Source organism: Mytilus trossulus, chromosome 8 (genome assembly GCF_036588685.1).
Source record: "Mytilus trossulus isolate FHL-02 chromosome 8, PNRI_Mtr1.1.1.hap1, whole genome shotgun sequence".
In the NCBI taxonomy this organism is placed as follows: Eukaryota; Metazoa; Mollusca; class Bivalvia; order Mytilida; family Mytilidae; genus Mytilus; species Mytilus trossulus.
In genome coordinates this window covers 920,566-1,208,923 of record NC_086380.1, presented here as the reverse complement: position 1 = coordinate 1,208,923, position 288,358 = coordinate 920,566, and the positions used below count along the sequence as shown (strand labels likewise).

General features: G+C 32.7%; 6 protein-coding genes and 2 long non-coding RNA genes across 19 annotated transcripts; 3 read left to right on the top strand and 5 right to left on the bottom strand.

Moving 5' to 3' along the window:
* Nucleotides 1-43,403: 43,403 nt before the first annotated feature.
* On the bottom strand, nt 43,404-50,750 carry LOC134728089 (uncharacterized). Its single transcript, XR_010108767.1, has 4 exons — nt 50,594-50,750; nt 48,236-48,396; nt 46,871-46,987; nt 43,404-43,542 (listed from the first exon to the last, which is right to left on the bottom strand). It is a non-coding gene; the product is annotated as an uncharacterized LOC134728089 (long non-coding RNA).
* Nucleotides 50,751-65,985: 15,235 nt separating this feature from the next.
* LOC134728087 (TBC1 domain family member 10A-like) lies at nt 65,986-96,394 on the bottom strand. Of its 3 annotated transcripts, XR_010108766.1 has the most exons (10): nt 96,286-96,394; nt 95,768-95,888; nt 91,441-91,540; nt 88,339-88,446; nt 87,205-87,311; nt 85,177-85,357; nt 84,377-84,451; nt 78,447-78,561; nt 75,497-75,757; nt 65,986-71,516 (listed from the first exon to the last, which is right to left on the bottom strand). XR_010108766.1 is itself a non-coding variant. In XM_063592492.1 (9 exons), the coding sequence occupies exons 1-9, from the start codon at nt 95,905-95,907 to the stop codon at nt 71,397-71,399; spliced, it is 1,101 nt and encodes a 366-aa protein (XP_063448562.1). In that variant the 5' UTR covers nt 95,908-96,244; the 3' UTR covers nt 65,986-71,396. The 3 variants fall into 3 exon arrangements, 1 of the variants encoding a protein (XP_063448562.1); XR_010108765.1 differs by lacking the exon at nt 96,286-96,394 and having other exon boundaries at nt 95,768-96,241; XM_063592492.1 differs by lacking the exon at nt 96,286-96,394 and having other exon boundaries at nt 75,497-75,651; nt 95,768-96,244.
* A 196-nt stretch (nt 96,395-96,590) lies between these two features.
* LOC134728086 (ataxin-2-like protein) lies at nt 96,591-129,646 on the top strand. Of its 7 annotated transcripts, none has more exons than XR_010108764.1 (24): nt 96,591-96,873; nt 98,439-98,478; nt 99,940-99,993; nt 100,804-100,875; nt 101,190-101,343; nt 104,798-104,931; nt 105,389-105,477; nt 106,411-106,605; nt 107,602-107,765; nt 108,390-108,518; nt 112,998-113,047; nt 113,733-113,929; nt 115,007-115,082; nt 115,543-115,705; nt 116,211-116,243; nt 117,810-117,961; nt 118,668-118,776; nt 119,712-119,768; nt 120,886-121,097; nt 121,522-121,768; nt 122,528-122,620; nt 125,371-125,418; nt 126,622-126,690; nt 129,055-129,104. XR_010108764.1 is itself a non-coding variant. In XM_063592485.1 (24 exons), the coding sequence occupies exons 1-23, from the start codon at nt 96,815-96,817 to the stop codon at nt 126,675-126,677; spliced, it is 2,565 nt and encodes an 854-aa protein (XP_063448555.1). In that variant the 5' UTR covers nt 96,591-96,814; the 3' UTR covers nt 126,678-126,690; nt 129,055-129,646. The 7 variants fall into 7 exon arrangements, 6 of the variants coding, with proteins under 6 accessions (XP_063448555.1, XP_063448556.1, XP_063448557.1 ...); XM_063592485.1 differs by having other exon boundaries at nt 125,371-125,400; nt 129,055-129,646; XM_063592486.1 differs by lacking the exon at nt 125,371-125,418 and having other exon boundaries at nt 129,055-129,642.
* A 2,717-nt stretch (nt 129,647-132,363) lies between these two features.
* On the top strand, nt 132,364-153,250 carry LOC134728088 (D-beta-hydroxybutyrate dehydrogenase-like). Of its 2 annotated transcripts, XM_063592493.1 has the most exons (9): nt 132,364-134,599; nt 138,393-138,543; nt 139,801-139,922; nt 142,617-142,739; nt 144,573-144,676; nt 146,095-146,167; nt 147,814-147,875; nt 152,103-152,156; nt 153,058-153,250. In XM_063592493.1, the coding sequence occupies exons 1-9, from the start codon at nt 134,581-134,583 to the stop codon at nt 153,148-153,150; spliced, it is 801 nt and encodes a 266-aa protein (XP_063448563.1). In that variant the 5' UTR covers nt 132,364-134,580; the 3' UTR covers nt 153,151-153,250. The 2 variants fall into 2 exon arrangements, with proteins under 2 accessions (XP_063448563.1, XP_063448564.1); XM_063592494.1 differs by lacking the exon at nt 142,617-142,739.
* A 4,985-nt stretch (nt 153,251-158,235) lies between these two features.
* On the bottom strand, nt 158,236-188,705 carry LOC134728082 (uncharacterized). 2 transcript variants are annotated; one of them, XM_063592481.1, is made up of 19 exons: nt 188,474-188,705; nt 186,317-186,569; nt 184,663-185,810; nt 179,094-179,267; nt 176,700-177,254; nt 175,033-175,569; nt 170,254-170,357; nt 169,545-169,650; nt 168,877-168,978; nt 167,085-167,144; nt 166,272-166,346; nt 165,468-165,499; nt 165,013-165,073; nt 163,244-163,302; nt 162,089-162,149; nt 161,462-161,586; nt 160,614-160,770; nt 159,763-159,843; nt 158,236-158,652 (listed from the first exon to the last, which is right to left on the bottom strand). In XM_063592481.1, the coding sequence occupies exons 2-19, from the start codon at nt 186,375-186,377 to the stop codon at nt 158,476-158,478; spliced, it is 3,675 nt and encodes a 1,224-aa protein (XP_063448551.1). In that variant the 5' UTR covers nt 186,378-186,569; nt 188,474-188,705; the 3' UTR covers nt 158,236-158,475. The 2 variants fall into 2 exon arrangements, with proteins under 2 accessions (XP_063448551.1, XP_063448552.1); XM_063592482.1 differs by lacking the exon at nt 179,094-179,267 and having other exon boundaries at nt 158,240-158,652.
* On the bottom strand, nt 172,791-174,754 carry LOC134728084 (uncharacterized). Its single transcript, XR_010108763.1, has 2 exons — nt 173,894-174,754; nt 172,791-173,212 (listed from the first exon to the last, which is right to left on the bottom strand). It is a non-coding gene; the product is annotated as an uncharacterized LOC134728084 (long non-coding RNA).
* LOC134728083 (DNA repair protein XRCC1-like) lies at nt 188,638-221,335 on the top strand. Of its 2 annotated transcripts, XM_063592483.1 has the most exons (15): nt 188,639-188,933; nt 190,621-190,710; nt 191,447-191,554; nt 192,787-192,945; nt 193,615-193,674; nt 199,866-199,980; nt 200,352-200,440; nt 200,868-201,021; nt 201,582-201,750; nt 203,526-203,639; nt 212,189-212,325; nt 213,542-213,593; nt 214,694-214,993; nt 219,366-219,441; nt 220,080-221,334. In XM_063592483.1, the coding sequence occupies exons 1-15, from the start codon at nt 188,883-188,885 to the stop codon at nt 220,200-220,202; spliced, it is 1,797 nt and encodes a 598-aa protein (XP_063448553.1). In that variant the 5' UTR covers nt 188,639-188,882; the 3' UTR covers nt 220,203-221,334. The 2 variants fall into 2 exon arrangements, with proteins under 2 accessions (XP_063448554.1, XP_063448553.1); XM_063592484.1 differs by lacking the exon at nt 191,447-191,554 and having other exon boundaries at nt 188,638-188,933; nt 220,080-221,335.
* Nucleotides 221,336-223,942: 2,607 nt separating this feature from the next.
* Nucleotides 223,943-248,978, bottom strand: LOC134681508 (transmembrane protein 47-like). Its single transcript, XM_063541146.1, has 5 exons — nt 248,832-248,978; nt 237,791-237,950; nt 236,834-236,979; nt 235,474-235,546; nt 223,943-226,821 (listed from the first exon to the last, which is right to left on the bottom strand). The coding sequence occupies exons 1-5, from the start codon at nt 248,865-248,867 to the stop codon at nt 226,613-226,615; spliced, it is 624 nt and encodes a 207-aa protein (XP_063397216.1). The 5' UTR covers nt 248,868-248,978; the 3' UTR covers nt 223,943-226,612.
* Nucleotides 248,979-288,358: the final 39,380 nt, after the last annotated feature.

The following is a 288,358-nucleotide window of genomic DNA, read 5'->3' as shown; positions in this document are numbered from 1 at the left end:
GTGATACTAATATTGATCAGACTGTGTTAACCTCAGTATGGTACTAATATAGATAATAATGTGTTCACCTCAGTGTGGTACTAGTATTGATCAGACTGAATTAACCTCAGTGTGGTACTAGTATTGATCAGACTGTGTTAACCTCAGTGTGGTACTTATATTGATCAGACTGTGTTAACCTCAGTGTGGTACTAGTATTGATCAGACTGTGTTAACCTCAGTGCGGTACTAGTATTGATCAGACTGTGTTAACCTCAGTGTGGTATTAATATTGATCAGACTGTGTTAACCTCAGTGTGGTACTAGTATTGATCAGACTGTGTTAACCTCAGTGTGGTACTTATATTGATCAGACTGTGTTAACCTCAGTGTGGTACTAGTATTGATCAGACTGTGTTAACCTCAGTGTGGTACTAATATTGATCAGAATGTGTTAACCTCAGTGCGGTACTAGTTTTAATCAGACTGTGTTAACCTCAGTGTGGTACTAATATTGATCAGACTGTGTTAACCTCAGTGTGGTACTAATATTGATCAGACTGTGTTAACCTCAGTGCGGTACTAGTATTTCAATTTCTTAAGGTTGTATCTTGTAGACAGATGTTTGTCTCTTGATAGATTATCTTCTATATATATGCTTGGGTCGGTTACTGATCGAATTTTGATTATCCTTTCCGTATGTTCCTGTTGCGTTTTATAAAGACATTGCAAGTATTTTACATTCATATTCGAACTGTCATTTTATTATCTGTTTTTTTATAAGAATATGTAAAACAAAGGCGTATTTGATAGATACATCTTGCAGTTTACTATGAACGATTTATACCAGAGAAGTCTTTCGCCCCATTTTCTTAACCTGATTTGTATTAAAAGGGCCTAGTTGATCAAAATTATCAATCAAACAGTAATTTCAAGGACACAAGCTGAATGAATAGATGAGGTTAACAATATTGTTATTAGGTAAATAAAATTAAATCAACAAATATATTCATATAATTAAAGTTATGTTCTACTTACACATTTTCCAATGCCACATTGTTCTTGAAAAGACCATCAGGTAGGCTAGTCAATCTGTTGTTCGATAACCGCCTACATTAAAATAGAACAAGCCAGGCTTTATAATGAACTATCTTATTAGATTTTATATTACCGACAACAGAGGAAGTACTTGAAACATGATAATCTTTATATATCAAGTGCTGTTCGAAAATCATGCATCGATTAAGGGAAAACAAATCCGGGTTATGAAATAAAACCGAGAAACAAACATCAACTATAAGAGGAAAACAACGTAACAACAGAGACGCCAAAGTACATAAAAAATTAGTACACAAAGAAACGAACTATTACTATTTCCACCTATAAATAGGAGGAGCCATATTCCTCAGCAATTGTTTAAAAGTTTTATCTTTTCCCCTAAAAACAGATAGAGTTATATAACCCAGCACATGTTTCAGTTTTACATTTCCCCTAAATGGGTAGAACCATATTCTCCAAAACGTGTCTCAAAGTTTCTTATTTCCCCTTGGTTTTCATGGGTACAGATGGACCTCGATTTTAAAATTTTAATAAATAACAAATTTCTATAAAGTTATATCCAGTCTTTGGCAGAACCACGAAATCAATTATCCACGTAAATGCAAGGTTTCCTCTATCCACGAAAATTGGTAACATCGACAATAAAAGAATCATCAGTATATTTCTCCCTACAAACGGGAAGAGCCATAGTATTGTACTTGTTTCATAGTTTTATATATAACCTTTACGGGTAGAGCCATATTCCCAAACATTATGTCACAAACAGAGTCTAAATTTGATTCTACTTGATCTTTCATTTAATTAAACAATTATTATGATGTTTTGTAACAGTTTTACAGTACTTGATTTACAGTATTAAATTTCCCCCTTCAAACGGGTAGAGTTATATTCCCTTGAACTAAATTCACAGTATTATATTTCCCACTTATGGTGTAATACCACCAAATCATGGTATGTCACATCCGGTTGTATACGAAAGTAGGTCTAAAAAAAATATTCCCTTGAATTTGACCGTTGTTGGTAATTAATCCTACATTTTATTGCAGTAAAACTATTTCTGTGTCATAAACATATGTCTTGGGTATTTCTAAACACCATTATTTTTTATTTGTGATTTCAAAAGAAAATTTTGTAATCTTGAGGTTACATGGTGACTAAACCTTGTGCACACATTGAATAAGGGGAGAAATTTGATTGGTTAACTTCCAATGATAGTTATTTTCTTATATGCAATGAAATGTTATGTGAATTTTTTTATATAGAACTGTACAGGATAAAACTTTACTCATGCCAAGTATTTCTTTATTTGAAACAAAGATAAATTCTGCACAATTTTTTGAAAAGTGCAAATTTAACATAGACTTATAAGGGGGAAATCAATGGTGGTATTACACCTAATATTCTACATGCACCTATTGCCTTGTGAGTATTCTCATGTGTTACAATTTCTTGCTATTTAAGTGAAGTAATACAAAAAATTAAATATTCTGAGTGGATTGAGTCTCCAAAACACATTTTATGAGAACATTGTCTTGAAATAGGCTTGTACCATGAATATTCAGTTGACAGAACAAGCCATACTAAGTGCACATATTATTATTTTTTTGGAGGGGATGGTTATTTCTTATATTTGGCTATGATATAACATTTTCCTAGGTAAAATACTTAAATAAATAAATAGTAATAAGTAGATGAAATTATTTATAATGTTGTAACGACAAGGTATTCTTTAAAAGAGAAGCCTTTTATGCGTAAATTTAATTTTTACGTAAGGACTTATTGAAATCTACTTGGAGACAGTAAACTTTTATATGGATTGTTCATTCTGCTAAAATGCTTCAATTACTCATTTCTTATATCATTTCTACCATAAATGAGTGAAAGTTACCCCATTATTTTTGTTAATTGGCCTGAAAAGTTGAAATTTTGAGGAAATAAGAGATATAAATTGACCCAAATAGACCATATAAAGAAGACAAAGAGGTTCATTAGTGGTATTTATCTTCCTAAAATCATCTTGTGTATCATATTCACCTGTTTATAGGCAGATACGATAGATATTTGATCATTTATTGGTCCAAACTCCATTCTATCTTGATGCAGCTTGGTTTGGATTTGTCGGCGAAATTTTGCTCGAATTGCTGTAGATGTCGTCTTTCATTATACTAGATTTTTCTCAAACTATTTAACGATTATTACAAAACTTGACAGAAATGCTTGAAATAACCAGTATAACAAAGGAAAAAAGTCTCATTCAGTTTATTGAACACAAAGGTCTTCTTTATAATAGGAAGAACTATATTCCCCAGCATTTGTTTCTACTGAATATTTCCTCCTTAAAACTGGGTAAAGTAATATAACCCAGCACTTGTTTCTGCTGAATATTTCCCCCTTAAAACTGGGTAGAGTTATATAACCCAGCACTTGTATTACAGTTTTTTATTTCCCTCCTTTAAACAGGCAAAGCCAAATTCCCCAGCCTTTTTTCAGTTTTATATTTCCCCTTGAAATGGGTAGAGCCATATTTCCATTACTTGTTTCACATTTTTATATTTTCCCCTTAAAACAAATAGAGCCATATTCCCATTACTTGTTACATATTTTTATTTTTTTCCTCTTAAAACGGACAGAGCCATATTCCAATTACTTGTTGAATATTTTTGTTTTCCTCTTAAAACGGATAAAGCAATATTCCAATTACTTGTTGCATATTTCTATTTTTCCTCTTAAAACGGATAGAACCATATTACCCAGCATTTGTTTCACGGTTTATATTTCCCCCTTTAAAACGGGTAAGTTTTATATTTCACTTTTAAAGCCATATTCCTGAGTACTTTTTTCTCAGTTTTATAGTTTACCCTTAAAACGAATAAAGCCATATTCCCAACCATGTATTTCGCAGTTTTATATCCCCTCTTTTAAAACGGAAGACGCCATATTCCCAGGTACTTGTTTTACCGTTTGTCTATCTCCCAATCATTAGTTATAGCCTAAACAACCTCATGGATGCCACATGTGGCGCAAGATCTTCAAGTTTGACTGTCACTCTGGTATCTTTCCCCCCTTTATTATATCGGGATGAGCCATATTCATCAGCGTTTGTTTAACAGTTTTATATTTCCCCTTAAAACGGGAAAAGCTATATTCACCAGAACTTGTGTCATAGTGTTATGTTCTCCTTTTAAAACGAGTAGAGCCATATTCCTCAGTACTTGCTTCACAGTTTTAAATTTCCTTTTTAAAACTCGTAGAGCCATATTCCCCTGAACTTGGTTTACCATACTGATAACGCCATGGCTAAAAATCAAAAGGACAAACAGACAACCAATAGTCCATATGACACATTATAGAAAATTAAAGAATAACAATCATGAACCCTTCCAAAAAGTAGGAGTGATCGCATGTGCTCCAGAAGGGTAAGCAGATCCTGCTCCACACTACAAAACTAGTCGAACCATATTCTTAAGTATCGGGTCTTTTTTTTTCTATTTACCCCTTATAACGGGAAGAGCCATATTCCCCGGCACTTGATTCACAATTTTATATTTTTCCTCTTCAAGCCATATTGCCCAGTACTTTTTTCACAGATTTATATTACCCCCTTGAAACGAGAACAGCCATATTCTCCGGAACTTTCTTCAAGTTGTATTTCCCCCTTAAAACGGGAAGGAAATATTCGCTAGGACGTGTTTCACAGTTTTTTTATCCCCTTAAAACGGGAAAATTCATATCGCCAAGCACTTGTTTCACAATTCCCCCCCCCCCCCCCCCCCCCCGTAAAACGGTAAGTCAGAGCCATATTTAACAGTATTTGTTTCACTGTTTTATATTTCCCTCTTTAAACGGTAGAGTTATATAACCAAGGATTTGTTTACCGCTTTTATTTTTCTGCTTCAATAGTTATCAAAGGTACCAGGATTATAATTTAGTACGCCAGACGTGCGTTTCGTCTAAAAAAGACTCATCAGTGACGCTCATATCAAAATATTTATAAAGCCAAACAAGTACAAAGTTGAAGAGCATTGAGGATACAAAATTTCTAAAAGTTGTGCCAAATACGGCTAAGGTAATCTATGCCTGGGATAAGAAAAAAACGGGTATATTCATATTCCCCAGCACGGTTCACAGTCTTATATTTCCCATCTTAAACGGGAGTAGCCATATTCCTCGAGAAATTCATTCGAAGTTTTGCATATCCTCTTTAGAATGGGTAGAGCAATATTCTCCAACACTTGATCCACAATTTTATATTTCCTTTTTTAAACGGAAAGAGCCCTTTCCAAAAAAACTTGATTCAGATTTTTGTATTTCCCCCTTAATACGGATAGACCCATATTTCACAGTAAATGTTTTACAGTTTTATAATTCCCACTTATAACGGGAAGAGGCAAATTCCCCAGAACTTTTTCCACAGCTTTGTATCCTCCCCTTACACGAGTTGAGTCATATTCCAAAGTACTTGTTTTTTTTCAAATTTATATTTCCTTACTTAAACAAGTACAGCCATATTCACCAGCATATATTTCACAGTTTTATATATCCCCCTTAACACGGAAGAAAACTAATTCACCAGCATTTGACCACAGTTTTATTTTTACTCTTTAACACGAGTAGAGCTATATTCCCCACTGCTTTTGCAGTTATATATTTCCGCCTTAAAACGAAAAGAGCCATATTCCCGGGTATTTTTTCACAGTTTTTATATTTTCTCCTTAACAATCATACTTTTTTTGATTGAGTTAAGTCTGCCAATTGATATTTGATCGTATGTTTTTCTATGTTGTGATGTTATGCTATTGTTTCAGAAAAAGGGAGAAGGTTTGGGCCCATTAAAACGTTTAATCCAGCTGCAAATGTTTGCACCTGTCCTAAGTCAGGAATCTGATGTACAGTAGTTGTCGTTTGTTTATGTAATATATACGTGTTTCTCGTTTCTCGTTTTTTTGTTTATATAGATTAGACCGTTGGTTTTCCCGTTTGAATGGTTTTACACTAGTAATTTTGGGGCCCTTTATAGCTTGTTGTTCGGTGTGAGCCTATGCTCCGTGTTGAAGGCCGTACTTTAACCTATAATGGTTTAATTTTTAAATTGTTATTTGGATGGAGAGTTGTCTCATTGGCACTCACACCACATCTTCCTATATCTATATATTCTTATTCCCAACATTTGTCCACAGTTATTTCCCCTTCCCCACATCTTAGCACGGATAGAGCCAAATTCTCCTCTACTTTTTTTCACAGTTTCATATTTAATCCATGAAACAGGTCGAGCCATATTCCTGAGAACTTGTTGCATAGTTTTATATTTCCCGTTTTTAACGGATAAAGCCATATTCACAACCAAGCACTTATATAGATTAGACCGTTGGTTTTCCCGTTTGAATGGTTTTACACTAGTAATTTTTGGGCCCTTTATAGCTTGTTGTTCGGTGTGAGCCTATGCTCCGTGTTGAAGGCCGTACTTTAACCTATAATGGTTTCCTTTTTAAATTGTTATTTGGATGGAGAGTTGTCTCATTGGCACTCACACCACATGTTCCTATATCTACTTATTCGCCGTTTTATATTTCCAATTTAAAACAAGTAGAGCCATATTACCCAGCACTTCCTTCACAACTTTATATTTCCCCCTTAACACGGATGGAGCCATTTTCTTCAGCATTTGTTTTACAGTTTTATATTTACCCTTTGAAACAGGTAGAGCCATATTCCCAGGAACTTGTTTCACAGTTTTATGTATCCCTTGAAAAGGATGGAGCCATATGTCACGGTACTTTTTTTCATAAATTTGTATTTCCGATTAAAAACAAGTAGAGCCATATTCCCCATAACGTGTTTCACTGTTTTATATCCCCTTTAAACAAAAAGAGCCATATTCCCCATAACTTGTTTCACAGTTTAATATTTTCTCCTTAAAATGGATAGAGACAATTTCCTGAGAATTATTTCAGTATAGTTTACTCCTTTTGAAACAAGTAGTTTTATATTTCGAGTACTTGTTTCACAGTTTTATATTACTCCCTTAATACAGATGAAGTTCTCATACACTGGGGAATACAACTAAGATTCGGTAAACATTACAGCTTTGAAAAAAATACTTTTTGTTTTAAAAAATTAACAAAAAAGATTGTATACATAGCTTTTATTTTGATAATCAAAACTGACTGCTGATATCAAAAACCGGTGAACAAATAAGCTGATTACACGGAGTTTTCGTTTCTAGATAAATATATGTTTTTCAAACTGATAAAGGGAGTTCTCTTCTCAGTTCAAAAATGATAAGCTTTTCAAAACACTAGTTTATATTGATAGGGGATTAATAAAGGAATCAAAAGATAAACAAACAAAAAAAGATATTAGCTATTGAAATTTTTGCGGGTTAATGTTCTCTCTTAATTTTTCATATCTCTATCATATACAAGTTTAAGTTCATAAAAACTATTAAAAAATAATTAAAATCTTATAAGACTTTTAGAGATGGCTTATCATTATACATGTAAAAGATTTATTAAAGTAAGGTAGGGTCAATGGGTAAATTTTATTAAGGCATTCAAATGGATAAAACCATATGATTCCGATAATCTATAAAAAATTCCAAAACATGACAAGCAAACTTTCTTAAAACCAAGAATACAAAAAATGATAACTCAAGCACCTTACCAATCCTGTAAACAAGATCCAATAAAGCATGTTGAGTTTGCCTTTAACTCATAAAACCCTCCGAAATCTATATATTATTCAGTCAGAAGTATGTAGACATATCTTTAGTAGATATCCTAATACTTAGAAAATATAGTATTGAACAATCTTTCTTTATTCGAGTGTCTTCCTTCTTCGAAGGGTTAAACACAATCTGCACAGTAAAATTAGAAACGAACAATGACGACCGATTTTCGTATCAATAGTGAAAAGACAAAGAAAAATAACGTCTCCATTTGCTATTTATACGGAAAACTCGTAAAACGATGCATTTTTAATCAATTTATAATGGTTTTGTCTTTCTGTCGATTACGATTTTTCAATGAATCTACGAAACACGTTGATAATTGTGTTGTCTAAATTCATTCAGATAAAATGACAAATGACTGAAAAAAGTAAAATCACAAAAATACAGAACTCCGAGGAAAATTGATAAAAGGATTATATATGAACCCGATCATAAATGACCGATCCGATGAACGGATAATCTGCAGCAACAGATTATGACACCAGTTGTTACCGTTGATAAGTTTGTGGTCATAAATAAAGTCATTTACTTGCATAAAATTGAATTTTTGTATAGTTTTATTTTCTTAAACGATATTTAAATGAAGATCAGTATTGACGATAACTAACAAAATGAATATTTTGACATAAGAAAATATGTGCGCCAGACATAACAACAACAGCCGACGAAGAAAGATGTATCCTTCAAACTGTTAGCTTATTTACAAACGCAACTATGTTCGTATTGAAAAAAAATAATAAACTCCTAAAATTAGAAAATCACAATGAAAATATTTACAGAAAACCATATTTGAATGAATACGAGGGCAAAACCTGCAACAAATATAATATCCCTCGAACATCACAACAACATGCTTATTTTAATGAATATGTAAAATGACATTTGATGTTGTATATATATATTTTTAAAGCACTGAGAAAGATTTTGACATCGTGCAACTCCATGTGATGTTGCCATAATTTAAATATGCTTTTCGATTAATATAAGTTCTATCAAATATTTGGAACATTGTAAAGTCTTCAGAAAACGTTATAGCCGGACGTTTCGTGTATTTGGGTTTTTTTGTGAATTTTTTTTTCTGAGATTTACTTTGCATAAACTGTTTGATGAAGTCATAGTGTTTAGTCAATTCCATTGGAAGCACCACATAGTTCCACTTATAATATAATAAAAAGAATATCCTAAACTAGAATAATACTTTTTTAAACTCCTTTGCATTTAAACAAATCTAGAAATGTATCTTATTTCACTGATTTTGCAATACTATCATGTCAGTAAGCATACTTTCACATACTGACGCATTTACAAGTTTTTGTACTTACAAACAATACATTGCAACGTTGTTCCTGAAAACACCATCAGGTATGCTAGTTAGATTGTTGTTCCTTAAGTCCCTATATAAAATAAAACAAAACAGGGTTTTTTCTTCAAATAAATGTAAAAGACAGCAAAAATTTACATGAAGCAGAAGAATTACCTACTAGTATATGAGAGTAACTATATTCCGAAAGCGCCTGCATAATGAATATATATCTCCCTGGGCATGCATTTTCTATCATTATTTCCTTGAAAGAGGGTTACTGCTCACAAGGAAGCTATAAAAACCCAGAGTTCCAAATGGTCAAGTTAAAATCACCTCTTTTTAATTTTAACGGGATCCATCACAAGTTGGAAAGAGGGTCTTCAGAAATACTGTGAAACTGTTTACTCGCGTAGTGGTATTAACCATATGTGGATTCTGAAAAATTCTAAAGAACTTCTAAACAATTTTAAATCTCGGTCTTTTTCTGAAATGAGTTCCATCAAAACTTTTGATTTTTCAACCCTGTATACTACCATTCCCCATGTGAAATTGAAAAATCGCCTAAAAGAAATAATCCACAATGCCTTTCAACATAAAAATGGTAGCATACGCTATAAATTTATTACTGTGAGATTTCATAAGGCATATTTCGTTAATAGTGACAAACAAAATGGTAAAACATGATACACAAAAGAACAAGTGGTCAGTATGCTGGAGTTTTTGTTGAGTTTGTAGGTAAACTTTTCCAACAAACTGACGGCATTCCTAAGGGTACAAACTGTGCGCCTCTTCTTATTTCCATATGAATCGGGGTTCCTCCAGACACTTGTCAAAAACAAGAGGATCAAAGGACCAATATTATTTAATTTCACTTTTAGATATATTGATGATGTTCTTTTCATAAACAATCCGAACTTTTCTGATTGGGTTCCATTAATATATCCCCCAGAACTAGAATTAGAGAAACAACAGACACGGCTTCCTCCGCCTCATTTCTAGACTTATATCTCGAATTTGACTTACACAGTCATCTCAGTACCAGAATCTATGACAAACGAGACAATTTTAATTTTGAAATTATAAATTTCCCCCATCTTAGTAGCAATATAACAACTTCACCTGCATATGGATATATATTTCTCAACTTATTCGGTATTCAAGAGTTTGCAACTTCTACTCAGACTTTGTAAAACGTCATCAGTGTCTGAGTAGAAAGTTGATGAACCAGGGGTATGTCAAAGAACATCTCGTCCTTTTCTAAAAAAAGTTCATCGCAAGGTACCAAGACCTTACTGATAAATATTCATTATCAACTTCTCAAATAATACACGATGGTCTTGGTGTATAGATTCTGCGTACTAATGTTATTTATCATCTTTAATGTAACAACGTGTTTTATTGTTCTTTCATTTGTCTTTGTTCTATTATTAATATTATTTTACTGTTTAATTGTTTTATGTGATATCTGTTTGACGTGGCTCGGTACTTATACATATCGTCAATGTGTTTGTATTGGCTTTTATTTTTTGGTAATTTGGTATATTATGAATTACTATATACGTTGAACCACAAACGTAAAAATCATTCAATCTCGTAGCGGAATTAACATTACTTTTGGACTAGTTTAAATCTCGGTCTTTTTCTGAAATTTATTCTAACATACTTTTGATTTTTTAACCCTGAATTCTAGCATTGCCTGTGTAAAATTTTAAAATTGTTTGTATGCACATTGAACGACAAATTTATGTGACGTATAAAATTTTCTGAAGTCAAATACGCAAATCAATCAATGTGTTCGTAGATATTAGATGTTTTTGTGTTCTATTAATTGTTCCTTTTAAAATTGTTATACGATGATGAATGATGTACCCATATTTTGACTATTTTATTTATTGTGTCTATTTATTAAACGCATCAATTTAAATATAACGGAATTTGATAAGACTGTCAATAAAGTGAGAGGGTTAGCGCTTTTGAACTAGGATTAATCCACCATTTTCTACATTTGAAAATGCCTGTACCAAGTCAGGAAAATGACAGTTCTTGTCCATTCGTTTTTGATGCGTTTTGTTATTTGATTTTGCCATGTGATTATGAACTTTCCGAATTGATTTTCCCCTAGTTCAGTGTTTTTGTGATTTTACTTTTAACCCGTATGGAATATCCGTGTCACAGATGGAATCGGATATGTTTCTAGTATCTTGAAGACAATTTCGTCCCTGTTCACGAATGTGACCTTCTAAATTAAAATATTTACTGGGTTTGTAATGACATTAGCAACTCGATTGGTGTCAGATGTGGAGCAGGATCTGTTTACCCTTCCGGAGCATCTTAAATCACTCCCAGTTATTGGTGGGGTGTGTGTTGCTTAGTCTTGATTTTCCTTTGCTATGTTTTGTGTGCTATTGTTGGTTTTTGGCTTTTAACTAGCTGTCAGTAACTGCGAGTACTCTCAAATCGTATTTTCTTGTTAATTCAACCTGTTGATACTGTTTATAATGCTTTTTTGTCATTTTTTATTTATATGGATCTTGGCTGTATACCAGGTTTGATTATTTGTAATATCTTCAATTTTTCACTTATTCTTACAACATTTGTATAAACTTCAAGATTATAAAAAACCGGTTTTTTTCTAAAGTGAACATTGATTGGTTAAATATTTCTCAGTGTGTTTGAATTTGTTTGTTAGCCTTTTGGCCATGAATGTTTGTCTCTATTATTTAATTAACTGTGCATTTGTATTCAGATATCGCAGATCAAATTTATCCGTTCATTGTGTAATCATACGTTTTTTGATTGAGTTAAGTCTGCCAATTGATATTTTATCGTATGTTTTTCTTTGTTGTGATGTTATGCTGTTGTTTCAGAAAAAGGGAGAAGGTTTGGGCCCATTAAAACGTTTAATCCAGCTGCAAATGTTTGCACCTGTCCTAAGTCAGGAATCTGATGTACAGAAGTTGTCGTTTGTTTATGTAATATATACGTGTTTTTCGTTTCTCGTTTTGTTTATATAGATTAGACCGTTGGTTTTCCCGTTTGAATGGTTTTACACTAGTAATTTTGGGGCCCTTTATAGCTTGTTGTTCGGTGTGAGCCAAGGCTCCGTGTTGAAGGCCGTACTTTAACCTATAATGGTTTAATTTTTAAATTGTTATTTGGATGGAGAGTTGTCTCATTGGCACTCACACCACATCTTCCTATATCTATATAACGTTGTCAGTCTAGTTTTGATCTATGAGTGTTAATGTCCCTTTAGTAACTTTCGCGGCTCTTTTATATATACAAGTAGATATGATGGGTCGACATAACTCATTTACGAAGGAATAAAATTATAAGGTTATTTTTCAACAAATAACTGGTTTACAGTATTCAGAAATAGAAATAGTCTTAGTGTTACTTTCGAATGAAATTGGACCTTATCTATGACATCTCCGGTTGAGAATCTTTTTTGTCGTAATTGAAAATCTGTCTAGTTAATTTGCACACCATTACGTGTAAATTCGTTTATCAGCTTCATATGTAGCTTAATATATTCATTGATCGAAGAATGAATATATAACATATGAATACAAAAAGATCAAGAAAAATGTTTCAATCAGTTTAAGTTAGCATGACATTTGATAATTTTTGTTAGATGATGTATTTAAAAATAATACTCACAAGTATGCCAAATCAACGTTAGATGAGAAAAGATCAGGAGGCAATGTTGTCAAATAGTTCCAATCAACATAACTTGTAAAGAGGTAAAAATTATAATATTTGAATTCCTTTTGAAATTTTTGTATACAAATAAATTAATAGAAAATTAGCTGTAAACATGTACATGTATGCAATACAAAAGTCGAAACACTAAAATTTATAATCGAGTATCTCTTTTTTATTGGTGATATATAATGATGATTGAAAAGAATCACAGACAACAAGAAGCGACAAAATGCGGATTTAATTGTTTGACTGATATTTCGCCATCATAGTTATTATAAATTAAATTTAATGAAGACGATCTTTCTAGAAATATACCCATTCATGTCAAAGATAATAAGCCTTATTAATTGCAAAAGATGAAAAAGAGGGTGGTTAAAAATCTTGTATGTCAATTTTATTATTTTTTTCTTAAATGTGTATTGCTACATTAACACGACAGGTGCCAATACTTGGGCAGGATCTGATTTCTTTTCCCTCGGTTTTAGTTTGTTACCCCGATTTTGTTTTTTGTCCATGGATTTATGAGTTTTGAACAGCGGTATACTACTGTTGCCTTTATTTTTCCCTCACGGAGATTTAAGATTTCTCATTCAGTTTTCCCAAAGCAATGTCGGTTTATATTGACTAAAATATTTGAATTACCAATTTGGTATGTTTACCTTTTTTATTTGTATTAACCTTTCGGTAAAGATATAAGGTTGTTAAAATCGTCGTGTTTGTGACGACATATATTGTAATAAGATACTTGCATATCAGCTAAAACAATATTACTCCTGAACAAGTTTTCCGGAAGAGTTGTTAACTGATTCTGTCCTATCAATCTGTAAAAAAAGATCAATTGATAAATGTTGAATATGAAGTTTTGCTTCACTTAGAATGCACAAATACATGGCATAAGCACTACGTGTACACGAATACTTGAAAACACAATAGAATATTGCAGTTATTAATGTGTATGTTCTGATCTTCGTTACAAAGGTCGATGACCTTAACAATAACAAAACAAAAATAATGATATCAACGCGTTATGAGTTGTAAGCATCCAACAAACTGTGCCCCTCTACTAGCCGACTTATTTCTTTATTACTATGAGGCTGACTTCATGCAGAAACTTCTAAGGAAGAAAGATAAGAAAGGTCAATCAATGCCCATGATACGTCAATTTTTAAAGACCCAAATGTTGCAAAACATCTATCCGACCTCCATGACAAATATTTTATTGTCCCCGCAGACAAAGCCCCAAATAACATCGTTTTTGTGTGTAAGAATCATTACATAAACTGTTTGATAAACGAATTCGTTATTAACAATTCACTTGCAAACTAAACATATACACTCACGACACTTTCCAAAGAGGAAATCCTGGATAATCATAGGTCTGTTTCAACCAAAGATGAAGAACTGGATCTTCCATCACTGTATTGGATACCTAAACTACATAATTGTCCTTACAAACAACGGTATATTGCTGGGTCTTCCAAGTGCTCCACGAAACCTCTTTCTAAATTATTAATATTTATTTTATCAGCAATCAAAGACGGGCGGGCTTCAAAGTTATTGTGAAACTGCCTATTCTAGAGGTGGCTTGAATCAGATGTGGATACTTAAAAATTCCAAAGATCTTTTAGAGTACATATAATCTAACTCTCTTTCATCTTGTAACAGTATTAAAACATTTGACTTTTCTACTCTTTACACAAGTATTCCACATTCCAAACGAAAAGACAAATTAAAAGAGTTGGTATTGCTTTGCTTCATAAAAAAGAAGAACCATCGTAGATACAAGTATCTTGTCATATAGGGGAATAAATCCTACTTTGTAAAGGACAACTCTGATTCAAACAAAAAAATCTCTGAAACTGATATTATCAAGATGCTTGATTTCTTGATTGACAACATATTTGTTACGTTCGGAGGACGTGTTTTTAAACAGACTGTCGGCATTTCCAATGGAAACAAACTGTTCCCTTCTACGAGACGACTTATTTCTTTATTAATATGAGGCTGACTTCATGCAGGATCTTCTTAGGAAGAAAAATAAGAAGACAGCAATATCATTTAACTTTACTTTCCGCTATATAGATGATGTTCTTTCACTAAATAATTCAAAACTTGGTGACTATGTGGAACGCATCTATCCTATTGAACTAGAGATAAAGGATATTACATATACAGTCAAGTCGGCTTCATATCTTGACTTACATCTAGAAATTGACAATGAGGGTCGATTGAAAACAAAACTTTACGACAAAAGAGATGATTTCAGCTTTCCAATTGTGAACTTTCCATTTCTAAGTAGCAACATGCCAGCAGCACTTGCATACGGAGTATATATCTCTAAATTGATACGATATTCCCGTGCTTGCATTTCCTATCATGATTTTCTTTAAAGCGGGTTGCTGCTCACAAGGAAGCTATTAAACCAAGAGTTCCAATTGGTGAAGTTTAAATCATCCCTTCGTAAATTTTACGGACGCCATCACGAGTTGGTTGACCGTTATGGAAATGATATCGGATATGTTCCTTACGTCGTAACTACAATCCCCCCTCCCTTTCATGAATGTGACCTACCGAATTAAACTATTCAGTAGAACGCAGGAACGTAAATTTTCAACTAATAGAATAATTCCTATCTAACAAATGCATTAGCTATGATGTATTGTTATATTGGTCAATAAATCCAAATTTGAAATTCAAATGTCCATTTTAGGGCCTTATCGAACATACTTCTTTGTGATTAAATGTAAAAAGGTTAGACGGTTTTCAACTTTGTATATTAAGGATGTACAAAACAAATTGTAAATAGAATATTGAAGGAATGGAGTTTGAACATCCATTTATCAAAAGAACCCTGTAATTTTGAACTCGCTGGTTTGTACTATTAACGACAAAAACGGAACATGTCAATCACATTTCTTGAATGTCCGGTGTCTGACAGGCAAACGACATATCTGTACTTCATGCCCCTTTAAAAAAATTCTCAACAACTATTCTAATGAGGCATTACTTTGGCATTATATAAATGGCTTATCTGGTTGGTGTTATTAAATCTATTCTAACGTCTTTTAAAGCGATTTGTCAAATTGTAGTGCTGTTGTTGTTTCAAATTTAGAAATTTAAAACCCACCACAAGATTCGCGTGTGCATATGACATATGACAAGCGACAACATATGACACAACGATAAGTATTGAAGACTTGATGGTTTTGACACATGTTTGATGTGCCGCTAGTCCAAATACCACATGTGACGATAAATAAATTCGTTACACGGTTTTCTAGCGACCTAACACGATATATATTAGGTCAGTAAACTGAATATGAAATTTACTGACCCCATAACTATCACATGTGGTCACTTACACACCATGTAACTAATAAATAGTTGAACAGGTTTAACACCAATTAGAATCAACAACATACTCAATTCCATCTAATGGGTTTGTCTAAGGAAGTTAATGCCTTAGTTTCTGATAATTTTATAAATGTATGAATATACAATTTCAAACCAGTTTGTTTTAAATCTCTTAGCTGATGCTACCTTCCGAAACTGATAGTTTAACAGCAGAGGTGTCTAACTTTAAAATCTCTGCAGATTCCAGAAAACCAGTTTACGCGGTATCGTTTAGGCAAATATAAAATTGAGAATGAACACTATGAGTATACATCGCTTTGAAGACGTGCTCCAGACTCGGTTTGTTTCTTGTTCTGTTTTCATATGCTACCTACTTAAAATAAGACATTCTAAAAATAATGAATCGACGCTGACTTTTTACCTTGTTTTTCACAATGGACATGACATAATCTTACTAGATGAGTAATAACTTGGTGACTATGTTGAAGGAATTTAACCCACTGAACATAAATGTTAAAAAAAAAAACAGATAGCGACCGCCTTCGAGTGCAGGATTTTCTTGCTGTGTTAAAAAATTATTACTGGCCTCGTGTTAGTATGTACTCTTACGACGAGCTGTTGTTTTTTTTTATACTTTTCCTGTTTCTTTTATCAATTTTAAAGTTTACACTTACAACTAGACATTGTGAAGTCATACCTTTGAACAATTTAAAATTGTCGTTCAGGGTAGGCATACCATAATATATGTGTAAAATATGATTGCGATTATGTTCTGTTTGTCACTACAACAATATTGTCCTCTTTTTAAAGGTTTTGACATCTCTCAATATGACTCATCTCTGAATTTCTAGTTGACAGGCAAAACAAGACGTGTGGCGTGACTTTTCGGATTGTATTTGCTCTCCCTTCCGACGGCATAAAATCTGACAATGATTTATATTTGTTTCTTTTGGCAAAAGTGAAAAATTCCTCATTTTTGTTTTGTGAGGTTCTGTGCCCTTTACTGTCTTTGGTTTGTTTTCCTCATAGCTATATTCCTTTATTTTGACTTAGGGGTAAAAATTGCTGCAAAATTTATTTATCCAAAATCGTTTTTACATATATCCCTCATAGTCAATCAATTTTTCTCCAAATATCGTTAAGAGTGGGGGAGCGGGGATGGTCAGTGAATTGAATATGAGAATTAAGTTTTTTCATCCTACATTGAACTTTTAATGTCGTCCCTTTTGCTTAAAAGTCCAATTGTATTGTCTAACTTTGCCTTTGGATTGGATTATCTTTTAAGATCATAGATACCAGGATTGAGTTTTGAAAAAATCATCAGTCACGCTCGAATCAAAAAATGTTAAAAAGGCAAATGAAGTACGAAGTTAAGTGGGCTCACGGGTCTAACTCATTTTTTTTTTCTTAATATAGGATTTCGCTAATTTTTTCTACTTGATCTTATACTTCATAGAAAAATAAAATAAAAAAATTGGATCACCGTTTATTTACGCTCAAAATCTGCTTCGAAAGAAGCATACATTTTTGTAAAGGTACATTTTTTTCTGTTGAACTGATAGGAGAAAAAGAGGTAATATCGAAATAAAAAAAGAACTAAATAAAAGAATTCGCTAAAATTTTACTTTATTTTAGTTTAAGTACAGTTTATTTGAAAGAATACTAAAACATATAGAACACCGATGAGTTGAAAAAAATATTTGAATTTTAATGCCAAAAAATGGCTTTTTTGCACCAAAAGCAGATAATTTGGAGGTTTTTCAGTGATGCAAACACGAATTAATTTATTTGAATTAGTTTTGAACCATATGATAAAGTAACAACTAATAAAGAAATAAATAAAATTTCTAATGAAAAAAAAATGTTTGATTTTTTTCTGAAATTTTTATACCCGTGAGCCTCCTTAAAGAGCATTGAGCGCCAACATTTCTAAACGTTTTCCTAAATATAGCTAAGGTTATCTATTCCTCAGCTGAAAAAGACTTAGTATTGCAAACATTTACAAGTGTTGTAAACTGTGAGTTTATAAATATGACCATATCAATGACAATTCGTGTCAACATAAAAGTGCTGACTATAGGGCTGGTAATACCCTCGAGGAAATAAAACTTCATCAGCAGTGGCATCGACCAAGTAGTTGTAGATAGTTATCAAAAGTACCAGGATTATAATTTTATACGCCAGACGCGCGTTTCTTCTACATAAGACTCATCAGTGACGCTCAGATCAAAATAGTTAAAAAGCTAAACAAATACAAAGTTGAAGAGCATTGAGGACCCAAAATTCCAAAAAGTTGTGCCAAATACGGCTAAGGTAATCTACTCCTGGGGTAAGAAAATCCTTAGTTTTTCGAATAACTCTTCATAGATACTAAGATTTAATTTTGAATTTACGCCAGATGAGTTAGTAATGACTGGTATTAGATTGAAATACTTGCATTTCCATCAAAGCAATATTGGTTACAAACAGGTGTTCTGGAAGAGTTGTTAAATTATTCTCTTCTAGTCTTCTAAAAAAAAAATGTTACATTTGTGACTTAATTTTCCCAATTGTTAATTATGACTAATAAGGGCGAGAAGATTGAACAATGAATTTGATTTTGAAAGGTGGTTATTATATATATCATAGCATATGATACGCCTAAACTAGCCAGAAAGATGTTCTTACCACATTCACTGTACTTTTTGTCCAAATACATATTTCAGCAATACATGAGCTCCAAAACAATATATTTCTTGCAAAACTGTGTAAATCATTTAAATATAGATGACAAGGTGATTCCTATCCACTTATTTAATGTCTGATACTTAATGTAGGCGTTGTTTTCTTGTTCTAAATGTTCAATGCAATTATGCATAATATATATATGTAACACTTAGAATTGTATCCATCCCATCAAAAGTGTCAGATTCTCACAAACGTGTCCTTACTACGTCACTGAACTAAAACAAATGAATTGTTTCACAAAATTTCAAAATATGTCCTTTTTAATGAACACTGAAACATAACGGTCAACGAACTCGTGATGGCGTCCGTTCTCATATTATTCATAAAAAGAAGACGGATATTTTGTTTTAACACAATGTCAATAATTCATACTTTAACCGTCTAAGAGAAACTTTCTAGTAGGTCATGTTTTGTTATCTTTGGGTGCGTGTTTTCCCCAGAATTTAGGTATACAGAATGACTTTATAATTACTTTGCTAGAAGTTTTAGGACTTTTTATGTTTTTTTTTAAGTCTGTAAGTCTGTAAGTATAACGAGCATTTCTACATGTAAACCAATTTCAGTTAAAAGTTATAGTCACATAGGAACCAGGTTTTTAATTTAAAAAGCCAGACGCGCGTGTCGTTTACATAAAACTAAAAATTGACGTTCGGATCAAAATAGTTATAAAGCCAAATAAGTACAAAATTGAACATAATTATGGACCCACAGTTTCAAAAAGTTGTGCCACATTATTAATGACATTGTGCTACAACATGAATTTGCAGCGAATTATATCATATGTAACAGTTAGTTTTACATATAATAAGTACATACATCACTGCTGTTGTCCCAGGGAAGCTTGGTACTTCTCTTAATCCGCTTCTGTCGCAGTTATACTCAGGTCCCTTGGAAGAACACTCCATTTCACAGGTAGATATATTCTTACAATCTTGGTTGGCATTGGAGCTCTCCCATATTAATATTGATAGTATTATTTCTTTGCACCAAAGCAATAATGACATGTCTATTCTTTATCTTTTCCTGTAAATAGTATTCATAACAATGTTATAAGGAGCTTTTGTTATATTTTATTTGTTGTATATATTTCTGAAGCAAACATTAATTTATCTATTGCTTTCGTTGTTCCTTATTTACTGTCATAACTAATTTGCTTTGTATTTGAAGAATGCGTTATCCTGTACACAATCAGAAATGTGACAGTTGTTGTCCATTCGTTTGATTTGTTTGAGGTTTTGATTTTGCCATTTGATTTAGAGATTTCCGTTGTGCATAGGAGTTTAGAATTTTTGTGGTTTTACTTTCATGGATAAAAAAATAATATTGATTTAAAACTTTGTATTTTTGGACCATACAAATGTTTAACATTGTTTTAGAAAAAAAATCAAAAGACTTTTATACAGTTGTGGCACTCAAATTATATAATGTTGATAGTAAAAAGAGTAACACTAGAACTTTTTAATGTTATGCTCTTCTCACGTTTGAATTCAACTGTATTCACTTTACTAAATTGTGAATTGTCCTGGATTTCTTCTTCGTGAAAATTTATGAAATTGTTATATTATATCTATGATTTATTGGAACGTTAGTATTTACTCGTACCCCTCAAAGCCAAGGTTGACAATGCCTTTTCGAGGGGTACCAATCTGCTTATAATCCCTCAGCTTGGTGGTTTTTTTTTAATTTATTATACTGAATGTCCTATCATTATAGCCTTTTACAGATGCATTGTATTTAAAAGTATTTTCTATGACGTCACGTTCGCAACAGTATTACATGTATTGGAAAAAAAAGTTAAGCCAGATGTATTATTTATTTATTTAGACAGTCAAATACTACCATTTGAGCCAAATGTAGATCTTAAGCCTTGCTTTAATTAGTCGATGTAAATTTAATTCATTGTCCTTCAAATTATCGACTTTCGATTGGGTTGAACGAGAGGGTAACATAAAAAAAAACAATTGTCACCTGCTCAGCCATGTGATAGAGTAAATTAACGACCTCGTATTAGCCAATTGAAATACGGCATTTTAACGTGAAGTATTATAATATAGATTACTTACGTTTGGATACTTATTCTTACAAATTAATAATGATTGAAGATTGTGCTTAAGAACAGATATTTTCACGATTCTATCATCATCATTATCATGTCTATCGCCTGATCAAACTGATTTTATCTTCAAACTTGGTTTTTTTTACTAATTTTCACTCTTGAATATAAATGTTACTTTCTAATTTACATTGTAGTCAGCACTTCGGTGTTGACATGAATATCAATTATATGTTCATTTTTATAAATTTTCTGTTTACAAAACTTTGAATTTTTCGAAAAACTAAGGATTTTCTTACCTCAGGAGTAGATAACCTTAGCCGTATTTGGCACAACGTTTTGGAATTTTGGGTCCTCAATGCTCTTCAACTTTGTATTTGTTTGTCTTTTTAACTATTTTGATCTGAGCGTCACTGATGAGTCTTATGTCGACGAAACGCGCGTCTGGCGTATTAAATTTTAATCCTAGTACCTTTGATAACTATTTACACCACTGGGTCGATGCCACTGCTGGTGGACGTTTCGTCCCCGAGGGTATCACCAGCCCAGTAGTCAGCACTTCGGTGTTGACATGAATATCAATTATATGTTCATTTTTATAAATTTTCTGTTTACAAAACTGTGAATTTTTCGAAAAAATAAGGATTTTCTTACCCCAGGAGTAGATTACCTTAGCCGTATTTGGCACAACTTTTGGGAATTTTGGGTCCTCAATGCTCTTCAACTTTGTATTTGTTTGTCTTTTTAACTATTTTGATCTGAGCGTCACTGATGAGTCTTATGTAGACGAAACGCGCGTCTGGCGTATTAAATTTTAATCCTGGTACCTTCGATAACTAATTAAATATAAAACATCTATACATACATACTTATACATAACACTCCTGGTCAAACAAAGACTTTCAGACCCTGTTTCGCTATATCTTGTTCAATTCAACATTCATGTTAAGATAAAGAAGAAAAAGGCTCTAGCGTTCGATTAAGATCTGTAAATACGGTTTCGGATGGGTTTTGTCAGTATAACATGTATAATACAAGAAACATCCCTTCTAGTTTGTTTGTAATTAAAATTTAGAGATAAAGGAAGCTAATGATAATTTATGTATTTATCTACTTATTATAATATATTGCAATTCCTCTTAATTGCATAAATAATTTGTTGGCGCCTGTATTTTATAAAAAGAAAATTACACATGTATTTTAACTATTGGTTTTAAAACTTTCCGTTTATAACAACTTTACAATAATCGGTAATCAAAGCCATTTGTGACGTACACTTTAATTTGCAAATGCCTTTTATACGGTTAATTTACGTAGTCTGTAAAAAATGGTAATAGCAAATATTTTTGTTAACTTTTACTTCGTAGAGCAGTGCGAATGAACATCAACGCCGTACCAGAGCATATGTCTCTGATACAATTATCTTATAAAACTACATAGACTGTGACGGTGCCGTTTTTAAATTGTAAAAATATACCATCGGATAATAGAGGATGTACATATGGGGGAGTACATAAAAGAGAATGATGGACAAAAAATATAGAGAATAGAGGTACTTGAACATAAAGAATTATAAATAAAGAAATTGATAAAAGAGGTTATACGTGTAGCTTCGAAAACAATAACTGTCATCTTACTGCATATATTTTGAACAAAGTTACAAAGTGTGCCGGCTCGCTAGATAAAAAAAAGATAATAACTGAATTTTGTTTTATAACTTCATGACTTGTTTTTGCATTAGATACTTGTTGATACCAACTGAATAATTGTACTTGCAGAAACACCAAGTTGTTTAGTTGAAAAGAAGTTTAACTAAAATTTCTTGATATTTACGTTTGTTTCAGACATGGCTGAAAAGCGATTGCTGATTTGTGGGATTGTTCAATACAAAAAAGTAAGAACAATTCGGTATAGTTGTTCGTATATTCTTCTGAATGTTTTTTTTAAATTAAACAAAATGTAAAAAAAACTACCAATGCTTATTTAACTAAAATATATCAAAAATATTTTGTGCAAATTATAGTTTTAAAAAATCAGAGTGTTGCAATACTTTTTTCCATGTGTATACATATAGTTGTCACAGAAAACTCGAGAAAATTCTATAAATGGAAAGTTCTAGAGAACTATAACGGAAGTTTCTGGAATATCGTAGAAGTTTAAATTACGCATCGTTTATAAGGATCATTCTAGAACCATTATATAAGTCAACTAGATAGTTCCAATTATTCCATAAGTATCTGTGATTGTTCCAGTGATTTCTAAACTGCAAAGTTGTAAGATTATTTGGTAAACAACTATCAGGCCATACAACACAAATTAGGCCAACATAAATAAACATAAAAATTACAATATCATAACAGTATTATAAACAGGGTGCTTTCACATTTGTAATATTGTAACTTTCATTCATTCATAAATATTTGTAAAGTCCAGAGTTCATTTACATGTTGTGTTGAGAGACATCGCTGATAAGGGTGCGTCGTATTGCCCTATGTATTTGTGTTGATTACTGAGCTATAACTTTATACTAAAGTATGTTTCCCTGTACATATGGCTTAGCTCTTAGGTATAACGTTACAACATCAATACTGTATAATGTTTAAGTACAGTCGGATTGGGTCTGTATTTGATCGAGGCGAATTGTATGACATTTTTATCAACTAATGAATAGAAATAACCACCAAAAACTGACTAAGGATAAACACTCTGTATAAACACGCATATATAATCAACATGATATATTTGAGTTAATCATTATTCAAATACAAGGAATGTCGGATAACCCTACAAATGATAATTTGCGATGCTTTCGTTTTACTTATTCAGCATTTGTAACTTTCATACTCAATTTTTAAGGACCACCAAAACTTCACAGTCTTCAAGGATTTTACCTTAAGTCACAACATATTTCTCTTACGTAGATGTTTTGAGAAGGTTTTTTTCTGTATTGAGAACTATAAAAGATTTTCTTTAACATTTACTCTCAGTGATTCGCGAGGCACTATAATATAACTAAGCAAATGTGGTCAATCCGAAGCGGTGTATTTTCAACTCCGAGACATAATCTTTTATTGTTAACAGTTCTAGATATATAAATTTTTACTCTCGCTATTTGTATAAAGAAAAAAAAGGAGAACATTTGAAAAGTAATACTTAACATAAAACATTTTGAAATCTAAGATTTTGCAAAAATCTTTAAAATGAGAGGATAAATATTCTGTTTTAACCAGGTTTTCTGTATAAAACCTTTTGTAAAAAAAACAGTTGTCACACCAATGGAATCGTATTAAATGACAATTTATAAGTGTACATCGAGTCAATAATAAAATTGTAAACAAAAAAGCTTCAATTTGAACTATTGCAGATTTATCAGAAAACAGCTGTTACTTTAATTCCAAACTTTTTCTTGCATGTTCATGAAGAAGTTACAATCTGAAGTCGCATTATGTGACAACATTTATAACTTAAAATTTACCTGCCAAAGATGTCCTTTAAATGTTGATTACTTTTTATCCGGCTGATAGCTATCAAATGATTTTTATTGTATAAATAACGTTATTGTATTTTCCATATCATACTCTCCGGTCTTTTAGTCGACTTGCAAACTGCAGGTGTTCTTTTGACTTTTGATGTAGGGAAAGAAACGTGTTCCGTTTCGTTATTATGCATTTAGACTGCACATATCTTTTTTGGCGAATTTTAAGAATGTATGATGTCAGCATTTTCACGAAGAATTTGTCATTTGTATCCTTGTCATTTGATCTTTGATAGAAATCTGGTTAACTGACGTAAATGTCGTATCCCTTTGTTTTGTTATTGACTTTAAATATCAATGTTAAAATCAAAAACATTCAAAGATCTATAAATCTACGTAAACAAAAGTGAAAAAAACTACTTTTTTATATCACGATATCAAGGAGTGGGGGCTTTATTCAAATAATATTTGCATCCTGTATAGTTGATCGTTTATCCGTTTGTCCAAATGTGTTATGTCACATTCGGATGATCAACAAAACACAACGACTTCATATTTTGTTATAATTTTAATAGTGCCGTGTATACCATTTATGAATCTACTATACTATTTCTTACTGATTAACGAGGCTTTAATGTTGAGGTTATACAGCAACTACTACACCTGCTTGTCATGTTTGAAGAGTACTTAATCTAAAAGAAAAAGGAAGCAGGTTCTATCAAGATACATGAATAGCCGGTGACTTATTAAAGGAATATCCCTTTAAGTATGAAATGCTCAGGCCCTTTGGTACTTTTTATTATATATTTTTTTCAAGAAAACAGATGAATGATGTCAAAGGACATCGAAATTTATAATGTATAGATCCACTAACAAAACGATAGCAAAACACATTATATCAATCCGGAGGATTGCAACACGAATCATATCTCGAATATGTATGATCTCATTTGCTCCGAAAGGGTAAGCAAACCCTGCTTTAAATATGAAAAATCATTCAAAATGAGACAAAACAAACAGTATTATATTATCAAAAAGTGAAAATCACAAAAAATACTGAACTACGAAGTAAATTAAAAAAGGAAAGTCCCTAATCAAATTGCAAAATCAAAAGCTCAAACTCATCAAACGAATGGATAACAACTAACATACTCTCTTGACTTGGTACAGTCATTTGTTTATGTAGACAATAGGTGATTAAACCTGGTTTTAAAGCTATTATTATATCATGCTCCTAGAAAGGGATCTGTACAAGTTTTGGAATCAAACCAATTGATAAATATTACTTCAGGTGCATGAATACTGCCGCCAAATTAACGTAAGGACATTTAAATTGAACTAACAAAATAAATACAACAGTTCATTAGTCCAACACAAATTAAGCCAAAAATAATTCTAGATCAAAAACAAAAATTGTAGAAAAACACATCCGTCAACTATAAGCCGAAATTAAAGGAGATTTATTTAAAATTGTATATAACTACCGTCTATAGTATCTATTTTCACTGTTTCGTAACAAAACGTTTTTGTTCCATAGAAACATCAAATCGTATTAATTTGTAACAATAACAATTTTCTTTTACATGTTTGTAATTGATCATGAGCGTTTAATTGAGGTATGAGAACTACCATGTTAAAAATACACGTCCCAGATTCGACTTATATTATAATTCAATTATATTGTCAGCATCATTCAATTTCAAAAACGTCATTGCGTGATATAGAGTTTATATATCCCACATCAATGCAAAAACAGAGGTGGTTGTAACACTTGTTTAGTGTAGCTGGAGAATGTTGAACAATTAACATGCCGTCGTTAAATCTATGAAATCGTATTGTTAAAGATAAAGGAAAACAGTATAATCGTTATATACAACAGTTTCAATTATCTAAGTTGGGTACAATTTGAAGCCTGGTTTGTTTAACTTGATAAACTTATAGTTCACGCAGCGTTTATTTTAATATAAATCTCTGGTTACTTGAAGGGCGTTTTTGGTTTTTTTCGTTATTCACTTTTCATCGACAAGATTGGTATCTCTCTAGAATCTGTCGCCTCCAACAAACGACTGCATATATCTTTATTTTTAAACGTAACTTTTTAAATTTAAAGAAATGTATTATGTCAAGTATTCTCTCGTAGAATATATCATCTATATCCTTGTCATTTAATATCTGGTAGACATCTGCCAATGATTGCTAATGACAATAAGGTGGCATCAATTTTATTTTGCTTTCACTTATGAAATCAATACTAATAAAATCCATACCAAGATCTATAATTCAGCTTGTTCGTTAGTATTCTCAGAAGAAGTGTGGGTTTGATGATATAAACAGGAAATATCCAATATGGCGGCCATTTTCAAGATGTTTTTTCAAGGACGTATAAAACAAGTACAAAAACCTAAAACTCCGAACTCTAAGGAAAAATCAAAAGCTAAAACACGAATGAAAATCAACTGCCATAAAAACTTCTGACAAAATAGATGAAAAGGTAAAAATTCAGTCAATTGTATTTAAATCTTTATCACTTTAAAAGAAAAACAAAATGACTAAAGAATCAAATAAGCAAAAAATACATAAACAAAAATGTCGTGATGTATAAGTACCAAGACTTGTCAAATGATATAACCTAAATATTACCCAACAGTGAAGGTCACTAATTCACAAAGCCCAAAATAAAAAGAATAATATAGTATATTATCAAGATGATGAACAACGTCTGTGGCTATGTTTTATCTATGAAACTGAGACGGAATATTTATCAACAAGAGTTTGTTTTCTTCCGTTTTACTTTTTTTTTGAAAGGTCGAGACGCTCTCTAACATAATCTTTTTTTATCGTCTTTCTGCTCAGACACCAGTGGCGTTTAGTCAAGTTTGGACAGCATCTGAAAGTGTTTGTATACCAAATGAGTTGTCAAATATATCTTATATCCTGGTAAAGTTGGTACATTGCCACTAAGGTGGGGGTAAATGATGAGTTGGGTTATGTCCCTTGATAGAAGATGTTATTGAAAAAGTCTCCGTAAGTTATTCTCAAATATCACGAAAACTATAACCTGTAAGACATTCAAACTTTCCGAGATTATAGCTTAAGAAGCAATATTCGTAGAAATATGAACATTTAATTATAAAACACAACGTAAAAGTGTTTTGTAAAATGACAACATTTTAAACTATCTACACAGTGAGTAGAAATCAAGGTAGACAGTGTATACAACATGAGTGACATAGGTGAAAATGATTCGTTTATAACGGAACAAAATGAAATCGATTTGTCTAATGATATGATTGACAATACACAAAATGGTATTACCGATAGCCAATTTAATGACCAAGACATGTTTAATTTAATAAAATCCAGCTTTGGACAACTTGATAGAAAAACATTTAAACACGACCTCCTGAAACATACAGACACAGATGATCTCCGTCCTATTAGAAATTCTTTATTTGATTTAATTCGGAATCGGGAGCAAACATACAGTGATACAAAACTAGTAGAAAGAACACAGCGTGACAATGGTCAGCCACTAGGTGAAAAATTAGCGGATGACATATATGTCATTTATCAATATCTTGAAGGAGCAAATAATGCTTCTGAACTGAGACAATGTGTGTCAAAGAGCAAAAGAACGACTACAGTATCCGATGAAACGGATTCGAAGATGTCCGATATTCTTAACAAATTATCAAACAAAACAACCAGTACAAACAATGAAAATACTATTGTGCTTTCAATGTTAATGGAAATTAAACAGATGATTAAAGATAATATGAAACCTATGAATGACAAAATTGACAAACTCAACAAAAACTTTGAAAATGAAACAAAAATGCTGAAAAACAAATTATACGAAAAAGACATATTAATAACAAACTTACAAAGCCAAATCCACGAGAGTCGGGACAGAATTGGTAAACTTCAAGATGAAGTAAAGTTACAAGCACAACAGATAAAAGACAAAGACGACAACATTAATGAAAACGAAAAACAAAGGCAGCTTAACGACAAAATAATAAGCCGATTGGACGTTATAGACAATAAATTAAAGAAACAAAATGCAACAGAAAAAAAATCAACGAAAAATGACACATCGACAGACATTGTGTATATCAGCAAGCAACCGATAACAAGCGAAAATAACATTGTACTTCATGAAAGTAATTCAAATGATTGTGATAATTACACAGAAGACAACAAAATTTACACTGCGTCTAAAAATTACGTTGATTACTCTACACTAACAAATGACTCTACAATAACAATATGATGAAATGGTGCGACCAATAGAGACAAAAGTAACTGACAATGATACAGCTATATTCCGAGGTGTTGTTAGAAAACGAACAAAACGAATTGTTTTATACAATGTTATTGCCGACAAGCCATACGAACTAGTAAGTAGTGCTGTGAAAACGTATGCGGAACAGAAAGATGTACATATTACGTTTACGAAACTGCTTAAAAAGCGAGAAAGTAGGGGTAAATCTACTTATATAATGCGTGTGAATATAAATGAAGATGACTTTTTCAATAAAATTGAAACTGACAATCAGTTCTGGCCAAAAGGAATATACTGGAGGGATTACGTCCCCTACAACTCAAATACAAACAACAACAAACCAGACTCACAATGGGACTAATTAAACTAATATTTATACTTTTTGTAATACTTTTTGTAATTACTCATATGTTGCGGGTTTCGACATGGAATATGAGAGGTGCAATGTATGGTACCTCATACTTTCAGTCTGTTTTAAATGAATCAGATGTTTGTTTATTAACAGAACATTGGTTAAACGAAAACAATATTTCATTTTTGAGCACTTTTGCAGATAATTTTCATTTGATATACAGTATTGGAATTAATTGTAATAAAACAGTTAAAGGTTCTGGTGGAACGGCTATTTTAGTACGAAAATCATTAAATTTTAAAATACAAAATCTTAATATTATTAATGATAGAATGTGCGGAGTAAAACTTTGTTCAGATAAATATTATGACATTTGCCTAATATGTGTACTTTTACCCTCCACAAATTTTTCTTCGGAGGTTTATATGAATTATATTGATGAGTTATGTACATGCTATGACATGTATTCTGAAGATTGTACTACTATTGTAGGAGGTGACTGTAATATTGACTTAACTAGTATGTCTACAAGTGGTAAATTAACATGCTTTTCAAATTTTTTGAATGATAGAAATTTATGTCCTGCACCATTACTACAGGGCAGAGTCGGTCCTAAATATACTTTTAGAAGTAAAGATTTAACCAAAAGATCATTATTAGATTATATTTGTGTTCCTGAATATTTGTCAAATGATATTTTTACCTTAGAGGTTAAATCAAATTGTCCTTATGAAGTTTCTGATCATTATCCAGTTTTTGTACAGTTGAATATTGATCTGCTAAGTAGGACGTCAAACACATACAACATAAATAAAAAGACATTGAAATGGTCAAATGCAGATGATTTTGAACTCAAGATGTATCAAACTGAAATCGATAAACTTTTAAACTTTGAGACAAACTCTGATAATTTATCAAAAGGTGACGTTGATAGATTCTCCTCGCTTCTAATAAACGCTCTTCATATGGCGGCAAATTCTTGTATTCCAGTTGGAACATTCCGACCGTACTTAAAACCTTATTGGAAAAATCAAAATCTTAATAACTGTCATTTCGATCAAAGAAATGCAAGACGTAAATGGATAAACAACAATAAAACAAGGGAAACAACTGATCTCAGCTATATCGAATATAAAAATAAAAAACGAGAATTTCGTAAGCGAAAACGAATCGCTGAAAAACTTTGGCAAGAGGAAAAATTCGAGGATATAAAACTTGCTGCTGATATGGATATTGGCGAATTTTATCAACGAGTACGCCGTATGCGAAAAAGCGATCCATCAACTACAAAGTTGTCATACAATGGTACTGAAGCTACAAACGATAGTAGTATATGTGAATTATGGGGTGAATATTTTCGCGATCTATACTCTGAGCAACCAACTGAATGTTTTAATGAAACTTTTTTCCATGAAATTACGTCAAAAGTGCAAACATACTTTGAAAATAGTGATAAAGCATCTATTCCAGAACTTGAAAAAGAAATTACCTTAGAAGAAATTCGGGAACAAATAAATACTTTAAAGTGTGGGAAAGCACCGGGCCCGGATCGTATTACTAACGAACATATACTATATGGCGGTGATCAAGTGATTAAATGTTTGTGTACACTTTTCAATATGATCTTGAAAACTGAATATCTACCTGTTTGTTTTAGACATGGCATTATTATTCCGCTGTATAAAGGGAGCAATAAAGATAAAACTAATCCCAACAGTTACAGAGCTGTGACATTAACATCCGTTTTAGGAAAACTTTTAGAAAAGATATTTTTGTGTCGTATTCAAAATGTGTTGGAAAATATAAACAATGTCGTACCTCATGGCTTACAATTTGGTTTCGTAAAGGAACATGGATCAATTCCTGCTATTTATACATTAAAAGAATCAATAAGGTACTATATCGAACGTTGCTCTTATGTTTTTTCAATATTCTTAGATAACGAAAAGGCCTTTGATCGTATTTGGCAAGACGGACTTTTGTTTAAATTATGGAATGCTGGAATTACCGGCAAAATTTGGAAAATAATACATATGTCATTTAAGACAGCAACTGCACATGTACAATATAACCGTTTAAATAGTCAGGTGTTTCCTATAAAACAAGGTGTAGGACAAGGTCGAGTTATGTCAGCGTGGCTATTTGCTTTATTCATCAACGATTTAATCACTCAACTATTGGAAACAAACTGTGGGTTGATGATTGGACATATACATATACCTACAATTTTACTAGCGGACGACACCACTTTACTAAGTGGCACGAAATCTGGTTTACAACAAATGTTGAATGTTGTTAATAAATATGCATATACATGGCGGTTGAAATACAACGCAACTAAGAGCACTCACCTTCTATTCAAACCAGCAAAAACTACTATAAAACATAATGAGTCCAAGTATGAGTTTTGTCTGGGTGACACAAAGATCCCTATGAAGCAAAGTATTATTTATGCTGGAACTTTGATTGATAGTAATATGAAATCATACGATCGTACTGATAAGGCGTGTAAAAAGATGAAAATGAATCTTCATTCTCTATACAGTATTGGACTTAATCGGAGTGGCATGAACTCAATTACAAATACCACTATTTGGAAACGTATTGTGTTACCAACTGCACTTTACTCGTGTGAGCTTTGGGGAACGTTAACATTTGCTGAAACCAAAATGTTAGAGCAAACACAACGATACTTCGTACGATTTGTATTGGGTCTAGATAAACGATCGCCTACTGATTCTTGTACAAGTACTGTAGGACTATGGTCTATACAAGGACTCATCGATAAATTCAAACTATTGTTCCTCGGACGGTTGCTCAGAGCTAAATCCAATACAACTCATAAACAATTATTTATTCTACGTCTTAGTCAACTTTTGCTTGGTGAATCCGATAAACGTTCTATAACATACGACTTAATAAAAACTCTAACAAAATATGACATGCATTCCTTTCTTGAGAGTTACATGGATGACTTGTATATCCCGGATAAAAAACTATGGTCCAAAATTGTGAATCAATCAATTGAAATCCGTGAAGAAAATATTTGGAAAGCATCTATACAGTGTCGACCAGAACTCTGTCGTTACTACAAAATTCAAAACAAATTAACTATTCACAGACTTTTACGTCTTGCCGTTGTCTATCCGCATTTGAATTATAAACTATTAGTCATAGTAAAACTTGGCTCAATAGCAATAAAGGATGGCCAGTGCTCTTTGTGTGGTTGTTATTCTACAGATGTCGTTCAACACTTAATGTTATATTGTGAAAAACTTTTGGATGCAAGAAATAGCATGTTTTACGGAATAGTTGATGTTTTACCAGTCCAGGAATCTGTACGCTTTTTTCAGCAAACTGATAGCGATATAATCGTAACCTTACTTGGTGGTATTACAGATTTTATGCAATCTGTGAACTCTGACAACTGGGGAAACATGATGTGTTGCTTGGCAGATCATATATTTCATCTGTACGGTAAATTTAAAGTCGAATTATCTGAGCATAGGTTTAATTTTGGACACTGAAATATCTTAACTAAACAAATGTAGCATATAGATATACATATATATTAGTAACATTGTTTTTTTTTTTGTGTTTGTTTGTGTGTGCTTCAATTGTAGTCTGTAATTATATGTTGTTCATTACTTGTAATTAGTATATTTGTGTTATAAAATGTAAATCTTCAGTATAATGGAGGAAATAAAGAGAATCAATCAATCAATCAATCAATCTATAATATAACTAAGCAAATGTGGTCAATCCGAAGCGGTGTATTTTCAACTCCGAGACATAATCTTTTATTGTTAACAGTTCTAGATATATAAATTTTTACTCTCGCTATTTGTATAAAGAAAAAAAAGGAGAACATTTGAAAAGTAATACTTAACATAAAACATTTTGAAATCTAAGATTTTGCAAAAATCTTTAAAATGAGAGGATAAATATTCTGTTTTAACCAGGTTTTCTGTATAAAACCTTTTGTAAAAAAAAACAGTTGTCACACCAATGGAATCGTATTAAATGACAATGTATAAGTGTACATCGAGTCAATAATAAAATTGTAAACAAAAAAGCTTCAATTTGAACTATTGCAGATTTATCAGAAAACAGCTGTTACTTTAATTCCAAACTTTTTCTTGCATGTTCATGAAGAAGTTACAATCTGAAGTCGCATTATGTGACAACATTTATAACTTAAAATTTACCTGCCAAAGATGTCCTTTAAATGTTGATTACTTTTTATCCGGCTGATAGCTATCAAATGATTTTTATTGTATAAATAACGTTATTGTATTTTCCATATCATACTCTCCGGTCTTTTAGTCGACTTGCAAACTGCAGGTGTTCTTTTGACTTTTGATGTAGGGAAAGAAACGTGTTCCGTTTCGTTATTATGCATTTAGACTGCACATATCTTTTTTTGCGAATTTTAAGAATGTATGATGTCAGCATTTTCACGAAGAATTTGTCATTTGTATCCTTGTCATTTGATCTTTGATAGAAATCTGGTTAACTGACGTAAATGTCGTATCCCTTTGTTTTGTTATTGACTTTAAATATCAATGTTAAAATCAAAAACATTCAAAGATCTATAAATCTACGTAAACAAAAGTGAAAAAAACTACTTTTTTATATCACGATATCAAGGAGTGGGGGCTTTATTCAAATAATATTTGCATCCTGTATAGTTGATCGTTTGTCCGTTTGTCCAAATGTGTTATGTCACATTCGGATGATCAACAAAACACAACGACTTCATATTTTGTTATAATTTTAATAGTGCCGTGTATACCATTTATGAATCTACTATACTATTTCTTACTGATTAACGAGGCTTTAATGTTGAGGTTATACAGCAACTACTACACCTGCTTGTCATGTTTGAAGAGTACTTAATCTAAAAGAAAAAGGAAGCAGGTTCTATCAAGATACATGAATAGCCGGTGACTTATTAAAGGAATATCCCTTTAAGTATGAAATGCTCAGGCCCTTTGGTACTTTTTATTATATATTTTTTTCAAGAAAACAGATGAATGATGTCAAAGGACATCGAAATTTATAATGTATAGATCCACTAACAAAACGATAGCAAAACACATTATATCAATCCGGAGGATTGCAACACGAATCATATCTCGAATATGTATGATCTCATTTGCTCCGAAAGGGTAAGCAAACCCTGCTTTAAATATGAAAAATCATTCAAAATGAGACAAAACAAACAGTATTATATTATCAAAAAGTGAAAATCACAAAAAATACTGAACTACGAAGTAAATTAAAAAAGGAAAGTCCCTAATCAAATTGCAAAATCAAAAGCTCAAACTCATCAAACGAATGGATAACAACTAACATACTCTCTTGACTTGGTACAGTCATTTGTTTATGTAGACAATAGGTGATTAAACCTGGTTTTAAAGCTTTTATTATATCATGCTCCTAGAAAGGGATCTGTACAAGTTTTGGAATCAAACCAATTGATAAATATTACTTCAGGTGCATGAATACTGCCGCCAAATTAACGTAAGGACATTTAAATTGAACTAACAAAATAAATACAACAGTTCATTAGTCCAACACAAATTAAGCCAAAAATAATTCTAGATCAAAAACAAAAATTGTAGAAAAACACATCCGTCAACTATAAGCCGAAATTAAAGGAGATTTATTTAAAATTGTATATAACTACCGTCTATAGTATCTATTTTCACTGTTTCGTAACAAAACGTTTTTGTTCCATAGAAACATCAAATCGTATTAATTTGTAACAATAACAATTTTCTTTTACATGTTTGTAATTGATCATGAGCGTTTAATTGAGGTATGAGAACTACCATGTTAAAAATACACGTCCCAGATTCGACTTATATTATAATTCAATTATATTGTCAGCATCATTCAATTTCAAAAACGTCATTGCGTGATATAGAGTTTATATATCCCACATCAATGCAAAAACAGAGGTGGTTGTAACACTTGTTTAGTGTAGCTGGAGAATGTTGAACAATTAACATGCCGTCGTTAAATCTATGAAATCGTATTGTTAAAGATAAAGGAAAACAGTATAATCGTTATATACAACAGTTTCAATTATCTAAGTTGGGTACAATTTGAAGCCTGGTTTGTTTAACTTGATAAACTTATAGTTCACGCAGCGTTTATTTTAATATAAATCTCTGGTTACTTGAAGGGCGTTTTTGGTTTTTTTCGTTATTCACTTTTCATCGACAAGATTGGTATCTCTCTAGAATCTGTCGCCTCCAACAAACGACTGCATATATCTTTATTTTTAAACGTAACTTTTTAAATTCAAAGAAATGTATTATGTCAAGTATTCTCTCGTAGAATATATCATCTATATCCTTGTCATTTAATATCTGGTAGACATCTGCCAATGATTGCTAATGACAATAAGGTGGCATCAATTTTATTTTGCTTTCACTTATGAAATCAATACTAATAAAATCCATACCAAGATCTATAATTCAGCTTGTTCGTTAGTATTCTCAGAAGAAGTTAGGGTTTGATGATATAAACAGGAAATATCCAATATGGCGGCCATTTTCAAGATGTTTTTTCAAGGACGTATAAAACAAGTACAAAAACCTAAAACTCCGAACTCTAAGGAAAAATCAAAAGCTAAAACACGAATGAAAATCAACTGCCATAAAAACTTCTGACAAAATAGATGAAAAGGTAAAAATTCAGTCAATTGTATTTAAATCTTTATCACTTTAAAAGAAAAACAAAATGACTAAAGAATCAAATAAGCAAAAAATACATAAACATAAATGTCGTGATGTATAAGTACCAAGACTTGTCAAATGATATAACCTAAATATTACCCAACAGTGAAGGTCACTAATTCACAAAGCCCAAAATAAAAAGAATAATATAGTATATTATCAAGATGATGAACAACGTCTGTGGCTATGTTTTATCTATGAAACTGAGACGGAATATTTATCAACAAGAGTTTGTTTTCTTCCGTTTTACTTTTTTTTTGAAAGGTCGAGACGCTCTCTAACATAATCTTTTTTTATCGTCTTTCTGCTCAGACACCAGTGGCGTTTAGTCAAGTTTGGACAGCATCTGAAAGTGTTTGTATACCAAATGAGTTGTCAAATATATCTTATATCCTGGTAAAGTTGGTACATTGCCACTAAGGTGGGGGTAAATTATTTATTTTAAAATTAAATCGTTTCATATGTCAGGGATTCTGGTACTGAGCTGACCGCTCATGTCACGATTTAAGTATAAGTCCGAAAATTAGGATGATTTGATTTTAGAATTCACATATCATGCATATGGTTAATACCACTAAGTGAGTAAAACAGTTTCACAGTATTTCTGAAAACCCTTCTTTACTGCAGAGAGATTTTTTTTAATCTAATGGACAGTCCCTTTGTAGAACATACAGATGAGCCGTTGGTGTACCTTTGTGTGTATGGAGCTTCTGTGTAGCTTAGGTATCCAATACAGACGAGGTAGTAAGAACGGAGATTCCCTGATGACTCTAATGTTCTTTGAAGCCATGAAGCACTTAAAATTCATCAAAATATCATTCTAGTCAACTTATATGACTTTGAATGTGGGATTACCTGGGTGCTCATTTATTCCAAAACACTTCAATTTAAAGAAAATAGCATACACATTAATTCTTTTAAAAATACGTATAATTCAATTTAACGTCTCTAGTAATCATGGCGGTTTTTATGCGTTTTATGTTATTTTTGAAAATGGTGGAACATTTCGAAATTGGCTCCACAAATGACCCTATCGAGTTGCATTTTGCAGTTAAAACCATATAGGGAGTTCGATACAATGATTATGTTTCATGAGATTATATCAAAAGTATTTGAAATGTAGAAACATCTTTATTCAGATATTTTACTACAAATTGCATATGAAATATTTATAGTAAAAAATGCATTTCAAGATTAACACGAAATAATAGCTGGGTGATTTCTCTTTATTTATAGATATGGTATATTGATCTGTCCTCAACCGATCGTGCAAATGTAGACATGGGAAGTGTAATTCGGTGATGCAACTAAAAAAGTGTCAAATTCCCACATGCGGAGGCGTACTTCAGCTGGCCACGAAACAAAGATGCATACGCATTTAGTGATTTAGGACGTCATACTAAATTCCGAGATGTATATAAAAAAAACACTTAAAATCAAACAAGATTAACAAAGTCATGAGGCTTCTGACTTTGAACTGGCGCAAAAATGTGGCGGGGTTACACGTCTTTTTTTAGATCTCAACCCTTCCCCGATACCTCTAGCCAATGTAGAAAAAACAAATACACAACAATGCGCAGAGTAAAACTTAGTTCAAAGAAGTCTGAGTCCGAAGTCCGAGTCTGATGTCAGAATAGGTAATAAATTACTTTAGTAAACTAAACAAAATAACAATGATACATAAATAAACAAAGGACAACTAGCAGTTACTGATATACCATCTCCAGACCTCAATTAAATTGATTGATGGATTATTAGGACAAATACAATTAGACAGAAAAGATGTGCGAAAGACACTAAAGGAACAGTAAAACTCATAAATCGAAAATAAACTGACAACGCCATGGCTAAAAATTAAAAAGATAAAAAGACAAATAATAATACACAAAAAGCAACACGAACCCCTCCAAAAACTGAGGATGATATCAGATACCCCGGAAGGGAGATCAGATCCTGCTCAACATGTGGCAACGGTCGTGTTGCTCATCTTATTACAAACCGATAAAGAGTCTAATTAAGTAGAAAAGCAGAAAGCACACAAGAAGGCGAGAAAAACTAAAAAGAAAAGAGACAAGGATAGGTATAAAAGACTACAACAAGAAGTGCAGTGGGAGGTCCGGCAAGCCAACAAGAAGTATATGGAAGAGGTCAGTTCAGACTATAGAGATAATGCAAAGAAATTCTGGTCTTATATCAAGAGCAAAGGTCAGGAATGGACAGGAGTAGCACCGCTAAAAAACAAAATGGGATTTCTGCAAAGTGACAACAAGAGTAAAGCTGACATTTTAAACGACCAATTCCAGTCAGTATTTACCAAAGAAAACCTAAATAACTTTCCAGATAAAGGAAAAAGTTCATACTCCACCATGAAGGACATAAAAATTAGTACCAACGGGGTCCACAAATTATTAAAAAACCTGAAACCGCATAAAGCTACTGGTCCCGATTCAATACCAGCCTTTATACTGAAAGCAGCAGCAGAACAACTTGCTCCTATACTCACAGACCTATATCAAACATCATTGAACACTGGTGAAGTCCCGCAAGATTGGAAAGATGCCAACGTAGTTCCACTTTTTAAGAAAGACGAAAGGCACCTAGCATCTAACTACAGACCAGTATCTCTAACTTCCATCACATGTAAGGTCTTAGAACATATTGTACATAGCAACATCATGGACCACTTTGACAAAAATAAAATACTAACTGATGCACAACACGGATTCCGCAAAAGACGATCATGCAAATCCCAACTAATCGTAACCATCAACGACATTTGCATCGAAATTAAAAAGTAGCGGCCAAGTAGACATCATCCTGCTTGACTTTGCAAAAGCATTTGACAAGGTACCACATCACCGCCTCCTACACAAGTTAGAATACTACGGCGTCAACCCCAAAACCAATAAATGGATTCGCTCCTTCCTACATAACAGAAAGCAGAGCGTGATATTAGAGGGTGCCGTCTCTTCACAAGTACCAGTACTCTCTGGTGTACCCCAATGCACAGTCCTTGGTCCATTACTGTTCCTGGCCTACATTAATGACATGCCAGAAACAGCATCTACATCAGAGACCAAATTGTTCGCGGATGACAGCCTTCTCTTTCGTACCATCACCAACCAAGCTGACAGTGAACTTCTTCAAAAGGACTTAACAGCATTGGAAGACTGGGAAAACAAATGGCAGATGAGTTTTAATGCCAAAAAATGCCATGTCATTGGAATATCTCCCAAAAATACAAACATCGTACCATCTTCATGGTCATACTCTAGACACAGAGGAAGCAATTAAATATCTTGGAGTAACCATCAGCAACAACCTAACATGGGATAAACACATAGACAATACAGTAGGCAAAGGAAACAGAACGTTGGGGTTTATACGTAGAAACCTCAATGGCTGTACAAAACCTGTAAAGGCAGCTGCATATGTGTCTATGGTAGGACCTGCAGTGGAATATGCAAGCACAGTATGGGACCCAACCGCCCAAAATAAAATCAAGGCAATTGAACAGGTTCAGAAAAGAGCTGCACGATTTGTGAATAACAACTACACAGACCGAACACCTGGCTGTGTCAAAAATATGGTTAAAATCTAAAGTGGGAAAGCCTCGAAGAACGGAGGAAAGCAAATAGATTGTGCATGCTATTCAAGATCCATCATGAACTTAAAGATATAGACCGTCACCAATATTTGACCCCGAATGATAACCGGACCAGAGGTAAAAACCGCTTCTTCCAAGAAAGAACAAGTACAGACACCTACGGCCAATCTTTCTTCCCGAGGACAATCAGGGACTGGAACAACCTACCAACAACAGTTACAGCGACCAACACCGTTGAGGGATTCAGAGCTGCCCTGAAGGCATGCTCTGAAAGGAAGTAGTAAAACCAGTTGTAAAAATAATTTTAATTGTATATTTTTTTGCCAACGTTTTAAATGTAATTTGTAAAATAGCCAAGAGAAATCTTTCTGTGTTGCCCGACACTGCGTAAAGTTTTCGCGCGGAACCATTGACATTCAGCAATGAATCCGGTTCCTTACCTGGAAGAAGAAGAAGTAGGTCACATTCATAACAAGAACTATCTTGAAAAAAGATATCCGACGTATTTAAATTTGAGTATATGTTTAAAACTATCATTTCGATAACCTTCAGAAGCACAATGACTTAATGACGCAGGACCTCTTTAGTAAAATCTCCATCTGAATGTAACTACAAGAAATTCTTTACTTAGTCTGGTTATATTAGAAAGGCAATAAGATATAAGAATATTGTGATGACACCTAAAAAAATTATTTGTCGAAAAATCTAGTGCAAATAAAAACTGTTTACATTAAACTTAATTCATGGTTAACAAAGCTAGAAACTATTGGCAGTATAAGTAGCATCTTTCTGTTTACATTCACCTAAACCCTGCGGAAATCTCACATGCGTAGGTGAGTTCTAAAAGTCATGTACGTTCGTGCAACAAGGTTTGCATTAAAAATTATATAAGTATATAATAGTCCCGAATAAACAGTTGTCATGGATGCAAAGAGCTATTGGAGAAACAATTATTTTAATAAAAATATAAATCTTTGTAAGATCTAGTTCAAATATTTATAGTTTTTCACTTGTTTTCCATCACGATATAATTTTCGAGACGTGTTTTCAAACACAACCAAATCACCAACCATGACAGCATTTTGTCCAATCACAGAAAGGATTTTCGAGAATGCGTAGTCTGTTGCCATAGTGAAGTTCAAAGTGCACAAACCGAAACTATACCGACTACGTCGGAAAAAGGAAGGGGAAACATTCCTTGTGAGCAACAACACTACATCAAGGAAATCATGATAGAAAATAAAAGCGCGAGAATATCGTTTCAATTGGGAGATTTATTATCCGTATGCATGCGCTAATGAAATGTTGCTACCTAGAATTGGAAAGTACACAATTTGGAGGCTGAAATTATGTCTTTTTGTCGTATAAAGGTTTGTTTATAACCGACCCTCATAGTATCTTTCTCACCTCGTATTCATATTCAATACACTCTGGATATCAATAACGAGATGTCTCTCTTAACTTTACGAAATACCGTTTGTAATTCAAAACTTTCAAATAATTGCATGGACAATATGATAACTGATTATTTGTTAACAACTGTCATATACCTGACTTGGTACAGTATATTTAAAGAAAAACAAGGTGGGTTGAACCTAGTTTAATGGCGTGCAAAACCTCCAGATTTATGTCAAAGTTAAACACAATTATATCGCTAAAATGACAGCTCTACATAAACAAAATACGGCACAACGACACGCAAGAACATTCATCACAGAGAAAAACACACAAATAATATAACAATTCCCATCATGCAATCTGCAAAATAATAACGAACAAAGTCGCGGTATGGACTTTGCTCATTGTTGAAAACTGTACATAGCAAATGAACCTCATTGTCTTGAGACGTCTCGAGACAGTCTTGAGACATACACCTCATGTCTTGAGACATAGAGCATATGTCTTAAGACATGAAACCATTTAAGATGTGTCTTGAGACATGGAATATATGTCTTAAGACATGTATCTTCAAGACATTTTGGAAACTTCAAAAATTGTATCCTCTCATCCAAGACGTCTTGGAAAAAAATGTTCATGTCTTGAAGACATTAAAACAAAAAAATAACAGTGGCTCTTAAAATATATTTTAAACACATAAAAACCGTTTTTATTTGCAAAATATATTTTGTTGGAAGACAGCTAACTGAAAGAATATAATTCCCGTGAATAATGGCAAGAACTTTTTTTATGACATTGTAATTTTTTACAATTAATTTGATGATTTTTCACTTCTTCTGAGATCAACAATGCTTCCGGATTAATTTTTTTTTAAGGAAAAACTAAAATTCTAAAGTTCCCCTGATGTTCTGGGTCAAAACACGTCATGGAGGATTGAATTTTGTATACTTTGCTGAAGTGATAATTTGATGTTGCTCCACAAATAACCCATTTACAGTTAATATCTCTAGAAAACATTGGTCCTAGACCATGATCATATCCCATTGAACCTCCATTAGTGACTTTGAGAATAGAAGTATGGTCACTCTTGGTCTTCTTTGTACCAGCAGTAAAACCATCGCCAAGTGAGTCATCCATTTGACTGTGCAGGATATACAAGTAAGCAGCAAGAATGGGGATGTTTCATTTGATTACTTGTGTAGAGACAGTGACACCCTCTGCATGTTAAGATCCCTTGTAACATAAGGAATTCCTTAGGTGGCCTTTTGCAAGGCAAAATGGCTGTCCCTTTTCACTAAAACCTCATTTTTCAGTGGCATTTTAAATTTCCTTGACATTCATCCAAGACAGCTTTTATTAAGAACTTCCCAATAACATATATTATTAATTTAATTTGCTTCTAAACAGACATGAGACATTTGCAACTGCAAATGTTAACCAACCAATTAATCACATTGACATATTCTTATTCTGATATGCAGGTATTTGCTTCTGGCTTTAAAACACAAACCATGTCCCATCAGCTTTATCATATTTTGTCCAAGCATCATTCATTATAGATTATCGTTGGTTATCTCAACGAGATTGATTTTCTCGCTTGAGCAAGTCACGGCGAAAGGGAGAAATTCAATCGAGTTGAGATGACCAATGTTAATCTGTTTATCGCTATTTTACCTATGACAACATTGACAATTTCATGTCAATTTCATTAGCAACAGCCACGTGGCTCCTTAGTTTCTAGTGATAATTTTCCATCTCAAGCGAGTAGCATGATATGAAAAATTATCACAAAAAAGATCAAAGGAAAAATCCACAAAATAGCGATAATATTATATATACAAGCCTTAAATGAATATAACCTTCAGACCTATGACTGCGATTTTATATGTGTGCATAAATAAATTTCTTGGAAGAGGGGTCTAAGTACAGCACAAACAACATTTTCAATCGCCAAAAAAATGAAAAGTATATTTTAACAACTGCATTTGACTAGCATTCTAGCAGGTCCACCAATGAATGATCTTAAACCCTGCTTGCATTGATTGCAAAAAAATCCAGATCAATAGATGTACAAAATGGATCTTAATATAAACAATTCAAAATTAAAAACAACGTTCAAACCCATGATTGCATTGGATAAAAAACACATATATTATATGTATGCATGATAAACAAACTTCTTGGTAGAGAGGTCTATACACGGTAAATCATTACCTATAAGTCAAAGTACAGCCTTCAACAAAGCCTAGGCTCATACCAAACAGTCAGCAGGTAATAAAGGGCCTAAAAAATTACCAGTCTAACCTCTTTCAGACAGGAAAATCAATGGTTTAAGATATATAAAAATTGAGAAACAATTATTAAACACACATAATAAGCCCACTGAACATCAGGTTCTTGACCTAGGAAAGGTGCAAACAAATGCACTGGGTTTAAACGTTTTATCTGGCACCAACCTTCACCCTAACCTGATACAGTGGTTCTTGCATTTAAACTAGTAATGATCTTTATCGAAAATATATTAACACTTCCATGACTTTTAAGTTAAGTTGTAAAATCTGTTTTCAAAGCTATATCAATATAAATGTTTCTCACTCTTTACAAATATTTACAGATGACAAATATTTCAGTTATGTTTTAGTCAACTTTAATTTTCAAATAAATAGAATTGTATAAGCAACAAAAATGAATTAAATTAATGTCAAATATTTGATTCCAAACTATGGACACATGGATCTTCTTTCTTGCATGCTGAAGTTGTTTTCTTATCTGTAAATATAGATTGAAATAAAATATTAATTTACATGGCATCTATGAGTTTGTTTAATAATAATTTCAGCTTTAAAAAAAATTTACAACAATATCTACTTATAGACTTGTGTATTATCTGTTCTTGATATGTATTCCAACATATAGTATTACACTGTAGTATCTTTGCATAACTGAACTAAAGCAAAATTGAAAATCGATAAAAGAACAGAGTTGCACATATCTTACATGCATCTATTAAATACAAGGGCAATAACTCAATAAATGAGTTCCAATGTCCCCCATGTTTCACATATATCTTATCTATTAAATACAAGGGCAACTACTCAATAAATGAGTTCCAATGACGCCATGTTGCACATATCTTATCTCTTAAATACAAGGGCAATAACTCAATGGTGAATGTGTTCATGTGACACAAATATCATATAAAGTTATAAAGGGACATAACTGAAGAGCATGTAAATGTGATGCTCCCCAAATTTGTATTTGATCCGAGTTTTGTGGTTATAAGTATGGTGTATAAGTTTTATATCATTTTGTAGGGCAAACTCAAGTTAGTGAACTGAAAGGAAAAACTCAGCATTTTTTCCATTTTTTAAAGGGTCATAATATAGATATATTACAAAAGGATGTGGTATGAGTGCTAATGAGACAATTCTCACTCCAATTCACAATTTGAAAAAGAAAAAAATATTATAGGTCAAAGTATGGGCTTCATCATAGAGCCTTAGCTCACAGAGAACAGTAGGCTATAAAGGACCCCAAAAATGACTAGTGTAAAACCATTCAAAAGGGAAAACCAACAGTCTAATCTATGTAAAAAAATCAGAAAACATTTAAATTCTAGATCATTAAAAGTGACAACACCCAAATTAAATTTTCCTCTTTTTTTTGCAGTAATAAGAAATGTTTACAAGTTTCGTTACTTTTGGTTGAAGCTAACTTAGGTTAGAAAAACAGAAACTGAAATTTTAGCAGTTTTTCAATTTGTAAAGGGCATAACTCTTAAACAGTTAAAATGACACCACCAATAATCAATCTTGACACATGTTTTGTGTCAATATGATAAGCATTCTGTTTATGTTTCATAACATTTAGTTAAGTTATTTAAAACTAAAGTTAGAGATTGGAAACCAACTTTGATCATTGAATATTATTTTTCCTGGTATAATTATTGATTTTGTTATCAGTAAATCAAAAGCAAACTAAATATTACTGTTATATATACATATAGATTCATAGATCTATAATCTGTCTTTACCTGTATCTTAGCATTGCACAAAGTCATATTTTTCTCTGACTATTTATGACTTTTTTACACTAAATCCATTGGATGTTGGATGTGTACTGATTGATAATTAGTCGATGCATGAATTTTAATTAGATGATAGTGGCTTTGAACTAGCTGACAGTAACTGTGAGTACTCTCAGATGTGCACTTGGTGTTTTTTTTGTTGTTGTTTGGATAAATATACAAGTACTCAGCCCGTCTACTCTGTGTTGTATGACTGTTTATATCATTTGATGAATTGATCCTTTTTCAACTGAGTTTTATAGAATATTTGTTCTTATGTTGTCATAGTTGTACTGTAACACCACTGTCCCAGGTTAGAAGGAGGGTTTGATCTCCCTAACATGTTGAACCCACCCCACACATTCTGTATGTTTGTGCGGCTGCCTGTCCCAAGTCAGGAGCCTGTTATTTAACGGTTAATGTTTGTTGATGTGTTAAATTTTTTTTTTTTAGTTAATTTTTGTACATAAATCATTTGTAAATTAGGTGGCTTGTTTTCTAATTTGAATTGTTTTACATTTATCATTTCAGGGCCTTTTATAGCTGACAATGTGGTTTGGGCTTTGCTTATTGTTGAATGTTGTACAGTTAACTATAGTCATGATCATGATGATAGTTGTTAATTTCTTTGTCATTTGGTCTCTTGTGGAGGGTTGTTTCATTGGCAATCATACCACATCTTTTTTTTTATATTTGGGACATTCAAGGAAACAATTCTTTTAAAAATATTTGATCTGCAATGATTTTCAAACTTGTCTAAGATATGGATGACATAAAAATTAACAAATTTCATAACAAGAGTGCACACACTTAAATGTCTCGTTTTTTTACATTTTTTTTTTTTACTATAAATAATTGATATTATGTTGATAGATTAGTCCTAAATATAAAGATTTATTACAACTGTCACAACAACTTAACATTTACCAATGAAACAGAAAATGAGGTCAAGGTCAAATAAAACCTGTGCGACTAACATATTGTTCATACAATATTTCCATACACCATATAATTAGTTGACCATACCAGTAAAAAAAATAGCAAAACTTCAAAAATTACCTTTGACCACTGAACCATAAAAATGAGGTCAAGGTCAGATGACACCTGCCAGCTAGACATGTACACCTTTAAGTACAATCATTCCATATACCATTGTATACCAAATATAGTAGACCTATTGCATACAGTATAAGAAAAACAGACCAAAATTCAAAAACTTAACTTTGACCACTGAACCATGAAAATGAGGTCAAGGTCAGATGACACCTGCCAGCTAGACATGTACACCTTACAATCATTCCATACCCAAAATAAAGTAGACCTTTTGCATACAGTATAAGAAAAACAGACCAAAACACAAAACTTAATTATAACCATTGAACCATGAAAATGGGATCAAGGTCAGATGACACCTGCCAGTTAGACATGTACAACATACAGTCCTTCCATAAATTGAACATACAACACCTATTGCTTATAGTATCTGAGATATGGATTTGACCACCAAAACTTAACCTTGTTCACTGATCCATGATATGAGGTGCACTCGGAGTGAGGTCAAGTGAAAACTGTCTGACATGCATGAGGCCATTGCAAGTTACACTCATACCAAATATAGATATATCCTATTACATATAATAAGAGAGAATTTTAACATGACAACAAAAATCTTAACTTTTTTTTCAAGTAGTCACTGAACCATGAAAATAAGTCAAGGACATTGGACATGTGACTGATGGAAACTTCATAATATAAGTCATCTATATACAAAGTATGAAGCATCCAAGTCTTCCACCCTCTAAAATTTAAAGCTTTTAAGAAGTTAGCTGCCACTGCCAACACCACCAGATCACTATCCCTATGTCGAGCTAAGCTTTCTGCAACAAAAGTTGCAGGCTTAACAAAAATCTGGTAAGAATTGTACACATTAGACCACTCATAAGGCAATTTTCCATATAATGAATGTTTTCAAGGGGCATGTATATACATTATCTATACCTGCTATATATTTTAATAGTTAAGTCTTAATACCTTAAACAAACAGCCCTCAAGTTCCTCAGGAATGCCAGGAAACACTTTCTAGTAAATAAGATATATGTCCTATCCCAATTGATTCATTCTCTAAATTTTATATGCAAAATATTTCCCCTGAAATAAAAAAATGATTACTAATTCATGTGATCATGCATACTAATATGGCATGTATGTTGTTGACATTGGAAACAAATGTTTTGCATTACTTATCAATACATGTACATGTATAAACAGGGTTCTCGCTAAGGATTTTTGAAGGCGAGTCCAGGGACTCGTCATTTTTAGCAATGATGAGTCCAACAGAAAGAAGAAAATATTTTATTGCAATATAATGTAATATTTTAGTCTCCATTTCCTAACAGAGCAATGAAATGACTTTAAATTCAGATCACTTTTAAACTTTTGCTATAATATGATGATATTTGTGTTTAACTGTGTTCAGTTTATACAAAATATTTCAATCTTGATGCATCTGTGGACTCACCAGTTTTGAAAATGGTGAGTCCAGACAGATTTTGATGAGTCCAGGACTCATGGACTCGCCTTAGTGAGAACCCTGTATAAATAATGTTTATTATAAATACATGTACATGTACTTTGACCAAGAGGATACTATAATATTTCTGTGGAAAAGTTTCATTTCTTTCACAATAAATATATATATTTTGTGTACATGTACAAAAACAATTTCATTAATCTCAGGGATAAAACTTCCAGTGCATACATGTACTACATGTTTTTGCTAGCTGGAACTCATTCACTTTACTGAATAAGCTAGTTCAGAAGAAATTTTGCAATTGCTATACATATATATTGTAGTTTGTTGTTCATGTCATATAGTAGTAATGCATTAATACAATGTACGTCAGGAAAAATGTCCCAACATTGTTTGGTAATCATGGTATTTTCACCCTAACTAATAATATTATAGATCATGTAGATATCAAAATTTTTTTTGGGACCATAACTCTGGACTACCATTCAAAGTTGATCTTTAACTTGTCATGATAAAACTTTATAACAAACATTAAATCAATATCTTCAAGAACAAAGTAAAAAGGTGTGGAAAACTGATTTGCCTGACTGATGAATTGACAGACAGACAGATGGAGTGCAAACCTTAAGTCCCCATCAACTTCATCGGTAGGAGACTAATTAAAGCAAATTACAAAATCAAGATTCTTTATTCAAAGCAAATTTATTATAAAGTTATTAACATAAACATGATAAAGAGTAAGCAATTTTTCTTCTAAACATTTATTAAAGGTACAAAAATGTAGCAGGATAAGCAGTAAACCTTCACCTTCAGTCCCAACTTTGGGAACACTGATAATTTTTATTGATAAATACATTTGTACTTACACCATGTACACATGTCATATATCTGTTTCAGTGTTTCTAGCTGCAGCACATGTCTGAATTCTTATTTCTTGTGAACTTCATTTTACTCCTTTAGCATGTTTAGCCTTTCATGCCGTTCCAGTTCTGGGGCAATTTGCCAAATGTTTCATTTCTTGTGAATCCTAGTAGAAATCAAATATCAAAATAATAAAATTGCTGGGTTTCAGTTTTTAATTTTCTAAAAAAAATAAACACATTTTAATTTTATTTATATATCTATTATATACATGTTATAGGGCATGTGTGGTTTGTAATAATATATATACATGTATACATGTATGCCTTAAGATTTTCCAGATTTTTAATAGGTGACCTATTATATAGTTGTTAATGTCTGTGTCATTTTAATCTCTTGTGGACAGTTGTCTAAACAGCAATCATACCACATCTTCTTTTTACATTTTTTATATAGCTTGTACAATGTTTTACTGATAGTAAATTTGGAGGAGAAAACAGCAAATTTTGTTAAAGGGTCTACAGGAGGAACCTATAAATCATTGTAAGCACAAATAAATCAATTTCTAGTCTGCAGAAGCAACCAAACTTGAACACTCGTTCTCATTGTTGAATGCCTTACAGTGACCTATACTTTCTAATTTCTGTGCCATTTGGTCTCTTGTCCGAGAAGAGTCTCATTGGTAATCATACCATGCCATGTCACTTTTTTTTTATATTTCAAACTTCATTCTTTTTGAAACACAAAATATTATGCATTTAACTTTCATTTTGACTTTCAAATATCTAATGGATGCCAGGTCTTAAACATGGTAAAACTTTCCAAGCTGCACAGGTAAGTATGTACAAATGTACACAGAAGAGTTTTTGAGGTGTAAAACCATTTTAAAACAGAGAATACAGCCACTTTTGTCCGTTCGTGATGATGAATCTTTTAAGGTTTACACTGTATGACTCTTTCTGTAGCCTTTTTTGTACAAACTTTTTAAACTTTAATTGTATAAAAACTACAGATATAATGCATACTAGACATGCTAGAGATAGGTCAGTTTGTACATATACCCAGGAGAAACTTGATGCATTAAGCATTATTATTTACTGTTTCATTGCATTTACATAAAAAAGAGGACTTTGTGCCCAAGATTTTTATAGAAAATCCACAGAGATTGTTGTTATAAAATTTGAAACATACATGTAGATTACTCACTTGCTTTTCTATGATTTCCTTGTGTTTATTTTTTTGCAAAAAGATTTAAGCAACCTGTAAACATGGTAAATTCCAAAACCGCTTGTGCTGAGTCACAAAGTTGAGCGCACCCTGGTCCATATTTACATGACTTACATTTGTTTTAACCAATAACTACTTTAATAAACTTGTTTTAAGAAAATAAATGCTAGCACTGCACATGCTGCATGCAATAATCTATCAGTCCTAAAGTTGCCAAATATGAGATAATCATTACAACATTGTACAAGGATGAAGGCTGTGGATTTTCTATAAAATTTCCATATGTTTAACATTGAATCAACACAAGGGTACATAATCCTTAAGTAACCCGTTTAGTAATGAGTTGTCAAACCTATTTGCAATCGCATTTTTTCACTTTTTCATAAGTGGGGCGAGTTGGAAAACAAGTTCAAGAGAGGGGCGATGTGTTAGAAGGTTGGACAAGTAAAGTAATCTCGGACTAGATGAGTTGGTGAACCAGTGGGTCGATTTTCCATTGGGGCAAGTTGTTATAAATGGATTTTAACTGCATGAAACACAGAGGCTTGTTTAGTGGGTCTAGTCCGAGATTACTCTGACGTCCAGCGTCTGTTTTGCCAGACAAGCTGGGGCCGTGGGACGTCAAAGCTCATCCGTATCAAAAAGTGGATATTTGTCCACCCAAATAGATGCGCTTATTTGCTTCTGGTGTAGCTGCAGAACCGTAGCTCTTAGGTCCTTATGTTGTCCGCAAATAGTCAAAAAATAACATAAGGACCTAAGAGCTACGGTTCCGCAGCTACTTCTGGTGCTGACTGACAACCTTGGAATTATATATATGAATTATATAAATCGGGCATCAATCTGTTCATTTTTCATTTATCTTTTCATTTATGTGAGTTTCACCTACCTGCCATCTTTAAGTTTCCATATTTAAACAGTTTTGACATTTCCACTTTTTGATATGGGACGAGCTCTGACGTCCCACAGCCCCAGCTTGTCTGGCAAAACAGCCGTTGGACGTCAGAGTAATCTCGGACTGTATAAGTGGGTCAGACGATGTTTTACCTGTTTACTGTCAACCTTGTCTGACCCACTAAACAAGCCCCTGTGCATGCAATAATTGAAAAGTGGCAATAAAATATCTCTATATGTACCTTTTCTTCGTTCTCCTTAACGATGCTTTCATATCTATCTGTATTTAACACTGGAAACTGGTCAAGATGCGTTCCCACTGGTCATTCCTTCACAAGTCACAATTGTCAAGAGTTGATGTAAGTTTCACTTCCGGTATGACGTAGATTGACAAAAATCGTGCAAACTCCGAAACAGTGGTGACATCTGGCTACGCTTCTTTACACTTTGTAGAGAAAGGGAAGTATGACCCGAACGATAACGCTGTATGGAGTTTGAAAAATCGTGCAGACGAAAATATTGAGGTGAGGCCAAACAAACAAAAAACAAAAAATGAATCTGATAAGTATGTAAAGGTGTGATCTTCTTTGGGAACATAGTGATATTTACTTAGTAGCATTTTTTATTTAGCCATTTTTTTTCTAATTTGCACAAATATCAGAAGAGACGGTCTTTGACTTTGAGTTTCAGAATATTTATTTCCAACTGAAGGTGGCCAGACCAGGACCAGCATATTTATTTTCTGCTCCTCTAAAAAGTGACATGAAATCTGCAACCCTCTCCCCCAAATGGTCTTACCCTAAGAAAATCCCAGCTTTTATGGTACAGATCCACAGGCGGATTTAGGTGGGGACAAGGGGCTGCTTTTCAGGGAAAAAAATGGTTGGTTTAATAGAGAATCAGTGATTATTCACTGAAGCAAGACTGGAGCAGCAGTCAGTGGGCCCCCACTTAGTACATGTATATTCAAATATTTTTTATTTTTTTTATGAACATTTCTGGATCTGTCACTGAGATCCCACACTTTGGTAAAATAAAGTTATAAAAATAGGGGCTACCCGAGTGGAAAAAAAGGGGGGGGAAGGGGGTGATGTTAATTTGTCTGGTTGCTATTGCTGGTGGAATAGTTTGATATATTATTTGATTTGATTTAGTTTTTATTTCTGCAATTGTTCAAACAATTGAAATCATTGCATTTAAATTAAATGTAATTATTCAGCTCAGCTTTGGATGCTGTGATGAGCAATTCTTTTTTATGGCCCCACCTATGATAGTTGAGGGGAATTATGTTTTTGGTCTGTGGGCCTGTTCGTGCTTCCATTCGTCTGTCTGTCCCACTTCAGGTTAAAGTTTTTGGTCAAGGTAGTTTTTGATCAAATTGAAGTCCAATCAAGTTGAACCTTAGGGAAGCAAGTTAACTCGTACCACTGAAAACTCGTACCATGTAAACTCGTACCAAGAAAGTAACTTATACCACTGGAAAGTCGTACCATCAAAAAATATATCCCAAATTACGAATATTGTATGCTTTTTTTTGGTATGCCAAACATTGCCGAATAAGAGTTTTGACGACCACACGATCATGGTCCACTTAACATAGAAAATGATAGTGCGAGTGGGGCATCTATGTATTATGGACACATACTTGTTGTATTCTAATCTATTATTCTAATAATTATGATAGTAATAAGTGTGAATATTATAGGCATATATGGCAAGTTCTATATCATATCTACTTAAGTTCTGGGATATTTGACACACTACTAAAACCACGTAAACATTAAGATATAAAAAAGAAGATATGGTCTGATTACCAATGAGACAATTATCCACAAAAGACCAAAATGACACAAACATTAACAATTATAGGTCACCATACAGCCTTCAACAATGAGCAAAGTCCATACCACATATAGTCAGCTATAAAAGGCCCGATAAGACAATGTAACGAGAAAACTAACAGCCTTATTTATGTAAAAAACTGAACGAAAAACAAATATGTAACACATAAACAAACGACAACCACTGAATTACAGGCTCCTGACTTGGGACAGGCACATACAGAAATAATGTGGCGGGGTTAAACATGTTAGTGGGATCCCAACCCTCCCCAAACCTGGGACAGTGGTATAACAGTACAACATAAGAAGAACTATAAAAATCAGTTGAAAAAGGCTTAACTCATCAGATAGACAAAACATACAAGTGGATGTGGCAGATGTTTATTTTATGACATACATTATGCCAATTTATGGTTTAACATACGATTATATGAATAAATACGGTTAATTCAGTTTCTCAGATACAATTCAGTAATAAGGTCATTTACACCAGTCCAAATCAATATATATATACTAGTTTTAGGTATCAGACTACTGGATAATAACGGTTCAGACTGTCAATGTTAACTTTTTCTGCTTTATTAAAGTCAGTTTCTCATATTCTATTCAGTAAGAAGGTCATGTATAATTGATGTCTGGAATGAATGTAAGGTGCACGTCTGTCTGGCATGGTTCATTTGACCTTGACTGAATTTTCATGGTTCGCAGTGGCGGATCCACAACTTTTCCTGAGGGGGACCCAGTCATGCTTCAATGATTCCCTTTATAATCAACCAATTTTTTCCCACGAAAGGGGGGGATGGGCTCCCCAGGCCCCCCCCCCCCCCTGGATCCGCCTATATGAAATTGGTCCATATTAAGCTTTCCTTGTTTGGTACTTTCTTACTATTAGCAGTACATGTATGTCAACTATATTTTTTGCATGTAATAATTGTCAGGTGAACATGTCTGTCTGATTTCCTTTATCTGACCTTTACTGCATTTTCATGAATCATTGTTAATTATATAATGTAAAGTTTATATGAAATTTATCTCTGGTACTATCAATACAAAATATTGTGTGCACTCTAGTTAGTTTTAATAAATTTCAATTATTAGATATTTTATAAATAATCAATTTATAAAATGTTTTTATCTGACATTTCAGTTTTTACCTTTGAAACTGCAGTTGAACATGACACTTATTCTGAATGAGTCAAATTTGCTTTCTTTAGAATATAAATACAAAATAATTAGGGCCTATTAGATAGACAGGTTGCCCTAAAGTGATCAGTCGTCTGTCTGTCTGTCCATCTGGTCTGTCTGTCTGTCCGTCTGGTCTGGTCTGGCCTGGTCCTGTCTGTCTGTCTGTCTGTCTGTCTGTCTGTCTGTCTGTCTGTCCGTCCGTCCGTCCCTCCGTCTGTCTGTCTGTCTGTTTTTTTGTCTTTCGGTCTTTCCTACATCTAGAGAACCTTATGATTTCATGATGAGACTTGAAGTTTGGAACCCAGAGCTCACACACCAATACACTGATCCATGGTTAAAAGTAATAAAAAGGATTTAATTAAAATATTACATCCAAATTTATTCCATTTAATATTTTTATAAATGAATAACTATATACGTTAACTCTTGGACTTCTGACATCATGGTAAAGGCAAATTTTATTTATTTATGCTAGTCACTTGTGTCAGATCAATGCAATATTCATAATATTTTTTATGAAAAATTACAAAATAAAACTAATAACTAGTTACTTTACAACCAATTGTTACTCATTCATCATATTTATTATCAAATTTTCCAGGCATTTGAATCTACAATGATCTACATGATCTATGGTCCAAAAGTTCAAGAAGAACTGAATACATATATATATGTGAATAGATTTATTGGTTAAAAGAAAGAAAACTGCTAAGGTCAGTATGACATTAAAAATGAATTAATAATGATTATATCAGTATACAAAAACATGTTTTTGTTGAGCCTTCGACTTTAGTTGAAAAAGCGAGACTAAGCGATCCTACATTCCGTCGTCATCAGTGTCGTCGTCTTCGGCGGCGTCCACAAATATTCACTCTGTGGTTAAAGTTTTTGAAAATTAAATAACTTTCTTAAACTACACTGGATTTCTACCAAACTTTGACAGAAGCTTGTTTATGATCATAAGATAGTATCCAGAAGTAAACTTTGTAAAAATAAAATTCTATTTTTTCTGTATTTTGTTCATAAATGGACTTAGTTTTTCTGCGGGGAAACATTACATTCACTCTGTGGTTAAAGTTTTTAAAATTTGAATATCTTTCTTAAACTATACTGGATTTCTACCAAACTTGGACAGAAGCTTGTTTATGATCATAAGATAGTATCCAAAAGTAAAGTTTGCAAAAATAAAATTCCATTTTTTCTGTTTTTTACTTCTAAATGGACTTAGTTTTTCTGCGGGGAAACATTACATTCACTCTGTGGTTAAAGTTTTTTAAAAATGTTTATAACTTTCTTTAACTATCCTGGGTTTGTACCAAACTTGGACAGAAGCTTGTTTATGATCATAAGATAGTATCCAGAAGTAAATTTTGTAAAAAAATAAATCCATTTTTTCCGTATTAATACTTTTAAACGAACTTAGGTTTTCTGCCCGGAAACAACACATTCACTCTGTGGTTAAATTTTAAAAAAATTAATAACTTTCTTATACTATTTTATATTTGTACCAAACTTGGACAGAAGCTTGTTTATGATCAAAAGCTAGTATCTAGAAAGGAAATTTTGTTAATATTTGGTACCTGTGTACCTGAATTTTACTTATAAATAGACTTAGTTTTTCTTCCAGTTAACATTACATACAGTCTGCAGTTAAAGTTTTTAAAACATTTATTTGATTCATAAACTATCCTGAAATTTTTACCAAACTTGGACAGAAGCTTCAATCAAAAAGATAATATCAAGAGGAATATTTTTATTGATTGTTTTCTTCATTTTTGTTGAGCCTGGGAGTTACAGCAAAAGTAGGCGAGACACTGGGTTCCTCGGAACCCTTACAAATTTTTTATGAAAGCAGGCAGCGAAAGAGTTTGTCCATAAGAAAATATATTTTAAAAGGATCACATAACTTTTATTTTTTTTAAAGGACTGAGGGTTATAAATGAAGGTATAGAACAATACAAAAATACTTCTAGTGATCAGTGTCTTTCTGTCTGTCTGTCTAGTTTGTCATGTCAGTTTTCATAAACAAGGCTAGCTTCTTAAAAAGTTGATCAGAGTTTGTAAAGAATGGATGGTGATTTTACATGTATCACAAATTAATTGACATGTACAAAACTGTATATCATGTATATTGGATTAGTCTGGGATTAAGAAAGAAAGAGTTAACGTAGCAACAACAAACCACAGACTGTAATGAGTTCACAGGAATGGTCAAAAGTTTACACATCATGTTTTTAAACAAGGAATAACAAGAACAGGAATTATAAAGTAGCTTCAACTTAGATAGAACTCAATAAGACCAATTGACCAACCAACAATGATGATTAATTAAATAAAAACAGTAGTTTAATGTAGACCTGAATGAGGGGGGCAAACAGAAGAAGGATGTTAGGACTCTGTTTAGATTGGACCACTCACATGGCAACACTTTAACAACAGGATTCATGCTAGAGGTACCAGATGAGCATTATGCTGAAATAGAAGATATCTTTTTCTGTCCAGTGGCAAGTAATATCAACTGCATTTTTTGGAACACCTCCTTAGAATGAGATATTATAAATGGTAGAAAATACAAAATATATTTGATACCGGTTCAACTTTATCAGCCATTGGGGAATCATTCTTCTACATGCATATGAGACACTGTCACACAATTACCTTGTAAACATCAAAGGAATACTGATCCAATTCCATCATCAGGTGGAGTCCTCCTTCCTTGGCTGTTTCGGCGCTATTCCACAACAACCTCCAGAGGTGCGCCGGCTCAGGTGATCAATCTGAACCTGGAACTGGATGGCCTACACGGCTCCGATGTCTCAGCTGATGTCATTGCTGTTCTTCTGTAACTGAATGCTGAACATTCTGTATATCTTTATCGGTCCATTATCTACACAATGACTGTTCATTGTTCTATCACTTTGCACTTTTCCACACTTCGTCTCTTTTCCTCCATATCCACTGTGATGCCATTTCTGCTTCTCTACACACTTCTGTAATTAGTGATTCCTCTCTGCTCCTACCACTCCCAAGGTCCTAAGTGCTCTCCACATTGACTGTCCTGCAAAGCCCCTGCATCCGACTTCTATTGCCAAACACCACGTCCTCCATCCCCGCTGTTTGCATTCCTCTACTAGCTGCTGGTATTTTGCCATCTTTCTTTCATAAGCTTCCTCTATTCTGTCTTCCCATGGGACTGTCAGTTCCAGCAAGACCGCCTGCCTAGTTCCCTGTGGCCAAATGACTATATCTGGTCTTAGCGATGTTGCTGCTATTTCTGCTGGGAAACTCATGCGTTGATGTATGTCTGCTGTCATCTGCCAGTCTGATGCTGTTCCAAGTATCCCTAAACCTTCTGCCTGGTTGTCTTTCTTTTCTCCAGCCCTCACAAAATTTACAAATGTGAATCCGATGTTCTTCGGCATCAAGTATATCATGCATCTCCCACACTATTGGAATCTTTGGATTAAATTATATGGAGTAGCTGGAGACTCATACATTTGATATATATATATATATACAAGACATCAATTAAGAAATAATTTATGAGGCTTGAATTTATTCTGATTTTACTATATGTTGGCTCTTGATTTTTTCCATTCGAGTGGTAGTGAAGTCTAATAATTTGCAAAATAATGAGAAACAGTTGAACCATACTGCTGCAAAACAAATGAAGTTCCAAGCTTGAAGAAATGCTTGTGATTAAGAGAAACCTCATAGAGTAGCAACTGTAAACAACTGATACTAAGGTAAACAAACATTTTCAACAATTTTGTATGTTCTTTAACAATGAGCAAAGCCCATACCTGGTACCACAAAGTAAGCTATAAAAGGCCTTGAACATGTTGAAAGAAAAACGTATAACTATAAATTCACACTAGAAAACTAACGGCTATTATCAAGATTATCCAGGCCACAGAACCAGAGTGAAACAATAGTACTAGATTTTATAAATCCTTTCAGTTTCAATCAATGTCGATACTAGTACGTAAATTTCACTCTCTTTTGTATTGCAAAGATAGATCCTACCTTATACAGATTTTGAATATTGGAGTTATTATACTGCCCTCAATTAATGACTCATCAGCAATTGTCATTATTTGTAAGAAAATTTACCAGAAACAAGGATATATATGTAGTTCAGAGACCATACCGGTAGCATGGGGAGTTTGGACAAACCTTCCCATGAAACCAAATAAGCACTGTTAAAGTCAACATTCTGTTCAAATTGTGGCTGTTACAGTCAAGTTTATGAGTCCAAATACCCCACCCCCCTTGGAAATTCCTGGAGACAATTGAAACTAGAAGAGCAAAGAAGACAATTGTGACAGATTAAGTAACTACTAAAAAAATGAGAATGGCAATTAGGATTGTGTCAAAGAGACAACAACCTGACGAAAGAGTGGAAAACAGCCAATTGGTCTTCAGGGCCTTCTTTGAATTGTCCAACTCAGGTTAGTACAGTCTGTCGACTGACAACCAACCCCCCTAGTTTGACCTTTTGAACCTTAGTTAGTTAACGCGTCTATAACCCTGGGTCTGGGTAGATTTAGTCGAGTTTCAAGAAGGCGTCAAATAATACAAAAATGTAACAACAAACAAAATTGATACAAAATAATTGTTTTTATGATGTCTCATTTCATGGATTAATGAACAAGGTTCAGTTTTGGTGGTCAAATCCATATCTCAGATACTACTGTATAAGCAATAAGTCTAGTATATTTGGTGTATGGAAGGACTGTGAGGTGTACATGTCCAACTGGCAGGTGTGATCTGACCTTGACCCCATTTTCATGGTTCAGTGGTTATAGTTTTTGTGTTTTGGTCTGTTTTTCTTATACTGTATGCAATAGGTCTTCTATATTTTGTGTATGGAATGATTGTAAGGTTTACATGTTTAGCTTGCAGGTGTTATCTGACCTTGACCTCATTTTCATGGTTCAGTGGTCAAAGTTAAGTTTTTGAGTTTTGGTCTTTTTTTCTAATACTATATGCAAAAGGTTAACTATATTTGGTATATGGAAATATTTTATGATCTATATGTCAGTCCCGCAGGTTTTATTTGACCTTGAACTTATTTTCACCGTTCATTGCTCAGTGTTAGGTTTTTGTGTTTTAATTTGTTTTTCTTAAACTGTAGACATGCAATATATCAACTATATTTGTTGTATAGAAGAATTGTTTGCTGTTCATGTCTGTCTGGCATGGTTCATCTGACCTTGACCTCATTTTCATGGTTAATTTGGTCAATGTTTAGTTTTCTTGGTTAATGTTAAGTTTATGTGACAGTTGTAATAAAGGTTTATTTTTAGGACTTTCAACATAAAACCAATGATAAGTAAAGAAGGCGAGACATTTCAGTGTGTGCACTCTTGTTTCAGATATATTAGGTTTGGGTTTTTTGACCGATCCTAATGTACGATCTGACCCCAAAGATATTTTGGATATTTTTCACTATAAAATATATATCTATATATAACTTCCTACTATACAAATTTTTACATGATTTTATCTGGGAATCCTGAATCTGGCAAGGATCTACTTTTTATAGTTGACTTTGATTACCGTTAAGATTTAACTAAAAACTTTTCTTATATAAGTAGACCTTATAAGTATTCAATTCTAGCAGAAAAACTATGCTAGTACTTACAAAATAGGCTTTAAATCATAATTGTTCAATTAACTTATAAAAAGAAATAAAGGGGGGAAAACATTCCATCCAACAGAATCAAATAAAACATAATTAAAGCATGTGCATGGGTAAAATACAGGCTTCAATAGGTAGCTGCTTATACAATGTGTCAAGTTCTTAACCGAAAGCCAGAAATAATACAAGAGCTGATATTCATGTATCAAACTTTTTAGACTAACGGAAATATTCAGATATTGCAAACAACTACAGAAGAGGTTCTGAACTTGGGTCATGGAAATAGTTTAGCAAAAATAATTACAACAATTTGTAGACTAATTACCATGCCAAGGATCTGATAAAAAATAAGTATTTCAATTAAGAAATAAGGAGGCTCAAGGGTACAAACAATTCCGCAAAATATAAACATTTTATTTCTTACACTATTAGTTGTAATTTCATGATATGTTACAAAAATCAACCAATACATCATTTTTTTTTGGCCCCAGAAGACATTTAAAATGTTTAAACCATTAAAAAAGCTCCAAAATAACTCCCTTTTGTGAAAAAGTGCCATTTTTTTTTATTTTGCATTAAAACTTAAATATCTTTTTTAACTCATTAGTGACCTATATTTTTTATTATTTTTTTCATACAAGTTGTACTAACACTAAACTATTGTAAAAATTAAGCGATTTCTGTAGTTAGGTTCTTTTTTTTTATTTTGATGTTACCTTTTTTTCTCCTATTAGTTCAACAGAAAAAAATAACCTTTTACTTTTAACAAAAATGCATGCTTTTTTTCGAATGCAGATAGTGAGCCTAAATGAACCGTAACCCCATTATATGGCCATATTTGTATTTTATTTTTCTATTAAGTATTGGATGAAGTTAATTTTTACCAAAAAACAGAGATTCCTATATTTCAGATTTTTTTTTATTTAAACCCGCTTGCTCCTATAATCAGAGGTGGATTTATGGGGGGGGGCCAGGCCCCCCCTTTTTGGGAAAAAAATTGCTTATATAGGGAATCACTGAAGGGTGACTGGAGCGGGCCCCCTCTTAGGTCAGTCAGTGGTGCCCCACTTATGGAAATTTCTAGATCCGCCACTGATAATATCATTTTCTGTTTATCTTAACGATAAAAGAATGATAACCAAAATTTATAAATTAAATAATTTTGCATTATTTTTTTTCAGAGTACTAGTGCCAAGATCTAGACATTGATTTGGAAACAAAAGAAGACTTCAATTAGAAGTGCATAAAACCTGCCATAGATTTGGAATCCTGCACCATAATGAACCCATTTTGGGCATCAATTTAAGGAACAGATATGGATCTATTTATTGCATTTATGAGAGCTCAATTTGAATTGTTTAAAAGGTCAGTTGAGTCTCTAAATTGGTATTTTTCATTTATTCTTTTATACATGTATATGTTTCTTGTGGCTTGCTTTGCTCATTTGGTTTCTTTTCTAGACGTATAATAATCCACTCCTCTCCTGGAAGTGATCAGATTTTGATTTAAATTAAATGTTAAAACTGATCATTGACTGGGTAGGTTTGGTGGAAAATCAACAATGTGTTATTAATATTGGACTTGTATCTTTTTGTAACAATGGTACCTTTGGATTGCTCTATGTTTTTCAATTCTAGATGGGTTTAAACTTTTATTGTTAAAATATTCATTGGCTGTGTCTGTGTTATTTTGAAGATATAATTGAAATTTCAGAAAGTACATTTTGGACTGTCTTTTCGTTGATTTTTAAGTCACAGTGTTGTCTTTCCTGATTCAAGTTAAGAGTTTTGTCATTTCCCCCATTCCCGTCTTTGTTTTCTTTTTAACTCTTTTTTTATATAACTTGAAAATTTATTTTAAATCTAAGCTGAAGATGTCTAATTCTAACTTAAACAGGCTATTATTTGAACTTGCAATTATTTTTAATTATGGAATTTGCATAATTTCTTGTGTTTAAAATTTTGAATAAATTCCATGTTTTTTTGGTATTATAATCTTTTGAGCGGTTAATAACACTTTCCATACAATATATTTTGGTTAGATAGTGTTGTGCGCAGCACAGTACATTCTATTGAAAATATACTATTTTCTTTGTAATAGAAAGTGTTGTGCGCAGCACAGAACATTTCAGTACAGAATAACATTGAATTTATTAAAAATTTCACTAACAATAAATCAAGCAAATTCTATAATTAAAAATAATTTCAAGTTCAAATAATAGCCTGTTCTAATTGAAAACCTATAACTAACCATAAAGATTTTGATATATTGATGATTTTAAAAAAAAATGGAGAAAGGGGGGGGGGGGGGGGGGGGGGGGTGTTATTTATTTGGTTTATTGGGGGGGGGGGGGTATTTTGAATTTCATTGCCTTAAGTTTTCATTTTGGCAAACATCTTCCTTAATTCATACACAGAATAAAGGATGTGGTGTGTTTTCAAAAACACCATACACTATTCAAAATCAATGTCTCAAGACATGGATGTGACAAAAATGTGTCTTGAGGCATATCTCAAGACACAGTTTTATATGTCTCAAGATGTCTTTAAGACATGTCTTCAAGACACGATGTCTATAAGACGCGTCTTTAAGTCCGTCTTGAGACATGTCTTGGAAATTTGTCTCAAGACATCTTCAGATGTCTCAAGACCATGAGGTTCATTTGCTATGTATGGTGACCTATAGTTGTTAATGTCTGTGTCATTTTGGTCTCTTGTGTCTCATTGGCAATCATACCACATCTTCTTCTATATATACTCCATCAACGACAAACGCTAAAGGATATCAAAAAACGGTGTTGCGTATACTGTTACAACAAGAACAAACATGCACACGTAAAAACATATACACACACACACACACACACACAGCAATTTAAGTATTTTGAAAACAATATGGATAATTGATCCCAGTCTTAAATGTCTTACTATGCACCCACCCTTGCTGTTTGATATGAACCGAAGTTCCGGGTTTACTTTCATTTATTGTGACATTGATGAAGAGTTGTCTTATTGACACTCATACCATATCTTCCTATATCTATCAACATCTTCAATGTGTAACAATGCATCAACATTTACAAAACAGCTTTGACAATGTACTTCTTGCAGCCCTTATTCTCAAAAAGGAAATATTTGGATTTAAAGAATAAACAATGACTTATAGAAACTTTTTAAATGTATTAACCATCATCCTGTACTGATCATCTGTACGCCTATCCTTAAGACCGATTGGTGCATATTGAATTGGAATAAAAATTAATATATAAGTGATAACAAAGACAGAGGCAATTCGGTGTGCTGCAGTCAGTAGAATATTTTTAGATACTGCTCTTCTTCTCTTTTTATGAATAATGCGACCATTACAGAAATAAGAAAACACTAAATAAAATATTGAATCAAAGCGCTGTAAGCACTGTAGGCAGTTAACCAAAAACTAAAACAAACATAATTATGAAAACTGTGGCAATGTTGCTTCAATTTTTTTTTTCAAAGATTTAAAAGAACAAATATTAAACATTCATATATAATTGTACATTTATGATCATTAATTTAATGAATTAATCATTCAGGCAAATAATTCATATTGTATCAAGGTTTTCAATAGCAACGTATATATCAAGTATATTATTGTCATGGTCACGAGTCTTGAGTCAGCAGTGGTACAAATTCATAATGATTGCAGTTCTTCTAGTTGATCGTTATTGTTCATATAAGTTGACTGTTTGTACTTCAAGTTGACATTAGTAATAGCTTGTAAAAGTATGAATTGACTTGCTTCCCTGGAAAGAAAACTGAGTTTGTGTTCTACAATGCAAAAGTTATGAGACACAAATCAGACAAATGTTTACTACTACAGGGACTGACCTGTCCATAGTAAATGTAAATGACTCACACCTTCACCCCAAGTCCATGATGTCTAATTTAGGAATAAGATGACAGGTGATAGGTCTAGCAAAGTGGTATGCATATGTGACACCTATGAGATTGACCTTGTATGTCAATCAATCTTTTTGAAATGACAAACAGGAATGAATATGGTTTAAGAGTGGTATCTTAATCTTTTACAAGTTCTCAAAACTCAAAACACACACAAGAGGATGTGGGTGACCCTAGGGACTACCCCTATATTTCATTTGATTTTTTATATTGTCCCATACATGAATATTAGGGTGGGGATCTCGACCGTTATCAAGTTTTCAAACAGGAGGAGGTGGGGACCCCAGTGACTTCCCCCTTATTTCATTTGATTTGTTATATTGTCCAATACATGAATATATATGGTTGGAGCTGGGGATCTCATCTGTTTCCAAGTTATCAAACAGGATTAGGTAGGGTGACCCTTAGGACTCTCCCTATATTTCATTCGATTACTTCTTTTGTCCCATACATAGATAAATGGTTTTATTTGAAAGTGGGGATCTCGACTGTTTTCAAGTTCTCAAACAACAGGAGGGGTCGGGTGACCGCAGGGACTATATATCATATATTATATTTGATTTGTTATTTAGTCCCATACATGAGTATATATGGTTAAGGTGTGAGTATCTCTACTGTTTCCAAGTTCTCAAACATGAGAGTGCAGTGACCCTATGGGACTCCCCTTATAATTCATTTGCTTTGTTAAATTGTCCCATACATGAATATATATGGTTTATGGGTGGGGATCTCAACCGTTTTCAAATTCTCAAACAGGAAGGTGTAGAGTGACCCCACGAACTCCACTTATATTTCATATGATTTGTTATATTGTCCTATACATGAAAATATATGGTTAAGGGGTGGGGATCTCGGCCATTTCCAAGTTATCAAACAGGAAGGATGGGATGACCCACAGGGACTACCCCTATATTTCATTTGATTTATTATATTGTCCCAAACATGATTATATATGGTTTAGGGGTGGGGATCTCGACTTTTTCAAAGTTCCCAAACAGGAGGGGTGGGGTGATCGTAGGCTCTCTCCCTGTATTTCGTTTGATTGGTTATATTGTCCCATACATGAATAAATACGGATGAGGGGTGGGAATCTTGACTGTTTCCTTGTTCTAAAGCAGATGGTGGTGGGAGACCCTAGGGACTATATTTCATTTGATTAGTTATGTAGTCCCATACATGAATGTATATGGTTGAGAGGTGGGGATCTCATCCATGATAAAGTTTTCAAACAGGAGGAGGTAGAGTGCCCCAAATGACTCCACATACATATCATATGATTTGCTTACATTTAGGTATCATATAATCTAGTTGCACTTAATGTGTAAAATAAGAAACTTCCAGCTATTTTAACTGACCCATCAAAATTGAAAAAAACCTCATTGAAAATGCAGTAATATGTTTACACTTTAAAAGCATCTAACTTGCTTTACCAACATTTATTACTGATAAAGACAATTTATACTGTCACCAGAACCATATATATTGTGGGATATACTGTTCCCAGCTGTCACAAAGACTCACATTGTATTGGATTTTGACATTAAAATTTGTCAAAAAAGTAATTTTGAGTTTCAGTACAAAATATTTTGTTTGTTCATTCTTTTGCATATATCTTTTACTTTTCAATTCTAGTGTTTATATTTATTTACCATGCAAAGATGTATTCTGTCATCTGTCTGATTTTTTTAAAAGTTAAAGATCGCCAACACCCGGAATTACCCATATCCGCTTGCGTAATCGGATCTGATATTGTAATTTTCCTCTCATGTCAACCATTTTGTTTTCAATGTTGTTTTTGTCAGATACGATTTTACTCGAATTTACACATTATCTGTCGGCTATTTTCAGTATGAAGCTAGCGGTTGAACAAAGTAAGCATCGCTGTCATGAATAATAATCAATAATGCTTAAAACAAGTTTTGAGATCGTTTATTAGGAGACTTTGGTAAAAAGTCTTGCAAAGTTTTTTTATTTCCTCTCATGTGGGTCATGTCGAGCGTAGCTAGTATTCAAACAAAAGGCCGACTGCAAAAGTGGAAGGTCGCAGACCTCGGACAACCGCTAATTTGAACCCCAGCCTCCAAATTGAAAAGATAAAAAAAAATGGTTTTATAATTTAAAATTGCCGATAACAGCATGAACAGTGGAACTTAAAAGACTACTGACGTAGTTGACTACGTATTGACGACAAACAATATTCCTACGACTTTTGCAATTTGGGAAATCTAAACTACTTGTCTTTAGAGATTTTCAGCGATTAAACATTTTATACATTTGTTCTTATACAGCTAAGCCAAAATCTCAGGGGATAATAAACTACATAAAGATTCCTAACGTACCCTACTTCCTATGTGCAACATCAAAACTTTTGGATAAATCGACGATCATTTAAAGTTTTTCTGATCATATTTTTTGTAATCAAGAATTAAAAGTATGAAAAAACTGTCCAATTAGTTATAAATAACATAACATCCAGCTAGATAATAACAATGGCACATATTTCAGCATTTATTTGGTAAAACAAAACTCTATGGTGCTCACATAGGGCAGCTTATCTGCCTAAAAATACCAAATCAATGTGTGATAAAACAAAATCCTGAAATGTTTTAAAATACTTCTTTTGTTCACAATTTCGAAGGTCTAAGAAACTCTATATGACTTCCAAGAAAACACAAACAAAATAGACGATTAACAACACAACTCGTTTATTCTTCTTTGTATTGTACAGTCTAGCTTTTGAGATTGAGTTCTGAAGATCTAACCAGAGAGTGTATCTCATTGAGTTCAGCCGTTCTAACAAAGGGCGTATCTAACAAGGAGTGTTGTAAATGTCTGATCTAGAGTAATGCTTCGTTAACAGCAAATGAGTAAGTTTTATTCAGACTGTTAGTCATTGAATGTCTTACAACAAAGTAGCACAAAAGTCATAAGAAACTACTAAAAAAATACTATATATCATTCATATACTAATACTCTGAAGGCTAAAGTATGAAATCAAATTTTAAAAAAAGTAATAAAAACTCACATTGATATAATTCAATTTTATTACATATCTTCGGTAGGTCCCTTGACATTTCAATTGGAATGGTAAAAAAGTGTACAGTAAATGACTATCATATAGTTTAATGTTTTCTGTTTGAAACTAAACATAACCCATTTGTATAAAGGTTGAACTAATAGCTACGCATGCATTTATAGATGTGTTCATTTAGGTGTCAGGAATAGAAAGTTTATATTTATAATTATTTTGCCTTTTTAGATTAACTTGTTGCATAAATTGTAATCCTTTATCAATCAGTCCCAAAGTATTATTATGACTTCTTTATAAGGTATAGCAATAGGCAAGTGTTTCATTAACAATAATTATCTTTGTAAACCTTTTTTTTAAACTATTCTATCGTCTGACCTTTGTATGGGAAACTTGTGTTTTGCTTCAGACCTTGAAAAAAACATAAAAGTAAATACAATCACTCCTTGATCCCTTTAGATTTAAGTGCTAGTCTTCCAAAGAATCAGGCAGTTGTGAAAACATGACAAACCAAAACCCACTGAGGTTAACATTAATTTATGTTCAAAATGTATAATGATGCAAAAATATACCAGTCGTTTCAATGTCCTGTTCTGGTAATTGGAGATAAATTTGGTTACAATGTACTAGAAATTGACAATTAAGGGGAGCTTACTCTGTAATTTGCTATCATTCTAACCAAATATAAAAAAGAATATGTGGTATGATTGCCAATGAGACAACTATCTACAAAAGACCAAAATGACACAAACAATAACAAAGTTTATCTAAAGATTTCTCAAGTTACCAGACACGCAGACACTAAAGACCTACCATTTCTAACTCAGGATGAGTGTTACTTCAAAATAGGATGGCTACATGTAGGTATGTGGGTTTTTTTACAGCCATGTTTTGATTTTTTTCAAAATTGCCTGATTCTTACAAAGACTGGCACTTAAAGTACAAAATTATAAGCAGAATTAGATTTTGCATTTAAGAAATCAATACCACTGTTGGAATTTCACAAAAGATGTGAATGTAAACAAAAGTATTTACAATTCATGCTTATTACAACATGAATCTCCCCAAATGAAATTATCATTAATTTTCCTTACAAATACTTACATCGACCAAATGTCTAATTCTAGTATGTTTCCAACCAATAAAATCATTGGGTGTTTACCATAAAAAAGGCATTTGCTGAACAGCTACTTTCAGATAGTTACCAACCAATCATTTCACTGTCTTTTTTTGAAATTTAAGACATGTTTGAGCATTTCGAACTAAATAAGTAACGACTGGCAGTATAAAAAACCTTGATAAAAGCATGCGCACCTAACATGATATATTTGTCTATTAGGCATGCAATTCAAAATGGACCAATAAAAAAGGTTAACCTGTCAACACAGGTTATATCTTCAACAACATATACAAAGGCAAATAGGCAGAACAAAAAAAAATAATTTTGGATCCTCAATTCTTACAATATACCATACAGAAGGATGGCAAAACAAAATTATCCTGACAAAGATTATCATTCTGACCAAAATAAAAGCAAAATTTCAAAAGTATATGCAATCTAAGGGTAAAATGTTTCTTACACGGATAGTCGTGAGAAAAATCAAGTTAAAAAAGAAAGTTCACAGACCAATATATGAAATCTCATAATTTAAATATTGTTGCCTTTAACAAATCAAATTAAATCAAACAAGAAAAATAACAATAAAAATTACATTATAATTATTGAAGACTTGTACAAATAGCACTGATATCAATAAACATCCATCCATAATCCATACATCAAAACCATTCATCCATCTAATATATCAACATATTATATACAGAAACAAAATGTATGAACTAGATTATCAGTGTATCATAGCCATAAAATGTTTTCAATGTTTTCCTGAAGAAATAAGATAGTCAAATTAAACAGTTCATTTATGTCATATTAAATTGATGCTTTTGTTAACCATAAAATACAGATATAAAGAAAATTGTTGACTAAATATATTCCTTATGTTTCTGTCTGGCTAGTCCAACAATTACAAAGACTGACTGCCCATGTTTTTTTCTAAAGCATACACAATGCTTATACATGATACAGAAAAGAGAAATTCACCTACAAAATCAAAACTTACCACTGAAATGGGATTTTGATCAGTTAAGGCTCTTTTTTATAAAATCAGAAGTTATTTTGTGAATTTATTATTGTTTTTGAAAGAAGGGACAAAAATGCCAGACTAATTATTTTGATTTCAGGGGAAATGTATATACAGATAAAAGGATCATATATCAGTACACAAGTTCTTATTAGTGTGATACTGACCGAAACGTATTATACCATAATTGGCCAATGTTAGTATTTGTAAGGAATTCATTATAAACATCACAATAATTTCTGAATTTTCAATGGTTAACAAGTTAAAGTTGTGCAATTCAGCTTATTGTTTGAAGTATATAATTGAAAATCATAACACAGTTGTATCAATTACCGATCAATCTAGCAACAATTTGAAGTAAAATTGATATCATTTTCAATCTTTCATTTGTAAAGATTCTGTTTTCATCTTTTCTTTAAAATATTCTATCTGATTTATGTATCATTATTTAAATATGAGACACACTTGACTGAAACATCTTTCATGTTGTATATCAATAGTTACAAGCAAATAAGTAGTTATTGCACACCAAGATTTTTTTGTTTTTGTTAATACTTATCCTTTTCATGTATTAGTACCAGCAGAATATAACTTTAGTGGCTACAACTCACTGACAAGTACCTTTATCAATAAGTACCAACAGAATATAACTTTAGTGGCTACAACTCACTGACAAGTACCTTTATCAATAAGTACCAACAGAATATAACTTTAGTGGCTACAACTCACTGACAAGTACCTTTATCAATAAGTACCAACAGAATATAACTTTAGTGGCTACAACTCACTGACAAGTACCTTTATCAATAAGTACCAACAGAATATAACTTTAGTGGCTACAACTCACTGACAAGTACCTTTATCAATAAGTACCAACAGAATATAACTTTAGTGGCTACAACTCACTGACAAGTACCTTTATCAATAAGTACCAACAGAATATAACTTTAGTGGCTACAACTCACTGACAAGTACCTTTATCAATAAGTACCAACAGAATATAACTTTAGTGGCTACAACTCACTGACAAGTACCTTTATCAATAAGTACCAACAGAATATAACTTTAGTGGCTACAATACACTGACAACTAAGTAATTTTCTAATAAAAGCACCATTTAAAATGAGACAAACATGACTGATTATATATATTAAAATGAAATATCACAGTTCAAGTTGTGTTACCATAGTAACATAATAACAATGGAACACAAAAATACATGGACAATAAAATGATCAGAGTTTTAGGAAATGTACACTAAACCAACATACCAGCCTTTTACCTGAGGTAACATGAGTAACTCTAAAATCCTATTTATTAGTAAACATATTATACAGCTAGTGTAGGTCTCAATTATCTCAATCATTTATTCTTGATTTAAGCAGATAACTCTGAGTAAGTAAATGCCTGAAAGAGTAGGAATTACATACATAACTTATAATAGCACTAACCTTAAACATTTATAACAGATTTCTGTGATAAATTTATTGTTTCCACGAAAAACAATAAATATTCAATAACTGCAGATAAATATTCGTTAAGTTAAGGAACATAGCTAATACCCCTCATATCTTCTGCATCTCTTCTTTTTATTTAAGATCAATTGGAAGCTTGTGTCAAATTTATATATCAGCCTGTATGAAACAAAAGTATCCTACTTCTTTTCAAATGAATCTTTAAAAGACATTTTCAAAGAACATAGAACTTACAATAGCTACATTTAAGGCTGACATAAAGGGGTTAATTTTTGCGACCAAATTCAAAAGAAAACCAAGCTTCAATTATAAAGGAAGTAGTATTAAAAAAAAGAAGAAGACTTCTACCAAAAACATCCACTGAACTTGACTGGCTAAAAAATTGTGAAAGGGTTAAACATGATTTTGAAACAGTCCATAAATTTTTTCTACATCTATTCTACTATCAAAGGTATAAAAATCTAAATAATATAGATTCAAAGATGTAAGTTACTGCTTCTTAGTATGATCTGTTACTATGGTAACAGAGTACATAAAAAAAACAAAATTGAATAAAATATCATTCTGAAGAACCATACTTGTAACTATGAACACAATATTTATAACAATATTAAGGAGATCATTTAACACATAACATTGGTCAAAATGGTAATAATTGGGGAAACACTGTAAAATGGGAAACTTATAGACACACTATAACAAATGTTTTACAAATAACCATTGAAAGTACCAGAGCAGAACAGTAATAACTGACAAAAAAAAGTTACAAAAAATGTTTCCCCTTTAGTGGAAGTGCTGTACACTTTTAAGCACTTGACAAACCATAACAATCTTAATATAAATAATGCATGCCCATGAAGCTGAAAGAATATAATCCCTCTGTCTCTATGTCAAACATACTGGCACTTTCATTACGTTATTACAAGGCAAGCTCCAATAAACATGTGCTAACCAACTAAATGTCTACTGATGGAAAGCTGTATAACAGACAATCATACCACATCTACATGCTCCAATAAACATGTGCTAACCAACTAAATGTCTTCTGATTGAAAGCTGTATAACAGACAATCATACATCTACCATCTACATTTTCATGTTATGATTTAGAAACAGAGATAACAAACTTACCTTGATCAGCTTATGAGCTAATTCCTTTATAAAAACAGACAATTGCATTGCAATATCATGTTTAGTTTATCTGATGTTGATGTTTTACTTACCATTAAAACCGTGATGGAGTTTTTCTGTACATTTAAGTGTTATTTAAAGTATGACAGTAAAGTTCTGTTTTCCACTGAGCACAGGTTGTGTACATAATACATTCTATCTATAAGAAAACAACACAATTTCTCTCTCAGGACAGGTGTGTTATGTAAGTACCGTAATATAGAAGCTCTACAGGCTATTTCAACATTGTAACTTATGCTATCACTGATGCCAAAAACTATTTTCAAATGCATAAATAAATAATCATTTAAGTACAAAGCCTAAATTACAAAACAATTTCATCCAATAATATCATTACCCTATATACCAACATGTCACATGACATAGGTCAAATGACATAGGCTGTGATCACATGTCTTTCATGTGTACCTCTTGATTCATTATTTATGTCACATGGCTTGTGACCATTGTTAATTGACATTGTGATCACATGACCTTTGACTATGGTTTACGCCAATCAAATGCCTTGTATTTTGTTGTGTGTTGATCACATGTCCTTTGACTAAAGTTTACGCCAATCAAATGCCTTATATTTTGTTGATCATATGATTTCTTATTGAGTCTTATCTATGTTTATGTCTGCCTGGTTTATCTCCATTTAATTCTTTTGTCTTTTGTCTCCGTTGTATTTGTTTTTGATGCTCCTTTTCCATATCTCTTTCTGTTATATTGAGCCGTAATGACTGAAAGGAAACCATCATAAATGTGTTTTACAAATATTACTGATTATAATTTCACTGATATTTGTCAATTATATATCTAAATTAGTCTTTAAGTAAAAGTAACAATAAACAATGGTCTGCTACTAAACTAATCTAATAAACAATGGTCTGCTACTAAACTAATCTAATCAACAATGGTCTGCTACTAAACTAATCTAATCAACAATGGTCTGCTACTAAACTAATCTAATCAACAATGGTCTGCTACTAAACTAATCTAATCAACAATGGTCTGCTACTAAACTAATCTAATCAACAATGGTCTGCTACTAAACTTATCTAATCAACAATGGTCTGCTACTAAACTTATCTAATCAACAATGGTCTGCTACTAAACTAATCTAATCAACAATGGTCTGCTACTAAACTAATCTAATCAACAATGGTCTGCTACTAAACTAATCTAATCAACAATGGTCTGCTACTAAACTAATCTAATCAACAATGGTCTGCTACTAAACTAATCTAATCAACAATGGTCTGCTACTAAACTAATCTAATCAACAATGGTCTGCTACTAAACTTATCTAATCAACAATGGTCTGCTACTAAACTTATCTAATAAACAATGGTCTGCTACTAAACTTATCTAATCAACAATGGTCTGCTACTAAACTAATCTAATCAACAATGGTCTGCTACTAAACTAATCTAATCAACAATGGTCTGCTACTAAACTTATCTAATCAACAATGGTCTGCTACTAAACTTATCTAATCAACAATGGTCTGCTACTCAACTAATCTAATCAACAATGGTCTGCTACTAAACTTATCTAATCAACAATGGTCTGCTACTAAACTTATCTAATCAACAATGGTCTGCTACTAAACTTATCTAATCAACAATGGTCTGCTACTAAACTTATCTAATCAACAATGGTCTGCTACTAAACTAATCTAATCAACAATGGTCTGCTACTAAACTAATCTAATAAACAATGGTCTGCTACTAAACTAATCTAATAAACAATGGTCTGCTACTAAACTAATCTAATAAACAATGGTCTGCTACTAAACTTATCTAATCAACAATGGTCTGCTACTAAACTTATCTAATCAACAATGGTCTGCTACTAAACTTATCTAATCAACAATGGTCTGCTACTAAACTAATCTAATAAACAATGGTCTGCTACTAAACTAATCTAATAAACAATGGTCTGCTACTAAACTTATCTAATAAACAATGGTCTGCTACTAAACTTATCTAATAAACAATGGTCTGCTACTAAACTTATCTAATAAACAATGGTCTGCTACTAAACTTATCTAATAAACAATGGTCTGCTACTAAACTTATCTAATAAACAATGGTCTGCTACTAAACTTATCTAATCAACAATGGTCTGCTACTAAACTTATCTAATCAACAATGGTCTGCTACTAAACTTATCTAATAAACAATGGTCTGCTACTAAACTAATCTAATAAACAATGGTCTGCTACTAAACTAATCTAATCAACAATGGTCTGCTACTAAACTAATCTAATCAACAATGGTCTGCTACTAAACTAATCTAATCAACAATGGTCTGCTACTAAACTAATCTAATAAACAATGGTCTGCTACTAAACTTATCTAATAAACAATGGTCTGCTACTAAACTAATCTAATAAACAATGGTCTGCTACTAAACTAATCTAATCAACAATGGTCTGCTACTAAACTAATCTAATCAACAATGGTCTGCTACTAAACTTATCTAATCAACAATGGTCTGCTACTAAACTTATCTAATAAACAATGGTCTGCTACTAAACTTATCTAATAAACAATGGTCTGCTACTAAACTTATCTAATAAACAATGGTCTGCTACTCAACTAATCTAATAAACAATGGTCTGCTACTCAACTAATCTAATAAACAATGGTCTGCTACTCAACTAATCTAATAAACAATGGTCTGCTACTCAACTAATCTAATAAACAATGGTCTGCTACTCAACTAATCTAATCAACAATGGTCTGCTACTAAACTAATCTAATCAACAATGGTCTGCTACTAAACTAATCTAATCAACAATGGTCTGCTACTAAACTAATCTAATCAACAATGGTCTGCTACTAAACTAATCTAATAAACAATGGTCTGCTACTAAACTAATCTAATAAACAATGGTCTGCTACTAAACTTATCTAATCAACAATGGTCTGCTACTAAACTTATCTAATCAACAATGGTCTGCTACTAAACTTATCTAATAAACAATGGTCTGCTACTAAACTTATCTAATAAACAATGGTCTGCTACTAAACTTATCTAATAAACAATGGTCTGCTACTCAACTAATCTAATAAACAATGGTCTGCTACTCAACTAATCTAATAAACAATGGTCTGCTACTCAACTAATCTAATAAACAATGGTCTGCTACTCAACTAATCTAATAAACAATGGTCTGCTACTCAACTAATCTAATCAACAATGGTCTGCTACTAAACTAATCTAATCAACAATGGTCTGCTACTAAACTAATCTAATCAACAATGGTCTGCTACTAAACTAATCTAATCAACAATGGTCTGCTACTAAACTAATCTAATAAACAATGGTCTGCTACTAAACTTATCTAATCAACAATGGTCTGCTACTAAACTTATCTAATCAACAATGGTCTGCTACTAAACTTATCTAATCAACAATGGTCTGCTACTAAACTTATCTAATAAACAATGGTCTGCTACTAAACTTATCTAATAAACAATGGTCTGCTACTAAACTTATCTAATAAACAATGGTCTGCTACTAAACTAATCTAATAAACAATGGTCTGCTACTAAACTAATCTAATAAACAATGGTCTGCTACTAAACTAATCTAATAAACAATGGTCTGCTACTAAACTAATCTAATAAACAATGGTCTGCTACTAAACTAATCTAATCAACAATGGTCTGCTACTAAACTTATCTAATCAACAATGGTCTGCTACTAAACTTATCTAATCAACAATGGTCTGCTACTAAACTAATCTAATCAACAATGGTCTGCTACTCAACTAATCTAATAAACAATGGTCTGCTACTCAACTAATCTAATAAACAATGGTCTGCTACTAAACTAATCTAATAAACAATGGTCTGCTACTAAACTAATCTAATCAACAATGGTCTGCTACTAAACTAATCTAATAAACAATGGTCTGCTACTAAACTTATCTAATAAACAATGGTCTGCTACTAAACTTATCTAATAAACAATGGTCTGCTACTCAACTAATCTAATAAACAATGGTCTGCTACTAAACTTATCTAATAAACAATGGTCTGCTACTAAACTTATCTAATAAACAATGGTCTGCTACTCAACTAATCTAATCAACAATGGTCTGCTACTAAACTAATCTAATAAACAATGGTCTGCTACTAAACTAATCTAATAAACAATGGTCTGCTACTAAACTTATCTAATAAACAATGGTCTGCTACTCAACTAATCTAATCAACAATGGTCTGCTACTAAACTAATCTAATCAACAATGGTCTGCTACTAAACTAATCTAATAAACAATGGTCTGCTACTAAACTTATCTAATAAACAATGGTCTGCTACTAAACTTATCTAATAAACAATGGTCTGCTACTAAACTATCTAATAAATCAAATCAAATTAACAATTAAACATGTTTTTGCACTGAAGTTATAACTATTTGATCAAAAGATGTTTTTGTTCTTACATTATCACAATTTAATCATAAATGTTATAAACTTCACTTTATTCACCATATTCATGTTATAAAGCTTTTAAAGTCATTGAAACAAACAAAAGGATAACATTTGATGATTGTAATTTCATATTATAAAGGTTATGAAATTCATTAAAAATCTAGTTTGATCTGAAGTAAAATGTTGAGGAACAAATCATCAACTTAAAAACAAATAAGTTCAAAATCTGCATGTCTGGATTAAAATGTTGATAAATGATAATGGTACCATACCTCTTGCACTAAGTATTCTTCCTCTAATGTCTGTATCGGTAGTCTTCTTAATTTCTCCAGAGTTTCATACATTGTAGGACATTGAGATAAACACCCTGGTTCTCCAAGTGCTATTCTGAACAGTACTAAAGCTACCCTGAATACAACCTTGACACCTGAAATATAACAATGTTCTAATTGTAGGACATTGAGATAAACACCCTGGTTCTCCAAGTGCTATTCTGAACAGTACTAAAGCTACCCTGAATACAACCTTGACACCTGTAAAATAACAATGTTCTAATTGTAGGACATTGAGATAAACACCCTGGTTCTCCAAGTGCTATTCCGAACAGTACTAAAGCTACCCTGAATACAACCTTCACACCTGTAAAATAACAATGTTCTATTACATTACCTTGACATCTAGAAATAACAATGTTCTCTTGAAACTATTCTGAATATATAACTTTGACATCTAGAAATAACAATGTTCTCTTGAAACTATTCTGAATATATAACTTTGACATCTAGAAATAACAATGTTCTCTTGAAACTATTCTGAATATATATAACTTTGACATCTAGAAATAACAATGTTCTCTTTCAACTATTCTGAATATATAACCTTGCACGCTAGAAATAACAATGTTCACTTGAAACTATTCTGAATATATAACCTTGGACGCTAGAAATAACAATGTTCTCTTGCAACTATTCTGAATATATAACCTTGCATGCTAGAAATAACAATGTTCACTTGAAACTATTCTAAATATATATTCTTGACCTCTAGAAATAACAATGTGTTCTTGAACCATTCTGAAAATATAACTTTGACCTCTAGAAATAACAATGTGTTCTTGAAACTATTCTGAATATATAACTTTGACCTCTAGAAATAAGAATGTTCTCTAGAAACTATTCTGAATATATAATCTTGACCTCTAGAAATAAGAATGTTCTCTAGAAACTTTTCTGAATATATAATCTTGACCTCTAGAAATAATGATGTTCTCTTGAGTTACTCTGAATAAATTTAATGCTACTTTGATTATGATTTGACATAAGTAATGAAAAGCACTTCTCTCTGACCTTTTCTGAATAGCACAAAGGCTACAAGAATATACTTGACACATACATCATGTACATGTAGATAATAAATAATGTGAAGAACTATTCTAATTTCAACCAACACTTTGAGTATAACCAGACCTTGTATGGTCCAACTTGCAAAATTCTAAGTTATAAAAATGAAAACAAAGCAATATTTGATGATAACGTAGAACTAATTCTTCCAAAAAATTAACACAAGGATGTATAAGACTACCATTAAACCCTAGAACATAAAGATTATTCTCAAAAACAAAAACTAACTTTTTCTCAAATTTTTTCTTATTTAAATTTTCACTTACCATAATAAGATCTGTATATTCCCTATTAGTACAAACCTATTTGGCCTCAGAAATCAAAAAAAAAAATACTACTTGTGGAAAACTACCACTTTAATTCAAGACATTTCTAGTTGTGTGTTTTAGTTTTATGTATGTTTATGGAAAACCTGTTTCTTTTATCAAGTTGAAGTTGAAAATATTTGTAAATGATTATAGACACTTCACCAGTATAAAATCAGCCAAAATAACAAATGGAAAAGTTGAGTTCGTCATTTACCAGAAAAAGGTATTGTAAATTGTAATAAACATGTTGAGAGTGTGTGGAAATGCCATACTTCAAAGATATTACAAAAAAAATACCTAGATGAAAAGTAAAAACATATGTGTCAGTTGCTGAAAAAATAGTTAGGTAAAAAGCAGGTTTTGATGAGCATGTTGCACCAAACTGAGTTGAAACCCTGTATTTTTGTTTACGTTGAGATACATTTTGCACTGAACTGAGTTTGAAACCCTGTAATTTTGTTTACGTTGATGGATATTTTAGACCAATGTGAGTTTGAAACCCTGTAGTTTTGTTTACGTTGATGGACATTTTACACCAATGTGAGTTTGAAACCCTGTAGTTTTGATTACGTTGATGGATATTTTACACCAATGTGAGATTGAAACCCTGTAGTTTTGATTACGTTGATGAACATTTTACACCAATGTGAGTTTGAAACCCTGTAGTTTTGTTTACGTTGATGGATATTTTACACCAATGTGAGTTTGAAACCCTGTAGTTTTGATTACGTTGATGGATATTTTACACCAATGTGAGTTTGAAACCCTGTAGTTTTGATTACGTTGATGGACATTTTACACCAATGTGAGTTTGAAACCCTGTAGTTTTGATTACGTTGATGGATATTTTACACCAATGTGAGTTTGAAACCCTGTAGTTTTGATTACGTTGATGGATATTTTACACCAATGTGAGTTTGAAACCCTGTAGTTTTGATTACGTTGATGGATATTTTACACCAATGTGAGTTTGAAACCCTGTAGTTTTGATTACGTTGATGGATATTTTACACCAATGTGAGTTTGAAACCCTGTAGTTTTGATTACGTTGATGGACATTTTACACCAATGTGAGTTTGAAACCCTGTAGTTTTGATTACGTTGATGGATATTTTACACCAATGTGAGTTTGAAACCCTGTAGTTTTGATTACGTTGATGGACATTTTACACCAATGTGAGTTTGAAACCCTGTAGTTTTGATTACGTTGATGGATATTTTACACCAATGTGAGTTTGAAACCCTGTAGTTTTGATTACGTTGATGGATATTTTACACCAATGTGAGTTTGAAACCCTGTAGTTTTGATTACGTTGATGGACATTTTACACCAATGTGAGTTTGAAACCCTGTAGTTTTGATTACGTTGATGGACATTTTACACCAATGTGAGTTTGAAACCCTGTAGTTTTGATTACGTTGACGGACATTTTGCACTGAACTGAGGATTGATTATGTTAATATACATTTTGCACTGAACTGAGTTTTGATTATGTTGGTAAATATATACTAACCTTCACACAGAAACATGTCCCATACACGTAATACACATCCCCATGGCAACGTTCTAGTAAACACACACATAAACCACTCAGTCATATATAATATTGGCTCCATTTTCTGCTTTTTCTGAAAAAAAATAGGCATTTGAAATTTGAACTAATTCATCAAAAAGGACTTTGAAATTTAAATGCATCTAAAAAGGACTAACTGTGTAAAATATCCTTAATGCAGTCAGTGATACTACATGGTACAAGTTATTTTTATTTTCTTGACGAAGTAAACATTGATATACTTATATCAGTAAATTTTTAAGATACTTATAAGTGTATTTTATATATGGCTCAAAAGTGTCCCTTAGACATTCATACCTTTTTACTTCAAGTAAACAAGTCATACTATCTTCTTTTCTTGAATTTCAAATGACTTCTTTGCTCTAATAGAATTTTAAATAGTCTGTCCTTTGCAGTTGTCTTTACTAATCATGTAAATGTAATTTAATGGACAATTAAAATCTCATTTGTCTGTAAGCTTCAAAAACACTGCTCATTTCATTTGATGTGTTTTATCATTTGATTTTGCCATTTGATTAGGGACTCTCAGTTTTGAATTTTACTCGGAGTTCAGTATTTTTGTGATTTTACTTTTTAAAAGCCTCCAAGGGACAATTTTTTAAAGGGGCTACTTCAATACTTAACTGATAGGGGGTGCCACTGGGGTTGTTACCCCACCCTTTTCATATAATTTAGGTTTTAAAAAATGTATACCTTTTCATATATTGTGTAGGTAAAAATGTAACCTCTTCCCGTATTGTTTGGGTTTTATGTAATGTTTATTGTAACAGTGGAATACCAAAGTATCAAAAGAGAAAAAATGTTTGATAAAAACATATACCGGAACACCAAGAAAGATGACAGGTGAAAAAATTCTTGGAACTTTATTTACCTTATAATGTATTTTGGATGATTTTCCAAACCTATTCACATATTTTAAAGTTTCAAAGGAGACCTATTCCAACAACAAATCCTATCACCTTGTGTATAGGAAGTGACCCCCTTGAAGTGCAATTAGCTTCTTCATTGTTCTTTGTTGAATTAATGAGATGAAACATTGTTTTCTAATAATTTTTATGAGCTAACCAGAAAACAATCATCTAAGGCAATTTTTTACATCTCAAAACATGAGAAGTTAAGAGATTGTAAAATAAATTACTTAAAAGTAAACCATATAAGAAAATATGAAAATAAAAAATTTACATAATATCTATACTACTTTAAGTTCATAAAAATAACTTGTATAAGTAGAACCCTTGACTGTAATACAAAGTACCTATCAACTAGATGTCTGTCATGTTCACATGATGTTTCTGGTATCTCTATAAAATTGAGAATGGAAATGGGGAATGTGTCAAAGAGACAACAACCCGACCAGATAAAAAAACAACAGCAGAAGGTCACCAACAGGTCTTCAATGTAGCGAGAAATTCCCGCACCCGGAGGCGTCCTTCAGCTGGCCCCTAAACAAATATATACTAGTTCAGTGATAATGAACGCCATACTAATTTCCAAATTGTATACAAGAAACTAATAAAAAAATAATACAAGACTAACAAAGGCCAGAGGCTCCTGACTTGGGACAGGCGCAAAAATGCGGCAGGGTTAAACATGTTTGTGAGATCTCAACCCTCTCCCTATACCTCTAACCAATGTAGAAAAATAAACGCATAACAATACGCACATTAAAATTCAGTTCAAGAGAAGTCCGAGTCTGATGTCAGAAGATGCAACCAAAGAAAATAAACAAAATGACAATAATACATAAATAACAACAGACTACTAGCAGTTAACTGACATGCCAGCTCCAGACTTCAATTAAACTGATTGAAAGATTATGATTTCATCATATGAACATCAGGCACAATCCTTCCCGTTAGGGGTTTAGTATCATACCATCATAACATATATGAGAAGAACATAACCCGTGTCATGCCAACAACTGTTTTTAGAATAAATGTCTTTAGTTCCGACGCAAAGACCATATCAGTGACTCAATATTAACGCCAAAATATGCAATCTTTAATGACTTGACAACAGTATCGTAATTATATCCCTTCTTAATCAGTCTATTTAAAGGTTTTGTAAGTTTCTGAGGTGAATACTGACACCTTTGTGCTTTATAAAGAATATTTCCATAAAAAATTGGATGTGAAATACCTGAATGTATAAAAAGTTTGCATGTTGAGCTATATTTACGAATGATGTTTTTATACCGATGATAAAATTTAGTAAAAGTTTTGACTAGTTTGTGATATCGAAAACCCTGGTGTAATAATTTTTCAGTAATACATAAATTTCTCTCGTTAAAATCTAAAACATTGTTACAAACACGAGCAAATCGTACAAGTTGAGATATATAAACACCGTAAGATGGTGACAAGGGAACGTCACCATCTAAAAACGGATAATTATAGATAGGAAATGAAAAATCATCCCTTTTATTATAAATTTTAGTATTCAGCTTTCCGTTAATGATATAGATATCAAGATCGAGGAAAGGGCAGTGGTCATTATTAGTATTAGCTTTATTTAAAGTAAGTTCTGCGGGATAAATTTCATTAATATACATACTGAAGTCGTCATTATTGAGAGCCAAAATATCATCCAAATATCTAAAAGTATTATTAAATTTGTTTATCAGATGTTGTTTTGATGGGTCTTTGCTTATTTTTGTCATAAATTGTAACTCATAACAATACAAAAAGAGGTCCGCAATAAGTGGTGCACAGTTAGTCCCCATTGGAATTCCGATAATCTGACAATATACGGAATCCCCAAAGCGAACAAAAATGTTATCTAGTAAAAATTCAAGGGCATATATAGTATCAAAGCATGTCCAATTAACATTGTTTTTTGTTTATTGCTACTAAAAAATGACCTAAAAGAGTTTTAACATATATATTCACATTCTGATTTTTTGAATGCCCATTTAATTAGGTGTGTGAATTTTTTCTTAATATGAATGTGAGGCAATGTGGTATACAGGGTAGAAAAATCAAAACTTTGAACAGATTCAAAATCACCAATATGAGCATGCAATTTATCAAGTACTTCCAACGAGTTCTTGACACTCCAAAAGTAATTTATTCCACTATTTTCGAAGGCCTTATTTGAACAATTTATTATAAGGTTTTTAATTGTACCAAGTGTGCTGGTAAGAAGAATAGACAATTTAGTAGTTGAACAATGGCTTGAAGACGAAATAAATCTATATTTGTAAGGGGTTTTGTGTAGCTTTGGAAGCCAATACATAGCTGGGACTTTCATTGTATTTGGCTCTGCTTGTAAAGCGGTGGCTAAAAGTTTATGTTTGTTACAGATTTCGTTTTCTGAAAATGAAGTCAGTTGGAATGTTGGTGAATTGGTGATTTCGTTTTTCAGAACCTCAATGTAAAATTTACGTCAAACAATAATAATATTGTTAGCAGCTTTATCGGCCGGGACAAAAACAAATTCCTTGGCTAGTTCTTTTAGTTTATGTTTGATACGAGAAATAGGTTTATTGTGGTTATTGTTAGTAGTAAAATGTTCTTTAAAATGTTGAATACGTATATCAACTATCTTCATTACTGAATTAAAAAAAGAGTCCAAAGATTTTTTGTCAGCTTTTTCCCATTTTATCCATTTCATACAGTAAGTATGGAGTGAGTCGTGGATGATATTACGACACTCATTCCAATTAATAATAGACGGGGGACGATATTTAGGTCATTAACTGAGGAATGATTTTAACTCTCGGTCTTGAACGATGTTCAGATCTCCTGTTATAACATGGGAAATGGGTCCATAAATATATGCGGAATTACTGCAATTACATGAAGTAGGTGTATTTTCACTGATATTAACATCTTTACATAATTGACTATAATTAAACACAAATTTCCGGGTAGATTTCTTGTAAATATAACAAATAAGAGGTAGCTCAGTATTGTCAAAATAACCAGGAATTTGATCTTTAACAGAATGGTCGTTAAATATACCGGCAATATTTACAAAATCAAAGCCTTTATTGACATAATTAATTTTAATAAAATGTTTTTTATGATCTTCAGGGCGATCAATTTTGGGAAATAATTTAGAATAACAATATGCCATAATAATTTGAACAATTTCATACTTAGGACTGCTATATGAAATTGTGTTGCAATCCTCCAAAATTTTATTTAACTGATTAACCGGTAACGAACAGAGTTTTGTTAACAGATAATGTCTGCCGTTGTTTTTTGAAATAGAAATTAGGTCCGAAATATTGGTATGATTGGCCCGAAATTTTCTTTGATTGCGATTTGTTCTACGACCGTGAGAACGGTTTTTACGAACAGTTTTAGAAACTATATCCAAAATGTTAACGGAATTGGTTCTAGATATATTACCAATTCCCATGATATTATCATTTAGACCGAGAGGGTAAACTGTCTGTAATTTTTTAATCCAATTTAATTCAATTATTTTCCGTGATCGTACAAACTTTGAATGCGATTCACCAGGCTGCTTATTTACTACTTCTAAAGGTTGAACTGCTAAATATTTAAACGGATGGTTGTGCTTCTTAAGGTGTTAGTAAATGATACTTTTGAATTTATTTGGTCTTTTAAAACGATACAGATGTTCTTGAGTGCGTTTAGATAAATATCGTCCAGTTTCTCCTACGTACTGAATACCACACCCCGGTTTGTTTCATGTGAGTAAATAAATAATACTGTTTGTATTTCAAGTTATTTCAGTTTCAAAATTTAAAGAAAATGTGCGACCATTAAACGTGGACCTTACCGTATTGTTGGTGGAAAGACGGGGACATGTAAGTCATTTTTTGGCATGACACTTATCGATAGAAGGGTAACCACGATCCTGCTAGCTTTATATCCCTTATAAATCAGGTAATTATATTTCTTAATTTGGCATTTTTTTTTTTACATATATGCCTAGCGTGATTCAGTTTTCTTGCATATGATCATATATATATATATATATATTCAAAAAAGCAAATTTACAGATCTAACATTGTTGGGTTGATGTTTAGACGAGTTGTATATACATTATGTACACAGCCATGTATCACCATCATTGATGCCGATCCGATGGATACATCTGTTGTAGGGTTGTCACTGACTCAGACGTACTTATGAATATAATTATTTTCTGTGACTGTATCTTACATTAATTTGTGGGATCCTTTACTATAGATAATTTAGCTGATCTGTAACAATAACATCTTCATGCCTTATATATCATGTACTGTAGTACGCCGCTAGATTAAAACTGACGTGGAAAGGTAACACATGGCCAGCGAAAGCTCTTTTTTTAAGAGCCCAGGTGGTCGTGTGGTCTAGCGGGACGGCTGCAGTGCAGGCGATTTGGTGTCACGATATCACAGTAGCATGGGTTTCGAATCCCGGCGAGGGAAGAACCAAAAATTTGCAAAAGCAAATTTACAGATCTAACATTGTTGGGTTGATGTTTAGACAAGTTGTATATATATATATATTCAATTACAGACTTTTCTCTCAAAAAATCACTAATCATGTGATCTATAATTACTTACCAGATATTTCAATATCATCTTTTTTCTTAGTTACTAAATAAATGTCTGCTTATCAACTTTTTTGTGTTTCTAAGGTTACTAGCCAGATGTTTGTGAACTGTTACTATGGTTACTTTCCAGATAACATGCATTGACTTTTTCCTGTTTATTTCCTGTTGCTATAGTCACTTAACAGATGTATGATTATCTTTTTCCTGTGTCCATGGTTACTAACCATATAGTTGTGTTTTGACTAGTTATGTTTCTATGATTACTAACCATATAGTTGTGTTTTGACTAGTTATGTTTCTATGATTACTAACCATATAGTTGTGTTTTGACTAATTATGTTTCTATGGTTACTTACTAGATGTTTGTGTATTGGTAGAGAAGTCTTTTTCAGTAAACCAAACAGAACGTCTCCATCTACTTGTACAGCTTCCTGAAATCATGATTGAAATGGAAAGTTATCTACTATTCTAATAAATAATCTATTATAAATAAACCCATGCTCTAAATCCAATAAAATTAGTTTGCATATGCGTATATTGACTACTGCAGAATAATGAATTTTATCAAATTAGCATGCATTTAATAAATTTGATTAAACTTAAAACACTTCCAACCTCTTAAATGATGCACATGTTGTTATCATGACTGTACCATTCGAAACTGACATATTTGACCTAGATACAAAAAATGTTCATGCTGGCTGTTCAAAACTTCAAACTTCTCCTTCTGAAAAATCACATTGCCAGTTGTCATGATTGTTTGCTTGTTTACAAAAAAATATGGGAGGTTAATGGAAGAGCCTTCACAAATGCTCAACACTTATACAAATCAAATATAGAAATTACCTTAATTGTCCTAATCAGAATCGAAATAACTGGTCTATCGCTCCGGCAAAAATAATCACGAATATAATGCCTACCCATGTTAAAACTGCACTAAAGTAGCTTGCATCAATTATTTCTTAATTGCCAGGGCTCTAATAACCAGGCAGTTATTTCACACAGATAGATACTCAATATCTAGATATATAAACCTACCAAATCAGGGCTATAAAAACCTGTTAGTTTCTCGTAACCTAGACATATATTCCTACCATACCAGATGTGAGATAACAAAAAAACTCTATTTCTAGACATGTATCATGTAAATACCTACCAAACCAGGGCTGTAATACCCAGGCAAATACTTCTCACAAATAGATACTAGACACCAGAAAGCTTGCTCAGCTGGCATATGCATTAGTAAGATAGCTGCTATTGGTCCCTGAGCTTGGCAGTACCCATCATGTGGATTGTGTATTGTGTAAGCTTTCAAGATCCAGAATAAATCTTCTTGGCTAAAATAAACAAACATGAAACTATAAATTGTCTTAGCTGAAAGAAACCATATATCAGTGTTCTCCCCAGGCCCTTAAAGGACCACGGGCCCGCGATGTATAATTTTTTACCGCGGTGGTATCGTTCTTGCCGCGATGTATAATTTTTCTCCGTGGTGCTAAAGTTTTCAACCGTAAATCGGTAGTTTGAGACCACTTGTTAAACTGTCTGTGAAAATTGACCATTTCTAACCAGTTTAATCCAGTTCTGACAGGTAGATTGTTTACACCACGTGACCTTTTGAGGTAACCATGATGATTGGATTAATCGATATACATGATTCTTTTGTGTTTTACTAAATTAAGAGATCATAATTTTAATAACAGACTTGTGAGGGACAAGCAGACATTTGTTAATGAACTCTATTACGCCAGTGTTTATCAAAATAATTTGCCGGTTTGAAATTAATTGTGGAGTTACTTCCCCTGAATTTGCTTATTACAAATAAATGCTCCTCAAATAGAATTTCCCTTTGAAAATAAAAATAAAGTTCAAATTGAATGCAGAATTATATTAGAATGTTACATTAAGGATAAATACTTCCTTGAAACATACCAACAAAAATGTTTTGCAAATTATTTTTCAGAATCATACCTTTATTAATGCACAGACATATTATTTTATATTGGTATGTTTGCAATTTAACTGGCTGTAAGAGGGCTTAAACATCAGTAGCAATGTAGCATAGTTCTTAACTAAAATAGAACTAGTTTATAGATAAATATAAAATATTCCTTCATGTCAGTAACAAAGTATAAACATAAAAAAATAATTCTGTTGATGTTAAAAAGAAACAGGTGTAAAACTATGGAAAATAGTTTTTAATTTACTGAAGGTTCTGTATCAAAGTTTAATCTTGTTCAAAGTTAATTGTTATGGTCAAATCTAACATGGGGAATGTGTAGTGTAACTACAAGTATCAGGACAAAATGGCTTGATCAAAATATAAGAAGTGACTTTAGTTTAAAGGCTAATTGTGCTTTCTTTTATTTATTCTTCAAAGATATCAAAGTATACAAACTGTTCATTGATTTACTTTTTCTACTAATAATTTTCTGACCCAAAGTCCATACAACACAGTACCACAGTAAACAAAACAAAGACAAAAAGGTAATGACAAAAACTAACAAGAAAAAAATAAGCGACGCAACGCGACACAAAATATTGCAAAATTCATTTCGTAACGCGTTACCCTGGTGCTATCCAAAAATCCTGGGGAGAACACTGCATATATGAAACTATAAATCCTATAAGCTGAAATAAAACATACATAAAACTACAAATAATATTGTCTAAAATAAAACATACATAAAAGTATAAATACACTTGGCCAAAGAAAAAAATAATTGAAAAATATACTATTTCTTTCTGATAGGCTGATAAGCAAAAGGTATGTAAACATATTTTGACAATTTTATCTAACATATCTGGGTTTTTTTGTTCATGCATCCTTGTAATATAATGGAATTTGCTGTGACTGTCATCCACTTGAGAGGTTTAGCACTATAAAACCAGGTTCAATCCACCATTTTCTACATTTGAAAATGCCTGATCCAAGTCAGGAATGTGACAGTAGTGGTAAATTTGTTTGATGTGTTTTATACTTTGAGGTTGCCATTTCATTAGGGACTTTCCGTTTTGAATTTTCCTCAAAGTTCCGTATTTTTGTGATTTTACTTTTCCCTTTAAAAAGGTGTTTAATCCTATAGTATTATACCAATAACCTGCTCTGGAGGTAAAGGCATTGATTATAAGATTGGATTGTAAGAGTTTCATCGTTTCTAGGGTCAAAGGTTATGGTACATACCCATGTCCTCCTCGAGCTGTAAACATTTCATGAGCTGGGAATTGTCTGTGTAAATCTTTTTTGATATCATCTTCCCACTGAGGTTTAATAGGTCTTTTTAAATACTCCTGTAACATATTACAACATTAAGATGTAACTTTGTCTGTCAGTATATTCATGTAGTTGCATTAAGTTAAGATGCTTTTTTTTTACATTTCACAAAATATCATTTGTGTTTGGTAGCCATGTCCAAACCAATTCCTCATGAACAATAGGGGCTCTTATCATTTTTCAAACTTATCATAGCATGTATCAAATATCACTTTATGTCTTCCTGCATTCTGTTCCATTAGGAATTTACTACCACATAAATACTGCCATGCCCTTGACCTCAGGGAAGGGGGAATACCTTTACCTGATATCTTCCTGCATTCTGTTCCATTAGGAATTTACTACCACATAAATACTGCCATGCCCTTGACCTCAGGGAAGGGGGAATACCTTTACCTGATATCTCCCTGCATTCTGTTCCATTAGGAATTTACTACCACATAAATACTGCCATGCCCTTGACCTCAGGGAAGGGGGAATACCTTTACCTGATATCTTCCTGCATTCTGTTCCATTAGGAATTTACTACCACATAAATACTGCCATGCCATTGACCTCAGGGAAGGGGGAATACCTTTACCTGATATCTCCCTGCATTCTGTTCCATTAGGAATTTACTACCACATAAATACTGCCATGCCCTTGACCTCAGAGAGGGGGGAATACCTTTACCTGATATCTCCCTGCATTCTGTTCCATTAGGAATTTACTACCACATAAATACTGCCATGCCCTTGACCTCAGAGAGGGGGGGGGGGAATACCTTTACCTGATATCTCCCTGCATTCTGTTCCATTAGGAATTTACTACCACATAAATACTGCCATGCCCTTGACCTCAGAGAGGGGGGATACCTTTACCAGATATCTTCCTGCATTCTGTTCCATTAGGAATTTACTACCACATAAATACTGCCATGCCCTTGACCTCAGGGAAGGGGGAATACCTTTACCTGATATCTCCCTGCATTCTGTTCCATTAGGAATTTACTACCACATAAATACTGCCATGCCCTTGACCTCAGAGAGGGGGGAATACCTTTACCTGATATCTCCCTGCATTCTGTTCCATTAGGAATTTACTACCACATAAATACTGCCATGCCCTTGACCTCAGGGAAGGGGGAATACCTTTACGACATCTTTCTCTTATCTGAAAAATAAATAGACATCTGACTAAAAACATACTATTGCATCATATTGTATCAGACTAAAAACATACTATTGCATCATATTGTATCGGACTAAAAACATATTATTGCATCATATTGTATCGGACTAAAAACATATTATTGCATCATATTGTATCGGACTAAAAACATATTATTGCATCATATTGTATCGGACTAAAAACATACTATTGACTAAAAACATACTATTGCATCATATTGTATCGGACTAAAAACATACTATTGCATCATATTGTATCAGACTAAAAACATACTATTGCATCATATTGTATCGGACTAAAAACATATTATTGCATCATATTGTATCGGACTAAAAACATACTATTGCATCATATTGTATCGGACTAAAAACATATTATTGCATCATATTGTATCGGACTAAAAACATACTATTGCATCATATTGTATCGGACTAAAAACATACTATTGCATCATATTGTATCGGACTAAAAACATACTATTGCATCATATTGTATCGGACTAAAAACATACTATTGCATCATATTGTATCGGACTAAAAACATATTATTGCATCATATTGTATCGGACTAAAAACATACTATTGCATCATATTGTATCGGACTAAAAACATATTATTGCATCATATTGTATCGTACTAAAATATATTATTGCACTATATTGTAACAGGCATGACAAGGAAATATTTATTTTAATTGCAAGTAATTCCTTTATACATGTTATATATCGTGTATATTTTCCACACCAATTTACATGATTTAGATATATTTTACATGTTCATTTGTTATAGACAACTTGTTGAAGGCTTCGTGTTTCTCTTTATGCATGTAATGTCTCTCTTGGTTATTTTAGTCCTTGGCTTGATGTCATGTTGACTTTTACTACACATCTCTTTTAATTCATATTCCAGTTTAATAAACACTTCTTATATAATTACAACATGTTTAGATGAAGTGAAATTTTTTATCATTGGTTTTATGATATGTCTAGTTCTTCAATTATGAATTCTGGTCCATCTTAAATCTGGGGGATGAGATAGATTCAGTGTGGCTGGATGAGTAGAATTATTACAATATAATTTTCAAACGTAATATAAAATAAATTAAACGTAGGTTAAAGAAAGTTCATAATATGATTGATTTAATTGATTAATCATGTTAATATTAAATATCAAAGTAAACATGTAAATAAAGTAAGAAATTTGTATTAATAAAAATATAAAATATATTTGTTTTACCTTTTTAAATCTTTTACTCATACATTTTTTACCTTTTTAAATCTTCTACTCATATATTTTTACCTTTTTAAATCTTTTACTCATACATTTTTACCTTTTTAAATCTTTTACTCATACATTTTTACCTTTTCAAATCTTTTATCCATACATGTACATGTTTTACCTTTTTAAATCTTTTACTCATACATTTTTTACCTTTTTAAATCTTTTACTCATAAATTTTTACCTTTTTAAATCTTTTATTCATACATGTTTTATCTTTTTAAATTTTTTATTCATACATTTTTTACCTTTTTAAATCTTTTACTCATACATTTTTACCTTTTCAAATCTTTTATCCATACATGTACATGTTTTACCTTTTTAAATCTTTTACTCATACATTTTTTACCTTTTTAAATCTTTTACTCATAAATTTTTACCTTTTTAAATCTTTTATTCATACATGTTTTATCTTTTTAAATTTTTTACTCATACATTTTTCACCTTTTTAAATCTTTTACTCATACATTTTTTACCTTTTTAAATCTTTTACTCATACATATTTACCTTTTTAAATTTTTTACTCATGGTCCGAGCCCACAATTTTTGTAACTTGATTTTCCTTGTTCACAAATATAGTCTCTAGTGTTAACAGTGGGTTACTTGCCATTAATTTAAATACCCCTTCCAAATTAATTTCTCCATGTTTAATGCCTCAAATTGTGAGTAAGGGGGTGAAATTACACTGTGAAAAAATTTGGGTCCAGAATTTTAAAGGAAAGTAGTGATTTGGTCCAGGTGAAAAAGGTTGAAATATAGCACTTCGGAAGCTGTCAAAAGATTTCAAGACGCCCTAATGATAAAATTGTCCATATTTTGAGTTAGAGACGATGAAGTTTTCTATAATTTTGATAAAAGGAGTAAGTTCGGTAAGGGCCATATTTGGCCCCAATTATAAAGTTCATAGTTACAAGACAATAAAATGTTTTAAGTTGCCTTAAAGACATGTTAGAAAGTTAAACAGAACTGTTTTTGTCAAAGTTTAATTCTAACACGTTGATTTTTACATCCAAAAAAGGTCAAAATAAGGGATTTTGGTGAAATTTGACAAAATCAGCTACATTTCAACCAAATGAAGGACCAGGAAACATAGAGCGCAGGCGTCGACAAGCTTAAGATTCAAATAAGATATGTGAAATGTCTTCATTAACATTATTTTAAAAGATCTTTGTTGTCGACCCATGCACTCTATGTTTCCTGTCCAATTATCTATGGTAATTTTCCCATTTTCATTGATTTTTTTGTGAAAAATCAATCTGAGTACAACTTGTGACGTCATAATGAAACGCAGAAATGTAAAATTTTCAACAAAATGGTTTATATCCCAGCTAGTAAATGTATTAGCTGTAATTTATCTTGATATTGGTCGATAAATCTGAATTTGAAATTTACGCTAAAAAAGGGGGCCATTTTAGGACCTTATCGAACATACTCCTTTGTCCCAAAAGTAGTACAACACACTGTAAAAGTTTCATTGAGAAAGCGCAGGTGGGATTTTTTTAATTTTCATTTATGTTCTAAAAGAAATGCACTACGAATTAATTGTGTTCTCGGACCTCATACATTTTTTACTTTTTAAATCTTTTACTCATACATTTTTTACCTTTTTAAATCTTTTACTCATACATTTTTTACCTTTTTTAAATCTTCTACTCATATATTTTTAACTTTTTAAATCTTTTATTCATACATGTTTTACCTTTTTAAATCTTTTACTCATACATTTTTCCCAATTTTCAAACATTTCCAGCCATTTCATCTCTCTTTTCCTTAATTTCTCAAAAGAGATCCTGTGTTCACTGAAAATAGACAGTACAACCATTCACAGTATATATTTACAAAGAGAATTGTCTGATTGTAGAGAGTTTAAACATACTTTATTTCACCATCATGACCATGTTCACAAAGTAAAATTGATTGGACAGCAGTAAATCATACTTTCAAACTCCTCTAGAGGCCCTGAATGCTGTGTTATCATGGTTATACATGTTATAATATACATGTACAAATGTATGTATCAAATTTAACGAAGGCATAAACAGACGTCCTGCTGGTATAGGTTACCATTTCATATCTTAAGTATGGTTTATATACATGAATACACAGAATTTTACTGAGGTCAAATATCAATGGGTCAGTAATTTTCATCCTTCGAATTATATTTGATAAATTTCAGCAGTGTTCCAGCTAGGCCATTTTCAGAGGGCGCAGCGCCCGCCCTTTCCCAAGTGCCACCCTGTGCCCTTTTACAGTTTCCAGGGCGCCCTGCCTTTTTGAAGATCGATTGTATATTAATTTGTTCATATTGATATGATATGTTAATTACTAAATTTTACCTGGGGAAAAGTTTATGACTTTGTTTACGACCCCAAGCTAATTTACAGTTACCGTATAACTGGTGTCATAATCTGTTGTTATAGGTAATCTGTTTATCGGATGGGTCATTAATGATCATCAACTTTAATTCGGCAATTACCTTTGAAGAAATGTGCTTGGGCACAATTTGAAATGTTTACCTTAGTTTCATGGAGAAAACGTAATGACAGAAATTTGAAAACCATAAAAAACTAGTTGAAAACATTGTTTTACTTGTTTTCCATGAAATAAACAGAAAATTCAGACGTATTTGTCATTGACTGCCCTCATTTATGATACGAAAATAACAAAATCGGCCGCCATATTGTTTTCTATTTACATTATATTTACGTACTGTTTATAATCCTCCAAAGAAGGAGCACACCCAAATAAAGAAAGATAACTCAATTTTTTCCTAGCATTGAGTAACTCATTTACGAGGGGGGGTAGGAGGGGTCCTGATCCCGAAATCCCCGGCTTAAAAAAACGAAATCCTGAGGTCCCGAATTTAAATAAAGTAAATCCTGACGTCCCGAAATTCGAAAAAAAAAAGGATTCCCGGATCCGGAAAGGGCAATCCCGAAATCCCAAGCTTAAAAACACCCAATCCCTGAGTCCCGATAAAGGTCCTATCCCCCCTCATTTACCTTACATATTCTAAAATATTACATACTTCCTGCTTAAGAATATATATGTTTAGGTATTTGGAGTTATGGGAAAAGTTAAAGAGAGTCTTAGTAGCAGTGTTGGTAGGATGCCTTGGTCATCTTTTTCTGTATTCTTTATTTTTGATACAATTTTCCCCTGTTGCTGTTTATCCTGGGCTGTATATATTACTGGGCACAGCTGTTTTGTGCTGTATTGCCATTAAGCACAGCAGGGGTAGAAACTGTGAAACTGGTAAAATGTGCCAGACCATAGAAACAGAAGGAAACAGGTCACCTTTCAAAACATACTGCATAAAAAGCTCAACTGTGCCAAGCAATGATCTAAAAACTTGTGCGACAAGCTGCTTGATAAGTTTTTAAGCCTTCAAAGTAGAAAGATAGAGTTATATATGGGCTAATGATGTTGTTCTTGTATAACCTGTGATTCAACGAATAAACACAATGTTTGATTAATATCTTTTATTAAAACATGCCCTTTTCATATTATCATATCACACGGTAAATGCCCTTTTTCAGGATTGGCACCCTGCCCTTTTGAAATCCTAGCTGGAACACTGTTCCAGGCCTGGGGTAATGGTAATTTGTAATTGTAATGCATTGTAATATTACATTTTTTGGAGGTAATGCAAATTAATTTGTAATGCACATTTTCTGCATTACAATTACATGTAATGTAATGATTACTAAATTAGTTAAAAATTGATGTAATGCCTCCTTTACAGTACATTACTTTTCATTACAAATTGGTAAAATACATAAAATTGAAGAATATTGTATAATAAAAATAAAATATTAACAAAAACAAAAAAGTATGAAAAAAAAAATTGTCACAGTTAATTACTGTATTAAATAAATTACATCAACCTTTAAAACACACATTTTAAGGTAATAAATATAAAATGGTAAAAATTATCAAGTCTTGATTTTTTGTTTCATGCCTCCTACTACTCCATCAAAGAGTATAGACACAGGTATGGTGCATTACATGGTGACATCTACTTGTCTGAGCCATGTGAAGAAATTTCAATGAATGCACTGGAATGATGGAAGTCAAATTCAGTGTGCCTTTCTTCTTTGGCTAATACAGCTATTAAGTATTTAGCCATTTCACACACATCAGCTGCTGTAGAAAGGCTTTTTAGTATTGCCAGAAAGGTGTACAGAACTGATCGCTGTTCTCTTAATGATATCAGTTTTGAACCTCTTATGATAATAAAATTCAATGGACATATTGATTAACCAGTATTTGAAGTCTATGTCACTAACACTGTATATATATCTACATAAACCCCTGTAATATTTAACAATTCCTTATAAAAATCTGTTTTGTGAAACGTTTTTAGTTTTTATAGTGAAAAAGTAATGTGTAATGTAATGCATTACACAGCCAAAGTAATTGTAATGTAATGCATTACAAGTGAGAAAAATGTAATTGTAATTGTAATGGAAGAATCACAAAGTAATTGTAATGTAATGCATTACATTGCAATGTAATGGCCCCAGGCCTGCACTGTTCAGTGATAATGGACCTCATACTAAACTCTGAATTATACACAAGAAACTGTAAATGCTGTTGTATCTTTTTACTCAAATAAAGATATGAAAACTTGTACTTTGATGGAGAGTTGCCTCATTGGCACCCATACTGATCTTCTTCATTTGTTCTTGTGTGTATCTTTGTATTGATATATAATTATGTGACTATTTTCTTGCATTCTATTTAGAATTTGTTGTAGTTTTAGCCATAGTGGTTACTTCTGATGGAAATTCAGATGACAGAAGTCTGAATTTTATATTTAATTTCATCATGTTCATGTTTCTCAAAATTTTATCATTTACAAATTCATTTTCTAAAAAAAAGTGGTATGGGTGTCTTTCGCCATCTTGGATTGTAAAAAACAGAGAATCTAAGTTCCATATTTTCTATCAAATTAGCAAAACTTGATGCAAGAATGCAGATATTTCATGTGTTTTTACATTTAAAAGATCCAATTTATAAGAATATAACTTATAAATATAAATATATGTACAAGTGTAGATTATTTTTGGTTGTTTTTAAATATTTTTAAATTGTCATTTTAAGGGGAGGTAACTCTAAAACAGTGCATTTTCTGTTGGATTGTTCATGGAATTTTCCTACTTTGTATTTTAGCCGGAAAAAACGCACAGTGACCCTATCTTTTCTTTTGATATTATCAAAGCATTGTTTGAAAGCTATATTTTCCTAATTTATTTTACAATTCTATCATTTCGTTTAGTTTCTATTCACAAAATGGTGTTTTTTCATGTATAATCCATACAAAATGTGTCATTTTGTCACGATCCGTAGCTTGAAATAATGCACGGTGACCTATCATTTTTATAATATTTTTTAACATGTATCAATAGATACTACATTTTGGCAAAGTATGAACAAATTCTATCATTTTTATTTTAGACTCCCATACCACCTTAAGGTAATTTTTAGTACATGACGATAAAATGTACACTTTCTTCATGTTCTTTTAGACGATAAAAAATCAGCTGAATTTCACAAATCAAGCTATTTTTTTCCAAAAAAAACCGGTAATAATTATTTGAGACATCTGACCAATCACAATAAGGATATTTTGACGAATGATGCTGAATTTTTAAACAATTTGACGCTTAACGTAGTGAAAATGACCGTTTGACACCTGACGGTAAAGAGCATTACCATCCTCATACAATGTATGATTTCAGAATGAGATTTTACTATTAAACCTTATCATTAGTTGGCTACCATTACTGGACATCACACAAGTTCCAGTAAAATTTTGACGTCATAATAGAAAATATCTGATGCCACAATGGAACAGTTATTGTTGTATATATTAAATGTCAAAAGTTCAAGAGGGAATAGCTACAAAGTACAAGATGTATCAAGGTTCCTATGTCATTTCCTTAAAGATTTAAAAATTGATAAACTATGGTTACCTTAACTGACTCATTAATTGATGCATATTGTTTGGGATATAAACTTACTCGTCTGGGTCAGTATATTGGTCACCACCCATGAAACCAAATCTATCGACATGAGCCATAGCACTCCCATTTTGCATTTCCCTTCCTTTCTCAATCTCCTTCGTGTCTCTCGGACTATCATCTGGAATTGCATTTGCCATGTTCTAGAATGAAATGTCTATCATGTACATATTATTTTAGATGTTAAGTCATGCTTTGCCTTGCATTACTAAATTATTTTTTTTATAGATTGTTGATGTTAGAGGTGTCTTGGGCTGGTTAAAAGATTGGAAACTGTCCTCTCGAACAATGACAGCTTGTTTTATTCTATCTACAAACAACAGCACTTAAATAATTTGTTTTCAGGACTGATCGACGAAGGGTGTCAACTGTTATAACCCAGAATTTATTTGCTTGATGATCTTCAGGAAGTGGTGTCTACCGGAAGTTTACAATTTTATGACACATGCTCATTGAACCATGACGAAATAATTATCGGACTTTCTTTCTCATTTCTTTTCGCTTTAAATAAACTTAACCATGCAAAATCTTTACACAAATAGTATAATGACTGGTTTTATTTCAATAGACTGTCTAGTTGTTTTCAAATAATTTCATTGGGGTCAAATCGAGAGAGACCGACATTGGTTTTTTCACACAACTCACTACTTCTTGGAACAACCGAAATAGTCCGCATTCATGTATTCATTTATCTGATATCACAGCTAAGGGAATACTGTAAATAATAATAAAAATAGTAATAAAAAGATGTTAATAAATGGTTTAGCATCAAATCTGCAAAAAAGAGGCAATAGTTATAAAATTTAATATAAGAAAAGTAGTGCGTCCTCCATAGCAGAAATATATTCTACCGCGTAGCAGCCTGTGGCAGAATAAATCAACTTTGATTGAACAAACCAACACTTAACATATATTGCATTGATTTGCTTTTAGTGACATTATATTTAAACTATAATATTTGCGGAAGAGATCGGTACATATTTTGTACCGATATGAACTCCTGATTTGGAGAGGATCACATTCTAAACACGACCTGACAGGACCTCCATGATGAACAGTCAAAAGAGAAACAGAACCCATCGACCCAACACAAATACTGGAAACAGGTGCTTTTATTCGGTGTCTCACAACAATTTACCCCTCATCAGCATGTCATTTTAGACAATTTCATTGTCAGTGAGCCAACAGCCTTTGTTTACTTTTTTTATCCTCAAGTCAGTCTCAGTATCTCGATGTTACACGTTGTTCATCATTCGATGCGGCCATGATTTCGGTCTGGCGAATAATTTACATTATATTTAACTGTAATTAAACCAGATTGTGAATTAAACGGTTAAATTATTTTTAAAGATAAAATGTCCAGAAGATATTTCAGTTGACACACTTCTTGATTATCATGACAATATGAAGAATTTCAATACACCTTAAGTCCTTATCGCTAATCCCGACTGACCCGGCCGCTTGAACTTGTGACACATACAACAATCACTTTTTCATTGTGGCGTCAGATATTTTGTATTATGACGTCAAAATTTTATGGGAACCTGCGTGATATCCAGCTATGAGGGACAAATAGCGATAAGGTGTATTAAATGCGGAGGGTGGTAAAGGGGGATACTGAACACGGAAACACTTGAAATAAAAATTGCAAAAACATTGCATGAAAAATAAAAAAATTGAGGACAACGAAGCACGAGAAATAAAGGGGTAAATATTAAGGGAAAAGTACCATAAGTTATTACTCAGTCGTTCTTGGTGATCATACAGCCTTATTAATGGACATGGAGACTTTCCGGTCAACTTTAAGTGTCCGCTACTTTCATCTTTTATGAAGAAAAAAATATTCACAGTAATTTGATGAACTTCAATGATACCATACATAATGCAAAAGTAGAATGAAAACAACATACACCAATTACTATTAGATTTCATAAATTTCAGAGGGTATGCAGTATAACAAATTGCGGGACATGCACAAGATATAAAGAGCACAGTCACGAAACACGGAAAATAGAATAAGGGGAAACACGAAGCACTCAAATTGATCCAAACACGAGAAAACGAGAAATAAAATGTCAAAACACGAAAATATGGGAAATAAAAAGGCTGAAAACATTGCACGAAAATAACCCTTTACCACCCTCAATGAGAAATTACATATTTTTACAGGAGCACTAAGATAAAAATCCTGAAGAAATTTAGTTATTTTGTACCATTGAAAACTGGTACATGTACCAATGTAAACATATACATGGCATTCTTATTCTGCAGTACCTCATGTATATACCATTATGAACATGATTTGCAAACTCACCAACTTACAAACCCACAAGCATGATAAGTGATATTATTTGCTTTAAATTACCTAAATAATTCTGCTTTCCCCCTTAATACACTTTTATCACTATTTTCTCCACCATTTCTGGACATAAGTTCCCAAAAATTTTGACGTCATAATAGAAAATATCTGACACCACAGCAGGACATTCCAAATAGCGATAAGGTGTACATGTACATATTTCCAAAAATGTGATGGCATCCTTTATAATCATGATAATTGAAAAAATAATTTACGTTAATTTTGTATAATATTCATACTATAATTTTGATATAATGAGTTTGTATTGTTATAAAAATAAAACTGTTGATATATATTTACTTGTTGTTTTAGGGTGACAAAAGCAAGAGGAAGCTTTGACAAGAATGTTATTGTAAGTAAGATTGGCTGTAAAAAGATATGTAATAATAATCAGTCACAGCTCTATAAACTTAAAACTTACAAGTTATTACCAAGAATAACTGAAACTTTGTCTCTTGTGAAACTTTGTATTTCATTAAATACCTCACATAGTGCATACTAGAACAATAAATTTAACCACAAATATGATTAGGGACGACATCAAAAGTTCAATGAAGGATAAAAAAACTTAATTCACATAGTATCTTTCTGCATGTCTTTCTGCAGTTCTAAAAATTCTATACTTTTAATTGATACATAGTGTAAATGGACTTTGACTCACTTCATTGCACTTTCTATGTTAACATTACACTTCTACCATGTCTACACTGACAGCAGTAATCATAGGCAAAACATAGGCTTCTGTGGTCACTTCTACCATGTCTACACTGACAGCAGTAATCATAGGCAAAACATAGGCTTCTGTGGAACCTCTTACTAACTTTACTTCTACCATGTCTACACTGACATCTGTAATCATAGGCAAAACATAGGCTTCTGTGGAACCTTTTACTAACTATCTACACTGACAGCAGTAATCATAGGCAAAACATAGGCTTCTGTGGAACCTCTTACTAACTATCTACACTGACATCTGTAATCATAGGCAAAACATAGGCTTCTGTGGAACCTCTTACTTCTACCATGTCTACACTGACATCTGTAATCATAGGCAAAACATAGGCTTCTGTGGAACCTCTTACTTCTACCATGTCTACACTGACATCTGTAATCATAGGCAAAACATAGGCTTCTGTGGAACCTCTTACTAACTAAACAAAATACACTTCTACCATGTCTACACTGACAGCAGTAATCATAGGCAAAACATAGGCTTCTGTGGAACCTCTTACTAACTAAACAAAATAAATTGCTTTATTTTAGATGGATAGAAAGTTAAATATCAGAAACTTAAAACTACAAAAAAAGTATCAGCAATACAAGATTTACAACTGAGTCAACAAGACCAAAATAGTCTCTTTATATACATGTACATACATTATTTGAGTTTGCAGTGATAAGTTTTACCAATGTTTTTTTCCATATCTAGATCTTAAAATAATTAATACCTTAAAATCATGAATGGCTAGATAGAAAATTTTTAAAGCAAAAGTTATCAGAAAGAATGTCCTGCAAGATCTACAAACATAATTGGTTTATAGTTTTATCATGACAAGTTACAGTTCTAGTTTGAAATTTGTTCCAGTCTGAGGATTTTGTGCAGAGATATGGTCCTTTGACTTAACAATCACTGAAACAATCAGTTTCGACACACTGTTTTTCATGCTTGAAGATATTGACTTGACATTGGTTATTTTGTTTACACCATGACAAGTTAAAGATCTTGTTAGAATCTGGTTCCATTACAATGAGTTTTAAACCAGCATGGGACTTAGAATTGCCATGCCATAATATAAATATGTTTTATTTACAGAGTGAAGGAATTTTTACCAATCCCAGATTTACCTATATTGCAACTAGTCTTGTTGTAAGTATTATATCTCTGAGCTGCTACAGTCCTAATTCTCAATCTTATTCTAGGGAGTCCACATTATAAATATCTAATAATTATAACTGACAATATCATTTCATCTAACACCATGAACACTGAGACTTATATAATATGAAATATGCACTCTTATGTACATGATGTAATACATGTATTAAACAGTGGTAATTTTACATATTTTTGTCTGTACTATGTGAAATAAATATTAAAAGTGTAAAAATCAGAGAACTTACTTTCAACTTTATCTTCAACATCACTTCTTCAGAACAGACCAACACAACAAACCCACCGAGGAAAACTCAATTATTTTTACCAGTAACAAAACGTAGGCATCAGACAAGTAGCATCAACATATTAGTTGTCCAAGATATATATTAGTTGGACAGTGTGCTAGTGACATTATACTGTTCTAACATAATAAGATATGTATGAGGTCAGTAAATTCTAATTAAGTGAGATGGAAGCTCAAACCCTACATGGATTTGAATATTATACCACATCTTTTTTATATACATGATATACATGATTAAGTACAGTTGGGTTTATGATGCTACAATGTATACCGCTTTACATCTTTATATGAATATAAGAAGATAAGGTATAATTGCAAATGAGACAACTCTCCAAAGACCAAATGACATTGTAGCTAACAACTATTACTCACTGTATGGCCTTCAACAATGAGCAAAACACAAACCCCATAGTTATCTATAAAAGGCCCTGAAATGACATGTAAATATATACATTGCCGTACAAAACTGAATTATTTTTAACATATTATGTTTGTAGGGATGCTGTGTTCAACTTCAAGTGAAGAATGGAAAATGCTATGAAGGAATCCTTAAAACATGTAGTCCAAAGGTAATTAATATCATCTTTTTTAGAGGAAACAATGGTGTACAATACATTAATTATGGTATCTATGATCAATTATCATATAGAGTTTATCCATGTTCTCCCAAGATGTTCAGATAGCACCATGGCATGGTTGTATGGCTGAGTCATTATTCATTGTTTAGTTTATTAACATGATGTAGTGGTGAAGGTTACCAATGCAAATGGTAAGATTTAAAAAAAAAAACATTGTACAAAGATGCCAACAAAAGCACTGAAACATTTCATTAAACCTGTTAAAAGATTACTTATATCTTATATTTTGTTTATTATTTTTTTAGATGGACGTTGTATTAGAAATGGCCCATAAAATTGATGACACTGGCAATAATAATGTTCCTTCCAGAGAGCTTGTACAAGAGAAGATAATATTTAACTGTGGAGATATTTTAATGATTACAGCTGTTGATGTAGATTTAGATTATGCTGTTAAAGGTAGGAACTCACTGTCTTTTACAATATTAATAATGCCACAATGGCCACAGTGTTGATGTAGATTTAGATTATGCTGTTAAAGGTAGAAACTCACTGTCTTTTACAATATTAATAATGCCACAATGGCCACAGTGTTGATGTAGATTTAGATTATGCTGTTAAAGGTAGAAACTCACTGTCTTTTACAATATTAATAATGCCACAATGGCCACAGTGTTGATGTAGATTTAGATTATGCTGTTAAAGGTAGAAACTCACTGTCTTTTACAATATTAATAATGCCACAATGGCCACAGTGTTGATGTAGATTTAGATTATGCTGTTAAAGGTAGAAACTCACTGTCTTTTACAATATTAATAATGCCACAATGGCCACAGTGTTGATGTAGATTTAGATTATGCTGTTAAAGGTAGAAACTCACTGTCTTTTACAATATTAATAATGCCACAATGGCCACAGTGTTGATGTAGATTTAGATTATGCTGTTAAAGGTAGGAACTCACTGTCTTTTACAATATTAATAATGCCACACTGGCCACAGTGATGATGTAGATTTAGATTATGCTGTTAAAGGTAGAAACTCACTGTCTTTTACAATATTAATAATGCCACAATGGCCACAGTGTTGATGTAGATTTAGATTATGCTGTTGAAGGTAGGAACTAACTGTCTTTTACAATATTAATAATGCCACAATGGCCACAGTGTTGATGTAGATTTAGATTATGCTGTTAAAGGTAGGAACTCACTGTCTTTTACAATATTAATAATGCCACAATGGCCACAGTGTTGATGTAGATTTAGATTATGCTGTTAAAGGTAGAAACTCACTGTCTTTTACAATATTAATAATGCCACAATGGCCACAGTGTTGATGTAGATTTAGATTAGGCTGTTAAAGGTAAGTACTCACAGCTATCTCTTAAATATTTATTACAATATATAATGCCACAATGGCCACAGTGTTGATGTAGATTTAGATTATGCTGTTAAAGGTAGAAACTCACTGTCTTTTACAATATTAATAATGCCACAATGGCCACAGTGTTGATGTAGATTTAGATTATGCTGTTAAAGGTAGAAACTCACTGTCTTTTACAATATTAATAATGCCACAATGGCCACAGTGTTGATGTAGATTTAGATTATGCTGTTAAAGGTAGGAACTCACTGTCTTTTACAATATTAATAATGCCACAATGGCCACAGTGTTGATGTAGATTTAGATTATGCTGTTAAAGGTAAGTACTCACAGCTATCTCTTAAATATTTATTACAATATATAATGCCACAATGGCCACAGTGTTGATGTAGATTTAGATTATGCTGTTAAAGGTAGAAACTCACTGTCTTTTACAATATTAATAATGCCACAATGGCCACAGTGTTGATGTAGATTTAGATTAGGCTGTTAAAGGTAAGTACTCACAGCTATCTCTTAAATATTTATTACAATATATAATGCCACAATGGCCACAGTGTTGATGTAGATTTAGATTATGCTGTTAAAGGTAGGAACTCACTGTCTTTTACAATATTAATAATGCCACAATGGCCACAGTGTTGATGTAGATTTAGATTATGCTGTTAAAGGTAGGAACTCACTGTCTTTTACAATATTAATAATGCCACAATGGCCACAGTGTTGATGTAGATTTAGATTATGCTGTTAAAGGTAGGAACTAACTGTCTTTTATAATATTAATAATGCCACAATGGCCACAGTGTTGATGTAGATTTAGATTATGCTGTTAAACGTAGAAACTCACTGTCTTTTATAATATTAATAATGCCACAATGGCCACAGTGTTGATGTAGATTTAGATTATGCTGTTAAAGGTAGGAACTCACTGTCTTTTACAATATTAATAATGCCACAATGGCCACAGTGTTGATGTAGATTTAGATTATGCTGTTAAAGGTAGGAACTAACTGTCTTTTATAATATTAATAATGCCACAATGGCCACAGTGTTGATGTAGATTTAGATTATGCTGTTAAAGGTAGGAACTAACTGTCTTTTATAATATTAATAATGCCACAATGGCCACAGTGATGATGTAGATTTAGATTATGCTGTTAAAGGTAGGAACTAACTGTCTTTTACAATATTAATAATGCCACAATGGCCACAGTGTTAATGTAGATTTAGATTTAGCTGTTAAAGGTAGGAACTCACTGTCTTTTACAATATTAATAATGCCACACTGGCCACAGTGTTGATGTAGATTTAGATTATGCTGTTAAAGGTAGGAACTCACTGTCTTTTACAATATTAATAATGCCACAATGGCCACAGTGTTGATGTAGATTTAGATTATGCTGTTAAAGGTAGGAACTCACTGTCTTTTACAATATTAATAATGCCACAATGGCCACAGTGTTGATGTAGATTTAGATTATGCTGTTAAAGGTAGAAACTCACTGTCTTTTACAATATTAATAATGCCACAATGGCCACAGTAATGATGTAGATTTAGATTATGCTGTTAAAGGTAGGAACTCACTGTCTTTTACAATATTAATAATGCCACAATGGCCACAGTGTTGATGTAGATTTAGATTATGCTGTTAAAGGTAGGAACTCACTGTCTTTTACAATATTAATAATGCCACAATGGCCACAGTGTTGATGTAGATTTAGATTATGCTGTTAAAGGTAGAAACTCACTGTCTTTTACAATATTAATAATGCCACAATGGCCACAGTGTTGATGTAGATTTAGATTATGCTGTTAAAGGTAGGAACTCACTGTCTTTTACAATATTAATAATGCCACAATGGCCACAGTGTTGATGTAGATTTAGATTATGCTGTTAAAGGTAGGAACTCACTGTCTTTTACAATATTAATAATGCCACAATGGCCACAGTGTTGATGTAGATTTAGATTATGCTGTTAAAGGTAGAAACTCACTGTCTTTTACAATATTAATAATGCCACAATGGCCACAGTGTTGATGTAGATTTAGATTATGCTGTTAAAGGTAGGAACTCACTGTCTTTTACAATATTAATAATGCCACAATGGCCACAGTGATGATGTAGATTTAGATTATGCTGTTAAAGGTAGGAACTAACTGTCTTTTACAATATTAATAATGCCACAATGGCCACAGTGATGATGTAGATTTAGATTAGGCTGTTAAAGGTAAGTACTCACAGCTATCTCTTAAATATTTATTACAATATATAATGCCACAATGACCACAGTGTTGATGTAGATTTAGATTATGCTGTTAAAGGTAGGAACTCACTGTCTTTTACAATATTAATAATGCCACAATGGCCACAGTGTTGATGTAGATTTAGATTATGCTGTTAAAGGTAAGTACTCACAGCTATCTCTTAAATATTTATTACAATATATAATGCCACAAGAATCTAATATTTATGACAATTCCACAGCTGTGATAAAGAAGTGTATTCTAATAAAAAGTTTTATTGTTTCAGATACATTTACTGACACTGCAATAACAAAACAGAATGGAGTTGCTGACAAAGAACTTCGTGAACTGACTCCTTGGGAGCCGGAGGAATCAGAAACTCAAGGGGGAGGGGGTCTACATGATGGGGGAGGAGCATCAGTGAGTAATCTTTATGTACTAAGTATTTGTTCTCTTTTTTGGTTTGGTCTACAGTAGTCATGGTAGGTAGTATGGGGACTATTTCTTCTAAACCAAGTATCAGTTTTAAACAATGAAGTTGTGGTCACGCAAACTTGAAACTTCTATGGATAAATAAACTATTTGTATATTATATTTCATGGGTAGAAGACCAGGGTGTTTTATACATTGTATTCAGATGTGTTGATTTTTTAAGCTTCAGTCTGTCATATGTCATTTTCCACAACATCATTTTCATGGTTAAGCCACTACTTAAAGATTTATCAAGTTTTTTGTCATTTGAATTTTACATAATTTAATAATTCATGTAATGGAATAACTGTAAATACTTGATACAAAAAAAAACTTTAATGATGCTCATAATACTAGATAATGTAAAAACAATATTTTGAACATGTTTTATTTTATTAAATTTCAGAATGGATGGGATGCCGATGACATGTTTTCAACAAATGAAAGACAGTTTAATGTTAAATCTACATACGATGATTCTTTACACCAATACACGTTAGTATTACCTGTTTACACCAATAACGTCAGTATTCCATGAACCAAATATAAATGAAAATATGTGGTATGAGTGTCAATGAGACAACTTCATCCAAGTCACAATGTTTAAAAAGTTAACAATTTCAGGTTACAGTCTTTAACCCAGAGCCTTGGATCACACTACACAGGGCCCAAAAAAGACAAGTGTTAATCACATGAAAATCAATATAATCTTATATAAGACAGGCACATGAACAAACAACAACCACTGAACAACAGGCTCCTTACTGTTAAGATAAAGGCAGATAAATGTTAAACTAACATTTGTTGATACTAAACACAATACATATAATGACACATATTAGAAATCCCTCAACAGATTAATTTCCAATCAACATAGATTAATCTTGACAAAAATACACTTTAGTATACCACCAATACAGATTAGTTTTCAATATATATAGAAATGATTTCAAGATGTTATAGTTTTAAATCAAAACAGGACAGTAACAAATCTGATTTCAAGATAAACAATGTTTCTTTATGAATTCAGTAAAGTTTTCGTCTTTCAGTTGATTATGTTTTAATAAGGAAACTATGGTAAAGGTTACAAATTCTGATCATATATCATACATGTCATATGATAACTTTATTAAATTGGAAGGCCGACTGACTGATTACTGGTTCATTAACTTTCAGGATTATTGTGATACATTGGATAAGCAAATTACCTATAACAACAAATTATTACACTCATTTTAACCATTGATTTTAATGTCCTTTTACCATTTCTCTGGATTGTAAACAGCATTTAATAGATCCTATTTTGTGATCAAAGAGTATGATCTGCTGCACTTTGGATGGTACTGTTCTAGCTTATTCTTTGAAAGTCAAGTTTAATGAAGAGTTTATAACAGTTTTAAGTTAAGTTTTTGTTATTTGTTTACGTAGGGTGCCTTTAGAAAAACGTGACACAAAGGAATATAGAGAGAAAGAAGAAAGAGCAGCTCTGTTAGCTCAAGAAATAGAGAAGAGTGATGGATATCGCCAGAGGACAGATCTAGAGAACAATGGGGAAGGGGAGAATGAAGAATCTAAATTTAGTGCAGTAGTTCGGCCTGATAATGCCGCTCCTAACCCTGGAAAGTAAGTCCATTAAGTCAGGGTTAGTAGGGAATATGAAAAGAAAAAGAAAGAATGGTGTAACTAAACTTGTTTTCTTGCTACAATGAAATAATGAAAATTTCTGTAACATTCCTTTATAATTATAAGAGAAGGAATAGTTTTTTTATGCACCACCTACGATAGTAGAGGGGCATTATGTTTTCTGGTCTCTGCGTCTGTCTGTCTGTCTGTTCCTCCTTCCGTCCGTCCGTCTGTTCAGTCGTCCGTCTGTCCTGCTTCCGGTTAAAGTTTTTGGTCAAGGTAGTTTTTTATGAAGTTGAAGTCCAATCAACTTGAAACTTAGTACACATGTTCCTTATGATATGATCTTTCTAATTTTAAAGCCAAATTAATTTTTGACCCCAATTTCATGGTCCACCGAACATAGAAAATGAAAGTATGTTTCAGGTTAAAATTTTTGGTCAAGGTAGTTTTTGATGAAGTTTAAGTCCAATCAACTTGAAACTTAGTACACATGTTCCCTATGATATTATCTTTCTAATTTTAATGCTAATTATATTTTTTATCCAATTTCATGGTCCATTGAACATGGAAAATGATAGTGCGAGAAGGGAGTCCGTGTATTTTGGACACATTCTTGTTTTTTGTTTTTTTTTCATTTTAGGAATTTTAGGAATGACTTATTTTTATTGACTAAGAAGAAATTTTAAAGAATTATCATGAAAAAACATTGATGAAATAATGTCTTTAAGCTAATAGACAAAAAGTTTCAAACAATCAGTGGATGTATCCAAAATGAATTAAAAAATAGGCCAAAAAAGGATATAAATTGCTTATTTTTCTTTATTTATGTAAAAGTCTCACACACAGTTGTCTATCTATACGAATACTTCTATCCTGAAGTAAATAACATGAAGAACTAGACAGACTGTGTACTGCTATTTTACAATCAAAGTTGTCAGTATACATTCAACCTTCCTTAAATTTATTCTAAAAATGTCTTCTTTTTCCCCCAAGATATGTTCCTCCAGGAAAGAGAAATCAGTACAATCAACAGAGAAGCTCCCGACATGGTGCACCTCCTAACCGATTACCAGTACATCAACCACCACCACAACCAACAGCACCACGGCTGGCAGCTCAACATTCTAGGGAGGATTATAAAGTTAATGGTAATGGTGGTAAGTCATAGTCAATGGAGTTACAAAACTTAAAATCTATGATAAGAAGAGAAGTTTAGAAAATTTGGTACTAATCTATGATAAGAAAAGAAGTTTAGAAAGTTTGGTACTAATCTATGATAAGAAGAGAAGTTTAGAAAGTTTGGTACAAATCTATGATAAGAAGAGAAGTTTAGAAAGTTTGGTACACATCTATGATAAGAAGAGAAGTTTAGAAAGTTTGGTACAAATCTATGATAAGAAGAGAAGTTTAGAAAGTTTGGTATTATTTATGATAGACAATGCTATTATAAGTTGCATTACTACCACTACATCTCAGTTTGTCCACCATTTGGAGCCAATAACCTCTAGATCATGGTTAAGTTGTCCACCATTTGGAGGTAATGAATGACCTCTAGGTCATGGTTAAGTAAGCTTCAAGACTTAAATAGCAACGTTGCTATTAGATTGTATTTTTTTATTATTATTAATTGGCTGCCAACAGCCGAGACATATCCATGCGTCAACAGTTTATTAAATACAAACATATTGTTTTTATTCAATTTCCCTTGATCTAAGTGAATAGGGTTTGTAAAACTAGCTGATTCATCTCTCATATTCATGATAAATTTATTAACATTTCAGATGTAAGAGAAGAAGTAAAGGTTGAAGAAAAAGATAATACTAGTCCAGTTCCTGACTCTGCTGGTCATACAGAGTCCATTCACACCTCACCGGTGTCTAAAATTGATAAGAAAAACTCCACACCCAAGGGTAGGTAATCCTGACACATCACCAGTGTCTAAAATTGATAAGAAAACTCCATATCCAAGGGTAGGTAATCCTAACACCTCACTGGTGTCTCAAATTGACAGGAAAAACTCCACATCCAAGGGTAGATAATCCTGACACCTCACCATTGTTTAAAATTGATAAGAAAAACTCAACACCCAAGGGTAGGTTATCCTAACACCTCACCATTGTCTAAAATTGATTAGAAAAACTCCACATCTAAGGGTAGATAATCCTGACACCTCACCAGTGTCTAAAATTGATTAGAAAAACTCTACATCTAAGGGTAGATAATCCTGACACCTCACCAGTGTCTAAAATTGACCAGAAAAACTCCACATCTAAGGGTAGATAATCCTGACACCTCACCAGTGTCTAAAATTGATTAGAAAAACTCCACATCTAAGGGTAGATAATCCTGACACCTCACCAGTGTCTAAAATTGACCAGAAAAACTCCACATCTAAGGGTAGATAATCCTGACACCTCACCAGTGTCTAAAATTAATTAGAAAAACTCCACATCTAAGGGTAGATAATCCTGACACCTCACCAGTGTCTAAAATTGATAAGAAAAACTCCAAACCCAAGGGTAGGTAATCCTGACACATCACCAGTGTCTAAAATTGATAAGAAAAACTCCACACCCAAGGGTAGGTAATCCTAAAACCTCACTGATGTCTAAAATTGATAAGAACAACTCCAAACCCAAGGGTAGGTAATCCTGACACATCACCAGTGTCTAAAATTGATAAGAAAAACTCCACATCCAAGGGTAGGTAATCCTAACACCTCACTGGTGTCTCAAATTGACAAGAAAAAATCCACATCCAAGGGTAGATAATCCTGACACCTCACCATTGTCTAAAATTGATAAGAAAAACTCCACACCCAAGGGTAGGTAATCCTAACACCTCACTGATGTCTAAAAATGATAAGAAAAACTCCACACCTAAGGGTAGGTAATCCTAACACCTCACCATTGTCTAAAATTGATTAGAAAAACTCCACAATTAAGGGTAGATAATCCTGACACCTCACCAGTGTCTAAAATTGATAAGAAAAACTCCACACCTAAGGGTAGGTAATTCTCACACCTCACCAATGTCTAAAATTGATTAGAAAAACTCCACATCTAAGGGTAGATAATCCTGACACCTCACCAGTGTCTAAAATTGATTAGAAAAACTCCACATCTAAGGGTAGATAATCCTGACACCTCACCAGTGTCTAAAATTGACGAGAAAAATTCCACATCTAAGGGTAGATAATCCTGACACCTCACCAGTGTCTAAAATTGACCAGAAAAACTCCACATCCAAGGGTAGATAATCCTGACACATCACCTGTGTCTAAAATTGACAAGAAAAACTCCACACCTAAGGGTAGGTAATTCTCTCACCTCACCAATGTCTAAAATTTATAAGAAAAACTCCACACCTAAGGGTAGGTAATTCTCACACCTCGCCATTGTCTAAAATTGATAAGAAAAACTCCACATCCAAGGGTAGGTAATCCTAACACCTCACCGATGTCTAAAATTGATAAGAAAAACTCCACACCTAAGGGTAGGTAATTCTCACACCTAGCCATTGTCTAAAATTGATAAGAAAAACTCCACACCTAAGGGTAGGTAATCCTAACTCCTCAACAGTGTCTACAATTGATTAGAAAAACTCCACATCTAAGGGTAGATAATCCTAACACCACACCTTAGGGTAGGTTATCCATACACCTCACTAAGGGTAGGTAATTCTAACACCACTGGTGTCTAAAATGACAAGAAAAATTCCACACCAAAGGGGGCCCAAGACCACAATTAATGACCCCGCTTTTCGTTGTCCACGAATATAGTTCTTTTAATTAGAGTGTATTTTTCCTTATTTTTTTTTCTTTCCTTTCCTCACTCATTCCTTAAATCTTTTGGGTGGAAATGAAAGAAGAGAGGTCAAATAAATTTTTGGATGTTGTATTTTAACTGATTTTAATATGGAATGAGTGATTAGGTCAAGTGCAAAAAGGTGATATTTACAGTTTTCGGAACATCTCTTGACTTGTCAATAGGGGTATGGATGTGTATTGGCTTAACTTGTAAAAGTTATTGCTTCAATCTTTCTGAATTTTGGATATATATTTGGACTAGGACAATACATTAAACACACAAAAAATTTGACAAAAGTGCATGTTGCAATTTTTTTAATGATGCAAAAGGTTTTAAAGAACTGATAGAGGAATTAATTGTGGTCTGTTGCCTAAGAGGTGCATTTCAGCAAATTTTGAATTTTTACTTTGGCATCTTTTCTGAATGATCTATTGGTATTGATTTGTCAAACTATATGAGAAGAAATGATTTTCACTTTCATTTGATAGAAATTTTATGAAAAAGTCACTTTTCAGGTTAAATGCCTAAAATGTAGCTTTTTCACTTTTTTCATTATTTTTTCAAAAACAGCATGCTTAATTTCTCTCTGACATTTTTTTCTGATATCTATTTGTGTTTGTGGTATTTATTTCAGTTGTTTAACTTATTTGTGAACTCTGAATACAAAAAAAAGTAGATAAAAACATAAAAAGAGTGCAAAATGTGCTGTTTTAATAGTCTAAGTCTAACGGTCAGTATACGCAGCAGGTGAAATGTGAAGTTCTATGCACTTAAAAGTTGTATTCCAAAACAGATTGCACTGAACCTACATCAAAAACACTTATTACTGGTTGCTTAACCATTTCTGTTTCACAGACTACCTTTACTTTCTTCTGTTGGATAGCTTGTGGTTTAAATATTGGCCTTTTGAGGCTGAAATTTCATTCAGTTTTTAAACAGTAAAAGTTAATCAACTTTGCATCAGACCATACTGTCTGCAAATATAGTTGAAAGTGACAGTCTTGTTACATCCAGACTCCATGTTTTTGATCATATCTGAGCACAGATTTTAGCAAAGAGAAGTATATATCTCCATCTCCCATATCATTTATATGCTTTTAAATATGCAAATGTGGGGAATGGCCTAAACTGGCAATCTGTTTTTTTTAAGCATGACATTGCTAAAGACCATTTATCCACATGTGTTATGCTATTTGAAACTTATATTTCCATTAAAAGTACATTTATAACCTGTTAAAGTTTTTTTGATAACTAAACAACTTCAGAAAATTGTGGTAAGTGAAAAATATTACATTTGATATAAGGCCTCACCCTAATTGAAAACCTCTATTTTTTGGCACAGGCTCACATAAAATTAACTTCTTGCAATTTTTCATAAGTCTGATACATGAAGTATGCTTTCTGTTGCTTTAAATAGATGTTAACTTATACATAGAGACATTAAAAAGTGTTAGTTTTGGTATCTTTTGGTTTTTAGAAGCTAAAATTTGATAGTTTTAATTGTTCTAATTCAACGCCACAATTCAGCACCCAAAATTCAGATATAAAAAATGCCACATTTTTTTTAATTTGGTATCATATGACTTTGAAACTTTGTAACCTGTTTTATAATATACTAAGCTTGAATCATGCCAAGTTTTATTAGAATTGGTCAAGTTTTAGGCCCCTCATAGGCCAAAGACCACAATTAATGACCCCGCTTTTCGTTGTCCACGAATATAGTTCCTTTTAATTAGAGTGTATTTTTCCTTAATTTTTTTTCTTTCCTTTCCTCACTCATTCCTTAAATCTTTTTGGGTGGAAATGAAAGAAGAGAGGTCAAATAAATTTTTGGATGTTGTATTTTAACTGATTTTGATATGGAATGAGTGATTAGGTCAAGTGCAAAAAGGTGATATTTACAGTTTTCGGAACATCTCTTGACTTGTCAATAGGGGTATGGATGTGTATTGGCTAAATTTGTAAAAGTGATTGCTTCAATCTTTCTGAATTTTGGATATATATTTGGACTAGGACAATACATTAAACACACAAAAAATTTGACAAAAGTGCATGTTGCAATTTTTTTAATGATGCAAAAGGTTATAAAGAACTGATAGAGGAATTAATTGTGGTCTGTGGCCAGGGTAGGTAATCCTTACAATTTACACCACACCAATATCTTAAATTGATAAGAAAAACTCTTACACCCAAGGGTAGGTTATCCTGACAATTTCACATCATGGGTGTTTATAATTGATTACAAAAACTTCACACCCAAGAGTAGGTTATCCTTACAATTTATACCACACCAAATGTCTAAAATTGATAAGAAGAACTGTACAATCCAGACAATTTACACCACACCAATGTCTAAACTTGATAAGAAAATCTCTACACCAAAGGGTAGATAACCCTGACAATTTACACCACACCAAATGTCAAAAATTGATCAGAAAACTCTACATCCAATGTTTGTGTCTTTATTGAATTGCACACCTAAGAGTAGGTCTTCCTGATATTTATACTTCATTGACGGCACTGATGACTCTTTGTACAGATTCTAATTTAAGTGTAATATTTGAATTTATTTTCTTTCAGCACAAAATGCCTTAATACAAGACTTAAAAGATTTTAGTGTTAATTTTAAGGTAAGTTAACAAACAGATTAATTACTTAGATTTTAGTTGCCAATCAGTGCTAATGATTCTTGATAGATTTTGAAAATGGAACTTTTTTTCTCAATTTCTTGTGATAAATTGAAATTCATGGGTCCAATCTTTTTTTTGTCCCAACACAAAGCGTTGCAGGGATATGGAATTACCAGGCATCCTCATCTTGAAAGGTACAATGCTTGACAGATTTTTATAAAACTTATTCTATCTATATATAGGTTAATATATGCAATTTTTCGGATAAGATCTAAAATGGGTTAGGATTGACTTCTTTATAAAGAGTTATGTCCCTTTGAAATATTAGATTTATGGAAAATGGTCTGGTTAGCAATCTCACAGGCACAATTCTTGCCAGATTTGTATAAAACTTTTATTATAGGTTAATATCAGCAATATTTTGGACAAGTTCTAAAATGGTGGACAATCAAATTTTCAGTTAGCCATTTGTCAAGATGTTTTTGTCATTGAAATTTGAGATTAACCCTGTTTCACACAAATCTTGTTGACTGTTTGACATAAAGCTATTGGTTGAACAAAAGGACAATTTTGTTGAAAATAAAATGTTCCCAATTTTAATTGGGGTTGAAGTAAACACTTATATTTTGTGCTTTTTATAGTGATAATTAAAAAATGTATCTACAAGAAAATTTATTTTCTTTAGTTATCTGAGGACTCTAAAGAAACAAAGAAAAGTCCTGAAAAAGTTGAAAAGACTGAACAGAAAGAAGAATTAGAAGAAAAGACAAAGTCGCCACCCCCACCTGTTCTTACTACTTCTGGTGCACATCCTATAGTTATCCCAGCTACCACTCTAGAACCCCCACTGTCTAAGGAGGAATCAAAGCCAGAAACACATGAGTAAGTTATAATTATCCCTAGACTAATAACTCTGTGAACAAGTACTAATAGAGTACTTGTTGGTTTTATTGAGCTATACTCAAGTACTCGCTGTCTACAACAAGAAAGAGAAGAAAAATATTTTACATTCTGTGGTTTGTAGTTCAATTGACTTTTAAAAAAAAAACACCTACATAAGTATCTGAGTCCAGGAATTACACACCATAACTAATAACTCATAACATACAAGTACTAATTCAGTCAAAAATCAATAATATAATTGATATAATTCAATGTACACCAATCTAAAATTTATAACAAGAAAAAGTTCTATCAAACAATAATATTTGGTAATAATCTTCAAGAAAAACGTATTCAATATTTACAAAGACATAAGGGTTTAAAGTTTTAACTATTCACTGAGGGTCACCAGAGAATGCTAAAATCTAGCTAAAACATGCTTATTTTAAAATGTTAGCCTAGCTACAGCTAACATACTTTTTTGGGCATTTAAAATGTCAATTGAGCACAAGCATTCGAAACAAAATGAATTTTATTTACTTGTATGACTAATCAATGTTGCCTTATAATTTTCTGAAAAAGCTTCTCACGAAGATACATTTTATATAAAGAAGACATCAATATGCAAATAGGAAACTAATTAGTCTACTATTGTTATAGTTTTCAAGCCATAAGCACATTACTGCCTCTAACATGTTTCACAAATTGATTGGAGTCTTAACCTTCTGTTTTCCTTAAATAAGATAAAATTACAACAACTTTGATAAGTTTTGACAATCAGTCATTATCATATATAATTTAACTTTCAAATTCACTTATCTGAATTAAATTTGTAAATATTGGTTTCAGTGGTGTCCATGCAGATTTTATTAGCACCAAAAACCCATTGTCTCAGACCTCGGGCTATTTTTCTTTTATATATATATAAGTATAAAATTTAATCCTCCTGAAACAAAAGGTTGTCTTCCATACACCTATATTGTAAATAAGTTCTTATAAATATTGTTCATGATATACATGTACATGATGTAGTAATGTGATGTTTTGAACATAATTAAAGATTTGTCTTCATTTCAGTATTTTGAAGAACTCCAGCCTGAATCCCCATGCAAAATCATTTGTCTTGAATCCTAATGCAAAATCTTTCCAACCGGTAAGTCAGTAGATTGTTTGTTATAAAGTATAGAACATAGAATAGTATTTTTGGTATCTGAGGGTATGAGCATTTTATAAAGAATTAACACTGACACCTGCTTGATATATGAAGGTTCTAGATAAGAATTTTATAAAGGAAGGAGCGATATTTGAGATTAAAGGAAGCATGTAAGAAATTAAAGTTTCTAGTTTCAAACTATTGTCTGATGTGTCTATAAACAATGAACTAAACTAGTTATTGTAGATTAAAACAGAACTGAAGGGTAAAATTAATAGATTATTTGGGTTTTAATCATGAAAAATATTATGTTATAATGCATTTGAGTACTAAATATTTGTCAAATCCTACAGTTATCATTATAAGAGGTAGATTCCTACATGTATTATATGTGTGTGTATGGATGTATACATGTATTATATGTGGGTGTATGGATGTATGTATGTATTATTGTTTACAGAAGCAGTACCCTCAACAGGTACCGACACCACCACGACCACAAACACAGAGTCCTATCATACAACCCATGCCTCCTGCAATGGCTCCCATGTTCCAGCCTGTTATCTTCCATTCTCAACTGGGTCAACAGATGCAACAACAACAGAGACCACAGCCAAAACGAGGTCAGTCTTTATACAGGTTGTCATGTGCATGTCTATTATAGATGTCAGCATCATGTCGGCTAGTACATACATTATCATTGTCTCAGCATTATTTATTTATCAAAAGAAAGTTGTGTTTGCTTCAGAATTTTAGGATAATTGATAGTCAGTAGCAGGTCTAATAACCACTCCATCCGACCATATGATACGTCTTTTGGTTTCTGTGTCAAATTACAGCTATCTAAGGAACCATTGATAATAATTAGCAGGTTTAATAACAGCATGATGCATAAATGGAGGAATAAGATGAGTTCTAGTTAAAAATCATAAACAAACAATTGAGACACTAGTTATATGTATGATAGAGGTTCAATGAATTAGATTTGGGGTATATTTTAGTGTGTAAACACTGGATAATCATGATAATTAAATATAAAGTAAATAAGAGAAATAAGTTGACGAATGTCTGAGTAAGAATTGTGTAGTGTTGGTGTTGACATTGAGTTGAGGTTGGCATGTATTACAGACAATGGAAATAAAAGACCTCCTCCTCCTTCAGGTAACTTCCACATGTAACCTCTTACAGTGTGTCATACCGAACAATCTGTCACAAATTATCTAGGGCCATACCTTTAATTTAAGGCCACTACCAGATTTTAATTTATTGGTATTAAGGTTTATGTTTCTGAAGGTAGATAAGAGGAATAATCCATATTGGCTCACATTCAAAGAACATTTGTGACAAATTGTTTGTTCTAAACTTAAGACAAAACAAGGTATGCAGACACATAAAAAGGTTACCATGACAGTAAATATAAGCTGTACAAGATTATGCTATAAGTTCTTTATCTTATAACTTACTGGTCAGTAATACCTTGATTTGTCTGTGTGAACTATTGTTTTCATGCTTGATGTGGACTTAATAAATATCACATTGCTTCCTTCCTTATCACTTCTTCACTGAAACACTTACTTCACATCAACCAATCATATACCAACATACTTCAAATTGACCAATCATATACCAACACACTTCAAATTGACCAATCATATACCATACACATATATAATCATACTTCACATGTTAATGCAGTGACATAAATAACATCTAGAATCATTGGACAGGAACCAGTTTTAATAAAAACAATAAGTTCATGTCATTTTTCAAAGATTGTCACATAAACATCTTCATTTACTGTGGATTCATTTATTTTCGTGGAGATTAAATTTGTGATTTTGGCAATGTCTGCGTACATACAGTATGTTAAAATACAAACTTCAATTATATGTGTAGACCTCAGTTTTGATGGGCTGCTGTGAAGCCAAAGTGACACAAGATGTCTTACAAGAGTTTTATATGATGTCCATTTTCTTGTTTCTAAATTAATACCTTAATAGTTGTAACAAATTAACTTATTTACCCATGTGACAAAATGTAGGAATTTGTTAACTTTCAATCTCATACTTCAGAAGATTTCTTTTAGCAGTTAAATGCCAGCAAACAATTCATAAAAAGCAGCAATAAAGTACAATGTAGATGTTCTTCCATGAAAACTGTAGCTTAATCAAACTATCTGTTTTGAAGTTTTTTCCCCAACTCAAGAAGCTAGGTTAAACGTAGATATACCTGTTATCAGACTGACAGTTTATTTCACCAGGTGAACAATACTGGCACATGTGTACCTCTTGTTTAAAAATTTCGTTACAACTAAAGGAGTACTGTAAATTCAGAAATAACTGTGAGATTTACATTAATGTGAATAATTCAAAGACTTGAGTATTGCAATAAAAAGAATTCACATTCTGATATCAAAAACATGTATATGTATATCTATATGCAATTTTTCCTAAAATCAAAATAATTTAACTCAAATTTTTGCAAGAAATAATGCATACGATAATTTCTGTATTTACAGTAAATTAATGTCAGGAAATCTCATCTAGAAATATTTGTTTTATAATAAGTGGTTCCTCATTTAAGATATGTTTTTTTCTTCATTGGAAACATTATAAATGTTACAGGTGTTATTTATTATTTATACGATTTTTTGCATGTAGTTATGTTGTCAAAAGAATGTATATATAGACCAAAGTTACATTTAATGAGTATACTTGTATTTTACAGCTGTGGTGTCTATACATCCCCCCAGATCAGATTTTACTGCCGCAGCAGCTCAAGCAGCCACAGGGGCCCCACTGTTAGCCCACACCAATTACTCAGCTGTACAGTACGCACCCTTTATGATGCCCCAACCAGCAAGTTATCAAGTAGGGCAGGTATGTATATTTAGATATAGGAAGATGTGGTTTGAGTGACAATGAGACAACTCTCCATCCAAGTAACAATTTATAAAAGTAAACCATAATAGGTCAAGGTACGGCCTTCAACATGGAGCATTGACTCGCACTAAACAGCAAGCTATAAAGGGCCCCAAAAATAAAGTAGTGTAAAACCATTCAAACTGGAAAACCAACGACCTAATCTATATAAAAAATGAGAAATCAGTTTGGACTACATAAACAGACGACAACTACTGTACATCAGATCCCTGACTTAGAACAGGTGCCTACATTTTTAATCCATAATTAATCCTTGTCTGAACAGTACAAATCTTTATGATTAACAGCAAGTAACTTAGTTACTAGATTCCCTAATTAAGCCCCACTATATGTGCTTCCCTATTGAGGCCCCACTGTCAGGCATAAAGGTAAAGCATTGAGGCTTGAATCTCAACAATTCAATAATTTATAACTAAAACTATAAACTGTTGTTTGCCTTTGACCAGTAAGAATCTCTGTTTAGTAGTTTAACAAGTGTTTTACCTAACCACTGTTTGTGTCCTTCACAAACTTTGATTGGTGAATAAACTGTCAAGGGATTTTGGTGTCAATCCTTTGAGAGATAATGTCTTAGAAAGATACTTTTGTCAAAATATATGAGTAACTCCAAATTAAATGTAGTGATATGTCTTATGTTATTCAGGTGATGCCTATGCCTTCAGCCACACCAGCAGCAGGACCACGTATGATGACCCCACCATCAGGGGCCACGATGGATATGAGTCAGCAGCCCTCAGGTCATACAATGTTCAGTAAGTACTTTCTAAGCTGTCTGGGCAGGAGTTGTCAAGTATTTAAGGCGGCTCGAGGGTACAACAAAATTCAGCAAAAATTTAAACTTTTATTATTTATTACACTAGTAGTTGTTACTTTATGATATTGTAAAAAAATCAACCAAAAAAATCAATTCTTTTTGGTGCCAGATGACTTTTAAAATGTTTATGGCATTGTAAAAGCTCCAAATTATCTCCCTTTAGTGAAATAATGCCATTTTTTGGCATTAGAATTTCAACTAAACTACTGTATAAGTTTAGTGATTTCTGTAATTAAGTTCTTATTTTATTTCGATATTACCTTTTTTCTTCTCTTCTTTCCACATAAAAATGCATGCTTCTTTTGAAGGCAGATTGTGAGCCTAAATAAACGGTGAACCCATATTTTTATTTAATTTTTCAATTGTGAAGGATAAAGTTTATTTATAGAAATCCTATATTTAAAAAAAAAATTGATTTATACCTGTGAGCCCCCTTAACATGCTTAAGTCCAAATACTAGTTTAGGACCCCAGTGTAAAGTAATGACTTGTGTGAAGTAATTTTATCATGAAATGAAAGCTTCATATAGTACAGGTACATATATCAAAAATAGTTTTTGTTTTCAAGCAGTTTATTGCTCTCATTTACATTGATTGGGGTTTGCTAAATGTCCAGTAATGCATTTTATTTAAGAGATAGGTTTATAACAATGGAGGAACTGAAGATTTTTTATTGGGGAAACCTTTCATAATTGAAATTTCTCTATTTTTTAAACTATCTCCAATACAAGCCATTCATGATAAAGTTTATAAATCAAAATTCCAAAACAAAATATTTATATAGGCATGTTGATAACACATGTATTGCTATTATTTTTATAAAGACATTTTGAGAAAGTCCCTGAAACAATTTTATTTTCCTTTTTTTCTGAAGGAAGAAACTTTGAGATAGACCCTGATTATCAAGATGTAATCTGGGAAGATTATTATTGTAAGTGGTTTATAACTAATCAGTTGTTTACACTGTTTGATCCTTATACCACACATTGACTGATAATTTAAACTTTCTTTTTCTCTTATTTGCAAATATGTTTTTCGTATTATACATTATAACAAGTTACATATTTTTACACCTTTTCTTTGATGTGTTTTACTATTTAATAAATAAACTGAAGCCTTTTTCTAAATGATTAATGAGTGATAACAGACTAATGACATTACTGATCTGATTTATTGTCTTGTCTTGACGGAGTCAAAAAGGGAGAAATAGGTATACTGTTTTCCACTGAGACATTGGACAGAGTAAATAATCTCCCTTGAATTAGCCAATCAAAATCTGTCAATTTAACTTTAAATATAAGAAACTCATTTAGGAACAAGGACGAGTAATCTTTCTACCCAGATAACACACATTCACTATTTGCTGTGGAAACAGATTGTAAAATCACTTCTAACACTTCTCAACTTTATCTGGCTTCAGGAAAATGTCTTTTTAGCTACCATTTTCTTTTATGACCATGAATACATTACTATAAGTTAATGTTATTAAAGTTCTGCCTTTTGCATATTTTGATTTGTGTGCCTTTTTGTTTTGGAACTTTTAGACATTACTGCATTCTGTCATAAAACCATCAACCATTCAGTTCAGTCTGTGGTTTTAATTTATATTTTGACATCAATAACTTTGTCAACTTCATCATGTTCATGGAGTTTTATGAAACATGCATCAAAAGACTATCAAGAGCAAAAGATTTTTTTATTTATTTTATGAAAACTGAACAAGAAGCTTTTTTTTGCAGTTACCGTAAAGATCAGTCTATCATGTCTATGGTTAAAAGTTTTAAGACATCAATTTTTTTCTGTCAAATTGAATGAAACTTTGACAGAAGTTTTATTTATGATTATTAAAGAGATAATTTCTAGAGACAAGTTTGAAAATCTTGTTCATTGCTGTTATATCATCTTTTCATTTTTGACAGCAAGAATCAGTCATAGAATTTTGTGGAACCCATTACATTTTGTTCTTTATTTTATTTTTACCTATGAAATGAAAAATACAAAAAATGATTGGGCATAACTGTACAATTATATCTACTCTCTATTTTCAGCTGTGGGACAACATGGGCCAATGCCAGCACATATACAACATCAACCGTACCATAACCCCCAGCCTGCACACATAGGACCACACCCGGGCCAACAGAATCAACAGAATCACCCTGCACCTAGTCCTGTTCAACATGTTGTAACGTCATCTCAGTCACATCCTCCGACGTCGACACCTCAACCACACAACCCTTACCAACAGATGTCCATACAGGTAATGTAACAAATGTTGGGAAATTATTAAGACTTGAATCTGTGTCATATTTTGGAATTTTTTGAAATTTGAAAAATCTCTAGCTCTATGATCCACTAAAAGTCAAATATTATCATATGGACCTAAGAGCTTTTGTTTAGCAAGTAGATTCAGGTACGCTATGAAGGGTTTCCAAATCAAACTATTTCTATTGTTATTACAGGGTCATCCGCCGTTACAGCCTAGTCCACATAATCCAGCATCACCACAGACAGTCCACATAATCCAGCATCACCACAGACAGTCCACATAATCCAGCATCACCACAGACAGTCCACATAACTATTTCTATTGTTATTACAGGGTCATCCGCCGTTACAGCCCAGTCCACATAATCCAGCATCACCACAGACAGTCCACATAACTATTTCTATTGTTATTACAGGGTCATCCGCCGTTACAGCCCAGTCCACATAATCCAGCATCACCACAGACAGTCCACATGCCTGCTGTTCAGTATCAGTTCCCGTTACAAATGCAAGGAGGCAATAACCAAGTGATGTCACAGACACACCCACCCACGTCAGTGCCACACTCCATACACTCACATATGCAACCACAGTTTGTGATGATGCCACATCCGCAACATCAACACAATCAACAGAATCAACAGTTCCAGCCTCATCATTTAGGTGAGTTATCTCCCCTGGTAAACAGTTGGTCACAAGTATTCTTGGTTACAATGCATTACTTTACCAAAGTCAAATTGAGTTAAAAAACATTGCACAGCATCAAACATGAACTTAATTTAACTGCTTATAGACCTTTATTATTCTATTTAAATATGCTTGTCCCAGGACATTCTATCAGTGCTTTTTCTTTTGAGAGCCCTATTAACATGCCAATCATTGTGCCAATGATAGGGTTGGAATCTTGAATAAAGGATGTAGGCTAATCTCTACCATATTTTCATTTTGGCCCAATTAATACTTTTACTTTCAACAAGAAATATTTTCTACATGTTTTATGTAATTTCAATATATATACAACTGATAGGACCACTTAATTAAAGGTAAAACATTTCCAAAGAAAACATTAGTCAGAATACTAAGGAAGAAATACCCCATATAGTTATAAAGGAACTATATTGCCAGACCACAAACAAATGGAATACCGTATAGCGGGTTATTTTCGCGGGTGTCAAATCTCGCGATTTTCATGGAATAAGGTATAGGAAAAAAATTGGCGGTTATTATTTTGGCGGATTCAACATTTTTAACATAACCTTTGCATGTACACTTTTAAATTGGCGGAATTTATTTTGGCGATGTTGTTCTATCCGCGAAAATTTACACCCCGCGAAAATAATACGGTATATTGTGATCTGAAGCCAGTCAACATATCCAACCTCATCCCATTTTGTAGTCATCAATTTTGCACTTTTAATTTAGGTCATGGACAAACCTCAATGTTACATCAAGGAGGAGTTCCCACTTTACAGAACACACAGCCAGGAACACATCCACAACAGTTTATCCCACAAGGTAAGTAAACGGTATATATGGGGATCTATGTATTCCTCAAGGAGGGGTTCCCACTTTACAGAACACAGCCAGGAACACATCCACAACAGTTTATCCCACAAGGTAAGTAAACGGTATATATGGGGATCTATGTATTCCTCAAGGAGGAGTTCCCACTTTACAGAACACACAGCCAGGAACACATCCACAACAGTTTATCCCACAAGGTAAGTAAACAGTATATATGGGGATCTATGTATTCCTCAAGGTAAGTAAACGGTATATATGGAGATCTATGTATTCCTCAAGGAGGAGTTCCCACTTTACAGAACACACAGCCAGGAACACATCCACAACAGTTTATCCCACAAGGTAAGTAAACAGTATATATGGGGATCTATGTATTCCTCAAGGAGGGGTTCCCACTTTACAGAACACACAGCCAGGAACACATCCACAACAGTTTATCCCACACGGTAAGTAAACAGTATATATGGGGATCTATGTATTCCTCAAGGAGGGGTTCCCACTTTACAGAACACACAGCCAGGAACACATCCACAACAGTTTATCCCACAAGGTAAGTAAACAGTATATATGGGGATCTATGTATTCCTCAAGGAGGAGTTCCCACTTTACAGAACACACAGCCAGGAACACATCCACAACAGTTTATCCCACAAGGTAAGTAAACAGTATATATGGATCTATGTATTCCACAAGGAGGGGTTCCCACTTTACAGAACACACAGCCAGGAACACATCCACAACAGTTTATCCCACAAGGTAAGTAAACAGTATATATGGGGATCTATGTATCCCACAAGGTAAGTAGCAATGAAGACATAGTAACTTCAATAAAATACCTATAGAATATCATACAAAACCACTATTTATTCTGCAATACTATCGGATTGTGAGGAACACATTTGTGGAGGAATTAGAATTAGTAATTGTAAACTTGTTTGGATGGAACATGAGCATGAGCACATCACAGAATTTTTGTTACAAAAACATGAAAAACAAATGCTTGTAATCTGAGCCTCTATAACAGTTCAAAATGCTTGAATTCGTAGCCCTTTTGACAGAAAAATGCTTTCCATAGCCCTTTTGACAGAAAAATGTTTACCATAGCCCTTTTGTCAGAAAAATGCTTACCATAGCCCTTTTAACAGAAAAATGCTAACCATAGCCCTTTTGACAAAACATGCTTGTTATAAAACCCTTTTGAAAAAAAATTACTTTTAATTATAGCCTTGTAAATAGAGAGAGTAAATGAATGCTTGATAATCATAACTTTTCATAGAAAACACCAAAATTATTAAGGGCTTGATAATCGTACTTTTGGCACAGAAAAAACACAAGTTCTTAGAAATTTATATACATTTGTTACCCAAATTGTTTTGATAGATATAAATACAGATCTTAAATTATCATATTAAAGTTATCTCCTTAAGCTTGCTGTTTATAGGTTTAGTGAATTCAGAATGTTTTAATGTTCAGTCAAACAGCCCTTATTATATTATGACATCATTGATGCATGTTATCTGTTTATTGGCATGGCATGACATTCTATATCAATGTAAACATCAGCATGAGATGTTAAACGTAACAGATATCCCCTTATAACATAACCCAAGGGGACTAGCAATGTCAAACTGAACAGTAATGAAGTCCCCTTATAACACAGCCTAAGGGGACTAGAGATGTCAAACCTAACAGTTATGAAGTCCCCTTATAACACAGTCCAAGGGGACTAGAGATCTCAAACCTAACAGATATAAGGGCCTGCTTAAAGCACAACCTAAGGGGACTAGAGATGTCAAACTGAACAGTAATTAATTCCCCTTATAACACAGTTCAAGGGGACTAGAGATGTCAAACCTAACATATATAAGGGCCCCCTTATAATGCAACCCAAGGGGACTAGAGATGTCAAACTGAACAGTAATTAAGTCCCCTTATAACACAGCCCAAGGGGACTAGAGATGTCAAACTGAACAGTAATTAAGTTCCCTTATAACACAAACCAAGGGGACTAGAGATGTCAAACTGAACAGTTATTAAGTCCCCCTTATAATACAGCCCAAGGCGACTACAGATCTATGTCAAACCTAACAGGTATTAAGTCCCCCTTATAACATAGCCCAAGGGGACTACAGATGTCAAACCTTATAACACAGTCCCCTTCAGTCCAAGGGGACCAGAGATGTCAAACCTTATAACAAAGTCCAAGGGGACTAGAGATGTCAAACCTAACAGTTATTAAGTCCCCCTTATAACACAACCCAAACTCAATATATCATACTTTAATTATGTTTATCAAATGATGTTACATAAACTGTCACAATGTTGTAAGTTTAGACTATAATTAGGGCTATCACAACCTGTTATATCAGACTTATAAATGGGTTATTACCTTTTGTTGTATAATTTATCACCTTGCTGTTATATCAGACTATAATTAGGGCTATCACAACCTGTTATATCAGACTTATAAATGGGTTATTACCTTTTGTTGTATAATTTATCACCTTGCTGTTATATCAGACTATAATTAGGGCTATCACAACCTGTTATATCAGACTTATAAATGGGTTATTACCTTTTGTTGTATAAATTATTGCCTTGCTGTTATATCAGACTATAATTAGGGTTATCATCCTGTAGATAGGCTAAATAGTTATTTTATAGTTGTTTTGTATCAGATTATCTCCCTTTATTTATACTGTTATAGCCTATTTTATGTTTGCCTCCCTTGTCTGTTATAGTATATAGGGTTTATGTGTTAAATGACAAAAGTGAGTAGAATTTGCATGGTAAGTTCAACAGTTAATTTTTTTTATGTACATTTTTATTGTTTATTCAGTATTTTTTGTTGACTTTTTTGTTCAATTTGTTTATTTTAAATTTGAAAAGTTTTCTAACAAGTCCTCAGTAAATTAGATCAGTCTTAAAGTAACATTATTTTCCTCCATTTCAGACTGAATAAAACTAAAAACAAATGGTTATAATTGACAATTCTAATCCTTACCAAAATTTAACATAATGTGAGGTTAAAAAATTCATATTTTATTTATTTCCAGAGTTATTGGATTTTGGGACAAATACATAAAGTGCCTTTAACACTGTCAGTTTTATTCAATATTAACTTGATTTTTCATTGTCTTGTATTTACTTTAGTGCTTTTAACTTTTCATGACTTTTGATCTACATTAAAGTTTTTTATGAAGTTGAATTCTAATCAAATTAAAATTTAGTACACATATGATCTTTCTAAATTTAATGCTAAATTATAGTTTATTTCAATGTCCCTCTCCACCTACCAATGAAATTTATAGTGCAAGATGAACACATTCTTGTACTTGAATTCATATAACTTTTATTGATATCAAAAATTAATCATAAGAGGAGTACTAAAGATATTAGACCAGTGCAGAGAAAATGCCCCAAAAATCAACCATATACAATGAAATTTTGTGAGACAAAGATATGAAATAATGATCTGCATACAGTCTTACGTCAAAAGTTGTTCATCTATTGGAAACTCCCATATTATTTCATTTTGGTTTCTTGTAACATATGATAGCTTTAATTTATCAAGGACAATATTGAGGAAATGTTCTTTTAAACTTTTTTTGCCATTGGTCAGTGAAACCAGAAAGACTGCCAATATATGTACAAACATCATTGATAAGCATTAAATAGTGTTACATATGAAGGTTTCCCTTATTTTTACAGACATATTTACATCAGAGCAATGCCTGCTCACATAAGCTTTAGGTCAATATAAAAGCCTTAATTAGAAGATATTCTTAAATCAATATTTCTCTATCTACAAAATCATAAAACAATCAACTATTGTACAGATGTTGTAAATCTTTATAAGTTCTCCCATTTATTTTCTCTAGTGTAAGAGTTATATCCCTTTGATTTTGCTATAACAAGTTGTTTTCTTCCCTGTATTATGTTTGCTTGCTATGACCCTGTTACTACGCTTGCTTTAATGATTTGTTTTGCAGTTCCTCCTACACAAGGAGCACCACCTAGTATACAGAACTATCAACCAAACCATTAACTTATTTTACTTTGTAAGTATTAATAGCATTATTGTTTGTTGTTCCAGCTAAACTTGACCAAAATAGATGATAAGGTACTGCGTGCTAATTTTTTATCAACGAAATTAGAAGCTTTTAAGATGTCATTGCCATCAAGTATGAACCTTAAAACTGGAACCAATTTAATTGAAAATATTATACAGCGGTATACTACGGTTGCCTTTATTTAGTGTGCATAAACAATTAATCTTTTGGTCAAATTTGCTTTCATGACCCTAAATGATAAACTATTTATAGAATGTTGGTTGCTCTCTTGGATGTTGGTAGATCCAGGGTTCTCCCTTGGCTGTTATAGGCTGCGGTATTCAGGGCTATTGTATTTTGGCACTGTGCAATTGGCCAGACAGCAGCGTTATCTTATCAAATTCAGCGCTATTGTTTTTGAATTTTCAAACTTCTAGTTCTAATCATGTGGTCAACTGGTTGATTTGTCTGAAAGATTGTTAATTCACCTAACGAAGTTAAATCAGATCCCTTTGAATGTTTAACCTAGAGAATAGAGTTTTACAGTTATTCACTGTTTTTCTATAATTTTCATCATTTTGCAAAGTGAAGTGATAAATAAGATATTCAACTTTACGTACAATTATTTTTCAAGTTGTTATTTCATGTATTTAATTATAATTTCAATTCCTGTTAACACATATGGATTTTAAACGTCAGGTCATGCACCTGCAGATATTTACTATTTGATATAATGTTGCCAATAAAGTGTCTTTGTTTCCAAACATCCATATATCTTTCCAATTATCATGCTGTTAGTAATTTTCTGATTATTTTGATTTTGAAATTATTTACATGAAGAATAGATTCTAATTCAGAACCATGTTTGACTCCACAAGTTTTATTCAGCTGGAACACTGTATTTAGTTACTAGTTAATTATAGTAGTTACTCTCCCTAACACAAATTAGTTTTGTTCTGTATTAATCATCTACTATAGACCAAACTTATTCATTATGTTATTTGCATTATACTTCCTTTACTAACTGATAATTGAAATACTGTGAAAGTATGTTTATTAGTGGTATCAATTTCTGTGGTTGGAGCAAAATTTACATGTTTATGGTTTCTTAAATTCATGGGTCTTAAGTTTCTCAAAAAAATTTTGATTGAAGAAACAATATGTTTGCAGTGTAAACTATCTGTATAAAGCTTTATATTTCATTATACCATTGTGTAGGAAGAGAAGTGATAATAGAAAATCAATAATCTTTCTTACTCCAGGTTGTTTCTCTGCTGTCACCCTTTAATAAAAACAAGAAACACTCTCTCAATTGAAAAAACCATTTATATTCTATATATCCTTTCCCCTTAATAGCAAATACTCCATATACTAAATAAGTTTTCAGTTTCAATAATTGTAGGATAAAATTTAGGTCATTTTCCTTAGTAACCTATAACATACATACAATACCAAAATAACATGCGTTTCCTTCATCTATAGACACCCCTACTGTAAAGAGAGGACCCACACACTTTCTAGTACTGAAAAGGTATTGTCATGGTAAACAAACATAAACTTTCATAATATTTTTATCATTTATGATGTGAGGGGTTATAGCAGTCCCAACCAGAAACAATATATGGTGGTCCTTTTACACATATTGTCACTGCATCACAGGGTACATATGGTTTATGCCCAAACACAAAACTTATGGTGCCCTGTAAAGGTCTTCTCAAGACTATTCAATATGAATGGTTCGCATGGGGATCTATAAATTTGCAAGATATTTAATGATAATTGATCCAAGGGCAAGATCTAAATCTACTAGAAAAGAATGATCAAGGCAATAAGAAACATGTATGATTTAGTTGAGAGGATATTCACCATTTTTGAGATATTTGAGAATTAATAGTAAGATGGACACACAAACATAATGGGCTTTTGTTAAAGGTGTTTGGTATACTTCACATCATCTTGAGGTGTTGTTTCATTCAGATAAAAATGTGTAAAAGAAATCTATTGTTGAGACCTTAAGGTCAAAAGTAAAGTTTATGATGTTATACTGAACACTTATGAATATGGTAATCACCATCAAGTTAAATCATGTCAAAGAAAAATTTGGTGTCAGAGTGGAATAAATAGTCAAACTACTGTATCACTAGCCTTTCAACACAGGTTGTGAGCTTAAATCCCTTTTTAAAAACAATCTAAAAATGAAATGGCAACTACAAAATGAAAAATGTCTACAAGACAAAGAAAACAGTACACAAAACTTAAAATTGCAGTAATTAAAGGTACCCATACATTAATATATAAGGTACACATAATTGATAATAATATTAGGTGTATATAATTGGAGCACATAATTGATTCTCCTCTTTTTCTTTTCAGGATTAACATTCAACAGATTATAAACAAGGAACCCAGAGAAGACATTATAAAGAAAAATGATGATTCTATAAAACTGCTTCCTAAAATACGTTTTAGACAACTTTTACACAGATCAGTGAGAAATAATGTGAAATCACTGATGTGTGACGAGTTAAAAGTAGACCCCACATGGATTAATAATGGTGTCTATCATGGATGAAAAGTGAAAAAATGTTTGCCAAGATGCATACATGTGATTTTATCAGTGAGTCTGAGAGATTTTGTAAGGAGAAAAAAAGTAAAAAAAACTTTAAAAAAATATTAAAAAAAAGAACTGAAAACAATTGTGTTTGTTCATGTTGCAACACACATGAAGTCTTATTTGTAGAAGAGCAGTATTATACAGCAATGGTGTCAGGTTATGATTCCTTGGAATGTTTCTGACTGCAAATTTTGTATGTTGGTGCAGACCAGATAAGATGCTCATTATTTGACAAGTCATATTTTTTAGACCCTTTTACTATACAGGTTAGCTAAGACGGGATTTATCGTCACTTAGCATCATAAACTGGAATCAAAACATCATTAATCCGAATATTATTGATTCATTTGTTTTCGTGGGTATGAATTTTTGCTAACTTTGATTTTGTGATTTAGACCGTGTCTGCATACAAGTATGTAGATAGTTTATATTTAGTTGAAAATTGAAATTTTTGGTTCACCTGTGTCCACGAATTCTGCGTAAATTAAAGTCCATCGAAAAAAAAGAATCCACAGTTATGGTCATCTATGCAGGATTTGTCAGAAGTTATTTCTGTCATCACTTGGAGTCTGTTGTACCCCTACAATCATAATCTGAATTCAAAACCTCATAAACCCTGATATTAAACGTCGTCCAAGGGAGGATTTGTCAGAAGTGTCATTTTGACATCTGTTATCACTCTTCCTTCATAAACTAGATACAAAACCTCTTAAAATCTAATACTTTATGACATCTTGGGCAGGATTTAGCAGAAGTGTCTTTCTGTCCTCTCTTGGAGTCTGTTGTCCCTAATTAATCTTGAACACAACTGAGATGGAGTGGTCAGTTTCAATTATTAACAATGTGCACAGTATTTATTGAATTAAAAAAAATCAACACTAATTGCACATAAAAATGGCACATAAGTTTACAATGTAAGTTAAGATATTGATTATTAGTTTTCAACACTTTTTCGTCGTGCTTGAAGATATTGACTTGATTCTTGTTATAAAGTTTACACCATGACAGGTTATAGATCAAGTTAGAATTTTGTTCCAATGCAAAAAAGTAAAATCACAAAAATACTGAACTCAGAGGAGAATCCAATCGGAAAGTCCATAATCACATGGCAAAATCAAATGATAAAACACATCAAAAACGAATGGACAAGAACTGTCATATGCATTTTGAACCGATGTGGGACTATAACCACGCAATACTCACAGATTGCTTTTTAAAGTCAAGAGCAAGGTTAAAATGAAGACCTATTTAGTATTAACTATACAAAAGATATATTTGTTTGCACTGTGATGCCAGCCACTATCAAATACAAAATAAAAATGTCAATTATGACGCCCAATAATTTGAGCAGTACAATTAAGTTCAATTTCATACAAGTGATTACATATTGATTACTTAACAATTATTTATCAAGATACTATTACTGCTTTTAAAAAATTGAAAAGTGGAACAAGGGAGCCAACAATAAGAACAATGTCTTGCCGATTATGACCACAAAAAGGCATTCCTATACAGGTAAAACAAGGATTTCTATATTATTTTAAAGGGCCGAAAAATATTGCAGTCATATACTGAAATTTGTATGTTGTCGTTCAATAACATTTTGTTTCCATATAATAACGAGAATGGGTGTATCTTGATGTGGACTACTATGAAATTTACCAAAACGTTTCCATACCTTGAAAGGAATGTTGAGATTGATTGTTGGGGTAATTGTCCTAACTGTAAAGGAAATCGGACAATAACTGGTATACAAATGAATCTCTATGAAATTGTACCACAAGGTAACATACCTCAAAAGGAAAGTTTGGATTGAAAATGGGCTTTTATTCAAAACGTAAAGGAATTAATTGTCTGCCTTCTAGAACATAACTTCAGTATAAGTTTGTGGATCTCTATGAAATTGTACAAGATCTCACCAAAAATAGGTTAACGTTACCGTCCTCAAACAAGTAACTTATTTTTAATCTGGAATATTGGTCAGTTTATAAGAGAAACCACTAGTGGAAAGACAATATTTAGTATGCAGTTGTTATGACTTTGGCATTTCTTGTATCTATGGAGCTGATTTGGCTCCGGCCCTATGTCATGTTTTCAACTTTTAGGTTTGTGATTTGGTCAATGTAAGGCGAACCACTAGTGGTAGGTCGATATTTGATACTAGTATGCAATTATATATTAGGATTTGTCAAATCATATTTTCTACATATGAAATGCCTGTACAAAGACAGGAACATGAGTTGTCCATTCGTTTGAGCTTTTCATTTTGCCTTTTGAATTGTCAGTTATTGTTACATGGGAGACTTGATGTAGGGTTGGATAGGGAACTGATGCACATACTCTACCAGTAAATACATACAAACAGCCGTCACAATGAGCAAACCCCATACTGCATAGTAGGTCCCAAATGTAAAACAATCCAAACGTGAAAACTACCTTCAATTTGATGGAACTACTTTAGATGGAACATCATTTTTTTCTATGACGATTCATTACTATCACTACTATTGACAAAGATTCGAAGACCTCTCCCTTAGTTGATGGGTGGACAAGTGATTTTCAATGAAAAGTTTTCTGCATAGGCTTGTTTTATATGTAATACTTGAGACTGCAGAAACAAAGATGTTTTCTAAAAAATGTATTACTATTGTGACGCCTAAAAATTGATCAGGAATATATCGAGGTTTGAAGGTGTTGGAGAAAAGAGAAGGTATTTTCGACAGTGTGTGTCGTATAGTTGGATATTTTGATTACAGATATTAACAATTGTGAACCTTGAAGATAGATAACTATGTTATATTTAGGAAAGTTATCATATGAAAACGTTACAGAAATATTATAGTATTACATTTGTGTGCTTAGGGTATCCAATTGCTGTATGCTGGGAAAATCACAAAATGAAATGATTGATAAGACCTTGGAGCAGCAGTTTACAGCGCCTGTGCATCATTCAACATAGATTTCAACCTGTAAAGGTATAAAAGGAAGTACTAAAACATTATTGCTCGAGTATAATGACATTTTCTCGAAAGACCTTTCAGATATTTGTCAAACAGACTTGGTACGACACTGGTAATGAATCTGCTATACAACATTATCCAAGAATCCCACTAAACATGAAGCATATAGTTGAAAAAAAACTTAATCATGATATGTTGGAAGAAGAGGTAATCAGAACATTAAGTAGTGAATAATGATCTTCGCCCATGTGTAAGTAAAGAAGGAAAATAGCACTCGTTTTTGTGTGGATTTTCGGAAGGTAAATGAAATAACAAAAATAAGATGCATACCCGATACCACGTATCGGGGATAAATATAATACGATGTCTGCGTCAAAATTCCTTTCATGATATGGTCAATGGATATTGGCAAGTTTAGGTAATAGAGGACGACAAAGAAAAAAACGACATTCATTGTTTACAAAACCTTATATATATACCGTAAAACTAAGGATTTTCTTATCCCAGGCATAAATTACCGTAGCCGTTTTTGACACAACTTTTGGGAATTTGGATCCTCAATGCTCTTCAACTTTGTACTTGTTTGGCTTTATACATATTTTGATATAAGTATCACTGGTGAGTCTAACGTAGACGAAACGCAGGTCTGGCGTACTGAATTCTAATCCTGGTACTTTGAACACTGTATGGACTGTACACATTTTACGTTAATCCGTTTGGGCTGACGGAGGCACCAGGTCTGTTTTAGCGATTAATGGATAATGTTCTTAAATGCTTTCAGTTGAAAATGCTTAAATCCTGTATAGGTCTAGCCAATTATTACAGACCGTTTATTAAAAGATTTTCTCTCATCTGTTCGTCTCTCAATAAATAACTTTACAAAGAGGAAACCTTTATTTGATTTAAGGATAACAGTAAAGCATTCAAATCTTTAAAGTCGTCGTGAACAAGAGCACCGATACTTTCTTATTCACTGGAGGAAACATTAATTTTAGTTACTGATGCAAATGAAACAGCATTGGAACAGTTTGTAGCTCCTGATTAACCTAGGAGCGAAAACAAGGGCACTGATAATGTCGAAAGCGAAGAGGAAAAGCTAAATCCAGTCCATACGCTAAGAACTCCAGAAAATGATGATAGTATTGAAGAAAGAGTCGATAGTGATAGTGAAAACACAAATTCCGAAGCAGAAGACGACGATAACCATGAAGGTCGTGTCCGTTAACAGAGAGAATTCGATATCTTAATTAGGCCATCCAATGTAACACTATAATATTTCAGAAATGTTTTAATATGGGGACGAAGTCCCCAATAACAGTAGAAAATTCAATAAAAAAAAAAATCGGGAAAATTTCCTGAATTTTTCATTGTACTAATGAACTCAAAATCATTCAATTTTTTTATGTCATGTTTTGGAATCCCGGACCTGCGCAGAAATCTATAATGTACTTCCTTTTTCCGGTTTTGTTTGTATGAATCATTGAGTAAAATATATATTTACCAGTCTATTATAAATAGGAAGCAACACAATACCAATTTCATTTTTAATGATTCCTTGATATGAAAAAAACGATGATAGCGTTTCTTTGTTTAAATTGCATATGACGTCATAACTTAAATAACGTCACAACTAAAATCCCTAACAACAGAACCAAAATCGGAAACGTTACGGTATTTCCGTTTCTTTTTTTAACAAAAATTTAAGTTACAAAAAAATAATTCATACAGACTTCGTCCCCATTTTCAGGTAATGCCTGCTTCATATTAGGATTATGTCCTACAAATACAACATGTCATACATAATTCATCTTAGTTACACGATCATTTTGACGCACTGCCATATTTGTTCTTATGCAACTTTAAATTAATTAGCAATGCTAATCATGTTAATGGTCTTTATCTGACAAGCAAGATACATAATCGATTTATTTTTTTACGTCTTATGCATGATCGTTCTTCTCTTGGTAAACCTCAAGCATATCAAACGAACTTTACAAGTTTGATTAAAACTTAATGAATACAATAGCATCCTGCATTAGTCATATATTCGCACTCACAACCTTACTTTATAATTATGTTATAAAACCATGTTGTCCTTTCGTTTTATAGCAATTCAAAATTCAAATTGTTATGATTGAATTTGAAATGTGGCATGCAGATGCAGACAAAACGTAGTTTACAACAATTTTATTAATACACGTTATAGATTGTCGAAGAAAAAAATCATGAATTTTGTATGGTTTAATTTCCTCTGGTGATACCTGTATGTAAATTATATCTCATCTGTGTGTGTCCTACATTGAGAGAAATTATCAATAAGCAAATATGGCTTGTCATTTGAAAGGTAAGATTATGCATGTTATGTTTAACATGATGTTAAGTTTTCACCTGAAAAATTAAAAATAGCATAACAATAATTCTATCATTTTGTTTTCTATGTATCCGCTTTTTCTATGATGGTATGTAATAAATTTTTTTGGAATACAATTTCCTTCTTTTTAGACCGTATAATGCCTTGATGTGGCGTGGCGTAGATATTGTGTGTTTGAAGCGTTAAATTTTACGTCGTCCACTTTAAATTCAAAACAGATGGGTTTTTTTCATTCAAATAGCCGTAAAAGCGTGTTTTTTTTGCAACTGAACTCATCTCGAAACAAGATAAAAATACTCGGAAAAGCCTCTTATGATTCCTGGTTCTAGATCTAAGCCTAACAAAAAATGGTATCATATTTTAAAATTATTTATGTAAAAGTTTCAAATATATATATATGAGATAACATACCTAAACTAACAGTAAAATTTAGAATTTGTAGACAAGGATGTTATCAGAAGAACAAGGTCATATTTGTTTACACTAGTCTAATGAGTCGTTTTATCTTTCTCCACACAACACGAAAGAAAGACGTAATATTTACATGTTGCGTAAATATTGAACGGCTTTAATAGATAGTATCATCAATTTATTATATTGGCATCGCAGTACTTATACATCCCGACATTGTGGTATTGTGTCACTGTAAATATTGTTTTTATAGTGATAAAGATAATAACACAACGTTGACTGCTGTTCCCCCTTTTTGTCGAGCCTTCGACTTTAGTCGAAAAAGCGAGACATAGCGATCCTACATTCTATCGGCGTTGTTGTCGTCGGCGTCGTCGTCGTTGTCGTCGGCGGCGTCCACAATTATTCACTCTGTGGTTAAAGTTTTTAAATTTTAATAACTTTCTTAAACTATCCTGGATTTCTACCAAATTTGGACATAAAATAGAATCCAGAAGTAAATTTTGAAAAAAATATTTTTTGTTTTTCAGTATTTTCCAGGAAACATTTCTTTCACTCTGTGGTTAAAGTTTTAAAATTTTAATAACTGTCTTAAACTGTCTTGAATTTCGACTCAACTTAGACAAAAGCTTGCTTTGACACATTCCCCATTTCCATTCTCAATTTTATGTTCATAAGATAGTATCCAGAAGTAAATTTTAAAAAAATCTTGTTTTTCGGTTTTTACCTATAAATGAATATTTTTTTGCCAGGAAACATTACATTCACTCCGTGGTTAAAGTTTTAAAATCTTAATAACTTTCTTTGTCAACCTGTATTTGTACCAAAATTTGACAGAAGCCTGTTTATGATCGAAATGAAATTTTGTTAAAATTGTTTACCTGTATTTTCGTTTTTATACTTATTAATGGAGTCTGCAGCTACAGTTTTTAAAACTGATGTTGTTTATCATCTTAACAACATGTTTTACTGTTGAATGGTTTTATGTAATTCCGTTTGACGTAGCTCGTTACTTATACATCTCGTCAATGTGTGACTATTGGCTTTCATTTTTTGGTGGTTTGTTTTGTATACTCTTTGTATTTCTTTTGTTCTTATTACGTGACTCTGTACTTTAAAAGATCCCGTCAGTATTATGTTGGTCTATTATATGTCATTATGATATATTTCTATTATGAATTACTATATTTCCAAAGAGCAGCGTATCAAGTTTGGGCTCAGCCTGATTTATGTACCAAATCGTGAACATTGGGAATCGATGAAAGAAAAAAATCGAGGACTTCTTCGGCTACCATTAAAGTTGCATCCTCCTGTCGGGAACTTTTAAAATGAGGAGGCGAAAAATCCAGTTGTGTTGGTGACCGTAAATGCTACCGTTATTTCATTCCTTGTACAAGTTTTGTTATTGGCTACTGTCCGATAATTTTAAGATAACGAACCTGTCTTTCTAACAAAACTAGGCATTTAATCTTAACAAAGAATATGATATCACTTGTTAAGTTGATGAAAATTATAAAAAAAACATTTTCAAACATTTTGCCGCCATTTTGAAACCGGAAATCACTCTTTTTTGTCATTTATGTGTTGTTTTTCCGTACTTTAGGAACTGTAATTTACGCTTGATAAAACCTTACATTGGATTATACCTATAACACAACTTTCAAAGATTTACAACTGGATATGACGCCATTTGCAAAATGATCGGTGGCCATCTTGGAAAAATGGGAATTTTTGATGGGCATCACCTGATTTCTTTTAATTATCGTTTAGTCCACCTGTATACCAAATTTTATGCTTGTATTTCATGCTTGTATTTCATGCTTGTGTTATTACTTGTTAAGTTGATGAAAATTATTAAAATATTTTTTACGTATTTACATCTGATTTGGAACCGGAAACCACTATTTTTCTTCAGTTATGTGTTGTTTTGTCGTACTAAGGAGCTGCTTTTAACGTTTTATCATATCTTACATTGAATTATACATAACACATATTTCAAGGATTAAAATCCCTTGTAAAATTGCTTGAAAGTAAAAAAAATCGAAATTTTTGACTCGTTAGCCTACATTTTGAAACCGGAAGTTACCTTAAGTTTCATTTATGTATTGTCTAGTCGTTATTTATGAACTGTCATTCTCTTTTTATCAAATCTAACAATGGATTTTACATATAACATACCTTTCAAAGGATTAACAAATATTGGCTAATTTTTTATGACGCCATTTTCAAAATATGGTGGCCATCTTGAAAAAATGATTATTTTTTCTGGCCAGCAGCGGATTTTTTATAAGTATCATTTAGTTAACCTTTATACCAAATTTCATGCTTGTATCACGATTTGCACAATTATGTCCATAATATCTCCTACTATATACGTTGAACCACAAACGTCAAAATCATTCAATTGCGTAGTGGAATTAACTATTTTTGGATTCTCATAAATTCTGCCTATAACTTTTGGACTAGTTTAAATCTCGGTCTATTTCTGTAATTTGTTCTTACATCTTTTTGATTTTTTAACTCTGTATGCTTACATTGCCTATGTAAATTTTAAAACTGCTTGTTTTCACATTGAACGACAAATTTATGTGACGTATACAAATTTTATGACGTCAGACACTCAAGTCAATCCATGTGTTCGTAGATAGATGTTTTTGTGTTCTGTTAAATTGTCCCTTTTAAAATTCTTATGCGATGATGACTGATGTACCCATATTTTGACTATTTTATTAATTGTGACTGTTTATTTAACGCATCATGTAAACATAACGGAATTTGATGAGACTGTTATTAAAGAGAGAGGTTTAGCGCTATAGAACCAGGTTTAATCCACCATTTTCTACATTTGAAAATGCCTGTACCAAGTCAGGAATATGACAGTTCTTGTCTATTCGTTTTTGATGCGTTTTGTTATTTGATTTTGCCATGTGATTATGGACTTTCCGTATTGATTTTCCTCTGAGTTCAGTATTTTTGTGATTTTACTTTTTATTAGATTCATAAAAGATCTTGCGATTAACAGCAAAAGTAGGCTAGACACTTGCGAGCCCTTACGATTTTTTTGTCACATTTTTGGTAGATTTGACGGGGAAAGTTGTCTAAGTAACCTGTTTTATGTTAAATATATTTGGCAGGGAGCGTTGTCTTAGTAATAAAATTAACGGTACCAATTTTCTTGCACCAGATACGCATTTCGACAATACATGTCTTTTCAGTGATGCTCGTGGTTAGTAACCTGCTTTAAGTTATATATATTTGGTATTTTGCCCTAATAATCGATTTTATGTTATATATTTGGTAAAGTTGAGAGGGAAAGCTGCTTTAACAATCAATTTAATGTTATTAATTCTGTTAGGTCTTGCTGGAAAAGTTGCTTTAGTAACCGGTTCTACGAGTGGTATTGGTTTAAGCATTGTGAACCATCTAGCAGATCTTAGGTGTAATGTAATTTTGAATGGATTTGGCGAAACAAAACATATTGAGGATGTCCAAACTAATTTGAAAAGGTAAATAAATAAAAACAACAGTACACATAAATTAACAAAAATACTAAACTCCGAGGAAAATTAAAACGGAAAGTCCCAAATCAAATGGCAAAATCAAACACACGAATGTACAACAACTGTCATTTTTAAATGTAGAAAATGGTGGATTGAACCTGGCTTAATAGCGCTAAGCCTTTAACAGTCACATCAAATTCCATTATATTGTCAACGATGCATAAACAAAACAAGGACACAATTATAGGGGTACAGCTGCAACATGAACTCCATCAAAATCTGGGGGTGCAGAACCTGCTCCACATCAGGCACCTGTCGTGTTGCTCATGTTATTACAAAGCCGACAAATAGTCCAATGCACAACAACTATCAAGGAAAAACAACGGATCTATAGGAACACTGAACTGCAACAAAAACAATCACCAACATATAGAAAGTGACCATTTGATAACTTCAACCCGGAATATTCCTGATTTGGTAAAGATATTTGAAGAAAACATGTAGGGTTGAAGCTAATTTTATGGCTAGCCGTTTACCAAATAGTGTTAATATACCGCTAAACTGACACCATAATTTAACAGGAATACAGTACAAATAAACGCAAGAACACTGAGAACAGAAAAATACATAACTAAATAATATAATCAGTACAGTACAACTGTAAATCGCAGAATGGCAACACCCAGAAACCACAAACGAAGTTAAACTGCGCGTCACGTAAATTGATCAATGCCATAAAGAGTAACAATATAAATCAAAAAGCCATAACATTCGCGGTTCCTAAAACAAGCGTACTAGTGTTCTTTTCCACATGCGTCAAAAGCGGCTATCAAAATTTGCATAAAACATCTGAATGATATATTCCAGATTATAGCTAAGATGCTGATATATTCAAATGACATTGACTTCATTCTTTGGCTAAAGTACTTTGGCTTTAGTATATCTATCATGTGAAAATTAAGGGACAGTGTGATGCCGGCATAAGGCTTGTATGTGATTCTGGTTCATTAGCTTTGTTTGTCGCGTCTTGTTACGGGTCATAAGTAACTGAAATCTTAAGGTCTTATACTCTGACTTATACCAGCACAACTGACCTGATGTCTTTGGATCTTAAACACCGAGACAAATACATATAAACGAGAACAGTATACGACCTTTTGTATTGATCTGTACGTAATGAAAATGATGATGTGGAACACCATACCCGTTAAAACGTCAATTAGTTATACAATTATTTTAATTTTACTATTTTCCTGATTTCAGACAAAATATCCAAGTAAACTTTTTCCAGGATGATTTATCAACTGTTCAAGGCAATTTGACATTATGTGACAATATATACCGAATGTATCCGACAGGGATCGACATTCTTGTCAACAACGCAGGTAAATAAACTCAGGATTAAGTGTAATATTTACGCCAGACTCGCGTTTCGTCTACAAAAGACTCAATAGTGACGCTTGAATCCTAAAAACGATAAAAAGGCCAAATTAAGTACGAAGTTGAACATGTTGAAGAGCTTTGAGGACCTAAATTCCTACACAATTTGCCAAATACAGCGAAGGTAATCTATTCCTGAGGTAGACAAGCCTAACTTTTTCAAACATTTAAGTTTTGTAAACAGTTACTTTATAAATATGACCATATCAACGATAACTTATGTCAGCAAAGAGGTGCTGGCTACTTGACTGGTAATACTCTCGTGCAAATTAAAAATTCACCAGTAGTGGCATCTATCCGACAGATATTTAATTATTTGTCTATTCTGTTCTGTAAACGTATGATCCTTCGTTTTATATTGAAGCACTACTAATTGGATAGAGGAGATAGAAGGATTTAAATAATAATTTGTTTCTTTTTATAGGATCAAAGGAGGTTTTAATTTTTTTCCGAAAATTTAAAAAAAAAGTATTTTAAACATAAAAAGACATAAAGTCAAAAAGTTATCAGCTTATTCAGTTTATTTTATATTTGATATATATGTCCTGAAATTTGGACTGTTGTTGCTGATTACGTACCTACCAAGCTACTTGCATATACCTTCATAAAAAAAATCAAACTAGTCATAGATATGAGCAGTTAACTAGTTAAACAAGCAAACTGCCTAGATATCAATCTTTCTTATTTTATATAGTACTAAGTATGCATTGTGTAAGTAGTAGGCTTTACCATTAACTGATTTAATAATATACTTCCATAGAATACATGCAGTCATGTCAATACGTGATATATGGAACAAGCCACATTGAAGAGAACATTTAGTCTCTGGCGTATACGTCATATTTTTCCATATATGGTCGAAAGGAATAGACAAACTTGTCAATGTCACAGATAAAGCAGCATATGCGTATCTTTTCGATATGAGTTGACATATTGGTAGATATTACAGATAATAAACATGTGTGATCCTCTCCGACACGAGTTACCAAAAGGTAAAATAAAAATAACGAACTCCAAGGTTAATTCAAAAAGGGGAAACGAGTTCTGACTAAATGGACACATTGATCAACAACGTACTATCTAATAACCTCCTATGTCACAATTACAGGTTATGTATCGTACCTGTTTGCGATATTTATATATATCTATCAATATAATCGCTTTACATGGCTGATAGTAAATTAACTGACATTTGGTAAATATGGCAGGAAATGTTGCGTAACTGGCAAACATGAGTTGAAAAAATGTTAAATATTACAGGCTATCATTTCTATTCTAGAGAGCGAACACTGCTTACCATGAATCTTTTGTTTCAAAGTTTTCATATGGTAAAGGCGAAGTCAACCCTTTGTTACTTAGCGGGCCGTTATTGAATACCTGTGTCAGAGATGAACACAGTTATGTTTCATTTATGATAACCAAAATTCCGTCCTATATTCATCAATTGTTGTATTGCAAAATTGGATTTCGCGGCGCTGGATGTTTAATACAATGAACAGTATGAACAACGACGCAAGAACTGCATAACTTCCGATAAACTTATCAGTTCAATTTCTGTGTCCGTTTTTGAAGGGTCCCTGCTGTGCAATAGTGAGTTTCCTGTAAACTATTTGGTTGTCTGTTTGTCGTTTCTCTATTTGGTCATGGTTTTGTACTTAAAATATTGTTCCCTTGATATTTTTACTATTTTTGTAGTGTGCCTCCTTTTTGTAAGCTAAGAGTAATCAGGAAAAGTTATTATACTACTAAAAAAATCGACGATGATGACATCATCATCATCATTGGCGCTTAAATCTTTCCACAAGCACACATGAACTGACATTCACAATATGCTATGTATTGATTACTTCTGATATTAAATGTTGAGTCCACTGGAAACTTTCCATACACACACATACTTATCTAATCTATATTGAGTCGTATAGGTATCCAGCATGTGAGTTCAGTGGAAACATTCCCGATGGCCAAGTGGGAACAAGGTATCCAGCATGTGAGTCCAGTGGAAGCATTCCCGATGGCCAAGTGGGAACAAATGATTGGTATAATCTATATTGAGTCGTATAGGTATCCAGCATGTGAGTCCAGTGGAAACATTCCCGACGGCCAAGTGGGAACAAATGATTGGTATAATCTATATTGAGTCTTATAGGTATCCAGCATGTGAGTCCAGTGGAAACATTCCCGACGGCCAAGTGGGAACAAATGATTGGTATAATCTATATTGAGTCTTATAGGTATCCAGCATGTGAGTCCACTCGAAACATTCCCGACGGCCAAGTGGGAACAAATGATTGGTATAATCTATATTGAGTCTTATAGGTATCCAGCATGTGAGTCCACTCGAAACATTCCCGACGGCCAAGTGGGAACAAATGATTGGTATAATCTATATTGAGTCTTTTAGGTATCCAGCATGTGAGTCCAGTGGAAACATTCCCGACGGCCAAGTGGGAACAAATGATTGGTATAATCTATATTGAGTCTAATAGGTATCCAGCATGTGAGTCCAGTGGAAACTTTTCCATACACAAACATACTTATATAATCTATATTGAGTCTAATAGGTATCCAGCATGTGAGTCCACTGGAAACTTTTCCATACACAAACACACTTATATAATCTATATTGAGTCTTTTAGGTATCCAGCATGTGAGTCCAGTGGAAACATTCCCGACGGTCAAGTGGGAACAAATGATTGGTATAATGCTGACGTCTCCTTTTCTACTTGTTCAGACATTTTTACCAGAAATGAAACACAAAGGTAAGCAAACTATGTTCAAAGTCTTTACGCTTGTTAATATCCACTCATTTTGTAATTATTGCGTCCGGCATTTCGGTGATCAATATTCATTAGCTCATCATGTAGCTTGGGATGATAAATACTTAATATGCGTTTATGTTTTCATTATATTGCTTGATAAATGTTAGCATACAATTTCAAAATCCGATGACAAATTTCACCTCTACAGATTTGAAGTGTCAAAAATAAGTTTAGCCCAGTTTAAATGGCTAACTAATGACCGACAAAACTGATCAAAAGTAATTGTTATCTTCTTCTTATGGACGCGTTTCATCTCAACATTAAGACTCTATGTATATTTCCAACCATACTAAATACTTCTTTATTATGGATAACTCTATGTTATATTCCGTTCATATGAGTAACTGTGCTTTATAGATATAGGAAGATGTGGTGTGAGTGCCAATGAGACAACTCTCCATCCAAATAACAATTTAAAAAAGTAAACCATTATAGGTTAAAGTACGGCCTTCAACACGGAGCCTTGGCTCACACCGAACAACAAGCTATAAAGGGCCCCAAAAATTACTAGTGTAAAACCATCCAAACTGGAAAACCAATTTTCGTTCATATATACAACTCGTCTAAACATCAACCCCAACAATGTTAGATCTGTAAATTTGCTTTCGCAATTTTTTCGTTCTTCCCTCGACGGGATTCGAACACATGCTACTGTGATATCGTGACACCAAATCGCCTGCACTGCAGCCGTCCCGCTAGACCACACGACCACCTGGGCTCTACAAAAGTAAAGCTTTCAGTGGCCGTGTGTTACCTTTCCTTGTCAGTTTTAATCTAGCGGCGTACTACAGTACATGATATATAAAGCATGGAGATATTATTGTTACAGATCAGCTAAATTATCTATAGTAAAGGATCCTACAAATTAATGTAAGATACATTCACAGAAAATAATTATATTTATAAGTACGTCTGAGTCAGTGACAACTCTACAACAGATTTATCCATCGGATCGCCATCAATGATGGTGATACATGGCTGTGTACATAATGTATATACAACTCGTCTAAACAGCAACCCAACAATGTTAGATCTGTAAATCTGCTTTCGCAAATTATTTGTTCTTCCCTCGCCGGGATTCGAACCCATGCTACTGTGATATTAGTAAGTACTTTTTTATCACTGTTCTGTGTACATTTCCGTTCATATGAATACAAATAGAATGAAAATGTAAATGACGAATGGGTCTGGGACAACAACACCACCAAAGAGCACAAAACACCCGAAGGCTACCAATGGGTCTTCGATACAGCGAGAAAATAGCGCACCCGAAGGCGTACTTCAGTTGGCCCGTTAACTTAATCTGTAATAGGTCAGTTTTAATAAACGTCATACTTCACTGCAAAATATATAAAAGAAACTATTTACATTTCTGTCCATGCTTATCGCTACTTGCACAATTCTGTTTATTAAGCATTTCCATCCCTAGTTTTTGTGTGAAAACGATCCATTCCATGCGCATTTTTATCCGTGGTGCTTAATGCTGGAATATTTTTGGTCAGTATTGTACGACCTATGGTTCATAGAAATCCATAGAAAATCTAAATGAAGACCCAGTGCCCAATTTGCTTCCATTGTATAAATCTGGGGACGTAAATTAGTTTGATTTTTAACTATTTACAAAATAGGTATATGATAAAATAACAGTAAACCATTTGATACCAAAATGTTTTCCTCTTAAAAATAACTGATTTATGATTAACTTGCGCGTGATAGTTTATGTCTAAACCAAACAATATCATGACCGCAATATGAATTTCAAAAATCTTTCAGAGTGGGGTAGAATAATTAACATTTCTTCTGTGCATGGATTAGTTGCCAGTCCATATAAGGCTGCCTATGTATCAGCAAAACATGGTTTGCACGGACTAACAAAGGTAAACAGTGCTATATCTTAATATAAATAAAGGCAACAGTAGCAAACCATTGTAAACCGCTGTTCGAAATTCATAATTCGATGAGACAAAAACAAATCATGGTTACAACAAACACTGAGGGAAATGCATCAAGTATAAGAGACCTACGACACAACAGAAACATAACATTAAAATGTAAACAGAAACGAACTATAATTTAAAAATGACAATTTTTCTGACTTGGTTCAGACATTTTAAGAAAAAAAATGTGGGGTGAACATGGTTTTGTGGCATGCTGATCCTCCCGCTTTTATGAGTTGAACCTTGTTTTATATCTAGTTGTATTGACTTTTGTTGAGCGATCAAAGTGGAAATAAAAGAGTAACGTTACAATTATTTGGACCCGGCAACCAAATTGTTTAAGCCCAGACACAATTGACTGATAAATTCAAACTAATATACAAATAATCTGACTACCCGACAACAATTTTTTTTTCATTACAGATGGAAGTGAACGTGTAAATTCAGTTAATAATATATAATTCTTTTCTTAGATAAACCTAAAAATGAATTAAAGTACAATACATGTACAAGGGTAACAATAGGGAAAACTCTATAAAAACCTCTTTGCTTGCACATTTGTTTGCTTTTATAGTGACTAAGATTATAACACAATGTTGACTGTTGTACACCTATGTTTGACATTGCCTAAACGTTCACGATAATGTCGATTCAATGTGCATACCTTCGCATTATATTAGATACACTTTATATAACACTTTATGCACAACTGCACAACATATGTGAATACATTTGATATGAAACATTGTTGATACCTTCCTTCACAATAATACATATGTAAAATACATGTTATATAATTTAACTCATCATATATACCAGGACTAAAATTTTATATTTACGCCAGACGCGCGTTTCGTCTACAATAGACTCATCGGTGACGGTCATCGGATAAAAAAAAATTTAAAGGCCAAATAAAGTACAAAGTTGAAGAGCATATATAAAATATTGTTGATACCGATATTTTAACACTATAAACAAGTGGACAAATGTATTTGGTCTATTTAATGATTTTGAAGGACAAAAGTTTGTCTGACAGTGTTCGTAGAACCTTTACGCCATTTCCATAGTCTATAAGACAATGTTAAGAATTTGTGGTTTGATTTGTTTCTCTGGTACTAAAAGCGATCAGACAACTATATTTGATGTATGGAATGATTGTCATTTGAACATGTTTGTTTGATATGTTCCATCTGATATCATGTATATGAGCTTATTGTAAAACTTTCATACTCTAGACTTTCGACATAAATTCCATCAAAAGTAAACTAAGAAAATTTTATTGGAAGATTTTCAACTGTTTAATTTTTTTTTTGTAATCGTATCATCAATTTCAATTGTTAAATTTGTTCATATTTTAGGTCGTTGCTTTGGAAACTGCAGGAACTGGTGTAACGTGTAATGCCATTTGTCCCGGGTTTGTAGATACACCAAGTGAGTTTAATGTTATCTGTGAATTATTTTTCATCAGTCTGTAACATAGCGTGTTATATTTATTTGCTTTGTTCATGAATTAAAACTGAGGTTCGTATGGCGTTTTATTTTAAATATCTCATTTAGAAAAGAGGTGAAAGATACAAGCGGAACGCATCGGTCGAAAATAAACTGACAACGCCATGCCTAAAAATGAAAAAGACAAACAGACAAACAAATTGAAACTATAGATACAGAAAACAGCATAGAAAACTAAAGACTGAGTAATATGTACCCAATCAAAAACTGGAGGTGATCTCATGTACGTTGGAAGGGTAGGCAGATCCTGATCAACTGGAGGTGATATCATGTACGTTGGAAGGGTAGGCAGATCCTGATCAACTGGAGGTGATATCATGTACGTTGGAAGGTGGGCAGATCCTGATCAACACGTATCACCCGTATTGTTTCTTATATGATATTACAATCCTAAACATGACCAGTCGTGACCTAGCTTAATACCCTCAAGAAGTACCAGTTAATGGAATATAAAAAAAAAACTCTGACATAGCTTATGATTATGAATGTCCCTGTTCATTAAATATGATCAGCCATGACCTTGTGCATACTTAAAAATGTTTCTATTGAGACAGCGTATCATTTAATATATCGATATTGACGAAATATGAATGAGTCTGTGACTTCGCGTATCATTTGAAACGTGCCTGATTATGAAATTGAACCAGTGTTAAGCAAATCATTGAAAATGTATCGGCTTATAGAATTTAACCAGTCTAATCATATCTTATCATTTTGGAATGATTCGTATCCTGATATATGACTAGTCTTGACACAGCGTGATTTGAAAGGGGGACGAAAGATACCAAAGGGACAGTCAAACTCATAAATCTAAAACCAACTGACAATGTCATGGCTAAAAATGAAAAAGACAAACAGAAAAACAATAGTACACATGACACAACATAGAAAACTAAAGAATAAACAACACGAACCCCACCAAAAACTAGGAGTGATCTCAGGTGCTCCGGAAGGGTAAGCAGATCCTGCTCCACATGTGGCAACCGTCGTGTTGCTTATGTGATGACAAATCCGGTAACATACTTGAAACATACTTCTTCATAACATTTGACCAGTTTATTTATAACTGTGCATTACGTTCCATTTAAAATGTCCCTGTTCATTTATTATTACCATGTTAAATTACCAAAATACCCCTGTTCTGACAGAGGGACGAAAGACAGATTTCAATCCGAAATAATTGACAAAGCCATGGCTAAAAATGAAAAGGAGAAAATATATCTGACATTTAAAATTACGTATCATGTCAAATATCCGCTTTCATTTAATTAATAGTTGGTATAAATTATCATTGACGATCAGAATGTGTCGAATGCAAGCGCGTCTCGTAATTTGAGATATTAGTGCATGCTTTTTCTTTTTTTGCGATTTTCATTTTAACTCACTAAAGATTGCAGATAGTCGATTCAATTTATAGCCCCTTCTATTCCTATTAATTGTTGATTTGTCTTAAACACTACAGTCGATGTGGTGCCCTTCGTGTTCACTGCTTTCTGGAACCACGAGAGTCAGTCAAATCAGGGTTTCTACAGATATAGATTGCATTAAGACTTCCATTATCATTTCAGTTTATCAGAAACAAGTAGAATCTCGCTCACAAACTGATGGATGCAGCTACGATGAGGCCTCGGTATGTCACTTGTTAAAATACAATAAAAAGGAATCTTAATGATTTATAGTGTTGTGTGAGGAAAATGTTATTAGTTTATAATGGTCAGAAAATCAAGAGTAATAATGTTATTCCCTTGGTATTCCATACAGCACATTGCTTTAATAATGAACAGAACAATAACTAGAGCTTGTAGCTGCTACTTAGAATTGTAAAAATGTCACTAGTGTCAGCAAAAAGTTGATGAACTAGGGTTATGTCAAGGACATCTGGTCCTTTTTTGAAAACGGATTATCAAAAGATACCAAGTCCTTTGTTATAAAAATATCAACTTCACAAATATAACACGATGATATTGATGTTCTTTATCATCTAAAAATACGTGTTGTGGTAATCTTGTGTTTGTCTTTGTAAATTATTTCTTTTACTGTCAATTTTTGTATTTATTTGACTTGGCTTATTAATCATACATCCCGTCATTATGTTATTGTGCTAATGTAAATTTTATATTTTTGTTTTTCGTTTTCATACGTCCGTCAAAGACGGGACGTATTATGGTATACAAATGTCCGGTGTCCATCCGTCCGTCTGTCTGTCTGTCTGTCCGTCCGTCTGTCCGTCTGTCTGTCCGGCGTAAACATGTCGCACCGTAACTTGAGAACGACTTATCCAAATTTCATGAAACCTAATATAGTTGTTTCTTATGATGGTCAAATGATCAGTATACTTTTTGGTGAAAATAAGATTAAACATTTGTGAGTTACGGCACATTGTAACTTAAACAGGGGTGTGGTTTTTTTCACATGTCGCACCGTATCTCAAAAACAATTCTTGATTATGGCTTAAAACTTTAAACACTTCTTAGTTATATTAATCTTAAGATCTGTATACTTTTTGATGATGATTCAGAATTTCATATTTGAGTTATTGAGTATTTTGTAAAAAAAGGAGGAGGGTTTTTAACATGTCGCCCCTTATCTCAAAAACGATTTATGATTATTGCTTAAAACTTTACACACTTCTTTGTTATATTAATCTTAAGATCTGTATACTTTTTGGTGATGATTTAAAATTTAATTTTTCAGTTATTTAGTATTTTGTATAAAAGAGGGAGGGTATTTTTTACATGTCACGCCGTATCTCAAAATCAATTTATGATTATGGCTTAAAACTTTACACACTTCTTTGTTACATTAATATTAAGACCTGTATACTTTTTGTTTTTTTCACATGTCGCACCGTATCTAAAATACAATTCTTGATTATGGCTTAAAACGTTAAACACTTCTTAGTTATATTAATCTTAAGATCTGTATACTTTTTGGTGATGATTAAGAATATCATATTTGAGTTATTGAGTATTTTGTAAAAAAGGAGGAGGGGTTTTTACATGTCGCGCCTTATCTCAAAAACGATTTATGATTATTGCTTAAAACTTTACACACTTCTTTGTTATATTAATCTTAAGATCTGTATACTTTTTGGTGATGATTTGAAATTTAATTTTTCAGTTATTAAGTATTTTGTAGAAAAAAGGGAGGGTATTTTTACATGTCACGCCGTATCTCAAAATCAATTTATGATTATGGCATAAAACTTTTCACACTTCTTTGTTACATTAATATTAAGATCTGTATACTTTTTGGTTTTGATTCAAAATTTTATTTTAGTGATATTTCCTTTTTTTGAAAAAAAAGAGGGGGGGGGGGGGTATATGTCCCTCCGTATCTCAAAAAAAATATATGGTAATTGCTTAAAACTTCCTCAGAAATTATTTATGATTATTGCATCAAACTTTCACACAAGACGACGGGCGTATCATGCGCTCATGGCGCAGCTGTTTATTTATTAATGTGTGATTAGTCTATATGATTTTTAAATTTTTCTTTGCTTGCACATTTGTTTGTTTTTATTGTGATTAAGATTATAACACAACATTGACTGTTGTATCTCTATTTTGACCTTTTTACCTATAGAGTCTGATTAATTTGTTCGCACATTGTCTACTTATTACAACAGTTTTAATCCACCATTTTGTACATATGAAAATGCCTATAAAAATCAGATTTTTATCTTTTCGTGTGATGTCTACGAGTTTTTGATTTTGGTATTTGATAAGGGAATTTCCGTTTTGTATTTTTCTCGGAATTCGGTACTTTTCTTATTACAATTTTTAGTTACCATTAATATTCCAAACTTCGTTCTATTAAAATATATGTCCTCCATAACTAGAAATCAAAGAAAAAAGACACGGCTTCCTCCGTCACATTTTAAACTTATACATCGAAAGCGGTCATCTGATTACCAGATCATATGACAAACAATTAATCTTGAAATTAGAAATTACCCCAACCTTAGAAGCAATCTACCATCTTCACCTACAAAGGAGTAAGTCCGGTAAGGACTGATTATGGCCTCAAATTTCAGGTTCATCTGACGAAAGATTTTGACCACTTTTTAAACACTTTTAAAAGTGTCTATTCCACTTGATTCAATTAGTTTATGTGAAAGATTTTAACTGATTTAGTCATTAAAAACGATCCGATTTAAGCTTAATTATGAACAAAAAACATCTGTAAAGTGACATTTTTCGGCATATATGGTAGTTTTTTCATAATTGAGCTTGAATCGGATCGTTTTTAATGACTAAATCAGTTAAAATCTTACTCAAAAGCTGTCTAAAATTTGACTAAAATGCTAGAATTTTGAAGATTTCAGTAATTTAGCATGACTTAATGGTGCTACAACCCGATATATATGCATTGTATTGTCAAAAAGAGCCCATTATTATGTAGCAGAAGCATTCTTCTGTCAAAAAAATAACTAAAAATTTATAGTTTAACAATTTTGTAAAACTGTTATATTTTGGGGCCAAAAAGGGGTCTTACCGGACCTACTCCTTTGATATAGATTTCAATTTTTATCAAAATAGTCAATACATATTCAATATAATAAAACCTTGCAGCTACTATTCATGTATGTTAAAACTTCACCAGTTTCTGAGTTATGTTAAAGAAAGTATCTGCACACTTTTTTCTAAAAAGAATCATCGAAAATTTACAGGTCTTCAATGTAGCGAAAAATTCCCGCACCCGGAGGCGTCCTTCAGCTGGCCCCTAAACAAATATATATACTAGTTCAGTGATAATGAACGCCATACTAAACCTTGTTGAAAAACAATATGTGTGAAATTCAAAAATAATACATGATGGTCTTGACCTTTAGATATTTAGATTATAGGTACTAACGTTGTTAAAGTATGTTTTTGTTGTTGTTACTGTTTTGTTCTCTTTTAATCATATCTTTTTGACGTGACTCGGTATTTCATAAAATAGTGTAACTTATATGATCTTTACTGAGATTAGCGATAAACTGTGCACATTACAGAAAAATTTTAACGGGTTTCTATAGGAATGCCTACAACCTTTCGAATAACTTTATTGCCGAAACGTGTATAGATGGTGTCGAAAAGTAGAAGCTTTAAAGCTTTTATGACATATTGTACGTCATCGAAGAAGACATTGTTTGAATATCAGCTAATGAATAGGCAAGTGGATTTTTACAAGGACATGCATCCAAAACATTTAAAACAGAATCGATTTACCAGTATACCAAAGGGATATTCTAATTTATCAGTCGAAAATAAACTTAAAACGCAATGGCTAAAACGGAAAAGACAAACAGAAAAACAATAGTACACAAAACACAACATAGGAAACTAAATACTGGGTAAATAATTTAGTACGCCAGACTCGCGTTTCGTCTACATAAGACTCATCAGTGACGCTCATTTCGAAATAGTTATAAACCAAACAAATACAAAGTTGAAGAGCATTGAGGATCCAAAATTCCAAAAAGTTGCGCGAAATACGGCTAAGGTAATCTATGCCTGGGATAAGAAAATCCTTGGTTTTTAAAAAAATCAAAGTTTTGTAAACAAAATTTATAAAAATGACCACATAATTGATATTCATGTCAACACCGAAGTGCTGACTACTGGGCTGGTGAACTAAATACTGGGTAACACAAACCAAACAAAACACTGAGAGCTAAAGAGTAAGGCCATTCAAATACTGTTTAGATTATGGTTATCAAATTATGGAGCTTATTAAACATGAATATCGACCAATCAGCGGAAGCTTGGTGAAATATATAACAAGCTGAGATGACCACAGGTCTCTTGTAATTTTTCTATTTATTCATTTGTTTGTTTATTTTTATTTCGCTACTTACATGATTGTTTTGCAGAGACGGATCTTAGAGCTAAATCATCCTACCTTACAACCTATTGGCACACATCAGGTAAATATACAGCATAAATACCTTTACCAACGTGGCACTCATAAAGTAAATATACGGCGTAAATCACTTTGACAAAGCTGCACTCATCAGGTTAAGAAACAACGTAAATAATTGTGTCAACTTGGCGATCATCAGACAAAAATGTAGCATAAATAACTTTGTCAACGTTGCAGTCATCAGATAAAAAATATTGAGTTAATACCTTCGTCATGGTGGCACTCAGTAGGTAAAGATACAGGTAAAAGCTGTCGGTTTTTACTTTCTACAAAGAAATCCAAATTTGCTTCGGTTACTGCAAGAATATCAATATCTTTTGAAAAGTTCGTATACTAAGAATCCTACGAATCCTAACTAATTAATTAATTTTATCATCACATCATAAGTCTAATACGAAATGTTTTACTCATAGATATTTTTGGATGAAATAATGTAAATCAAAATTCACTGTTTACTCATTATGAAGTTATTGATAATATTAAAGTATTTATAAATGATACTGTTTATAGCTTTGAATTTTTTTCTCACGTCGACCATGATTCATATGTTGGCACGTTTGTAAAATATGTATATTCAGGATGCATAACTAGTATAATTCATGGTATGTTAGACGAAAACAATCCTCGACTAAACTGCAATTAAAAGTGGAAATCGATAAGCTCTTGATAAAAAAACATAAATGATCAAATAATTTCATTAGGCCGGCGTCATGGTATGATACTTCGAGTCAGTGACAATATTGGATAAGTAAAATGCATGCCATGTAAAATGAAAAGTCAAATGTTATCAAAGTGTCAACCAATTACATTCTAGGGGAAAAGATTGTACATGAAATGATTCCCTGAAATACATTTGATCATGTTACAACCAATGTAAACTAATAATAATGTTTTATATTCTTTAGGTAGCAAAGTTTGTAGAATTTTTATGTTCTGAAGCAGCCTCACAAATGACTGGTTCTTGTTTAACAATGGATGGAGGTTGGACAGCTAGATGACTTTAGTTAATGGAAATACCGAGGCAGCCAAGAAATGTATATACACTTATAGCATGGGAATAAATAAACATGTATATGATAAAGTATAAAGTATACATTTATTGAAGTCGCAACACCTTTTAAAGTAAGGAGACTATAAATGTTAGATGTATGTTGGTTATTTATAAGTTTTTCAACAGAATAATGATATAAAAAACTTGGAAACGAAATATCGACTAGTGTTTCTAAAGGAAGAGTTTTCAGTCTAATGGATATTGGTGGCCAGAGATGACAATTAACTGGTGATGTAGAGCAATGCAAGAAAAATAAAATATTGACAATTGATAATAGCTAATCTGGGTTGGCGACAACTAGATTTTCTCAGTACTCTTCAATTTTGTATTTTTTTTGGCTTTTTTAAGGAATATTTTGTAAACGAAACGGTCGTCTGATGTATAAAATTTGAATGCTGGTATCTATGATGAGTTTATGCTAAGATTCAGTATTTTAAATAGTTGGCAAGTGACTCTGTCATATTTGTACGCTCTTGAAAACAAGTCTGTTATCAATATGACAGAGACTTCATGTAATGTGTCTTAAAGCTTCAAAGAATGATCTTCATTAAACGTTCAAATATTCAAAAATTAAAAATGCAAACAAGAGGCTGCCTGATTTTCTTTTCTGGTAAAAGTATTCCATTACCAGTGGAATTATGTAAACTTGGATTGATAATCACCAATAGTTTACAGTTTTAATCTTCATGTATCTGATAGTAACAATCATAAAAAGTTTAAGATTTTACAATTTTTCGTCAATAAATCAATTTTTAACGTTTGATTTATATCTTTATTCTTTATCTAAACGAAAAGAATGGATACGGGGTATCTACTCATAACTCAAAATCAGGGTATGCACAACAACAAAATATACTACTCACATAGCAAATAAAGCAAAGGAGCAGTGCCTATGTTGTTTAGTTTTGACAAACATCGTTAAATATGGATAAAAACTAATCCATTAGGGGCCTAGTGAAAATATTATATAAGTAGTCATTTGATAATAAAGGTCATGCTGTCTTGTTCAAAGATCTAGTAGGTTTTTTTTTAAAGAGAAATAACTGCATACAGAGTTGGTATGTATTCTGTCCATGTATATGGTGATTTAATTTCACACTCAGATATAGTGATGATGTTCCTTCCATTAACAATCCAAACTTTTCGATTGGGTTTCATCGATATAGCCTCAAGAACTTGAAATTAAAGGTTGCATTTCTGTAAATAAAGGCAATGCAATTTTCCACAGAAAATCCCTCTACGGTTTAAATTGTGTCATTTCTAGACTTGTAGTTCTACTTCAACAAAAGTAGTCATATCACCACAAGAATCTATGACAAACTAGACGATTTTAATTTAGAAATTATCAATTTCACACACCTTAGTAGCAATACACCAACTTCACTTACATATGGGATATACATTTCCCAACTTATTCGTTATTCAAGAGCTTCCAACTGATATTCAGACTTTGTAAACTTCACCAGTGTCTGAGAAGAAAGTTGATAAACCAGGGTATGTCAAAGAACATCTCGTCCATATATAAAGTTTGGAAAAGATACCAAAACCGTGTTGATAATTATTCCATATCAACTCCACAATCTTAAAGTAAAGAATCTAAGTTCTGATGTTGTTAATCATCTCAATAATGTGTTATATTCTTTAATTTTCCTTGTAAATTATTAATTGTACTGTTTAAGTGTATTTTGGTAATATTCAATTGATGTGGCTCTGTGCTTATGAATCTGGTCATTGTGTTGATTTGCTATGGAAATTTTTTGTATTCTTGTCTTTCGTTTTTGCTAAAGTGCTTTGTCATACAAGTGAAAGGCTTAGCTAGCTATATACAAGAGTGCACACACTGAAATGTCTCGCCTTCTTTACTACTCCTTGATACTATCTTGATAGACCTAAATATAAAGCTTTATTACAACTGTCACATAAACTCAACATTAACCAAGAAAATGAAACATTGATCAATGAACCATGAAAATGAGGTCAAGGTCAGATGAACCATGCCAGGCAGACATGTACAGCTAACAATTCTTCAATATTACAAATATAGTTGACTTATTGCTTATAAATAAAGAAAACAGACCAAAACACAAACACTTAAAAATTAGCAATGGACCGTGAAAATGAGGTCAAGGTCAAATGAAATCTGCATAACCGACATATAGATCATAAAATATTTCCATACACCAAATATAGTTGACCTAATGCATAAAGTATTAGAAAAATAGACCAAAACTAAAAAACTAAACTTTGACCACTGAACCATGAAAATGAGGTCAAGGTCAGATGACACCTGTCAGCTAGACATGTACACCTTACAATCATTCCATACACCAATTATAGTACACCTATTGCATATAGTATAAGAAAAACAGACCAAAACACAAAAACTTAACTATAACCACTGAACCATGAAAATGAGGTCAAGGTCAGATGACACCTGCCAGTTGGACATGTACACCTTACAGTCCTTCCATACACTGAATATACTAGACCTATTGCTTATAGTATCTGAGATATGGACTTGACCACGAAAACTTAACCTTGTTCACTGATCCATGAAATGAGGTCGAGGTCAAGTGAAAACTGTCTGACAGGCATGAGGACCTTGCAAGGTACGCACATACCAAATATAGTTATCCAATTACTTATAATAAGAGAGAATTTAACATAACAAAAAATTTTAACTTTTTTTTCAAGTAGTCACTGAATCATGAAAATGAGGTCAAGGACATTGGACATGTGACTGAAGGAAAGTTCGTAAGACGAGGCATCTATATACAAAGTATGAAGCATCCAGGTCTTCTACCTTCTAAAATATAAAGCTTTTAAGAAGTGAGCTAACGCCGCCGCCGCCATAGCCGCCGGATCACTATACCTATGTCGAGCTTTCTGCAACAAAAGTTGCAGGCTCGACAATAAAACCAGGTTTAATCCACCATTTTCTAAATCAGAAAATGCAAGTACCAAGTAAGGATTATGACAGTTGTTATCAATTCGTTTAAAGTGAAGAGCTTTTGATAAATTCATTTGCTTAGGGACTTTCTGTTTAGAATTTCCTAGGTGTTCTTTAATTGTATAATTTTATTTTTCAAAGTGTGATTGTGTTCTGTTTAAGTTACAATGATTGATTTGTAATAATGAATAAACCATAACATTTATATTTAAAACTTTCTTTGGTAAATTCAAGATATTCAAATGACAAAGTCATAATTGTCACACTACAATTAAAACACAAATCTATCAATCCCAAGAAAAGAGTTTTACTCACAACAAACTTGACTCACTTTGGGAAATGTGTACATGCAATGATCTAACAGATAAGAATAGGTAAAATTTGATTTTTAAATCAAGAAAGACATGATTACACTTTTAATGATTAAAAAAGAATAGTCTGTAACTGAGTAAACATCTACTAAATAAAAACAAACAAACAATACTCAATAACAATAAAATTCTAAAAACATAAAATACAATCATTAACAATTTAAATCCATACAACTTTAAATTCTATATGATCTATAATAATAACTTAGAAGCATAGTCAAAAAGAAAATCCTTCTTCAGGAAAATATTCCCAAAACAATTCATAGATCATTAACATTCTGAAACAAGAGTGCACTGGCTGAATTGTTTTGCCTGTTTTACTTATTATCATGATTGAATTGTATTTAATTATGTATCTACAAGCTTCAATATTGCAAACTAAACATGATGAGTGACCTGGTGAATGAAGCCAAGGTCAGACTAACTCTACCAGAGATGGCAATTCTTTGCTAGAGGTGATTAGTGTATTTAAGAACACATGGACAATGTAATATCAACATATACTGAATAAAAATCTGAAAAATAATGTCTGCGACATCGTTTTCTATCTATGTGTATTGATACTTCTGAAATATCAATGTAAACTTATTCAGATTCAATACAGCGTTCTTAATAATAATAAATACAACAATAATTACACTGTATTACTGATACTAAAACAAAGATAATCAAACAGCTGCCTTCATGGTAATATTAAAAGAAAAAACATAAAATAATATTGATAATGTGAAACAATATCAAAATACAGATTTTAAAAAGTTTTTGTGATTCTTTTTATTGAACATTATTGCACATTTAAAAGTAAGATGTCATAAAGCAACACGTTAAAAACAATCAAAAACAAAATTTGATAACGTACAATATAAAACAATGTAATATACAATGGTGTATTCTTTGTTGGTAATATTCTTATTTATTTACATGGGCATTAAAGCAGACAAATGTCACAGCCATATGAAGTGACAATCAAGAAATAATAATGTGAAGAAATTTACAAAGCTAAGGCATGTATATACACAAAACTAAGTCCTCTATGCAATTTTTCAAAGAAAATCATAGTATATTTAGTTGATTCAAAAAGGGCTCTGATATAGAGTAATCTTGTGCATTGATCATTATTGAACAAAGTCAAAAGGTTGTCTGACTAGAGCTTCTACTGTATGTACCATTTTTGGTAAACTCAAAAGATGCACTAAAAGGATCTTCATCTAGTGTTTCTATTATCATTTAGTAAAGTCAAAAGGAGCACTGAGTGGAGCTTCGTCTAGTGATTTCATTATCATTTAGTAAAGTCAAAAGGAGCACTGAGTGGAGCTTCGTCTAGTGATTTCATTATCATTTAGTAAAGTCAAAAGGAGCGCTAAGTGGAGCTTCGTCTAGTGATTTCATTATCATTTAGTAAAGTCAAAAGGAGCGCTAAGTGGAGCTTCGTCTAGTGATTTCATTATCATTTAGTAAAGTCAAAAGGAGCACTGAGTGGAGCTTCGTCTAGTGATTTCATTATCATTTAGTAAAGTCAAAAGGAGCGCTAAGTGGAGCTTCGTCTAGTGATTTCATTATCATTTAGTAAAGTCAAAAGGAGCACTGAGTGGAGCTTCGTCTAGTGATTTCATTATCATTTAGTAAAGTCAAAAGGAGCGCTAAGTGGAGCTTCGTCTAGTGATCTCATTATCATTTAGTAAAGTCAAAAGGAGCACTGAGTGGAGCTTCGTCTAGTGATTTCATTATCATTTAGTAAAGTCAAAAGGAGCGCTAAGTGGAGCTTCGTCTAGTGATTTCATTATCATTTAGTAAAGTCAAAAGGAGCACTGAGTGGAGCTTCGTCTAGTGATTTCATTATCATTTAGTAAAGTCAAAAGGAGCGCTGAGTGGAGCCTCGTCCAGTGTATATATTATCATTTAGTAAAGTCAAAAGGAGCGCTGAGTGGAGCCTCGTCCAGTGTATATATTATCATTTAGTAAAGTCAAAAGGAGCGCTGAGTGGAGCCTCGTCCAGTGTATCTAAATCTGAGGCAGAAGGTGAAATTCCATCATCAAATCCACCAGTCAAATTAAAGGGAGATAAGTTATTGTGATCTCCATTATCTCCCCCTGTCAGGAATTCCATTTCTGTATCAACTGGAGAGGTCTGAAAAATAAGGTTTTAATTACATAAGGTTTGCAAGTAATAATTAAAAATATCAATATACAAAATATGTATGCTTTTATAATAAATATAGTAATTAAAAGAGGGACGAAAGATACCAAAGGGAGAGCCAAACTCATAGATAGAAAATTAACTGACAATGCCATGGCTAAAAAATAAAAGACAAAGAGACACACAATAGTACATATGCCCCAGCATAGAAAACTAGACTAAGCAACACGAACAACACCAAAAACTTGGGGTGATCTCAGGTTCTCCCCAAGGGTAAGCAGATCCTGCTACACATATTGCTTATGTTATTACAAATCTGGTAAATAGTCTAATTTGGTGGTCAAATTTGTGAAAAGGGAAAGGGTATTGTAGTTTCGACATAAGGAAAGTATCCCATATCATTTGTGAAACGGTTATTCCATAACAGTCAACCAACTCGTGATGGCGTCTGTAAAATTTAGGAAGGGATGATTTGAAACTCTTGGTTAAATAGCTTCCTTGTGAGTAGCAGTCCTCTAATTAAGGTTCATCATATCCTTTGGCTGAAATGGCCATATTTACACCACCATTTTTATTCTGAGAACAGACAAACCTGGACACCTGAAAAAATTATAATATTAGGCACAGCTGGACCGAAATATAAAATTTTAAATGCATTTTATTGTTCAGAAAATTATAAACTTTTCTGGAAATTGCTATTCATTTTTTTTCATTCCTACAGAAGGTGCAAAAATAAACTAAGTTGGGAAAACCTTTGAGAAGCTCCCTTCATATAATCCATGTTGTGAGTAGTATTGGTTTAAATGGACAATAGACGGACATTAGACACCTGTAAACAATAGGTGATTTAAACTGTGTAACTGAATGGACCGTATCAAATGATACTTGTGTGTTTATTTATTTTGCTATCTTCTGCAGACTGGAAAAAAATGCACATCAAAATTCAGGTAAGTAATTAATTTTCTGAATCATAGACTTTGTATAACTTTTATATATTTATTCTGTCCAGCCATGCCTCAAAACTTTTCTAGATGCATCCGTTTGTCTATACTCATAGTAGATTTTTGGGTGTTAAAACAGCCATATTTTTCAATTCCTTACCTGTATCTCCTCTTTAAGTGGAGAACTCTTTGCAGTGCTGAATGCAGAGAATGGTATATCTTTGTAAGCATCACTTCCATCCTAGAAAATAGAGTTTATTAATTGTGAAATGTAAACCAAATAGGCCTTTGCATATTTAAGGGAGACTACAGACAAATATTTTGAAGTCTTTTTTATGTCCTCCCTCATGAACGTCTTAAGGTTGGAAATCTGCATCTGTGGAGGACATTGGAATGCTGTTCCTCTATGTGTATTTTTGGTAATTTTGTCTGAAAGGCAGTTTATGTTAACTTGTATTTATATAACTGCAAAAACTAAATGTTGATATATTTTGATTGCTTTTTGGCTACTGTGAATTCACTTATTTTCGTGAGTTTTAATTTTCGTGGATTTAAGAAGTCTTGCATTTTCATTGGTATCTAATTTCCTTCTTCAATCCACAAAAATTTTCCCTCCACACAAAGCATATAGAAAAAGTGTAATTTGATTTGAATTCGCGGTTCACCTGTATCCACGAAAAAAAACTAAAATTGGTATCTGATGAATAATAAAGAATCCATAGTATAAGGATTGGCTTAGTTTTGTTTTAATAATGCCAAGCAGTTTCAGAGGAATAAAATTGTAAAGTTAACAGACCATGAAAGAGGAACACAAAATTATGATCATAGCGAACACTGGCACACAATGGGCTAAAAAGGAAATGTGTATAAGAAATAGCCAGCTTTAAGATGCACCTTTCAAAAAATATCAAAATCATGTTACCCAAAAATCTAGTATGCAGATTTGGATTGAACCTTAATTTGAAAGATAAAAACTTAATATTATTCTATGTTACATATAATTATAATTACTTGTATGCCAAGCTGTCCTTCATTTGGAGTTGTGGATCTACTTCGCTGTTTGCCCTTGTCTGTTCTGAGACTTTCCATTTGAACTTTGACCTTTTCTGTCATCCAATCAGGAATACAGAATCCTACTATTTCATCCATCATTACATTGGCATTGTTTCTAAAAACATAAGATATACAGACAAAAAAAAGAAAAAAAAGTTGAGAATGGAAATGGGGAATGTGTCAAAGAGACAACAACCTGACCAAATAACAGACAACAGCAGGTTACCAACAGGTCTTTAATGCAGCGGGATATTCCCACACCCAGAGGCATCCTTCAGCTGGCCACTATACAAATATATATACTAATTCAGTGATAATGAACTCCATACTAAACTTAGACAGCCTTTTTTATACTGAAGTGAATGTCATGCACATATGACCCTATTTTTATACTGATGCTACAGTCCACATTTCCTTATTGTGCCCATTTGTACACAAGATCTTTTTTCCTGTACAGATTTTTTGTTGTACACACATGACCTTTATTTATACTCCAGTGACTTATCACAGGATTATTTGCACACTTGACCTATTTTTATTTCAATGTTACTGTCCACATTTTATTAGCTTGTACACATGACCTATTTCAAATTGATGTTCTGTTCCAAATTTTATTGTTCTACAGTATACAAACATGACCTTCCTTAATACTCTAGCAATTTTTCACATTAATATAATGCACACTTGAACTATCTTTATATCGATGTGTCTATTCACATTTTATTATTTTGTACACATGACATATTTTTGTACTGAATGACAGATTCTTTGTCAGTCCCCTTTAGGATTATTCTCATTAAGATTACCTATATTCATCGTCCTCAGCCAGGTCTTTCACGTCCTCAAGTAACATCATGTAAGCTTTCCCTCCAGTAGCTGGCATCTTATGGTTCTCATATAGCCATTGTTTGTCATCCTGGTCCCCACAATACTGAAAAATATAAACAGTATTAAAAATACAACTCTAAACAGCTCTAACTACTGGCCTTAGTTTTTATATAGCCATCTTTTTCATTATATTGTGATTAACAGCATTTTGAAGAACAAATTGATTCAAAATTAGGCATCCAGATTCCTTATCAAGTACATTTACAGCAAACGCAGATAATTTATTACAGATTTTAAATGTCTGTTTCAACATTGTTTTCTATCAGTTTCATTAGAATGGAGATAACAATATTGTAGTTTAAGCTCTGAATACATCAATTTGTGAGTTGAAGGTCACAAATACCCGTTTACTGGCTCCACTCATGCATCACCAGTAAATCTAATTTGCAACCATCAAATCACCAATTGAAGCTGTCAGAGCTCTAAATACAGTTATCTTTAAATCAAATCCTTTGACACTTCATAGTACTGTGATGCTTAATATTGAGTGGAGAACATAAACAATGTGACATTATGTGATGGTACCTAGCATGTAAAATACTAACCTTAAATACATCAGGATGTTTTATATATATTCTACCTCTAGTCGCCCCTAATCCTAGTGCTCTAAAAAATACATCAATAATAACTATTGGAAAATTACAAGAAATATCATTCTTAACCAAACATACATGAATATGCTAACACCAATCATTAAGGTGGTACCTAACACTTTAACTAAAATTTATTTGGCTCGTTTAATTTTCTTAAAATTTTGTTTAAGTATTTACTTTGACCCTTTGACAAAAATATAAATATTTCAAAAAATTTGAACCAACCGTTTTATCAGAAAAATTACACTGGTTATATAGCAGTTTGACAAACACTTATTTTGATCATTGAGGAGCTTAATTTCTCTAATTTTTGTGCTATTTTCACATTTCCTGACCGGTGTGAGAAAAGTATTTCTCCTCACTAGTGAAAAATCTGTTCTCGGCAAATGATTAGTCGAAATTTGATTATGACTTCAAAATGTTTTGTTTTCTTCTCAATTTTTCTATTGTGACGTCATGAAAAAAGGCGACCTTGCCTGATGACGTCGTATATAAAGAGCACAATTTTATGAAAATCGTTGAAAAAGAACGATAAAAGGCATTAGAGAAAGAGATTCCGACACTATAACTCGTGTATTACGATATTTCTCCACTCTCGACAGTTAAATTTTATTATTTAAAGGGCTCGGCAAGCCTCGCGCTTTAAATAATAAAATTTAACTGTCTCGAGTGGAGAAATATCGTAATACACTTGTTGCAGTGTAAGAATCTATATATACCCCTAGAAACACTTTGTCATTAAAATGTTCTGCTGATTTTACAGAGTTATCTCCCTGTAGTGTTAGGTACCACCTTAAAGACAAATACTTAATTCACAAATATATTGCTTTTCATACAAACAGGTCTGGAAAAAACTCACTGAAAAGACAATTGATATATATTTCCCCTCTTAAATCTAAATCTGTATGTGTATTCTATAGGATTACAAATAAAGCTTGTATCTTGGTAAACATAAGTTTTTACAATGGATTACTATTGTTTATAAAGAGAGTGATTTTTCTGTCACACTACATGACCTTAATTTGACTTTTAAAAATATATACATGAAACAGTGATAAAAATACCAAGAAATGATTAACACTAAGAACTTACATACTGTATACTTACTTATTTGCCCTGGCTCCCATAATGTATTGTGTATTAGAATCCAGTCTGTTAGAATCCCACTATAATCAGATAATAATAGGGTAAACTGATTATTGCTTGCATAATGTTCAGTGACACATATTTCTGGTAAAATTTAACCAAAAAGGTTAAGTTCTTTAAAAGTCTGACAGGACAGATTAAATATAGATGTGTTTGTAAGTTTAGATAATTGGATGGTCTTTTCCTCTTTAATGTTATTGTTGAAGCATATTTAAAATCTTGTTACAAATTAAAAGTTCTTTCAGCTCTCTGCTCATCAGTCAGGTAATTTTGAGAACCTAATTAGTATCAATACTTTTTCCTCATAAAATTATTCATTTGACCAAAAGCCGTTAAACTTTTTTCTTTTAATTTGCGTATTTTTCCAGATACAAACAGTCAGGATCCTACTTCGTCAAAATTATCTCCCCATTACGCCAGTTCATTTTCACAATCGTAAAAATGGAAGCCATTGTAGCGATGACGCGCTACCAATTTTGCTCTTGGAAACCGATGAATTTATCCACATTGCACCAATACGATCCTTATATGTCAGTTATATTTTAAAAGACAAATGTATCAACTAGCTAATGAGCATCAGTTAATGATCTTGTCTGCATTGATTCAACTTAAAACTATTGTCTGATCGGTTGTTATGTGGAATTTTTGAAAAATCATAAACATTTAAAAAAAATCTAATTAAATATTTCGTGGAAGGGCAGACTAGATTTTTTTAGTGGTTGAAGACTATAAACCCTAGTTATCACACACAAAAAATTAGAATTTTTCGAAGATATGCATTTTCATCATCCAACTTGTAAGACTGTGGTCAAGTACTTTCAGTAAAAAGATAGCTATTCGAACACACCTTCCCTGTTTTTGTGACTCATTAGATAGGTATTTCACTTGACCCATATATTTCATCTTTTAGTACTGTTATTTTTTTTGTGTTAAAAAGTCAACCTGTAGCTTTAATATATTAAAATGATAGAATCTGAAGCGAGACGATGTATGAAATATTCTTACTTTGAACAATATCAAGACAAAATACTCAACTCAAACACGCCCTAACATAAAAAGGTGCACTCGATTTTCTCTTTTCGATACAATTGTTACCTATTTTTTGGAATTTTTTCTTCAGTCACATAATGGAAGGGCAGACACGAAAATTACTGAACTAATAGATTGATATCTTTTCCGTCCGTGGTAATTTTTCAAAAAAATCGGAGGTTATGCATTTTTGTCATCCAACTTCAAAGATACCCATGTCGTCGACTTGATATCTAATTGTTCTGCTTAACTATGTACTAGATAAATTGAAAACTTATGCAAATGGTGTTTTTGAAATAAAACACCTCGTAATTGAGAAGAAAATTGCAGTTTTGTTTGTTTCTATTAACTTTTTAAAAATTTGTCACTATAGTAAACAATACAGTAAACATTTATCGCCTTCTCTAATAGAGAGCTTCGATTCTTTTGTTCTATTTCAACCTGGTTTCTGACTGCAAAGTGACACCAGTAGTTTATACACCTTTTCCTCTTTTACATGCCTAATTTTTGTTTGGACTTATGTTTAATAATCATATTATACTATTGTGGAAAACATTTGCACATATAAGATTTCTATGGGACTTTCTAAGTGACAATAGTGACAATGAATCATTTGACAATGAGTCAGTTGACAATGAGTCAGTTACTGAAGTTTTTGACCATGTGATCACCTAGACAAATTGGTAGTAGTGGTCAGTTACCTTAGGACCTTCTCTTTTGACCGGTTCATTGGCTTTGGCAGGTTTGGATGGTGTGGATCTCCTGTGAATAACAACATGAGATCCAGTAGACAAGTGTTTATATACAACAATGAGAAATATGGCTAATATAGATACATAGAACTATACCTATTTTACAAAAAAAAATCCTTTGATCTTACTGACTGATAATTTCATTTCTCAGCAGTCGATTGATTTGAAATATTATCGCTAGCAAACTAAGGGAGCATAGGTAAAAAGCGACAAAAAGATTATCACTAGTCATCTCAATACGATTGCTTTTCTCACTTTCACCAACCGACTCAGGGTGGTATGTAATTACAAACTGCTATTGGAACCCAAGGTATAAATTGGTGGAGGACTGCCTTCACTAATTACTATTGGACCCTGAGGAATAAACTGGTGTTCTATCATTACAAACTACATTTATTACTTACCCTGAGGAATAAATTGGAGGTCTTCCCTTTTTCTGAAAGATATAAAGCCATAGTAAGTTTCCAATACACAATTAGTCCTAATTCCAGTGACTGATCCAACTGTCTATCTTATAAAGGAGATATCATCTCAATACTCTGGCATATTATCATATGAAATACACTCGGTGTTTTAATTAGTACTTTAGTTAGTTTGTGTATGCTGCTATGTAAACATTAAAAAAATCTTCATCAACACAATAAGAGCAGTGTCAAGACTGAAATCTTCATCAACGGGATCAGAGGAAGTGTCAAACCCTAAAGAAGTACATTTGTAGTTGGAGAGATCTAGGTTCTCATCCATAACTTTACTCAGTAAAGCGAGTACAAAAATTGTGTTTGAAACACCAAATCTAGCATTTTGATTAGTTCGATTATCTTGCTCCAAATTTTGATGACTGCACAGCACTCAATGGAGATTGTGAGTCAAGCCTTAAGGAAGTACAGTTATAGTCAGAGGGACTCATTCAGAGGTCAAGAGTCCATCAATTTGTATCATTTTAATAGTGTACCTCGAACTGAAATGGGTTTTTTTCCTCCAAAATTTCTTTTACATTGAACTTCAACACATCATGGTAAATTTATGTCCATTTCTTATTGATGGGACAGTGGAGTATAATCAAGTTTTAAAAGCGTTATTGAACGACAAATATCTCCACTTAATTTTAGTTTTGGATGAAATTAATTTCTTCAATATGAGGTTCTACTGTAATCTGTATAGAAAGACAATTGTTACCAGAACATACTCTGTTATACAATACTACTGACCTTTCTTGGTTGAAACGGCACACTCTTCTCAGAATCTGTATCAGAGGCATTTCTCTTTCTGTTCAGTGGTATGGGCTGTAAGTCATATTTTAAATGTTAAGTAAGTTACAAGTAATTTAGGGTTTTTAAATATATAACTCATCAGTGTAGCTAGCACAGAATATTGGTCTACTGTAGCTACAGAATCAGAGAGCTATCACTTTTATCATTAAACATTTCCAAGAAATGATCAGTCAATGGCATTACTTAAACAAGTAAATTTCAAAATAACCCATTCAAATAATATTGAAAAAGAGGCTCTTTTAATTAAAACTGATATATCTGTTACACTGTCATATATTTTTTACATTCCATTCACATTTAAATCAGATAAAACATATTTTATAAGCTTTGTGACATGATTGCTTCCCTATAAATATATGTGGTAGATACTAAGTCAACCATCAGTGGTTGAGCTCAGGAAGTACTTCTTTAGCTAAGTCAGTTAACACATAGGTCCAAGGTTCAATTCCTGGTGGAGACAAACAATTTTGAAAAGAAGTTCTCTGCTTACAGCTTAAACAAATTTTCACAGACATTTTGTTATTTTCCAGAAGATCTATTTAAACTAATCATTCTGAAACACTAATTGCCATTTAAGATGCATTTATGGGGTAAAACAACTTACAGTATTCTCATCTCATGAAATAAACAACAACTGACCGTATTTTCATCTCGTACAGGTGTGGTACTCCTTTGTCCAGTGCCCCCTCCCCTAACATCTGTAGTGCCCCTCCCCTATAGACCTCTACACTATGAGATAAAACAACTTACTGTATTTTCATCTCGTACAGGTGTGGTACTCCTTTGTTCTGTTGTGTACATCTTTTTTGCCTACAAAGTAAATGTAAATATTACATCAAATTAGATTGAAGTTGATAAATGCCAATTTATAAACATGGCTCTAGTTTACTGCAATGTTAAGCACCCATACGTGACATATAAATAAAAAATTGCAAATCAGAGTAATGATTTTAATTAGACTGAATATTGACATGTCTTAATAGGTTCATTAAACTGAATCAATATCATCATAGATGGCTGATACAGCACAGTTGACCGTATTACACATACAATTTATCTGTTTTTACCACAGAGTATATAATAAAAGTACTTATCTATAAAACCAATTGAACATAGTGTAACATACCTCTTCTAGAATTTGTCTACACACAGCTTGTACATGTTCAGGGCCTCCTGATAACCTACCTCTTCTAGAATTTGTCTACACACAGTTTGTACATGTTCAGGGCCTCCTGATAACCTACTACTTCTAGAATTTGTCTACACACAGCTTGTACATGTTCAGGGCCTCCTGTTACCCTACCTCTTCTAGAATTTGTCTACACACAGTTTGTACATGTTCAGGGCCTCCTGATAACCTACCTCTTCTAGAATTTGTCTACACACAGTTTGTACATGTTCAGGGCCTCCTGATAACCTACCTCTTCTAGAATTTGTCTACACACAGCTTGTACATGTTCAGGGCCTCCTGTTAACCTACCTCTTCTAGAATTTGTCTACACACAGTTTGTACATGTTCAGGGCCTCCTGTTAACCTACCTCTTCTAGAATTTGTCTACACACAGCTTGTACATGTTGAGGGCCTCCTGTTAACCTACCTCTTCTAGAATTTGTCTACACACAGCTTGTACATGTTCAGGGCCCCCTGAGAACCTACCTCTTCGAGAATCTGTCTACACACAGCTTGTACTCGTTCAGGGCCTCCTGTTAACCTACCTCTTCTAGAATTTGACTACACACAGCTTGTACATGTTCAGGGCCTCCTGTTAACCTACCTCTTCTAGAATTTGTCTACACACAGCTTGTACATGTTCAGGGCCTCCTGTTAACCTACCTCTTCTAGAATTTGTCTACACACAGTTTGTACATGTTCAGGGCCTCCTGATAACCTACCTCTTCGAGAATCTGTCTACACACAGCTTGTACATGTTCAGGGCCTCCTGTTAACCTACCTCTTCTAGAATTTGTCTACACACAGCTTGTACATGTTCAGGGCCTCCTGTTAACCTACCTCTTCTAGAATTTGTCTACACACAGCTTGAACATGTTCAGGGCCTCCTGTTAACCTACCTCTTCTAGAATTTGTCTACACACAGCTTGTACATGTTCAGGGCCTCCTGTTAACCTACCTCTTCTAGAATTTGTCTACACACAGCTTGAACATGTTCAGGGCCTCCTGTTAACCTACCTCTTCTAGAATTTGTCTACACACAGCTTGTACATGTTCAGGGCCTCCTGTTAACCTACCTCTTCTAGAATTTGTCTACACACAGCTTGAACATGTTCAGGGCCTCCTGTTAACCTACCTCTTCTAGAATTTGTCTACACACAGCTTGTACATGTTCAGGGCCTCCTGTTAACCTACCTCTTCTAGAATTTGTCTACACACAGCTTGTACATGTTCAGGGCCTCCTGTTAACCTACCTCTTCTAGAATTTGTCTACACACAGCTTGTACATGTTCAGGGCCTCCTGTTAACCTACCTCTTCTAGAATTTGTCTACACACAGCTGGTACATGTTCAGGGCCTCCTGTTAACCTACCTCTTCTAGAATTTGTCTACACACAGCTTGTACGTGTTCATCTGTTACTGAATTCTCACCATTATTGCTTTTTATATTCTCTATTCCAGGCTTGAAAAACTTCTATATAAAGAACAAGTCATGTTTTTTTAAAATGCAGTAGAGTTTTTTAATTTTGTTTTTCTTGTAAAAGAACCTCAGTCTCTGCTAATTGTTTAAGGCCGTACAGTGACCTAAAGTTGTTAATTTCTGTGTCATTTGGTCTCTTGTGGAGAGTTGTCTCATTGGCAATCATACCACATCTTCTTTTTTATATTCAGATTATAAAGTCAAGTTAAAAACAGTCAAGCTTTATAAGTTTTAATTTCTTTCAAAAATAACCACTGTATGTTTTGGTGACGATAATATTCTAACCACTATTTGTCTTTGTGAAAACTACTTGCTATCTCCAAATTTATGTACTGTTTGACATTGTTATAATGTAGTTGCAAAAGTACAGTTTAACTATATGGTAATGTAATTAGATCTAAGAACTGATTAAATATATATTTGACAATGTAATTACATGTAAGGTTCGTTTGAATATGTGGAATTGCTTGACTTTGAAATGTAATTACATATAAGTACTGTTTGACTGTGTGGTTATATAATCACATTCAAGTTTGTTAGTCAATTGCAAATGTACTTACATCTAAATATTCTTTGACTATGACATCAATTTCTTTGTTTATAAATTTCTGTAGATTCTGTCTTAGTAAGTCCAGTGTTTTAGCTGTACTTGTAATCAGACCAGCCCTGCAACCATCAATCATTCATGTTTTAACATTTCATTAAAATCAAATTGTTTGAGAAATTGTAAGAGTTGATCAACATTCAAATTATTTTTTTTTCTCAATCTTTAGTTTTATTCATATATCATATATAAGAAGTTACTTTGAGGAAATTCTGATCCTTAGTATTATTCAACTTGTTGCTTGATTTGGCTTTTTTTTTAAATTTATTATGAGTCACCAATGAGTCATTTGTAAACAAAACACATGTCTGGCATACAAATTAGCCTGGTATCGTAAGGGATTTAATTTTTGTTAATATTAGCCTCTCAAAAAATTTAACTTTTTCTTGCTATGAAACAAGTTAAATGAAAATAATTTGCTTAAACATATTATGCATAGAAAACAGGACCAAACTTACAACCCTTTTCCTCCCTACATTACATAAGGAGTAAAAATGTCATTTCATGAAGACCAAAATCAGCACTTATCATTTCAACAAGCTATACATTTTAAAAAATGAAACAAATATAAAATCATTTGCAAATTTATATCAGCCAATTAAAGTAGTAAACTCTGGTTCAATGTTAACTTCAGTCAGAGATATGTTGCTTTTTGTATTACTTACTTGGCTCTATGAACTGCCATGCTGTGAGCTCTATATGTAGATCTGTACATAGAGTTTGTTGGAAGATTTGATAAGTTTTGTAACCTCATATTGAAGGGGTTTCTCTGAAATATAAAAACATATCAGAAGTGAACTTCTATACGCTATGTATACAATGTTTGAGTATCATGCAAAGCCAAATGAATTATGTTTATAATTTAATACGAAGAAATCCTGTCACATTATAATTATCAAAGAATGTCCACCAATTAACACACTTGACATGCCTCAATGTCTAACCTGTTCAACTGAACCTTGTGGAATACAACATAAATAGAAATAATCAAAGCGCGAAAGCGCTGTAAAGGCAGTTAATTACAGGTTGTGTGTATTTCTAGTCCAGTTATATCATTATCTTCCATAGAACAGAGGTGGTTTGTAGAATTTAAGATTTAGAGTTCTTTTGTACCTTAGTTCACCTTTACATGTATCTATAGTCTACTGTTTACAGTATATTTTCTGTGCCTCGCCATGAAATGCATTTTAAGCCATGGCCTTGTCAGTTTGCTTTAAATTTATGAGTTTGACTGTCCCTTTGGTGTCTTTCGTCCCTCTTCTTTAGACATATAAGAACTTTTCCTTTTCAATATAAATAGACTATTTTTAATTATTGATTGTATACGCATATTCTATGACTCCCATAAAAAAATAGTTCACAAAGATTGACTAGTCTCTGTACTGTGTGTATAGCAAGAACATCAAGTAACATAATGGTAAATGTACATAGTAACATGTCAACTTTTTTGATGACCATACCTGCCAACTGTCAGTATTTGCAGAGTATTTCCCCCATCGAGCTCGAGGCTCCCAAATGGAAATTTTGTAAGAGCAATTTTGTCGACTATTTAAAGAAAACAATTAATTCAACAATGGCTATAAGCTTGTTAATGCAAGAAGAAGCCAAAAACCACATTAGAATATATTTGAAGGGAATCCATGACAATCGCCCCATTAGCAAATAGCCCCACTTTTTCACTAACTCGCCCCACTTTAAAAAAAAACCTGCCCCAACCTGGATTACCAAATCGCCCCACTTGTGAACTGTGTTAAATCCCGTTAATATTACTCCTGCCAACTCGCCCCACCTAATAGAAAACAATAATATCTAGATAAATATATTATTAACCAGGAAGAATTTAGTAATGCCAACCCGCCCCACTTATGTAAAAAGATGTTATCCCATTGTATATAAGTTAAATTCTGTTAATATAACTCTTGCCAACTGGTCCCACCTAATGGAAATCGGTGAAATCTAGATAAATAAATTATTAACCAGGATGAATTTAGTAATGCCAACTCGCCCCACGTATGGAAAAAGATGTTATCCCATTGAATATAAGTTCAATTCCTTATATTGCATTATGATACAATTAACAGGTTTCTTTTCAATTGTTATGCAAATAACTAAGCTTCAAAACTTACATTTATTCTTCAGTATATATCAATAATAGTAATTAAATTAATTTTCGGTTTGTTTGTATTCTGTGTAGATTAGTTTTCATTAAAGTGGTGCGAGTTTTTATTTTTAATTATATAATCTTTTTAATCTAAAAAATTACCGTTTTTTTATAAGTAGGGCGAGTTGGCAGGAGTAATATTAAACAGGGTTCTCGCTAAGGCGAGTCCATGAGTCCTGGACTCAACAAAATCTGTCTGGACTCACCATTTTCAAAACTGGTGAGTCCACAAATACATCAATATTGAAATATTTTGTATAAACTGAACACAGTTACCATGACTCACCGTGGCCAAAAATGACGAGTCCCTGGACTCGCCTTAAAAATCCTTAGTGAGAACCCTGATTTAAAATGATTTAACCAATTTCACATGTGGGGCGAGTTGGCAGGAGTAATATTAAACATGATTTAACCAATTTCACATGTGGGGTGATTTGATAAATCAGTTTGTGGTGTTTTTTTAAAAAGTGGGCAGATTAGCCAGTGGGGCGACTTGTCCTGCTTCCATTTGAAGGCCCCCTTGAAGGTTTTGTATGACTATATGAACCATCTTTCACGTAAAACCCCCATGTGCATTTTGAAAAGTTGGCAGATATGTTTCTTACTCCAGACAAAATCTACCGGTATGAATGAAAAAGAAGTTTTCAATTAAGGCTCTGTGGCCATAACAGCTGTCTCATTAGCATTTTAACCACTTCCCATATTTGCAATTAAAACAATAGAAGAAAATTATTCAACGCAAAAACAAAACTTACTTGTAAATATGAAATTCTCTTTACGGTATGAGTTTTTCTCCTTGTTTGAGATTGTACAGTAGTACCTGTAACTGCTTATACCTATTTCTTATTCACTTTTGCTTGATAAACTCACTAAATATCATATACATTGTACCACATCTCCTTATTTTTATATGCATTCCAATAACATGAACAATTGTAATTCAATTCTATATACCAAAGCAAAATGAACTGCACCACTTTCATTCACTAGTATGCATCTTTTGGCTAAAAACAAGACTTTGTTCTTAGATGACACAATTAATATAATATATATTTATTGATAAAAAAATAAAATTTAGTATACAACTCTTTAACGGTATAAAAAAAAGCACAGCTGTGTCATAAATTGTGAAATTTGTGCTGAAAACATAGACATTGATGGTATTTGAGTAATTCCATATGTGAAGCTCAACATTAGCTCGTCAGTTGGTGGTGGACAGTTATAGTTCCTTTCTGCAGGCTAGGATGAATGACTTTTCAGGAAAACCAATTTCACAAATCAAAACTTTCCTCTAGCATGTCTAGATTTCTCCTACAATATTCATCCAGTTTAGTTCTTTTGTTTTAATTGGACACCGTCCTGATTTTTAATTTTGCAAACCATTCAGTCTCTTGCTTGCAAATGGTGCATGAAAATAGGATGGGTATGGCAGTAGACAAGTCTCTTTAAAGTGGGTTTGTGCCCTGAAAAAAAGTTTTTTCATTGAAACTTGTGCAACACATATACCTAAATATCTATATAACATAGAAGAGAGCATCATTCGTGTCAATGTTTTGTTCCTGTTTACATTGTCATTGATATTTTTTCAGAAAGCCTGAGGCATAGCTCATGAATTCCTGTCATTAGACATTACATCCTAAATTAACATAATTACTGCTAGAATGATTATCAGTATGATAAACGTACACTATCATTGTACAGCCCAAGTCTTCAGTATATATAATTGTTGCATTCATTCACTCCTGTGTTCAGTCGTTCAAAAATTTCTAAACATCAACAAATGAACTTTAATAACAACAAGAAAACACTAGAAAAGATACGTACATACAACCCGTGTTTAAGTGTATTTGAAAGAGAAATAAATCTGGTTAAACGATGTAAAAAGGAGAAATATGTCTGGTTAAACGATGTATAAAGGAGGAAAAATTGTAGATATTGCATTACGATATGTTCTACCTAATAGCACGTGGATATGTTTACATATTTAGACTTGACCCAGTATGACCCGTACCTTGTAGGTCACCGCCGTCGTTTTAACACTTGCAATTGACTACAGTCGTGTATAAGCTAGACAATAAAAAGCTTAAGCCTGTACTATTTGTGTGAAGTAAATGTGTTTGTTCTGTACATTTAAATTGTTTTACCTGATAGCAAGAACGTATATCTATCCGTTTCCTTCTCAATTCACTTTGTCAAATTCTTCGAGCTTCTTCAAAACATACGTATTACTGCGCCCGGAAGTGAAAAAAATATGAGAAATCCTCGTAAAATAATGCTATTTTCAATTTTGTGGAATCAATTTTGTTATATTAATTATACAAAGATAAAAAAAATTTACGATTAATTATGAATTTGCATATCATTATACGGAACGTTTATGGACTATTTTTTAAGTCGGTCATTTTGGCGGTAAATCATGTACACATACACACGTAGATTGGCTGGTACCCGATTGTAATGTTACACATCAAATATATCAAATAGCTAATACCCGGAACGTAGTACCGGGAACCAGGATAATACGTAGATAACATACATAACTAATACCGAAATTGAAAACGCTTTACGGTTTCTCGTTCATAAACCGAATTCCGCTTTGAATTATAGAAGATGCAATATTAATCATGTTCAGTCGACTTTTCATTGTTATATCAACGTCTGAACTAATTAAAGAATCTTTAGATGTCAGATAACACTTGAAATTGACCCGACCTCTTTCCACACGGAATATACAAATAATGATAGTTTGTAGTCAGGTTGACTGCTTATAATGCAAAATACACACTTATAACAAGTTCTATAAAACGAACAATACACACTGATCGTTTCTTTAGTCCCCAATGTAAATGAAAGAAACAAAAACCATATCATACCATAAAAAGAAGAGGAGAAATTCGAACATTTCCGGATCTATTTCTGGCCAAAAGACCCCCAGCATGGATTGCGTATGAAAAGATGAACTTCATGACTTAAAAGTCAGGCCTTAAAGCACTGCCTTTAAAAACCAAAAGGCGCAACACAAATCTGAAAGAATTGTCTTGTTGTAACTGCTCCGCAACTGGAGATCAAATTATTATATCAGGTATTTAATTACCCATTATTGACAAATGAACCAATAAAAGTGGGGAGTTTTACACTTAATTTTCTTAAAAACAAACCATTTCAAGGTTTGGAAACTGACATGATACGTTTGAATATGTCATTCAATTTATTCTCCCTAGAACTCACAGTAAAATCAAATGTCTATAAATGTGATGTTCCTGAGCATAATAAGTTTACTTACCATTTTGACCATTTCCACTTTGACAGGACTGGCTTGTTTTTGAAGTGACGGAACAGGATCTAAGTGTGGCATCTCAATGTCAGACAACTTCCTCTTCTGTTCAATAACAGGCGGCACAGGGGAGATAACTTCATATCTTGGCTGACTTTTAGGTTGTGAGATCACGGATGGTTTGGTGGGAAACGTGAAAGGATTTATCATTCCTTGGGATGTTTTATTTATTTCTGTTGCCATGGTTTCACCAAAAGGGTGTGATTGTATTTGTGAGAATGGTAAATGAGTAAGGTTATCAGCGTGTGTCGTCAGATTAACGCCATGTGTAGCTGGATTACCGACATGTGTAGCTAGATTACCGACATGTGTAGTTGGATTACCAGCATGTGAAGTAAGACTGGTCATATGACTGGCAGAGAATGTTTGAATACTTCCATCTGTTGACCTTGGTATGGGAATTTTAACAAGTTCCACCACAGGTTGTCTAATTGGTCCAGCATTCTCAGGTATATGTATATTCTGTAGTGTATTTCTAGCTTGTGCCTGAGGAAATATATATTAACATTTATTATTCACCAAACAGAGTTTTTATATTCATAGAGTATTTTTGGCTTTAATTGATTCTGAGGAAAGAAATATTAACATATATCATTCCCTAAACACATGAAGCAAAGTGTGTATATATTCTGTAATGTATTTTGACATGTCCCTAAGGAAATAGATATATTTTACATTTATTATTCCACAAAGTGTGTATATTCTGTAGGGTATTTCTGGCTTGTGCCTGAAAGTATCTCTGGCTTGTTGGTGAGGAAATAGATATTAATTAATATCAATTATACGCCAAATACCCTTATAGTCCCCGGTTTAATTCTCCAAAATTGAACCTTCTAGACAGGGTGCAGACTATAGAGTACAATAAGTAAGAAATAAGTGAAAAAGTTCAATTTCAAGGGCAAGGTGGTTTGTTTACGTTCCACCAGCTTTGTTTTTGATATTGTAGAGGGCGCTCTTATCATTTTTCAAACTAATAATTTTAACTCATCCATATCAATAGGTTTGTATTATCTTAAAACCCTTCAAACATTAATGTGATAGATATATTTAACACTGTTTTACATAAGGATGGAATTGTTTTACTTCCAAAGTAGTATTTTAGTGATATCTATCATGTACGGTTTTCGACGCTCATCTTTTTTTTTCTTCTTTTACACGTGCTATTCAAACTTCCAGTTTCATAAAACACAAGTTTCTAAATTGTTTTTTTTGTGATTTTAATTTATTTTAATAATCATGAAGCATTCTAGGATCATTTACAAGCAGTTTCAGCTTCTGTTTGATGATGGAAAACAGGTTTTTCCAAGAAAATACTGCAAAAGACCAAACACGATTTGAAATTACTGGAATTTCATTAGACCTTTTCTAACAGTTACAAAGTTTTTTTTACCTGAAGGGGGCGTGGACTATGCACAAGTGCAAACTATTCAAGGCTGAATATGGTTAGGTTGTTGTTGAGGTTTCTCTGAACGAAGAATGTGTGTAAGAGTGTCCATGTTGATGTTGTTTTGTACTCACCTGAGCAAAGTCTTTATGTCGATTTTGAGGTTTGGGTAAGGAATACGTCTTGATGTTGTCCCTGCTGATGTCATGACCTGTGGATGTATTGTACTTACCTGAGCAAAGTCTTTATGTCGATGTTGAGGTTTGGGTGAAGGGATACGTCTTGTTGTTGTCCCTGCTGATGTCATGACCTGTGGCTGAAGCAGGGCTGTAGTCATCTGAGCTGTTTGTGGTAAAGAGGACGGATGAACTATAGAGGGAGTGGTAGAATGATACATCTGTCCTCCAGTCTGTCGTGGTGCACCACCTGGGGGAGACATTTGCTGCTGCATACCACCAGAGGGAGACATTTGTCTTATCATACCACCAGATGGCACCATCTGTCTAGGTACTAAACCTGGGGGTGATACTAGTCTTGGTCCTGAAGGTGACACTTTAACAAACTGTGACATTTGATGATGGTCACCATGTGTATCTACCATTAAACCATGTGGTTGAAATACAGAACCAGGATTAGGTTGTCTTCCCTTGGCTTGATGATCACCATGTGTATCTACCATTAAACCATGTGTAACAGTACCAGGTTGTCTGCTCTTGGCTTGATTAGCTAACATAGTACTAATGAACTGTTTAGATGACCTCTCTGGTTTATGTATCACCTCTTTAGTCTGAAACAAAAAATATTGAGTTATAATTGTTAAAAGCAAGTTTAACTGTTGCTGTTTATAGTTATATTAAATGTTACAGCTATAGTTTGTTATTATTCATGCATTAGTACATACAAAGAAGTGCAAATGATAGCTTTAAACATACACACACACACACATATCCATCAATTGTCAGGTTGTCATATATAGAATCATCTGTACAAATCTAGTGTTCTGTGTTTTGATGTCAGGTGTTCGTCTTGCTTTAGTTTGGTCAGTGTTCTTATCGTTCTTTTGTGAAAATTGAAAATTACCATCTTTCAGTCACAGGAAACAACAAATCTAACTGTAATAAGATTTCATTAAAATGTTTTCTAGTTATTGACACTGTTTAGAAGCCATCTGTCATACATCCTCAAATCAATAACCAGTTTTTTTCTTTGAAAATCATGTGAAAAATGAAAAATAATGGTAAAATATGTTATTCAAGGGCAATAACTCCTGTAAGAAGTTGTTTGTCAGTTTTGACATCACTGAACATTTGGTAGAGCTCTCAACATCCCAAAAACATTGTTGCCCTTGTCATAATTTATGCGTTTATTGCAGTTTTTAAAATAAAAGGCAAATCTTGCATTTTACATGTGTTTACACCTATGTTTTATTTTTTGCCATGTTGGTGATCTTGGCTTGGAAGGTGGGGGACATCAGATTTTTCTTCTACGTAGAAATGTCTATGTGAGTAATAAAGTTCACCTGTTTTTAGTGTATAGCATTATGGTGTAGAAAGAGTGGTCAATACCTTACCTGTGATAAGGCAAAATCAAAATCCATGCAATACAGAATAATTAATATAAAACTTGTAAAAACATTGTGAATAAGGTAACAAAAGATATATTTTGTGGGTGTCTAGCAAATTACGAACAAATTATAAATATATTTCAGCAGGATCAAAAGCATCCATAACCATAACCACTCATGCTATAGGAAGACCTAAATAGTCACAGAGAAAGGAATGCTATAGGAAAGCAACTGTCTCTTCACAGCTTAACTTATAGACCATGCACAAGCAGTTCACATATTCTAATTTAATACATAAATTAATAAAAGAACCTGCTAGAACTTTAAAAAAATATACTTAGATATACACATGCACATACCATGCTTACCTAAAAATATTCCCACAAGGGTTTAATGACAAAACAGATTTTGAGATATTAGTAGATTTTTACTTGAATTGAGATACACAATAATAGATTAATGACTTATATGTTGGTGTTTAACACTTCTATATATGATGACGAATAGTTGATTTTTATTGGTAAAGGAAGCCTGAGTGCCGTAAGGGAAACAAGATCTTTGCCACTCAAAAGGAAGTTTAAACTGTAGCACTGTGTGCCACTGAGAACAGGAACTGTTCACCCTTCAGAAGCATGTAAACTTATCCTTTTGATGGTGTTCCTGCTGTCAGATTTTTGTCTGTCTTTAGTTAAGTCAGTCTCTCTCTGACTTACATGTATGATGTCTGATTGCCTCCACGTAATTACTCTCTATTTCTTATCATATAAGAACAGATTTCATGGCATTTCAATACTGATTATACAGTATGGTTTTTTTCATTGTTGAAGGCCATACTGTTAGTCTGTTACCTATAATTGCTTATATCTATGTTTCATCTGAACTCTGGTTAATAGTTGTCTCATTGGCCATCATATCTAATCTCCATATTTTTATAGTAAAAAATATCATAAAAATGTGTAATACAGTGTATTAATATGAATCTGTTTCATCTTTGCATCAACTGAAAAATAAATCCCATGATCCCTAGCAGAAGCCAATACATAAGCTGTGGGATGCTCTGACCTGAAAATTGTAGTCTGTCCTAAGATAGGGTTCAGTCTGTGAAAGGGGCACTGCCCATTGATGGGGCTCTTTCTGTAAGTGGGGAACTGCCCTTGCATAGGGCTCATTCTGTGAATGGGGAACTGCCCTTGGATAGGGCTCAGGAAAACTGTATAAAGGTTGATAGCTGCTGAACTGAAAACAGAGTGATTATGATATATATATGATATGTGACATCTGTCCCACCTAATGACCATTACTATGGAAATTTGAGGATACATAGCTTTCATGCTTAAAAAAAACTGGTCTCATACATAATATCACCTACTCTCTGAACATACAGGAAAATTTTAAAAGAATAAGTGAAAACTCCATGCATTAATTTACATACATATATACTTATTATCTAGTGAAAGTTGATAGACTTGTAACATGTGTAATAAATGCATTTGTAGTCATGCACAGCAAGATCAAGTAAAAGTCAGATTTGTAATAAAACTTATTTCTTAATATAACTGGACAATGCAAACTCATAATAAGCAGACATGGGGTAATTGAAATATGTAATTGTAATTGACTGTAATTAATTACAATTTATCATGTAATTGAATGTAATGTGTAATTGAGCATTTTTTCAATTACATGTAATTGAATGTAATTAATTACATAGCCAAAATTGCCTGTAATTGACAATTACTTTTCAATTACAAGTCAATTACATTTGAAATTTTGGATCAAAAGATTAAATCTTGTGTTTTCTCAAAAAATTATTAAAAGCAATAATCTTAACAAATGTTGTAAGCTGACAAAGAAAAGCCTTCACAGTATACTTTCTGTATTAACACAACCATGGTAGATTCTTCATTTTGTATTGAATGATAAAAAAAATGTAGACACATGCCATAATTTTAAAAGAAACCACTAGGAAGTCACTGTCTTGACCTTAATTAGTAGATTTAGATAGATATTTTAAGACATTGATTTAACATAATTAACTTTATTCAAGGACTTAAATAACCAATAAATATAACCTCTGGCTATTTGTTTTATTACAAACTATATAATGACTGTTTTTATAACAGTTATGTTAAACAGATATAAGGCTAATTAGAGAGAGATAAATATACCCCTAGGGCCTATAGGTACATGTTTAAATTCTTGAAGGGATAATGCATATGACAAAATCTCACTTGCAAAATTTGTTCACTATATATATGAATGTTGAAAGAAAACATTTTATCAGATTTAAAAATGAGCTCCAAGAGTGTACCAGTAGAATTCGTAAGATGGATTAAGATACTATATAAAGATATAAAAAGTAAAATACAAGTCAATGGTCAGTTAACAGAAGAAATTTTAATTACAAGATCAGTTAGACAAGGCTGTCCTCTCTCTATGAATTTATATGCCTTGGCTATTGAAACACTGGCAAGCTCAATAAGAAGAAATAAAAACATAAAAGGCATTAACATTCCAAATCTAAAAGATCCAATAAAACTTTTCCAACATGCTGATGATTGTACAACAATAACAACAGATATTAAAGATTATTACTTATTTATGAAAGAATTTGAAAAATTTGGTAAAGCATCAGGAGCAAAGATAAATAAAAACAAAACAGAAATATTAAATATTTGTAATGCACCAGAAGAAGACGCTTGTTTAAAACTTTTAACAAAGGAGAGTGTAAAAACACTGGGCATTTGGTTTGGTAAATCGAGTCAAAGTAAAAGTTGGCTACCCATTATTCATAGTATAGAAAATACAGTAAAAAAGTGGGAAAATAGAAAGCTGAATTTTAAACATAAACTTATTGTTATAAATACCTATATCATTAGTAAAATCTTATTTGTTGCTAGAGTTGTGTCCCCTTTACCTGAATATATCACACAAATAAATAGATATATTTACACTTTCTTTTGGGGTAGGAGTAACTCGGAATATATAAATAGAAAGTCTCTATCACAAATGTATAATAGAGGTGGACAACAAATACCATATATAAATCTGAAAATAGATGCCATGCTTCTCCAAAGAGCAACTTGTTTTTTACAAGGAAATACATCTGTTTGGACATGTTTTATGATATATTACTTAGGTTACACATTAAGGGAGTTTAATGCAGAATTAGGAAATAATAAATATAAACATACTATGGTCTTACCAAGAGTTTATACAAAATTAAAAGCTCTCTTAATAAATCATAAGAATAAAATTGATCTACAAAGTATAAACCCCAAAAATATTTATAAGAAAATTCTTGAAATTGATAATCATAAACATAAAATTGAAATAAAGTTTAGCTATGTCGATTTTACAGATATATGGAGTAATATTAGGAATATCAAAAGCAATTACCAGCAAGATTTTATTTATAGAGTTGTGCATAATGCTCTTCCTACAAAAGATAACCAAAAAAGACGAAATAGTAACGTTTTTCCGATATGCTTTCTCTGTAACTCGGAAAATGAAACACTAAATCATTTACTGCTACATTGTAAAAAATTAAGACTATTCCGAAAATATATAAATGACTTCATTAGAATAGAAATAAATGATGAAACTTTTGTTTTAAATGAATTAAACTGTTTGTTATTTAACATACCACAGGAACTATTCCCATCTATGTATGCATTTGTTTATTCAATTTATCAAATTAGTTATGTAAACAATTCAGATGGTTTAATTCATACTCTTAACACAACATTTCATAGAAATAGAGATATATATTTAGATAAAAACAATATTACTTAGTAAAATATGATACTTATTGTTATAATTTGTGTGTACATGTATATGTTATATATTATTTTTTCCAATAAAATACTTTTAACGTTCGGAGCACAATGATGACAAAATTTTGGCCACATATACCTCTTCCACCAACATGAGAATGAAGGTTGAGGCCTGCATCCCAATATTATTATTTTTTTTTTTTTCTCTTTTTTTTCAAATTAATTGTTTTTAAATTATTGGTTAAATAAAGATTAGTTAACTCACTAGGCATCCGTTAATAAATAAAGCACAAACCCAGCTTCTTTCTATGCATATATGTTCATCACTCTTTAACAATTATTAATTATTAATATTATATTCTAATCATATTACTGTATTAGATAAAAGTTATAAGTCATATTGTAATTTTCGTGTTGAAATTGTCTTCCATACCCTTCAGTCTGAGTGCTTCTAGAAAAAAAAAAAAAAAAAAAAAAAAAAAAAAAAAAAAAAAAAAAAAAAAAAAAAAAAAAAAAAAAAAAAAAAAAGAGTGTACTGGAACATTTTACTGTTCCTGATGACTTCCAAAATGGAAATACTTTCAAAGGAAAATGTATGCATTGTGGCACCCTCATTAGTGGAAGTTATAAAGTTACATCCAACTTTGTTACACATATGAAGGTAATACTATATAAGAATTTAAAAAATTAATAAATTCATAATGCTTCTTTTTCATTTCTAACCAGATTTCATTTATCTTATATCCTCTAATAGCTTACATTTAAATTTGGAAAATATTTTGTTTATTAAATTAATTAGTTGTGATTAAAACTAAAGTTTATTTTTGTTTTAAGAAGTCAGATTTCTAAATCACTTATTTAAGATAAATAATTTGAATAAGCTGGGATAAAAATGAAAATCATTTCAAAAAATAAAAAATAGTGCTCTTTTTTGTATCATTTACAATCAAATAAATTTAAATAAATGTAAAATTTCAATAGGTAAATTAAAACAATTTAATATTTTCAAGATATTAAATAAGGCCTTTTGTAATTTTCAGAGAAAACACAGAGATTTGTACATTCTGCATTCTGAGAATAAAGAAATTCAAACAACATTGACACAATGCATAAAAAAAAGTGTAAAATATTCACCGTCTGATCCAAAACAGTTAGAAATGACAAATGCTCTTATAATGTTGAACGCTTATTTAGCACTGCTGGAAAAACATTTAGGCCGGAAAGGTGCAGACTGGCTGATGGAACATTTGAAAAGCTGATGATGGTCAAATGTAATGGGAAAATGCTTAAATAAGTTATATGACACAATACAAAAATGTATATACTAGTTGAACACTGTCTAATTGTTATAACTATAGAGCAATGTATAATACTTATGTACATATCATAGAATAAATGCATGTTTTCAATGTTTTATCTTAATTTTCCTTTCAAATGTAATTGAAGTAATTAATTACATTTGCCAAGTAATTGGAATGTAATTAATTACATTGGTAAAAAAAGTCAAATGTAATGTGTAATTTAATTGAAGATTTTGTAATTGTAATTGAATGTAATTAATTACTTTCAAATGTAATTGACCCCATGTCTGATAATAACTGAAAACCAAAGGTTGAGAAAAATAATTCATTACTACATGAACTGTATAATTACAAAAATCATAGTATTTAAAAAGTAGCATTGTTATGGATGACTTCATATTGGTTTTTTTCTGATATCATCTGTGTGTCAACATGTACATGATCAAGACTTATTTGTTTATAAATGTTATTTTTTTAATTTTTTTTTATATATGTGTCATTTAAGGAATGACTGTAATATTTTTTCTGTCTATGAAGAAATAACATAAAAAATCTGGTGCACACTGAATAACGCGCGTAGCAGATTATCTAACAGTGTGCATCAAATTTTTTATGTTATTTCGAATAGACAGAAAAAATATTAGTCATTTCTTATAATTTAATTCTAAATTCCTTTTTAAATCTTAGAAAATCATGAAGAAACGTTGATGACGTCACAGTCACATGACTAAATTATGTCTATGGGCTCATAAAAAATAACGTCAGCCAATCAGAAGACGTGTTACATCCAAAATTAAATTATTTAGATATGAATAAAAAGAAATGCAGCGTACAAAAAAAATGTATATATGTTAATACAAAATTTGTACAACAGCAACTTTCATGACTATATGACAAAAACGACAACAAATTTAGAGGGTCACATGCAGTGTTCATCAACAGGCAGGTGACTATATGATACCATCTTCGCTAGCCAAGGGTTACGATCCACTCCCGCTCTCTTCACCCTTGGCAGATTGAGATAAAATTTCGGAGACACAAGGTAAGGATTTTTATTGGTTGCAGTCAAAACTCGCTGCATCCAATCAAAATGCGCCTGTAACATGATCACGTGTAAATGTAGAAAGTGTTTGTAAACAATTGCCACATGTTTTTTGTGCAACAAGCCTTTACATCCCTAAACATACGACTATATTTAGTGAAAACTTGAATGTTTTTAATCAACAAATGGAAGTTCCTGGGTATGTTTCATGCACAAATGCATGAATGTTGACGTATGCTTTCATTTCCGGCTTTACCAAGTGTGTAGCATCTAGACGCTACCGTGTTTTTACCTCCAAGCTGAAGAGTTCAAGTGCTACTATTGGTCAAGACTAATGTATTCGGAATTGGCGTGGTTTTTATCTTCCGATAGATGGCGCAACATTGTTATCACAAATGTTGGCTCAATCCGCCAAGGGTGAAGAGAGCGGGAGTGGATCGTAACCCTTGGCTAGCGAAGATGATATGATACATGTGTCAAGATATACATCATCTGTGTATAAAATTACAAACCTTTGTTACATCTTCAGTGTCAGATCTGGTCTGTTGCAGGGGAAGTTGCTGACCTAGTTGTGTAAGTAAATGTTGTGGAATACTTGCTCCGGGGTGACCTTGTTGCTGGGGAACCTGCTGACCTAGTTGTGTAAGTAAATGTTGTGGAATAATTGCTCCAGGGTGACCTTGCATTAATTTGATGGCCTCTTCCAAACTTAACTGTGTCCTCTCTGCAGGAGATACTCTATCTTGACGATAATGTGAAGATAGCTCTGGCACTGGTGACATTCGTTGATGTTTGGGAGATGGGGAAGACTTCTGAGGACCTGGTGATACACGTTTAGGTGCCGGAGAAGGTGTCTTACGTATGGTAGATACATGGTATGGAGACATCCTTTCACTCTCACGACCAACAACCCCTGGTGGAGAAGATCCTGGTATATTGTGTACAGTTCTGTTAGGTGGTGGACTGTGATAGGAGGGTGACGACCTTGGAGGGTCTACCCTGTGATAGGAGGGGGATGCTCGAGAAGGATCAATAGTTGGTCTATGAAATGAAGAATCTGATGAAGGTCTAATTCCATGTAACAATTGTTGTCTCAACAGTCCACCCTGGTCAAGTCCATGTGGAAGACGTATTCCCCCCTGTTCTAATCCATGTGGAGCTCTTAGTCCCCCCTGTTCTAATCCATGTGGAGCTCTCAGTCCACCCTGTTCCAATCCATGTGGAGCTCGCAGTCCACCCTGTTCTAAACCGTGTGGAGTAAATGACCGATACTGAGGCTGGGAGAAAATCTGACCCATAAACCTTATGTCTGGGATTCTTTCTGTTGAACTTTGAACTTTAACTGGAGAAGAAGGAAGATGTTGTACTGTATGAGATGGTTCAGAAGGTTGATTCATTCCTTCTTGTGCCATAATGTGAGAGGCTATAAATGATGGGGACAAACTTTTCTTTGGAGGGAGGTTATGTAGTCTTGGTTGATTGAGTGTCTGTCCATCAAAAACAAGTCTGTCAGTAATATGATGGGTTCCCTGTCCTTCTGGTATCAATCTATCTGTCTGATATTGGATTGAACTATCTGGGTGGTACTGAACAGTACTTGACATGACTGGTCTCTGATTATCACCAGTTTTCTTCTTGCCCTCTTTCTTTGCCTGGTTCCCTGTTAAATGTAAAGATGATTTATGTAATTGTCAGTACTATATTTCTATTGATTGACAAGTAACCATGGTAACTATTAACATGCATATGACATGTATGAGCATGGATACCTCTAACTGTGGAGTCGGTAAAAATTAGCGATTATTTCCTAAACATGTTTAACTTGTGATAAAACATTCAGGAAAACTATTTTCTAGTTCCAAAATTTTCCTATTTAATTAATTGTTCTAGGATAATACCGTAAAATTGGTTATTTACTAAATAATGTCATTTTGGTCTCTTGTGGAGAGTTGTCTCATTTATAATCATACCACATCTTCTGTTTTTATACATGATGCAGGTATCTAACTAGCATTCCAAAATTTACACTTTTATGTAACTAATATCAAATGCAGACAGAAAAATAAATAAATAAATGAAACAACATGATGTAAAAAAATTCAATTAACATGCAAAAAGAATTACAATGTCATGAATGTATCAAATATAAGAAAAGTCAATAATTACCTTGTGATTTCTTCTTCTTTGGTTTTTCTGCAACGTTTTGAAGATCTTTATTTCCATCCATAATTGTCTGACTGGTTAACTGTTACCAATGTCACACTCCACTTAACGGCTACCTTCTAACTGTGTTACAGCTGACTTTATTGATTGTTCAGCTGTCTATCTACTTAAATCTGTGGCTTCCTTCTTTCAATTGTAGGACTGACTTCGATGATGGTTTATTCTCCACTTTAATTTATCTTACATATGAATGAATCTGTAAGAAACAAAAGTACATGTGAGAGACCAACGTAAAAAGTTTATTTGAAACCCCTACAACAATATGTACTGCGAAAGTGGTACAATATCCTAAGGTAGGAATAGTAACAAGTACTTACCATCTTTAGGTGTGTAAAGTATGCATTTATTATTCTTTTAAATTAGTAGGTAGAGGCGGTGCCTACAATACACAGCTAAAGACAGTTTTCTAACTGATAATTACAAAAAAATATCAATGTTCAAGACGTTTTTTTTTTTATCTAATTTCTTTATTTCTAATTTAGAATGCTGATCATCATGATCATGCTTGTAGTAAACTTTTGCTTGGAATTTCTGTTCTGCATAATGTGTACGTTGAAACCTTGAGATAAAATATTTTTAAAATGTTGAAAAAAAATAATTTCCAATATCATTCATCATGTTCATTTTTTGGATACATGTCAACTCATATATATACATACATGTTAATACGTTAAGCAGCTTGTACTCAACCAACTTGTACATTATTTTAACCAACTCATATTTCTACCAACTCATACCAAATATTGCAGTCTTTTTTTTCGTGTTAGTCATGTTAGTAGAAAATAATTTTTAACATTATAATTTATAATGCTTCATTTCTTATTAATTTTGTGGCTGATCTACCATGTCTACAGCTGATAGGATTTATATCTAAAAAAAATGTTCAAGTGTGCTTGTTCCAAAGAATATTTGAAAATGATATTTTTCACTGAATATTGCGATGGACATGTCTTCTTTTTGTGTTAGTATATATCAATATAATTATTTTAATATGCATATCAAATAATTTGACTTCGAAATTGACATCCAAACAATTTCATATAATCAAAAAGTCTAAAGACTAATGTTTAATTATAAGTATTTGATAAGCTTTGATATATTTAAAACAATTATAATTGCATCATATTAACAATAATAATCTTTATTGCATTATAACTACACCCATAAGCATGATAAGGGTCGACAATGAAAGTTTTATTATTCATATGTTGCTATACATGCTATATAATGATATATGAAAGAAATTTACAACAACTATAATATGATTTGATTTTTGGTGTTTCAACACCACCTTTAAGCACCGCATTTAGGTTATTTCATGGTGACCAGTTTTTATTGGTGGAGGAAGTCTGGCTTGGAAAAAAGCACCGACCTTTGATAGGAAAAATAATATCATGAACATAACTAGTCAATTACATGTAAAATTGGAGTCAAGTGCACCCACACGAGCAGGGTTTGACTCACAACCTCAGTAGACCACTCGTCCACTGAGGCCACTACAACAGCTATGCATATCAAATAACTCATGGGTACGAGCTGGTTAAAATAGGGTACGAGTTGGTTGATTATGAGTTGTCTACATACCCATATTGGGGGTCTCATTGGGGGGTTCTGATCCCGGGTCCCGCTTACTGTTTTGTTAGATTCCCGTATCCCGCTTACACTTTATGCGTAAGCAATTTTTATTTTTTTGTCATTCCCCAAGTCCTGCAAGACCTCATTTCCTGTTTTCACGACAAAATAATTTGACTTTCTGCACATTTCATGCTTACGAATAATCAGTAATCCTGCGTCACGCTTAGACCCCAAATTGAGACCCACCATTTTAGACAATCATTTCCATGGAAAATATAATTGTTAATTGTTGGTGACGAAAAAAAAATCTGTTGCCGAATTATCTTAATATGACTAGGTGCCGATCTGACCAGATGCCGAAGTGACCATAGAATCATAATAGTAGAATTTGGTAAACACCAATTTGGCATGTTTGACATGACAGCTAAATAAATCAAATCAAATCTCATAGACCTGTTGTTAAAAGTGAAGCTGAACATGTCTGCAATCAACTGAAACCTTAAATGACAGATTGCTTAATCTTACGTGTTTATTTATTTCATTTTTCAGGTAAAAGTTCTTCAGTTCTGTGTTGTTTTCAAGTGTATAGAGGGGAGACAACCGATGTGTGAACTTCCGGGAAAACATTCTGGATGATGCAGAGCAAAGATAAAAATAAATGTCTGCAATAAATGATAAAAAACACCTAATTTACTGACATATTTATCCATTTAGTTAGTGTAATTGACAATTCATTCTGTAGTTTAGAGACAGGATCTTCGTCCAGCAAAGTGCCCGGAACCGTCTCTTTTATTATCATTAACATCGTATTTCCGTTGTTTTGATTCTTTACAAAACTGACTCCAAAAACTTGCTGAATCAGTATTATGAGTATACTTTAGAAATTATAAAGTAAATGATTAATCAAATGCCATCCCAAACTTAATTTGAAAACATGCCAGAAATAAAAGTGAAGCATATTGTATCCTGTAGTTGCGCTGACAAGGTAAACACAAGAAGTTTGCTCAGAATTCTGATCTGTTTCAAGATTCAAGATTCAAGATTCAAAGTTTTATTTAAAGTCGATCTTCAATAAACTACATAACACAAGCTCTAGTGAGCTTTTCAAATCGACTTTAAAAGAAATACAATACACACACACAATACAATACAATACACACATACAAAAAAGTCATGAAAACAACACAATTCTAAACATATAATGCATATACTATAGTAAGATACCATAATGACATACATAAGTTAAAAGCATATAGTACACTTAAAATATAGCACAAGTTAATAATAAGATTGCACAAATTAGATAGTTACACAGAAAATAAAAATAAAACAGGTTTAAACACTAAATGCATGCACTGCACTGGCATGAACTGTTACTTGGATCCCATGTTTGTACCAATTTTTTGAATTGGTCAAAAGATGTTTCCACTCGACAATGGTTTGGTAGTTCATTCCAGATTTGTGCAGCATTATAGCGAAATGATCTTAAGCCATACTTAGAAGTTCGAACTCTTGGGAGTACTGCTGTTTCCTGTGATCTTAAATCATACTTATTAATTTTTATATCAATTAAATCATGAAGGTAGCCCGACTTTTTTGTTGAATTATTTTAAATGTTTCTAGAAGGGTAGTCATGATCAGTCATGCACAGGCACTCGTCTCAGAATTTTTTTTCCAATATACCTTTATATAACACAAGGTACTTAGCTCACGATTTAGAAAAATGTCAGAGGTGACGAAATTCCGTTAAATGGTGATTTCTCGGCTGTTAACCCCACTAAAACTTGTTATGTCATAAATATGAATTGATTTATCTTCACTATGGTGTATAACTCGCCTACATTTGTTGTCGGAATCATCCGTAGCAATCATATCCAAGAATGTCAATCGTAATTATTTCGTCAACAATTTTTACCATTATTCATCATGAAGGTACTGGGGATCCCCCATTACGACCCTCTGCCAGTGGCTTATTCTAATTAGAAGTTCATTCTTTTAATACAAACATGACAAAAGAAGTTTATAGTGAAAAAAGACTTTCCAATTTCAGTATAATACTGTCCCGATTGAGCTGGGGGTTATAGGGTAAAGCTACTGCAAGTAATTATGACATATTATTTTCTTTCTGTGAAGTCTTCAAATGTATTACATATGAAGGCTTTACAGAATTGTATGATATGACAGTGCAGGAAGGCGTTACCATGGTTACAGAAGAAAAACATATATAGCCTTGCAAGACGTAATTATTTAGACTAGAGGAAAGCATGTCATTGGACATTGTGACAAGTAACATCATGAACTATTTAAAGGCAAATAACATTCTTCACGACCTCCAACATGGTTTCCGAAAATCCAGATCATGTGAATCACAACTAATTCAATTTAACATCAGGACGATCAGGTATCAGAAGAAGAAGAAGAAGAAGAAGAAGATATTTGCTTTGTGACCTGAAAAGTTTCACCGAAGTTAACAAATAATAATGTACATGTACATATGTAGATGTGGAATGGGTGCCAATGAGACATACATATGTATCATGTATATCCATTCTTTCCTTCACTGCATATACAATTTGAGATCACAGAATCAGGATACTCTTTTTTTTTTCTACTGTTATTTTTGATGGGTTAATGTTCAGACATTGTCAGATGTTAGAGTTTGTTTATTTCAGAATAATCCAGCTGAAAATTTGTTAAAAGCAGAAGGTTCACACAAGTGGAAAACAACTGGCCAGCCTAAAAATGCTGTTGTTGTACTCCAGGTATATATATAGTTACCATGGTTACTATAAACCTGCAAATTCTAAGTAAACAAATTGGTTCTCTATGGACCCTATTGTGACCGTGGGCAGCTGAGCTTGATAAATAAACCTAATTGTATGAACATGTTTAAAAACGTTGCTTCAATGAAGTGAACTTAAATTTATTTTTTATTCTACCATGTAATTTATATGCATTATCAATTTGCTGTTTTGTTCTTGTATCTGCGAGGTACTCATGTTCTTCTTTGTAACTTACAAAAAAATATGTTAAACATATGGTATTGATCAGAGGTCATTAAAGTGAACCCTAGACTTACTAAGTGAACCCTAGACTTACTAAGTGAACCCTAGACTTACTAAGTGAACCCTAGACTTACTAAGTTTAGGGTTCACTTTAATGACCTCTGATTAATACCACATGTTTAACATATTTTAAGTTCTTCATTAACAGATATATTTTAATAAAAAAAATCAAAATTGAATGTCATGATCCTCAGTTGTAACTGTAATAACATTTGGCTAGGAACTGCAGTCAGTGTTAGTGAGGAATGTTGGCTGTGTCTTTGTGTTAAAGCTCTCTACAACTTATTTATTACAGACAAAAACAGCAATAATAGGATTTTCCCCTTTGCACAGGTTTTGTCAAGTGGATCATGTGGATGTAAGAATATCTTCCCTTCTTTTCTGATTACAGAATAAGGATTCAGTATTTATTTCAGACTTTTTCTATTTACAGTTAGAGAAATCAAGCCAGATTAATTCTATTGATGTGGGGAATGAAGGTTCTGCATTTGTGGAAATTTTAGTTGGAAAAGAAACAGCTACAACTGATCATGATTATAAAGTATGACGAGGATAATAATTATATATATAGAGATAAATAAACAAAAATAAGGAGGACAATGTTATAGAAAAAGATAAAAAAAAATATAATGAACAAAATGATAATATGTACTGATATATACAAAAACTAAGAAAATTAAAATATAAAGTTCTTGAGTGGGTTACAACTAAGATTGATCATAAGTATACTGTATTGTTCATAACTTATGATCAATCTTAGTAATACATTTTTTGTGTGAAACTGACTCATGGATTATAGGAAAAATTCAACATTGAGAATAAAACAGTCAATATGATGATAGTTTTAGAAAAAAACATCTTAAACTAAAAAAGTATCTAAAAATTTAAAGATCAGATTTATAATTTTAAGAAACGTTAAACATTAAAAAATGTAAAGCTTCGGATGATAACTTAAGGAATACATTCAAGTTTTAAAACTACGAAGATCTGAATGTAATTATTTCTGGATATCTAAGAATGAAAAATATTGAAATGTAATTAAGATTGTACAATACAATATCAAGGAAAGAACTTGTAAACACATGAGCAAATGGATGAAAAAATTTAAAGATAAATAGTAATCCACTAAACTCAACACTAAAACCAAAATGCATGACTTAAGTTAACTTCAAGATGTTTCTGAACCATACATGCTATAAGTAACACACCGAAAATTAAGGTCAAGATGTAAAATTGTTTAACAGTACTGTATCAAAGATTGAATATGATTATACTATAGTGTTGTCAGTTTATTTTCTATTTTTGAGTTTGAATGCCCCTCTGGTATCTTTTGTCCCTTTTTATACATACATATTCACTATTAAATACTGATGGAATAGTTTAAAGATCATAGAGATATTTATATATAAATCTGACATATCAATATATTCACATTTTACCAAAACATTTGATGATTTTCATATTAGAATGAGCTTTTACTTATTGAGAGCTAATTACTGTAAATTCAGAAATTATTGCGAGGTTTTTATTATTGCGAATAATGCGAAAGAGCTGTAAACACGAAAATCTTAAAATAAGAAGACGCTGTATAATTGCCAATGAAAAAAAAGTAGGCTATTAAATGCATGAAATGGAAAATGTAAAATAATGTAGAGAAGAAAACTAACTGATTTATATGTATGAATTAGGTCTAAGGTCATGATATATATGATTAAAATTTTTTTGTTCAGTAATTTAACTATAGATCTAATGTTTCTAATACCTTAATTTTAGGTAATATTAGTAGCCTCATCTTTTATGACACCACTGGAAAGCAGAAATGGAACCAATAGAAACAGTGTTAGAATGTTTGGACCAGAAAAGTTGTCAAATGCTGTTGCCAGTGAAAAGTGGGATAGAGTTAAAATAGTCTGTACTCAACCATTCAACAAGGTAATTTGTCCGTATTCCTACCTTAAACAAGGTAATTTGTCCATATTCCTACCTTAAGCATACACATAATTTAAAAAAGACAAATGTAAGTCAGACTGACTTATTCCATTATGAATAAAAATTGAGATTGGAAATGGAAAAGTCTTCTCCATATAAGTTATTCATTCAATAAATAAAAGCATGCACATATCATATATTATTCAACATTTGTATAATAGAAAAAAATAATTTGAATTTAAAGTTCGATCTTTTGTCTCCCACAATCTTTGATTTTGAAATAGCAGAAACAATCAGTCTAAATTTTTAGACAATATGCTAATTTGGCATAGATGCAATTCATTTGTAAGATGTTTAATCTAGGTAAAGAAATTGGGTGTATAATATTTTAATTTCTACTGTTATTGCAAACACCTATATTAGGACATCAAGAAGAAGTATATTTAAAAGACATTTTTATGTGTCCACACTTGTTGATTTTGATATTTATTTAATGTAATTACAGACATCAGAGTATAGTTTATACTGAAAAGACATTTCTTAGTGTCCACACTTGTTGATTTTAATATTTATTTAATGTAATTACAAACATCAGAGTATAGTTTATACTGAAAAGACATTTCTTAGTGTCCACACTTGGTAATTTTGATATTTCAATTATTTTATTTACAGACATCAGAGTATGGTATATCATTTATAAAGATTCATTCCACTCCAGATGTCAAAGAAGAAGTAAGTCAACATTATTTGTATTATCAGTTGGCTCACTCTTTTTACTGCAGAATTTAAATTTTTCTTGAACAACCACTTTGTAGACACTTGGGGTAAGGGAGATAACTCTTGTACATATGTAACTTTTTATTGTCAAGTTTTTCTTTAGGGTTTATTATACAACTTGGAACCCACTGTAATCTTTTGGGTAAACTTGGGTACAAGCTATTTTTATACGACCGCAAAAATTGATTTTGTTTTGTCGTATATTGGTATCACATTGGTGTCGTCATCGTCGTCCAAAGAGATTTGGTTTTCGCACTCTAACTTTAGTAAAATTAAATAGAAATGTATGAAATTTAAATGCAAGGTTTATGACCATAAAAGGAAGGTTGGGATTGATTTTGGGTGTTTTGGTCCCAACAGTGTAGGAATAAGGGGCCAAAAAGGACCAAAATAAGCATTTTACTTGGTTTTCACACAATAACTTTAGTATAAGTGAACAGAAATCTATGAAATTTTAAAATAAGGTCTATGACCACAAAAGGAAGGGTGGGATTGATTTTGGGAGTTTTAGTCCCAACAGTTAAGGAATTAGGGGCCAAAAAACAGGTCCCAAATAAGCATTTTTCTTGGTTTTTGCACAATAACTTTAATATAAGTTAATAGAAATCTATGAAATTTTAACACAAGGTTTATGACCACAAAAGGAAGGTTTGGATTAATTTGGAAGTTTTGGTCCCAACGAATTAGGGGCCAAAAGGGTCCAAAATTAAACTTTGTTTAATTTCATAAAAAAATGAATTATTGGGGTTCTTTGATATGCCAAATTTAACCAGGTATTTAGATTCTTAATTTTTGGTCCTGTTTTATAAAGGAGATGGGGCAATAAGGCCCTTATTTGGCCCAAAAATTACTGCAAATTTTAAAGTTATCATACATATTCTTAAATTACTGAAAACTTGTCTTAGGTATAAGGTACTAAGAAAAACAAAACAAATTTGACATAGAACAAGTTACCATGGCAACAAATCTTAACCAAATTTGCATATTTTGTTAAATTTTGTGATTTTCCTTGTTTTTTCATCAAATTTGAAGTACATTTTAGACTGAAAAAGTATGTGCGCACCCAAGAAACAACTTTATATTTGGTGAGATAATGCCAATAGTTATAATAAAGCTTTTGTTAACTAATTTTGTTGTTTCTCGGCTGCGCAGGATGTTTCCTAACGAAAAAAAAGTCAGAAAACTGCATAAATTTTATATTTTTCATCATGTTTGTGTAAATAGTACATATTATGACGTAATTGTGACGTTATCAAATAAAAATCTTCATGTTTTTCATTTATATTTCTTGACCCTATGCATTTCTAAACGTTATGTGCCAATTTGAAATAGTTATCAAACATTTCATTTTCTTGGGCCAAAACTAGGGCTTAATGCCCCTACTCCTTTATTCAGATTCTTAATTTTTGGTCCTGTTTTCAAATTGGTCTACATCAACATTATCAAGGTCCAAAGGGTCCAAAATTAAACTTAGCTTGATTTTAACAAAAATTGAATTCTTGGGGTTCTTAGATATGCTGAATCTAAACATGTACTTAGATTTTTGATTATGGGCCCAGTTTTCAAGATGGTCCAAATCGGGGTCCAAAATTATTATATTAAGTATTGTGCAATAGCAAGAAATTTTCAATGCACATTATTCCGCAATAGCAAGAAATCTTCAATTGCACAGTATTGCGCAATAGCAAGAAATCTTCAATTGCACAGTATTGTGCAATAGCAAGAAATCTTTAATTGCTCAATATTGCGCAATAGCAAGAAATTTTCAATTGCACAGTTTGCGCAATAGCAAGAAATATTCAATTGCACAGTATTGTCCCGTTTTCAAATTGGTCTACATTAAGGTCCAAAGGGTCAAAAATTAAACTTTGTTTGATTTCAACAAAATTGAATATATGGGGTTCTTCAATAGGCTGAATCTAACCATGTATTTAGATTTTTAATATTTGGGCCCAGTTATCAAATTGGTCCACATTGAGGTCTAAAGGGTCTAAAATTGAACATTATTAGATTTCATCAAAAATTGAATTATTGGGGGTTCTATGATATGGGGCAATATGCGTAATTGTTTCTCCATAGGCCATAATGGTAAAGTTTTCTTCTGTTGCTCAGCCCATATCGTAAACTTGTATATGTATGATGGCTTGTTTCGAAGCTGAGGCATTTTTACATATGTGGTTAAATTTCGGGGTACGAAGTGTGATTCATTTTTCCGTAATTTAGCAAACCCCGAGTATCCTTTTGCGATGTGGCTCCTCATGGTAAAAAATCCCAATTTTAACACAATAAGTTCTTTGAAATTTTAATACTTTGAACACATTTCATAGCTCCATGGTTTTTACACATTTATTCTGTGTTCCCTTACTTTCTAAATTAACACTAATGGTTCAGCTCAGTCATTTGTTTATCATAGAAATGTGTCAAATATCACTACACAGAGATTTTTTGTTTACACATGACTTTTGTGTTCCTCATTTCAAGGCGCATTAGGGGTATTGTCCCATATTGAAATCCATAGTTCTGATTTTTCCAAATATTTTTAGGTGATCTTCATCGGTATGACATTCTGAATAAATCTGTGTATTTTTGTCCATTTCTGAAAAAAAATAAAGTCGTTTCAGCACTTTATGTCAATGACACTTTTATCGCTATATATTAATTTATTTTTAATACAACGTGTATGTATAATTAATTTCTTCCAGTATACCTTTACTAGTCAAAACAAGGACAAAACTTCTCATGATAACCTTAAATTACAATACGCAGACCCTATTAAAGCATTCTATAACATTTTCTTGTGTCTTAAAGTGCATTTTGACAGAGAAATTTTGCAAAAATGTAGATTTCATAAAAAAAAACCCACCAAAATAACTATTCTTACTAGTGGACATCTGGTATAAAATACTGTGGAAACCCCTCAAAACTACTGGGAAAGTCATTCTTATTATGTAATTAGAGTGCAATGAAGTGCAAATTTTCAAAACTTGTCCATTCACATAATTCTATTTGAGAAAAAAAAGGCTTTTTATATGTATTTCAGTGAAAACCCTTTATCAGTGAGAAATCCACATGAGGTATTAGAGGAAACATTGTGACATCACACGTATTATGGCGTCATTAAATAATGACAGATCAAAATAGTGCTAAATAGAGTTTGCAGTGTTACATGAGAATCAGTTGCCGCAAGATTTAACATGAAATGTTGAGTCGAAAAGATCAGTAACCAAGCCTTTTCATTCAATATCAAGACCATAGCAACAGTTTTCATATAAGCATATTTCTAACATACCGACTGTAATTTCATTTGCACAAATACCATAAATAAAAAATTTAGAGCTTACCTAATAAATCAAAATGCTTACCAGTTATTCAGGACTTTTTAAAACCTTTAGTTTGTCATCTCATATCTAAAAGTAATGATATGTCTGGAACTGAAATAAGACAAAAAAATTAACTGAAACTGTGTTATCATTTAATTTAAATACATAAGTATTATTGAGAGAGAAAAATCTAATTCTTGAAAATTTTATCACAAAGAAAGAAAAATGCTTCTCCCTTGTGGCTTCGCCACTTTCATTTAAACTGTTTATATTAGAAGCAATGAGTAGTAGCTAACTAGCTTAATACATGTAGTTAAATAGTAATATTGTTTTCAAGAAGGTTTGACCCTCCCCCTTTTTCACTGAGAAATGACAATATCTTGTGTTTTGCTCGTGTGCATTAACAATAGCAATTCGTGATTTTCTTAATACATGTACATGGTTTTTTTCTGTTTATTTGCATATGATATCTACTGACCAGGGTCAAATCATTGGATAAAAGCACATGTATGATGTATCTCACTTTACTCGTGTGAAGTGTGTTATCTCCCTTGATTATCAGCTATTCCTGTAGTCCAGAGTGATAATTGCATAACAAAGACTATATTGTGTTATGTTTACTTACACTTTATTTATATTACATGTTAAGTTTTTCTTGCCTTTTTCAATTGAATAAACAATTTATTTCGGATCTCTCGGATGTAAACAAAGTTATGATTGTGCCTAAAAAAAGTGTTCAGCCCCGTGCCGGTATTGCATTTAAAAGTGAAAAGTTCATTGAATTTTGGCTGTTCTTTATCAATGTTATTTATCTGAAATCATTTATGATAACTAGGTATAAATAAAAAAACTACTAACCATCATTTTCACAATTTTCTGTGGTGTACAAGGTGAAATTAGCCTAAGATATCTCTGGATCCTTTCTTACAAGATGGGGCAATATGCGCAATTGTTTCTCCATAGGCCATAATGGTAACGTTTTCTTCTGTTGCTCAGCCCATATCGTAAACTTGTATATGTATGATGGCTTGTTTCGAAGCTGAGACATTTTTACCTATGTGGTTAAATTTTCGGGGTACGAAGTGTGATTCATTTTTCCGTAAATTAGCAAACCCGAGTATCCTTTTTTGTTTACACGTGACTTTTGTGTTCCTCATTTCAAGGCGCATTAGGGGTATTGTCCCATATGCTGAATCTAACCATGTATTTAGATTTTAAATTCAGAGCTGTATCAAGCTTAAATGTTGTGTCCATACTTGCCCAACTGTTCAGGGTTTGACCTCTACGGTCATATAAAGCTGCACCCTGTGGAGCATCTGGTTCATTAGTCAATTTAAATATGCAAAAAAAAAAATACCTTCTTGTGCTACTTTTAGGGTAAATTGAGTCAAAATTTTAGTCATTGACTCAAAATATCAATTAGTAAACAATTTCTATCCTTTGGGTAGATAAATCTTATTTTTTTTGTTTCAAAAGATATACATAAGCAGATTTTGTTGAGATCTTTTAAAGTATCTTCTTTACATTCATATGCATTTAATTTGTATAATAATAGTGAGGAAAGAATGCACCTTTACCAAATTTTCAAGATGTTAGAAATTAAAATTGCATTCTTTGCAGTTCATCTAAAATGACAAAGATAATGTGATCACCACTACACATTGCTACAGAACAGTTCAACCTGTAAAGGAATTGATTCTCATGATAACATATTTCTACATTATCATAATTTTGGATGTTACACATGTATGACACTCACACAGGAAACTTTAGACATCATGCAGCATTGAAAATATTTGATAATGATTTTTATGTGATAGATGAACTGTTTGACACACTTTGTGAAGCATAGGAAATTACTTTAGGATTAAGTGTATGCCAGTTGAAATGCAAAGCTGATAACCTAAAATGAAGAAAGCTTAAATTTCTATTGAACGAGAGTTAAGGATGTATTCTTCTGACTTTTCAGTCTCGTTCAGTCTCGTTGAAATCTCGTTCTTGAATTATTTCCAAAACATGTGATACAAGTGAAAAATATCAATAAATTTAAAAAATATTATAATAAAACATAACTCTGTGAAAAAATTGTGTACGACTACAATGAATGGTTTTTGAGTAATCCAGTTTTCAAATTTTATGACCAATCAAGTCAGTATTTTTAGCCAAAATTTTGAGAAAATGGGTCAGGGATACAAAAAATGATTTTACAAGAATCATCAGCATCCCATATCATTTTGTTTGTTTTCCAATTTCTTAGATATGGATTTTTTCAATCATTTATAACAAAAAAGTTGAAATAATATGCATTTTGTTCTTAAAATTGAGAAAAATCACAAAAATACAAAATTGACAGCATGGTAAATTTTACACAAAAAAGCGTCAAAATATGATAAAACTTTCTTATATTAACACCTACCCATAGTTTTTTTAAGTAAAATTTATTCATATTGGTCCACTTCATATTTATAGAAAGTATGAAAAAAAGTTTAATTGTGGAACTGTGATTTTTTTCACAATAATAGCCCAAAAATAGGGAAAAATCGATGAAAAAAGAGAAAATCATCAAAATTAGGCATTTTCAAAGGGCTGTAGCAAAAAAAGTAGTGCACCACCATATGATTTTTTCTTCACCAATTATTTTTTTATAGTCTTATAAACCCAAAAATCAGGTTAAGAAAAAAAGTTTAATTCTAGAAATATTTTGCTTCTCAGAGGTGTACATCCTTAAGCCACCTTAAGGTTATGAAACAGAAGGTAGATATTTACATTCTAGATTTACACAAATATTTAGTCCATAGATAGTTTTGTTTGGATTTCTTTATTCAGGGAACTAAGAAGTTAGGAGCATTTACTGTTAAACCAGAAACAGGAGATGATATAACAACTGGATCACTGTTTGCCAAAAAGAAAATAGAACCAGTTGAGAAACCAGCCCCAACAGGTAAAGGATAGGGTAATAATGTGGGTGACTATAAGAATAGTGTATAGTCACAGGGCTTTGTGAAATGTTTTCATGTACACACACTATTTTCAAAGGAAGATATTATTAAATTTATCTGATCTTAAAAACGTTTGAAAAAGTACAAATTTCTGGAAGTTTATGATGTTTCCCATTCTCAAAATTTATAAATAGATGTGATACATGATTTTAGTTCATTGAGGGCTGAGTTTTGTACACCTTAGTAATTTCCTTGATTGTCTATAAAGTATTGGCAAATGATAAGGAGAAAACTGACAGAAGTTCCTAAGCATACTATATCCATTGGGTTTGTCACTGTAGTCCTTTTACTACTTTACTGTTCTCTGTTGTAGGGGCAGCTGCCGTAAGAGCAGCTTCACGTTTGGCTGATGAATCAATATCTTCACCAAAAATAGAAAAACAGGTCAAAATCACACCAACAGTAAGTATATACATTGATATACTGAGTAAAAAAATGATTGCAAATTTTTTTTCAATTTTACATTTCAAAATTAAATTATACTTCTAAACAATAATAAAATCATCCTCACAAAAAACATGAAACTCAAAGGTAAAAAAACAACCTTCTCCTGACCTTCTCTAGATTTAATCTAGAATCAAGTTGGTTATTTGCACTTGTGAAGCGAAGTTTAATGTGTTTCGAAAAATGTAAGGATTTATGGCCCAAAACAAAATAATTTTCAAACAAAAAGATTTGTCAATATTTAGAAGAACAGATCTTAACACAGGCTTGAATGATGAGGTATAATAACAGAAAAAATGGAAAATTCTTTGATGCCAAAACATGACTTTATCATTCTTTTTCTTTGTTTGAAATTGCTTTATAGGAAATATCCCTTTTTTTCTAGTCGCAGAATAAAAGGAAACATACAGACGATTCAGATGATGAGCCTTCTGGCTCTGGTACCCCAGTCCCATCCCTGAAGAAACAGTCAACCAGTATCAGTTCCACAGCCTCTTCTGCTAAAAGTGAATCAGTACCTCCATTAAAGAAAACTAAATGTAAGGTCAACAAAGTTAGGATAAAAAGTCAAAGTGTTAATATTTATAGAATATAAGTTGAACAAAATAAGGATATAAGTACAAGATAGTTATAAATGTAATGTTTTGAAGACATTACAGTTTACTGAAAGGAATACACACAATAAAGTTACTAACCAATTAATGTGAATGTTCTCTGAGTATCAACAGCATGCAGTATATAACAGAGAGAGAGATTTTGTTTGCCAGTCAGATATTGTTTTTTCTACATCAAAGTAATTTTGAACTAGTTTCATTTGTATAAAATCAGTGTCAAAGTTCACACAGTAAAGTCTAAAGCTAACAATATTTTAATGGAATTCTAATAAACTATAATTCATAATGCTTATAGTTATAAAGTACCAGTGATGTAAGTCATACTCAGTTTTCAGATTGGCTGCTTTAGCATAAGGAATGCAATGTATAAGAGATTAGTTAAACAAACAATAAAAAGGCTTGTTCATACTTTGAAATCATCACTGTACACCATTGCATGTAGTCAATATTGATGAGTAATTTATGGGATTTAATGTGTTTTTTAGCTGAACCTCCAAAGGAATCTGCAGTGAAAGCCTTTGGTAGATTAATGGAAGGTGTGGTGTTTGCAATGAGTGGGTTCCAGAATCCTTACAGAGCTGAGCTCAGACAAAAAGCTGTAGACATGGGAGCTGTATATAAACCAGACTGGGGGAAAGGATGTACTCATCTCATGTGAGTATATAAACCAGACTGGGGGAAAGGATGAACTCATCTCATGTGAGTTTATACACCAGACTGGGGGAAAGGATGAACTCATCTCATGTGAGTTTATACACCAGACTGGGGGAAAGGATGAACTCATCTCATGTGAGTATATAAACCAGACTGGGGGAAAGGATGTACTCATCTCATGTGAGTATATAAACCAGACTGGGGGAAAGGATGAACTCATCTCATGTGAGTTTATACACCAGACTGGGGGAAAGGATGAACTCATCTCATGTGAGTATATAAACCAGACTGGGTAAAAGGATGTACTCATCTCATGTGAGTTTATAAACCAGACTGGGGGAAAGGATGAACTCATCTCATGTGAGTATATAAACCAGACTGGGGGAAAGGATGAACTCATCTCATGTGAGTATAAAAACCAGACTGGGGGAAAGGATGTACTCATCTCATGTGAGTATATAAACCAGACTGGGGGAAAGGATGAACTCATCTCATGTGAGTATATAAACCAGACTGGGGGAAAGGATGTACTCATCTCATGTGAGTATATAAACCAGACTGGAGAAAGGATGAACTCATCTCATGTGAGTATATAGTCATTTGACTTATGTATTTACTCATTTCATATGATTTTATATTTATTTCCTCATTTGACTGATGTATTTACTCATTTCATATGATTTTATATTTATCTCACCTATTGAAGTTCTGCTCTAATATTAAAATTGAGAGTGGAATTGGGGATTGTTAAAGAAACTAAAACCCAAAGAAAGAGCAAAAAACAGTCGATGTCCACTAATGGGTCTTTAACACAGCAAGAAATTCCTGCACTCTGTGGCAGGCTTCAGCTTGCCCGAAACAAAAATGTGTACTTGCTCAGTGAAAATGTACGTCATACTAAACTCCAAAACATATAAATTATCTAAAGTTGAAAACCTACAAGAGACTGACAAATGCCAGAGTCTCCTGACTTGGATTAGGTACATACATGTGGTGGGGTTTAACATGTTTAGTGTGCTCTTAACCCTCCCTCTATACCTCTAGCTTATATAGAAAAAGAAATACACAGCAATAGGCACAGTAAAACTCAGTTTAATAGAAGTCAATCGAATGTCAATACAGGTAATAAAAGAAACTAAGCAAAATGACAATGATACATAAATTAACAAAGGACTACTATATATATAGCTATCAGTTACTGACCTACCAGCTCCAGAACTCAATTAGTTTACATTCAGCTTAAAAAGGTCTGAACTCCTTCTTCAAACATTGAACATATTTCTGTCATTTTTTTAATAGATTTTCCATGATCTGAACATTTAAAGTTTATTTGAAATTAGTATGTTTACATGTGTTTACTTGTGATCAGTATACAGTTGACAATGTGTTTATCTGTAATCAATATTATTACAGTGTGTTATAAAAATAATGAAGTCTTTGAAACATTCACCTCACTGATCAACTGGTAATGTCATTCTGAAAATACAACAAAATAAAAAGCAAAAACAATGTTTGTGTGGTGTGAAATTCAAGAGCAAATGATATACCAATATTAGCATACTGGCATCAGAAAATTGATTTTCAATCTTTTTAATGATTATCTCCCTTAGAATCTAAAATAGTTTTGATATAGGTCCCAGGTTTATAGTTTGAGATTTATATACTGTCTGTAACTTCTACTTTATTTGTTATATGTATCTATAAATAAAAAAAAGAATTAAATGTGATATCAAATGTATACCATACAATACTAGTACCAGGTTCTTGTTTTACAGATGTGCTTTCTCAAACACACCAAAGTATAACCAGGTCAGAGGGAAAGGGAAAATAGTCAAAAAAGATTGGATATTACAAAGTTATAAACAGAAGAAACTGTTACCATGGAGAAAGTAAGTATTTACATTGTTGATATGGAGACATTGTAAACTTATACCACACAGAATGTCAGTACATTGCATAGAAAATTTTACTTAATATCCAATCGAACATTCAGTTCTATACAGAAATACATGATCACCAATAGAATAACACTCTTAAATATATTAAGCAATCAAGGAGACAACAACCCATCTACACAAATAATTAAACAACTTTTAAAGGTCTACATATATTCTTCAATGAAAAAAAATCTTGGTAAATTACACTCATGGTCCATCAATACCAAATCACCAAATAATGTCAAATCTCAGTACAAATGCATGTACTGTAGATTCATTTATTTTTCGTGTGTACCAATTTTCGTGGTTTGAGGAAAACTGGCATATTTGGGGATATTTAATTTCGTGGTTATGGAAAAGTCCTCATGCATCAGAAAATTTGCAATTCATTGAACATTTGCTCCCTTGAATCTACCCACAAAATGGACAAAAAATTGATATCCAAGGAATATAGATGAATCCACAGTATATACTTTGCTGTAGTTTAATATGCTATGTTAGTATCTAATTGCCACAAAATTACCATATTTAAAGAAAAATTTTAATAATGCAAAGCTTATTGATAAGAAAGAAAATAATTGAATATGTTTAATTTGATGGTGAACTTGAGAATTCTTGACAGTTTTTATGCCCCTGTCGTAGTGGAGAGGGCATTAAGATTTTCCTTTGTTCGTCTGTACGTACAGACAACATCAAAAGTTGGTTTCTATTCTCTATCGTTAGTTTACATCAACCAAATGATTTGAACGTATACAAAATGCTTATTACAATAAAACACAGATCAAGTTTGAATTTTAATGGCTTCATTTCAACTGTTAAAATTGAGAATGGAAATAGGGAATGTGTCAAAGAGACAACAACCCGACCATAGATAAAACAATAGCAGAAGGTCACCAACAGGTTGTAAAGTTGTCCCTTTACAAATGGAAAAATTGCTGAATTTTGCACCTCAACCAAATGGTATGAACCTAACAAAATGCTTCTAACCACAAAACACAAATGAAGTGTGAATTCTGGTGGCATCACTTTAACAATTTTACAGTTATGTCCCTCTACGAATGGAAAAATTGCTGAATTTCCTTTTCATTCTCAAACTTAAATTTGCATCAACCAAATTAATGAAACTTATACACACTAATTATTACCACAAAACTCAGATCAAGGGCATATTTGGATAGTGTCAATTTTACATTTCTTCAGTTATGTCTGTTTATAACTTGATATGAGATGCAAGCTGGGGCATCATCTTCTTCCCATGGATACCTTCTCTATTTTTTTATATGATTTTTTTCCGTTGAATATTTCAATAAAATGAAAATGCTCACTTCAATGAAACAAAAACTTTGATAATTATCTAGACATACAAATAAAAGGTGTCTTCCCGATTGTCCCACTTTTTGAAATTACAGGTAAAAAGGTAATGAAATTTTGTGGGACAATCGGGAATATGTTTGTGGGACAATTGGGAAGTTTAAATGTGGGACAATTGGGAACTGTTTTTATAATGATTAATTTGTTTTTATAGCGTGTTGCAGTTACTCAAAGATTACTAATCAATGTAACTTATAAAATATGAACAAAATAAGAACAAATAATAATACTTACATATTTTATTTTGCTCATAGTAGGTACAATTGAAGTATCATATGATATAATATGAAGTCTTTTAAAAAAACATTTTTTTTAGTCTAAGATGCATATTTTTTTAATTATTTGTATTGGCTTTGAAATTCACAGACAGTACTGCGAGTACTCTCAGATCTGTACTTAGTGTCTTTGTTGTGGTGATGTTCCAAGCCAGGAGCCTGTAAGTCAGTGGTTGTCGTTTGTTGCCATGTAACATATTTGTTTTTCGTTCATTATTTGTACATGAAATATGCCATTAGTTTTCTCGTTTTACTTTAGTCATTTTGGATCCTTTTGTAGCTATGTGGTATGGGATTTGCTCATTGTTAAAGGCCGTATGGTAACCTATAGTTGTTTATTTCTGCGTCATTTGGTCTCTTTGGGAGAGTTGTCTCATTGACAATCATACCACATCTTCTTATTTCTTATGAAAGTCTGGCTCTTCTTTATTATTGGTGAAGAGTCCTGTTGACTGCAAAAACAATGGGAAAATTGGAAAAACAACCTTTAATAGTGATTCTTGGAAAGGCTGATCTGAAAAAATTCTAGACAGCAGCAAATTTAGAGAAAATAGATGGGGGTACAAGAAATGATTTTACCAAAAGCATGTGCATCCCATATAAAAAAAATATGTATTTTTTTCAATCAATTATAACAAAGAAGTTGAAATAATATGATTTGTGTTCTAAAAAAAGAGAAAATTCCAAAATTGATAAATTGACAAATTATGAATGGTCAATTTGACACAAAAAAGCAATAAAATTTTATAAAACTTTCTTATATTAACACCTACTTCTAGTTTTTTTTTGTTTTTTTTTTAAGTTAGATCTATTCAGATTGGTCCACTCTATCTTTATTGAAAGTATGAAAAAAAAAGTTTAATTGTAAAACTGTGATTTTTTTCATGATAATAGCCCAAAAATGGATAATATTTGATGAAAACTGAGAAAATCATCAGAATTGGGTACTTTCAAATGGCTGCAGCAAAAATAAGTGCACCACCATATGATTTTCGTCACCAATTCATGTTCAGAAAAAAAGTTTAATTCAAGACCTTAAAAGATCTATTTCATAAATCAGAAATATTATATTTTTTTAATCAAAAGTGTATCAATCTAAGGATTTAAAACACCCTTTTTTTATACTTTTATAAAATTAATATTAAATGTGCAATAATTAATTCTTGTTTATTTAGCAAAACAAACAACAGTTACCTTGTTTATCTAAGAACATTTTACTACATAAAATAATGGGGAGAGATCCGTTTGCGCCAAAAATGCGTCCTTTTGCGCCACAACTTTTTTTCTCAAATGCTACGTTTGCGCCACATGTTTTCAAATTAGATGGTATCATTTGCGCCAACAATAAAACATACGATTGCGCCAGTTAAAAGAAAAATTACTTGCTCACTCCTTTATTTGGACTTGGAACCGGCAGTGTAACACGGCACATCTTTCCTTTTTTAAAACATATGTTTTTCTGACTGCTGCTGCATGGGTACTTCCAAATTTAATGTATGTAGTAGCTTTTAATTTCTATTTATTGTAAAAAAACACAAACATTGAAGGATGAAATCCATAAAATAGTTAATAATTGTTCATAATAATAATAAAGCCAATACGCATGGTGTGAACAAAGCTCTGTGTCATCAACATACATGTATGTGGCTGAAACATAAAGAGCAAAAACTTCTTTTTCCTATATTGGCATATCTTCGTTAAGCAAAGCAATAAGTTTTATTTTCTCTCTGTACATTGACTGTCTAATGCTGCTTAATCATTTAATTCTCTTCAGAAACTCGTCTTTATGGTGAAATATCTCCTTACATATGATACCTTTTGAGGCAAAAATAAGAATTAATATATAGTAATCATTAATATTTTATTTTAATAGATATGTGTACAGGTAAATTGGCGCAAATGAGTTACGAATATTGGCGCAATTGATACATTTTGAAAATAAAATTTGGCGCAAATCATACCCCTGAAAAACAGTAATTGGCGCAAAAGGACTGCTGCCAAATAATGTGGGACAATCAGAACTCTAAAATTTTTAAAAGTGGGACAATCGGGAATAAACCAAATAAAACATGGTGAAACAAATAATTTCATTTAGGAAATTCATGATGTTATATATACATTTTATACTTTTATTTATAAACCTTTTAGAAGTAAGATGCAATTTTTACTTACCTTTAATTTATGATTAATAAAATTTGTCAGACTATATTTAATATTTAATCAAATCTTACAATTTAAAGTGAGATTCAAACATTCAATGTAAATAAACATTTTCAAAGTGTTGTAAAGTACATTTTCATAGCATCAATTTTGAATTGATGCCATGTATATAAGTGACGTTATCCAATCCAAATAAAGGATACAAACAATGTTGCAATATAATTCTTTATTGATGTTTGTAATTAAATTTTGCATTTATGATTAATTAATTTGTTTATTTGTATACATTATTGTTGCTTAGTTACCGTCTTGTCGATGCTGACTCCCCAGATGATTTATTAATTTGTTAATTTGTTTATTTGTTTACCATGTTTACATTATTGTTGCTTAGTTACCGTCTTGTCGATGCTGACTCCCCAGATGATTTATTAATTTGTTTATTCGTTTATTTGTTTACCATGTTTACATTATTGTTGCTTAGTTACCGTCTTGTCGATGCTGACTCCCCAGATGATTTATTAATTTGTTAACTTGTTTATTTGTTTACCATGTTTACATTATTGTTGCTTAGTTACCGTCTTGTCGATGCTGACTCCCCAGATGATTTATTAATTTGTTTATTCGTTTATTTGTTTACCATGTTTACATTATTGTTGCTTAGTTACCGTCTTGTCGATGCTGACTCCCCAGATGATATATTAATTTGTTAATTTGTTTATTTGTTTACCATGTTTACATTATTGTTGCTTAGTTACCGTCTTGTCGATGCTGACTCCCCAGATGATTTATTAATTTGTTTATTCGTTTATTTGTTTACCATGTTTACATTATTGTTGCTTAGTTACTGTCTTGTCGATGCTGACTCCCCAGATGATTTATTAATTTGTTAATTTGTTTATTTGTTTACCATGTTTACATTATTGTTGCTTAGTTACCGTCTTGTCGATGCTGACTCCCCAGATGATTTATTAATTTGTTTATTCGTTTATTTGTTTACCATGTTTACATTATTGTTGCTTAGTTACCGTCTTGTCGATGCTGACTCCCCAGATGATTTATTAATTTGTTTATTCGTTTATTTGTTTACCATGTTTACATTATTGTTGCTTAGTTACCGTCTTGTCGATGCTGACTCCCCAGATGATTTATTAATTTGTTTATTCGTTTATTTGTTTACCATGTTTACATTATTGTTGCTTAGTTACCGTCTTGTCGATGCGGACTCCCCAGATGATTTATTAATTTGTTAATTTGTTTATTTGTTTACCATGTTTACATTATTGGTGCTTAGTTACCGTCTTGTCGATGCTGACTCCCCAGATGATTTATTAATTTGTTTATTCGTTTATTTGTTTACCATGTTTACATTATTGTTGCTTAGTTACCGTCTTGTCAATGCTGACTCCCCAGATGATTTATTAATTTGTTAATTTGTTTATTTGTTTACCATGTTTACATTATTGTTGCTTAGTTACCGTCTTGTCGATGCTGACTCCCCAGATGATTTATTAATTTGTTTATTCGTTTATTTGTTTACCATGTTTACATTATTGTTGCTTAGTTACCGTCTTGTCGATGCTGACTCCCCAGATGATTTATTAATTTGTTAATTTGTTTATTTGTTTACCATGTTTACATTATTGTTGCTTAGTTACCGTCTTGTCGATGCTGACTCCCCAGATGATTTATTAATTTGTTTATTCGTTTATTTGTTTACCATGTTTACATTATTGTTGCTTAGTTACCGTCTTGTCGATGCGGACTCCCCAGATGATTTATTAATTTGTTAATTTGTTTATTTGTTTACCATGTTTACATTATTGGTGCTTAGTTACCGTCTTGTCGATGCTGACTCCCCAGATGATTTATTAATTTGTTTATTCGTTTATTTGTTTACCATGTTTACATTATTGTTGCTTAGTTACCGTCTTGTCGATGCTGACTCCCCAGATGATTTATTAATTTGTTTATTCGTTTATTTGTTTACCATGTTTACATTATTGTTGCTTAGTTACCGTCTTGTCGATGCTGACTCCCCAGATGATTTATTAATTTGTTAATTTGTTTATTTGTTTACCATGTTTACATTATTGTTGCTTAGTTACCGTCTTGTCGATGCTGACTCCCCAGATGATTTATTAATTTGTTTATTCGTTTATTTGTTTACCATGTTTACATTATTGTTGCTTAGTTACCGTCTTGTCGATGCTGACTCCCCAGATGATTTATTAATTTGTTAATTTGTTTATTTGTTTACCATGTTTACATTATTGTTGCTTAGTTACCGTCTTGTCGATGCTGACTCCCCAGATGATTTATTAATTTGTTTATTCGTTTATTTGTTTACCATGTTTACATTATTGTTGCTTAGTTACCGTCTTGTCGATGCTGACTCCCCAGATGATTTATTAATTTGTTTATTTGTTTACCATGTTTACATTATTGTTGCTTAGTTACCGTCTTGTCGATGCTGACTCCCCAGATGATTTATTAATTTGTTTATTCGTTTATTTGTTTACCATGTTTACATTATTGTTGCTTAGTTACCGTCTTGTCGATGCTGACTCCCCAGATGATTTATTAATTTGTTAATTTGTTTATTTGTTTACCATGTTTACATTATTGTTGCTTAGTTACCGTCTTGTCGATGCTGACTCCCCAGATGATTTATTAATTTGTTTATTCGTTTATTTGTTTACCATGTTTACATTATTGTTGCTTAGTTACCGTCTTGTCGATGCGGACTCCCCAGATGATTTATTAATTTGTTAATTTGTTTATTTGTTTACCATGTTTACATTATTGGTGCTTAGTTACCGTCTTGTCGATGCTGACTCCCCAGATGATTTATTAATTTGTTTATTCGTTTATTTGTTTACCATGTTTACATTATTGTTGCTTAGTTACCGTCTTGTCGATGCTGACTCCCCAGATGATTTATTAATTTGTTTATTCGTTTATTTGTTTACCATGTTTACATTATTGTTGCTTAGTTACCGTCTTGTCGATGCTGACTCCCCAGATGATTTATTAATTTGTTAATTTGTTTATTTGTTTACCATGTTTACATTATTGTTGCTTAGTTACCGTCTTGTCGATGCTGACTCCCCAGATGATTTATTAATTTGTTTATTCGTTTATTTGTTTACCATGTTTACATTATTGTTGCTTAGTTACCGTCTTGTCGATGCTGACTCCCCAGATGATTTATTAATTTGTTAATTTGTTTATTTGTTTACCATGTTTACATTATTGTTGCTTAGTTACCGTCTTGTCGATGCTGACTCCCCAGATGATTTATTAATTTGTTTATTCGTTTATTTGTTTACCATGTTTACATTATTGTTGCTTAGTTACCGTCTTGTCGATGCTGACTCCCCAGATGATATATTAATTTGTTAATTTGTTTATTTGTTTACCATGTTTACATTATTGTTGCTTAGTTACCGTCTTGTCGATGCTGACTCCCCAGATGATTTATTAATTTGTTTATTCGTTTATTTGTTTACCATGTTTACATTATTGTTGCTTAGTTACTGTCTTGTCGATGCTGACTCCCCAGATGATTTATTAATTTGTTAATTTGTTTATTTGTTTACCATGTTTACATTATTGTTGCTTAGTTACCGTCTTGTCGATGCTGACTCCCCAGATGATTTATTAATTTGTTTATTCGTTTATTTGTTTACCATGTTTACATTATTGTTGCTTAGTTACCGTCTTGTCGATGCTGACTCCCCAGATGATTTATTAATTTGTTTATTCGTTTATTTGTTTACCATGTTTACATTATTGTTGCTTAGTTACCGTCTTGTCGATGCTGACTCCCCAGATGATTTATTAATTTGTTTATTTGTTTACCATGTTTACATTATTGTTGCTTAGTTACCGTCTTGTCGATGCTGACTCCCCAGATGATTTATTAATTTGTTTATTCGTTTATTTGTTTACCATGTTTACATTATTGTTGCTTAGTTACCGTCTTGTCGATGCTGACTCCCCAGATGATTTATTAATTTGTTAATTTGTTTATTTGTTTACCATGTTTACATTATTGTTGCTTAGTTACCGTCTTGTCGATGCTGACTCCCCAGATGATTTATTAATTTGTTTATTCGTTTATTTGTTTACCATGTTTACATTATTGTTGCTTAGTTACCGTCTTGTCGATGCGGACTCCCCAGATGATTTATTAATTTGTTAATTTGTTTATTTGTTTACCATGTTTACATTATTGGTGCTTAGTTACCGTCTTGTCGATGCTGACTCCCCAGATGATTTATTAATTTGTTTATTCGTTTATTTGTTTACCATGTTTACATTATTGTTGCTTAGTTACCGTCTTGTCAATGCTGACTCCCCAGATGATTTATTAATTTGTTAATTTGTTTATTTGTTTACCATGTTTACATTATTGTTGCTTAGTTACCGTCTTGTCGATGCTGACTCCCCAGATGATTTATTAATTTGTTTATTCGTTTATTTGTTTACCATGTTTACATTATTGTTGCTTAGTTACCGTCTTGTCGATGCTGACTCCCCAGATGATTTATTAATTTGTTAATTTGTTTATTTGTTTACCATGTTTACATTATTGTTGCTTAGTTACCGTCTTGTCGATGCTGACTCCCCAGATGATTTATTAATTTGTTTATTCGTTTATTTGTTTACCATGTTTACATTATTGTTGCTTAGTTACCGTCTTGGCGATGCTGACTCCCCAGATGAATCGAGTACTGATGAGGATGATTATGTTCCCAAAAAGTCTCCTCCAAAGAAAAAACCATCTGAAACTAAACCACCAAAGAAAACATCACCTAAACCAAGTAAAGGTAAGCTTACCAAAGAAAACACCACCTAAACCAAGTAAAGGTAAGCTTACCAAAGAAAACACCTCCTAAACCAAGCAAAGGTAAGCTTACCAAAGAAAACATCACCTTTACTAAGCTAAGGTAGGCTAACCACAAATAACACCACCTAAACCAAGCAAAGGTAAGCTTAGCAAAGAAAACACCACCTAAACCAAGCAAAGGTAAGCTTACCAAAGAAAACACCACCTAAACCAAGCAAAGGTAAGCTTACCAAAGAAAACATCACCTAAACCAAGCAAAGGTAAGCTTACCAAAGAAAACACCACCTAAACCAAGTAAAGGTAAGCTTACCAAAGAAAACACCACCTAAACCAAGTAAAGGTAAGCTTACCAAAGAAAACACCACCTAAACCAAGCAAAGGTAAGCTTACCAAAGAAAACATCACCTTTACTAAGCTAAGGTAGGCTTACCACAAATAACACCACCTAAACCAAGCTAAGGTAAGCTTACCAAAGAAAACATCACCTAAACCAAGTAAAGGTAAGCTAACCACAAATAACATCACCTAAACCAAGCAAAGGTAAGCTTACCAAAGAAAACACCACCTAAACCAAGCAAAGGTAGGCTTACCAAAGAAAACACCACCTAAACCAAGTAAAGGTAAGCTTACCAAAGAAAACACCACCTAAACCAAGCAAAGGTAAGCCTACCATTGAAAACCTCACCTTTACCAAACATAGCTAGTATTATATTGTATAGACTGTTTGCTTTATAAGATTTACTTGTGTCTAATCCAATTTGCTTTAATTCAGAAAATAAAATATGTTTAAACTAAACCAAACATATATGTGAGCTGACCACAGAAAACCTCACTCAAATGAAGCAAAGGTCAGCTTAGGAAACGAAACCACTCTTAATCAAAGGGAAAAGAAAAACCAACCCAAACTAACAAAAGGAAAGTGGTGTATGAACTCTTTCCACCAAATTTCTACTTACTTGAATATACTAAAAAAAAGGAACAGTCTTCATTGCCGTTTATATGTTGATAATAAGACACATGGCTTACTGACTAAAAGAAAAACAGTACTAAGAAATATAACCTACCAAGAAAATAAGATAAGAGAATAGACGAATTGATGAACTCTTCAAATACATATAATAAAACTACTAAATTCTGGATGAAAATAAACATTAATGTTAAAGACTCTACCATGCATGTATTGTTTTATTTTACAGAAGCAATGGACATGTCAGATTCCGGAGATGACACAGAAGATGAAGTTAGGAGGTATGTATATATATTTTATCATGTGACTTTTTACACCCTCAACCATACACCTCATTGCAAAATTCTTTCATGTTGCTGAATCTTGTTTGAATTTATTTAAAAGTTTTGTAATGTTTTAAAATCAATATTGCTGATGATGAAGCTGGAGTAAATCTGTGTATGAGCTACAATTTAAAACAAGAAATAAAGTAGCATTTATATTTTTGTTTCAAACATTGATTAAAGTAAAATATGTAAATAATATTTCTATATTAGCAGCCTTTGTGGTTAAATTTGTTGTAAGAATACAATAAAAGAGACAATTTGGCCCAATTCTTTGGAATTTTGGATCCTCAATGATCTTCAATTTTGTACAGTGAGGGACCCATATAAGCCGCATAATTCGTTCATTTCAACTTACATCCCACCTACATTCGAAAATTTGGAACTTTTTATGTAGGTTTCAGAAATTTAACTATATGAAAAAAATGTTTGATAAAGGAATTATCTTCAAAATATAGGTTAATTGTTACAAGAACGAACACAAACACAAGAGGAAATCAAGTTGTTTGTGTACCATGGGGGACACATTTTAGCCACCATGTATGATATGACCATCCTCATTACCCTGCTATATTATAAAAAAGAATGTCTGCAATTACATGAATTAGCTTGAGAAATCATTCCTGTACGATTTTTTCTCACAATTTTTTACTTAAAGACTGCGCATAATTGCCAAAATTGTTGAAAAACAACTGCGTATTTCTTTATAATTGCAAATAACCTTGAAAATTGGGTAAAGAGGAATATCAACAGCTTGAACATTACAAGCAGCCTTTACCATCTATTTAGGCAAGTATTGGGTAAAGGCACACAAATTTTACAGAAAAAATAGCAAAACGGCGAAAATGTGTCCAAGGCGAATATGGGCCACCCACTCTACTTGTTTGGTTTTATAAATATTTTGATATGAGCGTCACTGATGAGTCTTGTGTAGACGAAACGTGCGTCTGGCATTCCTAATTATAATCCTGGTACCTTTGATAACTAATTATATCTAGGGTGATGAATTGAATCGAGTTGTTGTTGATTCATTGTGAGAATGACTATGTTATATCTAGGGTAAAGGCAGAGATAGATAATCCAAAGGAACCAGTGAAAAAAGATGATGATGATCCTTATAATGCCTCTACAGATGAAGAGGCCCCATCATCTTCTAAAAAGGAATCACCAATAAAGAATGGCGCTCCATCATCATCCAAGAAGGAATCACCCAGTAAGAACGGAGCAGTAGACGATGGAAATGATTCAGGCTTTCCTGAACTACCAGACTTCTTTAGGAAGAAACATTTCCTTCTGTATGGAGATTATAATGAAAGGACAAGACGTAGTATGGTACGATATATCACAGCTTATGATGGGTAAGTCAGATAAAATGTAATAATATTTCTTGTTTAATGAGAATGTTTTAAACTCAATTCATTTCAAATTAGATATATAATGTTATTATTGAAATATGGGGGGTATCCAGGTTTTTTGGGTTGACCAGAGTGACATTCCCTCACATCATTCATTTTGTTTTTATAGTGTGGAAAAAACACCAACAAATCTTACTGAGATTGATGAGAAGGAGAGACAGAAATGAATAGATTGACTCATAACACTTTTTTAGCTCACCTGGCCCAAAGGGCCAAGTGAGCTTTTCTCATCACTTGGCGTCCGGCGTCGTCCGTCGTCGTCGTCCTGCGTTAACTTTTACAAAAATCTTCTCCTCTGAAACTACTAGGCCAAATTTAACCAAACTTGGCCACAATCATCATTGGGGTATCTAGTTTAAAAATTGTGTCCGGTGACCCCGCCAACTAACCAAGATGGCCGCCATGGCTATAAATAGAACATAGGGGTAAAATGCAGTTTTTGGCTTATAACTCAAAAACCAAAGCATTTAGGGCAAATCTGACATGGCGTAATATTGTTAATCAAGTTAAGATCTATCTGCCCTGAAATTTTCAGATGAATCTGACATTCCGTTGTTAGGTTGCTGCCCCTGAATTGGTAATTTTAAGGAAATTTTGTTGTTTTTCGTTATTATCTTGAATATTATTTCAGATAGAGATAAACTGTAAAAAGCAATAATGTTCAGCAAAGTAAGATCTACAAATAAATCAACATGACCAAAATGATCAGTTGACCACTTTAGGAGTTATTGCCCTTTATAGTCAATTTTTAACCATTTTTCGTAAATCTTAGTAATCTTTTAGAAAAATCTTCTCCTCTGAAACTGCTGGGCCAAATTATTTGAAACTTGGCCACAATTATCATTTGGGTATCTAGTTTAAAAATTGTGTCCGGTGACCCGCCAACTAACCAAAATGACCGCCATGGCTATAAATAGAACATAGGGGTAAAATGCAGTTTTTGGCTTATAACTCAAAAACCAAAGCATTTAGAGCAAATCTGACATGGGTAAAATTGTTAATCAGGTGAAGATCTATCTGCCCTGAAATTTTCAGATGAATTGGACAACCTGTTTTTGGGTTGCGGCCCCTGAATTGGTAATTTTAAGGAAATTTTGCTGTTTTTGGTTATTATATTGAATATTATTATAGATATAGGTAAACTGTAAACAGCAATAATGTTCAGCAAGGTCAGATTTACAAATAAGTCAACATGACCAAAATGGTCAGTTGACCTCTTTAGGAGTTATTGCCCTTTAAAGTCAATTTTTAACCATTTTTCGTAAATTTTATATATCTTTTACTAAAATCTTCTTCTCTGAAACTGCTGTGCCAAATTGATCCAAACTTGGCCACAATCATCTTTGGGGTTTCTTGTTTAAAAAATGTGTCCGGTGACCTAGCCATCAAACCAAGATGGTCGCCACGTCTAAAAATAGAACATAGGGGTAAAATGCAGTTTTTGGCTTATAACTCAAAAACCAAATAATTTAGAGAAAATCTGACATGAAGTAAAATTGTTAATCAGGTCAAGATCTATCTGCCCTGAAATTTTCAGATGAATTGGACAACCTGTTTTTGGGTTGCGGCCCCTGAATTGGTAATTTTAAGGAAATTTTGCAGTTTTTGGTTATTATCTTGAATATTATTATAGATATAGGTAAACTGTAAACAGCAATAATGTTCAGCAAAGTAAGATCTACAAATAAGTCAACATGAACGAAATGGTCAATTGACCCCTGTAGGAGTTATTGACCTTTGTAGTCAATTTTCAATCTGCTTCCTTTGTTTAATATTCATATAGACCAAGGTGAGCGACACAGGCTCTTTAGAGCCTCTAGTTTTACACATTCTCCCTTCTGTTTCTCTCGAAATTATCGTATATTGAGCTCTCCTTAACACTATTTACGTTTCTTTTACAATCCGGAAAAATCAGTATTACGAGATATTCTAAATATATCCAACCTACATTATATTTTATAGTGACGTTATTGTTGGAATGCCACACTACGTTGAAGCAGGGATATCCTTCACTGGTTATTTAAATCATTGAATGATTACATGTGATTCTTCCCGCTTTTAAGACCCTCTTCCGTTCCTCCTGTTAAAATTTGAAATCTTCCGCTTTTTGAGAATGTCAACGTCGAAATATTTTCAGTAGCAATTTTTGTTTACAAAATTTATACTGACAGGGAAAAAATCCAAGAAACTCAAAATTAATATCGTAAGTCCGAAAAAAACGGAAGTTTCCTATAACTGTTTTGATGTCAAAAGGTTAATAGCCTCGATTTATCTATGAAGGTGTTAAGGATTAGACTGTATAAACAGCAATAAAAGAATATTGGCAATTACCTGGTGATCAACTAGCAAGTTTAGGACACATGCCTGGATGATTAGAAGTGAAATACTGACAATGGGTTAATTAAAGTTGTATAAACAACGACTTTTTTGTGAGGCTGTTAAAACATTGAACAGTTATATTACTTAACCTTAAGACAAATGTCTTAATGATCTCAAATATGTATGCATACTACACTTGTTGCAAAGCTGACTATGGTGACCCTAATGACTTGACCAAACATATGGAGACAGCAAACCCAACAGAAAGCTCACAACTCTATCAATTCAACACCACAGTTCAGTTAGTGGTACCAAAATTGACAATGTAGCTTAAGCAGAGATACTTTTTACCAAATATATATGATGGCTAATCACTCTATCTTGAACTTTATATATAATAAATAAATATTTAAAAAACCCTTATCTTCTATTTATATCAAGTAAAAATGGCTATGGAGTTATAGAATCATTAACAAAAAAGGAAAATATGCAGTTTAAACACCAAAAAAACCATTGCGTATGTCAATAAAAATGTCGATAAAAAATCTCTAGTTATAAGGCACAAACTCCAGCTGAAAATTTCTAAATCTCCAGTTGTGACTTGACAACTCTGTCACATGTCTCAGACATGACAGACATTCTCAAAGATTGTGCACTAATTAAAAAATCGTATTTGTTTAATTTAAACATAATTATGTTTGCTGTAGATAATTCAAACATCAATATGCAATACTTTAATTTTTAGATTATCAACTTTTAAAGTAAACAAAGTCCGAGGGCTACATGAGATTGGGGAGAAAATGATTTTTTTCATTTTTTTTCTGCAAAACTTTGTTTTGAGAATCTTCCTCCAAATCGGGAGCACCTCAATTTATGAGTAATTATCCACTAAAATAAACACTTAAAATGTAACATTTAGTATATGATAAGTAGCTATATATAGTCTTCCATTAAAACTAAATTGTGTGTACTAACATAATCATTGTAATGAGGGAGGGTAGGAGGGGTCTTGATCCCAAAATCCCGAACTTAAAAACACGAAATCCCGAAATTCGAAAAAACGAATTCCTGAGGTCCCGAAATTCAAAAATAGAATTCCTGGAACACAAAAGGGTAAATCCCGAAATCCCGAGGTTAAAAACACCCGATCCCGGAGTCCAGATAAAGGTCCTATCCCCCCTCTGTAATGGTAACAAGAAAAAAATAAATTCCAAATGTTGCATTTTGTTGTTTAAACCGATTTATTCATGAAATTTTACAAATATTTTAAAATGTAGGATTTGGAAACAAGCTTCACACAGTTTACAATAATCATATTGTTTTTTTTATTAGTACCTGTACCCGTGTTACGAGAGTTTTAACTGGGAACTTTATCAATGGAAATTTAAAACTGAATAGATTTTTCAGTCCTAACTTTCTTAAGAAAAAAATAAAAAATCTTAATAACTTTCTTAAGAAAAAAATAAAAAATCTTAAAGAGTACTGTCACAAGAAATGGAAAATGGCCATACTAAGCCTGCAGTTCAGTCGTACACTATTAAGATTTCAAAAAATATTGTAGTTGTTGTTAAAATACCAAATTCAACTAGTTGAATTTTAGATAATTAACTATCAACTTTAATTGAATGTTTAGATTTAGAAGATGCAGATCTCTTCCATTGGTCTAAATTGAATCCTAAAGTAAAGAAACGAATTTACATTAAACAACAATTGATTTCAATATTGTCAACATGTTTCTAGCTGTTCTCTTTTTCATTCTTTATATGAAAACTATCAAACGATACCCCCCCCCCCCCCCCCTCTTTGATTAAAGAATTTTTCTACCTGTCAGTATAATAGTTTTTTTTCTGTTTTAGTTGCTGTTTTGTCTACAACATTGTATATGTTATTTGGCCCCTCCTCTGGCTATTTTATACATGAGCATGCTCATAGCTGTGTATCAGCTTCATGTTTTCAACCTTAAATTAATGTGACAACTGGATATTTATAATTACAGGGAGTTAGAAGACTATATGTCTGAGAAAGTTAACTTTGTGGTCACTAACTCAGAGTGGGACCAGAACTTTGATGATGTAAGTACCAGTATATAGAGAAGGGTCCAAAGGGACTAATATAGAAGGGGTAGAAGGGATCAGGGAGGTGGGGTATGTCTTTATTTCAAAAGACTCTGCTGCAAAGTCCTTTTGTCCATTAGACAGAATTCTCCTCACCAGGACCAGCGATCAAGACAAAGTTTTTGTGGTCAAGTTTGTATCTCAGATCGGTTCTGTCAGCAATTGGTAAACTACAATTGGTGTATTGTAATTATGTACATGTCTGTCTCACAGAGTTCATCTAACCTTTAATTTACTTTCATGGTTCCTTAGTCAACATTATTTTTCACAGGTCTATATTTCAGATACTAAATGCAATAAATACAATAGGTCAACGTTATTTGGTGTATTGAATTATTGTAAGATGTACATGTATCAAGTTGACACTGAATACTTTATAGGTCTTGCTTGGTACTGATGAACGTTTTGAGAACATCATCAATTTTTTCTCAGACTTTGAAGAAATGAGTCGGAGTAGCAGCTGCAAGCTCTTGAATATTTAAATGACCATGAGTCTAAAAAGATATGAATGAATTAAATATAGACTGGTAAAAGATCTCCCATTACTACCTTATGTATAATCAAATAGTTTAACGAGATAATTTTTATGTTTGCAGGCTTTAACAGACAATCCAAGTCTGATATTTGTTAAACCAATATGGGTAGCTAAGTGTCATGACAGATCAAAGTTTGTACCGTACCAACCCTATGTTGTAATTCCAGTGGATGATGATGATTAGATCAACGTTTTGACTGTACCAACACAGCATCATAAATTTCGTCAACTTACTTTTGACTATACCAACACACCATTGTTAATTATGGAACACATATTGTTGTGAAGTAGACATGTATGTTTGCATTAGAAACCATGGACATTTGGCAGGAGAATGGTTCTCTAGCCATTACTTAATTCTCATTTTCAGAATCTAAAGGACTATGGGTAATCTCATTGTTCTTACATCAAAATGAAAATAATGTCATGTCATTGGTTGATTTTCCATTATTTAGAACGTCCTACACCAATCACAATGTTTTTGGTGTACGCTTTTGAGCATGTCACCTTGAATGCATTAGATTCTGAAACGGTGAATTGTTTCATACATAATTACTTTATCATGTGATATATCACTACCTATATCTCTATCTTATATATCAATTCTTAAAGACTTTGTTGGGAAATAGTGCTGTTCACTTAGCACAGAGAATAATTGTTTTGGATAATGAACAAATTAATTTTGTATAATGTTAATCCATTTTATTAATAAAAATTGTTTAAAAATGATTTCTTAGACTGTCTGTTCACTCTATAAATTTGATTTTCAACTTATGCATTGTTAATTGGTATAAATACAACTTTTTTTGTTAACATATATATAAAATTCTTTTATTACACTATAGTTTGACTCAATGTTGTTAATCTGCAAAAATATCAATCTAAATTGTTGTCAACTTTTTATACCACCATATAAGGTTGTAGTCTTGTAGGTTATTGTTGTCTTGTGAAGGCAGGGGAAGTTATGTTTAAGTAATCAATGTATATATGAAGTTATGTTATATCATGAATGTACCTAGCGCTAAGAAAGTTTGGTGTTGATTTTTTAGGGGTTCTTATTAAAGTTATTTGGTCAACTCATAAAGTATGAATATTAGACTGAAAAGCATCATATTATTTTCAACATTTTATGCAAAATGATAGTTATTGATTTAATCTTACATTTTGACTGAAACTTATACCATTATAGAAAGGCAGCTAATTTAACCAATAGGAATTAATGTCTAATTATGTAACTATTTGGATTATTCCGAAACTTATTGATGCTTTTGAAAAGTTTCTTTACATTTGCATGTTATAGATATTTTTTATATTAAATGAACTAAAAGGAATGTCTGACTTTCTTTTTATATCATTAATAGGCCATGATTTTACATGTTTAAGGTTTGTTATTATATTTGGCAAAATAGACAATGTTTACACAATTCCAAATACAGAGAAGTCTGTTGATTAGAAAAAGTTCAAGGATGAAAGTTTTCATACATTTTTTTGTTTCAGAAAATTAGAAATATTTCCTGAATCTTGATGTGCATTTTATCTCGTCTTGACACAGTTTAAAAGCGAGGATAATTGTATGCTGTTTCTGACACCAGTGGCATCAAATATGTATTTGTTTGTGATAAGATCAGTTTATGGGGAACCACAAGCTTTAGGTCAATGACTCTTGGTATGCAGTTGTATTAACATTGGCACATTTCATTTCAATGGCCCTGCAAACTCAGTAATGGTCTATTGACCTATAACCTTTCCTTAGATACAATATATTAGTTTGTGGTTAGATCAGATTATTGGGAATCACCAGTGTAAGATTAACAATAATTGGTATGCATTTGTATTAACATTGGCACATCCTATTTCAATGGAGATTGTTTGGCCCAACCACCTCAGTAATGGCTTATTGAGTTGATAAAGAATATGGCAGTTGTAATCTAATAGTTTGTTTCTTTGTATGTGAGTGTCTGTTTTTGTTCACCTCAGTGTTTATGTTGTTCCCTTGTTTTCCTCTTGTTGTTGATGTGTTTCCCCTGTTTGGGTTTGTAACCTGGATTTGTCTTCTCTTGGTCGATTTGTGACTTGAACAGCAGTATGCTACTGTTGCCTTTATTTACATGTATCTGTCTTTGATAAGGTCAGTTTATTTGGAAGAACTAATAGATGGTCAATAAATTTGGCATACAGTTGTTTTAGCATTGTTTCGCGTAGGGATCTTGTTTCTATGGAGATTGTTTGGATCTGTACCTTCAGTCATGGTCTATTGACTTTGAATATTTGCATAGTTATGATGAACCTAAAAGATAGGAGAAAATAACCAGGTAATGAACCATAAGGGATGATAAAAGAAATAGCTTGTGTTTAACATCAAGTCTTTGCTCATACACCTAAATGATGGTTTCTTTATGGTGAAGCAGCAAAAGTCAATTTTAAAATCTATAGTTTGATCTGGCTAGGTGCATAAATATAGAGTGAGTTGCAATACACTTCAGTTAACACAGCACAAAGAAACCAAAAGCTTACTACATCATAAAAGGATTAAAAAATAGGGCATTTGAACAGGGGTAAGATCACATGACTGTCAAAAAGTCAATATTAATAGCCCTAATGTGCCACATAAGTTGAAATAGAAAATACTACAGATCTAACAATGAATTAACAAAGGTGAACTTGGGCATCACATGACATTAAATGAGAATAATACATGTACAGCAATAACACTTTATTACATTTGTTTCTTTCTAAACAAAAAAACAATAACAAAATACATCAACATCCGTTTACTAGTCAATAAACATGACTACACCCAAACTTTTTTTACTTCATTTTTTTTCACATACACAAAAAAGGGTAAAATAAATCCTCATTAAAGGACAATCACTCATTAATTTGTCAGCTGGATTCCTGCATACTTTTTTGTGACTCAAGAATAGTACAAAAATGATTAGCCTAAGTGTATACTAATACATACTCTACACAGACTGAACTTTTTAATTTCACATTGCACAATTTAAGTGTACACTACACACTAAAAAAAAGATAACATATCTTTAATTTATCTATAATATATATGCTAAAATATTGCACTTTTAAATCCCCAACAATAACCTTAAATATATACTTGATCAACTGAATACTGTAAATTCAGAAACTATTGCGTGCATTTATTATTGTGATTTTGTCAATTTAGACTTAAATGAGTTTTTAATTTTTACGATTTCGAAAAAATCTTTTTTAATTCATATAAGATATTTCAAAATTCGAGTTTAAATTATTGCGTTTACAACTCTGTCGCATTTTTCGCAATAATAAAAACCTCGCATTAATTTCTGAATTTACAGTAACTATCCAGTGACCACAACAGCTTGGTCATTTTTGTTGGAACATAATTAGAAACAAAATCTGTTGTCTGATGGCTTGATAATTTTTTGCCTTCCCAAAAAAGTCCTGATTTGAAAATTTACCATCACATTGGGGTTTTTTTCACAAATTTTCTAACCATTCATTGAGCACACAGCTAATTACTTAAATTTAACACCTTTCACCTTTGGACATGAAAGTGGTTTATCAACAGTATACATTTTAATTACATTGTACTTTTGACATAAATAATTGCCTAATTTAAGGAATGGCTGTAATATTTTTTATGTTATTTTGAGTAGACAGAAAAAATATTAGTAATTTCTAATAATTTAATTCTAAATTCCATTTTAAACCATGGAAAACCATGAAAAAACGTTGATAACGTCACGGTCTCATGACTTAATTATGTCTATGGGCTCATAACAAAATAACGTCAGCCAATCAAAGGACGTGTTACATCCAAAATTAAATTATAATGCTATATATGCTGTATATTAATAATATTTTAATAAAGTGTAAATGAATACTTTGATATAAAATTCAAATAAAATTCTACATAAAATTCCCAACATTGTAAGCAATGAATAATATATATTTCTTTAAATACAATACAATCAAGAATAATCAAATTTAATAAATAGAAAGTTGAATGTGGGCTGACGTGTCTTAAGATATCAAAATTCTTCTGTGCTGGTTATACATACATCAAACTTCCTTAGTTAATATCATGAAATTTTTTTTTGGCCTGTGACTAGAGTAAAAGTTCTAATGTTTTCCTTGATAAAAAGTTCATGTATAAATTAAGTTTATTGATTCTCAACTTAATACATATTTAAAAAAGTTGTCTCAAAAAGAAGTTTTAAGTAAAAGGGACTATCAAAACACATAACTATCAAAATCTCTTAGTTTATGTTTAAGGAGTATTAGAAATTTATTGTGATTTAAAAAACTTGAACAAAATCCCAAGATTTAGAGGCATACAAGTAATTAGTATGTAGAAAATTACCTAGAATGGTTTAAATTTAATAATAATTCATTATGCACCTAATAAACCGGGACTGAACTGACTTAAGGGACCACTTCTTTAAAATATATTAGCTTCTTAATATTGCATCATTGTTTATCGTTAGCCATATACTAAGGAAGTATATCCTCTATACAAAATTAAACAATAAAGAAATTAAATCAATCTTAGTCTGGTTTCAGTTAACAATATTAAATATAACATTTTCTGACCATGCCATTGTTCACTGTGTGTATGATATAAACAGTTATGGAATGTGTTAACATGAACTACATCTTACTAATACATCACAGTAAATCTTATCACAACATGGAAGATCATTATCACAACACTGATCTCTCTATTTACATAAAACAGACTGTTATTTCAACTTGGAACTTTTTCATTATGCAATTTGCATAATTTCTTGTGCTTAAACTTTTAAATGAATTTCTTGTTTATTCTGTATCATAATGTTTTGATGCAAGGCATAACACTTTCCATATAATGTATTTTGTAAAGAAAGTGTTGTGCACCGAACATTACATTCTATAGAAAATGTGCTATCTTCTTTGTCATAGAAAGTGTTGTGCGCCACACAGTACATTGAAATACAGAATAAACCTGGAATTTGTTTAAAATAGTACAACATCTTTTAAGTTTTCATTCCAGTCAAATGCAAAACAACTCATGTTTCCTCTGTTCGTATACTAACAAATATACAACAAACAATGTAACTTTACAACAATTAATGTAAAATAACAACCAACAATGAAACATAACAACAAACAAGGGCCCTGGTCTCCCAAGACTAGACAATGTCTGGAGGGGACCATGTAAAAAGTTCATGCAAAAATAACCCAGCCCCTTAAAAAACAAAACTAATCCATGTACATAAAAAACAATGTAACAATAAACACAGATATATACAATCTTGCCCATTTGAGTATTTGGACCACACACGTAACCCCTATATATACTCATATTGTCCAGCCATATGTTTATGGTCCAGGTTATTAATATCATGAACAATGAACAGTAATTGCATAAGGCATTTATAACCCTTAAGGTTTCATAAATTCAGAATTCTTATTTGGAAATTAATTCAATTAAGACTCGGGTAATAACTTTGTACTCATTGTAACATTATGAAACTTAACCCAGTCACAAGTTTTAAAAAATTATTGTTGAAATATTTTTGCATGGTCATTGTTAATTTGTCTTTAAGAAACACAATATACCACTCATAAAATAAGTAAATTCATTATCTTAACGCAAAGTTATAATAAGAAAAAAAAACATTCCCCAAGATTCAGACAATATGTAACAAATAAATGATATTATTTCATTCAATATCTTGTGACCATAAGCTGTGTCTGTTAAGGAAGTTTGAATTAATCCAACCGATATCTACATGGTCCAAATACTCATATGGTCTGGCCTGTTTTATAACCAAATGAGTAAAAACTCATATGCTGCCCCCATACATGTACAGTCCAAATAATCATATATGTTCAGAACTCAACATGTAGGAGTATTTACATCAGATATATATATAATAATCTCTAGGTATCAAAACAAATGTGTAAAAATGTAACCATGTATGGATGACCTCTATAGGGAAAGATAACTCCAGGTTGATAAGGAGTAACACATCGTGTGTCCTTATGTCCTGTGCTTAATCTTACACTGGTAATAGATAACACATACACTTAAAGTTAAGTTAAAAACAAACCATTTGATTTGATAATGCAGTCAACAAGTTAACAGGTATAACAATGGCAAGAAATATACTATAACAGACAATTTACAGCATACATGTATAATATACATTTTCATATTGCACTTGTACATGGTAATGTTAATGTAATAACACCATTGTGAAAACTTTAAACAAGGGTTTTTCATTAAATATTTTTTGAAAATAGAAAATCATTAATTGACATCTTAAAAAGTGTAGTTCACAATGAGTACTGACATAATAAAAAACACTCATCTTTTCTGATTGGAAATGGTTAATTGTAAAAATACTTGTATTTTAGTTCTGTCTACCATTCCTTTTTTTAATTATTAGCTTCCCAATTTTTTTTATAATAATTGCATTAAAGCCTATAGAAAAATTAGAGACAAATGTCAACATGGTCAAAACATTTTCTTCATATGAAGTCTAATACTTAAAAACATGAGATCATTTATACACAGAAATTATGCATTGCAGTAGCTGTTAATAGACAGTGTCAAATATCAGATGAAAACGACTTTCTGGAAATTTCTTTTGTTCCTGATGGAATAAAGAAAAACACTGATGCTGCTGCTGAGAAGATGAAAGCTCCCCAGCCAAAGCCATAGGTCCAGTCAAAGTCCCAGCGTCTCACATCCTCGTGTACCATAATCTCTTCCTTAAACTTCACAGGGTAGATAATCAGGGCTAATATGTCTGACAGAGCTGTAAAATATCAAAAAGCATGTTAAGGGGAGATAATCAGGGCCAATATGTCCGGCAGAGCTGAAAAATATCAAAATACATATACAGGGGAGATAATCAGGACTAGTATGTCAGACAGAGCTGAAAAATATCAAAATATATATGAAGGGGAGATAATCCAGGTTAATATGTCTGACAGAGCTGAAAAATATCAAAACTTATATAAAGGGGAGATAATCCAGGTTAATATGTCTGACAGAGCTGAAAAATATCAAAGTACTTATTCAGGGGAGATAATCATGTTTAGTGAATTGTGTTGAGTGAAATATTTACAGTGAATTTCATTTGAAAAAACTTTGTCAAAGACAAAGGGTTTTAATTTAAATTTAAAATTTAGGATGTTATTTGAAAAAAAATTAACATTAAATATTCTCTTTAAAAAATTAGTTTGATTGTCACATGAGATTCAGGGGAAACTAACATTAAATCAGTTCATGTACATGTGTTTTTCATTTTATTTCCTTTGAGGTGCACAATTCATGTGACTCTTAACTCACATGAAATTTATGAGAGTAAAACTTCCCTGTGTCCAACAAACTTGATCCCTGTAGTAATACTTACCCACGCAGCCCATGATCACTCCTGCAGACAAATACCAGAGACGGTTATTGTAAGGAATGACAACTTTCAATCCCTTACGTAACACTTACCTACACAGCCCATGATCACTCCTGCAGACAAATACCAGAGACTGTTATTGTAAGGAATGACAACTTTCAATCCCTTACGTAACACTTACCTAAACAGCCCATGATCACTCCTGCAGACAAGAACCAGAGACGATTATTGTAAGGAATGACAACTTTCAATCCCTAATGTAACACTTACCCACACAGCCCATGATCACTCCAGCTGACAAGTACCAGAGACGATTATTGTAAGGAATAACAACTTTCAATCCCTTATGTAACACTTACCTACACAGCCCATGATCACTCCTGCTGACAAGTACCAGAGACGATTATTGTAAGGAATGACAACTTTCAATCCCTAATGTAATACTTACCTACACAGCCCATGATCACTCCTGCTGACAAGTACCAGAGACGATTATTGTAAGGAATGACAACTTTCCATCCCTAATGAGTAATGTAACACTTACCCACACAGCCCATGATCACTCCTGCTGACAAGTACCAGAGACGGTTATTGTAAGGAATGACAACTTTCAATCCCTTATGTAACACTTACCTACGCAGCCCATGATCACTCCTGCTGACAAGTACCAGAGACGATTATTGTAAGGAATGACAACTTTCAATCCCTAATGAGTAATGTAACACTTACCCACACAGCCCATGATCACTCCTGCTGACAAGTACCAGAGACGGTTATTGTAAGGAATGACAACTTTCAATCCCTAATGAGTAATGTAACACTTACCCACACAACCCATGATCACTCCTGCTGACAAGTACCAGAGACGATTATTGTAAGGAATGACAACTTTCAATCCCTAATGAGTAATGAAATACTTACCCACGCAGCCCATGATCACTCCTGCTGACAAGTACCAGAGACGGTTATTGTAAGGAATGACAACTTTCAATCCCTAATGAGTAATGTAACACTTACCCACACAACCCATGATCACTCCTGCAGACAAGTACCAGAGACGATTATTGTAAGGAATGACAACTTTCAATCCCTTACGTAACACTTACCTACACAGCCCATGATCACTCCTGCAGACAAGTACCAGAGACGATTATTGTAAGGAATAACAACTTTCAATCCCTAATGTAACACTTACCTACACAGCCCATGATCACTCCTGCTGACAAGTACCAGAGACGATTATTGTAAGGAATGACAACTTTCAATCCCTAATGTAACACTTACCCACACAGCCCATGATCACTCCTGCAGACAAGTTCCAGAGACGATTATTGTAAGGAATAACAACTTTCAATCCCTTATGTAACACTTACCTACACAGCCCATGATCACTCCTGCTGACAAGTACCAGAGACGGTTATTGTAAGGAATGACAACTTTCAATCCCTAATGTAACACTTACCCACACAGCCCATGATCACTCCTGCAGACAAGTACCAGATACGATTATTGTAAGGAATGACAACTTTCAATCCCTTTTGTAACACTTACCCACACAGGCCACGATCACTCCTGCAGACAAGAACCAGAGACGGTTAATGTAAGGAATGACAACTTTCAATCCCTAATGTAACACTTACCTACACAGCCCATGATCAATCCTGCAGACAAGTACCAGAGACGATTATTGTAAGGAATGACAACTTTCAATCCCTAATGTAACACTTACCCACACAGCCCATGATCACTCCTGCAGACAAGTACCAGAGACGGTTATTGTAAGGAATGACAACTTTCAATCCCTAATGAGTAATGTAACACTTACCCACACAGCCCATGATCACTCCTGCTGACAAGTACCAGAGACGATTATTGTAAGGAATGACAACTTTCAATCCCTAATGAGTAATGTAATACTTACCCACGCAGCCCATGATCACTCCTGCAGACAAGTACCAGAGACGATTATTGTAAGGAATAACAACTTTCAATCCCTTATGTAACACTTACCTACACAGCCCATGATCACTCCTGCTGACAAGTACCAGAGACGGTTATTGTAAGGAATGACAACTTTCAATCCCTAATGTAACACTTACCCACACAGCCCATGATCACTCCTGCAGACAAGTACCAGAGACGATTATTGTAAGGAATGACAACTTTCAATCCCTTTTGTAACACTTACCCACACAGGCCATGATCACTCCTGCAGACAAGAACCAGAGACGGTTAATGTAAGGAATGACAACTTTCAATCCCTAATGTAACACTTACCTACACAGCCCATGATCAATCCTGCAGACAAGTACCAGAGACGATTATTGTAAGGAATGACAACTTTCAATCCCTAATGTAACACTTACCCACACAGCCCATGATCACTCCTGCAGACAAGTACCAGAGACGGTTATTGTAAGGAATGACAACTTTTAATCCCTAATGTAACACTTACCCACACAGCCCATGATCACTCCTGCAGACAAGTACCAGAGACGATTATTGTAAGGAATGACAACTTTCAATCCCTAATGTAATACTTACCCACACAGCCCATGATCACTCCTGCTGACAAGTACCAGAGACGATTATTGTAAGGAATGACAACTTTCAATCCCTAATGAGTAATGTAACACTTACCCACACAGCCCATGATCACTCCTGCTGACAAGTACCAGAGACGGTTATTGTAAGGAATGACAACTTTCAATCCCTAATGAGTAATGTAACACTTACCCACACAGCCCATGATCACTCCAGCTGACAAGTACCAGAGACGATTATTGTAAGGAATAACAACTTTCAATCCCTTATGTAACACTTACCTACACAGCCCATGATCACTCCTGCTGACAAGTACCAGAGACGATTATTGTAAGGAATGACAACTTTCAATCCCTAATGTAATACTTACCTACACAGCCCATGATCACTCCTGCTGACAAGTACCAGAGACGATTATTGTAAGGAATGACAACTTTCCATCCCTAATGAGTAATGTAACACTTACCCACACAGCCCATGATCACTCCTGCTGACAAGTACCAGAGACGGTTATTGTAAGGAATGACAACTTTCAATCCCTTATGTAACACTTACCTACGCAGCCCATGATCACTCCTGCTGACAAGTACCAGAGACGATTATTGTAAGGAATGACAACTTTCAATCCCTAATGAGTAATGTAACACTTACCCACACAGCCCATGATCACTCCTGCTGACAAGTACCAGAGACGGTTATTGTAAGGAATGACAACTTTCAATCCCTAATGAGTAATGTAACACTTACCCACACAACCCATGATCACTCCTGCTGACAAGTACCAGAGACGATTATTGTAAGGAATGACAACTTTCAATCCCTAATGAGTAATGAAATACTTACCCACGCAGCCCATGATCACTCCTGCTGACAAGTACCAGAGACGGTTATTGTAAGGAATGACAACTTTCAATCCCTAATGAGTAATGTAACACTTACCCACACAACCCATGATCACTCCTGCAGACAAGTACCAGAGACGATTATTGTAAGGAATGACAACTTTCAATCCCTTACGTAACACTTACCTACACAGCCCATGATCACTCCTGCAGACAAGTACCAGAGACGATTATTGTAAGGAATAACAACTTTCAATCCCTAATGTAACACTTACCTACACAGCCCATGATCACTCCTGCTGACAAGTACCAGAGACGATTATTGTAAGGAATGACAACTTTCAATCCCTAATGTAACACTTACCCACACAGCCCATGATCACTCCTGCAGACAAGTTCCAGAGACGATTATTGTAAGGAATAACAACTTTCAATCCCTTATGTAACACTTACCTACACAGCCCATGATCACTCCTGCTGACAAGTACCAGAGACGGTTATTGTAAGGAATGACAACTTTCAATCCCTAATGTAACACTTACCCACACAGCCCATGATCACTCCTGCAGACAAGTACCAGATACGATTATTGTAAGGAATGACAACTTTCAATCCCTTTTGTAACACTTACCCACACAGGCCACGATCACTCCTGCAGACAAGAACCAGAGACGGTTAATGTAAGGAATGACAACTTTCAATCCCTAATGTAACACTTACCTACACAGCCCATGATCAATCCTGCAGACAAGTACCAGAGACGATTATTGTAAGGAATGACAACTTTCAATCCCTAATGTAACACTTACCCACACAGCCCATGATCACTCCTGCAGACAAGTACCAGAGACGGTTATTGTAAGGAATGACAACTTTCAATCCCTAATGAGTAATGTAACACTTACCCACACAGCCCATGATCACTCCTGCTGACAAGTACCAGAGACGATTATTGTAAGGAATGACAACTTTCAATCCCTAATGAGTAATGTAATACTTACCCACGCAGCCCATGATCACTCCTGCAGACAAGTACCAGAGACGATTATTGTAAGGAATAACAACTTTCAATCCCTTATGTAACACTTACCTACACAGCCCATGATCACTCCTGCTGACAAGTACCAGAGACGGTTATTGTAAGGAATGACAACTTTCAATCCCTAATGTAACACTTACCCACACAGCCCATGATCACTCCTGCAGACAAGTACCAGAGACGATTATTGTAAGGAATGACAACTTTCAATCCCTTTTGTAACACTTACCCACACAGGCCATGATCACTCCTGCAGACAAGAACCAGAGACGGTTAATGTAAGGAATGACAACTTTCAATCCCTAATGTAACACTTACCTACACAGCCCATGATCAATCCTGCAGACAAGTACCAGAGACGATTATTGTAAGGAATGACAACTTTCAATCCCTAATGTAACACTTACCCACACAGCCCATGATCACTCCTGCAGACAAGTACCAGAGACGGTTATTGTAAGGAATGACAACTTTTAATCCCTAATGTAACACTTACCCACACAGCCCATGATCACTCCTGCAGACAAGTACCAGAGACGATTATTGTAAGGAATGACAACTTTCAATCCCTAATGTAATACTTACCCACACAGCCCATGATCACTCCTGCTGACAAGTACCAGAGACGATTATTGTAAGGAATGACAACTTTCAATCCCTAATGAGTAATGTAACACTTACCCACACAGCCCATGATCACTCCTGCTGACAAGTACCAGAGACGGTTATTGTAAGGAATGACAACTTTCAATCCCTAATGAGTAATGTAACACTTACCCACACAGCCCATGATCACTCCTGCTGACAAGTACCAGAGACGATTATTGTAAGGAATGACAACTTTCAATCCCTTACGTAACACTTACCCACACAGCCCATGATCACTCCTGCAGACAAGTACCAGAGACGATTATTGTAAGGAATGACAACTTTCAATCCCTTACGTAACACTTACCCACACAGCCCATGATCACTCCTGCAGACAAGTACCAGAGACGATTATTGTAAGGAATGACAACTTTCAATCCCTAATGTAACACTTACCTACACAGCCCGTGATCACTACTGCAGACAAGTACCAGAGACGATTATTGTAAGGAATGACAACTTTCAATCCCTAATGTAACACTTACCCACACAGCCCATGATCACTCCTGCAGACAAGTACCAGAGACGGTTATTGTAAGGAATGACAACTTTCAATCCCTAATGTAACACTTACCTACACAGCCCCTGATCACTCCTGTAGACAAGTACCAGAGACGGTTATTGTAAGGAATGACAACTTTCAATCCCTAATGTAACACTTACCCACACAGCCCATGATCACTCCTGCAGACAAGTACCAGAGACGATTATTGTAAGGAATAACAACTTTCAATCCCTAATGTAACACTTACCCACACAGCCCATGATCACTCCTGCAGACAAGTACCAGAGACGGTTATTGTAAGGAATGACAACTTTCAATCCCTTACGTAACACTTACCTACACAGCCCATGATCACTCCTGCAGACAAGTACCAGAGACGATTATTGTAAGGAATAACAACTTTCAATCCCTAATGTAACACTTACCCACACAGCCCATGATCACTCCTGCAGACAAGTACCAGAGACGATTATTGTAAGGAATGACAACTTTCAATCCCTAATGTAACACTTACCCACACAGCCCATGATCACTCCTGCAGACAAATACCAGAGACGATTATTGTAAGGAATGACAACTTTCAATCCCTTATGTAACACTTACCTACACAGCCCATGATCACTCCTGCTGACAAGTACCAGAGACGATTATTGTAAGGAATGACAACTTTCAATCCCTAATGTAATACTTACCTACACAGCCCATGATCACTCCTGCTGACAAGTACCAGAGACGATTATTGTAAGGAATGACAACTTTCAATCCCTAATGAGTAATGAAATACTTACCCACGCAGCCCATGATAACTCCTGCAGACAAGTACCAGAGACGATTATTGTAAGGAATGACAACTTTCAATCCCTAATGTAATACTTACCTACACAGCCCATGATCACTCCTGCTGACAAGTACCAGAGACGATTATTGTAAGGAATGACAACTTTCAATCCCTAATGTAATACTTACCTACACAGCCTATGATCACTCCTGCAGACAAGTACCATAGACGATTATTGTAAGGAATGACAACTTTCAATCCCTTATGTAACACTTACCTACACAGCCCATGATCACTCCTGCTGACAAGTACCAGAGACGATTATTGTAAGGAATGACAACTTTCAATCCCTAATGAGTAATGTAACACTTACCCACACAGCCCATGATCACTCCTGCTGACAAGTACCAGAGACGATTATTGTAAGGAATGACAACTTTCCATCCCTAATGAGTAATGTAACACTTACCCACACAGCCCATGATCACTCCTGCTGACAAGTACCAGAGACGGTTATTGTAAGGAATGACAACTTTCAATCCCTTATGTAACACTTACCTACGCAGCCCATGATCACTCCTGCTGACAAGTACCAGAGACGATTATTGTAAGGAATGACAACTTTCAATCCCTAATGAGTAATGTAACACTTACCCACACAGCCCATGATCACTCCTGCTGACAAGTACCAGAGACGGTTATTGTAAGGAATGACAACTTTCAATCCCTAATGAGTAATGTAACACTTACCCACACAACCCATGATCACTCCTGCTGACAAGTACCAGAGACGATTATTGTAAGGAATGACAACTTTCAATCCCTAATGAGTAATGAAATACTTACCCACGCAGCCCATGATAACTCCTGCAGACAAGTACCAGAGACGATTATTGTAAGGAATGACAACTTTCAATCCCTTACGTAACACTTACCTACACAGCCCATGATCACTCCTGCAGACAAGTACCAGAGACGATTATTGTAAGGAATAACAACTTTCAATCCCTAATGTAACACTTACCTACACAGCCCATGATCACTCCTGCTGACAAGTACCAGAGACGATTATTGTAAGGAATGACAACTTTCAATCCCTAATGTAACACTTACCCACACAGCCCATGATCACTCCTGCAGACAAGTACCAGATACGATTATTGTAAGGAATGACAACTTTCAATCCCTTTTGTAACACTTGTAAAACTTATATAAAGGGGAGATAATCCAGGTTAATATGTCTGACAGAGCTGAAAAATATCAAAGTACTTATTCAGGGGAGATAATCATGTTTAGTGAATTGTGTTGAGTGAAATATTTACAGTGAATTTCATTTGAAAAAACTTTGTCAAAGACAAAGGGTTTTAATTTAAATTTAAAATTTAGGATGTTATTTGAAAAAAAATTAACATTAAATATTCTCTTTAAAAAATTAGTTTGATTGTCACATGAGATTCAGGGGAAACTAACATTAAATCAGTTCATGTACATGTGTTTTTCATTTTATTTCCTTTGAGGTGCACAATTCATGTGACTCTTAACTCACATGAAATTTATGAGAGTAAAACTTCCCTGTGTCCAACAAACTTGATCCCTGTAGTAATACTTACCCACGCAGCCCATGATCACTCCTGCAGACAAATACCAGAGACGGTTATTGTAAGGAATGACAACTTTCAATCCCTTACGTAACACTTACCTACACAGCCCATGATCACTCCTGCAGACAAATACCAGAGACGATTATTGTAAGGAATAACAACTTTCAATCCCTAATGTAACACTTGCCTACACAGCCCATGATCACTCCTGCAGACAAGTACCAGAGACGATTATTGTAAGGAATGACAACTTTCAATCCCTTATGTAACACTTACCTACTCAGCCCATGATCACTCCTGCAGACAAGTACCAGAGACGGTTTTTGTAAGGAATGACAACTTTCAATCCCTAATGTAACACTTACCCACACAGCCCATGATCACTCCTGCAGACAAGTACCAGAGACGATTATTGTAAGGAATGACAACTTTCAATCCCTAATGAGTAATGTAACACTTACCCACACAGCCCATGATCACTCCTGCTGACAAGTACCAGAGACGGTTATTGTAAGGAATGACAAATTTCAATCCCTAATGAGTAATGTAACACTTACCCACACAGCCCATGATCACTCCTGCTGACAAGTACCAGAGACGATTATTGTAAGGAATGACAACTTTCAATCCCTAATGAGTAATGTAATACTTACCCACGCAGCCCATGATCACTCCTGCAGACAAGTACCAGAGACGATTATTGTAAGGAATAACAACTTTCAATCCCTTATGTAACACTTACCCACACAGCCCATGATCACTCCTGCAGACACGTACCAGAGACGGTTAATGTAAGGAATGACAACTTTCAATCCCTTATGTAACACTTACCTACACAGCCCATGATCACTCCTGCAGACAAGTACCAGAGACGATTATTGTAAGGAATGACAACTTTCAATCCCTAATGTAATACTTACCTACACAGCCCATGATCACTCCTGCAGGGAAGTACCAGAGACGATTATTGTAAGGAATGACAACTTTCAATCCCTAATGTAACACTTACCCACACAGGCCATGATCACTCCTGCAGACAAGTACCAGAGACGATTATTGTAAGGAATGACAACTTTCAATCCCTAATGTAACACTTACCCTCACAGGCCATGATCACTCCTGCAGACAAATACCAGAGACAATTATTGTAAGGAATGACAACTTTCAATCCCTAATGTAACACTTACCCACACAGGCCATGATCACTCCTGCAGACAAGAACCAGAGACGATTATTGTAAGGAATGACAACTTTCAATCCCTAATGTAACACTTACCCACACAGCCCATGATCACTCCTGCAGACAAGTACCAGAGACGATTATTGTAAGGAATAACAACTTTCAATCCCTAATGTAACACTTACCCACACAGCCCATGATCACTCCTGCAGACAAGTACCAGAGACGATTATTGTAAGGAATGACAACTTTCAATCCCTAATGTAACACTTACCTACACAGCCCATGATCACTCCTGCAGACAAATACCAGAGACGATTATTGTAAGGAATAACAACTTTCAATCCCAGAATTCCACACATAGTTCCAGCGAATGTCAGAATAACTGATATGAGGACAAATGCTGCAGACACTTTTATCCATTCTGTAATAAAGTAAATTCAACTATAAGCACCAGTATACAAGCCAAAGTCAAAATTACTAAATATTAAAGGTATGTAATAATGTATATAGATTTATTTATTCTGTAAATAATTAAATATACTTAAGTGTCAGTATACAATCCAAGCATTAAATAAATGGCTAATGTTCAAATTATGCCTATAAATTTATTCATTCTAAGATAACAGTATTCATTGTATTGAAGCATTGAATTGAATTTTTCTCAGAGTTCAGTTTTTTTGAGACATAGTAATATGTCATGAATAACATAAAAACAAAACTTCTTGATAGAGGGTTGCTGCTCACAAGGAAGCTTTTAAACCAAGAGTTTCAAATGGTGAAGTTGAAATCATCCCTTCATAAATTTTACGGACAACATCACGAGTTGGTTGCCCATAATGGAACAACAGTTTCACAAATGATATCGGATATGTTCCTTACCTTGTAACAATGCCCTTCCCTTTCATGAATGTGACCTACCGAATTAAACTATTTACCGCATTTGTTATCACATTAGCAACACGACGGGTGCCACATGTGAAGCAGGATCTGCTTACCCTTCAAGAGCACCTGAGATCACCCCTAGTTTTTGGTGGGGTTCGTATTGCCTATTCTTTAGTATTCTATGTTGTGTCATTTGTACTATTGTTTGTCTATTTGTCTTTTTCATTTTTAGCCATGGTGTTGTCAATTTTATTTTCAATTTATGACTTTGACTGTCCCTCTGGTATCTTTAGTCCCTCTTTTAGACAAGGCCAGGCATCAATAATTTAGCATTAGCATGGCTGAATTACCATATTCCAGGGAGTTACATTCTCCTTTGGTACAAAGAGTCCACAGGCCCCATCTGGACTTTTGGTCCTCGTCATGAAACTTAACCTCTACCCATTCCTGCTCTGCTACAGCTACTATCAACAACAGAAGTGTTATACAACTGAAAATTACTGCTATCAACTGAAAAATAAAAACAAATCCTTTCAAGGAGAGATAACTTGTACAGCTTTTTTTTTCATGTCAACAAAAGAATGAAACTTTTGAAAGCTACTGCAATCAACTGAAAAATAAAAACAAATTTCAAGGGGAGATAATTTAAAACCTCTGGTTCAGAAAGGGTACAACTCAAATCAGCACTTATTTTAAGTCAATTCAACATCTGATAATAATTGATTGTTATCATGGTTATATATAAATAGTTCTGTATATTTATAAAAGATCTTTCAATTTCTAATCATCTTCAGAATTTTTTGGGTTGGATTTTATGTTATTCATTATGTCGTTCATGTCGTTAATATACATGATATAAATGTAAGGAAACTGTTTAAGTTAACATTTTTAGTATCATGACTGATCAATGTTTTCATTAGTTTTTCGTTTCAATTAATGAATCAACAGGTGAGATAAAACTCAGAAAATCAAGTATTCTCAGTTTCAGAAGTTTTCAATTCTGTTATGTAATTTTGTCGATAAAGGGCTATAATTTTGAAAGAAATTTACACCCATGAAATTTATTTTCTCAAGGCCAAGCTTTAATTTCATGGTAATCAATAGCATTGATTAATTTAACAATTAACATGCTTGTTGTTTTAAGGCTCCAGATACAGGAAGATTTTAATGTTTTTCCTTAAAAAACTTAAAACAACCAAAAAGCCATTAACATAGTGTAACGTTATTCATTTATTACATGCATCAGTGGGTTTTATTATCATGGTATAATTAGATTGTTTATTCTCTTTAACTGTTACAAAGTAATTCATACAATCAATTTTTATTGCATTCAATAAGATTGTTCTTGTTACATGTCAAACAAATCATGTTAATCAACTGGTGCCTCAATGCTATGTTTAGGGACGACATCAAAAGTTCAATGTAGGATACAAAACTTAATTCACATAGTTTTTTCACTGAGAAACACCCACACTCAAAAAAGTCTCGACCCTCCCTCTACATCTCTAGCCAATGTAGAAAAAACAAACACATAACAACACGAACAATATGCACAGTAAAACTCAGTTTAATTAAGAGAATTCTGAGTCCATTGTAAGAATAGGTACCAAAAGAAACTAAACAAAATGACAATAATACATAAATTAACAAAGGACTACTAGCAGTTACTGACATGCCAGCTCCAGAATATACTTGGCATTTGTCGTAGGTGTACCAGTGAAAAGCACGACAAGAAACTTATACAGCACAAACTCATGTATACATACTTTAGTTCAAGTTGTATAACCCAAGCTTTTCCTTATGCACAATAGTATAAGGTCAAAAAAAAAACCCAGATGTGTTTCTGTTAACGACGTTGACCAGTCTGAAAATACATGGTTAAATGGATTTTAATTCTGAACAAGAATGTGTCCTAGGTACACGGATGCCCCACTCGCACTATCCTTTTCCATGTTCAATGGACCGTGAAATTGGGTAAAAAAAACTAATTTGGCATTAAAATAAGAAAGATCATACCATATAGGGAACATGTGTACTAAGTTTCAAGTTGTTTGGTCTTCAACTTCATCAAAAACTACCTTGACCAAAAACTTTAACCTGAAACTCCCACTTTCATTTTCTATGTTCAGTGGACCGTGAAATTGGGGTCAAAACTCTAATTTGGCTTTAAAATTAGAAAGATCATATCATAAGCAGCAAGTGTAAAAAGTTTCAAGTTGATTGGACTTCAGCTTCATCAAAAACTACCTTGACCAAAAACTTTAACCTGAAACTCCCACTTTCATTTTTTCTGTTCAGTGGACTGTGAAATTGGGGCCAAAAGTGTAATTTGGCTTTAAAATTAGAAAGATTATATCATAAGCAACAAGTGTACTAAGTTTCAAGTTGATTGGACTTCAGCTTCATCAAAATCTACCTTGACCAAAAACTTTAACCTGAAACTCCCACTTTCATTTTCTATGTTCAGTGGACCGTGAAATTGGAGCCAAAAGTGTAATTTGGCTTTAAAATTAGAAAGATCATATCATAAGCAACAAGTGTACTAAGTTTCAAGTTGATTGGACTTCAGCTTCACCAAAAACTATTTGACCAAAACTTTAACCTAAAGTGGGGCGAACGGACGCACGGATGAACGAACGAAGGCACAGACCAGAAAACATAATGCCCCTCTACTATCGTAGGTGGGGCAATCGTAGGTGGGGCATAAAAACTCATTTTTATTTAATTCCTTTATTATTTCCATCATAATCAGAAACAAGCTACATGTATAAGGTATTTCAAACATATATTTTTGGCTTTTATATAAGAACATTCCAGACTATTAATATGTATATAACTGTAGTAAAAACAAACCTGGTAGAGCCTAAAAAAATTCTACAGGGCCAATGAAAAAACTGTTGGATCCAGGCTGGCCTTGAGAGAAAACGTTAAGTAATATTCCTGACTGTATTGCAGATTTATGTGAAGTTTTTAAACTGACATGCACAATTCATTTCACTAGTGTAATAAAAATAATTCTACAAAACAACGCCGCGCTCCGCGTTGCAAATTCATCTTAGACCCACCATGCATCAAGAATTTTCTAGGGAAGACACTGAACGTGCTGAAAAAAAATAGGGGCGGTCATGTCATGCATGTAGGTAGGCAATATAATTTATTTTACAAACATTTCTTAGCTGGTTACAAATAATAGATGAGACACTCCGTAATAACTTGGAATATTGAGCAGAGCCTCATTACAAGCTTGTATCATCATTTCTTACAATGAATTAAAATACATTGTGATATACATGGATGTCTGAGCAAAGGCTTTAAAGAGATGTAGAGAAGCTGTAATAACATCCTTCAGTTATTGTCCAGAGAAAGTCAAGAAACACGCTTTTCTGAATTTTGTGCTATTTTCACATTTCCTGACTGGTGTGGGAAAAGTATTTATCCTCACTAGTGAAAAATCTGTTCTCGGCAAATGATTGGTTGACATTTAATTGTGACGTTAAATTTTCTTGTTTTCTTCTGAATTTTCTTATTCTGACGTCATGAAAAAATGCAAACATACCTGATGACGTCTCATCAAAAGTACACAACTTTCCTAAAATCTTTGAAAAGGAAGGATAAAAATCATAAGAGAAACAGATTCCATCACTGTAAATCGTGTATTACGATATTTCTTCACTCTCAACAGTTAAATTTTAATTATTTAAAAAGCTCTGCAAGCCTCGCACTTTAAATATTAAAATTTAACTGTCTCAAGTGGAGAAACATTGTAATACACTTGTTGCAGTTGTGGAATCTATATATCTTGCCCTTGTCTGATCTTAACTTGAATACGCTTGTAGCTCAACCAACATGATGTCATGGGACAAACAAGTTAATAACAAAGTTGTCACTAAAAGAAACACAGGACTACTGGCTTCATAAGTAAAAATGTTGGATCCTTTATTGTAAAACTAAGACATGTAAGAATAACTTTGGTACTCCATCAACAGAACACTATATATAAAAGTTATGTACAAATCAGGCCAAACAAAGATATCTACAAATACAGCTTTTTCCCTAGGACCATCATGACCATCAGAGACTGGAATAAACTACCAGACGAACTATTGGCAGCAGTGAGGAATTCAAGACCAAACTCATCAAGCTCCTCTGTAGTGGTTAAGCAGCACAAATATACACCTTTTTACTTATCCCGGTTGACCCGGCCACTTCAATTTTTGACGCAAACAACAATCACTTTCATAGCCATGACAGACGACATAATCATTTGGACTAGGAACCTGTATGAGATCCAGTAATGGTGGACAAATAGCTACAAAGTGTATAATTTTGAGAGAAGATGTTTTTAACCTGCACCTGTATATAAATTTTGAGCACAATTTTGGAACTATTGGTTATAAATATAGAAAGTTTATTGTCATGTTGGTAGACGTCAAAAGTTAAATACTTGAGTGATGGGTCAAAGTACCCTTTGTATGTATGTATGTATAAAAGATCCCTCCCTGAACGGAGCACCTCTCGATTGCTGCAAGGGTACAGTGGAATCCGTGTACACTCCCTATCAGGATTAATGGAGATGTGTCACTTACTTATATACAACCCACTACCAGGACAATCCCAACCGAACACAGAGGGAGTGTTAGGAGACACAGGGAAGTCTGTTATTATGGTGGAAGAAGCTGAAGAACTCGGAGAAAACCACAGGGCTTCTCGGCGGGAACAGACAAACCGAAGAGATATCTACAGATTGATCTCCAGGTCAAAGTCGGGGACCACTTTGACCTACCGAGGCCCCCAAAGTACCCATTCTAGTTTATTCTCGGTCTAGGTACCAGAGATGTGTGTGGGAGGGTGAAAATCACCTTACTAATAGTACTGAAATTCCAGCGCCCTGAGCCAGGATCGAATCCGGGACCTTCAGCACTGTAGCCGTCGGTCTTAACCACATTGAATCGGTGTGTGTGGTGGTTGAAGGTGGTGGTTGTGTAATTTATTGAGAGCCAGTTTTACAGATTTTACAGATTTTTACAGACTTGATAGTGTTTTAATGTGAACTTTTATTTCCTGTATTGCCAATGAGAACCCTGAATGATGTTTTAGCAAAGTGAAAATACATTTACTGCCATTTCTCGAAAGAAAATGAGATACACGAGACAAAGAAATAGCCGATTCATAGTCGCCATCTTGGTTTTATGAAGAAATTTTAAAGAAGTTTTTAATTAACAGTCCTTTTACCTTTTAAACATAGAACACTTTTAATATATAGTGAACAGTTTTAAGAAAGACAATTGTTTTATTTAAACATTTTTTCCAAATCACTGTTTTTGAGTAGATACAACCAACAGTAAATTCAAAATGTCGAGAAGGTCAAGTAGAGAATTAGTTCCAACTAAAATATATACACCCAGCAAGAGTATTCAAACTACTAAGAATTATGTATTAAATGAGAAAAGAACTTTGAATAAAATTAAGGAAGCTGCAAATAGAGACATTGATATTCAAGCAACTTTGAAAAGGGGGAATTTAATCATACAGTTTTCATCGGCTGCATTTTTGCAATTCAATACATGCTTCGACCAGTATTTTAGCTCAAACCAAAGTTTAAAACTAACAGTACATGAAAGGTTCGATTTATCAAAGAAATTATCTGAGAGGTCAATTTCATTTGCTGACGTTAGTAATCCGTCAAAGCAATTATATAGGGTGAACATTTTTAATACAACATGTCGTATTGAAGTGAATGGGAAACAATTTATGTCATTCATAGATGAATTTTCTAAAATTGCATCGCATATGAGTAATGATGTAGACTATAAACATCTCAACACCAAAATTAAAGAGCAATGTGATTTTTTATTATCATCAATTAATAACGGTCATAATCCGTCAGTTGTAGTGGATAATACAAAGATTAGTCAATCTAAAGCTGTTACAAATGCTGCCGCTGGTAGTAATGACATTAAGGACCCTAAAGTATGCCCTAAATGTACTAGAAATTGCTTATCTAGAAGTGTCTGGTGTAATAGGGGTGAACATTGGATACACTATAATTGCGAAAAACTAAAAAGTGAAATGATTAACATTTTAGAGAATAATTCTGATACAAACCATTATATATGTTCAATTTGTGATATAGACTCCATAGATGATAAGCAACTATTATCTGTGAATTCTCCCACTCATACTCAAGTATGTGATAGTATCAACTTACCTTTGGTCAACATGATTAATGAAGAATCTTTTTTAGAAGGAAATGGAATAGAATCCGATACTTCAGTAAAACATATAGATAAAGATCAAGTAATACCCAAAGTAACTTTTGCTCAATCTCTTTTATTGGAGGAATTTCCAAGGTCTTGTGCCTTATGTTTAGAGTTGTTAAATACTGATGAACAAATTTGTGAATTCTGTGATCAATCTTATCACATAAAATGTATGGGAAAAGAAAATAAAATATGTCTAGGATGTGAAGCAACACATAGTCAAAATTCTGAAAATTTGCATTTGAATATTGAAACTTCAGTAAAGAAGGTTAATTCACCTCGTCCAACTTTAGTCTGTGTAGACAAAAACATTACTGATAAATCTAAAGAAAATCAAGATAAGGATAATGAAAATAGTGTGTTGAAACAGAAAGAATTGCGTCAATTAGAACTAAAATTAAAGAAAAAAGAAGAAAGTCTGAAATTAAAAGAGTTGTCAGTGAATGAAAAACTTAAAGAGAAAACCAAGCTTCTTGATTATCTTCACCAAATTGAAGCCCGAAATTTAGAGTTAGAACAAACCATAAAAACAATGAATAGGAAAATTATTATATTGGAAGAAAATCAAAATAACTCTTCCCTGTGTAATGAAAAATCAGAATCTGGAAATTTAAATAGTCATAGGGATAATAGTGAAGATTTACTGGTACAAGTAAGGAATAAAGTCACAAAATTTATTGTGGACAAGATTGAAAATGAATTGGATAAATTATCTGACAATATTACTGAAAGCAATGATAAATTAAAGGATACACAAAATCATGTTTATCAACAAAATGTGAAAGATAACTCAGAAAATCAATATTCTCAACATAATTGGGATTACCAAAATTATTATCATCAATATCCATATTATTATGATCATCACAACTCATATTATATAAATAATTATGGAACTGTAAATGAGAGTCATAGTGATTCAGAAAGTAGATGTGATTATGAAAATCAATGGTTTCAAGATACGTCTCCGGACAATACTCAAACTGTTACTCATTCGAATCTTATTGATGTATTAGCGTCAGACAACCAAGTAAGGACAAATTGTGATTCACAAAGTAATCAACCTAGGGACTATTTGGGACAAAATTTATATTTCCAAAGTAATAACATTGCCAAAACTTTACATGGAAATAATTTTTTATGGAAAACAAGCCTCAGTGTCCAACCGACATAATGGAACAATTAAATCATGAAAGTAGAGAGGATGATAAAAAGAAAGAACTTAATATTTTAACTTTTAATTGTAAAAATATACAAACATGCGGTATGTTTTTTGATGAACTTTTTAAATCAACAGATATATTTTTTAATTCAAGAACATTGGCTGTTTAATTTTCAACTGAATTTACTTAATGAACTTCATCAAAATATTTGTGGAATTGGAAAAGCGGTCGATGATAAAGATCCAATAAATCCAACCAATTTACCTCGTGGTTATGGGGGAACAGGAATTTTATGGAGAAAAGACCTTGACAATTTTATTAATCCGTTAGATATTGGAAACGATAGAATTTGCTGTGTTGAACTTTTAGGATCTTCAAAGCTACTCCTAGTATCTGTTTATTTACCATGTAAAGGAACACCATCTGACTCATTAGAATTTTATAACTGTATAGACCAACTACATGAAATCGTTCAAAGTTATAGCGACTCTCACTCTATTATAATTGGTGGCGATTTTAACGAAAATATTTTAAGTAAAATAGATACGAGAAGAAACAAATATTTAGTAGACTTTTTGAATGAAAATAGTTTATATACTGAAGAAAATGGTATTACTTTTGTAAATTGTAGTGGTAAAGGAACTTCAACTATTGACTTTTTACTTTTTAAACAAGATTTTAAAGAGAATGTGGTCAGTATGGAAACAATGGACAATGTAGCTACTAACGTGTCTGATCATTTTCCTGTTAAAGCAAAATTGAAATATATCATCAATGCTAAAGAAAAACTGAAATGTTCAAATTCAAATATTCTACCCTCTGGAAAAACTCCATGGAAAAAAATAGATAAAGACGCATATAAAACTTTAGTTGAAAATGGATTAGATAATTTTTCATCATCTTTAGAAAATAAATATGAAGTGGATATTGCTTTTCAAAATATGAACAGTTTACTCTTCAATTCAGCAAAAAGTTGTTGTCCAACTCCTCGAAAAAGATATAGAAAACCAAAATTAAAAGTAATGAATGAAGATATTTCTGGCGCAATTGCAATGAAAAAAAAGGCTTTTTATCAATGGAAGATTAATGGGCGGTCGGAAGATCCAAGGAATGAACTTTATATTCAGAAAAAAGAGACAACTTATAATTTACGTAAACACTGTCGCAAGGCAGTTGCGATGAATAGAATCGATGAAAGAGAAAAAATAATGGAAGCAAATATCAAAAACAATAATTCATTTTATAGACTTATTAAAAAACAGAGGGGAAGATTAAGTAATCATATAGACGAACTATCTGTAGGAGACACAGTGTATAGTACAGAAAACAACATTTTTAAGTGGATGGAAACATCATTTTGAAAATTTAACAAAAAATTCTATTCATGAACATTTTGATAACAAATATCAACAAAAGATCGAACAAGAATATATTGATATAATTGACATTTGTAGAGCTATGTTTCAGCACCAAAGTATTACTGAAAATGAAATAGTAGAAGCTTTGAAGTTATTAAATTTAAATAAATCACCAGATATATTTGGAGTTTCAACTGAAAACTTATTATATGGAGGACAATCTCTTATTTATCACCTTAAAGAACTCTTGGATAGTACTTTTAGACTTTGTTATATACCAGACGAACAGAAATTAGGGATAGTAATTCCGCTCTTTAAGAATAAAGGAAGTTGTAAAGACAGTAAAAATTATCGTGGAATAACAATTACTCCAACATTATCCAAACTCATTGAGGCTGTTTTAAAGATCAGAATTAATCCTGACATTATAAAATATCAAAATCCATTACAACGTGGCTTTACTAAAAGAACAGCACCATTAAACTGCTCTTTTATTATAGAAGAATATCACAAGGAATGTATCGAGTTAAATGATCAAATAATAATAACTATGCTTGATGCAAAATCTGCATTCAATGCTGTTAAACATGCTGGGCTTATCAGAAGATTATATCAAATGAAAATTCCGGAACAATCAATTTTAATTATTGATAATCTATATAAAAATGCTGTTTCTTGTGTTAAATGGAATAATCAAATATCGGACACTTTTAGAATAGAACAAGGCGTAAGACAAGGAGGGACTCTTAGTGCAGACTTGTACAAAATCTATATAAATACACTTTTAGACATTTTAGCTGATTCAGGATATGGAGGCAAAATTGGATCTATTTCTTGTTGTGCTCCTACTTGCGCAGATGATTTAGCCATTCTTAGTAACTGTCCGTATGAAACGCAAATTTTAATTGATATGGCCTTTGATTTTAGTAAACGTGAGGCATACTTACTACAACCAGCAAAAAGTTGTGTTATACAGTCTAAATCACGTCACCATGAGAAAGTAAATGAAATTTTTTGGAATTTAGGCAATTCTGTTCTTCCAACTTCTAATAAAGCAACACATATAGGAATATGTCGTACAGACGATGATTCATGTAAAGCAACAATAGATGAGAATTTAAAGAAAGCAAGAAGGACACTATATAGTTTAATGGAAGTTGGACTTTATGGCGAAAATGGACTAGATCCACAAACTTCAATGTCAATAATGAATACTTATATTATTCCGATAATGTTTTATGGATTGGAAATAGTAATCCCTAGAGGAAGATGTTTAGAAACTTTAAATATCCAATTTAAGAAGTTCTTGAAACAATTGTTATCTTTACCAAAAACAGTAGCAGATCCTGCTATATATATGATTTCTGGGATGTTACCTGTAGAAGCTCAAATAGATGTAAAAATTTTAACTTTTTATGGAAATATTACTAGACAAGGAAAAAATTCTATTGAATGGCAACTAGCGGAAAGGCAATTAAATGTTAAATCTATTAATAGTAATAGTTGGTTTAGTTTACTGAGGAAAATATTTTTGAAATATGAACTTAATGATCCTGCACAATACTTAGTTAATCCAATTAGTAAATACCAATGGAAAAGGGAAATAACTTCCAAAGTTCAAAAATTCTGGATTGAGAAGATACTGAATCAAGCAAAACTTTATACCAGTTTAAGATACTTATCGTTGATATATAAACCAGGACAATGTCATCCTATTGCAAATACAAATACTATGAATTCAAGGGAAATTATTAGAATTCCTACAAAATTGAAAATAGCTACTGGGAGTTACATTCTGCAAACAGTTAGAGCCAAGTTTAAAAGTAATACAGAACTGTCTATATGCAAACTGTGTAATGAAACAGAAGAAACTTTACCACATTTCTTATTAACGTGTAAAAGTTTAGAAGATATCAGAAAACCAATTTTGGAAGATTTAATTAATTCCTGTAGTGAAGAACTAGCTGCTTTTAATATGAAAGGTGAACATTTTGACATTTTACAACTGATCATAGATCCCTTTAATTACATGACAATGTTAAGAAATGAAAAAGTTTTTAAAGTGATACAGAACATTATAGATCCAAAATGTAGGCGATTATGTTACAATCTCCATTGTGAAAGATATAGACTGTTGCAATTAGATGATATAAAGAAAAAGAAAAGAAAGTAACATTTTATGAATCCTAAGTGTCAATTGGTTGTCTACTCTTAAACAGTGATATCTTTAGATAAATATTTTTAGATTTTAAAATATTTAATGATTTGATGATATTGACATTAAGTCCAATTTTATCGTCAAGAATATGATGAACAATGTAAATAGTGTATAGTGATATTGGTGGAAGATATTTTTATTCATGATGTGAAAAACCAATACTCGGAAGAGGTGTGCCTACATTGGCAGAATATATATTACAGATTACAGATTACAGATTACTAGGCCACGTATACACACTTTTCGAGTGGCGACATAGCTTTCGTAGATCAACAGGAATCAGAAGTTCTATCAATAAAATTCTGTAAATAATAAGGTCGACTATCAATAGAGCTTCTCGTAGATTTAGATGTCAATCTTTATGTTTGAACGCTTCCTCTGTCATGTCATACCTTGATCGGACGAATCTTTACAACTGTCGTTTCCATTATTTTCCCTTGTTCTTACATGTCAGCAATACATGCTTCTAAACTGATGTTTTCCATTGCCAACCTAATTATTTTTCATTCTGAAATTTGCATATTGTTTCATAAATTATCTCCCCTAATAAAGTGTACTAAAAAAAAAGTCGATCACGCTATATTTGATTTTCCGGGTATTATAATATCGCTTTTTGTTCATTTTAATACAATTCTTTTCATTAAATCTTTAAGCCTTAGTTAATATTTAAAATATTCTTTAATTAACTTTCAAATAGTTTTAAGTTGATAACAAGAAATGGAAGTTTATAACGACCTTGATTGTAAAAAACAGAGAACCTATAAGGTCCAGATTTCCAATCATAGTAGCAAAATTGAATGCAGTAATGCAGATAAATAATATGAATTTTCATTTAAAAGAACAAATTTATTAGATTACAATTTATAAACAGTAAATATCTTTATAAGTGTAGATAATGTATAGTGGATTTTTAATTTTTCAAATTGACATTTTAAGGGGAGACAACTCTAAAACAGTTCATTTTCTGAAGGAATCTATATGGAATTTTCCTATTTTATATTTTAGCCGAAAAAACGTACGGTGACCTTATCTTTTCTTTTGAAAGCATTGTGTAAGCTTTCTATATGCATTTTATTTTACAATTCTATCATTTAGTTTAGCTTCTTATAACATAATAATGTTTTTTTCTGTATAATCCATACAAAATCTGTCATTTTGTCACAACCTGTAGCGTGAGAAAATGCGCGGCGACCTATGATAATATCAAAAGAAAAGATAGGGTCATCGCACCGTGCGTTTTTTTCCGGCTCAAATACAACATAATTATATTCCATGTAGATTCCTTCAGAAAAAGAGGGACGAAAGATACCAAAGGGACAGTCAAACTCATAAATCTAAAACAAGCTGACAACGCCATGGCTAAAAATGAAAAAGACAAACAAAAAAACAAAATTACACATGACACAACATAGAAAACTAAAGAATAAACAACACGAACCCCACCAAAAACTAGGGGTGATCTCAGGTGCTCCGGAAGGGTAAGCTGATCCTGCTCCACATGTGGCACCCGTCGTGTTGCTTATGTGATTACAAATCCGGTAAGTCTAATTCGGTAGGTCACATTCATGAAAGGGATGGGGATTGTAGTTACGACGTAAGGAACATATCAGACATCATTTGTGAAACGGTTATTCCATAACGGTCAACCAACTCGTGATGGCGTCCGTAAAATTTACGAAGGGATGATTTCAACTTCACCATTTGGAACTCTTGGTTTAATAGCTTCCTTGTGAGCAGTAACCCTCTATCAAGAACATCATGATAGGAAATGCATCGTATCAATTTGGAGATATATACCCCGTATGCAGGTGCTGCTGGAATGTTGCTACTTAGAAATGGAAAGTTCACAATTGGAAAGCTGAAATCATCTCTTTTGTCGTAAAGTTTTGTCTTCAACCGACCCTCATTGTCAATTTCTAAATGTAAGTCAAGATATGAAACCGACTTAACTGTATCTGTAGTATCCTTTATCTCCAATTCGATGGGATAGATGCGTTCCACATAGTCACCAAATTTTGAATTGTTTAGTGAAAGAACGTCATCTATATAGCGGAAAGTAAGGTTAAGGGATAATGCTAACTTCTTATCTTTCTTCCTAAGAAGTTCCTGCATGAAGTCAGCCTCATAATAATAAAGAAACAAGTCAGCAAGTAGAGGGGCACAGTTTGTTCCCATAGGGATGCCGACAGTTTGTTGAAAAACACGTCATCCGAACGTTACAAATATGTTGTCAATCAAGAAATCAAGCATCTTGATAATATCGCTTTCAGAGAATTTTTTGTTTGAATCAGAGTGATTCTTTACAAAGTAGGATTTATCCCTCCCTAAGAAAAGATACTTGTATCTACGTTGGCCATTCTTTTTTTATGAAGCAAAGTAATACCAACTCTTTTAATTTGTCTTTTAGTTTGGAATGTGGAATACTTGTGTAAAGAGTAGAAAAGTCAAATGTTTTAATACTGTTACAAGATGAAAGAGAGTTAGATTGTATGTACTCTAAAAGATCTTTGGAATTTTTAAGTATCCACATCTGATTCACGCCACCTCAAGAATAGGCAGTTTCACAATAACTTTGAAGCCCGTCTTTGATTGCTGATAAAATAGATTTTAATAATTTAGAAAGGGGTTTCGTGGAGCACTTGGAAGACCTAGCAATATACCATTGTTTGTAAGGACACTGATGTAGTTTAGGTATCCAATATAGTGATGGAAGATCCAGTTCTTCATCTTTAGTTGAAATACCAAAGGAACAAAGAACAGACCTATGATTATCCAGGATTTCCTCTTTGGTAAGTGTCGTGAGGGTATATGTTGAGTTTCCAAGTGAATTGTCTATACCTAATTCGTTTATCAAGCAATTAATGTAATGACTTTTACAGACAAAAACGATGTTATTTGGGGCTTTGTCTGCGGGGACAACAACATATTTATCATGGAGGTCGGATAGGTGTTTAGCAACATTTGGGTCTTTAAAGATTGACGTAGCATGGGCATTGATGGACCCATTCAGTTTCTTAATTCTGATTTGTATTAACGACCTCACTGCCTTAATCCATTCGGATAGAGTGTCTACGTCTTCCTTCTCGCGCTTAGCCCATTGCCTGGCATAATCCTCGACTGAATCCATCAAAATTTTAAAGTTGTATTTCCAATTGATGGATTTAGGCTCACGATATTTCGGACCTTTCGGTAACACATTTCGTAGAGAAGTGTTATTAAAACAATGTTAAGGTCACCGGTAATAAAGTGGCCAGCAGGATTATATGTGAGTTAGGAACTAGCACAAGTGCAATCAGGAGGTTTAGACTTGAAGTCGTCAATATCGAGATCCTGCAAAACGCGTTTGTAATTGAACATTTTAATTGCAATAGGTTTGGTATAGGTATAAGAAATTTTTGGTACAGACTGGTCTTTGAAATAAGGAGGTATTTTCGATTGAACTAATTTATGATGAAGGATATTGCCTAGGTTGACGCCATCGAGACCTTTGTTGGCAAAGGAAAGATTTAGAAAAGTTCTTTTCTCTTTTCATCTTTTCCAATGCGAACTGGCTTGAAAAGTATGTGACTTGCAATATCCGAAATGCACAATAATTTTTTTCAAAGTTATTTGCCATGATTCATAAAACTTTGGGGATATTGACGAAAATACCTAGAATGATGAATGTTTTCACACTTTAGACTAACTAAAAAATGATAATTTTATAAGTGTTTACTGTTACATTTATAAATAAAATTATTTACAAATATCTTGCAAAAGTGTTTTTTTCACCCGTGTGTTTAAAATGCGTCCCATGTAAAATTGCAGGTCGCTAGTGCTGGTTCTGAATTTTATTTAAGACGAGATGAGAGGCAAGTTAAAAAAAAAGAATGAATAAAGCGAATCAATGGCAAATATTTCAATCCTCTTTTTTTAAACTATTTAAAATTCAAGTCAATGACTACGTGTGTAGTTCAATCTAAAAAGCTTCTAATATGTATGGCAAACAGTAAAATTAATTTACAAATGCTCCAATCTGTCCCGAACTGTCAGTAATTTTTGTATCCGTGACTATTAACAGACCTGATGATTGTATCAACATTTTGGAAGATTTCGACGCTTATACATTGACAATGACCATCTAAAGGTTTTTAACAATTATATTTCAACTGTAACAATCTTTTCGGTATTTAAACAGTTAATTATAGATATAAGAAGATATTGTTTGAGTTCCAACGAGACAATTATCCATCCAAGTCCCAATTTGTGAACAGCACACAAATAAAGGTCAAAGTACAGCCTTCAACAGGGTGTCTTGGACCACAGCGAACAGCAAGCTACATTCATTATTGAACTATGACTGCTTCAATGTTTCGCGTTGGACCAGTTATGAATTAAGTGTTACAACTTTCAAATGATTGCAGTATTCTTAATATTATAACTATGACATCACAACCTTTTGAGCTCACCTGGCCCGAAGGACCAAGTGAGCTTTTCTCATCACTTGGCGTCCGGCGTACATCGTCGTCCGGCGTCCATCGTCGTCCGTCGTCCGTCGTCGTTAACTTTTACAAAAATCTTCTCCTCTGAAACTACTGGACCAAATTTAATCAAACTTGGCCACAATCATTATTAGGGTATCTAGTTTAAAAAATGTGTCCGGTGACCCGGCCAACCATGCAAGATGGCCGCCACCGCTAAAAATAGAACATAGGGGTTAAATGCAGTTTTTGGCTTATAACTCAAAAACCAAAGCATCTAGAACAAATCTGACATGGGGGTACAATTGTTATTCAGGTGAAGATCTATCTGCCCTGAAATTTTCAGATGAATCGGACAACCTGTTGTTAGGTTGCTGCCCCTGAATTGGTAATTTTAAGGAACTTTTGCTGTTTTTGGTTGATATCTTGAATATTATTATAGATAGAGATAAACTGTAAACAGCAATAATGTTCAGCAAAGTAAGATTTACAAATAAGTGAACATGACCAAAATGGTCAGTTGACCCCTTTAGGAGTTATTGCCCTTTATTTTAAATATTTAACCATTTTTCGTAAATCTAAGTAATCTTTTAGAAAAATCTTCTCCTCTGAAACTACTGGACTAAATTTAACCAAACTTGGCCACAATCATTGTTGGGGTATTTAGTGTAAAACATGTGTCCGGTGACCCGGCCAACCTTCCAAGATGGCCGACATGGCTAAAAATGGAACATAGAGGGAAAATGCAGTTTTTGGCTTATAACTATAAAAAACCAAAGCATTTAGAGCAAATCTGACGACAGGGGGGTAGGGTATCTAGTTTTAAAAATGTGTCCGAAGACTCAGCCAACCAACCAAGATGGCTGCCATGGCTAAAAATAGAACATAGGGTAAACATGCAGTTTTTGGCTTATAACTCAAAAACCAAAGTATTTAGAGCAAATCTTATGGGAGATGATATTGTTTATCAGGTCTAACAATATCTGCCTTGGAATTTGCAGATTATTGGGATAACCGGTTGTGAGGTTGCTGCCCCTGAATTGGTAACTTTAAGGAAAGACCTAAAAAAAAAGTCAACATGACCAAAATGTTCAATTGACCTCCTAAGGAGTTATTGCCCTTTATAGTAAATTTTCACTATCATTTACCACTGAAACTAACTGGGCCAAGTTCATTATAGATAGAGATAATTGTAAGCAGCAAGAATGTTAAGTAAAGTAAGATCTACAAACACATCACTATCACCAAAACACAATTTTGTCATGAATCCATCTGTGTCCATTGTTTAATATTCACATAGACCAAGGTGAGCGACACAGGCTCTCTTGAGCCTCTAGTTTGTGTTGCAACGGTTTTGAGATAGGATACATGTAGTAATGTAGCATATTTACCTGACGATATCGGGATATCGGTATTTAGTTCGACCTTAAATTGTACTTGTGAGTTGTTACACACCGTTTGTTTAAAATAAACAAAATAATGTGGAAATGTTCCGGACTTAATTAAATCTGTATTTGGGTTAGATGATGCAATCATACGATTTTTATTGCGTCTTACACTTTGAGAAGCAAATACTATTTTCTACTTTATTAAAATATTGTGTAAACACGTTAATTATGAGCTATGAAAGTCAAGTGGCTCGAGCACTTTTCTGAGGAAGTTTTAAAATATTTCAAAGAAATATTTTTACAGTGGGTAAGTTTTAATTAGTATTCACTATCCTACAGATTAAAAACTTTTTGTTATATTTATAATTTAAAAATGATTACATACCAATATAAAAAACCGTTCATCATTTTTGAAAAAGATTAAAGTTGAATTATTTATTTCCCGTTCATGATAGATTGAATGGGAAATTAACCAGAGTTATCTTATATTAAGAGAGGGACTAGCAAGCAATTTTAAATTGTAGCTTATTTAACGTTAAAACAATTTCTACTATAATGAATGTTACTTTATACACTCAAATATAAGGACGTTGTTAGCTAAATCTACAAATTCTATTAGATATAATGAATTTTTATAACAATAGATTAATATGCTAAGTAATGTTGTGAATTAAATCTACTTGTTTCCCCTTAATGAAAGTTGTAACAGTCCTATACAAACTATTTGCAGTGTTACTGTGGTGGATTATTGTTTGAGACATATAGATTCTACAACTGCAACAAGTGTATTACGATATTTCTCCACTTGAGACAGTTAAATTTTAATATTTAAAACGCGAGGCTTGTCGAGCTTTTTTAATAATTAAAATTTAACTGTTGAGAGTGGAGAACTATCGTAGTACACGAGTTACAGTGATGGAATCTGTTTCTCTTATGATTTTTATCCTTTCTTTTCAAAGATTTTAGGAAAGTTGTGTACTTTTGATGTGACGTCATCAGGCATGGTCGCTTTTTTCATGACGTCACAATAAGAAAATTTCAGAAGAAAACAAGAAAATTTAACGTCAAAATTAAATGCCAACCAATCATTTGCAGAGAACAGATTTTTCACTAGTGAGGAGAAATATTTCTCACAACGGTCAGGAAATATGAAAATAGCACAAAAATGAGAGAAAAATACTTTTAGAATTGTAACAGTTTCAAAATAACTGACACTGTGAAATTGAGCAACTTTCACTTTGACAAATAGTATAGGTCAGATAATGACTGTCTCAAGTGTGGACAGTTGTTATTATTTTGCCGATTAGTGAAAAGTGAAAACCAAAAATATCGATCTTTAAGGAAAATTTAAAACGGAAAGTTTGTAATCAAATGACAATTAAAACCAAAAGCTCAAACACATCAAACGAATGGAGAACAACTGTCATATATATAAATGATGTTCTCGCACTGAATAATTCAACATTTAGTGACTTTATATGTTTATCCCATCAACGTTCAGATAGTGGATACAACAGATATAGTACGGTATCCTATTATTTTGACATACTTCTAGAAATTATCAATGAGGATCGGTTAAAAACAAAACTTCTTTTTTTTCTTCTCTTCTTTCAGTACAGAGTCGGACTCTTCTTGAGTGTATATAAATGACTCTTGCTCGTGAAATCATGAGGCCTTCCCTCCTCACTTAATAAGAACTATTTACAGGAAAATTATTTACAAATAAAACTATGTACATCTGAGGTCTAAGGAGTTCTAGAAAAAAGTAAAAACACAAAAATACCGAACTCCGAGGAAAATTCAAAAAGGAAAATCAAAAATCAAAAGGCAAAATCAAAAGTCCAAACACATCAAACGAATGGGTAACAACTGTCATATTCCTGACTTGGTACAGGCATTTTCTAATGTAGAAAATGGTGGATTGAACCTGGTTTTATAGCTAGCTAACCCTCTCACTTATATGACAGGTGTGTGAAGCTCCTGTCAAGGCCTCTGGCAGGATGGTAAGGCTGGCCTTGAACTCTTCTAGTATAGCTGCTGTTGTGGCTTTTTCCGGTAGAGTGTTCCATTCCCTGGTTCATCTTGTGATGAAGGAGTACCTGTATTGGTCTTCAGAGTGCGCTGTTGGTGTATGCGGTGGCCTCCTCTGGTCCTTGAATCTCCGTGTGATAACAATGGATAACATGCACGTATTATGGTTTTCACACATTTCTCTCAATTTCACAGGAATTTCTGGTAACAGATGCTGTATAAAGAAAAATACAAAATAAATGTTTTAAAAGAGGGGCGAAAGATACCAGAGGGCATGTCAAACGCATTGATAGAAAATAAACTGACAATGCCATCGCTAAAAATGAAAAAGAAAAGCAGACAAATAATAGTAACTTTTATTTTTTGTCTATCTGATGAGTTAAGCCTTTTTCAACTGATTTTTATAGTTCGTTCTTATGTTGTACTGTAATATCACTGTCCCAGGTTGGGGGGAGGGTTGGGATCCCGCTAACATGTTTAACCCCGCCACATTATTTATGGATGTGCCTGTCCCAAGTCAGGAGCCTGTAATTCAGTGGTTGTCGTTTGTTTGTGTCTTACATATTTGTTTTTCGTTCATTTTTTTTCATAAATAACGCCGTTAGTTTTCTCGTTTGAATTGTTTTACATTGTCTTATCGGGGCCTTTTATAGCTGACTATATGCAGTATTGGCTTTGCTCATTGTTGAAGGCCGTACGGTGACCTATAATTGTTAATGTTTGTGTCATTTTGTTTTTTTTGTGGATAGTTGTCTCATTGGCAATCATACCACATCTTCTTTTTTATAAATAATAGTAAAAATGGCACGACATAGAAAACTAAAGACTAAGCAACATGAACCCTACCAAAAACTGGGGGTTATCTTAGGTGCACCGAAGGAGAAGCAGATCCTGCTGGACATGTGGCATCCGTCGTGCAATTGTAAAGTGACCATATATGCAGAACATATACTGACAGCTTGTAAACAATGAAATTGTCCGTCCTGACAAAACAATGCACGTGAAGAATATTAGACGACTGCGCAAAAAAAATATAACAGATTATATGTTTTCGAATGGTATAATTCTATTCTGTCAAAAGGGTTATATTTTGTCATCCCCCCCCCCCCCCCCCCCCCCAACTTTTATATGATGTACACTCGTCCAGAAATGAGAAGAATATGATTTGATAATTTTTTAGTTTAAAGGGGGTGTTTTATTTATTTATAAACATTTTTCTATTTATTCATAACCTTTAGTTTGAATTCTGACCCTGAAGACAAAGACACAATTTCACTCAATAAGATATCAAAGGATGGTTGTTGTTACTTATATGTAGTTCAAAGAGGCAAATATACTGACAAATACGATATAATGACAATATTGTTAAATGTATGCTACATTAACAGCATAAAGATAATTTAAAAATCCTAATTGAATCCAAGGTCATATTTTTTTTCAAATATCACGAAAAAGAAACATGCAAACATAAATTCTATAGTCTAAACTAAAACATAATTAAATATTCTTGATGATCCCTTTGTTCTTTTTATTGTTTAATTGGAGAATAACATGTTCATATTTAAAATCAATGTGATTTAAATCCTTATTGAATTGTAAGACTGTATTGTTGTAACGATGAATGATTGAAGGATTCTATTGGAAGTCAATTTACTAAACAGATTTTCATCGTTATTTCCTGAGTTAAACAACATTGCATAGCAATGTCTCATATTATTATAATACATGATTTAAAATTTCTGTCTATATAATATATATATCCAACATGGCATACAAAGAAATGCTAAGATACATGTCTTTGAAAATAAGTATTGTAACTTTTTTGAGAAGGTAAAACGTCATTTTGACTGATGCAATATATTTTTAGAATAAAACTGATATTTTAGCAGTATTATGAAAAGTCCTTTAAAAATATATTGAACACTTTTTCAATGTTTCCATTTTCAAGGCTGTTACTATCGGCAATATATTGGCAGATACACCGATATATGAATTCGGAATTAGATAGCAAAGACATTTACATTTAAAGGTAAACAAGGTTAGATTTTAAATAACGTTTTTTCTTAAAAAAATCTTAAAATTTCGTGAATTTTTCCATATAAAAATTAATACAAATGGTTGAACTCTGCATTAATATAAATACATCTTAAAGGAACTTAAGGTCATCTGTAAAACCTTGCATGCAGACGAATCGTGCAAACATTAATTCAATATGCAAAACTTAAAAACATAATATTCCTGACGATTTATTTGTTCTTTGTATTGTTTTATTGTATGGTTATCTTTATATTGTTCATCTGTAGAATCAAAGTCATTTAAATCCTCATTGAACTGTAAGACTGTATTGTTTTAGCGATAAATGAAATCTCACAATCCAAATTTAAAGTACAAATTGAATAATAGAATCTGTAAACTAGTCAGTACATTGGAAAGAAATTGCGATACCCCAGAACAATTACAACACTATGTTAAAGTACATATATTATGGAGTTTACAACTGATAGTTATAAAAAAATATAAGTTACAAGAAGTTATCTGATTCAATACACAAAAAAAAAAAAAAAAAAAAATACAACACAGCAAAAAAGAAACCTGATTTACATAGATAAATGACGACGATTGCACTATTTAAACCGATTATTTGTTTTGCTCTGCGAAAAACTAGGGGTATATATGTCAGATTGTTCTAATATGTTTTCGCACACTTACTCTTTGGTCAAATAACGTAATAACACTAAACACTTTCAATTTGCAAAACATTCATTTGCAAGTCAGTTGCCTCACTTTCTTAAAGATGCTGTATCACTTTAGATAACCCAAATTGTGTGGAACAGCATGGTAATTACAAGATATGGAGATATAAAGCTCTAGACCATATAATAAACATTAGACTTTATCAACCTATAGGACTTATTTTATCCAATTTAACATATACAATCCCATGAAATTTAAATTCAAATTATTCATTAACATGGAGAATGAAAATGGGGAATGTGTCAAAGAGACAAAAAACCGACCATAGAATATTAAAACAATATATTCTGTTTGGTGATAAGTTGATGAAATAGTTGATGAATTATTAGAAAGGCACGTCATTTATAAAGTACAATATAAATGATTGAAGGATTCTATTGGAAGTCAATTTACTAAACATATTTTATGTAATTTATACGTGTTTCTCGTTTCTCGTTTTTTATATAGATTACATCGTTGTTTTTTTCTCCGTTTGAATTGTTGTACACTAGTAATTTTGGGACCCTTTATAGCTTTTTGTTCGGTGTGAGCCATGGCTCCGTGTTGAAGGCCATTCCTTGACCTATGATGGTTTACTTTTATAAATTGTTATTTGGATGGAGAGTTGTCTCATTGGCACTCACACCACATCTTCCTATATCTATATCTATTTTTCACGACTTAAACTACATTGTATATCAATGTCTCCTTTAATACACGATTAAAAAATTATGGCAACATAATATATATCCAACTTGGTCATTGTTGGTAAACAAAGAAATGCTAAGATACATGTCTTCAAAAATAAGCCTTGTAATTTCGACTTATGCAATTTATTTCAAAAATAAAAATGATATTTCAACTTTGTACTTTTTTTGCTTTAAATTATAATCCTGGTACATTTGATAACTATTATGAAAAGTCCGTTAAAAATAGATTGAACACTTTTTGAATTATTCAATTTTCAAGGCTGTAACTATCTGCAATAAATTAACAGACACCACCAATATATGAATTTGGAACTAGATAGCAAAGACATACATTTAAAGGTAAATAGTTCATACGCGTTTTTCGTTTTTATATAGAAAAGACCGGTTTTTTTTCTTCGTTTGAATTATTTTACACTACTTATTTTTGGGCCCTTTATAGCTTGCTTTTCGGTGTGAGCCAATGCTCTTTGTTTAAGGCCGTACCTTGACATATAATGGTTTTCTTTTATAAATTGTTATTTGGATTGAGAGTTCTCTCATTGGCACTCATACCACATACTCCAGTTTAGATTTCAACGTTTTTTCTTTACAAACTCTTGAAATTTCGTGAATTTTTCCAGATAAAAATGAATAACAATGGTTGAAAAAAGAGGGACGAAAGATACCAAAGGGACAGTCAAACTCATAAATCTAAAACAAACAGACAACGCCATGGCTAAAACAATGTCTGGTGATGAGGGGACAAATGCCATATCAGACGACACCGTGTCCATGGTGACGTCTGTGCCAGTTTCCTGTTTTATCTTCGTAAGTTCATGCAATTGTAGTTTTGCTACTTGGCGAATGATGTCTTCGGGGACAAAATGTCCACCAGCAGAGACATCGACCCAGTGGTAATAAAAGAGGGACGAAAAATACCAAAGGGACAGTTAAACTCATAAATCTAAAACAAACTGACAACGCCATGGCTAAAAATATGTCTGGTGATGAGTAGACACCTGCCATATCAGACGACACCGTGTCCATGGTGACGTCTGTTTCGGACCTTTATATACTGGGCGACGTCCGAGCCAGTTTCCTGTATGATCTTCGTAAGTTCATGCAATTGTAGTTTTGCTACTGGGAGGATGATGTCCTCGGGGACAAAATGTCCACTAGCAGAGACATCGACCCAGTTGTAATAAAAGAGGGACGAAGGATACCAAAGGGACAGTCAAACTCATAAATCTAAGACAAACTGACAACACCATGGTTAAAAATATGTCTGGTGATGAGGGGACACTGAACTCTGCATTAAGGACAACACCTCCTATATAATTTAAAAAATAATAGATACAACTAGTCGAACCCCAATGTGTTACCTGTAGCTTTGTTGGATATGTTTGTTGGATCTTTTGTGAACAACAACCAACAGATACCAAGTTAAATGGTCAGGTGTTTTTGTGCTATATTAAATATTGGAGTGCGTGCTTATCGGTTTTCACTGGTGTGCTTTGTCTATATGCTTTTTTGCTGTTCTTATTGACATATATGTTTATTTTTATAGTGATTAATATTATGACACCATGCTGAATGCTGTACCAACTATTTTAAACATTTCTACCTTTTACGTTTGTTTGTTTGTATTGTTTACAAATTGTTGTAGATATAATGAAATTGCATGCGACTTTCATACAAGTAAGAAGTTAAGCTAGCTATAAAACCCGATTTTATCTACAATTGTCTACACAAGAAAATGCCTGTACCAAATTAGAAACATGAATGTTGTTATCCATTAGCTTGATGTGTTTGAGCTTTCGATTTTACGTTTGTCTTTTTCATTGTTAGCCATGGCGTTGTCAGTTTACTTTCGGTATATGAGTTTGACTCTCCCTCTGGTATCTTGCGTCCCTTTTTTAATTCGGTACTTTCAGTTTTAAATATTTGGTATTTTTGTTATTTTACTTTTCTTGTTCCGTCAAGACTTATTGCCCTTCTTCGTGTTCTTGACACACAAGACATCATAAAACAATTTTTCTTTACTTCCATGATCAGATTTATTCCGCCCATATGCTCGGGGATAATACCTCTCAGATATAAGAGGCTGACATCTAGTAAAGTAAGATTGCTTAAAAAACAATATGCACTAAAATTGTGTTTAAACGGTAAAGCTGCATGTTTTTTTTAAATCCTTATTAGAGTTCAATTTTATTTTTAAAAAATGTTTCAATTAAGGAAAAAAATAATTTCAGAGATAAGATATCATTAACATTTTCAATACTATTTTATCTATTTTCCCAACAATTATATAACGTATATTAGACTAATGATGTTATAGAACATATTCCATGAATAAGAAGAACATGATTTGATTTTTTTCTCGGTTTATATAGATATAGGAAGATGTGGTATGAGTGCCAATGAGACAACTCTCAATCCAAATACCTATAGCGATATTTATTCCTTACCCACTTCAATTATGACATAGAACAAAGGAAAAATTGCCCGCAATAAAATATTGAGGAATGGTCGTTGCTACTATAAATTAGATCATGCAAATAATCTGCTGACAAGAACCTTATAATGACAGAGCCTGTTCAATGCGTGTTACATCTATACAAATATAGGATCAATATATTAGTAAATAAATCTTAATGGAACACATGAAGATGAATCGTGCAAAAATCAATTCTATATGCAAAATTTTAAAGAATAATTAGATATTCCTGATGATTTCTTTCTTCTTAGTATTGTTTAATTGTATGGTTATCTTTATCGTGTTCATCTGTAGAATCAATGTCATTTAATTAGTTATTGAGTTGTAAGACTGTATTGTTTTAACGATCAATAAAATCTCACAATCAAAATATCAGTCCCGGCGTCATCAGAGAAACGTATTATTCTTAACCAGGACAGATACTTTAAAACTTAAGCCTCATCAATTGTCCCATTGGCCTATTATAAATATACTCAATGCACAAATATTATAACGCAGTTTGAAAAAGAAATAAAAAATTTTAAAATGCATGTAGCTTTTTCAATATTCTTTTTAATATTGGATTTTGTTTTCAAATGAAAGAAAAAATTCAATTTAGACAAAAGAGATGCAATTTCAGAGATAATATATTATCAACATTACTAGTATCATTTGATATTAATTGTTTCCAACAAATATTTAATGTAGACTAGACAAACGGTTTCATGAATATAATAAGAAGAATAAAATTCAGAATGGAAATGGAGAATGTGTCAAAGACACAACAACCCGACCATATAAAAAACAACAGCAGAAGGTCACTAACAGGTCTTCAATGTAGCGAGACATTCCCGCACCCGGAGGCGTCATTCAGCTGGCCCCTAAACAAATATATACTAGTTCAGTGATAACACCATACCAATTTCCAAATTGTAAACTAAAATTAAAAAATACAAGACTAACAAAGGCCTCTCAAAGATCTCAACCCTCCCACTATACCTCTAGCCAATGTAGAAGTAAATGCATATCAATACGCACATTTAAAATTCAATTCAAGAGAAGTCCGAGTCTGATGTCAGAAGATGTAACCAAAGAAAATTAACAAAAAAAACCTGATTTGAATATTTTTTTGTTTTTGTTTTTATTTTGTTTTTGTTTTATCTATGTATACCAATGTCGACATGTATTCATTACCGTTTTTAAATTGACACAGAAGAAAAACAAGAAAAAAAACCTACACTCAATAAATATTCAGGATTGATCGTTGCTTCTTTTAAAAGTGGATCATGCAGATAATCTGCTGACAAGGACATTATAATGATAGAGCCTGTTTAATGCGTGTTACATCTATTCACATATAGGATTAATATAAATAATTCTTAATGGAACACAAGGTCATCTGTTTAAAGAAAAATACATGAAGATGAATCGTGCAAACATTAATTCTATATGCAAAACTTTAAAGCATAATTATATATTCCTGATGATTTCTTTGTTCTTTGAATTGTTTAATTGTCTGGTTATCTTTATCGTGTTCATCTGTAGAAACAAAGTCATTTAAATCCTTATTGAGTTGTAAGACTGTATTGTTTTTAAACGATAAAAGAAATCTCACAATCAAAATACCAGTTCCGACGTCAACAGATCAACGTATTATTCTAAACCAGGACAAATACTTTAAAACTTGCGTCTCATCTATTGTCATATTGGCCTGCTATTAATGAGGGGGGGCAAGGGGGGTCCCAATAAAAGCAAAACAGCAAATTGTTTTGGCTCATAACAGATAACAAGGAATTAAAATGGACAAAAACAGATAACAGTAAATGAAATATTAAAATAATTCGGTCTTTGACAAATTTGTATTTCTTATTACGGATATAATGCTTTGTAATGCATTCCATTTTCTATGACTATGTTTTTAGTATTAATTTATGTGCCTAGAACGTGATTAAGGTGGTACCTAACACTACAGGGAGATAACTCTGTAAAATCAGCTAAACGTTTTAATTACGTTGTGTTGTAAAGGGAATATTAAGCTTCTCAATGATCAAAATTGTTGTTTGTCAAACTGCTATATAACCAGTGTATTTTTTCTGACAAAACGGTTGGTTCAAAATTTTTGAAATTTTTATATACTTGTTTTAGGGTCAAAGTAAATACGTTGTCAAAATTTTATGAAAATTAAACGAGCCAAGTTTATGAAAATTAAACGAGCCAAATTAATTTTAGTGAAAGTGTTGGGTACCACCTTAAATTAATATTATAATATTTTTTATACGCTCGGTAACGGAACGTATTATGGTAAACTGTTGTCCGTCTGTTCTCATCATGTCGGACATTTATTCAAAACTCTTTAACCAATTTGCATTAATCTTTGGGAAATTGTTTATATCTTTTGACGTGAGCTCCATTTTTTTTTAATTAATTTTAGATTTAAAGTTTCTGTGTAATGGGTTTTTATTCAATAAAATTGGTGTTTTTTTTCAGTTTTCTAAAATATCTCAAAAATGCTTTCACAAAGCAAGGTATTTTGGTAAATTGTTTTTATCTATTAACATTATAAATTTTAGATTTTACGTTTCCAAGTTAACGGGTTTTATTAATTAAAAAGGGGGGGATGGGGATTTTCCAGTTTTCAGACATTATAAACACAAAAATGTTTTCAGCAGTTCTCATGAAACTTTGCTGAATGTTTATAACTATGGTTGTGAACTCCCTTACGATTTTTATTAATTTTAGATTTTATATTATTGAGTTAAGGGATTTTATTCATTACAAAAAGGTGGTATTTTTCTAGTTTTAAAAAAAACCTCAAAAATGCTTTCAGTCTCATGAAACGTTGGTGTATTGTTTATATATATTGACTGAAGTTTCCTTTGTTGCTAATAAAAAAATAACCTAAAAGAGTTTGAATATTCTGACTTTTTTTAAATGACCATTTAATGAGGTGTGTAAATTTTTCTTAATAAGACTATGAGTCAAAGTGGTATATAGGGTAAACAAATCAAAAGCACCAATTATAAGCATGCAATTTATCAAGTACTTCGAACGAATTTTGACACTCCAAAAGCAATTTATTCCACTATTTTCAAAGGCCTTATTTGAACAATTTTTTTATCAGGTTTTTGATTGTACCAAGTGTACTAGTAAATAGAATGCATAGTTTAGTAGAGAAACAATGGCTTGAAACGAAATAAATCTTTGTTTGTAATGAGTTATGTGCAGCTTCATGGCTGGAACTTTCATTGTACAATGCATTTTGTTCTGCTTTGAAAATAATAACAGAGCTGAGTCTAAGTACCATATTATATAAAAAGTTAAGTGGTTGTTAGGACCTAGTCCTTAATTGAGATCCTTGTCAGATATTCCTGGCCATATGTTTTCCTTTTTGTCATATTAAGAATTGTTTTAATTTAATATGTTCGTAGGGGAAGCAAGGAACATTATTCTCATACAAAAAAGTCAGATAATTCTAAATACAGATTCATAAAAAAAGGGAATTTATTACAAAGGATAATCATAAGATATACTTGAATTGTCCTGGACCTCACTTCTGTGATTGGAATATGTGAATGAAATCCTTCTCTGACTGATACGGGACAAACATATTAGTAGTGGTAGACCCCAATGTCCAATGATCCGGCTTCAATTTATACCGAATATTGACTGTCAAAAAAAAGGCTTACATTCCAATTTTCAATAACAGTTAACAGCAAATACATTATCACAATAACAGATAACAAAAAAACTAAAAGCCCAATAACAGCTAACAAAGAATAAGACAATAACAGCTAACAGCAAATATATTTTCAAAATAACAGATAACAAAGAATTAAATAGCCCCATAACAGCATAACAGTTAAACCCCTTGCCCCCCTCATTAATATACTCAACGCACAAATAGTATATCGCTGTTTGAAAAGAAATGAAATATGTTAAAATGCATTTAATATTCGATTTTGTTTTCAAACGAAAGAAAAAAAACGTTTTCAATTTAGGCCAAGAGGTACAATTTCAGAGATAATATTATATTAACATTTCTAGTATCATTTTATATTAACTGTTTCCAACAATTATTTAATGTAGACTAGACTAACGATGTTATTGAAAAGGTTCCATGGAAATATATAACATGTATAAGAAAAACATGATTTGAATATTTTGTTTTTGTTTTTGTTTTTTGTTTTTGTTTCATATATGCATACCAATTGCGATATTTATTCATTACCCATTTCAATTAGTACACAGAAGAAAAAGAAAACGAACTACACTCAATAAAATATTAAGGAAGGTCGTTGCTTCTAAAAAGTAGATCATGCAAATAATCTGCTGACAAGGACGTTATAATGATAGAGCCTGTTTAATGCGTGTTACATCTATTCACATATAGGATCAATATAAATAAATCTTAATGGAACACAAGGTCATCTGTTTAAAGAAAAATACATGAAGATGAATCGTGCAAACATTAATTCTATATGCAAAACTTTAAAGCATAATTAGATATTCCTGATGATTTCTTTCTTCTTAGTATTGTTTAATTGTATGGTTATCTTTATCGTGTTTATCTGTAGATTTAGTGTCATTTAAATCCTTATTTAATTGTAAGAGTGTATTGTTAAACCATCAATAAAATCTCACAATCAAAATACCAGTTACGACAGTCAATAGATCAACGTATTTTTCTAAAACAGGACAAATACTTTAAAATTTAAGTTTCATCTATTGTCATATGGGCCTGCTATAAATATACTGAACGCACATATAGTATAGCGCAGTTTGAAATAGAAATAAGAATATGTTAAAATGCATGTAGTTTTAAAAAAAAATCTTTTTAATATTCGATTTTGTGTTCAAATGAAAGAAAAAAATGTTTTGAATTTAGGCAAAAGAGATACAATTTCAGAGATAAATATTATATTAACATTACTTGTATTATTTTATATTAATTGTTTCCAACAATTATTCAATGTAGACTAAACTAACGATGGATATATACAATATGTATAAGAAGAACATGATTTGAAATTTTTTTTGTTTTTGTTTTTGTTTTTTGTTTTTGTTTTATATATGTATACCAATGGCGATATTTATTCATTACCCATTTCAATTAGGACACAGAAGAAAAATAAAACGAACTACACTCAATAAAATATTAAGGAAGGTCGTTGCTACTAAAAAGTAGATCATGCAATTAATCTGCTGACAAGGACGTTATAATGATAGAGCCTGTTTAATGCGTGTTACATCTATTCACATATAGGATCAATATAAATAAATCTTAATGGAACACAAGGTCATCTGTTTAAAGAAAAATACATGAAGATGAATCGTGCAAACATTAATTCTATATGCAAAACTTTAAAGCATAATTATATATTCCTGATGATTTCTTTGTTCTTTGTATTGTTTAGTTGTCTGGTTATCTTTATCATATTCATCTGTAAAATCAGTGTCATTTAAATCCTAATTGATTTGTAAGACTGTATTGTTTAAACCATCAATAAAATCTCACAATCAAAATACCAGTTCCGACGTCAACAGATCAACGTATTATTCTAAAACAGGACATATACTTTAAAAATTTAGTCTCATCTATTGTCATATGGGCCTGCTATAAATATACTGAACGCACACATAGTGTAGCGCAGTTTGACAAAAACTAATTTATATATAGGAAAGACATTGCAATACTCCCGATTAATTACAGCATTATGTTATACATTTTAGTACAACTATGAAGGAGTTTGCAAATGGAAGTGATAAAATCCTGTTTTTGAGAGACAAACATTAAGAAATATCATGGGATTGTATTGAGTCAAAATTGCTCAATCAATCTGATTTGAATACTATTAATACCGAAAAAGAAAAGAAAATAAAAAACCCACACCAAAGCAAATGTCGTGTACATGTTATTTGTTTGTACACGTAATTACTTAATTACTTGTATGATGTCAAATACAATTGTACAAGCAATTACTTGTCCATTTTGTATTGAGAAAAAGATAATGACTTGTACAAATCATTATTGTACATAGGTCTATTTTCTGTATACAATAAAACTTTCCCTTAATACAAATAATTTATAATATGCGAATCAGTATAAACTTGTAACATGTTAGTAATTTTTATTTGATAAATGTGGTAGCCAATTTGTACAGTTGAATAGGGTATTAAAGAATAAAAATGACAACACCATAGAAAGAAAGTTCATGGTGGAATAAAAAAATAGTGAGATGACAAAAAAATCTTTAAAAAATTCAGTATTCACTTGTGAAAGATAAAGAGATACTTTAAGTAAAGGGAAGCCAAGTTTAAAGTAAGTTCCAAAAGGCCAGTGATTCAAAAATATTTTTTAAGATGGCACGATGTTTTGAATTTAGCAGGAATTAATAAACTCATTTGCAAAGAAGACGAAATTATTTATTATTGTATAGTTAATCAACTTTACCCTCTGAAAGAGCAGCCCACTTTGGAGTTAGCATTGGTCATGGAGGCATACAAATAATTATAAGCAATTAAAAACCACAATTTGCTAATATTAGCAGAGAAGTAATCCGGTTTTCATTCAAATGTGTGAATATTTTGAAAAAAGGTCGCTTCTCCTATCATAACTACAGTCTTTTATGCTTCTAGTCAAGTCAAAGTCAAAGATTTTACTGTCAGGTAGACCATTTTGATTATTATGCATGTGCTATCAGGATTACTGTACCATATTCAGTGAACTTTGCCTGTAAAAGGCAAAGAGAGCAGCTGAAGTAGCTTACCACTGACAAAGTCACATTGTTTTTACTTTTTTATCCCACATATCCTGCATGGTGTTAAGTGAAGGGGATTTCTTCTTAGAGATTTGTGTATAATAGACCACTTCCACCCCAAAGTCACGTGTCCGTAAAAATATAGAACGCTGACATTAAGAGTATGACGAGAACACGCAAACAACTGACACTGCATTGGGGAACGACCATTTGGACTTATGTAATTTATTTGAATAAAGTATGTTAAAATTTGTCGACAATTTCGAGAATAAACTGCATAAGCCATAACATGGGAGATAGTAGGATTTTTTTTTCTTGATTTACTTTTTATCTGCATCCATTTCTACAGATGCTCTTATTTCTAAATATATTTTCACTTTTGCATACAGATGCAGAATATTAATTTTCAGCCTGTCTTGTGTCAGGTTACTTAGGGGCTTTTTATACACGTAGCTTACTATGCATTTTTGGTTCAGCTCATTGTTGAAGACTGTCAGAGACCTTTATTTCTAAACCTTTTCGTCTTTGGAATGCCTATCAGGACGGTGGCAAGGATTATTTTGTACAGTTGGCTGTATCTTTACTTGTGTAGGATATGGTAACGAAGTGTTGAATGTCGGTCGTCCCAATGGCGTGTAGACCCCAAACTTATAGGTAAAAATTAATTAGATTGTTTCACTCAATCTTAAAAACAGGGCAAAAAAGAAGGAAATCAATCTAAATATATAAACATAATATTAGACCGTTGGTTTTATAGTTTGACTGGGTTTACACTTATATTTTTTGGGGCCCTGTATAGCTTGTTGTTCGGTGTAAGCCAAGGCTCCGTGTTGAAGGCCATTGTACATTGACCTATGATGGTTCACTTTTTAAAATTATTATTTGGATGGAGAGTTGTCTCATTGGCACTCACACCACATCTTCCTATATCTAGAAGCTGGTGGTAGAGGCTGTATGAAAATTTCTATCAGGTACCTATATTTTGCTCAGTTTTTGAAGGCATGAACCCATGTCGACTTAAAGATGAAGAAGTACCAAAAAGGCATCGTGTCAAAACTTTGATTGCCCGGTATTGTTATGGATTTTGTCTAAACATGGTTTAACCCCAACCCTTTAATGGTTTACTTTTATTAATTGTTATTTGGATGGAGAGTTGTCTCATTGGCACTCACACCATATCTTCCTAAATATATATATGATTATTTGAGTTTGTGATATGTGATAAATACTTAAAGGTTAGAAATGTCAAAAACATTAAATTAACAATGATATTGTACACAGGCACACAATAATATTACATATTTATCAATTATTTCTTATTGAAAATAATAAGAAATCAGGAAAATTTAGAAAAAAGAAAAATCATTATAGTTTAAAGTACAGTTTTCAAAACGGAGCCTTGGGCCACACCGAACAGCAAGCTATAAAATGTTCAAAATAATTCAAACGCGAAAGCCAACAGTCTAATCAATATAGAATCGAGAAACAATAGTGTAACATCACAACATAGAAAGATGCACTATAAAATATATACACGCATGTCAGCAGTTCGAAAAAACAGGGGATGACTTCTAAACAACTATTTACAATATGAAATATCCATTCATTCAAAATTAATCATATGAAACGACAGATAAAAGTTATTTTCATAATATCTATTAATATTTTTAAATCGTGTAAATATGTGTCCTTAAACTAAACTTTGCAATAAATGATGAAGTTGACAAGTACAAAAGACTCGCTCCTTTATAACCGACATCGAACTAACTTGTAAACCGAAATATCAATTATCGAAATATTTCTTAAAAACACAATGAAAATAAACAGATATATGAATTAGAACCATTATAGATAAAAGCAACAGTAGTATACCGATGTTAAAAATTTATAAATCGGTTGAGAAAAACATAAATTCAGGTTACAAACTAAAACTGAGGGAAAACATCAAATATAATAGGAGAACTACGACACAACAGAAACACGACATTAAAATCTAACACACACCGAAACGTAACTATAATATAACAATGGCCATTTTCCTGACTTGGTACATGACATTTTAAGAACAAAATGGTGGATTGAACCTGGGTTGTGGCATGCCAAACGTCCCGCTTTTATGGCAATGTGAAATTTAACATTAGAATGACAACATTACATGACATGACTACAATAAAAATAAATTAGAGAGCATATAGAACAGAGAAACACAGGAATAATAGCTAACAAAAGGTATCAGGTTTAAAATTTAATACGCCAGACGCTCGCCTCGTCCACACAAGATCAACCAGTGACACCCAGATGAAAAAAAGTTCGAAAGCAAAAACAATTACTAAGTTAAAGAACATTGAGGACCAAACGCTCCAAAAAGTTGTGCCTAATACGGCTAGGGTTTTCTGCCCGGGAAAAGAACATCCTTATTATTTAGAATAATTCATATTTTTGTAAACAGTATTTTTTTTATAAGTTGACTATACAATATATAAACATCATAAAACCGAAGTGGTGACTAACTTCAGAATAAAAACAGATACATTATTTAAAATAACCTATATAGCATTATATTTTTCATTTTTTAAATTCTTTTTTAAAATGGTAATGCACGTCACCTTTTACCAGATATATATAGAAATGATAAGGTAGAAACATGTGGAAAGTGGTGCGCTTACAGTGATTGCTTTGAATATGAATAAAGAGGGATATAGGTAAGAGACAATCAACCAAAGACACACTAAAACACATGGTATGTAATTGAAAATACAAAAAGTTATTATATATATATAAAAAGAGAAGTCCGATAGATCTACGACGCTGATTGACGGGGTGTAACCTAAAGATAATATTTGAAATTAGTAAATTATAATTATATGCATTCGTAGGTTTTGTCCAGTGTACAATTCAAATTGATTATATGAAATTTCATTTTAAACAATACCCGATACTTTTGTTCAAATCTGTTAACATTAATGTCACGCAAAATTAAATGGCATTCAAGAATCAAAATTTGAATTTTCCATGTCAATTTTCATGTAACGGAGTACTATAGCCAAGAGAACAGTCATTTAAGGATGTTTTCAACACTTTTGATTAGACGGTACCACCACTGATTGAGTAATCGAAGAATTCAGCCTAAATATTGAGTAGCTATTGTTATCCCTTCATACAGCCACTAAATATAAGACGCTTTATCGATGCCTCTATTTAACCTTAATTTATGTGATATTAAGTATTTTCTATAGTTTAAAATGGCTTCCTATAGGTAACGTATTCTAATTTTCAACAATTAAGTATTCATCATAACATAACAACTGGACTTTTTAATGGCTTCCTATAGGTAACGTATTCTAATTTTCAACAATTATAAAAACTGGACTTTAAAAGTATATTAAAAAAAGAAGATGTGGTATGATTGCCATGAGACAACTTTCCACAAAAGATCAAAATGACACAAACATTAACAATTATAGGTCACCTTACGGCCTTCAACAATGAGCAAAGCCCATACCGCATATAGTCAGCTATAAAAGGCCCCGATAAGACAATGTAAAACAATTCAAACGAGAAAACTAACGGCCTTATTTATGTAAAAAAATGAACGAAAAACAAATAAGTAACACATAAACAAACGACAGCCACTGAATTACAGGCTCCTGACTTGGGACAGGCACATACATAAATAATGTGGCGGGGCTAAACATGTTAGCGGGATCCCAACCCTCCCCCTAACCTGGGACAGTGGTATAACAGTACAACATAAGAACGAACTATAAAAATCAGTTGAAAAAGGCTTAACTCATCAGATAGACAAAAAATACAAGTGGACGTGGCCGGGTACGTATACATCCCGACACAAAAAGACACAATGAACAGATCTGAGAGTACTCGCAGTTATCTGACAGCTAGTTCAAAGCCATTAACAACTAATAAAAAAATCATGCCTCTAAGACTAAGCAATCAATCCGTACACATCCAAAATACAATGGATTTTAGTGTAAAGACGACATACACAGCCAGAGAAAAACATGACCTTGTGCAATGCCAAGTAACAGGTATTGACAGATTGTAGATCCATGAAAATATATATGTTTATAACATACTAGTAATATTTAGTTAGCTTATAATCTACTGATAACAAAGTCAATATTTTTACCAATGAAAACAATATTCAATGATCTTAATACAGTGTTGAATAGGTAACCTTTAAGAATAAGTTTATTTAAAGGAGCAACAAGTTTACATGGACCATTTTTAAATTTCCGGGCACGGTTAACAACATTTCCGTAAAAATGAGGATGTGCTATCCCGTTTGAAATAAGTTTTCTACAGGTACAACCAAACTTCAAAACCAAATCTTTATATCTATGGAAAAATTTAGTAAAGGTTTTAAGTAATTTATGGTAACGATATCCCTGGTTCAACAATTTACCAGTAATACATAGGTTGCGTTCGTTAAAATCAAAAACTTCACAACAGACACGGACATAGCGAACAAGTTGTGAAATATAAACACCGTAAGATGGTGCCAAAGGAACATCACCATCTAAAAATGAAAAATTAACAATAACAACGTAAATTTTAGTGTGTAGTTTCCCTTTTAAAACCGAAATATCTAAATCCAGGAAAGGACAGTTATTACCGAATACATTTGATTTATTTGAAGTAAGTTCCTTTGGGTAAATTTCAGCAGTATATTGAGAAAATTTTTGATTATTTAACGAAAAATTATCATCAAGATAACGGTAAGTGTTGTTGAATTTATCAGTTAAATGCAATTTCGACGGGTCTTTACGTGTGTTAAATTAACTGGTAGTACTTGCATGATTTGGTTTGAGTTAATAAACTTACCAAAAGAGAATGAATTGAAATGGTAACATAGAAAGGCAACAGTAGAATGCTGTTCAAAAGTCATTAATCAATTAAGAGATAACAAATCCGGATTACTTTTTCGTTTTTTTTTATATAGATTAGATTGTTGGATATCTCATTTGAAGGGTTTTACACCAGTCAATGTTTTGGGGCCATTTATAAGTTGTTGTTCTGTGTGGGCCAGGGCTCCGTGTTGAAGACCATACTTTTACACATAATGGTTTACTTTTACAAATTATGACTTGGATGGAGAGTTGTCTCATTGGCACTTACGCCGCATTTTAGTATATCTATATACAGGTCAAAACCGCATCATTTATAAGAGGAAAACAACGTCATAATAGAAACATTGTACTGCAACAAAAACAAACGCCAACATATATAGCAACAGATGCAAAATTCATGTCTTGGTACAGGATATTTTGAAACTAGAGGCTCTCAAGAGCCTGTATTGCTCACCTGACTTTTCTTAGGTTTTTGAAATGATATAAAAAAAAAAAAGAAAAATGGGCTCACAAAGTAACAACGCATGGCCAGCAACTAAAAAGGTAAGGAACAAACATGTTTGATTTCATTCAATTCGGTGGTTCTCTAAAAGAAGAAATGTATATTCCATAGCATCCTATGTTAAACTAAGTCCCCGTTGGCGGCCATCTTGGATGATGGATCGGCTACAAAGTAACAAAACTTGGTCAGCACCTCATACGGAACATTCATGCTATGTTTGGTTTCATTTATTCAGTGGTTCTCTAAAAGAAGTCATTTGTATTAATTACGATAAGGCCTATGTTCAACTAAGTCCCTAGCTGGCGGCCATGTTGATTGATGGATCAGCTAAAAAGTAACAACACTTGGTCAACACCTCATAAGAAACATTCATGCCATGTTTGGTTTCATTCCATTCAATGGTTCTCTAAAAGAAATCATTTTGAATGCATTTCCCATAGGGTCCTATGTTAAATAAATTCCCCCCCGGTGGCGGCCATCTTGGATGATGGTTCGGCTACAAAGTAACAACACTTGATCAGCACCATATAAGGAACATTCATGCTATGTTTGGTTTCATTCCATTCAGTAGTACTCTAAAATAAGTCATTTGTATGCATTTCTCATAGGGTTCTATGTTAAACTAAGTCCCCCGCTGGCAGCCATCTTGGATGATGGATCGGCTACAAAGTAACAAAACGTGGTCAGCACCTCATAAAGAACATTAATGCTATGTTTGGTTTCATTCCATTCAGTGGTTCTCTAAAAGAAGTCATTTTAATTGCATTTCCCCTAGGGTCCTATGTTAAACTAAGTCCCCAGGTGGCGGCCATCTTGGATGATGGATCGGCTACAAAGAAACAACACTTGGTCAGCACCTCATAAGGAACATTCATGCTATGTTTTGTTTCATTCCATTTAGTGGTACTCTAAAAGAAGTCATTTGTATGCATTTATCATAGGGTTCTATGTTAAACTAAGTCCCCGCTGACAGCCATCTTGGATGATGGATCGGCTACAAATTAACAAAATATGGTCAGCACCTCATCAAAGAACATTCATGCTATGTTTGGTTTCATTCCATTCAAATGTTCTTTAAAAGAAGTCATTTTGAATGCATTCTCCATAGGGTTCTATGTTAAACGGATTTTTTGTTTTATTAAAATTTGCTGTTACAAAATATAAGAAATTATTATAAATTAAGGAATGTATCTCCCTCATGCAAAGCTTTGATTCCTTTCACAGATTTGGCTATACTTTTTGGACCTTTTGGATTATAGCTCTTCATCTTTTATATAAGCTTTGGATTTCAAATATTTTGCCCACGAGCATCACTGAAGAGACATGTATTGTCGAAATGCGCATCTGTTGCAAGAAAATTGGTACCGTTAATTTTATTAAACTAAGTCCCCCGCTGGCAGCCATCTTGGATGAATGATCGGCTACAAAGTAACAGAACTTGGTCAGCACCTCATAAGAAACATTCATGCCATGTTTGGTTTTATTCCATTCAGTGGTTCCCTAAATGAAGTCATTTTGAATGCATTTTCAATAGGGTCCTATGTTAAACAAATTCCCCCAAGTGGCGGCCATCTTGGAAGATGGATCGGCTACAAAGTAACAACACTTGGTCAGCACTTCATAAGGAACAGTCATGCTATGTTTGGTTTCATTCCATTCAGTGGTTCTCTAAAAGAAGTCATTTTGAATGCATTTCCCATAGGGTCCTATGTTAAACAAATTCCCCCCGGTGGCGGCCATCTTGGATGATGGATCGGCTACAAAGTAACAACACTTGGTCAGCACCTCATAAGGAACATTCATGCTATGTTTGGTTTCATTCTATTCAGTGGTTCCCTAAAAGAAGTCATTTGTATGCATTTCCCAAAGGGTTCTATGTTAAACTAAGTCCCGCGGTGGCGGCCATCTTCGTTGATGGATCGGCTACAAAGTAACAACACTTGGTCATCACCTCATAAAGAACATTCATGCTAAGTTTGGTTTCATTCCATTCAGTGGTACTCTTAAAGAAGTCATTTGTATGCATTTCTCATAGGCTTCTATGTTAAACTAAGTCCCCCGCTTGCAGCCATCTTGGATGATGGATCGGCTACAGAGTAACAAAACTTGGTCAACACCTCATAAGAAACATGCATGCCATGTTTGGTTTCATTCCATTCAGTGGTTCTCCAAAAGAAGTCATTTTGAATGCATTTCCCATAGGGTCCTATGTTTAAAAAATTCCCCCCGGTGGCGGCCATCTGGGATGATAGGTCGACTACAAAGTAACAACACTTGGTCAGCACCTCATAAGGAACATTCATGCTATGTTTGGTTTCATTCCATTTAGTGGTACTCTAAAAGAAGTCATTTGTATGCATTTCTCATAGGGTTCTATGTAAAACTAAGTCCCGCTGGCAGCCATCTTGGATGATGGATCGGCTACAAAGTAACAAAACTTGGTCAGCACCTCATAAGAAACATTCATGCCATGTTTGGTTCCATTCCGTTCAGTGGTTCTCTAAAAGAAGTCATTTTTTATGCATTTCCCGTAGGGTCCTATGTTAAACAAATCCCCCCCGGTGGCGGCCATCTTTGATGATGGATCGGCTACAAAGTAACAACACTTGGTAGGCACCTCATAAGGAACATTCATGTTTGGTTTCATTCCATTCAAAAGTTTTCTTAAAGAAGTTCTAAATGTAAAAAGTTAACGACGACGGACGACGGGCGCCAAGTGATGAGAAAAGGTGGGTTGAACTTGGTTATATAGCAAGACACTTGTACTGCAATGTTTAAAAACTGCTGAAATGACTAAATTACGTCACAAGCAACAGTTCACACAAATGCAAGAACACTCAACACAGATTAATGCATGAATACATTATATCTCCGTTTAAATTTGATATGGCCTTGATATGTATAATATAACGATGAAATAGACCAAAACAAAATATCTGGTTTAAAAAAAAAATGTTATTTCTGTTCATAACTGTATTTTATTAGCGTGGATTATACTCTTTTTTAAATATGTCCTGTCTTGTAGGTCATTCAGTATGTAAATGATTTCGCCGAAAAAAGTTTTACACACAGTTTTCATTAAAACTACTGAATGTATAACAAACGCACTAGCATCTCCATAAAATCTCGGTCATTTAATTTTTTCAGTGTACAGACATTAGACATAAAATATGTAAAAAAGTCTTAAAACTGATCAACAACACATTAGATTATAAAGCATATTTACATTAAAGTTTATAAATAGAAATATATTAAGGATTAGAATTATGATTAATCGTAGTAATGCGAAAATGTCATGTTATTTGGCAGATTTCTAAAAACATTTTCGGTATATAATCAAATTTTGATTAACTATATTCATATCTAAAATCTTAAAATCACGAAAGAAGAATTTATATTTCATAGTTACAGGAATACTTTTACAGAAGAAATATAAGAAAGTATAAGCCATAGTGCACATCCCTTAAAATATATAGGAAGATGTGGTATGGGTGCCAATGAGACAACTCTCCATCCGATTTACAATTTATAAAAGTAAACCATTATAGGTCAAGGTACGGTTTCAACACGGAGCCAAGGCTCACACCGAACAGCAAGCGATAAAGGGCCCCACAAATTACTAGTGTTGAACCATTCAAACTAGAAAACCAACGGTCTAATCTATATAAAAAAAGCTTTGAGCTAGATACCACAAAGGCATATAGTACTGAGCGCTCTGTAGAACCACATAAAAAAGTAAGGAATAGACAATTGACCTTCCTAATCCTGAATTAAACAAAGTTAATTAGTATAACAATCTGATATAGCTATAGCTATGGATCATTAATGGCGTTAATTAAAATTTCAACATACTAGGTTATTAACCTTGCGACAGAACAAGTGATACAAAAGACATAACACATCTCGTAATCTATAAACTCTTAAAGAAGATGACGAAGAAGCATGTATATATGTCTCATCAGTAGTTTGTACTGCAATCTATGGACTGTTTCTTCGTATTGACACAATTTTGAGACAATTGACATTGATGTAGCAATAGTGCGATTCCATTCTCATTAGAAGTAAAGCAGAACGAGAAACAATTAACGAGACAGATACACCTACTGTAAATAATGAGAACGATCAGTAGATAGTTATCACCTTTCGACACGCTCAGGTTTCTTTTTGCATTTGGGGTAACATAGTAACGGCTTGTCCAATATTAAATTATGATACACTGAAATTCCTAGACATATAATGGATTTCTATATCTATGGAAATTCGATGTGCTGTCATTGTAAAAATATATTAAGGTGATTTCAAAGCACTTTCTTCATGCATATATCTATTTCATCACTGTGGGATACCAATTTTAAAAAGTCTAAAAAAAATTGATACAAAAATATACTTTTTTATTGATACATACATTTGTTATTTAACGTATACAATTCAAAATAAAAATCAATCTCTATGAATTATATTCATGATTGGAGGACTTCTAACAATATCGTCTCATTAAATGTGTGCCTCGGTGACTAAACTATCGATGTAGTTGAATTTCTATTTGTATCCATCTGATGACATATGTGTTGCATATAATTGCTTACATCTATTTCATTTGAACTTTGCAAATAGTTGATTATTATTGATAATTATACCACATATCCTTTTTTTTGTTATGATGCCAACAAAGAAAAAACAAAGAAAAAACTAAATCGCATATACATGTAGAAAATCTAAAGACAAAACACATAAGCAAAAATGACAGACAAGAATACAAAAAATGACCATAAGACAATAACACCATGGCGATTGTATACATACGAATACTTTGGTTATTTCCCCAATCCTTATCATAATTATCTATATCAAATAAGCAAGTAGGGCAACTCTGTAGCTTAAGAAATGTTACTGCCATATAATTCGATTTCAATCAAATTTGTATCATTTGTTTTACACGATGAAGGTAATATGTCTATGAAAACAAGTTCTACAATAACAAACAGTCGATATAACGTTTGAGTGGAGAATAACCTTCACCAATATTTTAAGATATAACCTAGAGTTACCGAGAAAATTTATAATACCTGCTGACTAATCTTGGTTTAATACTTATAATATAGACTTAATTTTAGGCTAGAGATAACTATGTACTGTCAAAATATGTTCAACATAATTTATCTCTATTTAAAGGTATTTACCTCTATTTAAAGATATAATTCAGAAAGAATGCAAAAAAAAAAAACCATCTATCGACGTGCACCGGAAGTTAACAATCATTTTAAAATAGAATTGTTTATAACAAAGATATCAAACGTTTATACCTATTTCAAGGCGAAATCATTTTGGACGTAGTTCTTGACCTGATACGTGCTTCAGCTGGCTCATAAAGAAAAATGTATACTAGTTCAGTGATAATGGATGTCAAACTTAATTGACAATATGTACCAAGTCAGGAAGATGGCAGTTTTTGTTCATTCATTTGATGTGTTTGAGCTTTTGATTTTGCCATATGATTAAGGACTTTCCGTTTTGAATTTTCCTCGGAGTAAAGTATTTTTGTGAATTAACTTTTTCCAACAACTATGAAATCAAATGTTTTAGAATGTTAATTTTAATTGCCTGTGAATATTTACGACAGACTTAAACTTTATTTGGCAATTTTAATGTGGTTGATATGAGCGTGAAAAGAAGGACGAAAGATATCAAAGGGACAGTCAAACTCATAAATTTAAAACAAACTGACAACGCAATGGCTAAAAATGAAAAAGACAAACAAACAACAGCACACATGACACAACATAGAAAACTAAAGAATAAACAACACGAACCCCACCAAAAAAATTAGTTTACTATAAACGAACCACGCGTGTGGCGTACAAAATTGTAATCCTGGTATCTATAATGAGTTTATTTATATTAAATTTGACTAATTTGTTGATAGTAGAAGTTCAGGAATACCCTTTTATCAAAAAGTACATTCACAAAAAAACTGAACTCCAAGGAAAATTCAAAAAGGAAAGTCGCAAATCAAATGGCAAAATCAAAAGTTCAAACACATCAAACAAATAGATAACCAAAATTATCAAAATTAACATTCCCATCCCTTTTTGGTATCAACATTACATTTCATTAACAAATTTCATGTTACATATAATAATTAAACGCAACTATCAAAAACACAGTGGACGTGGACAAGTTTTGTACACTTTGTATTTTGCCTGAGATCTAGTTTGCTCGCTCTTGAATGATAGTATAAGTGATATGGCGAGTTAATATTATATTGGTATGTATTTTTTATATGACAATTTCATTTGTTTATGCCAACAACATATATCAGATTTCAATCTTTTTCGACCCATTGATGGGTACAGTCTAACGATTGATCTTGGCAGCTTTGATGGACTTCCACTCTTTTTGCTTTTACCATGAATTCGATATTTTTGTGAATACCTTTATTATACGTTGTTAAATTATGATAAATACGATATTTTGAAAGTATTTTCATGCACAAAAACAAGAAAAATCTTATAAGGCAAGTATAATCATAAGAAGAAGAAAAACAACATAACAATCAAGTATACTATTGGCAAAAGACAAACGACGATATCAAATACTATGTAGACAAAACAAAACAAATCATAGGGCGGGGAAGCGGATTGATACTAAGGTCCAAGGTAAAAGAAAGTTGTTCCTGTTGTACCAATGCAAAGACAAATCTGGTGATGAGTCGTTTTCTTAGAAGTCAAAACCGTACAATAGGGGACAGAAACAACTAACATTCAGCAAATAAGATATATCAGTGGTCATTTGTAAGACAGCTGATCAAAACTTGATGGCGTACAGTTTACCATTTTAAACTAGTGAGACAAGATGCAAAGAAATATGATAATGTTCAAACTCAAGACAATCTGACAACGTCATGCCACTTGTTTATTACGCGTTTTACGTAACAAAAACGTGAAAAAGAAGAATGAATTGAAATTGTTACATTATAAAGAGACAGTAGTACTGTGGATTCATTTATTTCCGTGGGTACCAAATTTTGTGGTTTTGGGGAAACTTGCATGTTTGTGGGCATTTGATTTCGTGGTTTGGCATACATTCCTTAAGAATATTTTAAATTCGTTGATCACTTAAATACGTTGTTCTCCTGTACCCTCTAAATTCACAAAAAATGGTATCCAACGAATGTTCAAAAGTCACAAATCGATTAAGAAATAACAAATCCGGGTTACACTCATGTTTCTTTTTATATAGATTAGACCGTTGTTTTTTCACGTTTTACACTAGTCATATTTTGGGACCCTTTATAGCTACTACAAGTGTACTATTGTATTGTTTATTTGTGTATTTCTCTGTCCTGAATGTGTTTCCATTTATTTGTACTGTATTCCTGTCATGTAATGTTGTCCTTTTAGTGTTATTTTTTCATTGCCATAAAAGCGCGAGGTTTGGCTAGACACAAAACTAGGTTCAACCCACCAATTAAAAAAAAAAATGTCCTATAACAAGTCAGGAAAATGGCTTTTGTTATCTTATAGTTCTTTTCTGTGTGTGTTGCAATTTCGTTTCGTTTTTTTGTTGTTTCGTTGTTTCCTCTTATATTTGATGTTTCACTCGGTCTTAGCTTTTGATTTTGCCATTTGATTACGAACTTTCCGTTTTGAGTTTTCCTCGAAGTTCAGTATGTTTGTGACTTAACTTTTTAGTTTGTAATCCGAATTATTTTCTCTCAATTGATTGATGACTTTCTAACAGCGGTATACTACTGTTGCCTTCATTTAAAGAACTAATTATTTGACAAACAACGTGACAGGAAACAGTACACACAAATATATGGACACTGGGCACAGACAAATGCATGAATAAATAATATATTCGTTCAAATGTATTTATATGGCCTTTATATATCTAATATAAAGATGAACTAGGTCAAAACAAAACATCCCGTTTCAAATACAAATGATATTATCCATTTCTCATCGTAACTACATTTTATTATGATCTTGAATAATGCTCTTCAGTATTATGTCCTGTCATGTAGACCATCCAGTATATAAATGATTTCGCCGAAAAAGGTTTTAACAGTTCTTATCAAACTGTACTGAATGTGTCACAAAAGCACTTGCATCTCCCTAAAATCTCGGTCATTTAACTTTTACTTGGTATAGGCATCAGACCTATAGAATATGTAAATAAGTCTTAAAACTGATCAACAACACATTAGATGATAAAAACATATTTACATTAAAGTTTTTAAATAAAAATGTATCAAGGATTAGAACTATGATTAATCGCAGTAATGCGAAAATGTCATGTCATTTGGCAGATAATTATCACTTTTTCGGTATATCATCAAATTTAGATCAATCAAATTTATATCTTAAATTTTAATCACTAAAGAAGAATTCATATTTTATATTACAGGAATACTTTTACAAAAGTACTACAAGAAAGAATAAGCCATAATGCACATCCCTTAATAGATTTAGGAAGATGTGGTATGAGTTCCAATGAGACACCTCTCCATCTAAGTCACAATTTATAAAAGTAAACCATTATAGGTCAAGGTACGGTCTTCAACACGGAGCCAAGGCCCACACTGAACAGCAAGCTATAAAGAGCTCCAAAAAATGACTAGTGTAAAACCATTCAAACTGGAAAACCAACGGTCCAATCTATATAAAAAAAAGCTTTGAACTTAATAACCAATAAGGCATATATAAGTGATATCTAAAACTTAGCTGCAACATTACCAATTTAAGGTATGGAAGAAAAGACAATGACATGCAATCAACATCAGCCAAGATACAATATCACAATATATACGGATAAGAGCCAATACAAGAGTTTCATATATCCGAACAGTCACTCACTAAATACATCCTTAATGATTAATCAGCAATTAATAAATCTTATTCAATGAAATGAAACTATGATATTTATTCAATTCTAAATAAGAGTAAACGAATTGTTGATAGTGATGAACAAAAATGCTCTAACCATTCAGTTTTATAGCTGAAGGAAAACTGGTAAACTTTAACGTTTGTTATAGTTAAAGGTTTTCAAATAAAAACACGAAAATGATCTAGAACGATATGTATTAAACGCTTATTATCAAGGCGAGACTTAACTGGACAAAAAAACGTAACTTTAATATATAGTTAGAATTTGAAACGCTCATATGTATAGTAAATTTTAAGTTTACAAGCACGAAAGAAAATTCCACTTGCAAACAATATTTTGAAAAAAAAATCATCCTTCAAATTTGCAACACCCATGACAGTGAAAACCATACATGAACATACAAATGTATATTAAAATGTAATAAGGACGATTTTTATGAGTTGCTGACGTGATCATATACAAATCACAACTATCATATTACCACATAAACAACCGATCAAATTTATAATGTAGTGAGCAATGAAGTGCAAAATCATCTCTGTCTCTTAATATAGGTATTTTAGCTATGAATGTGTATATTAACATATTCAAATAGACTTTATCATCTATTTGATATTTCTCTTTGGCATGAAACTTGTATATCTTAGTTGGCTGTTGTTTTACAACAACTAATAGTCTGATGTTTTTCCCAAGCATTATTATAAATATTAACACCATATGCGTTAGTAAAGCGACTTTATAGCTTAAGAAATAATGGCCACTGCCATCAAATTTAATTTTAATAAATTTAAAACTAAATGTGCATCCTTTGTTTGATAACATGCAGGCGATGATATGTCAATATCTACATGTTTTACTCCAATAAAAGAGGGACGAAAGATACCAAAGGGACAGTCAAACTCATAAATCTAAAACAAACTGACAACGCCATGGCTAAAAAAAATAGTACCGTCAATATAACTTTGTTTGATACCATCCAGGTGATAATATGTCAAAGCCCGACTGCAATAACAGTACACCAATGAAACGTGGAGATGAACCTTAATCTCAATACAAATTATAATCTAATGTTAACTGGCTGTGATGCATCGAATGTGGATTTATTTTATCAACTACAGATTAATATGAATGGACAAAACTTAAAACACAAAATTCATATCTCTATAAAAGATGTAATTGACAAACATGCCAACATTTATCCTTTTGTACTGTATGTCCTCTTAAGGTAAAGGAACAGTAAATGGGCTATGTCGCAGATTTTGCTATAAAATTGCATACAACCTTGACTCGTTGAACTACAACTGAAAATCGAAAAAATAATACATTTATCTCTTTTGTTTGCTGAAAAGTTGCAGATTTATTTCTCTTAATATGGGTGAATATTTGTATAGAAAGCATATAAAATCGGCGAAAAACCTTCTAAAATTTGTCTTAAAATCGCCAAATCTCTAATTCTACTCCATAGATTTTTCTTAAAAAAACTATATATTGTTGACACATAAATTTCTGTTTTAATGATACAAAATAATCATAGGGTCACCGACTTCGTTTTTTATCTAATAATCAATTTGTTACCTTATTGGTAGTGAAACACGTCAAAAATCAACGTTTTACGGCCTGCAACGCGATAACGTTACGATTATTTCGACGTTTTGTTGGATTTTTTCACTAAGACCGCAACTTTGAATGATGTATACTGTAAAAAAAAGTCGGTGACCCTATCTTTATTTTGCATCATTATAACGGAAATTTATGTATCAACAACACATAGTTTTTAAAGAAAAATCTATGGAGTAGAATTAGAGATTTGGCGATTTTAAGACAAATTTTAGAAGTGTTTGCGCCGATTTTATGTGCTTTCTATACAAATGTTCACCCATTTTGTAAGAATTCAATCAGTAATATTTCAAATGATAATTGAGATAAATGCATTATTATTTCGATTTTCAGTTGAAGTTTATCGAGCTAGAGCTGTATGCCAAATTTTACTGAAATCGAAGACATAGCCCATTTACTGTAACTTGACCTTAAATAATCTGTGCGACAGGCACCGACAATATACAACCAAGTGATTATGATTAGATTATTGCTGTTTGTATCAGAAAGAAATATTTGATATTAAGAAATGAAAAGGAGACTTTATTTTTGAAACTTGAAATAATAGCTAATGAGTAAACGTCATCGATACAGATTTAGGCCTTTTGCTAACCTTTCAGTCTTTAAGAGTCCAAACAAATTGGGAATATTTTAAACAAAGAAAATTAGATGAAGCAAAATAACACATTAATAAATTAATCTATAGTCAAACACTTTATGGACCTAACTGAAATTAATTGTTATATTTTGCAGTGTTTTTGTACTTGACCATTATGTCGACATTTAAGTTGCAATAGTGTAATTCAACTATCGAAACGGACTATTGACACATACAGTTTACAGGAGAAATAGAGGGGTCGTATCAAAGATAATAATTATTCTTGTATCACATGCATGCAACTTCTCTTAAACTAAGTGTTACTGTGCGTATTGTTTTGCGTTTGTTTTTCTACATTGGCTAGAGGTATAGGGTGATGGTTGAGATCTAAAAAAAACACGATTAAGCCCGCCGCATATTTGCGCCTGTCCCAAGTCTGGAGACTCTGGCCTTTATTAGTTGATTTTTAATTTTAGTTTCTTGTGTATAATATGGAGTTAAGTATGTCTAATGTAATGAATAATCAAGTGCAAAATATGGGAAAATAATCTTAGCTATGATTGTGTATATTTACATTTTCAAATAGAATTATTTATTTTATATTTGACTTTGGTCTGAAACATGTACATCCGTGTACATCCGTGTTGAAAGCCGTTATATTGGTTTACTTTTATAAATTGTTAATTTGATTGAGAGTTGTCTCATTGGCACTCACACCACATCTTCGTATATCTATATATTCATAACCATGACTCTTGCTCTAACCCTAACCCTATGATGATATGATAAATCATAATCTGATGTTTTTCCCCAAGTATAATCACAATCATCTATACTATATGCACAAGAAGAGCAACTTTGCAGCCTGCGAAATGCCACTGCCATCTAATTCAATTTTAATCAATTGCATCCTTTGTTTGATAACATGCGGGTGATGCTATGTCAATGTAAACAAGTCCTACTTCAAAAACAATCCAATCAATATAATTACGTTTAAGTGGAGATTACCTAAAATTAAAATCTAATCCAATGTTACCAAGTGATAATGAATATATTATTGCTGTGTGTATCAGAAAGAAGTATTTGTTATTTAGTCATGGAAAGAAGACCTTATTTTTTAATATTAAAATAATAGCTAATGAGTAAAATGTAAAATCACAAAATTACTGAACTCCGAGAAAAATAAAATCGGAAAGTCCCTAATCACATTGCAAAACCAAATGACAAAAGCCATAAAAAATTAATTGACAACTGTCGTTTATCTGACTTGGTACAGACATTTCAAAAGTAGAAAACGGTGGGTTGAACCTGGTTGTATAGCGCTAAACCTCCACTTTGTACGACAGTCTCATCAAGTAAACGTCATCGATGCAAAAACATACAAAACAAATCTTGTTGATGAAACTGCAACAATTACAGCTTTAGGCCTTTTGGTACCTTTTAAGTATGCATGAGCTCTGACAAAATTGGAATATTTGAAACAAATACCATTAGATGAAGCAAAATAACACTTTGATAAATTAATAAATGTTTATTGAAACACTTTTCGAACTTAACTGAAATGTGCTGTTATGTTTTGCAGTGTTTTTGTATTTGACCTGTATGTTGACATTGAAGTAGCAATAGTGTAATTCATTTCATATAAGACGTACATCAGTACTTGAGACACTTAAAGACATATATACACGTACTGTAAATATTAAGAATGATTAGTAGTTAGTTATCACTTAGCGACATGCTCAGATACGTTTGATCATTTGATGTAACATAGTAACGGCATGTCCAATATTTTGCAATTCCTAGATATATTATTGATATTTATAACTACGGAATTTCGATGTGCTGTCATGGTAAAACATATTTAGGTGATTTCAAAGTAGCTCTCTCTTTATTCATAAAATTGAGAATGGAAATGGGGAATGTGTCAAAGAGACAATAACCCGACCATAGAACAAACTACACCAGAAGGTCATGTATATATTTCATAACTGTGGGATACACATTTAAAAAAATAATTGAACCAAAATTTTTTCTGTTCATTGGAACATTAATGTGTTACGTAACACAATTATAAAAGATCAATCTTTATGAATTTTATTCATGATTGGAGTATTTCTAACAATATCGTGTCGTTAAATGTGTGCCTCGGGGACTAAGATATCGATGTAATTGAATGTCTATTTATAATCCTGGTATCTTTGATATCTATATATCCATATGATGACTAAAGACTTCTGCTACTGATTTTTATAGTCTGTTCTTATGTTCCACGGTTACACAACTGACCTAGGTTAGGGAGGTTGGTGAGCGCTTACAAATGTGTTAAACCCGCCAAATTCGTCAAATGCATGTCCCAAGTCAGAAGCTTTAAGTACAGTTGTTGTCACTGGTTCATTTCTGTCATATTTGTTTTTCATGAATTGTTTTGTTAAAAATTTGACCGGTTGATTTTTCAATTGAATGTGACCTTCAGAATAAGACAATTTACCGGATTTGTAATAACTAAAGCAACGCGACGGATGCCACAGTAGCAGGATATGGTAACCTTTCCGGAGCACCTCAGATCACCCCAAGTTTTTGGTGGGGTTCGTGTTGCTGAGTCTTTATTTTTCTATGCTGTGTCCTCTGTACTAATATTTGTCTGTTTGTCTTTTTTGATTTTTAGCCATGACGTTGTAAGTTGATTTAAATCTATAAGTTTGACTGTCCCTCTGGTCTCTTTCGTTACTCATTTATATTGCTCATCTTTGCATGAAAGTATAAGTGATATAGTGAGTAAATTTTATAGTTGGTGTTCACCCGTAAATAATGGTATTTGTATATATATATATTGGTTTGTATTATCTCATTTGACAATCTGTATACACATTTGCCATGGGTGCCACATGTGGAGCAGGATCTGCTTACCCTTTCGGAGCACTTGAGATCACC

What these genes read in the sequence shown, in the direction of transcription:
- LOC134728087 (XM_063592492.1), bottom strand. Translation starts at nt 95,907, where the DNA reads ATGGCAAATGCAATTCCAGATGATAGTCCGAGAGACACGAAGGAGATT. An exon ending in ACAGCTCGAGGAGGACATGG is followed by an intron (nt 85,358 to 87,204) that starts GTATGTACCATA and finishes TGTTTATTTTAG; the next exon opens with CCAAGAAGATTTATTCTGGA. An exon ending in AAGAATACTTAGTGCAAGAG is followed by an intron (nt 71,517 to 75,496) that starts GTATGGTACCAT and finishes GTTTCCTTTCAG; the next exon opens with TCATTACGGCTCAATATAAC.
- LOC134728086 (XM_063592485.1), top strand. Translation starts at nt 96,815, where the DNA reads ATGATGAACAGTCAAAAGAGAAACAGAACCCATCGACCCAACACAAAT. An exon ending in GAAAAACTCCACACCCAAGG is followed by an intron (nt 108,519 to 112,997) that starts GTAGGTAATCCT and finishes ATTTTCTTTCAG; the next exon opens with CACAAAATGCCTTAATACAA. An exon ending in AATCTGGGAAGATTATTATT is followed by an intron (nt 119,769 to 120,885) that starts GTAAGTGGTTTA and finishes CTCTATTTTCAG; the next exon opens with CTGTGGGACAACATGGGCCA.
- LOC134728088 (XM_063592493.1), top strand. An exon ending in GTTTGCACGGACTAACAAAG is followed by an intron (nt 144,677 to 146,094) that starts GTAAACAGTGCT and finishes TTCATATTTTAG; the next exon opens with GTCGTTGCTTTGGAAACTGC. An exon ending in CGGGTTTGTAGATACACCAA is followed by an intron (nt 146,168 to 147,813) that starts GTGAGTTTAATG and finishes TTATCATTTCAG; the next exon opens with TTTATCAGAAACAAGTAGAA.
- LOC134728082 (XM_063592481.1), bottom strand. Translation starts at nt 186,377, where the DNA reads ATGGATGGAAATAAAGATCTTCAAAACGTTGCAGAAAAACCAAAGAAG. An exon ending in ATGGGAGCCAGGGCAAATAA is followed by an intron (nt 162,150 to 163,243) that starts GTAAGTATACAG and finishes TGTATTTTTTAG; the next exon opens with AGCACTAGGATTAGGGGCGA. An exon ending in GCTGAGGACGATGAATATAG is followed by an intron (nt 160,771 to 161,461) that starts GTAATCTTAATG and finishes TTATGTTTTTAG; the next exon opens with AAACAATGCCAATGTAATGA.
- LOC134728083 (XM_063592483.1), top strand. Translation starts at nt 188,883, where the DNA reads ATGCCAGAAATAAAAGTGAAGCATATTGTATCCTGTAGTTGCGCTGAC. An exon ending in TGAGAAACCAGCCCCAACAG is followed by an intron (nt 199,981 to 200,351) that starts GTAAAGGATAGG and finishes TCTCTGTTGTAG; the next exon opens with GGGCAGCTGCCGTAAGAGCA. An exon ending in GGGACCAGAACTTTGATGAT is followed by an intron (nt 219,442 to 220,079) that starts GTAAGTACCAGT and finishes TTATGTTTGCAG; the next exon opens with GCTTTAACAGACAATCCAAG.
- LOC134681508 (XM_063541146.1), bottom strand. Translation starts at nt 248,867, where the DNA reads ATGGAAACGACAGTTGTAAAGATTCGTCCGATCAAG. An exon ending in TAAAGATTCGTCCGATCAAG is followed by an intron (nt 237,951 to 248,831) that starts GTATGACATGAC and finishes TTTATTTTTCAG; the next exon opens with TTGATAGCAGTAATTTTCAG. An exon ending in CAGGAGTGATCATGGGCTGT is followed by an intron (nt 235,547 to 236,833) that starts GTAGGTAAGTGT and finishes GTGTTACATTAG; the next exon opens with GGATTGAAAGTTGTTATTCC.